This window comes from Pelodiscus sinensis, chromosome 1, assembly GCF_049634645.1.
Source record: "Pelodiscus sinensis isolate JC-2024 chromosome 1, ASM4963464v1, whole genome shotgun sequence".
Lineage (NCBI taxonomy): Eukaryota > Metazoa > Chordata > Testudines > Trionychidae > Pelodiscus > Pelodiscus sinensis.
In genome coordinates, this window is record NC_134711.1 from 162,225,889 (window position 1) to 162,514,246 (window position 288,358).

The 288,358-nt window shown below is 45.3% G+C and overlaps 3 protein-coding genes and 2 long non-coding RNA genes across 9 annotated transcripts; 4 read left to right on the plus strand and 1 right to left on the minus strand.

Annotated features, from left to right (window-relative positions):
- Positions 1–11,489: 11,489 nt before the first annotated feature.
- On the plus strand, positions 11,490–42,902 carry LOC102451665 (T-cell surface antigen CD2). 4 transcript variants are annotated; one of them, XM_075909225.1, is made up of 6 exons: positions 11,490–12,204; positions 12,840–12,960; positions 19,767–20,060; positions 29,515–29,775; positions 37,093–37,212; positions 39,346–42,902. In XM_075909225.1, exons 3-6 carry the CDS (start codon positions 19,880–19,882, stop codon positions 39,552–39,554), a joined length of 771 nt encoding a protein of 256 aa, XP_075765340.1. In that variant the 5' UTR covers positions 11,490–12,204; positions 12,840–12,960; positions 19,767–19,879; the 3' UTR covers positions 39,555–42,902. The 4 variants fall into 4 exon arrangements, with proteins under 4 accessions (XP_075765340.1, XP_075765339.1, XP_075765337.1 ...); XM_075909224.1 differs by lacking the exon at positions 12,840–12,960; XM_075909222.1 differs by lacking the exons at positions 11,490–12,204; positions 12,840–12,960 and adding an exon at positions 15,122–15,846 and having other exon boundaries at positions 37,089–37,212; positions 39,346–39,524.
- LOC112545993 (uncharacterized) lies at positions 17,009–19,826 on the minus strand. The gene is made up of 3 exons (XR_003089593.2): positions 19,657–19,826; positions 18,173–18,285; positions 17,009–17,130 (listed from the first exon to the last, which is right to left on the minus strand). It is a non-coding gene; the product is annotated as an uncharacterized LOC112545993 (long non-coding RNA).
- A 7,072-nt stretch (positions 42,903–49,974) lies between the features above and the next one.
- Positions 49,975–103,474, plus strand: LOC142826904 (uncharacterized). Its single transcript, XR_012901160.1, has 4 exons — positions 49,975–50,023; positions 69,096–69,255; positions 100,154–100,229; positions 102,275–103,474. It is a non-coding gene; the product is annotated as an uncharacterized LOC142826904 (long non-coding RNA).
- A 7,272-nt stretch (positions 103,475–110,746) lies between these two features.
- On the plus strand, positions 110,747–216,771 carry PTGFRN (prostaglandin F2 receptor inhibitor). Its single transcript, XM_075909226.1, has 9 exons — positions 110,747–110,994; positions 146,819–147,184; positions 151,614–152,033; positions 157,525–157,908; positions 162,202–162,627; positions 179,312–179,731; positions 196,341–196,448; positions 204,975–205,280; positions 211,844–216,771. The coding sequence occupies exons 1-9, from the start codon at positions 110,943–110,945 to the stop codon at positions 212,008–212,010; spliced, it is 2,649 nt and encodes an 882-aa protein (XP_075765341.1). The 5' UTR covers positions 110,747–110,942; the 3' UTR covers positions 212,011–216,771.
- A 16,334-nt stretch (positions 216,772–233,105) lies between these two features.
- Positions 233,106–265,528, plus strand: CD101 (CD101 molecule). Of its 2 annotated transcripts, none has more exons than XM_075909229.1 (10): positions 233,106–233,479; positions 235,551–235,931; positions 237,078–237,485; positions 240,272–240,658; positions 242,484–242,858; positions 244,732–245,145; positions 257,932–258,345; positions 259,089–259,481; positions 259,868–260,275; positions 262,107–265,528. In XM_075909229.1, the coding sequence occupies exons 1-10, from the start codon at positions 233,434–233,436 to the stop codon at positions 262,373–262,375; spliced, it is 3,495 nt and encodes a 1,164-aa protein (XP_075765344.1). In that variant the 5' UTR covers positions 233,106–233,433; the 3' UTR covers positions 262,376–265,528. The 2 variants fall into 2 exon arrangements, with proteins under 2 accessions (XP_075765344.1, XP_025041009.2); XM_025185224.2 differs by having other exon boundaries at positions 235,554–235,931.
- Positions 265,529–288,358: the final 22,830 nt, after the last annotated feature.

The following is a 288,358-nucleotide window of genomic DNA, read 5'->3' on the forward strand; positions in this document are numbered from 1 at the left end:
CCAACTGCCTCCTGCCAGCTTGAAGAGTCCTCCTCAGGCTGCTAAAGGCTCTTCTTCGCTCAGCCAGCCCTGGCTCCCCTCATCCTGCTTGTCAGCCTCACTCTCAGAGCTGCATTTGACACTAGTGGGCACAGAAGCCTTCCTGAGCATTCTGCCAGCGTCATTAGCACCTGCCTTTCCCTCTCCAGCTGCTTGTTCCTTCTTCAGGGGGGTGCCTGATTATACCATCCCTTTAGGGGGTGCCCCATTGCTCCGTGCTTGGCCCCCTGCTTTTCTAGATCCATTTCTTGCTCCCTTCTTTTGGCCACGGTCTCATAACATGAACTCAGTGCTCACTTTCACAGTGGAAACCATTCCCTCTCTGCTTGCCTCCAACACCTCAGCCAATTACCATTCTTTTAGTCAAATATGTTGCTTATTGATTTCCCCAGTAGTAGAAGATAAAATTGTCCGAAGCACTTGGGGCAGCGAGGTGCCCAGTTCTCATTGAAAAATCAATGGCAAATAAACACCTAGCTCACATTGGTATCACTGAAAGCCCTTAGCCCTCCAATAAACTCTTCTGGTCAGGGACTCTCTCTCTCTCTCTCTCTCTCTGTGTGTGTGCGTGCGTGCGTGCATGCAGGGTGTAGCACAATAGGACCCTCCAAGATAATAAGGGCCTCTGGACACTATTGTAGCACAACACCAAAATAATAATAATCCTACCTCATAGCAATTGGTGCATCTCTCAGAGCAGCAGCACTGACTATCATCAGAAAGTGTGGTGTGAAAGCAGTGCAGGAGGCCGGGTCCCAGCACGGCCGTTTTGAGTGACTGAGGTGCTACTAGGGCCGGCAACTATGAGGCAGTAGCACAGACGTCCTGGGAAGACTACCACCAGGAAGAGAATGGCTCAGGCGGGCTGTGGGTCTCTGAGCTCACAGAGAGGGGAAGCAGTTGTGGGAAAGCTTGTCAGAGGAGGGAGGGGAAGGATCTGGATGTTGAGGATGAACCACAGCTGGGGTAAAAGGAAAAATTATTAAGTAAAAGAAGAACTGGAGCAGTAAAGCAGGGGACTGGGAGGTGAGAAGAAGTACAATAGGAAAAGTTTGAGGTAATAGAAAATAGTACAGGCCTTTGAGCAGGCACTATTAAAGAAGGGAAACAAAACCAGCAGAGGTACTGAAGAGCGACTATCACAAGGCAGACGACTGAAAGGAAAAATAACTGCTGAAAAAGGGGAACATATCAAAAAGCTGCATGAAATGGTTACAGTATCACCCGAGATCAGAAGCGCTGTGGGGAGAGTGGGTTACAAAAGTAGACTGGCGAGCACAGCTCATTGTGGCTTCTGTTATGGAAACAATGCCAGGGAGGGGAAGAGCTGCAGAACAACACCCGCTCTGTTAGTTCTTTGAATGCTACATTGTGCACACTCTGGTTTGTTGTGCATGAAGCCCAAGATTTCTACCTGCAAAATGGACTCGTCAGAGATCAGAGAAATCCACCTGGTGCACTTTCCCCAGGAGCCTCAGTAGAGACACCGGTAGCAACAGCACACTGTGGCTGACTGGGAGACCTTATTTTTTCAGCCTTGTGCTGGTTTCCTGTTTGGGTTGCTGCTGGTCCAAGAAGTGTTTGTTTCTTTGTTAAGTGCTTCCTTTCTAACAGGGAGGTGAGAGATTGAGGTGCTGGCAGGAAGCAGAGGAGAGAGAACCAGTTTGGCTGGAATTAGAACCGGCCCAAACCATATGTCTGAGTTCCAACAGAATCCTGCTCTTCTTCCCATGGTTGATTAAGTAACCCTGCTTCCCTTCCTCTTCTCTGAGCTATATCCCCCACTGGAGTAAATCAGTGTAGTGCCACTTAAGTCAGTGGAGTTAGCCTGATTTACACCAGCTGAGAATTTGGTCTTTTGAGTCTAGATTGTACTCTTCTCCTGGATAGAACACTCTCCTGCCAAAGGAAGTCTGTGCTAGCGGAGCTAAGAGAAACTCTGCTCCCTGAATTCTTTGGATGGAGCTTTTGGAAATGAAGCATTTTCCATATCAATTTGGAATGGAATCAGAGGGGCATCAGAGGGATAAAACACAGTTTGTGAGGGTGTATCTCAACCTCCATCCTCTTTAGTAATCCAAATCCATTCCACCATCTAGTGGAAATCCATTTTCCAATAATACCTAGCAGACCCCTCCGCAACAGCTCTCCCAGCAAGAGACAGATCTCTCACTCCAATGCAGAAGAGACGTGTGTGTGTGTGTGTGTGTGTGTGTGTGTGTGTGTGTGGTGGGGCGGGGTACATGTGGGATCATGCCTCCCTTAGATTCCTGCCTTCCACTTAGCAACAGCTTCTCTATTCAGTGGATTTCAAACTGTGGGAATTGCCCCCCTACAGGGGTGATGGAGGAATATTTTGGAAGTGAGTGGCAATGTCACAGGCCTCCGGGATGGAGTGCTGCCTCCACCCCCTGACTCAATCCAGTGAGGCACCTAGCCTGCCTGGTAGGATGGAGAAAGGGGGGGTAACCAAGCCTAAAAGGCTTTCCTTCTGACTTACAGTTTTGGTGGCCTCTCCTCCCCCACCATCTGTATCCCAGACAGAGTGGGAGGCCCACTGAGGTGAGCCAGAGTGTGGAGCTGACAATCCCTCCTTAAACCCCCACATGTGGGGCTGGCTGTGGCCATCTAGCATTGCCACGTCATGTCTCCCAAACACTGCTCTGTGCCCCACCAGGAGAGCTTACAGAATTGCCAGGCCTCTGGGCCGGGGAGCAGCTCTGTATCCTGGGAGTGGATGCAGCCTCAGGCAGAAGGGGTGGGACTGAGGGATAGCTTCCCTCCCCCCCCCCAATTAGCCCTTCAGCACTGCCCAGCCTGTGATGCCTGGGGCTCTGGCAGTGATATGAAGGACCCAGGGCTCCAGCTGCTACAGCACTGGCAGCAGGAGCCCCAGACTCTTTTGAATTGCTGGGCCCTGGATTAGTTGCCCCCTTCCCTCCCCCACCAACAAGCCTATGCCCCACAGTTCCTCACAGAACCTTTTTACTGAGCCCTTCCCCGCATCAAGAATTTCACATTGTCTCTTCTCCAATAATATCTGATCCTTCATCTCTGGGAACTTCTAGAGTCCTCAGCCCTCCCCTCAGTAGCTCCCAGAAACCCCCTTCTTGTAACACCTGGCACTGAGCCCCTTCTTTGCAGGGGCACCATTTTGGATTTTGGGGTGTGTGGGGGGGGTGTGACTTGTACATGCCATGATGGGGGTGGGGAGAAGAGAGTGAGAGCTTGGGGGGTGGGCTGAGGATAGAGGCTTCAGCAGTGTTACCGAGCATGCTCAATAAAAGCCAAGCACCAAATGGGAGGGGATCCAACCCTATCTGCCCTCCTACCACACACACAATCTCTATCCAGGAGCTACTAAGGCACTGGAAAACTCTACTTTTTTTGATAGACAACTTAGCAGTTAGATGACAGGAGCACTGTATCTAATTCCTATATAACAGAAAGAAAATGAAATAAATATTAAACTCGCTCAGCTCCAACATTAACACTTTCTGATACCTTGTGGCAAGTCACTTAAGGAACACAAATCTTAACATTTTAATGTATATTCTTAATTTCTTACTCATTCTGTGGAGAGAGACAGACCCCATCAGGACTCCTGGGCTCTATCTCAGCTTTGGAAGGAAGGTACCTTTTCCAAATACAATATATCTTTTTTAGATGGGGTGACCAAATCTGCGTACAGTATTCAAGACATTGGAGTACAAGGACTTCATATTTTTGTCTTTGTATCTATTCCTTTCCTAATGATTCCTAATATTCTGTTAGCTTTTTAGTTTTAAGGCTACCACTGCACATTGAGCAGATGTTTTCAGGGACCTAACCACAAGGATTTCAAGATCTCTTTCTTGAGTGGTAACAGCTATTTCAGACCCCATCATTTTTGTATCTATAGTTAGGATTATATTTTTCCATGTGCATTATTTTGCACTTATCGACACTGAATTCCATCTGCCCTCATGTTGCCCAATCACCCAGTTTTGTGAGATCCCTTTGTAACTCTTTGCAGTCACCTTTGGATTAGTCACTGTTTACCCCTTTTTCAGGAACATTTATGAGAAAGTTTAACAGCAGTGATCCAAATGCAGATCCCTGCAGCACAACACTCATTCCTACTCTTCTCCCCCCCCCATTCCCCACATCTTTTAAGTGGAGTACCTGGCAATGATTTCATGATAATCTAAGGATCCTTCAATTGCTTGAATGCCCAGCCTTTTGTTATGCTTAATCACCTTGCCTCCCTCTTTTTATAACAAACTCCCTGCCCCAAAGGCAAACCAGCCAGCAGCTCAAACTCTTGTAGTTAAGAGCTGCCTCTGGAGTCAGGGCATGGACTTTAAGCAGATCTCAAGTGTGAAATCCATGGGTACAAAATCAATGGGTACAAAATCAGGCACCCCATAAATGGCACCTTTGCTTCTTTGTAAGCAGTCTCGGGGTTTATAAATACAGACCTTGTATTAAGCTTACTTCAGTAATAACCCCAAACGTAGCAGCATTGCTTTAGTAAGGTGCTGTATTTGGAGCCATTCCTGCAGCACAGGATACTGTTGTTTTATCAGGAAAGTAGTGCAAGGCCCTTCCCCCACTTACCCTCTGCCAGGAAGCTATGAGTTAGAAGCCCATATGGTTTTCTTTCCATTGTGTCAGGGAAGGCTTGTTTTTACAGGTGCCTGTTCCAATGACATGCAGTTTCCAGTTCCTGCCAGTAACAGAATTTCTGGTTATGAAAGGATTGCGGTACCGGTTATCTCCCGGGGTGGGTGTGTGTCATTAGCGGAGCCCCACACAATATAACTTGTGCTCCCATAGAGAAGAGATGCAGTAAGCACCCTTTTCCCACTGGGGATAGGGGTCAATTTGCTTGTTCAATGACATGTACAGCTGTGTTCTTGTTAACCGGAAAAAGCTAAAACGAATTAGTTTTAACCCAGGGAGCTAATGTTCACAAAAGAACCCCCTTCTGCAGGCCTCTGCCCCCAACCACATCTATCACTGCTAATCATAGGTAGTGAGTTATTTGGGCCCATGGTGCCAAAGCTTCACCCATATTCAGGAACCTGGGCTGGCTCCACTGTTTGGGCTTCTGTTTTACATACATTTTGTTATGAACTGTAACCCTTCTGCCAGGTGGTGCCAGCAGCAACCAGGCCCAGGTTCAATATCTAGGGGTCCCTCTCCATCCATCCAACACAGAACTGATTCGAGCCCCCACCCAGTAACCTGGGAAATTCACACACCACCCCCTGGGCGCCTCTGAGAGGCAATGCTTCCCCACTCGCAAGCACAGAATCTGTGTGTAGAAAAGAGACTTTTAATAAAAGAGAGGGAAGTAGCTTGGCATTAATTTGGGAAAACATCACAAAGTTCATAAACAAAAACTATGAGTCAAGGTCCCACCCCAAGTAGGCTGGGAAATGCCCCTTTCCTTTCAACTTCTTACATCCAGCAATCTGAACGTCCCTTTCACATGCCCAGCCTTTCTCTGCACCCAAATCACCGCCGCTGCCCCTGGTCAGAGTAGATCTAGAGTTCAGAGGTGCATTTGCAGAATTCACCTCTCCTCCTGGTCATCCATCATCCACCTGCTCACTGCTGTCTGCCGCTGCCCTGCTGGCTGCTCATCACATTTCACCACTGCCATCCTGCTGGCTCAGTCACCCTCTGCTGCCATCCACTTCTTGGCTGTAACTTCTGCCCATCAGTCTGAAGTGATTTCAGTTCCCAGTAATTTCAACACTTAGCAAGCAGGGTGGAAGAAGCACAACTCCATCACAAATAATATAAGAGTCACCTAATGATACCTATTTAGCGCTATTCTTAGAACAGGGTGTGTGTGTGGAGAGGGAGAGGAGGGGATATACAGCCTCATGTTCAGAATACCCTTCCCTCACTCCTCTCTTCTCAGAGACCACTGGAAGTGGAGCCTTTGCTTAGCAAGTTTCTCTCTGCTTAACTCACCATCTTAGCTCACCATCTTGTTAGTCTTTAAAGTGCTACATAGTCCTGCATTTTGCTTCTGCTTAACTGTGAGCCCTTCCCTTTGGAACAGATTTAGCACAGTCCTCCTTTTCTGTATTCCCACAAAATTACAAACATTGGTAACCATATTTCAGTAATCCCTACATTTAACACAAGCATAGCTGGTGTGGGGTCAAAATTAAGTTGATTGCAAAGTGCAAAACAGCACTCCATCTGCTGAATATCTAACAAATCTAAGCAAAGCAGGAGCAACGCTATTTACATAGACATGCCCAGAATCTCTCCCCACCTCCAGCTAACTGTAAGGGACACATTCTTTCAGATCCTGCTTTTAGAATAGTATCTCTGTTCACAATTGTCCATGGAGCACTAACTTAACCTTATCTTCTTAAGATAGCACTGTGTTGTGAAAAGAGGCTAAATAAACAAGGTGCTTTGACAACATGCAGGCTTGCAACAGTCTGCATACACAGTGATGACAACGACACAGGACAGTGATACAGACTCATGTCATTTTCAACCTTGTCTAAGCAGATGAGTAAAAGTCTGTGTTGCAGATTCACATACTCTGCACCCTTGCATCTCTTACAAATAAGGCCCTGATCTGGCTTCCTTTGAAAGGCATCTGTATATTGTAAAAGTGCCTGAGGGGAAAAACATGCAGCTTTAATTCATTGGTCACTTTGGGATATAATCATGTTTAGCACAATACTTGATTATTTTATATTCTTTCAAGTAAAGTATATAATTGGTTGTAAAAGCAAACAACAAAATATATTGAACCAGGCAAGTGCTGCTTCTGACTTTCCACTTTTAATTGGCCCTTGTAATCTTGTGATGCTGGCATGCTGTAGCTTCATTTTCTCTCGGCAACATATTCTCAATTCATAAGACCAGTAATAACAATCAAAACCAGATAGATTCTTAATAAAGTTGCCCAGAGAAAAAGAAGAAAGGGGTAATTCATCAAGTGATAGCCTGAGCTTGACAGCCAGCTTGCAAACTGAAGTTATTTAAAAGAAAGACGCAACAAATCTACAAGATAAAAAAAGGAGTTCTCAGCAATTGTGGCTCTCAAGATTTATGTGGTTGGAGTACAATAGTGAATTAGGCAGAGTTTTTTGCTCGGTCTGCAAAAACTGTTCTGCAAAGATCTTAATATTTTCTGTGAACGCCAAACCAACATTTATTTCATGAGGATTTGAAGACTGGAGACACACCATGAGTGGTTTCTCATCACACAAAAAATTTTCCTTTCCTGAGCAAACAGCAATGAGGTTTGCTGTTGTGCAATTTCAGGTAAATATTTCTGCACTAACAGTGGCCAGTTACAGAAAACAATCACAGTCAGCTAGGAATGCACTGAACAACATCTTTACCAGTGTTCAGTGTCTAGCTCAACAAGAAATAGCATTACATGGATATCATGCGAATGATTCAAATTAGATGCAGCTTTTGCTGCTACGTAGTGTGGATTCAGAGGAATTGAGACAGTGGCTTAGTCTCACAAAATACACGTGGCTATCACGTGATTATTTTTATCAAAATAGTGACAATGATGGTGCTAGACCAAATAGCACCAAGGATAAAGGGTTCTAAGTTTTAACGCCATTGTAACGGAGGAGACTATTGATTTGTTAACAAAAAAATAAGTAAGTTTTTCTTTAAGGTTCTTTTCTAGTGAAGACTGGGAAATTTATAAGGAGTTGATTGGGTTTTACCAAACTGATGCAGGGGATGCTGCTTCTCTTTCCAAAATTGTGAAAGATACACTTCTCAGATGTGGTTTTCCCTTTTTGATTGCCAGAGGCAGTGTTACAACAGGGCCAGTAATGTATCCAGTAAATGTACTGTGGTCCAAGCCAGAGTGAAGGATTGAGAGCTGAGAGCACTGTACTGCACATTCCCTTAACCTTGCCATGTAGGACGCCCTGCATAATATTCCAGAGTGCTGTGATATGTTTTGAGTGGTAAAAGATCTTGTCAGTACCTTCAGGGAGTCACCAAAGTATGGGGCAGCAATCAAAGAGTTTCAGAGTGAAGGGGAGCCTTCTTTACCACCAATAAGATAGACACGAAAAATCATGGGTGACTCGTGGCAGTACTTGGAAAGTGCACTTCCCTCCCTGTTCTCTTGACAACATTTTAAGTGCTAGATAAAGTGTCCCCTCCTGCCCCACTGAGTGGTCCCGCCTGCTTCCTCCCCTACTGAAGGCACTGGTTGCCCCTGTTAGAGATCAGGATAATTAAATCCCTGTTGAACATGGTGAACTGCCTGGATGAATTTAGTCCCTCTTCAAATGAATTTGGCTCAAACTGTAGTGGCTTCTTGAAGCAATGTCAATCTTTTCCAGCATACCTTACAGTAATGGCTTTTGTGAAATCCCTGGGTCCTATTGAAAATAATGCAAAATTTCACTGCCCAAACATGTCATTGGAAAGCATTATGGGAAAGCTGGCCTGTTGCAAGAGGTGTTGAGCAGGATGTGCACTGACTCATCATACAATCACTTAGATAAGGCAAAACGTGTATCTAGAGATCCTACATTCCCAAGAAAAGGCAAGCCACCCAGACGACTTAATCATGGACGCCTTCCTCACACCGTCAATGACCCCAAAGAGTTTTTTCCATCAAAAATATGTCGGGATCATTGATGCTTGCAAAGTTGCCATTGAACAGTGGTTTTCAAAAGAAAGCCTTACATTTGCAGTAAAATGGGAGTAGCATGTAACCAATGCAGTACATGGCTCACAACAGGACATTATCCCAATCAGCAAAGCTTTCCAGGGTGACATTCACACAGAAATGTTCTCTCATTTAGAAATGTTGAGTGATTTTTGCAGATTGAGAAATAGCCAGATTAATTTGGTGGGCAAAACGAAGACATTTCTGAAACAAAATGAAGGTGTGAGTGACATGTCAGAAGTTACACTTCTCCTGAAATTCTTCTACCTAGTTCCAACTACAACCTGCATCCCTGAGCAATCATCCAGTTGCCTGCACAGATTGAAAAATTCTTTGCAAATGGGCCAAGGATATCTAAATCACTTGATATTTCTGAAAATTCATAAAAACTTTTCCTCTAAATTGGACGTTGCAAGTCTCTGGGAAGATTTCATTTCAAGACCCAGCAATGATGAAAAGTGTTTGCTGCCTCCTGAATGGTAAATACTAAATTGTATTTCTTCTGAAATACAATCACTTTATTCACATGCTTTATAATATTAGGCTGCGTCTAGACTGGCAAGTTTTTCCACAAAAGCACCTGCTTTTGCGCAAAAACTTGCCAGCTGTCTACACTGGCCGCTTGATTTTGCGCAAAAGCACTGACATTCTACTGTCTGAAACCAGTGCTTCTTGCACAAATGCTTTGACATTCCCGTTCGGTCAAATGCCCTTTTCCGGAAATGTTTTTGCGCAAGAGGGCCAGTGTAGACAGCTGAGATTTGTTTTCCACAAAAAAGCCCCGATGGCGAAAATGGCGATCGGGGCTTTCTTGTGCAAAACTGCGTCTAGATTGGCACTGACGCTTATCCGCAAAAAGTGCTTTTGTGGAAAAGCGTCCGTGCCAATCTAGACGCTCTTTTCCGCAAATGCTTTTAACGGAAAAAAATTTCCGTTAAAAGCATTTGCGGAAAATCATGCCAGTCTAGACGTAGCCCTGGTGTACAGTTTTTAGACGGAGTTTAAATTTGGTCTTGTCCAAGTTAAATTATTTTCATATACACCTTCAATTGCTTATTTATTGCTTTAATTCTTTTTATTATGGGACTTTAACTGCCTATCATATAGTTCATTTCATGTTCTGTCTTTGTTGCTGCTTTAAATATTGCTAACACTCCTCGTTGTTTTGCCCTTGAACTCTGATTTAATGATTTAATGGCAGTGTTTGTGTAGTCAGTACAGAAGGCACAGAACTGTGCCATTTTACCTAAGAACAATTTGAAGAATATTGCAAAAGAAGGGCTCCATTTTGTTTTAATTTTAAGGCTCTGTTTTGTTTTAATTTTGAGGGTCAATGATCCAAGAGTGTTTGGATGTGTCTCTGTTCAAAAGAGCTGTGTTTTTTTCATGTATAGACACAAACAAGGCATTCAAACGCAGTGTGTCATACATAAGTAGTATTAATAAAGTTGATATTCTTAAATAAATAATTTTTCTTATGGTAGTGATATTATGCAATATAGAGAAACTGTTAAATGCTTACAGTTTCCAATCCATTTTTATGTTGTTTAAAAATATATAGATACCAACTTACAAGGCAGATGTCGGGTGACAGGACTTGAACTTGTTCTGGGCACCACCAAAATTATATAAACCTAGCCCCCATGCTGGTGGTGATTTGTCCCACTCAAAGATATGAAGAAAGGCAGGAAATAATTGAGTATTTATTGAACAAATATCAACAAAACCATTCAGTTGTTGACACCCAAAGTTTGGCATAAAGCCAGGGACTCCAAATCAAGATAGGTAGATAACAAGTAATTCAATAACTCAGTACATCACCATGTCTTGCAGACACAGAAATAGAATGGACCTCAGACAGGAACCACAAGAAACACTGGGATATAGTCCTTAAGATTTCTTTGAGACAGCACACGTGACTAGGACTAGTGACGCAACAAGGACAGGATCAGAAACGTAGGCAACAGGCAGGTAAATTGGAATCCTCATCTTCTTTAGGAGTCACATGGACACAGATAATATGCATGGGCAAATGGCACTGGGTTGCCACTGGGGTGGACAGCCTTTGGTGCTGGTCTCACAGTCCTTTTATAACCCTCCTATAGCCGAGCAGACTTTTCGATGTCATGTGACTATTTCCAGCCACAAGTTCACATCAAACTTCAAAAAAAGCAACACCAGGGTTATAAAGAAAGGGACAAAGAGGAAACAGCTTAAGCAAAAGAAAATGGTGAAACAAGCCAAGAAGGTGAAATTTGCCCTATAATTCCCTGCTTGATGAGTTGATGATTTTTAATGATCATGTTGCCACATTTCTTATTAGTAGGCTTACATGGTGGCATAATCTTGGTCCTTACTGGTGGCAGCCCATGCTTCCTTATAAGGTGACACTCCATGCTTCCTTATAACTGGGAGGACTAGAGTATAAACTTTCCCACCAGTGTGCAAAAGATGATTCATACCCATATTCTCTTCAAGAACTTTTCTGTTTTTGCAAGGGGTAGTGATCTGAGAGATGGCCTTCTTTGTTCTGGTGTTCTAACTCCTTTAAGTGTTTCTTTCAGTCTAGGTGTCTCACCAACTGCTTTAATACAAATATATTAACTCCTACATTTATTGGTTCTATATGTTGGTATAATACAAAATGTGCATGAATATTCTGCATGGTTGCATTATGTAACATGAAGTCAATATCACATCTTTGTATACTATATATATAGAACATAGGAATTATGATCTATTCTGTAGAAGAAATTTACCAAAAATTCAGTACACCAGTTATGGATACATTAATAATTAGCATTCATTAAAACTATTGCTGAGTGAGTGTTACCATTGGCCTGGAAGCAATAATGGCATTACCTTGGTGGAAGTCTAAACAAACATGGGCCCCTTCTGTGCTTCCAGATGTACAGGAGTAACCAATAGCTTTTTCTCATGCACACAAATGTAAGTTGACACTGCTATATCTTTTGTCACTTTTATAAACCCATTTTAGGGATGTCAATGGGAGTCATCATTGAACCATTGACGTTGAGGACCAAGGGAATTAGAGGGAATAGCCATTTATGATGGTAAGTATATAGGTGTTCTGGTACATCAGGGCCAGGGAGTAGTGAGAGAGTGCTAGAGGAGAGATATGTGAGCACTAGGCGAATTAAGGCATGGTTCACTATGGACTAGGGAAGGCTAATTGAAGCACCTGTAACCAGTTAAGGCCCTGTCAGGAACCTAATTAGAATGCTGTATCACATTAATGTGTGACTCCTTGTAGACTAGTGAAGGTTACTGCAGGCCAATTGAAGCACCTGTAACCAATTAAGCCCCTATCAGGAATCTAATAACCCCTGGCCCGTGATTCAAGGCAGACAGTGTGGAGTGAGGAAGAAGAGAGCACTGGAGTTTGGAGCTGTGTTGCTGAGACTTAAAAGGAAGGAAGACCCTGTCCCAACACATTGGGGGATTCCCTCCGCCAGCCTCAAGGACAGAGGGTAACCCTAATCAAGGGGGAAGAGAATAAGAAACTTGCAGGGATTGAGAGGGGCTGAGGCTCAGACCCAGACTTTTTCCTTGCTTCCCTTCTCTACCACCTTCCTGTGCCACTAGCTGGGACATTAGAGCAGGGACAATGGGTGATAACCTAGCCCCGCACCAAAAATAGCACAGGAGCCATCATACTATGATGTTGAGGGTGAGATTTTTGTGCTGAGAATATAACACAGGGTAGGTCATGACCAATCTATCCCCAAGCTGGAGGAATGGTCGAAGCACTGGTGCAAGCCACCACTACCCAGCAGGAGACTGTGCAGCACCAGCCAGGATCAGGCCATACTATAGGAACTAGTAAACCAGGTAAAGGATGTTAGAAAGATGAGCCGTGGCTATGAAGGGATTATACAGGCTAGCTACTGTCTACAGAAAACAACACAGGAGGAGGAGGTGATGGGGCACTTCCTGACCTCTGAGAGAACAGCCTTGTGGTTGGGCATCCTCACCCCCTACTTGTGCAGGGAGGCCCAGAAGGCGTACTATGATATGACCACAGAGGAGTTGGCAGACTACCCCCCCAGCTAAAGGCAGAGATTCTGGCCAGCTCCAAGGTAACGACAATTGCTCTGGTTGGTAGGCAGCACCGTCAGGGAAACTGCAAGGTAGCACAAACCGGTGGAAACCTAGAGACAGCTCCCAGCGCAAGCTGAAGTATTCCAAGGTCTGGAGGGGAGACCAATCCAATAGAATCAAGCCAGGTCAGTCCTGCACATGAGTGTTTGGGTGGGACTAAGCCTATGACCACCCACTGTATGCTAATGCCGTATCATAGTGATCTGTTTGGGAGACATTTAGGAGCAGCTAAGACTGGGTAGAGTCCTAAGGAGATTATACTGGCTGGGTGCATAAGCAAAAGTCCAGGCAGTGTTATTAGACTGAGGCAAAAGAAAGGAAAGACAAAGAGCATGGGGGGGAAAGTACACCTGTGGGAGACAATATGACAGCAGGAATCAACATCTCAGGTGCTGTTTGGGATATAGATAAAACCCTGGTGCAAGATCTGAGGGTTTTTTCTGCAGCCATCTTAGGAAAGCAGCAGCCATGAACAAAGAAACAGGAAGTGACGTCCTCACATTCCATCTGTCTTAGTCAAGGTAGCTCTGCCCTTTGCTACACGGCTGTGAATCTGTTGTTATAAAGGTAGCTAAAAGCAAATCTTTAAACTGCCTGGTCACCAGTCGCTGATAAGACTATGGGCTGTGTTCATTTTACTCCATGTTGTAAGGGAAAGTCAACACCTGAGACAGAAATCATATTTTCTATATTTTGTATTCTTTTCTCTCCCCTTTTGTGTATACATTAGTTCAGTTTTGGTTTGAAGGAAGCAGGATCAGATTCTAGCAACTTCAACTAACTTTTCCTCCTTTCCCCCAAAAGACATTGTTCCCATTGTTAATACCACCACTGTCAGATGAGGGAGAGGGAGAGGGAGAGCTTTCCTTATAAAAAGTAGCTACAATGAAAGGGAATAAGCAATATGGTTAAAAGAAAAGTCTCACCAAAGGCCAGGACTATGCTAATGGATTACTTTGCTGTAAATACATTGCTCAGGGATATGAGAAATCCCCACCCTGAGCAACAAAGTTACATTGACCTAAGCGCTGGGGTAGTGTAGCCAGATAGAACCCCCCCACCCCTCCCCTTCTCCCTCTGACATCCTTGGGAGAGAGAATCCTTGAGAGTGAAACTCTGTCTTCAAAGGCTCCAGGGCCTTCAGAGGTGACAATGGCTCTGGATGCTAGAAAGGAACCAGATAACAGGGCAATTGGTCCAGCAGGCGATCGGGGCCTCGAGCTGCCCTTGGCTAGTACCAGTATTGATACGCCTACACACACCGTCCTAGAAGAGGAATCTGCTGCCCCATCAGAAAGAATGTCCGGCCCTAATGATTTAGTTACCTCCACCTCACAGGTGCAAATTAAGCTTTGGACCCCCTGTGGGAATGGGCGTCACAAAGACGTTCCAACTTAATTGGCATTTTAATGACAAGAAAAGCGTCTACGTGACCACAGGGGTATAAAGTTGGGCCCTGTGCTCCACTCTAATTGGAGATCCACCCATATACCTGCTGGTCAGGCGGTCTTGGACCCCTGAGACTTTAGAGACGCCTTCATCTCGTATCGACTGCTTCCCATTGGGATTGAGAGAAGCGCTGGCTTCACCGGAGCAAGGATCGCAGGGGTGAGAATATACCTGCTAGGTGTTTATTTTTGCGTGCATTCAATAAGAGCTCAGAGAAGCAAAAGGATTCCATGGTACCTTTAAGTGACTGTTATTGTATTTTCTGTCTTGTCTTTGTAGTGGCTGCGTTATCTGCAATGCAGCAGTAACATTTAACAGCTAAGCTTGCCTTGTAACAATAAAATAGTAACTGTTTAAACTTTTAACCTGACTCCTCCTGTTGCTGTAACAGAACCAAACACAATAAAAAAGAACCATAGCCAGTCAGGGGTAAATGCAGTAAGAGCTGAGCGTTGAGTTGTGCCGCCTCCACAGGGCAGACTCTTGGGGCGCCCGTCAGCCTCCCTGGCTGCCCGCTGCAAAGTGACTCTGTCCTAGCAGTCAAAGACTCGGGTGTGATAGGACTCACAGACCACTCATTATCCCGGCCACCGGCTAACAGGTAGACAGCATTATGTCAGTAGGAGAGCTTCTCCCACCAACATGCCTGCTGCCTCTCGCAGGGGTGGATGAACTGTGCCGACAGGCGAGCTCTCTCCCATTGGCACCGAGCATCTTCACTAACATGCTGTGGAGATGCAGTTGCATCAGTGTAGCTTTGTGGATGCAGCGTTGCAAGTGTAGACCTGCCTTCCCGCTTTTAAATTTGAAAAATTGTAACCAATCTTTTCCTCCTTTTTCTGTGCTTTCAACAAAGCTTGCATAGAACTGCTAATTACAGGTGACCTGCATAAAGTCTGGAGTTCAGTCTCTGTTCAAAAGCCTCTCAAAGTTCAAATTCTTGTTTGAAGCTACTTTGAAGCTTCTGTTATCTACACAAAACACGTCCTCTAAACAGACTTCAGCAAATTCTTAAACTGCTGGCTAGTCCCTGAAGATCCTGGAGAGAGAAAGCTGGTTGCTGGGCCCTCTTTCATTCTCACCCAACAAGACCTCCCAAAGCAGGTCAAATGTGGCAGCAGAAGAATAGTAAGGCTTCCTCACATCTCTTCCTCTGGGATATGGATGAAGAAGCAATCAAGGTCCTTCTCTGAACATCGAAGGAAGATGTGGCTCAGGTTCTGTTCTCAAGTTGGACAAAATTGGGGGTTAATTCTGATGTTTGAGACATTTACTTTCCTAGTCCCTGCAAGTTGTCCCTCAATCTTGGACAGAGTACCAGATTCACTCCGTTCACGTGTGTGACAGAAATGAGACGTGTCACAGCGAGCAAGAGGAGGAGGGGACAAGAGGTGCAAGGGCTATGCTGACACACTGAAAGACTGCTGATCATAATAGAACTTCATCTGTCTGGCTAGGAGCTTTCTTCACGCAGGGATAGTTTGGAGCTAGGATTTTGAAAATGAGCATTAGGGGGATTTTATTAGCCAAGTGCCTGGTGGTGTTGTTCTTCTGTGTAACAGGTGAGTTTGCACCGGCTTTTTGCTCTTTCAGGCTGGCTTTGCTTAAACTTTGCACTTCAAAGCATTTTTAACTGCAGTAGATTAACACCCATTCCTTGTACCCAGAAAAGGATGCTGGACTTCTTAACAGGGTGATGAATTAGACCCATCTATGCCACAATTCTAATTGACTCTGGGATCCAGTTACAATATGACCACTTTTTTAAGTTGGATGGGACCTATAACTGGCTCCAGGGGTTTCACCCAGTTATGAGAATTTGGGGTCACGGCATATTTTAAGCCTTTTCCCCTGACTCAGTGATAGTTCATGAGCAAATTATTACCAATATGTTTTAGATTATTTCTTCAGTAGTGTTTTTAATATAGAAATGTGTTATCAAAACTAAACATGACCGATTCCTACCTCTGCCAAACACCCTCTATATAATGCTAAATAGGGAAGCTTGGGGCAGGACGGGTGATCCGATAAAAATGCTTCGCTCTAACTTACATATCATGGGCCACATTCTTCCCCTGGTATAACTCTGCCGAAAGCAGAAATGAATTTGTCCCCTGGTCTGTACGAGGGTATTGCTATTGTTACAGCAAGTGCAGGGCAAATAAATCATTTAAAGGGCCCCCCCAAACTGTACCTAGCCCTTGTGAAGATCAGATATTTGAGGACCTGGCAATGGGGACTTTTAGGGTAAAATTCTGGCCCTGATCCTTTGCCATTGACTTTAAGAGAGCCAAGATTTCATCCTCAAACCCTTAGGGCTCAATACAGCCAAGTTATCAGTACTCTGTCCCCAGTCCAGGCAAAGTGCTTAAGAACATGCTTCACTTTAGGCATGCGAGTTGTCCCTTTGACTTCAAAAGAACTATTCACGTGCTTAGATTGAAACATGTACTCAAATGCTTTGCTGTTGGGGACAGAATGCTCAGCTCCTGGTAGGATCAAGCACTGCCCTAACTTTTCCCATTGGTAAAATGGAGATAATGATATTAACTTACCTTAGAAAAGTGCTTTAAGATCTTGTGACTATTAGTATTTTATTTAGCCTTCAGTCCATGGGAACCCATAACCTATGGTTGCTATTATAATTTTTGTAATAATACACTGTAAATGATTTTATCTTCAAGTTAACAATTCTTTGTAAATGATTTTATCTTCAAGTTAACAATTCTTTATCTGATAGGTAGGTGTAAGCATGGAGTTTTATCTGATGTCCTCAGTGAAACACTTTTTTGCAATCCTCTTCAAGAGAGACTTCACTGTGCATCATGTAGATCTGTTGCTCTTTTCTAGAAAATAACATTTTATTAAAGAGAAACAAAATTGTAGACAGTGCAAGTATTTTTACACATGAATGTTGATAGAAAGGATGATATATACAAATAATTATATAGCTCAGTGGAGTTAATCTTATTTGTAAGTTACATTAGGGACATACTTATTGGTATTTAACCTTTTAAAAAGACTTGGATCTAAAAATGTAGTTGTAATTTGTAAACTAAAATCATAACAAGAAATAGTGGATCCAGTACACAAGAATCATTAATGAATGATGTGAATAAATCCAACAGTAGATTATTTATGATGGCTGTTTAATATTTTCTATATAGAATTACTAGATAAATAGGGAGTATGTTGTTGCTATGGACTTAAAACATATATTTCCTTGAATGGCTTTATTTGTTTCAAGTGCTTGACACTTGAAAAGTGAGTGCTTCTTTTCTCAGACGGGTAAAGTTACTGTAAGCACTGCTCCTTTTAGTTTAGTGCATATGCTACAAGACTACAAGAGAGCAGTTTGTAGCTAGATTCTCATCACTTGGTCCTTGGCAGAAGTATTTCAGTTGGCATGATCACAAATATTGTTTCATTGTCCAGACAGATGACTTACTGTTGTCTGGGATGTTCAGGCTTCTGTTCCAATGATATGGGAGACCAAGCAAACTTTAAAGCAAACTTTTAAAGACCTATCAGAATTGTCTGTCAATTAGAATACCATTTGAGCTTTCCTTCCTCAGGATTTTGATCAACCTTTTCCTCTTTGCCACATGCAAAATATAAATATATTATTATAGAATTTGCAATAGAAATAATGACTAATAATCACTCAAATCTCTGGGAGTAATTCTGAGGAATTGCAAGTATCTAAATTAAATGTATGTTTATTTGTTTAAAAAAAGTTTTACAAAGATTTTTGGTGCTCCTGTTAACACTTATTGGGGAATGAATAGTATTAAAATAGTTCCACTTCCAGGAGTGAGTGATTTCTGAATGTTCCATTAGGAATGCCAAATGCTTTTTAAGAAACTTGATAGCACAATAATAGCTTACCTTTGAGATGGTGCATGCATTACAGGAAACTCTTCAATGTCTCACAGGCTGTCCCTCTCATTATTTTTCTGCACAATCATGTATTCTAATTTTTTGATTTGACTCCAATATTACTATTGAACAAAGCAGTGATTATTTTTCAGTTTTCATCTCTTTTATATATTTTATCCTATCCTAGATATAATGAAATTTGTATAATGAAGGATTATATATTTATAATAAAAGATTTTTATAGTTTCTCTCTAAGGGGGAAAGAACCTAGACTATGTAAAAATACTTCAGCATAGCTCACTATGTCTATCAGTACTGTATAGCTTCATTCCATAGATTAGAGAGGAATAAGCAAATGGAAGATAAAATAATCTCTGGTTATGAATGAAAGTTTTGCTGCTAACAAATGTATCTGAAACTACAAGCATGTATTTAACCTATTACTGATAATTTCAGTATTTTTAATCAACTTGCTTATCCAGTATGGACTAAGAATCTACACAAATGTCTATGTGGTGTCAACTTCCCGTTTGAAGCCATCTTCAGGCTAAATCTGTGTTCTAAACTACCAATCCACTATTTTTCTTCAGTAGTAGTGGCTGTGATTCCATTTGAGATAAATGGGCATGAGATCTTGTGACGAAACATACCAGGGGAAGAGAAACACTTCCTTATCAGTAACAGCATAAATAATTTTATGCAGCCTTTGCCTTTCTTAATAATACCTATAGCTAGCCCTTCTGTGACATCTAACATCTTCAAGTAATGAACAGCCACTTGCAGTAGCATCCTTGTGATCTGTTTTGCACAAAGTGAACTGAACTCAAAGGTGGCCTAAAAAGAGTGAAAAACCTGCTTTTGGGCCCATGTTTATCAGGAGAAAGTGTCAAATAGAGCTCTTGGAGAGAAGGTGTGAATGCTGGGGTCACAGCTATGAGGGGGCCAGGACCTCTTACTCCCACCTTTGTCACTCGTTGGGTGTGAAGTTTAGGCAAGTGGCTTAGATCAAGGTTTTTAAAAGTGACTAATGATTTTCAGTGTTCAACTTGACACACATTTAGGGAGGCTGACTTTTTGGAAAACCCTGAGCAGCTGATCTTTAACTTCTCTCAAGGTCAAACTGAGACACCCAAAATCACCAGTCACTTGAAAGTCCTGGCTACATCAGAAGTGTATTAAGTGATTTTGGCTGCCTCTGTGCTGGGTGACCATCTTGAGGCACATACAATAGAGCCTGATATGCAGAGAAAATGCACGCTCCTTGACTTGGCACTGCAGGTGCTCAGCACCTTTGAAAATCAGGCCCAAGGGGGTCTTAAAATGACCATCTCCAAAACCTTGGCACCCATAATCCCACAAACCCTTTCTGAAGATTTGGCCCTTAGCTTCTCCATTGTCTCAGAATTAAAATGGGGGTGTTGGGAGGCTTAACTAACTAATGTTTGGGAGTGACTTTGAGGGCCTGAGATGAAAGCAGCGACATAAATGCATACCTTGTTAATGAGATGTGGTTTGGGTACTAGGAGAGAAGTGGGGAGTTAATTCTCAGGTCTGCATTTGTAATCAAGATACTGGACTGTATTGTTCTCTCTCCTGTTTGAAGGTTCTTCAGATGAAGTCTATAAAGTTCTGGATGATTTTGCTTTTTTGACCATTTCTGACTTCTCTATACAAAAGACAGATGAAATAAGATGGTACAAAGATAATTCGGTCATTATGAAATTAAAAAATAACGACATCACAAATTATATGAAGAAAGAAGCATATAATATGTCCCAAAATGGGACCCTGCAAATTCACCGCCTGGTGAAAGAGGACAGTGGAAATTACAAAGTGCAAGTGTACAATGTTGAAGGAAAACTGAAAATGGAGAAGAACTTCCATCTGATCATTCAGGGTGAGTCACCTTCCACATCCTTCCCAACTTAACTGGGTCAACCCCTTGTTCCCATTGTCTCCAGCTGAACAGGTCTCCATCCTGTTTTCCATTGGTCTCAAATTTTACAGCAACTTTTCATGAAAGGGTTAGCTCTTCTGTGTCTATTTCCTTTCCCTGGTCCTGGGTAGGTTCCTCTTCCCTTCCCCCACCAGGTGAGTCTCCCTGCTCTCTTATTTCACTCTGTTCCTGCTGCTCAGTCTGCCTTCTGTCTGATTTTGTCTCTCTCACATCAGTCACGAACTCTGCTAAGCAAACAGACCTGTGCCAGGATCTATGAACAATGAAGAAGTTAGTCAGGTTTCACTGAGCCTTAGTTTTGCCACACAAAATATCCATAAACAGTAGTGCTATATATATGCTTGAGAGGGATGGGAGGCTGGGGTGTAGCTTGGGAGAAAAAAATAGTGCTAAGACTCTTCCCAGCTCCTTTCACAGAATAGTAGTCCACTTAAGACACCAAAATGAGATGTCACTCACAATGGATTGTGGAGGTGTTTGAAATGTTTGAATGCTCTGCTGGGTTTGGCTCCCCCTATATTTAGTGTGACCATCTGTTCTGTTTTGGCTAGGACAGTCCCTTTTTAAAGCCCTGTTTGGCCATCCTCTTTTTGGGGGGCAAAAGTGGGCATTTGGCCTGTTTGCTGTTACCAATTTAATATGTTGGCAAGTACAAATAGCACAAATACCTGCTTTGTTGAAAAAGTGACATGCAGAGGACTGTGCAGGATAGTAAACAATGATGCCAACCCCATACAAGGGGGCAAGCCAAGTTGGGGGGGAGTAGGTAGGCTCGAGTGACCAGTGACAGCCTTGCATAGAGGAAAGAAAGGGCTTGAGGGAGAAGTGACCCCAGGCTTGTGTGGTGGGAGAAGTAGGGGACAGGGAGGGGTCTGGTGAGTGGCTCAGGCCAGCCCCATGTGGTGTGGAGGTTTTGGACAAGAGGGAGGGCCAGTGGCCGGGGCCAGGCCTGAAGGAGAAAGGAGGGTTTAGGTCAGCCCCCGGTGGTGTCCCATTTTCCCTTTAGTAAATATGGCCATCCTACCTAAGTGAGGTTCACTTATATCCATGGACTCTACTAGGCTCCTTAAGCTTGTGTTCTTCTCCGTAAGACACACGTTCTGCAGCCCAAAAAGACAGCTCATGAGAGTGTCAGAATGTGTGCTGTTGCCCAGTTCAAGCCTGATTTCACTACATACGGTAAAACCTTCCTTAAGCAGCCGTTCCGGGGACTGCTAGTGCTAGGCTGCTTAAACAGGGAGCTGTGGGGCAGAACTGTGCTCTGCACATTTGGACTATGTTAGGTGGTCTCCTGAGACAGACAGCTGCTAAAAAAGCTTGGAACCTTGCACAAGTTTCTGTAACATGAACATTTTCCTTTATTTTGTTGTCATGCCTTTTTTTTTAAGCTACAAGTTTGCTACATCCTGCATTAATATATTGATCTGTTGCATCAGAAGCCTAACAATTAGTAAATGATTCAATAACTGGCCTCCTATGTATTTGTAATTAATTGGAGTCTACTGTTTACTATTCGCCTGGTCCATCCTTTATGACCAGGTCTGGTTTAATTTTTTTGTAGATACAAATTTTGACAGAATTTTGAATGAAAAAATAGAGAAAATGTTTGGAAATCATTTCTTGTTTATTGATCAATTATTAAAACTGATTGGAATTTTCTGAATTTCAAGTAGTTGATGAAATGTTTTAAATAAGAGAAAAAAGGAGATTTAAAAATAAATAAAAGAAAATGGCTATAGGATTCATTCCTGATTTTTCTACTAATTCGACTTATAAGCTGATGGAAAAAATTGCAGAAATCTTTAATGTTTTCAAAGTTTTTCTTGGTTGGGATAATTGCTGTTTAGATAGAGGTGACCAGCGCCAACTCAGACATCTTTGACAGCATGGATGACACTCTCCTAGTAGAGATTCTTGTGCCTGAATATATGTTAGGATAGTATAATTGCAAAATGAGGCACTTAACGAAGGCACCTCTTTGCTCTTGGGAGTAGCCTCAAAGTGTTTATGGTCCTTTCTGACCCTAAACACTATTAATAGATTTTATGCATTAATCCAGCCCTGACTAAAATCATACAATTACTTAAGTGTTAGCAGGATCAGAGCTATACTTTGTACATACACATACACTGTATTCAATAGATGGATTACAGTGTTTTCTTGATAGTTAGTACTATCGTTGGAGAGCAGTGCTCTGAAAAAGGACTGACTTTAAACTAGCATTACGGGTTTCCATGCATTTTGCAATGGCTGATTTAATTTGTTCAGTGCAACAGTACAAAGATGTTTCTCCTCTTCCCACTCTCCCTCTCATCCCCACTCGCCTCCCAGCTGATGTGCCTGCAACTTCAACTTGGACTCAAAGTCAGAATGCAGGTGAGCCAACAGGTTAGCAGGGCCTGTTGGCAAGGTTTGTGTATGTGTGTGTGTGGGAGGGGGGGAGGGTCCACTTTGTGGTTCTGGCAAGTGCAGGACCTTGGGCAGAAGGTGAGGGCTGGACAGTCAGCCCTCAGCACCACCCATATTCTGCCCCTTCAGCACTGCCCAGAGCATGCTGCCCAGGGCTCAGTGGCAATTTAAAGGGAGCCTTTGAATTCCTGGGCCCGGGGCAGTTCCCCACACTGGTCAGCCAGCCTGTCAGTGTGGGCTATTTCTGGCTAATGTACCATCACCAGTAACAGAGGTTCTGCAATGGGAGAGCCATTACCAATTCATGCTGCATAACAGGAAACAGAAAGCAGCTTATTCATTGCTTCATTGCCGCTGTAGTACCATACACTTATACCATCACAGCGAGGTCAGGCAAAGATGTAATTTTTTTAAACTGACATATCTATGCCAGGATAAGCCCAAGAGCAGGTGTACTTGACTGGCATTAAAGTTCTTTTGCTGTTATAGCTTATTGGAGGACTGATGGACACTGTACTGGCAGAAACACTTCTATGTTGATAGAAGCTGCATTTACATCCCGGCAAAACTTTTGACTTTGAAACCGAGATCACAGTGATAACACTGCTTGTAAAGTTGAAAAATAAACTTTTGATGATGTTGATTATACAGAGAGGGATGCCATGTGCCTGCGGAATATGCTAAAGGCTGAACCTGTGAATGGTATCAAAAGTCTTCTCAAAGTCTTTGAAGCTTCTGTAGAGTTGCCGTTGCCATGCTAACCATTGTTCTATTATGTTTTGTAGCGTGATGATCTGGTCTGTGGGGCCATGCCATTTCAGAAAATGGGAATGCTTTTTTCTGAGAAAAGCTCTCAACTGCCTCTGATATATGCTGCCCAATTATCTTACTTTGCTTGGTACAGACAAAAGTGAGACCACACCAATTATTGCAATCGCTGAAATTCCTTTTCTTTGGTTTTGTAGGATAAACTGAGGTAGTCCATGGTATTTTGCTAAGAACCCCTATTTGATCCTAAATTTGAGACAGGCCTGGGAACATACAGCACAGACAGCTAACAGGACCCTGGTCACCCTGGCAACCACATTCCAAGGGGCCGCATCCAGATAAGACACTGGCTGGTACCAAAACCTTAACTTTAAGGTTGTTCTCAGTGCCCAAGGACTATGCCAATGTGAAGCAATATCATTCTGCAGTAAACGCATCATAATTTGAATAGACATAATTGCCATTAAAATGTCTTTTTTGTTTTATGTTGGCTTATTTAGCTTGTTAGGAGTAATTTCCTGTATTAGAGATAAGGTGTTTAATTGGCAATGGGCGGAGATATTATGTAATCTTTCATAGGTTATTGGCTTATGTGCTCATTTTGTCTTGCTGCTAGAACCTATCAAATTGCTTCTCCTCCGTCTATGTGCCACCTATATATTCTATTGTAATGTTTTGTTTAACCAGGGTTCACCAGCCCAGCCTAAAGGCTGAGGGACACTCCACCAGCTGTGTGCAATAAATTCTCTTGCTTGTTTTCACTGTACCAGAGTGTCTAGGACTTATTTCCAACAGTATCTTCACTATAATCCCCTGGGTTCACTCCTCTGGCATTTTTTTCCTTTCCTAGACTGACGTAAACAGATAGATGCTGCTAATGCACGCTTTGCCTTGAACAATTCTTCATTCAAATTATCTTTGCCAGAAGCTTTCCCATTTTTTAAGGATTTGATGGCTTGAATGATCTCTTCCTTACTTGGAGTGTTGATGTTGATACCAAGATCTTCTTCTGCCTCCTGAATGTTTGCTTTCTCTTTAGGTGGCTCCCTGTTCAGCAACAATTTGAAATGCTCTGTGCAGCACATTTCTTGTTCTTTTTCTGTTGTTAATTGGTGGCCTTGTTTGTCCCTGGTAAGAGTGTTTGTTGGTGTCTGTTGTTAACCACCAATAAGCTGTGGCATTCAGTAGAATGTTCCTTGTTCACCACACACAGCTGCATCCTCTGCTTGTGTTGCTAGGTTATCAATATAATGTCATTTGTCTGCTCTACCAGGGGCACAACTAGCTGTTCAGGGAAGGGCATTCAAGATATGACTTTGGGCCCCTCTCTCTTCTCACAGCTTACCTCTGGAGTATTACTGCTTACCTAACATTATTTACACCATCTTCTCAGTGTATTAAGGAATCATTAAGTAAATTTGCATAGTTTTAATTGTACCTAGTAGGTCACAGGGGTGAAAGTAACAAATTTCTCACAGGTACTGTCATATTGCATCCCCTAGGGGGGTGCTCAGAGCAGGATATCAGGGGGTGCGATATAGCACTACCGGTGAGAAATGTAAGTGTGAGGTGGAGTGGGGGCTCTAGGCGGAGGGTTGGAATGGGGGAGTTCAGGGCAGGAGAGTTTGGGGGTGCAGGAATTCAGGCAGGGATCTGGGGATGGGGGGGGTCATGGCAGGGAGCTGAGGGGTTTGTTGGTCAGGGCAGGAGGCTGGGGAGGTGGGCTCAGAGCAGGGGGCATGTGGGAGGTTCCAGAATCAGAACGAGGGCTGAGGTGGGAGAGTCAGGGCAGGAAGGTTTTGAGGGTTCAGGAATAAGGGCCGGGGGCTGAGGGTGTGGGGGCAGAAATCAGGGTAGGGGGTGAGAGGGTCAGGGCAGAGGGCTGGGAGATGTAGGGGCAAGTGGGGGGACGACCAAGGGCACCATTCTGGGAGGGGAGGGGGGCTGCAGCTGCACATACTGGCTCATTGCTGTTCTTTCTCTTCCTTTGATGATCAGGGGGTGAAGGGAAATGGGCAGCCAGGAGTGAGAGAAAGTCACACAAACTATGCACTTTCCCCTTGCTCCCTGATCGGCAGGGAAAGAAGAGTGGCAGAATTCTGGCTATATGTGGCTGCAGCTCCCCCATTTCTAAAGGGTGTGTGTGGGGAGAGGGGGTCCAGAGGCAGAGACAGCCCTGGACCGGAGGGGAAGGGGCACGCACACCCCTAGCCAGACCCGGTCGCTTGCCTGGTTGCCTGCTTCTTAGCAAAGCAGCCTGCAGGAGAGCCCTGGGGGCCTGGCTGAGAGCAGCAGCAGCTGAGCACTCTACCCAGCCTGCCGGTTTCTCTGGATTGGACCCCCTGTGGCTGTGGGCTGACATGCCAGCATGTCCTGCATGCCCCCTACTTGTGTTTGACCTCTTGGTGGGCCCTGCGATACTGCTCATGGGTATGTCTACACTACCCCGCTAGTTTGAACTAGCGGGGTAATGTAGGCATACCGCACTTGCAAATGAAGCCCGGGATTTGAGGTGTACCGGTAGTTCGGAATAGGAAGCCTAGTCCGAACTACCTAGTTCGAGCCCCGTGTAGCCGCACTTCACGGGATTCGAACCAGCGGGGTTTTAAAAATGGCGGCGCCCCACTTATGCAAATGAAGCTCGGGAAATTCAAATCCCGGGCTTCATTTGCAAGTGCGGTATGCCTACATTACCCTCCTAGTTCGAACTAGGAGGGTAGTGTAGACATACCCTTAGTTTGCTTGTGAATGTCACAATGTCGAAAGAGGGTACTGCCAACGACTGGGTCATTCATATTGCAGAAATCAACAAGCCTCTCTCCATTTGCATTCATGGTGCCACTCTTACATCTTTCCATTGCTCTGTCATTGTTTATGTTGGCTTACCGACCTGGGCATTCAGGTCTCTCGTGATGATACTTAGAGACTGTACCATGCCACGGCCTAACTCTCCCTGTGATGTAAGGCAGAAATTGTCTTTTACTTCTTCATCACTGTCTTTCATCAGAGCCCAGCACTGTACCAGGGTGATATTGTTTCCCTTTCAGTCTGGGTCTCCTAAGTCTGCTGCTGATGGACTTCTACTCAAGCAGGGAATGCTCCCCACCCTCTTCTTCCAAAGGATGGCAACAATCTCATGGTGTGGTCCATCATCTCATCCAAAGTATAGCAAAGTATCTCCCGAGGCTGTTGTGAATCTTCCTAGTTCTAGCCATCTGCTCTCGCTGACACCCAGGATGTGTAAATTGTCTCCTCTCTGCTGTGGTCTGAGCGAGTTTCCCTATTTCGTACTTTGCCCATGCCTTCCAAAAAAACCCCAAGTTTGGTCCTTGTCTTGGTGTTGAGCACTAAGTTCCCATGCCAGTGGCTCTCTTTTGGCTTTTACCACTGGCAGGCATATGGGTCATTGACTTTTAAAGGTCATCACACACCGTAATGGTTTCTTTCTCCATCACTGTTTCTGTAATGCATTTTGTTTTGTAATGGGTCAGGGTTGTTAGCCCTGTGCCTAAGTCACAACCTGGAGGATTGGCATTGATGTTTTGCCTGCCTCCCTCACCACCAGTCCATTCTGGCATGACTGAACCTACCAGGAGCAAAAAGCATCTGCTGGCACATTCTCTGGGGATCGTTAGAGCACCATCCCTCCACGCAGCTAATACTTTTTGCTGCTCTTGTAGGTATCCTTTTCAGTCTTTGTGCTGCCCAAAACTGAATGCAGAACTGCAGAGGCAGGCATGCCGGAGCAGCATTGAAGGAAACTTTTATCACTTTATGATGGAAGCCTCGAGATAAGCTTACCCACACTTCTTCCACATCACCTTCTTCTTTCATAGCAAGCTCTTCTCTCATAGTAACTGCAATGTGTTTGCTTACATTGGACTGATGGCCTCCTGTATGGAAGAGAGGAAATATTGCAGTTTTCCTGCCTCCCAACCAACCACCTTAGTGTCTAATAGCCAATGGAGTATCAGAGGTCTGTGGGTGCAGATAGAGCAGTAGTTGATGTTTTGCTTTCTTTGGGCTATTTTCCCTGTTCTAAGCTCAGTTTTTCATGCACAGTTATAGGTGGGAGGTGTCACATGTCAAAGCTGTATCTATGTTACCTTGCTCAGGGCCCTTTTCCAAGTCGTTAATGAACAGCCAAGACTGCTATTGCCAACTCTGATTCTGAAACAAGGGAGAGGTGGTCAGTGAAACCTGCAAGTTGACTTCAGGCTCTGTATGGATGGAATAGATTTCCTGTAGCCATGGGCCCTGAGACCAGAGTTGTTGGGAGGGAATTTGCAGTCATCACAGTCCGCAGGATCCCCTAACTCATCCTACCAGAAGGGATGATGCACCAAAAATTTTGCAAAGGGAACGTGGTAGTTTGCTTCTCCCTTTGCCCTTACCTGAAAGGGTCCTCCATGAACTAGAGCATGATACACAGTCAGACCTCAGTAGATCAGGAGACAAAAGCATCATAGTGGTGTGAAGTCAATGTTTACTATAGTGTATAAGTAGTATGATGGGAAATAGTGTGTGTGTGTGGCATGTGTGTGTATGTATGCGCATGTATAAATTCTTGTCCACTGTGTTTCAAAGGTGAAGAGGGAATGAGACAGAGAAGAAAATGACAATGAGTAACAATGGCGTTAAAGCGGTGAGGAGTCCTGTGGCACCTTAGAGACTAACTGAAGTGTAGGAGCATAAGCTTTCGTGGGCAAAGACCCACTTCGTCAGATGCATGTAGTGGAAATTTCCAGAGGCAGGTATAAATATGCAGGCCAGAATCAGGCTGGAGATGACGAAGCGGATCCAATCAAGGAGGATGAGGCCCACTTCTAGTAGCTGATCTGGAGGCGTGAATTCCAAGAGAGGAGAAGCTGCTTTTGTAGTTAGCAAGCCATTCACAGTCTTTGTTTAATCCAGAGTTGATTGTGTCAAACTTGAAGATGAACTGTAGCTCAGCAGTTTCTCTTTGAAGTCTGGTCCTGAAGTTTTTTTGCTGCAGGATGGCTACCTTTAGATCTGCAATTGTGTGTCCAGGAAGATTGAAGTGTTCCCCTACAGATTTTTTGTACGTTGCCATTCCTAATATCTGATTTGTGTCCATTGATTCTTTTACGTAGGGACTGTCCAGTTTGGCCGATGTATATAGCAGTGGGGCATTGTTGGCACATGATGCCATATATTATGTTAGTAGATGTGCAGGAGAATGTACCAGTGACAGTATGGCTGATCTGGTTAGGTCCTGTGATGGTGTTGCTGGTGTATATGTGTGGGCAGAGTTGGCACCGAGGTTTGTTGCAAGGATTGGTTCCTGAGTTAGAGTTATTATGTTGCGGTGTGTAGTTGCTGGTGAGAATATGCTTCAGGTTGGCGGGTTGTCTGTGGGCAAGGACCGGCCTACCTCCCAAGGCCTGTGAAAGTGAGGGATCATTATTCAGGATGGGTTGTAGATCACTAATGATGCATTGGAGAGGTTTTAGCTGGGGACTGTAGGTGATGGCCAGTGGTGTTCTGTTGGTTTCTTTCTTGGGCTTCTCCTGTAGCAGGAGGCTTTTGGGCACACGTCTGGCTCTGTCAATCTGTCTCCTCACTTCCTCGTGTGGGTATCGTAGTTTACAGAATGCTTGTTGAAGATCTTGTAGGTGTAGGTCTCTGTCTGAGGGGTTGGAGCATATGCGGTTGTACCTCAGTGCTTGGCTGTAAACAATGGATCGTGTAGTGTGTCCAGGATGGAACCTGGAGGCATGCAGGTAAGCATAGCGGTCGTTAGGCTTATGGTATAGGGTGGTATTGATGTGACCGTCACTTTTTGCTAACTACAAAAGCAGATTCAGACTAACACAGATACCCCTCTGATAATGGCGTTAAAATTTATATTAAAAAAAAAGTATGGAGACCAGTATTGTGTTGATTTTTCTTTGTTGTTATCACATCACAACACAACCTCTCCCCCCACCCCCTTGGGTTTAATTTGCTGTTCACTCCCACCCACTCCCTTTAGGCATTGTTACTTTTCATTTAATCTCTCACTAAATAACTGTGTTTCAGATTAATTTGCCTCAGATCCTTTCACAGAATCACTTTGTTACTTTCTGCCCATTCCTCTCAAATCCCTCCAGGTTCCTTTGTATCATTCTGTGGATCTACCTGTTGTGTTTTAATAGTGAACTTTTAAAAAATTAGAACTCTTCAAAGCCTGATTGTCTCTTTTATTCTCTTTCAGATCATGTCTCTAAACCAAAAATCACATGGACATGTTCAAAAAAAACTGTGAAAGTAATATGTGAGGTGAATCAGACAGATAAAGCTTCTATTCATTTGCTTCAAAATAACAAAGCTGTCCCTGGAAATAAGCCAGCTTCTGCAAATGGAAAACTGAAGATTGAATTTACATACCGGAACACCACCTTTCCTGCAAAGTTCCAGTGTGAAGTTAAAAATGACGCTGACAAGAAAACTGTTGAGCAGGAAATCAGATGTTCAGGTACAAAGTTTATAATGTAGAAAAGGTCTCCTAATCACAGTCCACAAAGCGTTACAAACTTACAGTTGTCTCCAGACTGCTGATTCTAAAACCAGGGTCAGCCCAATAAAATAACTAAGAGGGAGTTGGCATCCTTTAGGTTTTGCACAATGCACAGCACTGCTACATAGTAGGAAGCAGAAACCAAACCCCCTTTTCCAGTTTTTTTTTCCAGAACCAATAGTAGCTGCCATTTCATGACAGACAACTACAGCTGCAGAGGTCATTTAGAAACATGTTCCATTCCCTCTGGGAGCTGGGATTAGGTGGTGGGGCTGTGACTCCCTGGGTTGGGGGATGGGGCATGGGCAGGAGTCAGGGTGCTGGGGGGGGGGGTAGGGCTGGAGCAGAGCTGGAGGTGAGGCAAAGCTGCGTGGTGCTCCTGGCCTGCCCCTCTGTGCAGATTGGCCCTGGCTGTGCCAGATCCTCCTTGGAGGACGGGGGAGGAGGGGGGTGAGGGGAGTGCTGCACAGTTTGGGTGGCACTGACCTAGAGGGAATTATTTTATCCCCTACCAAAGCACACAGATGCTGTACAGCAGAATACAAATAAATCTAATCAGAATGCTGTAAATTGCCACCATCTATAAAACCACAGGCAGGAAGTACCATTTAAAAGGCAATCTAATGATATGACATGGAAGATAAGCATGGGGTAGCAGAATCATTCTGAAACCACATTTGGGTGGGGGAGCTTTAAAAAGAAGGACAAAATGGATGAGTCTTGTGGGAGCAGAAGATCTGTGCTCAGTTCGGCTATGTTTACACTCGCGGCTTCTTGTGCAAGACCATCTTGTGCAAGGGTTCTTGTGCAAGAAGTCTTGCGCAAGAAAACGTCCACACTGCCATGTGTGCGCTGTGCTTTTGTGCAACAGCGCCCACGGCAGTATAGATGCTCTCTTGCACAAGAAAGCTCTGATGGCCATTTTAGCCAGAGGGCTTTCTTGTGCAAGAAATCCCTGCCGAGTGTCCACACTGCCGTCTTGCGCAAGAGGTCCTGTGCAAGAGGGCTTACTCCTGTTAAAAAAGAGTGTAGCTCTTGTGCAAGAAGCCCTCTCTTACCACGCCGTACTGTAAATTTCCTTGTGCAAGAGCGAGCGGGCAGTGTGGACGCTCTGCGGATTCTTGCGCAAGAATGGCCGTACTTGCGCAAGAAGCCACGAGTGTAGACATAACCTTCATGTCTTGGCCATAGACTTTCTGTGTGACCTTGGGGAAGTCATTTAGTCTTTCCGTGCCTTTCTTTCCCCATGTGTAGAATGGCAATACTTCCCCCTTAGCAGGTGAACTGCTCAGGCACTGCAGTGAGAAGTGCTTGTAAATAAGTAAAACCAGTCAACTTTCAAAGGGGGTGAGGAAAGGGTCCTACACTGTGGAGCTCACTGCAGTGAAAGGATGATTTCTGCCCCCTTTGGCCCAGTGGCAGTGCCATGGGCCACCCATTTAGCACCAGGCCCACCCTGATCTGCGTCTGAGAGGTAGCAGCTCTGCCAGCACCTGGTATGATGGCACTGGCTCTGCCAAAGTGAAGCAGAGGCTAGCGAAAGGGGGAGAGAGGCGGCAACTCCCAGTCACTTATGGGAGAAAGGGCAGGAAGTGGCTTCTCCTGGTCACAGCGGGCGTGCTCTGGAAGGAACTGGGGTAGGGATGCTGACACTGCATGTCCAGGCTCATTCACCTTCTTGGAGAGCGTGGAGGTGATCGTGGGTGGGGAGGTGTGAGAGACACACAGCACCGGGGTGTGGATATAAGACCCACGTCTCTGGTCCCTGTTCTCCCAGCAGCAGCTGGGCAAGCAGCCCCAATGGTTTCTGCTTCTGCTACATTTTCAATGATCTCCATGAGCTGCTGCAGCCTCAGCATTTTCCTGAGGGCAGCCCCCTGCAGTAGGCAGCCCACTCTAATGTGAGGGAAGATATAAGACTCGAGAAGCCACTCTTAAACATAACCAGGGATAATTGGCAAGATCCAGAGATGACGCCACCACAAGGCAGTGTTGCATCGCTGTTTCTTACAGTCACATTCATTTGTGTATATGAAATGCTTGGAGTTTCTTGCATGAAGCACCTTCTTTCATCACTCAGGGCCAATCCTCGCTGTCTGTAAATTAACATCATCATCATAATTAATGTCTATCACTTGTATAGGGCTTTTCATCCCCAGATTTCCCAGTATTTTACAGAGAAATCAGTGTCGTTCCATAGTTCCGTTGGCTTCAGTTGATTTCAGTTGAGAGTGTGGCTCTCCGTGTCCATTGTGATTTGGCTGCTGACCACTATCTCTCATGTATCAGCAGCTGGGTATTTCAGATTGTCTGACATTCTGGAATGTATTGGTTTTTTTTCTGTAGCGTCAACAACTAGTGAGAGCATTTGTCACAACGAGACCACATGTGTCATATCACAAGAAAGTTCAAAAAACACACCACAGGTTTCTTCCTGTGCAAATTAGAAACACCAGGGATGTGGGGAGGGGAGGAAGGGCAAAGGTCAGCTGGCCCTGTCACATTAAAATTTCTTCAGGTCTTAGTTAGCCCTGGGTGGCAATGTGGCACAGTTGATAAAGCACAGGAGTAGGACTCTGAAGGCTTGTGATCTATTCCCAGCTCTACCACTGGCCTGCTAGGGGACTTTGGGCAAGTTAGTTCACCTCCCCGTGACTCAGTTTTCTCATCTGTAAAATGGGGATAATGATACCACTGTACTGAAATCTATGATGAAAAACAACATATAAACGCTCAACATTATTATTACTTGAATCTCTTGTTTTAAGTGGGCTACTTAGCCAACTCAAATAACGATGATGATATAATTGTATACAGAGTGGCTGTGTCTATACTGGCACGATCTTGCGCCAGAGCTATGCAAATGAGGCTCAGCGTGGAATATCGCCGAGCCTCATTTGCATAACTAATGAGCCGCCATTTTTGCAGAAGAGGCTCTTGCGCAAGACGGAGCTGTCTACACTGCCCCTTCTTGCGCAAGAAAAACCCTCTTGTGCAAAGCTGTTATGCCTGAAAATAATCAGCATAATGGCTTTGCGCAAGAGGGTTTTTCTTGCGCAAGAAGGGGCAGTGTAGACAGCTCCGTCTTGCGCAAGAGCCTCTTCTGCAAAAATGGCGGCTCATTAGTTATGCAAATGAGGCTCGGCGATATTCCACGCTGAGCCTCATTTGCATAGCTCTGGCGCAAGATCGCGCCAGTATAGACACAGCCGATGGGGTTTTTTTGGGAATATCACAAAGCACTTTACAGATACTGAGTAATTAAGCCTTGCAGCAGTCAGCCTGAGGTAAGTAAGTATTATTATACAAGGCATCCCTCTATACATTGTCCTGTTATATGTCAGTTCTGCACTAACGTCGTTGACGCTTGTAGAAATTGTTGGGTTATAAGTCCTCCCATTCCCGCTCTTCCATCGCACACAAAAAAAAAGACCAATTTGTGCAAATAGAAGTCAGCCACAGGAAAAAATTCCCTGCTTTATGTCATTTCACTGTATGTCCACATTTTTGGAACGTATCTTGGACATAAAGGCTACGTCTAGACTGCAAGCCTCTTTCAAAATAGCGTCTAGACTACAACTAGTACTTTTAAAAAAGCAAGCCGCTTTTTCAGAAGTGAGCACCCAGGCAGTCTGGATGCTCTCTTTTGAAAAAGCACAGTTTGCATTACATAACGCCTTTCTTTGAAAGAGCACTTTCAAAAAAAGGTGTTTTTCCTTGTAAAATGAGGTTTTCCAGGATTGAAAAAACTGCTGCATTCTTTTGATTTACTTTCGAAAGAACACAGCAGCGGTCTAGACCCAGGGGAAGTTTTTTTCAAAAAAAGGCCACTTTTTTCGAAAAAACCTGTAGTCTAGACAAGCCATAGAAGGGATGCCCTGAATCCATTTTATAAGAGCGGGAGGAAGAGGAAACCCTGGGATAATTAAAGACAGATTTCATAACATAATACTCAAAGCATGTATATCTTAGCACACTTTGGTATACCAGTCACCCCCCTTTTGTAAGCAAAACTTTGGATTTGCAAATGTGAATGGGAGCTACTCTACATTAGGGATTTGTGCATCAGTACAGGTGAAAAAACTTCTAATGCAGACAAGTTGTACGTTGTAAAGATTTGTAACATGCACTGGTTTTGTGTTCAGTGGGTATGCAAAACAAGTCTAAATGACACTATGAAGGGGAGGGACGGGCAGGGCTATGTCTTACATCCTTCCTGATGTCTTTCCTGCTACCCACTTATTTTTAGTTCATTGGGCACAAGGTTTGAAGTGCTTACGCAAATACAACCATAATCTACTTCAATGAAGTTCTGCCAAAGGAAGGACTGAGCCAGGTTTTGATCCTCAGTATGAAAATGATTCATTTGCATGCCCACTGAAGACAAAAATTGGTGCCTGATACTGCACTTCACATTTCTATTTGGCCAATTGACCTCCAATGCACAACTTTACATTTATGTTGAATTTAGCCCCCCTCTGTGTCCCTTCTGAAAGGGCTTACTCTTGAGTGTATGCAATCAAAGAGACACGTTCCAGATGCAGAGGGGAATTCCCAAAGAGATGTGATGCTGGAGGGGGAAGTGGAGATTCAAGCAAGCCTATATGGCTAAAATAAGGAACAACTGCACCAACATCCTCCCTTAGATCAAACTAACCTTTTACTTCGTGGTTACATAAAGTCCAGTTAGTTTTTCTGTTTCTTCACCATTGATAATTGTTGGGTAGCTCTTGCCTTCAAGTTTCAGCCAGGGCTGGAAGAGCAAGCTCTGAAATGCCAGGAGACAAGCTGTTCTCACAGTATTTTCAGCTCAGCAGAAAGCTCTCCTGAAATAGTCTGTTTTTTATCACACTCTGAGCCCCATTTTTGTCCATTCAAAGCATTTTAAAAGTCCTTAAAAGAGCCAGAAGAGCATTCAGATCTTTGTATGCCATTGTAGAACAAGACTTTTGAGGTTTGACCATCACTAGCAGAAAGATGCCAACTATTGTTGCTTAAGTCAAAGTTCTTGGCACTTCAGTGAATTATACCTTTAGCTCTCATTACAACCCACCGCATTGAACAAAGTGAATCACACACACATTTCATAACTCTATATTCCATGAAAACTTGACAAGAAGCAGAATTCTTTGTCGGGGGTTCCCAAACTTTTTGACCCGGGGCCCAGTAAATCCATTCATGAACTTTTGGAGGACCGGTAATGGTCATTTGCATATTTGCATATTCATTAATAAAATGATGAATATTCAAATAAGTTGTTTCTGGTCCTCCCAAAAACCCCAGTGCCAGCTTTAGCAAAGCTTTTGATATAGTTACTCACAATATTCTTGCCACCAAGTTAAGGAATATGGATTGGATAAATGGACTGTAAGAAAGACAGAACGCTGATTAGACGAGGGTTTCCCAAACTTTTTACTTTAGTTGGAACCCTTTTTTTCCCCCCAATACTGCTTTTTGCAGCCCAAAAATATAAACACATAAAAAACAAACTGAGAAAATACCAGACATATAACATGTCTGGTATTTTCTCAGTAGGTAAGTTATATTATTAATAGATGTACCAGTTTGTAGTTTTGAACTGCCTGGCTGGTAAATGTGCTCAGGCTCCATGAGTGTGTCTACAAGCCAGACAGTTCGCAACTACTCGAGGGGTGTGTGTGTGTGTGGGGGAACAATAGAATCCCCGGGCCGGACTAACTCATGCTTTGTGCTTTGCAGTGGGGAGGGGGGAACAGGGGCAGCGTCCCAAGATCTACATATGGCCGGATAAGTCCCTCTCCCCGCAGGCTGATTCATTCCCCCCCCCCCCCCCCGTTCCCCCTGCTGTGCCTCTGGCCAGCCCCACTTCCCCCAACCCCTTCCCAGGCAGCCAGGTCCCCCCAGCTTCTCCTCCCAATCTCCCTTGGCCAGCCCCGCTGCCCGCATCCAGCCCTCCTTCTGTCAGCCGCTTCTTCTCCCCCCCCCCCATCTTCCCCGGCCAGCTCCCTGCCCCCATCCTTGCACCCCCTGGCAGCCCTGATTCCACCAGCCCCCCAATCTCCCCAGCCTGCCCCAATTCCCCAGTCCAGTGCTGCTTCCGGTGGCCAGCTCTCCCCTCCTCCTCACCCCAGAATCCCCTGGCACCTGCACCTTCCCTTAGCCCTGCACCCTCCTGGTGCCTCCCCCTTCTCTTACTGCCCCTGCCCCCTTTTCCCTCTCTTTTCCTGATACCCACCCCCTCAGCACTCTCTGCCCCATCCCCTCCTGCCCCTCTGTGCCCTCACACATGACTTGCTCCATCCCCACCTCTCTCATGCCCATCCCTTCTTTCAAGCCTTCTCCCAGTACCTCCTCCTCCAGCCCCCAATACCCTTCCCCTCTCCTCTCCACTCCCAGCATCACCTTGTCCCTCCTCCCACTGACACCTCCCCTCCTGCCCTTTCCCTCTTTGTCTGCACTTGGCCCCCTGGCATTTGTCTCTCTCTCCTGCACCCTGTCCCTTGGTACCTTCCCCTTCCACTCTTCCCCCTCCCCCTCCACGCAAGCCCACCACCACCGCCGCTGCCGCCTCCTCGCCTCCGCCCAAGCCCATTCCCTACCTTCTGTCTTCCACATTGCGGGGCCAGAGGCTGCCGGAGCTAGAGTGGCCATGCCACGTGCCTCCGAAGACTTTTAAAATCCCGGGCCGTGACATCACGTCACGCCCGGGCATCCTCCCCACCCACGTGCAACACCGCACATGGGCAGAAGCAGGCAGTGAAGAGGAGCCGTGCACGGCGGGGATGCTCTGGGGGCGGGGTGGGAGGACGCGCGCGGGGAGCTGGTGCGGGGGACCTGTGCCCGTGCCAGGCAGAGCCAGGGGAGAGACCCAGCCCCCGGCTCTGTAACTCACCGGCACTTCCAGGTTCAGGGGCATGGGGCCGAATCAGCCTAACGCCGGCCCTGCTGGCAGCCACCAGCCATGCTGAGGCCCGGTATTTTTTTCCTGCGGCCCGGTATCGGGCCGCGGCCCATAGTTTGGGAAACGCTGCTTTATGTAACCATGAGCTAATGTTTTAACTTTGTGTCTTAATTTCCCTCTCTGTAAAATGGGGATAATAATACTTAACATTATCTAAGAGAGGTGTTTATGAGTCTTAATTTATTGTTTGTGAAAATGCTTTGAGATGCTGGGACTAAAGATGCTGGGACTTCATGGTTTTCATATCATAAGCGTCACATCTGTACATTCTCTAAATCATTGGGACCAAATTTCAGACACTGCGTTGTGACATCCCCGTCTTCTCTCTGAGCTAGGGTCACTGGACATTGTTCTCATACTGAGCATTGCTGGAGGTGCAGTGTTCTTTGTCATTTTTCTGGCACTGCTGATTTACTGTATCAGGAAGAAGAGAGCAGAAAGATACGACGAAGAGGGTAAGTACTTGAAACTTGTGAGTTTTGTCACACTGAAATTCTCCACTTCCTTTGTCTGTTTTAATCTTGGTTTTTGATGGGTGTATTTAACAAGACAATGCTATTTTAGCATTATTAAGGACTATTATTTACCAGTTAGGGGAGAACATACTGTCCAAAAGCTTGTCTCAGAGAAGCAGCCATGATTATTTTGAACATCCTTGATCTAACTGTATGCTTTAGAATCTGAACATACACTCTTATTAACCAGCATCAGTTATTGCATTTGAAAATGTAGGCATGCCTAGAGAATGATTTGGGGAGTTCCATTTTTTTGGATAGGCAGCCCAAGAGACTTTAAAGAGACCAGATTTTCAAAAGTACAGAGCATAAGAGAGAGGTTTTTTTTATTATTATTTATTCATCCTCTTAAAATCAAGCCCCAGTATGGTATCCCAAACACAGAGATATGCGAAATCACTAGCCAATTTGAAAAGTTAGGTTATGAGTTTGTGCTAATGGTCACAGAAAAAGAAGAAAAGATTTGCAATGAGAGAAATCAAATTAAAGAATACAACAGAAGTATTGGCTATAAATAACAATGAAATCCTCATGACAGGTAAGTCATATCATTAGGGTGAACAGGGTTTAGCTAGGTTCTCCATCCTCATGATGAGATGTTTTTAGGGTGCAATTGGCTTGACCAGCAACCGGAAGGACCACACATTTCCTCATAACCATTCCTTGGAATATTTCTAGTCTGACTTTGCAGACCTGAGAGGTATGGACAGTTCAGCAACTGCACTTTTGGGTGCTCATCTGAACCAAACCCAAACTCCAGACCTATTAGGCATGTCTTCACTAGAAAACTAAGACATGTTAGAATATGACCTTGAGGAGCCATGAATGTAAGAACAGCCATACTGGGTCAGCCCAAAGGTCCATCTAGCCCAGTATCCTGTCTTGTGACAGTGGCTAATGCCAGGTGCTTGGGAGGCAATGAAAAGAACAGGTAATCATCTAGTGATCCCTCCCCTATTGTCGACTCCTGGATTCTGGCAAACAATTTGTTTTAGTGACCATGTTTAAATAACTATGTACCCCAGCAATTAGACAGGGACTGCTGTGTTTAATATTTTGCCAATATTTTGTCATGGATAACCTTACAGGAACCAAAAATTTACCCATGATCCACTGACACAATATTTAATCTGACTTGTCCCTGTCCTCATTGAGTGTTGAGGTGCATTTAACTTTGTGTTAGTTAACATTAGGTTCTTTGGAATGGTTCCATATGACTTTAGGATCAGTTCAGTATCTGAGCCACTGGGTCACTCAGTCCCTACGTTAAATCACATATGGCCACTGGTCTTTCAGAAATGGCAATAAAATGGCCAAAGACCATTCGTCTATTTTCATCCATGGGAAGAACATTTAGTCTGGGGAAAAGGTATTAGATTGATGGCCCTTGTGTGCGGGGTCTTCTGTCTACCTGCAGAACAATGGCAGCATGGACAGCGGCTGGACAAACTTCATTTATGGAGCCCCCTGATGTCCCTCCAAAGATAAGGGATGAGATCAGTATCTTTGGGACACATCCTGCTTGCTGGTAAGCTGCGGTAGCTTTCCAGCAGAGTGGGCTCATTGAGAATAGGAGGGGATGGAACTGACTGAAATACCCTAGAAGCACTGTGACACCTACGGACGGGGCCATCAAGGTAGTCACGGAGTAGAGGGCAAATCTAGTTTTTATTATTTCATTGAAATAAGAAGGGGGCCCAACACCATACTACTTAAGCATTCGATGCTTGCCAGTGTCAAAGCCTCTTTCCCTCGGTGGCCGTCACTCACCAGAAATAACAACACCACGTTCCTTTTTGAATCTTTTAATTTTTCTGTTGCCCTTCTGGTTTTATTTTCAAAATCTCTGGATAACTAAAAGGCTTCAGTGTGATACTTCTGCTAATGCTAAACCCTGCTGCAGTGTAAACCTTTGGTACCTGTTAGAGGAACAGGGCCCTGGAAAGAGCTCAGCAACTTGTTAAACTAAGACAGGTGTAGACTGCTCTGCAAACTCCTTCTGCAACCCGCACAGATTATTTTCTGTTTGTTTGCACATGCTGAGTCATTAACTAATTGCTTGGTGTTTTGCAGAAGAGGAGAGATCGATGCAAAATCAAAAAATGAGTGATGAATTAAAATATCGGGACCTTCCTCAAGTTCCAGCTCATGCTCCCCAGAGGCAGCCACGCCAGCAGCAGAGACCCGCTCCACAGCCTCATCCTCCACATCAGGCAAAGCTTCCCCAGCCTCGGCCACGCACTCAGCCAAAATCTCCAAGCCACATGAAAGAGAGACAGTAAGCATTTGTCCTGGAGGAACAGAAATCGTCTCATGACCAGCTCTGGTGGGACCCACAACAAAAATTACTCTGCAAATCTCCAGCAATCCCCCTGACTGGCCACTTTTATTGTAAAAGCTCACACTGTTTATATTGAAGGACTGATGGAAAGGTTCAACGATGGAGATTTGAGGTGATCAAAAGTCATTACCTTGCTCCAAGTGACTCCATGCAAATGTGGGGCATTTAGTGCTGAAATCTGCTTCGCTTGGTTTTACCTCTCCTTGCTCTTTTCCAGTCTAATTTGTTTTGGAAGGCCCTAAGACTCTATTGAGATGTCATTTATCACATCTAGCTCTTTCTCCCTACTAGCCGCACTTCTACCCAAACACCCCTCCGGTTGTTGCAGCCCAGCATTTGATCCCGTAGAGAGGAAAACAGTTATGTTAACTGTAATGAAGGTCTGATAGATAGAGGTGTGCTGGAAAGAAATGGTAACTCTATGTCTTGGCTGCAGTGACGTGACCTGGTTCAGAGTTCCTCTGGCAATTATGCTTGCCACGTGGCAGGAGCCAGTATGCATTGCTGTGAGAGATTCCATAATACTGCAATACCTGCTACCAACCAAAACCAAGTAGTTTCATTAATAATGACTTTCTCTGAACCTTGTGGGCTCTGTCATCCCATGGCCACTTTGTCTTCTCCAAACAGGCCCAGGTGTGGTGGTCTGCTCAGCCACTAAGATTGGTGTGCCACCTGGAGCCAGTCACATGTTGCAAAGGAAGGGAATTCACTGTCTTGTTTTCTCTACACTATTGTTTGCTTCTAGAAAAAAACTGGAAATGCTGCAGCGGCATTTTCCGCTCCTCTGCCAGAGCCCCATCCACACTGAGGGACTTAGGAGGCCTCATGTGCTCCATTTCGGTGAAAGAGTTGGTTTGCATCTGATGCCACCTCATCTGTCTGATACACCTGGATCAGAGTTCTGAAAGAAAATATCCTTAGACTGATGCGGGTCAGGGGAACCTGCAGTTCCAGTGGCAACTGAAAGGTGTATAACCAGGGTATTTACACACAACTGTGGAGACTTCTAGCTTTGACAAAGAAGGACATGATTGGCTGGCCTGCAGTCAGCACCCATGTCTGTGCATATAATGGGAAAAACATTCTTGCTTATTCCTCTCCCCTTTGGCAAGTCTCATGACCTCTCTGATTCGCCGAGGCCCAGTGTTTCTATTTTATTCACTGTATTGTCTGGATAGTAAAAGCAGCCCCTCTGGTGTGAGTGACAGCACAATGAGCATGAGGCAGGTATGGAGACATGAGAGCTGATCTCAGTGGCACATTGGCTGGAGCTTGTTACTCCTCTCATGGAAAGTAGATGATCCTCTGAGACTCCTGTGGTGTTAAAAGGTGTATCCTTGTTTCTCTAAAAAAAAATGTGCCTAGTGATGACCTGCCTGGCACAGGGAAGAGACGTGTGGGGTGGGGGGGGGGGGGGACCTGCATATCCTGCTAAGAGGCCAGTTGTACTTTGCTCTTTCTTCAGAAGCAGGTCAGTACAGAGGAAAATGTTATTCACTCCTAATCCAGCTTTCTGCAGTGTGTGCTAATGGTTTGACTGTTTTAAGGTTTATTTTAAAAAATGGCTTGTCCTTTATTTTGTATACAATATATACCTAGTACTGCATAAATAAAGACTTGAGGGCAGACAATACAATGCTAGCCTACACTGCTTCTGGACTCTGGATATCTGGCTTTCACTTAGTTATCCATAGTGACAAAAGATGTGTGATCCTCAGTGGCCACCATCCAGAATGACACACTCACACATAGCTCTGGGCTACCCCTTCATTGTGCACTGCCAGCAGGGATGGCGTGGGGGTACCCTGTGTCTAACCCCAGCTCCCTGTTGTGAGCAGGAGGAGTCACTGAGTCCAGCCTGTGTCCTGAAGGGCATACAGCTCCTGTCCTGGAGTGCAAGATGGTTAGCTATGCCCATTCCAGTCCATTAAAGTAAAAGGTCCGTGTTGTCTTCATCCTGGATTGGCCTTATCCTGTGATCTCAGCAAGGGAGTTCTTGCTCAGTGAGAACTGGGCCCTAAGGTGGGTGAAGGGTTCATTCTGTGCCCATCTGACATCCCCAAAGTCAGGTTGGTGGGAGGGGATTCTGTGCCCAATCCTGATGCCTAGGACAATTTTGGGGTCAAAATGACATTTGCTGCAGCATTTGCCTTATGAGCAGGTTGTCCCACAATCTGCCCTCTCCTCTCTCAAGGTGATGGCCACAAAATAAAGTTAATTGCAAGCTGAGGTTCAAGATGGCTCTGGTGGCTTGTTGAAGGCTCTCTGCTGCCAGTAACATACTATTACTTCCTGGGAAGGTGGGACCAGGGAGTGCCACGGAAGTGCCCCCTGTGAACTAATATTAGTGCTGTGCTCCGCAATGAGGAAGAGCCTGCTTCAAGTCCATGCTGACTCACTCACTGGGTTGCAGGGCGCTCAGTGTGCAAGCTAAAGCACCCTGGTGGCTGTCAGTGGTCTGCCACACAGGAGACCCGAGTTTGATGCCATTCCTGGTCTCTTGGTATGGGGGGGCTGCTGGGTGTGGCCCACTGTCCTAGCACCAGTGCATGCGTTGCACTGCCACGGGGAGACCTGGCCCTGATTGCCGTGGTCTTTCCTGCGCTGCCAAGGGCAGGGGCAACATGCTAAACCTCTGGGCAAAGTACGTGTCTCTGCTAAGTTCACAAGCTGTGATGCAGTTGAGTTTTTTAAATCAACAGTAAGCAGTCTGCTGGCTTTCTGTTCTCACCCTGATCTCCGAGTGCTGCCTTTCCCCGGCACAAGCAGAGACCTGTGAACTAGCTCACTGTTGGCAGGAAGCACAGAACCACAGGCTGCAAGTGCACCCGAGGTTTCCTGTAAATTGCAGCACATCAAGTCATTTAGCCCCATGCCTAGAAGCAGCGTTGGCTGGACTCCGCTGCTGAAAGGAAACTCTGTACAGCCTTGTAACGCTGAGCGCTACAGCATGGGGAAGATCCAATCGTTGTGCTGGTACAAGCCTGGGGGGTGTTATACATCTGCTGCAAAGGGGCTGTAGTTCAAGGCTGAATAGGGTGAAGTCACTGGGATGGGAGGAGAGAATAAAGGGCTCATCCCCAGTCCCTCGGCGCAATCCACTGACGATGTTCTAAGAGCTGAACGGGTTTCTGCGACAGTGTCTAAGCATCACACTTACCGGAGCTCCAGCCTGCAGGGCTCTGGACTGAGGCCAAACACCTGGGGGCTGTGTCTACACTGGCATGAATTTCCGGAAATGCTTAAAACAGAATAGTTTTCATTATAAGTATTTCCGGAAAAAGAGCGTCTACATTGGCAGGCTGCTTTTCCGGAAAAGCATCTGTGGCCAATGTAGACGCGCTTTTCCGGGAAAGAGCCCCGATCACCATTTTCGCGATCGGGGCTTTTTTCCAGAAAAGACTACTGGGCTGTCTACACTGGCCCTTTTCCGGAACAGTGTTCCGGAATAAGGACTTATGCCCGAGCGGGAGCAGAATAGTTTTTCCGGAATAGCAGCTGATTTTGTACAGTAGAGCATCGTTGCTTTTCCGGAAATTCAAGGGCCAGTGTAGACAGCTCGCAGCTTATTCCAGAAAAGCAGCTGATTTTCCGGAATAAGTGGCCCAGTGTAGACACAGCCCTGTTGACTCCAATGGGATTTATGCCCAAGTAAGGGCTAAAGCAAGAAGTGCAGGTTTGGTCCTATAGCTCTATGGCTGATATAAGAGATATAAGCATCACGGCTGTTAGCTGAGTGAGTTAGTTCAAAGCTAACAGGAGTACAGCTACATATGCTGTAGTCACACCAACATTGCAATAAGTTCAGCGATATTTCTTTTATAATCTGTTCTTTATTTAGCAGTTACCTAAGGAAGGAGGCCTGGACATCAGCAAGCAATCAAATGCATCCATGGGTTGGAACGTAACTGACATTGTGTTTGGAAGCCTGGTTTTCCTACTTTGGGCTATGGTTATTTCCCCAGGCTTCCCATGTGCACAGCCCACCTATATAGGCCAGCACAAACAACTAAGATAGGATTTTTTTCCTTTTACATTTGCAGCCAATCCCTGTAGTCCAGCAAACTATGTATACCTAACCCTCGGTGTTCCCATGGGATCCCTGTAGTTGGGTCAAGTAGCCAGGACCAGATCCAAATTTTCAGTCTCCCCTTCCTCATTGAAGTCCCCAAATTCTCCAGGGAAAATGCGTTGAAAGCAGGAAAATTCACCCTCCAATGATCCAGAGGACAGCTGGGAATCCATGTGCCCCAGTGTGACTCTGAGTGCTGATGTTCCAGCTCCTCCAGCATGTCAAAGAAGTTGGCCTTGCCAGAATTCTGTCATAAAGGGTCAAGAAGAAGCTAATAGCTCTTAGCCATTCCTGTGCCCCTCTGAAGTCTGCTTGGCCTGGCCTGAGGACTCCTCTTTGGGAAATACAGAGGCTGTGAAGCAAAACAAGGTTAAGAAGCAAAAAAAAAAAAAAAAAAAAACCTCCAAGAAACCAAACCTCACCATCTGCCATTGAATCCCTTCGTAGGGCAAAGGCTAAGAACCATATGTCTGGCTCAAAGAAAACTCAAAAATCCAAACACAGGAATCAGATAAATCCTCCAAAGCCTCTTCCTGAGATGGGAACGGCACCTTCCATTTTACCTTTCCCTTCAAATAAATGCAATCTACCAGGCTTCATCTTCACTGAGAGTTCTTCCAGCAGAAAATAGGCTAATGGGGAATTCATTAGCATAAGTCATGATCTCATTAGCTTATTTTCTGCCGTTTCTTTTGTGCAAAAAGAAGTAGTGTGGACAGGTTTTTTTGTGCAAAAAACCCATTTCATGCAAGATCCTTATGCCTGTCCTGGAAAGACATAAGGATCTTGTCCAAAACAGTCTTTTTGTGCAAAAAAACCCACGTCCACATGGCTTCTTTTTTAGCAAAAATTCCTTGCACAAAAATAAATGGCATAAAATATGCTAATGAGTTTGTGACTTATTAGCATATTTTCTGCCAGAAGAATTTGCCGTGAAGACCAATCACAGTGTTTTATTTATCTCTCTAAGGCAGAAACATCCCTTCCCTGTACCTAAATGAACACTAGTACTGAAACCAGAGCCTGAGTTCCTCCCAAGGCTCTACACAAGCAAATCTGACCCGAGGATTATTTGCAAAGCACAAGTTCCATGAACGGCGCTCCCATCTATGTTTTAGAAAATCCATCCCATCCCGTTGTTGTGAGTAGAAGTCCCAGTATCTGCTCTCGTCAAAGTCAGCCCCATGTAGGGTAGTTTTGAAGCTGAGGGGAGAGTCGTATATTTTTGTATAGAGCTGGGCCAGTGATTAGGGCACTAGTCTGGGTTTGAAATTTGGGCTCAGTGCCTGTTCGGCTACAGAATTCCTGTAGGATCTTGGGCAAGTCCATTAGTCTGTCTAGGCCTCAGTTCCCCTTGTATAACATGCACTGATAACAACCCTGCTGTATCTCACGTGGGAGTTCTGAAAGTAAATACATTAGAGATTGTGGAGTGCTCAGATACTGCGATATAAGAGGCTAGGTAAGTACCCACTGCAAACCCTCATCTTCACCTCTACACGCATTGAAAGTAAAGGGCTAGCTGTTGAACTTCAGCAAGGCGCCACTGACTGTAGAGCAGAACTGCAATGAGTTACACCAGCTACGGATCTGCTCTATGCCTTGGAAGCTCTTTGGCTGCGTCTAGACTGGCAAGTTTTTCCGCAAAAGCACCTGCTTGAATTTCCGCAAGAACACTGACTTCCTACTGTCTGAAATCAGTGCTTCTTGCGGAAATACTATGCTGCTCCTGTTCGGGCAAAAGTCCTTTTGCGCAAAAGGGCCAGTGTAGGCAGCTCAGATTTGTTTTGCGCAAAACAGCCCCGATCGCGAAAATGGCAATCGGGGCTTTTTTGTGCAAAAGCGCGTCTACGTTGGCATGGGTGCTTTTCCACAAAAAGTGCTTTTGCGGAAAAGCGTCCGTGCCAATCTAGATGCTCTTTTCCGCAAATACTTTTAACGGAAAACTTTTCTGTTAAAAGCATTTCCGGAAAATCATGCCAATCTAGACGTAGCCTTTGTGTTTCTGCTGCTTAATTATTTCTTTTCCACCAACACTTGTGGTATATACCTGCCCTTCCCTGTCCTGCCCACCTCTCTCGCTGTCTCAGCCTTTCACTTTTAAGATCTCTTTCATCAGCAATGTTGAGTCCTTGCTAGCATTGAGTGAGTTCTGTGTGGCTAAAGCCTATTAGCGTCTCAAAGCAACACAGGTCTGTTTTCACTTCCCCTGTCAGATGTGTGAAAGATAAGCCCCCCAGTGGTTTGAATATGAAATAAAAGTTGCCAACAGGAGACAGTGGAGTGAGAAACTGGGGCAGGAAAGCGGTAAATTTAGGGTTTCTGGCTGCTCATGCACCAGCTGCACTAAGCCCGTGACCACCCTCATGCTTTTGCATCACTGGGTGCTGCAGTTGGAAGGCCTCAGCCATTTCTTGCCTTTGTCTGAAATGCATTGTATAAGATGACAGGAAGAGATAAAAAACCCCAGCAGAGCAGTTTTTGTAAATTGCGCTTTCCACGTGCCTCTCCCCCTACAAAACACCAGAGGGGAGAGGTATCCAGTTTTCATATCAGAACTTATCAGGGGGCCCACTGACTGCGAAGGCACCTTCTTGGGGCCACATCTGAGGATTAGCTCCCTAATTCAGTCCAATCCCCCATCTGCTGCTTGCTGCATGACATGACATCACATCACTCATGCAGTTTCTCTCTCTCTCTCACTCTGCAACACAAGGGACTGGGAATTCATGTCTTGGCCCTCTGGCTACGTCTCTGTGAGTTTCCCCCCTTCCTGGGTATCCAAGTCCCACTGGACCAGTAGCCCATTTGTTACTTCCAGTCTGCCTTTCAGTCCAAGGCCAGGTCCAGTGCTGCTTTCTCAACAGCTGACGGGAGCCCTCCTAGGCCCACCCAGTAATCCAGGTTTCAGTTCAGGGACCCTATACCTAGTAACTGCCGGTTGCTTTCCCTCAGACCCCATCGCTCTTTTTCTGAACTCCTTCCTGCAGGTTCCAGATCCCTTCTCTCTGGGTTAATCTGCTTGGACTCCCTCCTTATAGGCAACTTATCAAAACTCTACTCTCAGGGAGTGACTGTAGCCTACCTCCCTTGTAGCCCCTTTCTGCTGCCAACTTCCTGGCTTCATACTAGTCCCTCTTGTTACTCTCCAGCTGGGCTCTGTCTTCAATAAGTCCTTCAAGCATTGGCTCTGCCCATTAGCCCATCAGGCTAATTATCTTAATTTAACCGGCTTTGCCTTATAAGGGGATGGGCACCCCATCTTAGAGCTGCCCATTTCTAGTTCTAGCTTTTATTTCCTGGTCTTCTCCACAAGGCTGAAGTAGATTAAAGAGTCAAATACTATTTTTGGGAGCAAGTAGAGATCCAGATAATGTGATGACCATAATGTGATATCTGTGATCATGTGATAGAACTGGGCCTGAGTTAAACCCTTTTGAAAATACAGCTGAAATTTGGGAACATAGTTATCACACTTTGTAGATAATCTCTAACTCTACAAAGGGATGAAGCCTGGATTCTCAGTAGCACCCCAACACACAGAAAAATGTGCATATGGATCTGTAATATACCCATCTCTGATTTATAACTATCTAGACAGAACGAATACTCATATGAAAGGTTCAGGAGGGCATTCCCCCCTCCTGCTATGTACAACACTGTACAACTGCTAGCTGCATTGTACGGAATTTTTTATGCTTTCTCCAGATGCACCAGTCATAGACCACTGCCAGAGCCAGGCTACTAGACTAGCTGGCTTTAAAATAGTCTAATCTGAAATACAGCTGGTCCCCGAGTTGCGAATGGTCGATTTACGACCGTTTGCATTTACGACCGTCCCATTGAGTGGTCGTAAAGGCGGCCCCGAGTTACGAACACGACCCGCGCTTACGAACAGCGTGGTTGCAATGTAACTCAATGGGGTCCGAGTTACGAACATTTTGAGTTAAGGCCAAGTGTTTGGTCCGTAACTCGTTCGTAACTCAAGGAGAGGCTGTAGATTATAGACCTGTATTCACAAAAAGCAGGCACAGGCTGAGGGACATGCTTCCAGAAGCTCTCGAGGTAACAGACCATCTGAACAGTCCCCACAAGTGACAGAAGTTGGGGATTTGGCCTAACCAGTTCAGAGAGACTGGCTGGTGTGAGCGGTGGGCCTTGCCAGTGGATAGGATGAATACGCTGGAGAAGACTCTTTAGCAGCTGGGACCAAGGTTGAGCTTCTGACCCCTGTTGGAATGGATGGTGCTTTCTTATTCCCAAACTTTCGTAGTTAGAACACAAGTAGAATTGGAATAGGCTGTGCAGTAGGGCCAGTCCACCGGGCTCCCAAGTATTTGGGGCTCCCAAACCCTTTGGTGATTTGGGGAGGCTTTTGAATGAAATACTGTTCTGAAAAGAAAACATGTAACTTAAAGTAACAGGTGTCTGTTCACATTCTGCACTGCTTGAAAAGATGTGATACATGTGATACAACAGCTTTTGGCTCTCCCATGGAGACTAGCTCATGTGAACACCTGACTGGCATGTGCCACCCAATCAACCACATGACAAGGTACTAGTGATGCACTGCAACACCTGCGTGTCCTCCTATACACTGGCTTCCTGCCTTTGTTTTCCAGCACTCGGGCATAATGAGCATGATGAAATGTAGCTTTATTTTTTCTCAATGTATGATTTCATTAGTTGGCTGATTCGATTTGATTCCTATACCTGCTCTACTGGTAGATGTTGCATAGGTCAAATGGAGCTGGACATGGGAAAGAGAGAGAGGAATGAAAAGTGCAACATTTCTAGACACTGCACTCTCCTTTAGTGGGAGTATGGCAGTGAGGGCACCAAATGTCCAAGGCACATGCTCTAGCTCAAGGGAGGAGAACCTAATGCTGGAGCCCCCATCTACTAGCCTGGGCCCCGCTAGGCTCTGGTGTGCGAGGGGATTGTGGGGCCATGTCAGTGGGTTTTTTTCTTTTGCTTCTCACTTGTATGTGGCCCCCGACTGATTTTTCTGTGGGTCAGCAGCCCCAACCCAAGAAAGGTTCTTCACTTCTGACCTAGCTGTATGTAACCAACGGCGTAATTTAGAAGAGTTGGCGCTAGATCACTTACATCAATGTTAAAGCATCACCAATGAAAAAATTAAACAATCCAGCTAAAAAAGTGAAGGCAGTGAAAATTTCTGCAAAAGAGGCTCTGCTTATACTAACCGCCCCCTTGAAAAAAAACGCTGACAAAATGCACAGGTGCCAGCTGGTAGAGAATGCAGTTGTTCATTTTCTTCATGGTTCAGGCTGCTGTGAGCACATCTGGCCATTGCTTAAGTCTCTCCACTGGCTTCCAGACAAATTTCTGATGCCAGTTTCAGGCTCTGGTCCTAATCTTTGAAGTAATTAACGGATCAGTTCCCAGCTATATCAAACCCTATAGTTCAATCTATGAACCACTTAGCAGCCATACTAGTATGGGGCAAGGCAGATTACACAGCTCTGGAAGAAGTGAATGAGAGCTGGGGACAGAGCATTTTCAGTCGACAGGACCTAGCCATGGAACACGCTTCCAGAGACGATCAGATGGACCCACAGTCTGACCATCTTTAGGAATCATCACAAAGCCTTCCACTTTGAGAGAGTCTTTCTGCCCGACGTGATGCCCACAACATGAGCTCTCACATCTATTCCCAGCCCCTTACAAACTCCTCCCCAAAAGTCCCTCCCAAAAAAGGACCCTAAACACACCTTTGGTCCCAAAAAGAGAGAAATGCCAGAGCCTCCATGAAGTCCACTATTGATGTTGCTATTATTGTTGATTAAGTGGAAGGCATTCAGTCACCAAACACCCATTCAAGTCAATACAATCCCTTTGAGGATCTGGGCCTTAGAAACCATGTTAGCAGAAAGCTCTGAGGCAGACAGAGCTTACAATAAGCCTAGAAAGATAATAAACTTGGGCCCTGGCAGATGAACAGAAGACATGAGCTCTGGAACTGACAGCCTTGTAAACACTACAAGGCCCTTTCTCTAGTTCCCATCTGGATACTAGTGATGGGTTCTACTGGCTTTCTGGGATTCAGAGGAGAAACCCTTCTGGATCAACAATCCCCTCCCACTCCTATGGAAAAAAAACACCATTACAGCTGTCTCCCTTAGTGCAGGAGCAGCCAAGGTGAAACCTGTTTGGCAGGTGGGCCCTGTTAACTTACCAATTACTAGGAATGAGTTAGCCTGCTGAGGAGCTTTATGGGCTGGCTCTAGTCTGGACTGGGAGGGTGTCTGTTATGAGACGACGTGGCTTATGCTGCTGCTAAGACTGTAAAAGAAGCGTGTCTGAGTGTTAAGGTGGGTCTTAACATGTCTGTTTGGTTAAGAGCTTAAACTAAATGAACCCTGTGAGGGATTTACTAATCAAGAGGGTCAGTATCTCTGTTAGTGCAGGGGTAGAGGGAGAGCAAGGCTGTGCTTGTAGGATTGCCAGGCAAAGTGCTCTAGCTGATTCTCCTTTGCTGGTAGCAGGTTTGAGGAGAAAGACAGCCTCTAAGGCCTGTCTATGTGTGACTTTACAGATGCACTGGATTTACCATCAACAAACAAAGTTTTGGCAGTCTGTAATGTACTCAGGGCCTCAGCACAGTCCTGTCTAGGAAGCAGTCAACTGAGAGGTATTGCTATTTACTAATCAGATTTGCTGTACTTTTAACTAATTTAGAAAAACATCAAAAGAAACTAAAAGGGAGGCTAGACTACAAACTGCACTAACTCAAGTGAGCTCCTTAAGAAAGCTGTCAGCTTGACTTGTGTGTCCCTCCAGCTCACTAGCATAAGCTCTGGATTGAACTTCAGTTCTCACCCACCAGGAAAGCTGGAATACCATGTGCTATACTGGATAAAATCTTGGCTATACCACGCTGTGACCTAGTTGATGAGGCAAGAGAGTATGGGTCTGTCCTAAGTTGCTTGTCTTAAGTCACTTCATCACCTGTGGTTCCTCTTTTTTCCTTCTCATCCTTCTGAGTTTTTTAACTGGTGAGCACTGGGGTCTTAAGAGTTTGGACAGAAGAGTTCACTTAACTGTGCTAAGGCCTTATTGGCAATAACTTCATCTTTTTACATAATGGTATGGCATCATTCTGAGATCACTGTGACTAATTAGGGACTTGCAGGCTTTACATTCCTGCTCATTCACTGATGCAAAAGAATGTTCATGGTGCCATCTAGTGGAAAAAACAAAGGAAATAAATGTCCCTTTTCCTTCATAACTAACCACATTGGAAGATCTTTATTTTTTCTCCTCTGTTTCTGTTCACTCAGATAGTTTATTTAAAAGAAGACGATGACGACATCCAAAGGTGAAAGCATTCAAGTACCTCTGAATGATAAGCATTTTCTTAGGAGAGGGGCTAGAAAAGCTATTGTGGGGAAAAAAACCATTTTATAGACCATTAGCAGGTGAGCCTCATTGTTGACTGGGCAAAGTCATTTTGCATTGATGACACTTGTAGGAAAGTTCAAGAAATTAAAACTAATGTAATGGAATTTTTTATTAATGGGCTTGAAAAAAGGAAGTAAAAGAACAGTTAAATTTGTAGAATTTCAGCATCAAACATATAGTACCTTTGAATCAGAAACTCATAAAGTTTCCATTACTCTTTCCTTAACTAATTTGAATTTTGTGAATTGTAACATTAAAAATTTTCTTTGCACTAAAATGACAGTTGAATAGGTGACTCAATTTTAATTTTGTTAGAAAATCTTTGTATTAATTCTAAGCCATAATAAAAAAGACTTTTTTCTGACGGGGGGAATTACTTAAACTTTTCACCCAGCGTATTTCGTTGTGAAAAGTAGTGTATTCAGATAATTTAAGTGGTAGAATTGCTTATACAAAATTTGATATCTGTAAGTATGACTTTATTTGGCACAATCAAATCCATAAACAAACAAACTTTTCAAAATACATAATACATTTAAGACTTACATATTATGGATCAATTTGAGAAAATGGCCCAATCAAATTAAGTGACAAATGCAATTTTTGTTTTGTTTGCAAAAGCTATTCTGTGAATGCACAAAAAAGTGAAAGTAAGGTAGCGGATAAACTATATGATTTGCAGGCTTAATTTAATTCTGTAATTGTTGAAATTCAGGCATAAAAAGGTATAGGTACAAATCTAGAACTAGTTGTGTTCTACTTTACTAGTAACATTAGTTCTTCCTTAGAACACTGAGCCCAAAGTTTAAAAACACAATATATGGCCATCAGTTTCTTTCATTGACCTGCTAGATTCAGGGTAGGCCAATATTGCTGTCCCCACCATCTTATAGATGGAGAAAGAGAAGCTGTGACTCTTTTCGCCAAGGTTTTGTGGCAAGACAGAGTAGAGTTGGGAGTAAAACTCAGAGGGCTAGAAAGCTAGTCCCTACCTCCGATCACTAGGGATGCAGCCTCTCAATCCTACAGTGGAATAGAGTGTAGGGAAGTGTTCTTCTTTAGACACTAAAAGCCACCAGCTCTTGCAGAGGGAATGGATTTTGAAACTCAAATCAGAGGGAACTGATCAAATGCATTGTTTTGATATAACTACAGGATGAATCTCCCTGGTCCGGCACCCTCTGGACCTGGGAGGTCTCTGACCAGGGTATTTGCCAGACCGGGGAGGTGAGTGGGGGGGGGGGGGGGGGGGTTCTCCATTCTTGTTCCTGGCTGCTCTGCTCACTTCATGAGGATGGGAGCTTCTCTGCTTCCCTCCCTTCCCCATGGCTGTGCTGCCACCTGGGAGGGGGAACTCCACGCTCTGCCTGGTCACCCTGCTGCTGCCAGGAGCTCTCACCAACAGCCCTGTTGCGGCCCAGGACTCTGTGCTCCTCCTGCCCTAATCTGGTGATGCTCCTGGCCCCACGGGGTCATCCTGTTGATGCTGGACCTGGGGTGTTGCCAGACTAGAGAAGTCTGAATTCTAGAACGTCAACCTGTATTTGTACTCTTGTAAAGCTGCAGAAATTCACTAACTGGCTTGCTTAAATGTTGAACTCTATCCATCACCCTTTGTTGTGCATATTTGTCCATCTCTGATCCAGAAGATACTCCTTTGTCTGATTTAAGAGCAAATGTCTGAACTTTAAAGGATCCTATGATGTTTCCCTCAGGGCTTTAAGGCCACCTGCCCTTAGCATGAGGAAGCTTTGTCTGTGTCTGCCTAGGATCAGCTCCCCAACTCCATTGGCATAGCCAGGATGGAGCAGGTGGATGGGCTCCCTTCATTCCTCTTACCTGCACGGGCTCTGCTGTTACTCTAAGGCAGGGTTTCCCAGTATGGGTCGGGATCCAAATATGGGTTGCCATTATATTTCAAAAGGGTCGCCAGGGGTCTCCCCAGGTGGCTCTTAAGGAGCCAGTCACACATTTTTTTTTGAATTGCTCTGGGTCCCCAAGTCAAAATAGGTCCCCATCTGGAAAAGGTTGGGAACTGCTGCTCTAAGGTTAACAATAGGCATGTTCCAACCCTTCCCAGCAGCTCCCTGGAGTGCCCAGCCTCTGGTCCACTGTGGACACTAACAATATTCATAGATTTGCGGCTTCCACGGAAGCTGTACTCTCCAGCTAACCAGTTCCTTCCCTCAGATCACTGCTCCATTTGGCATACAGCACTTAGAGATGCTTATACAGGCCTGTACAAAGGAATTTCTGGAGGGGGTGCATGTGTTTTTTGGTAAATGTGGACCGCAAGGGTGCCAATGCACCCACCCATGGTCCCCCAAGTAAGTATGCTCCAGCCAATCAGGGGAAGGCAGGAGTGGAATGCTGCCCGAACCTTCCTCCTCATTACTCTGGCTGGCCGGGTGAATGCCGGTGCTGATTTCCTCTTCCCTCCACCCCACAGGAAGGAGGCCCAGCGCCCCTCACCCCCATCCCCAGCCTTGCTTCTGAAGGAGGAGTGGTAGGAAATCAGCCTCAGTCGGCTGAACCACGCTTACTTGGGGGACTAGGGTGGGTGTGCATGCACACACACATATACGCACACCCGTGTATGGGCGTGAAATGTATAGTACCTAGTTCCCTTGTCTCCAAATATTTTTTTCGTACATAAAATGAGAACAAATGAGACATATTTCTGCAGTGTTGCTCCTAAAATTCTCAAATCTTGTAAAACTATCTTAATTAAGACAGCTGTGTTCACTTCTAGAATGGGAAAGAAGCATCCGTTATGTTTTGCTTAATCCAACTTACACTAAATAAAAAATATCAAATAATTGTTTAAGAAAATGCCATCAACAGATCATATTTTGGTTTGGATACTCTACTGCCATTGAAACCAGTGGGCACCTTGCTTAAACATTTGAGGCTAGATGATGCCTAATATCTAAAAACAGCAAACTCACTCTAGTGTGGTCAAAATTAGTGAAATACGCTAAACGTGTTTCAGACAAGCAACAATGAGTACAAATTAATTTTAAATAGACAACTTGCCCATTCCTTCAATCCCTCTGTCAGAATTCCCTTTGAATTCAGTAATATTTCAGCATGTAGGTTTGCAGAATTAGGGTTGAATACTATGGCTAGCAGGTTCTAAAATATAGCTTTTTTTTCCTTACATTTATAAAGTTAAAATAATCTTTAAAAAAATATTACTACTCCTGCTAAAACTCTACTTCCTTCTCCCCAAAATTGAACTCAACAACTCTTTTAATTCTCCTTATGAAAAAATCTCAGGACCTCATGTCATCCCAGTCACCTTAATGGGCATGTGGGAGGAGGGAATAAAGATTTTAAATATGAAATGATAATTTAGTTTCTCATTAGGAGCCAGAGAATAATTGAGAAATTGTTACTATTATGAGAAATGCCCCAACAACAAAAGTGTGGAAGTCTGAAATAACCCTTTGTGGGTACAGGAAAACATTCATCTTCCAAAGAAATTTGCCGTGTTGAATTTCCAGTCAAAGGAATACCCTGATAGCAGAGGGGTTAGACTTCACAAATTTAAGGCCTGAAAATGGCAGTTGTGGTCTTCAGCAGCTCGCAGAAAAACATTAGAACATAAATTTCAGCTTGACCCTGCTCTCCAAGGTTGACTGTACCTGTATCTTCAGCCAAGATCCAGGTCAGAGAGCTACTCCCATCACCATCCTGGATATATCCAAGTTTGCAATGAGTCCACAAGAGCTACCTTCCATTATCCACTAATAGTGAGTCAGTAGAATCCCTCTATTATAGCCAGCATATGTACCATTAAGTTAATGGTTAATTTCCTGCTCATTTATACCAGTGCAACTGTAAGGCACTCAATAAAGAACAGATGAGAAGTTGGCCCTCTCTTTAAAATGTATGTCCCAAAAAGCACTGAAGAACAAAACTGGTCCTCGGCAAGGCTGCAGTCTCTTCCATAAGATACATCAAGTATTTCTCAAGCTTACATACACATTGGGGAAACCCATACAGCCATGTCTCACAAATGGAGGTAGGGTTGCCAGATGGTTGAAACAAAAACACCAAACACCCCCCACCCTCCTCCATAAAAGGGAAAAAATTCTGTTGAAGGGGAAAAAAGGGGCAGGGGGGAGACCAAAGTTGTTCAGCTAAAAAATTAAAAAAAAGGACTCCAAGGACTTAAGCCCCCCCCCCCCCCAAATAAAATTAAAATAAAACAGCATTAAAACAGCATGTCCCCTTTAAGAGTGAGTGCAGGGATGGGAGCGGTTTTGAGCACTAAGCATTGCTTCCCCTAGGTCTTTTGGCCAGCAGCCATTTTGTGCTGGCAGACTTGGGGAACCAGGTAAGCATGGGGCTGGGGATGTTGGGGGGCAGGGGAGGCTCGGGGGGAGGGGGAAAGGCTGGGTGCTGAGTGTTTGTAGGGTTGCCAGGTGCCCGGCATTTTTGCCTTCTGGCTGGGGAAAAATTCAGGTGTCCGGTATTCTCTGCATTTTTTCCTGGACAGGAGGCGAAAATACCAGACTGTCTGGGTGAATACCGGACACCTGGCAACCCTAAATGGAGGTAGTCTCCATGTGCAGAGGAGGGAAGGACTTATTCTGGATCCCTACCTGACTCAGATAAAGCAGCTATGCTAATCTCTCTCCTTGATCACTAGGGTGTTCACAAAGCAGCAATCCAAGACTGGGCTCAGTCAACCCCCCTCAGAGGGGAACTATTAAGCTGTGAGCTTAGCCTGAGTGAAATCATATTACTGAACACTCACATGCAGAACATGGCGCAGTTGGGCACAGGGGAAATCTACACTGCAGCCGCCCTGGAGAGAGTTTTGGGTTATGTTCCATGTCTAGTGCATTAGTGGAAACCTGGAGGGTGAAATTAAAAAACAAAACAAAAAACAGACAGCTTGGGTGATACAGAGCTGTGAAGAAACAGTGAGGTGAAAGTGTTGCAGACAGTGGGATCTGGTGTTGCTTATGGCGCTGTATAACTAACAGTGGTAACCCTGTGGTCCAGGCCTGCTTCCATGCAGATGGCAGCCAGTGGTGTTCCCTTTCCTTAGCAGCTCTTGTGCACAGCTATGTCTACGCTGGCAGCTTCTTGCAGAAGAACAGTTGTTCTTTCGCAAAAACTTGCCAGATGTCTACACTGCATGAGTGTTCTTCCAGAAGTAAATGTACAGTATAGCATTGTAAAACAGGGCTTCTTCCAGAAAAGTTATTCCTCTCCCCATGAGGAATAAGCCCTCTTGTGCAAGAGCTCTTCCAGAAGAGGCCAGTGTAGACAGGCAACATAAATTTCTTACGCAAGAAGCTCCTATGGTTAAAATGGCCATCAGAGCTTTCTTGTGGAAGAGAGTGTCTGCACTACCATGGATGCTCTTGCACAAAAGCACATGCTAGTGTAGACGCTCTCTTGTGGAAGAGTTTTTGCACAAGAACTCTTCTGCAAAAGAGTTCTTAAGCAAGAAGCTGCCAATGTAGACGTAGCCGTGGAGCCTGAAGATTTTAAATCCCCTTGGGTGTGTCTATGCTACATCTGGAAGCAAGCCTCCCAGCACAGGTCCTCAGGCTCAGGATAGCTGGCCTCCGGCTATAATCAGCTGTGTAGACAGTTCTTTGATGTTGCAGCTCAGACTGGTGTTTGCACTCTCTCTCAACCTCCACCCTACCTCCAGGCTTCAGAGCCTGAATACTATCTGGAGCCCTTTATGCCTTCATGGCTATTTAGTGCCCTAGCACAAGCCCTGCTGCCCAGTGTTTTCCTCAGGAATTGAAACTCAAGAGGGTGTTTGAACATACGAGAGTGGGGGAGGGGCAATGAGGGTTGAGACTGTGAGGGCAAAGGTGGGCTGTATGGCATCACAGTAAAAACTGGGGGGAAAAAATGTTTCACAGCCATTGTATGAGAGAGCTCGTTTTAAAATCATCACAGAAATTAAAGTTGGCTACTCAAGCCTCCTGTGAAGCATTCCATCAACATCCTCCTTGGTTTCTTCTTGTAATTGCACAATTCTTTGGTGTCCTCTTGTATGGTCATTACTTCCAGTCCTTCAGGATATGCTCACGGTCAGGTAGAAGGTGATGTCTTTCAGAACCCTGCTGATGGGGGAGGGAGGCAGGGGAGAGGAATGGGGGGGCGTGTAGGGATAACATTAAAGTATTAAAAATGATTCCCCAAGTGGAAGTGACTCCCCATAATTTGTTCCCCACAACTTAAGTTTGTGTTTTAGATTTAGTGTCATCAAGCTTGATAAGTGTTTAGATTTATTATTATTGTTAAATGTTTAGATTTATTATTATTATTATTATTGCCCCTTTAGAATATAATTTGTTCAGAATGTAATATTAGGTCATGTAAATTAGAACTGTTAAGAATATAATTATGTAGCCAGAAACAGCTCCCCTCTCTGTGTCCCAGGGAGCCAAGCCCTGTAATTGATTAAGGGCATTGTTACACAATTGATGCCTGTTCTCTTCAAAGCATTGTGAAGCAATTAACCCTAATCGCAAAGTGAAACATTGTATCTATAACAATAACTAACTCAGCACTAAGAGAGAGAATGTTTTAAGAAATGCCACCCAGAAACTTTTGTGACTTTTTGTAACTACAACTCTTGTATATGTCAAGTTATTATTATACAAAATACTGTATGGGAAACATTAATTAGGGAATGTATGTAAGAGAGAGAGTGCTTGGACGATGAATAAATGGTTTTGAGAGGTGCCAGCCTGAGAATGTAGCAACAAAGAGCTGAAGAAGGCATCAGGTGCCAGTGCAACCAAAAGGTGTCAAGTGGAGAAAACCAAATACTGGAGGTCCAACCTATGAGATCACTGACGAGCACCTAGCAGCCACCCTGGACAGCAGCATGATGCAGCAATTTCCATAGACTGGCATAGGAAGAAATTCCTATAAGAACTGGACTAAAAGACTATGGAGTCAGAGTCCAAGGTTCTGCTGCCAGCCTACCAGGAGCTTCAGATGCGCATCTGATCAGGACTTCGCTCCCCACTACCATCACTTGTGTACAGAGTACCTGGCCAGTATTCTGTCACAAGCAACTTCCAGGCTGGTAACTATAACAAATACACAGAACCTGAATGAATGGATTGAATGAATGTTTTTATACACACACACACACACACACACACACACACACACACACACACACACACACACACACGTATAAGGGTTAAGTAGTTTGCTTCTATCTTTTCTTTATTCTTTATTATTATCTTTACAATAAATGTGGCTTTTTGCCTTATCCCCCTCATAAGATCCTGCTTGCTTTTATTGGTACAACAGGCGGTTGCCCTGGGGGCCCAGAGATTTAAAAGATCTTGGGCTCCTGGCAGCTGCTGCTGCTGTGGCAACTGCCCCCTTTGCGCACCTCCCCCCCCAAAAGTCAGTGGCATCTGTAAAAACTACGTGGAGGTTGAGTAGAATCCAAAAATCGCTATTGTAGATTTGTAAGAATCAAGTCTATATTTTATCTTGCTCAACAAACACTTCTTGTCCTCTTCATTTAAGAATTCATTCTAAGTTCCTTCATTAGTCAACTTTTGGACTGAAGTCTTTGCTTCTTCCAGTATGTCTTCAATGGATATCTCAGATTGATCCAAGAGTAGCTTCTATTGCTGGATAAAGATCTACTACTCTTGCAGCAGATGTCTACATGTCATTGTTTAATGACCCAATTGTTTCAACAATAGACTTATAAGGGAGATAATGGTGATTGTTACTCAGGTCAGACTATTTTAGTATTCTCTATCAGCCTCACTACTTCAATCTGTCCTAGCTTGGTAGATACTTTCCAAAGCCAATAATAATGGTTGCAGTAATTTTAAGACAATATCCAAATATCTCTCATGAGAGATCCAACTATTTTTCCCAGGTTGGACTAATTTGTTCTTCAGTCCCAGGGTATCTTCCATTTGTTTCCAAGACATTCAGTTCTTTTGGACTCTTGCTGGAAAAAAAAAAGAGTATAACAAAGGCATTAAATTACTAGCGCTAGCTAGAGTAGATGGCCTCTGGGGTGTGTAGAGGAGAGATTAGACTTACACTTTTCTCTGAGACAGGCTTATACTCCACTGTGTCTTCCAGATAAGTTTGTAGCTCCATCCAATGCACAAGCAGCCATCTGTTTGGGGTTCAATTGACAAGCATTAAATTTTTCTAAGATATCACAGCTGCAATTGATACCTTCCATAATCTGAACATCTAGAATACATCTACTGGCCTATCACAGACATCAAGATAATGTATACAATAACTTAATATGTCCACCTATTTGCATTGGTACATTCATCAGCCATGTATGCAAATTTTTTGAATATGGTGAAAGAATTCTTCATTTTTTCAACTGCTGAGTCTTTCAGGGTTGCACTGCATGCTTCTGGAGAGTCAGCTGAGCTTTTTTTTTTTTTTTAAGAAAGATAGCAGTTGACAGTCTTCTTCAGGACTAGGGATATAAAAGGTTAACTGGTAAGCTTCACCCCTAACTGGATGCTTACTGGATAAGGGCGATGCTTACCTATTCTAGCTAATTGGTGGGGGCTGAAGCAGCCCCCCTTCCCCATCCTTTAATCAGTTAACTAGTTAAACATTACATCTATCTGGTTAACCAGTTAAAAGCAATGTAAAATCCCGATTCAGAATCAGTGTCCAACTTCAGGATTAACAGGAGCAATGCACTTTACATTGGTTTCCAGTTTGTAGTGTGTTGTATCTCTTGCTCAAATAGAAAGTATGGTGCGACAGCCATGTTGGTTCAAAAACTGTGGTGTGTCTCCAGCATTCTTAGCAGCCTCCTTAAGTTCTTTTAAAATTGGCTTTCGTAGTGACTGGCTTATGAGGCTTTCTGCATATTGATGCAGTCCAGAGGCATGGTGTTTTCCAGCCTTTTCATGTAGGTTGTCAGTATCGGTTTGGCTGATCAGTCTGGCAAACCAAACTCTTCCACTTTTACTATATAAATTCATGATATGCCCACATCTTAAATACTATGTGAAGTTCTGATCACCCTCAAAAAAGATATATTGGGATCGGAAAAGGTACAGAGAAGGGCAACAAAAATGATTAGGTGTATGCAACAGATTCCATTTGAGGAAAGATTAAAGACAGGGACTTTTCAGCTTGGAAAACAGACAACTAAGAGGGGGTATGATACAGGCATATAGAGTCTTGACTGATGTGGAGAAATTGAATAAGGAAGGGTTATTTACCCCTTCACTTAAGAGAAGATCTAGTAGGCAGTGAGTTTAAAACAAAAGGAAGTATTGCTTCACACAATACTAGTCTCATGTGGATTTTTTTTTTTTTTTTTTTTGGCCAGGCATGTTGTGAAGGCCAAAATAATAATAAGGGCTCAATAAAGCACTAGGTAAGTTCATGGAGGATAGATCTATCAGTGGCTATTAGCTAAATTGGGCAGAGACTGTGACGGGGTGAAGGAACCCCGTCACCTGCCGCAGGTTCAGCCCTGGCATCGCAGGGGAACCTGCCTCTGGACAGCCCCCGGAGGGGGCCGTAGAGGGCAGCGGCCGGCCGGCCGGAGGGCGGGGTAAGCACCGCGTGGTGACGCCCGGTGATGGGGTTGCCTGATGTCACCGGCATGCCGGGGAAGGGGGACACCGTGCGCTCGGAAGTAGGAGAAGACGGCATGTATCCTGGTGAAAAGGGGCTGGGTGCAGCCTGAAGGGTGGGGAGGGAAGTGGCCAGGGGATGGTGCTAGTTGCAGGAACCAGCGCAGAGCCCACGGGGGATAGGAGTGGTGGCTGGGGGATGCCTTGAAGTCCCCTTCAGAATCTCAACCTAACGCCTCCTAAACAAAAATTTCTACTATTTTTGAATACTGAATTGAATATTTTTGAATGCCTACTATTTAGAATACTGTACATTCTACTAAATATACAGTGTTTCAGCTACCTTGTGAGTTAAATAGGTTCCCAGGCTAGCCCACAAAAGCCTAACTGCCATTTATAACATCGTTTCTATGGGAAAATGTGTTTTGGGTTCCAAACAACCACCTTACGAACAAACTGTTATAACACAACCTGTTCTAAGTTGGGGACTTCCTGTGCTGTGTGAATGCTTTTAACGTATGTAGTAATGTTTCAATTTCAATTCAAATTTCCAACCAACTAAATTAGCAACACTGTGTGTAACTGGGGAGGGGCGGAGGAGTTGTTGGAAAAATTCAGGGAGGTGTACACCTCCCCCGCAGGGGTGTCTGGGGAAGTCCCTGCTGCTGCCCTACATCTTTGGATGTGGGCTGGGAGGCTTGTTCCCAGATGTGGTGCAGTCATGAGGCCAGGAGAGGGCGCATAACAACTGTTCTTTTAAAAAACAAAAAACAGTTATCATTGTCTATTGAGCAGTCTGAAGTCAAAACTCTCAGCTGTTTCTGTCTAGCCTTGGGACTTTCCTGCTCTGAAACCTTTGAAAGGGAAATTACAGATATATACTTATGGTGCTGCTTCAAACCTGTTTTGCACTCTATTTTCTAATGCCTTCAAATGTACACTTGAGTCTCTCCCTGTCCCTTCCACTCACCTCTATACTCCAACACCAATGGGAGATGCACATACATATACCTGTGGGGACTAACACTTCAGCTACAACTATGCACCCAGCCTAAAATCACCCTGAAGATACATAGGCACTTATAGAGCCGAAACACACCATGAATAGTGGCAGTTTATGAGGAGACCCAGCTACAGCCCAAAACAAGAAACATTTAGCTAAAATTATTCTGCAATTTGAAAAAAAATGGAATCTGGATTCAAACAGGTTCTGGTATCACAAAAGCACAACTCCAGCTGGCTGATGTTTTCAATCTGACAGCAGCCCTAGTTTTGGCCTTCTCTGCTGGGCACCACTTCAGGTTTCCTTGACTTGCACTCACGCAGAATGTGTGGACATTTGGAAAAGCTCGTGTTTACTACTGAGTTCTGGCCAGCACTGGTCTTAAAAGTGCTAAAATGCCAGAGAAGAGGCTGTGCACAGGTGATTTCAAAATTAGCAGGCAGAGGAAGCTCTTAGTGCAGAACAGATGTACTTGTTTTGGGTGTTTATTCAAATCTAACCCAGACTACAAATGTTGGGGATCTGTCCACTACCAATAGTGAGATCCTTGTAGCATATAGGCGGCCCTTGAGTATACTGTACATCCAACTGTCCTATAAAGTACTTCCCACATATGTGAACCACACTTGCCTGCCTAGCTATCATAAATATACCCATTAGCTGTTTCCTTATGCTTGTGCACCTTTTCTCCCTCCATGCATGTATGTGTACACACACACACACACACACTGCTCTAGCATGAATTCATACCATGAACACTTCATACACAGCAGCACTGCTTCTGCAGGTGCACACACCTCATTCCCATAGCATATGCACACACCTTCTTCTGAACAGACAGCCCTTTGTGGCTATGCCCTGTTCTTTGACCTATTCTGTTTTTTTTCCTTCCCTACTTCCCCGTTCTTTGCCCCTCCCGCTCATTCAGGCTGTAAGTTACTACTGAATCTGCATGAACAATAGAGCTGGTGAAATGTCTCTGACAAAAGCTTTTCAGGTGAACTATAATTGAACTCCCCTCCCCTTTTTTATTCTTGCAAGAAAAATATTTTCAATTAAAACTTCCCTGCCTCATCTAAAAATTGGGGAAATCCCCTCTGATTTTTTTCACAATACGTAGAACCTGTTCCTTTAAACATTTCTGAATCAGATTTTTTTTTTTCTTCAGAACGGTTGGTCTGGCCAAGAAAAATATTTTGATTCTTCTTGACAATTTGTGATGAACAACCTGTGGTGAAATATTGGAGTTTTCTGAATAGCTCCAGTGAACACTCTCCCTCACAAACACTGGGTGGCTGCCTTACGACAGACAGCTTGCCCAGGCCTGCCAGAGCATTCTAGAGCTGCATTTAATGGCACATCAGCAATATAGACACTGCATTACTAAGGCATGAAGAATTGAGTGTGATGTCATGTAAGTTTCTCCCCTGTCCCTCTATTTGCATGAGGTATTTGTGTGGAGGGAGCAAATTACAGTGAATGACACCCTGACATGAAATATAGTGTCAGGTTTTGTAGGGGTCAGCAAGGATTTCCAGCAATGCAAAACTGGAGCAGAACTTTTTCTTGTATTGCTTCCTAGTGTGCCTTATCTTTCTTTGGTTGGCAACCCTTTGCCTGTGTAATGGGCCTCCCTGCTGTCAGCTGTTCTTGTGACCATTAGGTGGAAAGGCCTGTGTGTGAGAGGGGGAGAGGGAGGACTGAGATTTGGCAGGATCACAACAGTGAAACCAGTGGGGATGGGAGAGGAATGGCGGTACAGGGGTGATGTGGGTGCATGGGTTGGTCCCATAGTATAGTTGGGAAATCTCCCATTCAGGGCTCCCATGGTAGGTGCCTTGGCTTAGACTGTATTCCTGCTAGTTTATTCCCCACCCCCACCTCATCCCAGGTTTCAGCAGATATAGGGTGTAAAGCCAGATTTGACTGTTGTCTAGTGAAGCTCAGGCCCGGGTTCAAGATCTAGTCCATTATGCTATCCCAGTAATTCCTGGGAGAGGGAGGAGAGGGGAAGGAGCACCCTGGTTCCAGTGCCCCGGTATGTGAAAGATGCGTGGGAGAGGGGAGCAGAGAGAGGGCCTGTGGGCTGCAGATTGTGCCCACCACTGAAAGTTGATTTCCTGTGGTGGGTGCATTGGGCCCTGCGTGTGCCTGCCTCCTTTACCCAACTCTGCTCCTGGTTCACCCCTGCCTTTGCTCTTGTTTCTACCAGGCTCCTCCTGTTCCTTGCCTCTCCTCCAGTTCTTGCCCTTCTGCCAGTAGGCTCTGACCTGTAGGCAAGGTGCCTGCATCCCGGTCCATAACAGTTTGGTTCTTTGCCTTGTGTTATGCAGATGAGGTTCAATGTTCCCTGTAGACTGAGTGCTTGGGCAGCCACCCAGGAGAGATTCAAATGCTGCCCAGCTGATTAGCAGAGCACCTTCAGCAGGAGCAGGCAAGGTATGGCCTGAGGACTGGATGCGGCCCACCAAGCCACTGGATCCAGCCCATGAGTCACCTGATCCGGCCCATGGACTGCCCCCACTAGAAACCTCAGGTACAAAACAGCCAGTCACTTGCGAGCAGCCCCTTGCTGTTTTAAGTGGTTAGCTGCTATCTGTGGCTCTCTGCTCTGGGCATCTGGGGGGAGAGGGAGGCTTCACAGAAACCAGGAAATGGGAGCTGAGAGATTTTGCTAGGGGTAGGGACACTGCATGAAGCCATCTCCTCTCCCCAGAAAGCCTCGTGAAGCAGCCAGCCATTTTGAGCAGCCTGAGGCTGGGCCGGCAGGGAGTCTGCCTCAGGGTACTGCAGAGCTGCTAGCTGGAGCTGCCAGCCTTCTGCATCTTCCTCCTCTCTTTTCTCAGGCCAGAATCTTCTCCTGCACCCTGACCCTCTCCTGGATCCTGCAGCCCCTGCCACAGACCACAAACCCCTCCTTCACCCAAACTACCTCTCACGTCTCACACCCCCTCCTTTACCCCAGTCCCTTACCCCAAACTTCCTTCTGCACCCAACTTCCATCCTAGACCTTGCACCTTCTCCATAGAAAAGAGCAGTCCCTGACCACTTACCAAAATCTTGGAGTGCCCCCCCCCACATAAAAAATTATTGCCCACTCCTGACCTACAGCATCCCACAGCTGCCAGCATGTTTCTATTGGCGGTGCAGATTTGCACATGCCTTGGAGCTCAAAACACAATTTATTTTGCACATGGATGGAAAAATTATAGGGAACATTGGTCAGGATTATTTCTTCAACTCCAGTTTACTTCTTCTCCCTAACTGCAGCTTTTCATAAAGGAATTCATAACTGTGTGTTGCTTTGTGGCAGGTCAGAACAGGCTCACATTGAATAGTCCACACTTACCAAATAACTTGATTTGTAATGAGCTTTCGCCTGTTCCTGTTTGAGAGGAGCATCTCCAGCCCCTTTGTTCCAATGCTCCATTTACTTCTTCCCAAGGATTTCTAGCCAAACTGAAGATTATAGCTGGAAGCAGCTCATCTATAGGAGAATAATGGCTCCAATCTTCCCCCACTGTGACTGACTTGAGAGCTCTGTGCATAAACTAAGTAGGAACTGATGCAAACCTCCTTCCTCCTAAAAAGCTCTCTGATACCTCTTCAGGATCCTGTGGTTTGCTTCCTGTGAGTTAGAACAAAGCCAGCTGTCCTGTGTAGTGAGGGGAGAAGGTTAGCACAGATGACAGAGCAGGGCGAAGGAGAAGTAGAGCATGTTTGCCCTGTTTGAAGGTTTCAGAGATGAATTACTTGAACTGGAAGGACGTGTGGCCATGTTCTCAGGACTGGTCTCAAAAACACAGAGACGAGCACAAACAGTTCCTAGGAGAGTTCCTTGAAACCTCCCCAACAGCAGTGGGGATGTATGTATTTAAATTCCTAAGCATGTGTTGGTCCTTCATACTAGTTTACTCTTTAGTTTTATCCTTGCTTTGAAAGCAGATTTTTGAGACCTCTTGGAAACCAAGGGCAATCACTCACACATTTCCAATACGGTGGCCTAGAGAGGGAAAAATTCTCTCACCTCCACACTAATCCTAGAGGAGCTTCAAGTTGAAAGGCCCGCTACAACGATAGGGCTCTTCTTGGGGAGATCTAGACTTTGATCAAATGGCCTTCCCTGTCTTATCACAACTTTAGCTTCTGGGCCGAGGCTAAGTGCAGAGACATGTTGCACTGAAGGGGTCTTCATCTCGAAGTGAAACAGAAGAATCCATCTGGTGATCAGTCACATTGATATAGCTGCTGCTGTGCCACTATCAGGACACACCCTTCTAAAGCTATGTTAGGCTAAACTGGCTCCTCTAAATCCCTACAGAACAAATGTAGTGGGGTGATGTAAGAGAGGCACGGTTGTTGGAGAGATCCTGTTATGCAAGAGGAGCAAAGCCTGTGGTATAATCCTGGTCTCTCTGACTATAACAAAGAGTCCAGTGATTCCCACCAGATTCTGACCACCTGCACTCTTTAAAGTTTCATAGACTCATAGATTCATAGACTTTAAGGTCAGAAGGGACCATTATGATCATCTAGTCTGACCCCCTGCACAGTGCAGGCCACAGAATCTCAACCACCCCTCTTAGAATAATCCTCTCACCTATATCAAAGATATTGAAGCATTCAAATACTTTGAAGGACCCAACATGCAGAGAGTCCTTCAGCTGTGATCTGTGCCCAATGCTACAGAGGAAGGCGAAAAACCTCCAGGGCCTCTGCCAATCTACCCTGGAGGAAAATTCCTTCCTGACCCCAAATATGGCGATCAGCTAAACCCTGAGCATGTGGGCAAGACTCACCAGCCAGACACCCAGAAAGTTCCCTATAGCAACTCCTATCATCCCTCCATTGACCTATTTCCAACTGATAATGAAAGCAGTTCCCATACCACTTCTCCTAAGAGTAACAATGTTAATCCAAGCATCATCCCCTGCTTCCATCACAGGCACTTGCTTTCTGTCTCCATCAAGGCCCCTTTCAATTGGAAACAGTATTCTTTGGTTCCCCACTAAGGTGGATGCATGGTGTTGCTCCACACTGGTAAATAACTGCCACTTTCCACCTCAGAGGTGGCTGCAATTGAGTAGTCGTTGAAATGACTGTTACATAAAGTTTGCGAAGTGTTCTGTGATCCTTCCAAATGAAAGAGACTAGAGGAATGTAAATCGCTATCATGAAGTTACTGATGTAGGTTAAATGGAATGTGTATCCACGCAGAGAAACGCTGAAGCAGTCAGAGACTCTGGAGGGACATATCCTTTGACATCCAGCATCCTGGTTTGGGCATGCCTTTCCCTCTCTGCTGGCTTCTTCCTATGTTTTCTTGCTTGCTCCCTGATCTTTCCTTTCCTCCTCCCTTCCCGCCCCCCTGTAATCAGATAGAGGAAGGAAAGAAGAGAGAGAGGAGCTATATTGCTTAGAACTCTAACTCCTTAAAGAGTCTTATTCCTCACAAAAAAATAAAAATAAAAAACAACAATGGTCCTGTAGCACCTTCGAGACTAACAAAAATGTGTCATCTGAAAAAGTGGGTTGTGCCCACGAAAGCTCATGATACTATTTATATATTTTTGTTAGTCTCTGAGGCTATGTCTACACTGCAGTGCTATTTTGGGACACTGTAGGTATCCCAAAATAGCTATTCCGCGTCTTTTGAGCACACCCGTTATTTAGAAATATAACAGGCTCGCTATTCCAACATCCTGTAAACCTCATTCCACGAGGAGTAAGGTATGTTTTGGAATAGCGATTTATTTTGAAATAAGTGCTGTGTAGATGGTGCCAAATTTTGAAATAAGCTATTTTGAAATTAACTCAAAATAAGCTATGCAATTTGTGTAGCTCGTTGTTTTAAAAATTTGTTTAGTTAGACTCTGAGACTTAGTCCTCACAAGAATCAGTACAGTGTTGTGCCATGTCCTTCTGAAGCAGGTGTTTGATATCCATGCTGAAGTGCCCTCCAGAGGTGATTCTTTTTGGCTTAAAATTAGTACTGCCTGAGCCTCAATGCTCAACGGTTCCCTCTACTGGAACTCCCATGTTTACAAACAAGTTTTGTGAGAAATTTCCCCAGCAGAAGTTTTCTGCTTCTAGCTGGTCTAGAACTATTACAAGAACAAATGTTAGCTGGCATGTTAGCACTTCTGCCTCAGGCCAGGCCAGAACCAGGAAATGCAGGAGTTCAAGATAGTAAATTTGTGATCATGAGCAAGTAACTTACTTGCACCCTGCCTCAGTTTTCCTCCCTGTAAAATGGGGATAATGGTTATGTACCCTGGAGTGGGGTTGTGAGGCTTAATTCGTTAACATTGTCAAGTACTCTGAAGACCTCAGATGGAAGGTGCTATAAGCTGAAAATGGATCTCTCATTTCATATACCTATCAAAACTGCCTTTTGCAGTTGCAATGGCACAAAGGAAATGCTATTACTCCTTCCAGCAATAGCTTGTAATTTGCATGATGTTTTTCATTCTGTATCAGCTTCAGCAATTCCCAGAGAGAGATGTTCTCATCTGCCAATAACAATGCAGCAGCCTCCAAGGTCTCTTCCATATCAGATTTGTGCAAGGGTTCCTATTTCTGACTTAAGTGGCCTGTTCCTGTCGGGGATTGTCTGTCAATGGAACACTGTGGCAAATGGACACGTGTTTGTGTTTTTGCTTGGGAGTGGAGGAGCCCTGTGCCTTTTGCAGCTACAGCAGCAGACATGTGAGATCAGTTCTGTACTGGGGATAATGGGCTGTGTCCCTGCCCCCTTCCCCCCCCCCCCTCCCCATCCCCTGCATGTGTTAATCTGTAGGCTTCCTCTGTCTTACTGTGGAAAACCAGTGCATACCTACGTGGTCCCAGATGGGGACGCATGCTCTAGTACAAATATGGAACAACTCCACGAGCAGTAGTAATAAAGGTAATACTCATTCCTGAGATGGTGGTGTGTACACAGTATGAGCAAAGGGACTATTTTTTTTATCAGAAGGAATATAATTTTTTCTGCTGTTGCTCTCCATGGGAGCTGTATTTGTTTTTTATTCTGGGGACTTTTTTCGTAGTTCAGCCCCTCTTCTTGCCTCACTCCCTTCTATCTTTTTTGGGAGGAAGCTCTGGACATCCTCACTCCCTGATTCTGGAAGCCAGCGCACACTGCAGGGGACTCTCTTGGGATGATGGTGGGGAGCCCCAGGGGCTCTTTCCTTCTTCACTCTTTCCACCTCCTGCACCCAAGGCTTGTTTTCTAAGGGACATGGCAGTCAGCTCCACCTCCTGCTAGGAGACTGGCAGACTCTGCTCCCCAACAAGTGGGCTGTGCCCACGAAAGCTCATGATACCATCTACATGTTTTGTTAGTCTATAAAGTGCTACCAGACCATTTGTTTTTTTTTTCCTGTACAGACTAACTTGGCTACCCCATGAAGCTTCTGAGATTTTACTGATCTCCTGTTGGCTCTGTCAGACTCCAGTGATGCTGCGCAGCATGGCATGCTGTTCTCCTTTGTGTTTACAATGGATTATGTACATGCCTGGGAAGGAGGCAAGTGAGCACTCAAGTGATGTAAGTTTGCTTCCTTTGCACCGAAGTTTTTAAGAGCCTTGTTTTTCTCCAGTTCACTACCCTTGATGCCACTGAGTTGCTGTTAATAGATATGGGTGGAGCTAAGAGCACATCCTGGGGGCCAGAGGCAAACCCTTGGTTGAACACAAGCCAGTGTCCATCCTTACTGGAGCTTGGCACATAGAACAAAGTAGTCATGAATGTTCCTGTGCCTAAAGCTTGCCAGTGGACTTCAGTGGCTACTGGGACCTATTTTATTCACACATTCAGGTGAACTGGCTTTGACTCCCTAAGCTGCTCACAGAATGCAAGCTGTCAGGTCTACCCACATGAATAAATAAGCATGGGTATGTCTACACTACCCCCCTAGTTCGAACTAGGGGGGTAATGTATGCATACCGAACTTGCTAATGAAGCCCGGGATTTGAATTTCCCGGGCTTCATTAGCATAAAGCCGGCACCGCCATTTTTAAAAGCCGGCTAGTGCGAACCCCGTGCCGCGCGGCTACATTAGCAAGTTCGGTATGCATACATTACCCCCCTAGTTCGAACTAGGGGGGTAGTGTAGACATACCCCATGAGAGTATTACACTGGCAGTGTTCTCAAGACCATTTTGAAGAGCTTTTTTTGTTTACACGGTAGATTCATCAAACAGTTCTGCATGTTTGCAGATAATCGGCGACCCAAAAAGGAGCATCCTTCTATTTGTAAAACAGGGCATCCAATCGGGAAACAGATGTTACATCATGTGAATAAAATGAGCAATCACTTGTTTCAAACAATGATTAGGAAATGAAATCTCAGCAAGTAATTCATGAATAATCCATATGCTAAAATATGCTCACACAAAGTAGTTGTCAATCCATTGTGAATAGCAATCACATTTGTAAACATACAACCTGCTCCTAGTTAATCCAGGAATAGAAAAAGAGATTGTCGGGTAATGTATCTGCAGTGATTTAACCAGCTTTAATCATATGTGACAGCAACTTGGCATGTGATGTTTTGGTCAATAAATTTGAATTAGTCTTTTCTGGTAGGGGGTGGGTCTGTCACATCCCCACTCCAAAATTTAGGGATGGTGGTTTCTTCACTCAGCCTGTGATCAACAGGAACATCTCTCCTCCAACCCCCATCCACAGACATGCCAATAGCTCCCTAGAATAGTCTGCATTTTTCTTCATATGAGCTTGTATCATGTGCAAAAACATATCAAGAAGAGCTAGAAAAGAACTGTTAGGTGACATCTGCTCCATGTACTTCTGGTCATTGCAGCATTATATGTAGTGAATATTTTCTGGACAAATTTGGATGCCTGGGGTGCTAGGGCTTCCTTTGTTACACAGTGCAATAAAATTGCATCGTCAGTGAGTTTTCCTTTCAGATATTCAGCTGAAATGTTTAATTTTTAACCAGATCTACAAAGATTATCAATAGGGGCAGGGAATAACCTAGACAAATGCAAGCTATTCAGTCTGGGGTGGGGAGAAAGTAATTTGAAACAGATCTTCAATAGGCGGCTGATAGTTGGAAAAAAGAAATGCTGAATGAGAGCTGTGTGGAATGGAGAGCAAGCGTGCAATCTGATATGTTGGAATCTACCCTAAACTGATTATGGGCTATATATCAGTATGTAGAAAATCACATTACTGGGTGTGAGGGGAGATGACAGTCTGTCTCTGAGATGACATAGCACCTCGCATATGGTGAGGTGATGGGTGCACCAGTACAAAAATAGTTTGACAAGTGGGAGGAACTGAGTGAAGAAGAGCAAAAATTACTATTGGAGTTGGAGTAATTTATACACTCTCTCTGCAAGTTAAATAACTGAAGGCTGTGCAAAATGTTTAGTCTCCTGCCCCTTTAAGAAAACATTTTCCCCAGCAGCCGTGCGCATTCCTAAAGCCTTCCCTGATCTGGGGCTGCACCTTAGCCAAGTGATGACAAAGTGGGTGACATGTTTACATCAGTATTTACACTTTACAGAGACTGTAGTTATGTGGTGCCTGTGGGTGGGTGGGTCATGGGTAGCGGGGATCTAACTAATGACCCCGGGATATAAAATCATGAGCTTCCACTTCCTGAATTGTAAGAGCCAGCAGACTCACAAATGGCTGCCATCCATCCTTAGAGCAGAAGGAGACTCATGCTACATAAGTGTGGATGACACAAAGAAAGGGTAGCAGTGAAGACCTCAGTAGAACTTGGAAGAATATGATGAAAGGGAGTGAAGGTGGGTGGAAAATATTGGGAGGAAAACACCCTAATTGGTGAGGACGTTAGGAGCCTTTACAATAATATAGTTGGTACTCCACTGCTGGATTAGACATAGCAAGAAGACCAACAAGATAACAAAATTGGGTGTGTGTTTATATATTCTACTGGGAGCACCGATGACTGCTGTTATGTTAAGGTTGAATAGTAGTTTTCCTTCTAGTCTCCCCCATCACTCTGTTTTCAATTGCTCAGAACTTTCTGAAACTTCCGTTTTTTCAGGCTGTAATTTCCTAGATTTGGGCTCTGTTGGAATGTGAATTTTTCTGGAAAGTTTGAGGAAATGTGGTTCAGTCACTCTTCAAAATGAGGAAAGAGAAAATACTTTTTCCTTCATAAACAAAATTCTTGCAACTCTTTTTTTTTTTTTTTTTTTTTTTAAACAGCCCTGCATCCAAAGTTGCTTGAAACCAGAAAGTTGAAACTTGGCAGGGAATATGGTGGTCACCAAGGAGAAGTGCCGTGGCTTGCTCCTGGAAAGTTGGTTTTGGTTTGACCACATTTTGGTCTCTTGAAAGTCATACTGAGCAGTCACAGTATTTTTGCTAAGCTCAAAGAGCAAAGCTGAAAAAGGCTTTGTTCATTAGTGGTTGGTGCTACGCATAGTGGCGAATCTAGGTAAGTGTACTGTGGAGTTTGCAAGACACAAAGTGAAGCCCTGGCCTTACTCCTGTGGCCCTTGTAAGGAGTGAAGAGACAGAGATTGTACTTTATAAGGTGGACAGGAGATACCACTGCTCTGATACTCATGAAGAGTTGCAGTGTTACTGCTCACAGGAGAGGCATTCACTGATCAGCTGTTCAGGAGAGGGGTTCCTTCCTGTGTGGGCTTATAAGGTACAAGGCATTAGCATCTTGTTAGGAGCATGGTAGAACTCTGAAATCTAGCCAAATAGGTCCAGATCCTTAAAGTAATTAGGAATCTAACTCCCAGAGAATTAGGTATCTACATACCTTTGAGGATGTGATTCCCAAATCTGGAGTTTACATTACACATAATGCCTGTATGTAGGCATGTCAAAGTCCCAGAGAATGACATGAGAGGTTACTTGCCTTACAGTGAATGGTTTTGCAGTTTTATTTACATGGATCCCATTGTAGGTGAATGGGTAGCAGATGGGTGATAGGAGGCCTATGTGAAGAACAACTGTAGGACAGCCCTGGCAAACAACACATCTGCTCTACAAGGTAACATGATGGAAAAGCCACTGGTAAATGTATGAACTGAAATGCAAGTAGCTGCCCTACAAATCTCAGAAATAAAGCTAGCTGAAAGTGGTCTAGCCTAAGAGGGAAGAGGCAGCTTAATGCAGTCTGTAACCCTTTTAGAGAGTTTCTGAAAAGCAACAGCCTGTCCCATAGACTTATCATCAAAAGTTAGAGTTTAGATGGTTTACAATATGGCTGTGTTCTGGAAAGACAGCCATAGGTAGCTGAGAATGTTTAATGGCTGGAGACTAGTCTCTACAGCTGAGTCATGAGGTTTAGGAAAAAATTACTGGTAAGTGTATAGATCCCAGATCATCTCTGGTTTGATAAACATAACTTTGGATGTGGCCTGACACTAACCCTGGCCTTATGGAAAATGGTATCTGGAGTGCTTGCTATCCAAGCCTAAATTTCACTTAGCCTGTAAGCTAAGGAATGGTTACCCCCCAAAAGTCATTTTAATAGAGAGGTGATAATAACAAACCTGGTGTAACAGTTTACAAAGGAAGGCTCAATGAAAGATAGGCACACTGTACTCAAGTTCTAGGTAGGGAATGGCTCTTGAACTGGTAGAATTTCTAGAGTGGGCCCATTAAAAAACTAACCTGTTGGGTGGGGGAAAAAATGGGATGACCTTCAGCAAGCGGGGAATATGTAGACATAATGGTGAGATTAACTCCAACAGAGTTCACGAAGAGTCCTGAGTTTCAAAGACAATAAATAAACAGTCCAAAATAGAAGGCCGAGAAGAGTCCACGGGATGAACAGATCACAGTGAAGATAATTTGCACTCATTCTGATATGTCTTTCTAGTAGAGGTTTCTCTGCTCTGGACCTAAATTTCCTGTACAGCCTTTCTGTCCACAGAACTCAGCCACTGATTGATCCAAGGAGGACTAATGAGAAGGCTTCAAATGTCTGAGGAAAGCATGAGGTCTCTTTAAGTCAGAAGACCTCCTAACCGCTAACGTGGTGTCTCTTGTAGCCAGACTGTTTACTAAAGCTGGTTTCGAAGTAGGAGCAGGTTGCTTCTGAGGAGAAATGCTGGTATCTGTGAGACGCTGTACATTGTGTTCTCCACCAGAAAGACTTGTAACTGGGCCTCACAAGCCCTCCATGTGTGCATAGAAAAAGAATTATGTCTGGGAGATGAGACTGCTAAACAAAAACTTTCTCCTAGATGTGTCATTGGCAGGCATAACAGTGTATTGTGCCTCAGACCAAAGTAAAGTTATTGGAGAAATTCCCTGTTGTTTCTTGTCTCTCTCCCCCCCCCCCCCTTACTCATTGTGCCACCAAATTATGTGCCCTTAACTTTTAGGCAGGGAAATAATTTTTCTCTGCAAAATTCTCATGCATCAGCACCTGGTATACTCTTCATCAAACAAACCAGCTTAGACAAATCTGAAAGGCAGCTTCTCTTTGGCATCAGCGAGAGTCTGGAGTGCTAATGTGAGTCATCACCTTATGAACAAGTGTGTTGAGGATTCAAATCTGAGCGCTTGGGTTTCCAGAATGCAGTGAGTTATCATGTGCAGTGTATTTAGAAGGAGACCGCCCTGCATGGAATGGCTTGGGGAAGGAATGGTGAGAAGAGAAGTGCATCTGCTATAAGATCCCAAAGCAAGTTGACTCTCCTATTATTTGTGCGCAGAAGTGCGATAACTCTCCCTCAGTGCATCTGCCTAGTCGAGTCTGCCCTGGGCTCCCCTCATTTGGTTATAGACACAGATGCTTCTGTTGTGGGTATTCTGTGAACAATTTAGTGTCTGGCTCCCACCACACCCTCCCACCACCTCCTTCCTGTGCACGTCCTCTCCTCCATGCAGACAGGATTGTTTTCTACTGGGCTGAGCAGTAACTTGATCCCTTTGGTAGTTCAGTCTAGGGGCTTCTGTCTTCCATACAGCCATCTGCACCCAATTATAGGATGGTTTGAGTAATGTGAGAGTGCTGGGGATGGGCTGTTCTGCAGGGATGGAGCTCTTCCAGGCTTCTTTTCCCCCTATACACTGGGAAGCTCAGTTTGCACTGAAGGGTCTATTTAATGTTCTGAATTACTGAATATCTTATGATGTGAGAGAGTCGAGCGCAATCTGACATTCAGGGTTGGGCCCCCCCCATATTCATCCTTAAAACAAACACACTGGCTGTGCCTACATTGAAACACACTCACAGCAGCAGCAGTTTTCGCTGCTGGGTGCTCAAGGCTTTGGGAAAAAGTGAGTCTTGAAGCTGATGTCAGGCATGGGCAGTGGTCAATGATATTGAGACCATGTTTCTTCCTCCTCCAGTGGAGAGTCACCTCACCCTGTGGGCTAGGTGTTAAATAGTAGTACAGTAATTCCTCATTTAACACGATAGATGTGTTTCTGAAAATGTTTGTGCTAAGCAAAAACATGCTACGCGGGGTCAATTTTCCCATTAAAAATAATGGAAAAGGTGGGGGTTGTGTTTCAGGTAGTGGTGGCAAAGTCAATTTTTTTGTAGGTGCTGCGTCATCAACGTCAACATTAGATATCTAGCAACACAAGTCACCATGCTTTGTTAAAACACAAAGATAAACACGTGAGCGAGCAGAGGAGCGCTGTAACCACATGTGTTCATCCACTCATGCGTATTACCACTGTTTTCACCAACTTATACCACCATGAGAAGTAGTCCGCCACTTGATTATTTTCGTGTTATTTTGAGGACGGTCGCGTTGTTTGAAAAATGTTCCCCCAAAAAATCATGTTATTGCGAAAACGTGTTAAGCGGGCATGTGTTAAACGAGTAATTACTGTAATACAAACAATGATTTGCCATGAGCTTCTGTGTGAGATTGAGGGAGACACACCTCAATTAGAAAGTCCACCTCCAGACGAAAGAGCTGCAGATGTGTACCTGATCCATGCGGTTAGAGGAGTCAGACATTTTGCTAGCCACGTCACTTCTTTCCATACGGTTGGCTATGGAAACTGACATGTCTTCGCTACATCCACCCAATGAGTCAAATGTGGCTTGAAGTGGACTTTGATTTTGAGGTATGGGTTTGCTTTTCCTCTGACACTGGCATGTGAGCTGAGAGCCTGTGGATGGTGTCTAAATATTTATTGATGACTTGGAAAAAGAGGGGGGGGCAGCGAAGTGGCAAAATTTGCAGGTGGCACAACTTTTTAGATTAGAGAGGACTGTAAGGAGGCAGAGGGGAGCAATTCAAGTTAGGTGAATGGGCAGATGAAATCCATTGTGGACAATGCAGGATTATGCTTGTTTGAGCTACTCTTACACATTGCTGCATTCTGAATTGACTATAAGTACTTGAGAGAGAGAGCTGAGTGTCATTGTGGATAGTTCAGGGAAAACATCTGCTCAGACAGCAGCAGTTATTTAAAAAGAGAACAAAATGGCTGACTGTATAAGAGATGGGATGGAAAATAAGTGAAAACCCAAGACTGCTAATACAGATCAATGCAGCATGCCCACCTGAAGTCCTGTGGGCAGCACTGATCTGCTTTCCTCAAAAAAGATACAACAGACATATAAGGGGTCCAGAGACCAGCAATGCACATGATTTCCTCATTTTAAATTTGATGGCTGTAAAACTGAAAAGGTTTCATCTGTTTCATTTACAGATGAATGCGAAGGCGCATGGCAGAAGTATTCAAAATAATGACTGAAGGTAAATCAGGCACTCCTATTTACTCCTATCTTATTTACCCTCTAATACAGTAGTTCTCAAACTTTTCGGCCTGCAGCCCATCTTGTTTAAAACATACCTTTTCTTGGACCACCAGTCAACCATCCATGATGACAAAATGAGTACAGGAGGGGATGGGGCTGCAGGGTCTGACTAGGAGGATGGGGGCAGGAGTGGCCTGAGGTTGGGGGGGGCCTGGGTGGAAGTTTGGGGGCAGGAGTGGGCTGAGGGTGGGAGGTCTGGATGGAAGGTTGGGGCAGGAGTGGGTTGAGGGTGGGGATCTGGGAAGGAGGGTGCAGGAATAGGGTAGGGCATGAGGTCTTGGCAGGAGGGGGGGGGTGCATGAGTGGTTTGGGAGTGTGGGGTACTTACCTGCCTCCGTACTTCCCATTACTCCAAGACACCGTCCCCCCCCCCCCCCCCATTGGCCATGATTCTAGCCTCCAGGTGTTCTGTTTCCTGCACTGCTGTTCTCTTAGCCAGAGGGAGAGGAAGCAGCATGCATGAAGCCACTTCCTTCCCCTGCAAGCCAGATCCAGCCTGCAAGGATCAATCCCTACCCCCTGCATGGAAAGCTGGCAATGGCACTCCAACCTCACAGGGGAGGGAGTGAGACTGGAGCACCAGCGCAGGCTCCCTGCTGTGGTGGGGGAAGGAGGGGTAAGCTCCAGGACCACAACCCACCTGCAAGACAGTTGCAGACCACTAGCAGTCTGGGGATCACACTTTGAGGACCACTGACTGCTCTAATAATACAAAAGTGAGGAGACACTTAGGGCAAGTCTACGCTACAAAATTATGTTGACAAGTTATGTTGGCATACAGTCAACACAGTAATTCACTTATTTTATGGGTCCAACTACACTCCTGGTGTCAACAGTGCATGTCCTTACAGATTGTACTGTCAGTGTGGGGCGCTGTGGGATGGCATATGAAAGCCAGTAATAGTCTCTGTAAGCAGCAGTGTCTACTCTACACTGACATTACAGCAACCTAATTACATGGACATAAATTCTACTATGTTTCTTGTGGAGTTAATTCCACAGAGCTGGACAGTTATGTTGTTGGGAGCAAAATTTTAATATAGGTTGACGTAAGCTGCCTTGTGTGGTCCTAACTGTGTAGTGTAGACCGAGCCTCAATTTCGTTGAATGGCAATACATTGACACAATGCATAATCCACTTACGGAACTTATTGCCACAAGATATTGCTACCAAGAATTTAGCAGAATTCGATAAAGGGTCAACTGTGTATGTGAATAATGAAAACATCTATCATTAATTAAATAAGGGTTATATTTTGCCATGTTTTAGGACCTAAGCCAATCTCTAATTGTCATGTAAGGGCAGATTATTCCATCACTGTCTACTGTGGAGGTTATTTCATCTTCTTCTTAAGCAGCAGTTCATGGTCACTGTCAAAGACAAGATACTGGACAATTGGTCTGATCTGGTATGCCAATTACCATAAGTATGAACAATGGTGGGGCTTTTAAATAAGTGAGAGCTTGAGTAATCACTTGCTTTGCTTGCAAGGCCAGACTTCTGGTTTGTTGTTCTATTTGAAGAATAACTCAGGCATAAGGTGCTGTGGAGTGGTTTTTGTTTTGTTTTTCTACACAAATGATTAAAATCAAATTCAATGTTTAAATCAAAATATTTGTACTTTTTCATTTACCTGTCAGGAGCTGAGTTCAGGGCTTTGTGTTTCTCAACAACCAGTTGATAACTTTCAATTGCAAACTATTTTCCTGGGCTGCTGTAAAGGGTTGTACGGTAAACAGGCCCCAGCCTATGCAGGTTAATGTAGAAGGAAGTGGTTTCCAAATATTTTGTTCTGTTACTTTGACCTCTGCACTGACAATGAATCTGTCACCTGTATAAGATCCTGAGCAGCTTTAATTGTGCTGTGAAACAGCTTTGGAATACTTTCCATGGTTGGCTTCTCTCTGCCAGAGCAGGGGGAAAGGAATTCATTGTTAACTCTGGTGTATATGGCATTGCTTAGTGAAATTCTTTTAGGGTGGTTAAGCCACTCAAGCAAGACAAGTCTTAGCCTCTGATACGGTTAGAAAATGTGACCTAGTTAAACCCAGCAGTTTGTGTGTGATGAAATGAAAGTGACTTGTGTTTGCTGAAATTTGATACCAAAAATAGGGCACTAGATTCTTTCCTTGCTAGAAGAGATGCATTACAGAGTATGTGTGTATGTGAATACATCACCATAGCAACCACTGTCCCACCCCTCCCTGCTCAAGAGCATTACCGCATTCTGCTGAAGGATGTCTGATGCCCCCTCTCCCATCCCCCAGCCTCTTCTTCCCTCACCCCCACCTCTCCTCATACTGCTCCATGAAATCAAATTAAAGGGTGAAATGAATTTTGGAGTTGCTGCTAGGAGCCAGGAAATGTACATGCATAGAAAAAGAGGCCTGTATGTCCAAGCCAGAATAGCAGTGGACTAACTTGAGCCTTGTTTTAAAGACAGTCCTACTTGGAAAAGCTGTTACTATTACAAGGGAGCTATAAACCCGCTGTGCCACAGTGTCATTGCTTTGATGGTAGCCTGAGGGTTGGACACTTTATTTCCAGTAGGGCTTTGTCCTCTGCAGCCTCTCTCGGTGTAGCAATACAATCAGATATGCTAATCAGATCCTTCCTCTCTCCCCATGCTTCCCTTCTCTGTTCTTGTAGGGGAAAGGCATTTGATACCACTTGGGAAAAATACAGTCTTTCCCGAGGAGCTTGTCTTCTCCTCTCATGGCATTCACAGGGAGAGGGCAAAGGGATTTATGCCAGCCTCTTGCAGAAGGATCAGCGCAAAAAAAAGTGCAGTTCCTGTGCTAAGTGCAATTGGTTGAGAGTTCTACAAGGTGGCTCTCATTCTTAATACTGAGGTGCATGGACCCAGCATGCAAAGCAGCCTGCCTGGCTGTTCTAATGGAGATGAAGAACTGCATGCTGGGCCTGTAGTCTCTGCACCAGAGATCGTGATTTAAGACTGAGGAGAGCTCCGGTTGGTTCCATGGGTAAAGTGAGATGCACTTACACTCTGTGCAACCCTTTGCAAAGTTTGGGCATTTCTGCAGTACTGCTGGGGGATACTGGCAGGTTTAGGATCTGTCCCACGTGGCAGAGGAGATGCAAGATTTGACTGTACTGAGTACAAAGGTGAAGCTCTATAGAAGCTGGTAGAGCCAGACAGCCCTGTAGCTCTTCCTAGATCCCAGATTAACAGCCTCTGTGTGCTGCCTAGTGTCACAGCATCCTGGGCTGGACTCTGCAGTCATGGAATGGGCCTCTGACTACCCTGCAGTTTGTTCAGTGGCAGGCTTGAACATGTCTCCCACCCTATGTGAAAGGCCACCCTATATGATAGGGCTCTTCTGCATAGCCAGAGAAAAAACTAAAATGGGTCTGACAGTCTCTTTCTTGTCTCTGGTAGAGCAGCGGTGCTGCACTTGTATATCATCAGATCTTTTCCCCTTCAGTGCCTGACAGGGCTTATGTATGCAACTCCCATTAACACTAATGGGCACTGCTAGTGTAAATCCCCTGGGCAGTGGGTTGTCTTTAGTGAAGTTTTTGATACAGTCCTGTGTGGAAAAACTAAATAGAGAAATTAAGACTCTGTCTGGTTAAGAATATGGTACCGTGGAGACAAAATGTGCCAGCCAGCTGTAAACAAAGAAGAATCAGTAATGCTACAAACACGCTTTAGGCGAGGTAAAAAGTAGGGATGTTACAGGGTCACTATAGGAACTGAGACTATAACAGCTTCATCAACAATCTGGAAGATATGTGGAACATAGATCATATTTGTTGGTCATACCAAGCTAGGACTTCTCACGGACTCAGTGGAGGGAAAATTAATTTACAGAATTATATGGTGTTTGCCATTAAAGAGAGATGGGATTTAATTTACATACATGTACAATACACTTGGGAAGTAAATTCCCAGCACAAACACGAATGGAGAGAATGAAGATTAGAGAGAAGAGAGGCAGTGAAGGATTTGGGTGACAGTGGATTACTAACCAGTCATGAACTGTCAATGCGATGTGATGCAGCTGTTTGAATGGCTATTACTATTCCTTGCTCTCTCAGGGTATGTCTACACTGCAGTGCTATTTCGGGATACCAGAGTATCCCGAAATAGCTATCCTGCTTTGTCACAGCAAGCCCATTATTTTGGGCTTGCTATTCCGACGTCCTTGTAAGGGTACGTCTAGACTACCGGGTTTTGTCGACAGAAGTTTTGTCGACAGTATCTGTCGACAAAACTTCTGTCAACAAAGAGCGTCCAGACACATTGAGTGACCCTGTAGTCTAGACGCGACCCTACAGGCAATAACACCTTCTGTCGACACAACTCTGTCGACAGAAGGTGTTATGCCTCGTAAAATGAGGTATACCAGCGTCGACAAAACTGCTGAGTTCTGTCGACGTTATGTCGACAGAACTCAGCGGTAGTGTAGACGCTGGTATAGTTTTGTCGACAAAAGTCCACTTTTGTCAACAAAACTCAGTAGTCTAGACACACCCTAGACCTCATTCTACAAGGAGTAAGGAATGTTTCAGAATAGCGCTTTATTTTGAAATTTGGTGCTGTGTAGACCATGCCAAATGACAAAATAAGCTATTTTGAAATAGCATTGAAATAAGATATGCAATTTATGTAGCTCAAATTGTGTATCTTATTTTGAGTTACAGTACTGTGTAGAAGCACCCTCAGGGGGAATCCTTTGGAGGAGAAGAGGGGTAATAATGCCAGTCAGTGGTTCAAGTAGCCAGTACTGTTACTGACCCCTGGGGGAATAGCTTTAATGTTATGATTGGGGCACCTTGTTCAAATAGATTTCAGCTAATTTTGCTTCCTCTGAAGGGTGTGGGGAAGAGTTTCAGAGAACAGACATAATGTGGATACTATAACGAAATTATCTGGAGTAGTGGCATGAGTCTGACGTGGCAATGAGTCTAATAGGATCCTCATCCTTCTTGGCCTCTTGGTTGCTCTTCATGCTTACCATCATACTTTCTCCTCAGTACCTTGTCCTCTATTGGCCTTTGTGATTTCACCCACCCTTGAATCTCATTCAACCTCCCTGCTTGTTCTTTCAGTATCTCTGTTGGTGAGACAACTTGCTTCCTCTTCCCGCTGGCCATTGGGATGCTGCCAAGACTCTGTTCTGGGTTTGCTCTCTCTTTACACTCTACCTCTGGATGCTCAACCCTGACTTGGTCTCAACTTCCGTCCAGGCACAATTATCCTTCTCTGCTGCTGACCGCAATGTCACCTCCCCGCCTTTCTCTTTGACAGCTGCTCCTTACAGTTAAATTTAGCATGACCAAAAATGAACTCTGTCTCTTTCCTCCACTACGGCCCCTTTGTGCTACTCCAGCAGCTCAAATGAGCTGTAAAGCTGTGAGAAGTCCTGTAGCACATGGAGATATCCTCAGGTGGCAGTCATCCTAGCTAGCTCTATACCAGTCCCTCCTGTCTGCTTCCACCTACCCCAAGGCTGCTGTAACTTACATTGGCTGCCAGTGGCCTCCAAGGGTCAGCTACACTAGCAAAGGATCACTGGAGCGATACATGTTCCCACTGCACAGTCTGATTCAGGAAAGAGGGGCTGGTGTAGAACCAGCTGAGTCTTCTTTACCTGCCTGGGAAATCCTCATCCGCTCAGTCAGGGCAGCTTTACAACCCCCTGATATTATTGGAGTGCCATTATAGGGTTGTACTGGGGGGATATGATCTGACCTTTTAGTTTATGCAGTTCTGAGTTTTGCATGCATAAGTCCTCTGTCCTGCAACAGCCATCTCAGTGCCCAGGTGAAACTGCTCTGACTCTATCTGGTTTCTCCACAGGAGCTCTGCATGGAGATTGCTGCAGAACTGGGGCCTCAATTTTTGTAACTTGAACAACACTTTAATGTAGTTATTTGCATTTAGTATAGGTTGTACTTCTCTGGTCCTGCAACATCTGGGGTTCGGCAGGACCACGGAAGTTCTAGGACCAGAGAGTCCTGGGGGAGGGCTGGTGGCTGGGAGCCCTGAGGCCTGGTGGGGCAGTGGGGCAGCCCAGAGTGGGAGGTGCAGGAGCCCAGCATGCAGCCCAGTGGAGCTGCCCAAGAGGGGAGGGCAGGAGCCTGATGCGTGGCCCAGCGGGTCTGCCCGGGAGGTGGCTGTCTGGGGGAGAGGGGCCAGAAATAACCTCCCTTGGTCTGGCAAAACCCCTCCTTCTGGACCAGTCTGGTCCCGAGTGTGCTGGACCAGGGAAGTCCAACCTGTATGTCCATATTTGCATCTATAAATATAACGTATCTGTGATTTAAGATTGAGGCTGGCCACTAGCAGAGAAAAGTGTAACAAAACTGGAAGGTAGAATTTCAAGCCAGCAGCATTACACAAGACAAAATTGATGCATGTATTTTTTTTTTCCCTTCCCTAGTTAAATGTATCCAGGCGAGGCCAATGTTTCCTTCTTGGTCAGGGAATCTCTGAGGTTATGACTACATGGAAAGTTTGACTGGCTTGGGTGTACAGCCAGTTTTTAAAGGCAGTATTTGTTGAGGGATGAGTAATTAGAATATAAATCTGAAATAAATATATAGGCTTAGCAGCTGTTTTGATGAGCAGTAACAAAGCTGTGAGTGCGTACATGTGTTGAAGTATGTGAGGATTATATCCTTGTTAACCAAAACAAACAATCAGTCTTAATGCAAAGTGCTATATTTTTAAATACCACTTACTAAAGGTCATGTCACAAGTGACAAAAGCCAGGTGAGATTCTGAGAAGATTCTCTGTCTCCTACACTCAAAAATAATAAACCCATGTATAGGTGCTTTTTATCCTGAAGAATCTTGAAGTGCTTTATAAATTGTATATGTGAGAATCGTTTGCCTAACAGTGAAATGTTGGTTCTGCTGGGGGGGTGAAATGAGCTAGCTACTCTGTACTTCTGCATACAGGACAGCTTTTAAAAGAAGCAAAAATAATGCCCTTTATTCTCTGTGTAAATGGGTGGGAGTGGGGAACTGGCTGTTTCCCTAATTAAGAGCTGTGCAGCTCTGATGCAAGTCAAAACAGGGCAGTTCTAGTTTTACACCATTGAGGGTAACAGAGATCTGCCCTGCCATGTCTCTACACTTCTCTGGAATGCCCCTTAGGTGCCCTATCCTACATCTTAGCTATGGTAAGGATGGACAGATACCTGGTAGAGAGGACAGTAGAGACACTCCCAGGAGCAGACAATTCTGCTGCTTGTGGGGAATTTTTCACTAGCTAGTTTAAGGGCACTTTCTATTGCAGTTTGAGAATCTAGCTCAAAGTCTCCAATGAAACTGTAGGGGGAATTTTTGGAGGCAGATTCTAATGACCTCATTCTGGAGATTAGCCAGAAAATCAGAGCTAACGCCCTAGCTCTTGTAGTTACTAAAGAGTTTCTGGCACTTTCTACAAATGGCCAGAAGTTTGGGTTTTGGTTTCCATTGGAAGGAAAGAATTGATGCTTCTTTATCTGAGTACTGCAATGGCTCATTTTTTTGGGACTCGTTTTGTTCAAGTTCCTCCATATTTCACAGCCCTCCTTAATCAGGCCTGTTATCTCTATTCTCATTTCCATCCTCCAAATACTGCCTCCTTATTCCTCCCATTGTTGCCTGGTTGCTGTCTGTTACCTATGCCTGAAATAGCTTCCCTGCCCTTATCCATTAAGTGTTCTTTTTCTCTTCTTTCAAAGCCCTGCTCAAAAGTCCCCTCTTCAAGCAATCCTTCCTCTCTTTTTCTCATCAATGAATCTCCACACTTCCTTTTTCTTGAGTTCTTGCCTTTTTCAGAGACTACAAACCTTTTGGGGCAAGGTGTGGCTTATTGGTAACTGCAAATTTCTATATGTATTTAGGGCATGTCTACATTAGGAAATTATTTTGAAATAACTTATTTCAAAATAATAACTCCCAAAATAACTATTTTGAAATAGTGTGTCCGTACTTCAGGGAAGCCTTGAAATTAGTCAGAGGCAGGCTCCCTGAATGTGGATGCGCTACCTCGACTCAGAGCCCCTCGAAGCGCTGGGGAGTAATTACTCTGAATGCCTTTGGGAGGTAATTATTTAAAAATAGCAGCAGTGGAGTTATACTGTATAATGACAAGAGAGCAGCAAGGGGTCAGAAATGAAGACTGGACAGCTATAACCACACTGGGGCAGCAGGGGACAGTCACAGGCATGGAGAAAGGGACAACAGTCTACTATATATGAGAGTTTGTCTGTCCCCAAGCTGAGAGACATGCACCTCTCTCCCAGCTGTGCCCGCTGTGGCACTTCTCACCTGACTCCAACCTGCTACAGTGAGAGGGCTGGACTTGTCCTCTCTCCCTGGGACAGTCTGCATCCTGAACCCCTGATCCTCAGCCCTACCCTAGAGCAATGATTTCAATTAAGCATGTACATTTTAATTTTATTTTTAAAAACCCACTCTCAAACTAATTAGGGACTCAGGCAACACTTGGTAAAACTTGGAGTATTTTATAACTGTAAGAACTCAACTTTGCCCTTTAATGGCTATAATGAGAACTCTGCCCAGTACTCCTCTGTGGGAGAAAGGAAAGGTGGGAGTGGGGTACTTAGGACTGCCACTAGTGAAAAATAGCCCTGAGTTTCCTTGTTGCACCCTCTGTTTCTAGACATCTTTTTTGAAGTTTTGTGTTTCCACAGAACATGATCCCTAAGGACTTGGGAAGTCCCACCTTCCCTGAACAAGTATGGTTGCCAGGTGTCCGGTTTTGAACCAAACAGTCCAGTATTTGAGCTGTCTGTTCAGGAAACAAATTGAAAAAATATAAATGAGAAAATATAAATACCCGGTATTTTCTAAATAAGATGCAACATAGATTGTGATGTAGTGTCAAATGTGTCCGGTATTTTTGTTGAAACCATTGGGCAACCCCATGAACAAGCCTATCAATGACGTGAATACTATTATTTGTTTCCCCTTTTCCCACAACCTGGCCCACCTGTCTGGACTGTAAGCTCTCTGGGGCAAGGTCTGTCATGTATCGTGTGTTTATATTGCGCCTGGCACAAAGTGGTTGAGGCTTTGAGGTGCTACCAACAATATAAATGTTAGATAATGATGTACCGCAACCGTGGCCTAGAGGGCACAGTGGACAAGGGAATAGTGGTCTCCACAGCTCATTAAGGCTTTGGTCTCTGAGCTGTGATTGTTCAGAAGCGCCCGCTGTGATAGCTGGTTTTGTGTGGTGAATATTGTCCACTAGGAATGGGATTGAGACCATGCATCTCCTCCCTACCAATTCATGACACTCAGTGAGCCACTAGACAGCCAGGAGATGGTAACAGCCCTTGGTTGAGAAGGATTAAGTTTAAAAAAAACCACATACAAAACCTGCTGTCTTTTATGACTAAAACCTAACTGATGCAGACCTAGTGTATGGGTGAATCCTTAGATCACTCCATGTGGTACTCACATCACTTTCTTCATGGGGAAAGCTGCTATGATTATTCACCATGCCTTTGAAACCCAAAATCATTTGGTACAGTCAGATTTTTTGGAAACTTTTGCTATTTCATTGTCTCTGGACAGAGAAAGCTGCTGGTCCTCTCTGAAACTTTCTAACAGGAGCACTAGTCTGACATAGAGCAGGACATGGGAAACCAGCTCCTATGTAAATGCACAATAAAACAGGAGATGCTGGAAAGGAAGGTTTTCTACATTATTTTCAATTGTTCTGATTAATTTACTACCCATAAAGTGACCACACACATACACACACACCCCTGTTAAGTTAGCCAAATAGGAACAAAATGCAGCCATTAAAAATACTCTATTTTCCCAGTCTCAGGGTGTGTCTAGACAACAGGATTTTTTTTAAAAAAATGTGGCCTTTTTTGGAAAAAGCTTCCCCTGTGTCTAGACTGCTGCCGCGTTCTTTTGAAAGTAAATTGAAAGAACACGGCAGTATTTTCAACCGCGGAAACCCTCGTTTTATGAGGAAAAACTCTTTTTTTCGAAAGTGCTCTTTTGTAAAAAAGGTGATATGTAATGCAAACCGTGCTTTTTTGAAAGAGAGCATCCAGACTGCCTGGGTGCTCTCTTTTGAAAAAGCGGCTTGCTTTTTCAAAAGTACTGGTTGTGGTCTAGACCATTGGTCTCCAACCTTTTTACACCAAGGTCACTTTTTAAGTCTCAGAACAAGCCAAGATCTACCACCCCATCCTTTCCCCAAAACCCCAACCCTTCCTTGAAGCCCCGCCCTCTCTATTCTCCTCCTCTCCATCTCTTGCTATCCCCAGCCCTTATACACTCTACACTGCCACTTTTTTTCCCGAGTCTTCTGTAGGAAGAGGTTTTTCCAACATTTGGCCTGTCTAGACTGGACCAAATGTCAGAAAAACCCCTTCCACGAGGAATAAGGGGGCTTCCAAAAGAACGAGGAATACAGGGGTTACCGAAAGAGCATGTTTGCTCTTCCACTAAAAAAAGTGGAAGAACAAACGCGTCCCTGGATGCAGAAGAGTTTTTCCAGAATATCTCTGGAATCCCAGAAAAACTCCAGCAGTCTAGCTGTACCATCACTGGGTTGAGACAGGATGTATGGGCTCTGGGTTTGGAATGGGGGATATGGGTGTGAGAAGGAGTGAGAGGTGCAAGCTCTGGGAGGAAATTTGGATGCAGGAGAAGGTGGAGAAGGGGATGCTGGCTCGGGGAGGGAGCACCAGGCTGGGGAGTGTTGGGGTCAGATAGAGTGCTGGGGTACTAAGCAAGCCACAGGCTTGTGGCTGTGAGGGTTCAGGAATTTGGGTTGGGATATGTGAGGGCCTCAGGGCAGGGGGGTCCAGTGTATGACAGGCTCAGATCTAGAGTCTAGGGGTGTGTGCAGGAGTGTTATGATGCTGCAGCCAGATGGGGGCTTAGCCCCAATTGGGGGTTTGTTGACCAGGCTTCATTTTTAAATAAAATACTATGTCAAACACAAAAAGTTTCTGCATTGTCTTTATTTATGAGAAGGGCAGGGAACCTGTTTTGAGTCAGGGGTCACTGACCCACAGAAAAGTCAGTTGGGGGCCACACAAGTGAGATGCAAAAAAATAACTCCTCCCCAAACCCCCTAAGCCTCACTAATGTGGCCTCAACTGTGCTGGTGGGAGCAGGGGACATGTACTGGGGAAGGGTGCTAGTGGGTGCTGTTGCAGGGGACAGGGTGCCAGTGGGGGCAGGGAACACGGTGCTGGGGTTGGGGTAGGGTGTCAGTGGGGGACAGGGGAAAGGGGACAGAGCCAGGGGATGGGGTCCTGCAGCAGGGGACAGGGTGCCAGTGGAACAGGGGACAGGGTGTTGCTGGGGGCAGGGAGTCCCCCACACCCGCCTCCTCCTGGGACTCCTCTCCCTCCCCCCGCAGAGGAGGGAAGCCCAGGCGCGAGCTTCCTCCGAGGCCGACTCCCTGTCCTGCAGATCAGGGAAGCCCCGGTGAGGGTGGGGAGAAATGGGGGGGGGCCCCTGAATGCCTCATGATTGACTGGTCAAGCCCTCGCGATCGGGCTGGTGACCACGGGTCTAGATGCTCTTTTTCGAAAGAGGCTTGCAGTCTAGACGTAGCCTCAGAGAGGTATCCGTGTCTGTCTGCAACTTTAAAAACTACTCCAACTCACCTGATGAAGTGGGTTTTACTTTTACCCATGAATGCTCATGATTCTACATATTTTTGTTAGTCTCTAAGGGTATGTCTATACTAGCCCCCTAGTTTGAACTAGGGTGGCTAATGTAGGCATTTGAACTTGCAAATGAAGCCCGGGATTTAAATATCCCGGGCTTGATTTTCATGTTCCCGGGCGGGCGCCATTTTTAAATCCCCTTAGTTGGAACTGACTGCCCACGGCTAAACGCGGCAGTCAGAAGTTAATCTGAACTAAGTCTTTAGTTTGGATTAACTATTATACCTCATTGCAGGAGAAGTAACAGTTAATCCGAACTAAGGACTTAGTTCGGATTAATTTCTGACTGCCACGTGTAGCCGCGGGCAGTCAGTTCGAACTAAGGGGATTTAAAAATGGCGCCTGCCTGGGAACATGCAAATGAAGCCCGGGATATTTAAATCCCGGTCTTCATTTGCAAGTTCAAATGCCTCCATTAGCCACCCTAGTTTGAACTAGGGGGCTAGTGTAGACATACCCTAAGGGTGTATCTACACAGCAGCATTATTTCAGAATGAAGGCTATTATTCTGAAATAACAGTGCGAGCATCTACACAGCAATTCTGTTATTTCAAAATAACAGACGACTTCTATAAACCTCATTCCTTGAGGAATAACGCCTACTCCGAAATAGCTATTTCAGAACACCGGTAGTCAGGACGCTCCACTGCTACTATTTCGAAATAGCTCCTCCCTCCAGGGCCATTCAAAGTAATTACTCCCCAGTGCCTCTTAGGGCTCTAAATTGAGGTAGCACATCCACATTGGGGAAGTCTATCTTAGAATAATTTTGAAGCTTTCCTGTAGTGTAGACATGCTATTTTGAAATGCGCTATTTCAGAGTATTTCTTCTGGAATAGCTTATTCCGAAATAAGTGTGCAGTGCAGACGTACCACAGGACTCCTTGTCTATTTTACCAGACAGATCCTGTGAAAGTCTTCTGCCTTTTTCATGCCTATATCCACATAAATGAAGTGGAACTCCACATCATCAGACTGCTGGTGCCTTTCAGTATGACTGGTCATGAGGTTTTGTAATAATTTGCAAGATACTTTGAAAACCATTGTTATTTATTGGAATGCTCATTGATTATAACATTGGTGACTTTTCAGGATGGAGGTGGTGGTGGTGGTGATGATATTTATTTTAACCAGTATTTCCAATTACAAATATCTCTTCTGTTTTACTGGGGGAATACCTGAGCAGGTAGTACCCAGGACAGTGACCCTGCTATGGAAGCTTTAGTGACCACAGGTCATAGGGACTTCAGTTTTAACTAGATGATTAGTAAGAAGGAACCTCCCTGCACCATACTGTGGTATGGATGCTATTAAAATATTCTTTTTTTTCATTATATAAAAATACATTATACCAGGGAACAGCAGGCAGGGCTAATGTAATAGATATTTACCATCTTTAAATTCTCTGATTTGTTTTTAAAATAGAGTATGTGTTGAATATTGCATTAGATCACAAGCTGTTTGGAGCAGGGACTACCTCTTACATGGTTGTACAGCTCCTAACACAACAGTGGTGCGATGGGGCTCTGAGCACAATGCTCTCAGGACAAAGGAATAATGATGGTCTCTCAGCTGCTTGCAGAGTGAAAAGGGAGAGTTGGTATGCTGGGGCCTCTAGTCTCTATCAGCCATACATTGTATTCAAATTAGTGGCGGCTACAATTTGTTCCAATGTAAGCAAATTAGCTGTGTCTCAGAGGCTCTTGGGAAGCTGCCAAAGATTTTTGTCCCCCCCCTCCCCCCCCCCCCCCCCCCGCTTTTGCTGGACAAAGCTTGGGCATCATTAAAACTGTGTTTCCTTTCCCCAGTGCTACAAGAAGGGCAGTTTAAGGCTGGCTCCCTCACAGTATCATTGCACAGGATGCTTATAGTGTGTTTTGTGGTGTGCAGTTTGCAGGCAGTTCAGTTCCGAGAGAGAGTGGGGAAGGATTTCTGTGTTCCTCTGTCTCGGTTGTGTGCCACGTTTCTTGCTGACTGAAACTGTATTTCTTAACCTGTCCAGACATGCTAAGGAGGCATTTGTGTGATCTGACAAGCCCTTCCCACAGGAACATAAGAAAAGAGCAAAAGAGGCAGATGGAAGACAAAACATCCTTTTAGAAACATCAGAACTTCTAAAAAATTAATCTAGAGAATGTCTCCCTGCCAACGGGCTTTCACTAAACCATTGATCTGAATCATGCTGCAGATGGTAATGTCTTTCAAAGTGTTAGCAAAACACAGGCCTCCACCCTTAGTTGCTTTGCATCGCAATTTTGGATCCAGAAACACAATGAGCCCAAAAAGGAAGAGCTTGTAAAAGCTGCTGTTCAGCAATATTGCTATTAGCGATGTGAATAGCTGGCTCATGGACGGGAAAATTGCCCCCATTTTGTTCAGCATAGCAGTTTGAACAGGGTCATTGAATGAAGTGGATGAGGCTCTGCCAACATACTGTGAAATCGATATAGATGTTTTTCAGCTGAAGATTCCAATTGACACATCTCTGCGTAGTGCTAGGATTACCAGCTTGATAGAAAGTGAGCCCAGTTGTGATGGCGCTGCCATCGAAGGGGCTCCAACTGCCAATCAGTTGTTTCAGGCTGAGCTAGATGTTTTGCAGGAAGAATTAGAAGTTTTGAAATTGATTTTAAATATGAAAATAAAGTGCTTTATCCTGCCGTATGTTTGATAGACAACAAAGCTATCTATCGCCCTGCTGTGGTCCCTGAGTACCTCTCGTGGTTTAACATATATGTCTTCCAAGGACCTCTGTGTGAGAAGGAAGTGCTATTATCCCCATTTTACAGTTGGGAAACTGAGGCATAGACAGACAAAGTGATTTGCTCAAGGTCACACAGGAAATCTGTAGCAGAGCAGGGACTCATTCTCCCTTTGCAAAACACCCCTCTGGAGTTCTTTAACAAAGATGTGCAACACAGTAACACTATTACACACACATACAACTACATTGAAAAGGACGTTGGTAGGGTTGCCAAGTCAAGTGGAGGGCAAAAGGGATAATTGTCCCAGGGGCTGGCAAGTCAAAGGGGCCTGGAGCTTCTGGCCACTGTTGGTGTTATTGTGTCAACAGTGGTGGCTGGATCCCTGAGCCTTTTAAATCAGCACTAGAGTGTCATGCTAAGGGCTGGGGCGCAGGAGGGACATGGTGTTCTCTGGGCCGCACTGAGAGCTGCCTTGGGGCCAGTGCAGTGTGCTCCAGGCAGTGTTTATACTTTGTTTAAAATGAATCTGATAAACTAACGTGAGAAAGTTCAAGCGCTTAAATCTGTTTAATAATTTAAATTAATATTTCCTTTCTTACTGGTTAAATTAAACCGTTCTCCCTAGCTACAGCACTAGCAATATGGCTTGGATGTAATTATGTAATTAACAGCGAGTTTCCATGAGCAACCAGTGGTCTTTGGCAAGATTTGCATTGAGCCAACTGGGCCATGGGCCAAAAATTTTGAGAAACACTCTTCTAAAGAGTCAGTGGATGCCACCCAGAGGAATCTGTCTGGAGATGTGATTGAACAAGAGAATGGAAATAGGCTCTACACCTGCAGAGCCACATCCCTGTGTAGCTTCCTCCTTCTGGTGTGATTGATGTCTGTTTTGGCCAAAACCAGCAGGAGGAGGAGGTGGAGAAGATCTTGCAACTTTGCGGTGCAATTAATAAGGTGTGTGAAAATCAGGAAGTGCAAGGAGATTGGAAGGTGTGCAGTGAATAAGGCAGGGCATTGCCAGAAAAGAAAGAACTGTCTTGTGGCTAAGGCAGCTGAACGAGTTTTACAGGATCGGTCGGCAAAGGCTTCCCCAGCCAACAGATCTGCATCTAGACTGCCGCACTGTGCCAGATCAGCTGATCATTGGCACAGCGCGGTGGCCATGTTTATTTTAATGAAGTGGGGATTATTTAAATCCCTGCTTCTTTGCCTGTGCTGGGTAAACTAGTTTACATGGCTCCGTCGACGGAGCCATGTAGTCTAAACATACCCAAGAAGGCCACACTGTAGCCATAGCCTTAGAGGCCCTGGGATCTGATTCGTAGAAGTGCTCAGAATTCATAGCTGCAACTGAAATCACTGGGAGATGAGCTTTGAAAACATGTAATCTTAAATACACTGAAAAATTAGGTCCAGGGTGTCTTTAAATTGGGCACCCAAAGTTAGTGGGCACTTTCTTGTGACTGTTAAGACAGTCTCTTGGATTAAATTGGAGCTCTGATCCCCAGCCTGTTTGATAGTGCTTGCCCTCTATCAGCATCACAATTTCCAGCAAGATGGCTAAGTGCAGAGCTGCTATCAACTGGAATTAAAAACATTGTAAAATTCACTTGAGTGTATCATCTAAAATTAGAGCAGAAAAGATACAGTCTGACGACAAACCAAGAGGGTGAGGGGATGTTTTTAGTTGAGCACACACCAGGGAGAAATTACAAATATTCTTTCCTTTGCAATTTTCACAAGGCAGGAAGAAAATTCACTTTTCTTCAAACCGCATAACACCTGGCAGCCTCCCAGCATAGAGAAAGTGATATCAGTAACATCTGTCATCATCATCGTCCTTGGTCTGACTAAGCACGCAGTGACAGAAAAATGTATCACCTGAGGCAGTGTCCACCTCCCTCTACACACAATATGACTATAACTCAAAAGGATCTAATGACAAATTAGGGCTTGAGCCAATGCCCTTTGAAGTTCATGAAAAGACTCCTGTTGACTTCAGTGGGCATTGGCTCAGGTGCCATAATTTACAAAAGAGAAATATGGATTGTTGGACTCTCCTGTTGCATAAAGAGTTAGATGCTGTTTCCTGTTGGGAAACTTGGCACCCATGTCAGTGGCAGCAGAATGAAGTCCTAAGTGCAGTGAGAAACAGGAAAAAAAGCCTTGTCAAAAAAGCATCCTGAACTTTCAGGTTTACATTATTTTATTTAATTTGCAGATCAAATATATAGTATTTGATAGCTATCTGACTTACCTCCCTGTTATAGCTTCATGTTTCTAAGGAATCTGCCTGGCTGCAAGGGCAGCTTGTATTTTGTGTTCAGCTCAAAAGATGTAGCATTATTAGATTCACTTTCTTGTTTTGAGGCTCATAGTTGTTCTTTGTTTGCTTGTGAGTTTCCTTCATCTGAAAATATGGGCCAGATTGTCAATTAGTATTAATTAGTTCCCTGTAAGGATGTGGATGGGTAACCTTACCTGGTGATGCTTACCGGGTACTGATTAACCCATAGCCAGGGGGTAGCTCTCCACCCATGACCTGCCATGGGAGGAGGCCTGCTCCAGCCCTGCAGGGATCAGGAGCTATCCCTCCTGGAAGGAGTCTGGTGTGGAAGCAGGATCCAGCTGCCCCACGTGTGGGGGGAGGGATTGAAACATGAGGTTTAAATGATTAACTGGGATTTTACATCCCTAGTTCCCTGGAAGCCAGGGATTGAAACTAGCTAAGGAGCTGGCCCATTGTCTTCTGCTTTTTGTGCCCAGGAAGAACAACAATCCAAGCTAATTTGTGTAACTGGCAAAGCTGCACATTCTAATCCAGCTGGGCTCTTTCTATCTCTTCCAGACTGTGCATGAAACAGAGATTCTGTTGTTGGAATGTAGCTGACAATTTTGTTGCACAAGACTGAAGTTATGTTTTTTTTAATAAGTGCTTGCTATGTGGAGCCACAAGGAATTAAAACATGTTAGGTCATTATGAAACTCATCTTGTGTTTCTGAGCAATTGTGCTTCCAAAACACACCATGAACAGCAATGCCAAATAAGGAAAGGCCATTATTTTGCAAAGTCACTTTGCTGGCTGTAACCACACTTGAATCTGGGAATGCTTTGGGGATTTGAGAGATGACCATGCCCTTGATCATTTCTTAAGATGTCAGAATTGTTAAAAATAAACAAAGAACCCCTATGGTGCTTTACTTGGTAGTTTTTTGTCTAAAATTGTAGATTTAAAAGCTGTAATATAGTAAGTGATTAGTCCATAATTTGATCAAATTGTTTAGATATGTTGAAAAATATAGATTAAAAATGCTTATAACTTCCTGCTGTCCTCTGCTTGCTTCCTCTTTGTTTCAAAATATCTCCTGCATAGTGACTGTGTGTGAGCATTAAGTGGGTAATAGTGCAATTAGTCCAGTTAGAAAAACCTATGAATAGATGTTTATTTCTATCACATGTCAGCATTTTCAGATGTGCTAAGGAACCTCACTTTTTGATAAGTGCCTAAATCAATTGACCTCAGTTGACTTCTTTGGAGCCCATAGCATGTTATCTTAAGACAAGGGTGCAAGCTAGAAACTATCCCAGCACCATCTGCTGGGCAAATAACACAACCTTTTCAATACTACTAGGCTACTGCAGGCTGCTGGGCTGGGACATTTGTTTACCAGGAGCATCTGCAGGCATGGAACCCTGCAGTTCCCAATGGCCACGGCTTGCTGTTCCCAGCCAGTGGAAGCTGTGGAAAGTGATATGGGATAAAGGATGTGCTGGCCACCATTTCCAGCAGCTCCCATTGGCTGCAAACAGTGAACTGCAGTCATTGGGAGCTGCGGAGTTCTGTGCCTGCAGATGCTCCAGGTAAACAAAAAGTCCCAGCCTACCAGTGGCATACTCTGTTGGGTCAGGAGCCGGAGTTTGCCAACCCCTCATCTATAATAACAATCTATTAAATATCCAATTCAATAGAGCTTAAAATCATCAACTTTTGGTCTAGACCCATTGGTAAGCCAATCCCTTCTCTTTGATGCTTCCCAAAAAAATCAGTTATAAACTAGTATACACGGTAATTCATCACTCAGGCAGAAACACAAACAAACAAATGAAGGTGGAAAAACCCAAGAGTTCAATATTTCATAATAAGCTCTCTCTGTTGTAGCAGCAGCAGCTGCAGTTTCTCCTTCTGAGTTCTTTTCTGTTTTGTGTCTGAAAGAATCAGCAGCTGCTTAGGAACTTTTCCAAAAAGATTAATTGAGAAGTTCCTAGTTGCTCTTCAAATTACTTGACAGAATCAAGCTCTTCAGGAGCAGGGACTATTTTCTTTATTCTATGATATAGTCTGACAATATGTTCATCTAAAGGTACATTACAGGGGGCGGATAAACTCAAGAGGTTGTAGAAGACTCTGAAACCAGTTTATTATGTCATATGGGCAGAAAGAATACAGTAGTTTAAATTACTTTAAGGGGTCTATTTAATTTCTTGAAAATTCCCTGCTAAACCATGCTTGCTTCCCACTTTGGAGTGTGAGGGATTGGTGGTATAGATGTCACAAATGGCAGGATTAATTTGCAGAGGCAGAATTCAGAATCCTCTAAAAGTCTTACTTTTAGAATGGATTAGCTAATGATATTCAGTTCTGATGAAGGGATACTTCTACTTGCTGTTTTATGGGGTGTGTGGTGTTCACTGAGATCTCATTGGGAATTTTTGGGGGGCAAAGTTCTCTGGAGTAGCACAGAATTGTCCTTAACATGCTATCCTACTACTGTCCTCATTCACCTTGAACCCTTCATTACGATTACCACCAAACAGGAATTTTTCTATGGCTACTCAAGGTTCTTGCTGAGACAGGCCTGATCTCAATCAGAAGGCTTTTAAAGAATCTCCCTGTTATACAGGGCAGAGAGGAAGAGAAGTTGCCAGCATTTTTCTAGAACATGTTGTTCCTGTGACAGCTAGGAACTGTTAACCTCAATAGAGAGTCTCATGTGCATGGGAGACAGAATTTCCCCACAACTGGCCAGTGACTGTGGAACTAACTTTCAGAAATAGAATTCATTTTCCCACTTCCTTAAACCAAAACAAGTCTTCTCCCATGCCACAATCTTTTCAGCCCTTTGCTGGGCTGAACAGTTCTTTCCAAGTACTCAGGCCCTGCTACATGACATTTCCTTAGGACTCTCTGCTTCAGTTTTCCTCTGTAGTCCCTCATTTTGGGTAGCTTTAGCTAGGTCTTTTCACCTTGCTGATATACTGAGTCCCTTCTCCAGCCTTCTTTGACCTTGGTCCCTTCTGGAATCTCTGCAAGAGCCTTCCATAAGTCTCTCTCCTTGGTTACCCTTCTATTTGGGCTTCACGCCCAGCATTCTTGCTCTTTGATCCCTAGATCACTCTGAGCAGGGGAGCCTAGGCCCACTTGAAAGGTTTTGTTTTTTTTCCTGGTGAGCCCTTCCCCCAAACTCTTCCTAATTTTGGATCTCCCTCTCTCTGACGGAGCAGGCTCCCCGTTCCAGGAAGCCCTACCCATGGATTATCATCATGATACACCAGGTCACCTGACCAAGCCCATGACCAGGTCTAAACACATCACCTGTAGCTTCATGACAAGGCACAAGGTGAAGCTGATCCCAATCTCTCAAAGGATCAGCCCACCCTATGACAACCACTCTCATACTGACCGACTAGGTGCCAGGTAATGCCAAGGCCCCTCACTGAACAATGAGCAGTGCACAGTTTGATTCGCCTGTGTGTTAGCATTGTTAAAATAGATGTTAAGTGATAAGACTGTGTTGAGTGTTTAGACTTCATGAAATGCTTTTAAATTGCCAATGCATTAATCTCCCCTATATCTGTATCGTACGTTATAAGGTGATAGTTAAGTGTTTGCTTCATAAGTATAAAAGCGTTTGCTGTGAAACTGCAGAGCCCCACTGTCAGGAGAGAAGCATTACCAAGTATAGAAGTACAAGTTTACCAAGTGAGGTATCAACTTCTGCCTAACAAAAAAAGACTTAAAGACACCAGACAAACCATTGTGGGACATTAATGCATAAAAGCCTTTCAAGATTGTTCCCTCACCACCACCACCCAGGAAGAGGAAATGTGTACTAACCTTTGTTCCATCAGGTTGAGTTCTGGGGGAAAGGGATAAAAATTATGGTTAAAAAAAATTATCCCTATACTGCTTGGAATTTGGAGAGGGCAATATTTCTGAGCATAAGCAAGGGATCCTCAAGTTATTTAGCTTGGGTTAGTCACAAAGGACATATAGAGCTTGCACATGACAGCAGCTTCTATTACTTTTTGAAACCTCAGACAGTCCTAGGTTTACCTGCTATAACCTTGTGAACAACTCTCATTTCTTTTTCCTAGTTAATAAATCTTTAGTTAGTTTTTTACCAGATTTGCTATAAACGTTGCCTTTGGTGAGAGAGTTAAGATACAAGTGACCTGTGGTAAATGACTGGTCTTTTGGGATTGGGAGTAAGGTGACTATTGTTGTGATTTTTGGTGTAAAGGCTCACCTAGCACAAAGGCAGGCTTGCCAGGGTGGCAAAATGGAATGGAGTGCCCAAGGGGACTGTGTTAAAGCTGTTATAGTGCTTTAGGAGTTCACACTTGTTACTTGGTTGGTGAAATCTAATTATAGCATATATACAGCTAGTCTGGGGTTTGTATCCTGTTCCTTTGACAAGTTGGCACTCATGGTCATGAATTACTCTACACAGCTTGGCATTCAAAAACCTCAGTGTGTTCAGAATTAAAAGCAAAAACCCATTTCTTCAATCTAACTTTCCCTGGGTAACCTTGCCAAAATAATATAGGTTGCACCTCTATAGACCAGGACTCTCTGCTCCAGCAATATCTGTAATCCGGAAGAACCACAGATGTTCCAGGATCAGAGGGTATGTCTGCACAGCAGAGCTAAAGTGAAATTAAGTTACGGAACTTGAGCTACGTCAATTGCGTAGCTGAAGTAAAAATAGCTTAATTCGGCTTTGGGCGCTGTCTACACAGCAGGAAGTCGAAGGACGAACATTCTTCCTTCAATTTCCCTTACTCCTCACAAAATGAGGATTACAGGAGTCCGAGTAAGAAGTCCTCCAGCACGCCATTATTTCGAAATAATGGGTTGCAGTGTAGACACGCTCTTTGTTATTTCAGAATAACATCAGTTATTCCAAAATAACTCTGCTGTGTGGATGTATCCAGAGAATCACGGTGTGCTTGGTGGAAGAGGGGAGTGCCAGGAGCTCGGCCCTATGGGGCGGGGGAGGAGGTTGGCCCAATGCATGGGGGAGGGAGCAGGAGCCTGGCGTGCAGCTCAGGTGGGCTGCTTGGGATTCCGCCAGGAAGCCCAGCACAAGGCTCAGCTATGCTGGGCGGGGAGGAGCCTGGAAGGCTGGTTCGTAGCCCAGTTGGGCTGCACAGAGAGAAGAGAGCAAAGGAGGCAGAAACCCAATGTGTGATCCAGCTGGGCTGCTCTGGGGGAGCTGATGGGGCAGCAAGGCAGGGGGTGGATCTGGGCAGCAGAGGAGCCAGAAATGACCTCCCCTGGTCTGGCAAAATCCCAGATCTGGGACCAGGCAGGTGCCAGACCAGGGAGATCCAACCTGTACTTTTCTTTAGATAACAAAAAACAAACAAACAAAACCAAAAGAAACCAAAACTGAAAAACCACCCTTCCATTACCCTTTCAAGTGGGAGATGTAGGACACCAGAGTGCTTTTCATACACACATGTTCAGTTTCAGCCCAATAGGAGTGAAAATGGTGAAGTTAGCAAGTCACCTTTCTGACGTGTTGTAGGCATTGCAGTCAACAGGGACCCTACTTCATGTTCTCTGGTCTTTTTCAAAATTATCTTCAGATGGAAGCTTGGTTTGCGATAAATTGAAAGAAAGCACTGGCTCTTTAGTGCCCATTCACTCCAGAATCTTGTATGTTTGGGTATTCGAACTCTAAGGATTGTGACAGAGAGAACTTGGGGTTAATGGCGTTTGCTACTGGCTGCTCATTTGCAAGCAATGGAAAAACTGTGACTTTTCCTCCATATTGGAATGTGTCCAACAGGTCTGGAACCTTGTGACTTTGTGCAGATCAGCACTGCTTTCGTCTGAGAAGGTGTGCCTATTTGTGCACATGTGGTGTTCTCTGTCAAATGATTTGAACAAAAACAAAAAAGATTGGAAACTAGACTGCTCCCTCAAGAGAAAAGTTGATTGATTTATTCCTTCCCTTTATTTTGGCTTTTTTTCTTTTGTTTCTTGTTTCATTCCTTACTGGATGAGGTGTATTTTTTACATTACTGTATGAAAAATGACAAAATACAAAAGTTAGCTTCATTCATGAAGCTTTGTGTGATTTTACAGCAATAAAAATAAAATCAATAGTAGAACTCCCACACACAAATAACGAAACCAAAACTACAAGAATAACTTCCCAGTCCAGGGGAGAGGGAGAAGGAGAGGGAGGAGGAAAGAAAGCGAGATACAGAGCTTTGTTTGTGTTGGCTTTTAAAGATATATAAGATGTTCAGATACCTTGATGATGGGTGTAGTCTAAAAAGATTAGATATTAACTAATTAACACAAGCTCCCTGAGATCTAAAAAGTTTGTGGGACTGTGTTTTGTCCAGCCTCGGCTTTTCTTTTAATTGTTCTGACAAAGCATCTGTGTAACTTGATAACCTACTTCTTGATTTGTGATGGATGGAATTTCAGTAGAACCAACTAGATGACACAGGAATTCTGCCTTTCCTGTGCCCTGTTAGTCTACCTGAGCTACACAGTTATTCAAAGGGGGTGTGGTGATTTACAGACAATATAAATGGGCAGGCCCCTGCACTACATAACATATAGTTTAATTCAGACAAATCCTGCCCAGGGACAGCTGTTCAGGGCTGAAAAGGTGCAGGTATGCAATCACAGAAAAGATTAATGTAGGAAAGCCTCTCAAAACAAGTGGGTTATGAGGAAGTATTTGTAAGAAGACAAAATGTAGGGAGAGGGAGGGCCTGAAAAGAGGCCTACAGCCAAGAGCGGGGGAAGGAGTTTTAACCTTTGGAATTAAACTCCTCCATCCAGTGATCTCATTTGTGAATTGCCATCATTACCAGACCTTTATTCTAGGTATTAGGAATACCTTTTCCAACTGCCAAGCATCTGTTTTGTTTCTGATAAATATTCTCATGGCCATGGAAATAGAAATTATCTCTATTTTCTCACTTCCAGATTCAAACATGTAGTTGCAACAGCTCCTTTCTCTTTGTTTTGTTTACAGCCTGGGACAGTCATAATCTGGGCATGCCTTAAAGCTGTGGTGTCCAACAGGCTAGCCACATGGGGCTATTGGTCAGGTGAGTGTGTCTAGTTCACTATAGCAGTAGCAGAACTGATTGGATACCATGGTAAGCAAATTTTCCCAGGCAGAATCTCCTCCTTCCACTTCAACAAGCACAGCACTGTTTAATGTCTGCTAAGAGAAAGCGAGGAGCCCTTACATGTGCTGGCTGGGAAATCCCTGCTGAAATAAAAGGCCTGCATCTTCCTCTCGACATTGGCCATGTCTGATCAAACTTTACTCCAAGAAGGGAGAAGACTCTCTGTTGCTGATAACTTGGACCTGTCCCATGACTTTGTATAGAGTACAACTAGTTCCCCAAAGGCTTTCACCCATGACAGAAATTATTTCTGACTCACATTACTTCTCCAAAAACAGTGCCCAATGATCTCTCACAGCAACCAACCCCCCAGTAACAAACCTACATCCCTTGTCCCAGGGGCTGCCCAGCTGTCCTGATCCCCCCCCTCTCTCCCTGACAAGTTCTGATTGGTCTAAGATGCCAATCCCTTCCATCTCATTATTTGACAAGCTTCCAGTTAAAATTCTTGGAAAGGGGACCCTTTTGCTCCCCATCCCATCCCTGTGGCAAATACATTGCTCACTATCCCCCTTCCCAGATAGATTCTGTACTCCAGAGCCTCACTTTTTTGTACTGGATAGAGCAGAGATGGGCAGCCTGTGACTATGGGTGGCATCCAGCCCCGAACCTTTAATCCAGCCCTCATGCTTCTGCTGTGGGGGAAGAATTTGGAGCAGGTCCCACTCCAATGCTCCAAATTGGGGAGCGAGGATCAAGGGCTTGGTTTTCCCTGCTCTGCACAGCTCCTGGAATCAGGAGCAACCAGGCGGCTCCGCACACTGCCCTTGACCCAAGTGCTGGCCAATGGGAGCTACGGGGTGGTACCTGTGGATGGAGCAGTATGCAGAGCCACATGGCCCCTTTCTGGGTGGGAGCTGGAGCAGGGGTAGATTACTGTTTCCTGCACCTCTGAGCATTCCCATGCCCAGGGGCGGCCCATGGCTATAGGCCGACTTGGCCGTCGCCTAGAGCGCTGCCTTCAATGGCACCCGATGATGACATCACAGGGCGTCTGGGGCGCCTGATAATGACATCACACCATTGACGGCCATGCAGGCGGGGGCGCTGATTGTGTGTTTGGCCTGGGGCACCAGCTGCCGCAGCCGGCCTCGGGCCACTCCTGTCCATGCCCCAACCTCCTGCCCAGCCCTAATCCCCATCCTGCCCTCCAAGCCCGTTGATCCCAGTCCAGTGCTCCCTCCTTCATCCCCAAATCTCTCATCTCCTGACACCAGAGCTTGCACCCCCAGCTGGAGCTTCATCCTTCCTGTACAGCCCAATCGCCTGCCCTACCCAGGAGACCTCTTGTGCCCTTTAAGCCCATTGGTTCCATTCCGGAGCACCCTCCCACACTCTGAACTCCTCATTTCTGACCCTACCCTAAAGTTGGCACCCCCAGTCAGAGCCTTCATCCCCTCCTGCACTCCAACCCCCAATGTTGTAAGCACTCATGGTCCTCCATGCAATTTCCCTGCTGAGATGTGGCCCGCAGGCCTAAAAGTTTGCCTACCCCGGGTTAGAGGCACAGAAGGCCAGCCTAAGGATCACACAGCCTGAGAGCCTCTCTGGGGGTATGAATTGCAAGAGAATATGTGATAGTAGCCAAAAGTTCCTGTATGTTCCAAGGCTTGAGAGAAATCTTAGGTCTGATTCTTCTCTCTATTTGTACATTGTAACTTCATGAATTAAATGAAGCCCCCAAAACAATGTAAAGGGATAATAATAGAGATGTAGCCGTGTTAGTCTGGTCTTGCTGAAACAAAAGACAGGACTATGCAGCACTTTAAAGACTTGTTAACATCTTATTAGTCTGCTGCATAGTCCTGTCTTTTGTTTTGTAAAGGGATAATGATTCTGTAGTCTCTGTGTGCACATCTCATCACTGTATAGCTTTTGTGATATGCTCCAAACTGGTCAAGGCCTAGCAAAGGGGCTCGTTTGAAAAAAATGCTAACAATTGATTCATTTTCTTTCTACAGGCCAATCACCTTAACTCATAAAACAAGTCACCCACTTGGCTTGAGGTCTGCTAACCACTCTACAGTGATATTAATTTTGATGCCGAGGGCATGTGCATTTCTTTGAGACTATTTCTATCACATCAGTCTCTCTTACAGCTAAATTCTGCTTGGTGTATGAGGGCCACAGGTGGAGCTGGTTGCTCAGTTAACAATAAGCATACATTATTAAGGCTTTTCTGTGCCAAGTGCAAAACCTCAAAATTAATCTATTTTCTTACTGGCAACTGGTGCAGATTGCAATGTGGGCACTTGCCTCTCTGCCAAGGACACTTACAGTGTATTTCATCATCTGATAATGCACCGTCCTTTTTGTGCTTAATAATTTGGCCTTTTAGACTCTCTTGGTCACTGGACATACTTATTGTTCTGTCAAATGGCCACATTCAAAGCCCGTTGTTGGAGTGAACATTATACAAGAGTTACAAAGGCATAGCTACGCTGGGCAGTATCATAAAGTTCTGTATAATTCCTTAGCGAAAGGTTAATAGGAAGGACTGATAACAGATATGGCTCTCTAATGAGAACTGATCATATAGCTGCCATCCTGAAAATTCGCCAAATTTCTCCCCAGAAGTGTTTGGAAGAGTTGACAAGGCTGCTCCATCATAGATACCCAAAACAGCTGCAAAGTTAAGAGCAAAATGTCAGACTCTGGAATTAATGAGTCCTTATGCAAACACTCAAGAACGGCTTGGCGACCGATGGATTTTCAGGGCAGTCTGCAGAAGCCTATTATCAAATGCCCTCTGGCAGTGAAGACTGAGGCATCTGCAATTCCTGACCCTTTTTTCCTGCTGGCTTGGTAACTAGATAATTGATGAACCAATGTGGAAGCAAAATAGAGAGAGAGAGGCACCAAATTTCCATGAGCAAGAAATGCTGATGCACGAAGAGACACCTAGAAAGAATGGTAGTGTATTGCATACACTGGTTGCCTGGTATGCTGTTATTATTTAAGCGCCAAACTCTCTGGGTTGCTGCTAGAGTGATGTGAAAAGTGAAGGTTTCATTTTGCCATGCTGTATGCGAACCTTTATCTTGTTTTTATTTTGCATTTATTTGCATTCTTCTGGGGTGGCCAACCCGTGGCTTATGCGGCTCTTCTCCCCCATAAGTGCAGCTTGCGAAGCTGCTCCTGCGCCCATTCCCCCCTCCAATGGCCCCTGGCTCCCCTGTGCTCACCAGAGCGGCTATTAAAAATAGTGCCCAAGATGGTGGCCGTTGACCAAAAAGCCTAAGCTTGTTTCTTAAAGGGGCAGACTCCTTTTTTTTTTTTTTTTTTTTTTTTTGCTTGACAATTCTGGTGTGGCCTTCGCATTTTTTCCGACGCTGTTTCGGCTCTCTTTGTTAAATGGGTTGGCCATCCCTGCTATAGTATATGCTTGAAAAAAATTCAAGTTAAAAGAAACCGAAAAGCAAATATCAAAACTCCATCAAAGCTGCCAAGTTTTCCTTGGTTAAACCATAAAACTCTCCTTGGCATCCTCTCCTCTGGCCTCAGCATAGAGGGAAGATCCCCACAATGCTGATCTCTGGACCAGGCTTTGCAACAGGATCTCTGATCTACAGAATTCAGCCTAATAGCCCTTCATTTTCTTCTGAGGTAGGAAATGCCCAATGGTCCTTATTTTTCCCACCCCCCATAGCTTCCCACACTCCCTGGGTCAGACAAGATGCCTTCTAAGTTTCCAGCACAGTAAAATGGAGGCAATAGTTAGCAGAATTGCTGGTGTGTGTGTGCACTTTTTTGTAAATGTGGACTGCAAGGGTGTGGATGCACCCTCCATAGTCTCCCCAAGTAAGTGAGGAAATCAGCCCCAGCCTTCCCCTGGCTGACCAGAGAATGGGAGAGGGAGGCTCAGGCAGTGCACCAGTGCTTTCCCCTGGCCAGCCGGAGCATGCTTACTTGGGGAACCATGGGTGGGTGCTTTCGCACTCTTCACAGCCCTTGCATACAGGCCTGGTTAGTATCTTGTTAGGTGTCTCTATAAACTGCATGACTCTAGCTATTATGGCGACACTTTATTTAGGAGTCTAACTTCAGGGACTCGTGTTTTTATAATGTATACTGCTGAATCCACGTGTAGACACTTAAATATAGGTAGCCTGACTTAAAAGTGCTGAATCTTCACACACTGCATTGAACTCAATGTAAGCTACAGGTGCGCAGAACATTTTAATATCAGGAAACTTATATTTAGCTGTCTAGATCTGGGTTTAAGAAGTTTTAACATTGGTTTGAAAATGTATCCTATATGCTATGTAATGGAATCTTGAAAGGAATCTAGCATGAAGGTGATCATGGAGTCTGAGCCAGAGTATATGAAGTAATGAGTCCTGCAGAAAGCAGTACCTACCTGCTCCTTTCCAAGGATCCAGACTTTTGAATTCATGATACATGCTGTCCTAAATTCTTTGTTTGTAAAGTGCTTTGAGAACCTCAGAGGGAAGGCACTATAGAAGTAAAAGAGATTCTGAGTTATTGCTAGTATTATTTTATTACATTGGGCTTCTTTTTTCCAAACATAGAATCCCATCGACGGTTAATAATAAACAGCACTTAGGCCCCAGTTCAGGAAAGCATTTAAATACAGTATGTGCTTAAGTGCTTTCCTGGTTAGGGATGAACTTAAGCTCATGCTTAAGTGCTTTCCTTGATGACACACTTGTCTAGGACATTAGAACTTACTTTACAGACAAGGGGAATGTTGACTAAGCCCAGTGCTGTTTGAACAATATTGTCAAATAGTTTATTTGACCACTTTCTTCTGTATATTTTCAAATAAATCATTCGCAAATATTTTCTTCACGATTTGGCTAAGTTCAGATTGTTGAACAATATTTAGCAAACAAATTACTCATACATTTTTTTCTGTCAGTTAGCAAATAACATACTCAAAAACATTTTTATACACTACTTGGCTGGCTCTAGCCAGGACAAACCAAGGTAATTCCCTGTCCTTTTTATCAAATGCCAAGATGACTTTATCATTGATAGCTCAGTATAATGAGTCAGCTGAGTTTTTTCACAATCCTTTGTGAGCTGTTTTCTGTTCCCCATATTTTTATCTAGCTTGTGAGAGCACATGCATTTTTTCATCTAAATGGATACCCAAGCATTTTACAAAACTATAGAGTGTACAATATGTAGGAATCCACCACTGAAATGTAACAGCCTTTGGGGTGGAACATGGAAGCTATTTAATACACCATGGCAACATTATCTAACAATTTAGGACAGCAAGTGAAGATTATTTTACCAATTGAAACTACAAGGCAGAGGTGAAAGTAAGTGGGTGCACCCAAGTGGATAGTTCTGACAAGAGCTGGCTGAACTGCACCAAAAGCCAGCAGGGAGCTATTTAAAGAACGAGCAGGGACCTGGGTTGCAATAGGACAGTACCAGTAAGAAATTGTAAGTTACTTTCACTATTGCTACAAAGGGAACTGGAGGCTGAATGCGATCAATCATAATGGAATTTGGTTGGTCAGGTGGGGCTCACTCTTCCAGCTCTTGAGAAAAATGCCAAAGAATCTTTAATGATCATACATGGTCAAGACCAAGACAGCACTTTTACCTGTAATGTCTCCTTGTATAATGCTAGGGCACTGTTCAGTATGGAGTCTGTGTGAAGAGTGGCAACTAATAAATTGCTATCTCCACTTCCTATAGAACCCTGGATTTGCCACAGAGGTGTGTGCTAACAAAGACTTGGCCCTACCATGCTTAGGTGATGAGTAGCTTTTTTTTTTTTTTTTTTAAAAAAGTCATCCTAAACTAGAGTAAAATGTTTCAAACAAATAGAAAAGCCCACCCAAAATATTAACTTTTTTTACAGGTTGCTTTCAAGAAAAATTGCATTTTGAAAGCAATTCCATCGACTACTCCATTAGTTGATAAAGGGGCACCTGCTATCCTGCTGCACCTCTCCCTTTGAAATGTACAAGAGCTGCCCATGAGACCCATGGCAGCTCTTGTACATTTCAAAGGGAGAAGTGCAGCAGAAGGGATGCCTTTTTCATCCCCCAGCACCAGCTTCTGCTCCCCCATACTTGCTGCCTGTCCATAAAGGCAGCAAGGAATGGAAGTGAAGCGACTAGTTGAGAGATTACTCACCTATGATAAGTTTATGCTTATCGGATAGTCGACTAGTCACTTACATCCCCACTCTGGAACAGAATTTTTGAGCTGCCTGGCTGGAAGGTTCTTATCACTTTCATGGGCTGACTGCTGCTGTAGCCTCAGACCATTAGGGGGAGGGTAAGAGCCAGCAAGGCACCAACCAGGAAAGCTTTTGTCAATTTCTCTCAAGTAAAATTGACAGGACCCTTCAAGTTAGATAGTTGAACTGCCATTTTTATTTTCCCAGCTGAAACTTTCCTGTAGAAAATTTTAGTTTTGCAATAAGTGTATTTTTGTTAGAAAATCATTTTGACAAAAAAAAAAAAAGTATTGAGCTCCAAAAGGTTTATGCTGAGGTAATAGACTAGTGGGCACTTACTGTGGGCAATAGCTCCTTCATTTTTATTTTTTTACTTGAGTTGCCTCTATGAGCTCCTACCGAAAGGAGATTCCAGGGAGAGGGAGTTGTTCCTATGTCACTGAAGGTGAATGAGTGCTGTTTCTGCTAGCTGGGAGTACAAAGGGCTTGGCTTAAAGTGCAGTACTGCATTCAAAAACCATGAGTCAGACCCTAAGAAGTCATGAGGCTTGCTTACAAATCATAAGACTTTTTATTTGTTCTCTGAGGCCCTGATCCTCAATTGGAATTAGGTGCCTACCTACCTTGGAGGACCTGGGCCTGAACCTTTAGGCTATGTCTACTGATTGGTACATGGATTTAATTACATCTAATTTTCCTACCTATTTCATTTTGCAGCATCTTAAGGTTCAGTCCTGAGTGCCAGATTGATATCTAGTAGGTGATGCTACACTTGCCAACCCCCACCAGGGGGTTGGGCTGGGCTGAGGCCATGGCAGGGGACACCTCACGGCTCCCGGATCCTCCCTCACCCCCCACACACACCTTGGAGCCTCAAACAAACTCAGTCTCTACCCTCTCACATGCAACATTTTGGGGAGTCAAATGATAACATAAGTAAGTGTTTAGCCCTTCTGGTTGTGGAGAAAAGTTAGAAAACATGACTCAAATGCCCTCCAAGGCTGTGTCTATGCAAGTGAGGATAAGCGAGGAATATCACCGAGCCTCATTTGTATCTCTAATGAGCCACCATTTTTGCGGAAGAGGCTCTTGCGCCAGAAGGAGCTGTCTACACTGCCCCTTCTTGCGCAAGAAAAACCCTCTTGTGCAATGCTGTTATTCCTGAAAATAATCAGCGTAGTGGCATTGCGCAAGAGGGTTTTTCTTGCGCAAGAAGGGGCAGTGTAGACAGCTCCTTCTGGCGCAAGAGCCTCTTCTGCAAAAATGGCGGCTCATTAGATACGCAAATGAGGCTCAGTGATATTCCACGCTTATCCTCATTTGCATAGCTCTGGCGCAAGATCGCGTCAGTGTAGACACAGCCTTGGAGGGCATTTGAGTCATGTTTTCTAACTTTTCTCCACAACCAGAAGGGCTAAACACTTACTTATGTTATCATTTGACTCCCCAAAATGTTGCATGTGAGAGGGTAGAGACTGAGTTTGTTTGAGGCTCCAAGGTGTGTGTGTGGGGGGGGGGGTGAGGGAAGATCCGGGAGCCGTGAGGTGTCCCCTGCCATGGCCTCAGCCCAGCCCAACCCCCTGGCGGGGGTTGGCAAGTGTAGCACCACCTACTAGATATCAATCTGGCACTCAGGACTGAACCTTAAGATGCTGCAAAATGAAATAGGTAGGAAAATTAGATGTAATTAAATCCATGTACCAATCCATCATAAGAACATACTGGGTCAGACCAAAGGTCAATCTAGCCCAGTATCTTGTCTTCCAACAGTGGCCAATGCCGGATGTAAATCATGAATTGATGCCCTCCTGTCATCCATTTCCAGCCTCTGACAGAGACTAGTGACACCATTCCTACCCATCCTGGCTAAGAGCCATAAATGTGAGAGAAAAATAAACAAGCAAACAATCTTTCAAGAATGAAAGAATAAACCAGGGAAAAACAACCTCAGCCACGCTCTTTGCAATGTGTACATCAATGAATTATCAACCTCATGGAAACAGTTTCCAAATTCAGGGTTCCCACTAAATGCAAAATTAAAGGAACTGCATCTTCAATGTCTTGCACCTGGTGCAGTCTTTTACACCTATGCAACATGAATGCAATATACTAATATCAGAATGGTAGTGTTTTCACTTCCTTTGCACTGGTGTCCATGACTACACAAGAGATAGGGCAGTTCTGAGTTGGGCCATTGTATCTGGGCCTTATAATGTATGCCTTTTGAAGCTTCAGACTAACTCACTTGGAAAAGCTATGAAACTACAAGTCCAATAAAACTACTTTTAAAACTATTCAGCAGTTATGAATTCAAGTTACAAATCAGTGTTCATCAGCTAGAGATAGAAACAGACACAAAGTGCCATGCAAACTGAGATTCTGATCCTGCAGATACCGGCACAGGAAAGTAATGCTATGCACATGGCAAATCTCATTGAATCAGTGTGACTGCACATGCAAATAAAGTTAAGCACATGGGTAAGTACTTGCAGGACTGATGCATGAGAGAGGAACACATGTTAAACCAATGTGACAGAGGACTGTAGTGGTGGTAGAGAGATTTTCTAGTGTTTTCCAAATTACAGGAGTCCACAAATTAAAAAATAACCCTGAGAGAAATGATAGCTAGAACAGAGCTAGCAGGAGCAGGCAGAAATGACAGATGATCATGAGATAATAGCTTAAACATCTTGTGAAGTCCTATCCTGGAGAGCCCTTCTTCAGACAGATGTTTGCGGCTTCTGTCTGATTTACACTTTGAAGCACTGGTTTAGCTTGTCATGTCAATGAAGCAATGTCCAGTTGTACTGAAAAATTCTCTTACACAGACACAAAGTCTGGAGCCCAACTTTGCCAAGCAAATTCTCTAACTGGCACTAAAAGTTTGACAGAAATTGGACATGTACCATTCTGAAAATAAAATCTGCATGTGTGGAAGCACCCAAGTGATGCTGGTGGCAGGGAAGAAACAGGAGAATTCCCTTTCCTAATCAGTTTAACAAGAACCCATTTCAGCCAAGACAGCAAATGCTCCTTTCACTGCAAAGCACTAGGATTAAAAATGAATCCAAACTACAACAAAATCCATTCCTATAATAACACCTAGGTATTAACTTCCCCAGCAGAGAAACACCCTGCCACCAAATGAAAGAATGCTCAAATCCTAAAACACCTATTTATTCTACAAATCACCTGGAAGAAAAGAGCAACCCCAACAAGCTAGGCTCCTGGAGATCTTTGCACTGTAAAACTTGCAAACCAGAGGTAGGTTCTTACCAAACAAATGATAATCAGTTTGGGAGACACAAAGCAAGAAACTAGAAGAGAGAAACAACTTGTAACGTGGCAAAGGAACTGAAACAGAAGATTGTGTCCAAAATACCTAGAGTCCAAGAAAATTTTTTCTCAGTTAGGTTTCCTCAATCATCCAAAATGATTGGTGGTTTTTCATATACAAACAAAACCAAAACAAACGTTTGAAAAGAAGTGAGCTAGCACTAGGCTATGCAAAAGCCTGCCTATTAAACTCCCAAAAGATTGTAGAAGCTCATCCTGGAGAAATGCTTGGTGTGCTGAATGGTGTTGGGGAATAACCCTCTCCCCCACCTCCCAACAGCGCCTGTGACGCCCTATGGCGGGCAGATTCTTGACAGCCCCGACAGAGAGCTGAGATTTCCTGGCGGGGACACTTCCTGTGACTCAAGTATTGTGGAAGGGACCTGAATTGTTTCCGATATGGCCATGTACTGCGAGAGAAGAGCGGATGGGGATCCCCTGTGAGACTAGCGGGTGCCACGGGGGTAGTGTGCCTTGGGAAGAGGAGGGAAGCAAGTCTCCCAGAGAAGCAGGGGGAGGAGGAGTGTTTTCCACTGACCAAGGTACACTGTGCACACACCATGTGAGAGACCCAGGGGTCCCTCTCCTCTGTGCCTGTCCCTTACATGGGAGACCCCCCCCCATTATGTTACAGGATGTGGGGCGGGGGGGGGATTTCCCTTCCAATGGAGCAGGGTTTCCCTTCCGCTCACTGTGACCTGGGCATCTCCCTAGGCAGGGATGATCCCAGGCTGGGAATCTCCTGCCTGGCCAGGGCATCCCCTCCTCAGGGCAGGCTCCGGGTGTGTGTGTGGGGGGGGGGGGGGGAGGTCTGTTGTGAGCGGGCAGTCGCAGGGCAGGCCGGTGGCCGTCTGTCTCCTCCCCTTTGCAGAGGCGGGGCCGGAGCCCAGCGCCTCCCCCTCGGTACCTGCGGGAGGGGGAGCGAGGCGGGGGCTGGCAAAGTTTGTGTCTGTGGTTGGCTGCGCCGCGCGGCCGGGCGGCTCCCAGCCAGGGCAGCGAGCGGGCGGGCGCCGGGGCTGCTGGTGCGCGGCTCTCCTGGGGCGGCGGCGGGTCCGGCACCTTCCCGGCGCTGGGCGGGGGCTCCGGCTCGGAGCAGCATCGTGCGCCCCGCACGCAGCCCGGCCAGCATGGGGCACTGCGCGGGGAGCGCGCCCCTCCTCCTCCTGCTGCTGCTGCTGGGTGAGCCCTGCGCGGGGGAGCGGGGTTGCTGGGGCGGGAAGAGAGGGGGGCGGTGGGAATATTGCGCCTCTCTCCCGTGTCACCCCGCCTGCGGCTGGGGAGGGGGCGCCCAGCCTGGGGAACCCCACTCCTGGCTGTGGCCCTGCCCGGGCTCCGGGGTGCGAGGCAGCCCATTGGCAGCGCGGAGGCGCTTGCTGCTCGCCGCTGCCTCCTCCCCTGGCCAGACCAGCGCCCGGCCCGGAGAAGTGAATCCAGCCTCACTTTGTGTGGAGCCCTGGGACTGCTGAGCGCGCCGCTCGCTTCCTCGCCTGCTTGGCTTGGGGCCGGGAAGCTCACCTCGAGCCGCCCGCTTGGGGCTGGGCGCCTGGCACAGGTACCCCCCCCCCCTCCAGCTGCTCAGAGGGGCGTTTGTGGCTCTTGGACGGGGGTGGGGTGTGTGCTAGGGAGCCGCTGAACTTCCCACTCGCTTGCGAGTCTCAGCCTTGTAGTGCAAAGTAAAGCTGCCGCGTTCCGTGCCCTGTGCACATGGCTGTGACTCAGCCCGCCTAAGCCCTGCCGGGTTCCCCTCTCGCAGTGCTCGGTTAGTGACTCTGCCGTGGCAATGTCCCCGGTTCTTGGTTTTACGCCGCGTTCTTTGCTGTGACAGCTGGACTAGCAGAAGTGCAGGATCCTTCCATTGGGACCGGTCAAGGTAACAGGAGTGGAGGACAGATTCCAGCTCCCACCCTGGCATTCAGAGGCTCTCTGGCACTTATCTGAAGCTTGTTCACAACCATTCTGCGTCTGCCACAGTGATTAACGCTTGGCACGTCTCCAGTGACTTACTAAAGTATAAATCTGCTGAGTAGCTGTGGTAGGTATGGGTGATAGTGCTAGACAAGACAGGAGGTGTACTCTGTGTTTGTGCCCTGATCTCTAAATGCTGTGCGGTTTTTACCCTGTAGATTTGACATCTTTTTAATTGCCAAGGTGTGTGAGAGCAAATAACCCCAGAGCAATTAACTGGGGTCAGTAATCTCTAGCTGTATTGGCATTTTAAAGACTAGACAAAATGTTCCCTATGACTCTGACAACTTCAATAAAAATAACTGAGGCGCAACATACTGCTCCCCACCTTCTTTTTAAAAAGAGAATGTGAAATACTACTTCACACAGTGTAGAGTCAGCTTGTGAAATTCATTTCCATAGGACGGAAGGGGCATAGCATGTAGCTGAATTTATAAGGAGGTAGGATTATTTTGACATAATAGTAATACTTACCAACTCTCCTAGGCCTTATAACAGCATTATCTGTTTAAGATAAGGGTAATGAAATCTTGTACTTCAATGTCAGGAAGAGATTTCTCTCATGTATAAGTACAGCTGGCAAGGAAGATTTCTAGGTTTGTTTAGAGTCCTTGGAAATATTGGGTACTGGACACTATCAGAGCCAGAATAATGGACTTGACAGTCCAGAGGTTTTCTCTGATACATTACAGATAAACACAGGAACATATGTAACAACATATGAGCTGCCTGGGTAATTGGTTAACTTACATTTTGTAGTACAGTACTGTTTATTTTTTGACCGTCTATCACTGACAATGGGCAAAAATGAAGATAATTCCTGCCTTGAAGCACATACAATCTAAAAGCATTTTTCTGCAGATGTATTAAATATGTATTTTGCAGCTGACAGTAGATTGGAGTAGGAATATATTTAAATGGAGAGCGAAGATGGTTCAAGTCAGAACAGAATGACATGCAATATTTAAATGATGCATTATATGCATTTAATTGGATAGTGGTACTAGAAGTGTTGCTGCATTGTTATAGGCAAGGCTTCAGGAGGCTACTTTATTAATTGCTAGTGGCAGATGGGTGCTAAACTATCATTTTTTAACAGAATTTGACCTTTCATTTAAACATAACAAATGTTCTAGCCTTTGTGGTTGCTGAGTTAACCTCCTGAATGTTAGCTTTTAATTTCTGAGGGTGCAGACAGAGTACCCTGTGACTTACAAGCAGATGAGTGTGAGCTGTGCTTCTCAGCAGGTTATTGTTTGGGGGCCCCATGAGGTCCAGAATCTTGGGTGGGTGGGTGGGAGGGGGAATATTGCTTGATGGAGTCTGTTTTTTTAAAAATCCTGGTGTGTAGCACTGAATTTACATTGTGCTTTTGAAACTAAATCTTAGGTTAAGACAAGCCCCAAAGGCTTTCTAAGGGTAGTGCTATCCTTGTACAAGATAAAAGGTGAATGAAACTTCTCTTTAAAGTATGACACAGTAGCCAGCAAGCTGTCTAGGAATCTTTGTTTGTAGCATGGTTTGTTTGAGTGAGTACTCTTTGTGGTCATAGTTGTCTCTTGATCTTTCCCCCTTATGTGAGAGTGGACTAGAAATGCTGCTGTTACCCAGAAGTTCCTGAGCCTACCAGCATTGCCTGGTGAAAGGGGTATAAATGTTTAGCCTTGGTTTTCCTGTGGTGTAAACTTCTCAGACCGGAGGTACCTTTTAAAACAACCTAAAATCTGTTGTGCAGAGGGAGGCTTCACTTGGGGAAGTATTTCTCTTCTTACTGGAATGAAAGTCTTTGCTTTCATGAACCAGTTGTGCATTTTCAATCAGTTAAATGTGTAACAAATGCAGGTAACAGAATCTTTCTCCTGCACCAATCATCTGCACCAATCATCACCATTTTTAAAAACCATTTTTTGGCTTTCAGTTTTTTCAGTGAGAGTTTTTGTCTAAGTGGGATGAGGAAATGATTTTGGGGCTTAGAAAAGTTGTTCTTTGTTCATGTGCCTTCCATAGATGTTTGTGCTATGCACAGCAGCATGGTGTAGCTCAAGATGCATGTGGCTGAAGCACTTGTCTACCAGAGTGGGAATAACTTTTACTTTCTTAGCAGAGCCAATGAAAACAACCACCATCACAGCTGCCAGCAAGGGACCTATTAGTGTCAGTCTCAAAAGAAATGTTGAGAGGTCTGAACTCTCCTCTCACCTGGCTAAGGTCTCTCTGGGACAGTGTGAGGGGAAACTTGCTTTGGTGTTGCCCAGGTCTTCAGTCCATCTGGCTATCTGTGTCAACATCTGTAGTCAGTATGAAAATCACTTGGAAAACAAAAAACATCCAGGACAGTGCTCTGTTTTAAAAGAATGATGTTGTGATTATTGTATTATTGCTGGCATTTGGTGTGTGTTTAATCAGCAAGCTGAATAACTGCCAGCTTTTTCATTCCTAATTAAAAGAATCACATAAGATATTTAAACTTAAATTTAAAAAAACAAAAAACAAAGCTTTCTCTTATTTGTTTGAGAAGGAACTTTGGGTAAACAGAGGGAGACACTAATGTGGTCCCATTACTGACACATCTGTTCTGCCCCTAAGTGTATGATGTTCTTCATTGCCAAGGAAGCCCTTGCAACAACTCCCCTCCTCCATAATTCCAGAGCTCTGTCCAGCGTTACTGATCCTGACAGAAACCTTTGATATGGACTTTTTGGGTTATTTGTTATTACTTTCATCTGTTGTTATGGTTTCTCAGATGCTCCGGCAATTAATAATTTGAATAAAGGTTTAATTCAAATGTGGCTATTAAAAGCTTCCAGTTAGTTGCTTGTGTATTGTTATAATTGTCACACGTTTTCTATTCATTCTTGGCAACTGCAGTTATATTACAGATAGGATCAGAAACAAAACAGAGACTGGTGGAGTCTTGACGTTCTAGGAGATGGGATGGCAGAAATAAGAGAGATTCGGTGGGGTGAGGCTTACCAGAACTAGTACAGTGAAACCAGCCCTGAGCTCCCTAATTCTCTTCCACTTGAATGGTACACTTCTGTTGGCAGGCCTTGCATTCTCCCAGTTGGTGCAAGAAAGGGAGAAGAGCTGTCTGTTCACTGATGTTTGGAGGGGTTGGAGATATTGGTTCAGTTTTCTTTTCTTTTTTTCCCAGAAATAGATGAAAACCCCACCAGGAGGGGAATATCCAGACCAGTTCTGTCATTTTTCGGAAGGGGAAGTATTTTCTACACAATCTTGTCAGTCTGATTTATATTCTTGGAGGGTGCAGTTAGGGAAGCAGAGATGGAAGAGGTGGGAGGCACAGCTGCTTATTCTCATCCCCCTTCCACAAGCTGCCCCTGCCATGATTGTAAAATGTTTCTTCCCCTACATTTCAGGCTGACTTTCACCGGGGAGACCCGCTCTCTCCCATATCTGTTTGTACCCTTCTACTCCCCTCCTCTGACACACTGGCAACTTGTAGGTTAGCCTCATCCTTTCTTCAGCACTTTTCTGTCTTTGGTGTGATGTTTCAGAAGCCTGTGCAAAATTTCCCCAGGGAAGTAGGTAGCACAGGTATTTTGTTTCTAAAATTCTGCCCCCCAACCCCATCCCATCCTCACTTGATTGCTGCTCTTTGAAGCAGCACACTGTGGTTGGCCCAGTCCCCTGTCGCTGATGTATAAGCCTGCCTGAGCAGAGTGTGGCATAAAAAATGAGGGTCAGTTTAAAAAAAATTGCAGCCATACCAGTCTAAACAGAGAGGAACCACTTTAAAAAGGGGTTATTACAAAACCTCCATTTTTTGTGATGATTTCTTCAATGGATTTACAGAACTCTGTAAATACTGTTGCAATGCTATACTTACTTCAGTACCACCTTAAGGTTCATTGACGGAGATTCTGAAGGTTTCAAATCTAATATCTCTATTTTTTCCCCTCTGAAATCAAATCAAATAGTCCTGTTCCAGACTACTTGTTAACTACTAATGTATGAAACAAATTTGGGAGTTATCCTTCAGGGATAATTACAAGTTCTGATTGTTAGAAAGTGGAAAATTCAGTAGTCTTTACAGTCTTTGAGAAGTCTTTTAGTGCTTTTGATAAAATCACATGTTGGGGAAGGGAACAGATTATTTGCAAATGTGAGATTATTCTGATATGTCCAACAATTAGATATTAGAAATTCCAGGCAGAAAGGACTTTATTAAGCTAGCCGGGTGAGAATCATGTTTATAATGGAGTATTTCACAGTCTTAAGAGCGACTACTTCTGGCTCAATAATTCCCCTCCAAAACCAAAAGGGTAACCCCCCCCAAACTAAACAACCCAACCTCATCCATTAAACTGGAGTTAAATTACTGCTACATATCCCTAGTCTTAAGGATAAAAAAAATCGAGGGGGCTCCACCAGTGTGGAGGTGATGTCTGATGCATCACCTTCACAGAGGTACACATAACAAAATTCAGGTGACGGGAGTGGGACCCATGGATTCGGAGTGTGGGAGGGCTGAGGATGAGGGTGTTGTGGTGCCAAAGAGTGCTCTGGGCTAAGGGGCTCACAGTGGGGCAGGGAGCTGGGGATTGTGCTTATCTGGGCAGCTCCCTGCTGGGGCTGGCATTGAGGGGCTCCCCTCTGCCAGGGGCAGCAGCTCTCTGCCAGGGTTGGCAGGGAGAGGCTCCTCCCCACCATCCCAGGCAGGTTCAGGGCTTGGGGAGAGAGATCTCTCACCACTACAGCCCTGATCCCCTGCGCGGGGAGAAATGGGAAGCTGCACAACCCCAGAGTTTATGGGGCACGTAGGTTGTCTTCTACACTTTATCACCATTCCAGCAGTACCAGGCCTTTTGCCAATATGTGTGGCACAGTTCTAGTCCTGAAGAAAATACACTTACAGAAAGACACACCAGAATCAACTTCTTGGATATTACAATCAGCTTCAACAATGGAGCTTTACAGATAACTATATATAACAGTGGTCACCAACCTTTTTATGCCCAAAATCACTTTCAGAATTTCAGTGCAACCCAAGATCTATCCTTCCCCAAGGCCCTTCCCTGCTCATTTCCCCACCCCTCCCCCCCGTCCCCAGTCACTCCCTCTCCTCTCTCACTTTTACTGGGTTGGGGCAGTGCTGGAGGTCATGGGCAGTGGGTGAAAGCCCAGGTGGGGAAGGCAAGTCCCAGCCCACCCCTGGGACCAAGTCCCGCCCACCCCAGCCTGATGCTTCCTGGTCACATGGAGAGCCAGGGCTGTTGTGCCATGGACCCAGCCTTCCCTGGTGGCCGGAGGAAGCTGGGTTGCCATGCCATGGACCCAGCCTTCGACGCTCGAAGTTTTGGGAAGGCTGTGCCTTCCCTTGCCTACATTACCAACCAACCAACCATGCTGGGGGTACAGCCAAACGGCCAGGAGGAGCTGCCAGGGAGGGATGCTGGCTCCTGGGAGTGGTGTAAGCATGTTCCTCTCCATTGGCCACAGGGGCTCTTGAGCAGATACCCTCAGTCGGTGAGTAGACATTTGTCTCTGTGCAGGGCACCACATGCTGCTCCCAGAACGGGGCAACACACCCCCATGTGGCCCCAGGGACTAGGAAGGGGGGGCACATGGCTCTGTGTGCTCTCCATGTCTGCCGGCACTGCTCCCGTCAACACCTAATGGCCACAGTTTCCTATTCCCAGCCAATGGGAGCTGCGGGGAGCAGTGCTTGCTGGCAGGAGCAACATGTCAAGATTCCTGCCCGCCTTCCCCCTCTTTCCCAGTGGTGGGAGCCTGCCTATTGCAATCAACTAGGAGATTCTTCAGGCTTGACTGGTTGGTGACCACTGATGTATAAGAAACCCAGGGATCACCACACTTATTTATTTCAGAAGTCTAGCAACCACTCCAGACATAGTGGTTCTCCACTATTCCAGACTACTGTATCCCTTTTAGGAGTCTGATTTGTGTTGCATATCCTCAAGTTTCATCTCCCTTAGACACTTTATTTTAATGGCCAGTTTTGTAAGAAAGTAGTTTAAGGCACATTATTACTGTGAAATTGCTTACTTTTTCACTTTTACCATATAGTTACAAAATAAACCAATTAGAATTATACTTACTTTTCAGTGTGTGTGTATATAGAGACACAATGACTTGTTTATTGCTACTCTAAAATTTTAGTTTGTACTGACTTTGCTAGTTTTGTTTTATGTAGCCTCTTGTAAAACTAGGCATATATCTATATGAGTTAATCTCTATTCCCCAGAAGAACTGTGTTCCTTCCCATCCCCCCAGGGATATGCGTATCCCTGTTTGAGAACCACTGAAGTATGCATGGGCACTCAGAAACCACGTAATATGTTCTAAGGAGAAAGTCTGGTATTCATGTTTAAAACACTCACCAAACAAGCCTGCTTCACTGGAGAAGTAGATCACATCATGGAACAGGCCACCCAAATACGCTGAAAGAACCCACTTCAAGTATAGAAATAAAATCCACTTCTACTGCTTCCCTGCTGCTTGTCACCTATGTCCCCACCTTGGAACCTATATGGAGAATCATTAAACAGTTAAATTCCAGGCATAATGGGGGCCACAAACAGTAAGAATTCTGTCTCCATACCTCTCTTCTAATAATCCCCCCACCTCACCAATCTCACCATCAAAAGCAAGCTCCCTGCAGACTAGGACCCTCAACTCAAAGCAGCACCAATCCTTGCCACAACAACAGATGCAGAATCTGCAGACACCTCTCCATTGGTACAATGATTAATATTTCCTACAACATACCTTTCAAGATCCATGGGTTCTACCCTGCCTATCACAGTATGTGGTGTACCTCAACCAGGGCATTAGATACCCCAGTAACAACTATGTGCGTGAAGCGGGATAATCATTATGCTTTCAAATGGGAAAATTAAATATTGTGTAATTGAGTAGTCACGTAACCACATGAAATCGTAGGGCTAGCACCCAGTGTGCTCCTGGCCCCACTCCTGGGGAGCCCCCTGCCAGCCCAGGCTGCTGCCTCTGATACCAGCTCCTTATTCAGACTGGCTCCTGCCTGCTGCCTCTGATAGAAGCAGCAGCCCCTGTCCGTGGAGGGTCTGAGCTCCATGCCCCCTCCTTTCAGAGCACAAGGTATTTGCCCATACTGGTGTTCACTAACAAGTTATTTCAGTCCCAAAGTTCCAAGTTTTCAGACACCTCCTGAGGTTCATATATTTGCAGATAATAACTCTAAAGGAAAGCCTGGATGCATCAGGTTATGTTGAGGTCAACAGAGTAAAACAAACTATTAGTTTCTAGACAAAAATTCCTTTTGAGATAGGATTTTCTAAATAACAATGCGAGGCCACCTAGAACCTTGGATACATAGCTATCTCTTATCAATCTTAAAAGATAAACATTCAGATATTTGAAAAATGAGAAATTGCTGTGTTTTAGAAGTTCTATATCTCAAAACTTCATTAATTCTACTTGGACTTTTTTTTTTAATCTTCTCTGATCTGAGTAAGCAGGACAATCAGACAAGATAGAACTGTTTACAGAGTTACACGAGGTTTCAAAATGTGGACTTGTACTGGAAATCATTTCACAACTTTAAGTGTGGAGTCACTACCATGGTGCTATAATTAAGTTTAATATTCCTTAAAGAAGATTTGACTAAGAGGTGGGGCAATGGCACTAAACTTCAAGAAGGTGCTATTTTTTAAAAAGATAGGTAGTCCATCAGAGTCAGAAAAGGGATGTTAGTAAATCAGAATCAATATAGTTATCACGAAGGCTACCTAAGACATATTGTAGAGCATCGTGGAAGATGTTCCAGAACATAAAAAGGAAACAAATGGCAGGAAGAATCCTACCATGGTAGTGTTAATGAATAGGAGTTTGTTGAGATCCTAAAATGTTCCTTTAACAGATGGAGTAATTCTAATAGAACAGAATAATTGTTCTATATGCAGTGTTGTAACCCAATTGGTCCCACAATATTAGAAAGATTAGCTGTCGAGGTGGTATTTTTACTGGACCTATTTCTTTTGATGAGAGAAGCTTTCAAGATCAAGAAGAGTTATGTTTGGAAGCTTATCTCTTTCACTGGCGGAAGCTGGTTCAGTAAAAGATATTACTACTCCCACCTTGTCCTCTAGAATAACTGTTGACAAATTAACTGGTGATGAATAATTAGGGATGTTAAAAAGCATTTTGTGTGGGTTTGTTTTTATAAATATGCAACTACTGACATTTTCAGCGGTCACACATTTACATGCAGCTCCATAAGAGCCAGTGTGCTTGGGGAACCGGCTCTCTGTGAGCACCAGCTCTCATGGAGCCTGCCCCCGTGCTGCTGCCTCTGATACAGAGGCAATCTCAGTACAAATTAAAATTTCATACAAACACTTGTTTATACTGCTCTACATACTATACACTGAAATGCAAGTATAATATTTATATTTAATTGATTTATTTTATAGTTACATAGTAACAATGAGACAGTAAGCAATTTTCAATAGTGTGCTGCACCACTTTTGTATTTTTATGACTGATTTTGTAAGCAAGTAGTTTTTAAGTGAGGTAAAACTGGGCGGTACCCAAGACAAATCAGACTCCTGAAAGGTACGGTAGTCTCAAGAGGTTGAAAGCCACTGGACCCTTGTGGCCTCTTCTATCCCTATGATTTTATGTTTTAGTTGTTTATAACTATGCTTGGTAGAATTTGATTTTTCAGTTTTTTCATAATTTTGATGGATAATATCTACATTTTAAGCATTCCTTTAGATTTGTATCAATTTAAATTTTCACAGTTGTGGGAAATTATGAAAGGGAGAGTCAGACAATATTTAATGACAGTAAATGTTGAGATTTATAAAGCTTTAACATTTCACTATTAGAACACAAGTGATCAAAGACACATGTCAAAATATAAAAGTAAATATTCTCAAGTTCTCAAAGTATATATCCTCAACCTGTAAGTTCTCAAGCAGCATTTTTTGTATTTTACTTTTCTGTATTTTCAGTGATTATAGAGGGAAAGATCCTTTTTGTTTGGCTGTGTATAGAGAAATTGAGTTTATTGATTATCAGTCCACCCTGTAGTGTAGACAAGCCCTAAACTGAGAAGTAGTGTACCTTCATGCTTTGGAGCAAGGGCTTGAAATTTGGCTCAAGAATTATCTTTGTGTCAAAAAAGTGCCGTTTGCCTTTGCTGAAAAAAATGCCCCAGTTGGCCAAATGTATAAGCCTTAGAAATATCATTTCATACATGCTCAGTAGAGACTTATTAGAATTTGTTAGCAGTTAGAATTCTGTGGCAGAGCCAAGAATGTAATCCAGTTCTCCATGTTGGCATTCCCCCTCCTTAACCCTGAGACTATCCTTTCTCCTCCTGCAACCTCATGCCTCATATACTAAAGACCTCCCACCTTTTGCACTAAAGGGAGCAGGCTGGGGTCCTTTGGACAACAGCCTCCTTTATGACACAACCCTTCTCAACTCCCAGAAAAGGTCCATCCCCTGAACTGAATGAGATGGGTCATGTGGAAAAATAGCCTGTAATTGTACATAATGCATACACACAGAGTGAGCCAAATTAAGTTTGCTCATGCAGTTTAAATCTGGCAGTTCCTGGATTTTGAATGCTTGACAATACAACCTTAACATCCTTAACTTTTGTGTGTTTTGCTAAGATGAGTTGTGCTATCTAACTTGTTAGGTATTAAAGGGGTAAGTAAAGGAAAGCAATTGGACATGCTTTTAGGCTTTTGCAGGAGTTTCTATAAACTTGGTAAGCATGAAGTTAGTGGTAAAGTCCTGTCACGGGGTGGAGATGCTTCTCAAGAAGTGAGATGTAGAAAGGGGAGACGAGTGGCTAATTTTTTAGGAAGAGGATCAGTTTTACGGATGTTGACATAGTCCTCTTGCAAGCTATCAGTGAAGGATGTGAATAATGAGCGGTTGAAACTTGATTAAAATAAATGCATCAAAACTAGAAAATACTTTGAGGGATTCTGAAAGAATGTAGCAAAAGTAGGAAATTGGGCAACAGGTGATGATGTGCTTAAAGCTTTTATAACACTGGCTTAGGTACTGAAGCATTGACTCATCAGTTAGTCTCCCCATTTTACAAGGAAAGAAACACAAACACAGGAAGACAACGTGCATGACTTATCCAAGCCAACGGTGAGAATCTGGGCTGGGTATCTCTGCTGGATCTAGACTTTTGGCCTTATGATTGTTCTTCCATAGCATGCTGCCTCTGAAGACACATAAAGAGCTTTCCATCGACTGTGTTGCAAGTGGAGACTGAAAGGAGCATTACAAACTAATTTTAGACAATGATGCATTCTGAATTAGTTGTAAATCTTTAGGGAAAAGATCTTAGTGTCAGTGTGACCAACTCAATGAAGAAGTATGTGGCATCCAGGCATGTTGAAGATGTAAAACTTTTGAAAAGGAATAGAGAATAATATGAACTATTATAATGTCATTTATATACATCCATGCTCTTTCCTTAAAACTTCCTTTCAGGTTTAGGCTTTTTGAATAAAAGAATTTCAAAAGTGATTAATAACGGTGGGTGCCCATCCGGAGACTCCTTAAAGGAGTCTGATTTTTAGAAAGTACTAAGTACCCAGCGTTTGAAAATCAGGCTCCCTTAAAAATGTCAAGTTGATGACCCAAAATCACTAGTCACATTTGAAGATATTGATGATCTTCTCTCAAAAAATACATCAGAATCAGGTCCATGGAATATTTTGGAAGTTTTGTGCAGGGAAGATTCAATATGAGGAGAAATGAAGCTTGGAACTACTTGATTAATTTTTCAGTCTATGTTAGACATATAGTAAATTAATGAATGCTATAGACAAGGCTAACCGACCATTCCTGTTTATTCTTTCCTATAAGCATAAAAGGACAATGAGGGTGAAAAGGGTGAAATTAAAAGACAATGTGCTTAAAGCAGAGACAAGCAAATAATTATGCTCTATGAAATTAACAAGGACATCTACAAACCTATTATTGAGTCAAATGGCTTGGTAAAACTTTAAAAAAGTACACAATGAAATATGCATGGAAGAGCATCTTGATCTGGCTACTGAAATATCTTCAGTAATCACTTAATGAATTCCCATTATGAAGTAAAATGTGTATCCTTTAAAGCCATGTTTCTCAAACTGTGGGTTCCGACCCCTTCGGGAGTTGCGAGCAACTTAGAAGAGAGTTGCGGTATCACAAGTTTGAGAACCCCTGCTTTAAAGACTACTAGCGCTAAGTTAGTTGATTTTAATTTCTCCCTTTGATGGTTGCAATAGGACATGTTTTTTTGGTGGTGGATATGTAATCTCCATTTAAACTAGCTAGAGTAGCTATAGAAGGTCTTACCAGTTCTTATGCTTTAAGGCAGTGGTTCTCAAACTTTTTGGTGTATGGCCCACCCTGTTCAACACAGACCTTTCCACAGACCATCAGCCACCAACCCATGATGATGATCATGATCATAATAATAAAATTAATAATAATCACACTTATCTACATTTGCCAGAGAGCGTTACTTTTTGCAGCACTCAGCAACTCCTAATCTTGTTGTTCAGAGATGAAAAAATAAGGGACAACCCTTATAATGAGGAACTGTTGGAAACCACACTTAGGACCATCCATAACCCAGCTGCCTTGGTGGGAGGAGCTTCGCTTATAGACAAGCTAGCTCTTGCTAAATTTGCCTGTCTCAAAAGATCAGTCAGTAAAGTAGACGGCCTAAAGCAGACTGAGTGTACATTCCACTCTTGGCTCAAACTGCGGGGATATAGCTTACTGGTTACCCATTTGCATCCCTAGCCCAAACTTTGGCCAGTAGAAGACTGCAGTGGCAACTTACAGGAGCGTTACAAGTTGTCCAGAACCACATAACACGGAACACATGCAATTCAGATATATTGTTGTGGTCCATGGAGACTATGGGTTCCTACCTATAACTGTCACTTGGATCAAGGTTGCATGTTGAGATCTGTTTCTCTAGATCAGGGGTCTCCAAACTACGGCCCGCGAGGCCCTCTCATCCGGCCCGTGGAGACTGTGACGGGGAAGAAACTCCCCGCACTAACAGCCCCTCCCCTGGAGAAGCGCTGAGCGGCGCAGCGCCGCGGAGCTGGGGCAGGGAAGAAACTCCCCACACTGACAGCCCCTCCCCCGGAGAAGCGCCGAGCGGCGCAGCGCAGCGGAACCCAGGGGAAAGCCCACGGGGAGGGGAGCGAGGGCACACAGCCGCAGGCGCGGCAGGCGAGGAAGGCAGCAGGACCCAGGAGGAGAAGGGGCAGGGACGCCAGGGTGAGCGGCACGCCCCGTGCGTGCCGGCTCAAAAGGGGGAGGGGCCGGAAGGACAGGGGCGGCCGGCACTCACTTTCTTTTGGGCAGGCAGCCAGGAGAGGGAAGCCGGAGGAGCCAGCGGGACGGAGGAGGGACTCTGGACCCGCGCAGCCCTTGCTCTGAGCAGCGAGACTCCCCGGCCGGTGGTGCGGGGGATCGGAGCCGCCAACGGACGGCCACACGCCCTGCGGACCGACGGCCGAGCCCGGGCTCTGCGCGTCCCTCACAGCAAGAGGGGTTGGGACTTGGCGTGGACAATTGCTCCCTATTGGCCAGTGCGTTCTTATCCTATTGGCTAGCTCTCTCATGAGGTCACTAGTGGGCTGGGCTCTATTTTGGCATCCAGGAAACAATTTCACCATTCACACTAATACAGGTGTTCATGTGTAGTGTATCAATGTGTTATTAAATAATAACTGAATAAAATAATATTAAATAAATAATTAAAAACAACATCCATGTTTTGATTGTTTTTTATTTGGACCTCAAGTGTGTAGTCGGCCCCCGAACTGCTGTTTGATAGTTAATGCGGCCCTCGGGCAGAAAAGTTTGGAGACCCCTGCTCTAGATCATTGTATGGCTGTACTTCAGCAGCCTCTGCAATAAATGCTTCAGAGTGTGGCTCTGTTCTAGTCTGGTTGTACTGAAATTGCTGTACTGTTTGTGAAAAAGATGTTACAAGTGTGCTGAACTTGAGTTTATAAAGAGCTGAAAATGCCTACTGAAAAATTTGAATAGCTTTCTATTTAGAGTGATAATTTTGCTTATCTGGCACATAGTCTGTCTTTTGGAAACTTCATCTGTTTCCTCTTTGTTATTAGCCGCTTGTAGGGAAAATGGCATCTCATCTGGCTTTTTTAGAATTTATCTATTTCTACATTTGAAATCATAATCCTCTTGTCTTTTCTGGTTTTCCTTTCTTTCTCCCATTGATTCTATTGCTTCTGTCCAAAGTGTTTTCTTCACAATGTCAGAATTGCGAAGGTGAGGGGGTCTGACACTTATTGGCCTCTTTTTGGTGCGACTTTTCCTGTTCTCTTCCTGAGAAATTGCTATGGGCAGCAGAGTTATAGGCTGACTTGAAAGCACAAGAGGTGAGAAATCATGAGATGCCCACAGTCCTGTGCTGAATTTAAACTGCCTACTGGATGGAGGTTTGATACACCATGCCTTTTGTACTGTCTCACCAGACTTTAATTTTGCCATAATTATGTTTTGATTAGCATGATAATTTTTGCCATATACTTGTCAAAATAGCACATAGAAGTGTCTCCGGAAACCAGTAAACTCAAAACCAGAGTTTTTAAATGTAATTAGCCATGAAAAAGGGTAATATTACAAGTATAACTTTTATTTATTTTGATATGCAGTTTGCTCAAAATCTCCATATTTAGAATATCTCAATTTAATGCTTGAGTTTTCAATCTGTGGCATAAATTTGTATTTCTGATGTGAACTCCAGAAGCTGATGATGGAGGTGAAGGCTTTGGTTGAGAGGGGGCGGTTGACACCCAAGAAGGGATTGGGTAATGCATGGGATGCTGCCATGAGGGTTGCCAACAGTTGCTTATTTTTTTCATCTATTTACAACAGGGTCAGGAGTTGCTGAGTACTGCAAAAAGCAGCAAGAGATACAGGCAAATGTAGGGACGTGCTGCTTGTTTTTGTTTTGTTTTATTTAGTAATATAAATATCAAGGGAGGAGTGGGGCAGGGTGCTAAGAAAACAGTCCCTTATTTTGGAAAACCAGTGGTAGCCACCCTATTGCCATCCAGGTTCAGCTAAGGCTTGTGGCACTGGGAGGTCGCTCCTCCTGCTCCGTCCCTCTTTCTCCGTCCCTCTTTCTGGGCAAAGGTGGGAGTTCAATTTCCCTTCAGAACTTCCCCATTCCCTGCTCTAGCAACCCTTGATCCCATCCAGCTACTTCACTCCACTCTTACATCTGCATCCCACAAAAGCAAATAAGTGCACTTGTTGGATATTTCTCCTAAAGCTAGCAATGAAATAATTGACCGCGGGGATACTACATCTGCCATCTTCAGCCTCAGTATTCAGACCCACTAGAACTGACTGAGGCTCAGATCTGTTGCCACTGGCTATGCACAGGTTTAGGACTGAATTGGTTTACATTAGGTCGATATTCGGGAGGTATTCTCACCAACCAGAGGAAGTGAAATATTAACTAGACTCTGGAGCATAGTTCTGTCAGAGGGTGGATCCTGTAATAATTCTGCAGCTGCATAAACATTGGAATCAGATTATCACTTCAAGTTGAGAATCAACCCTGTAAGCTACTTCATTAAGGCCAAAGATCTTTTCTTACAAACTGTTTATAAGTAGTGGCAACCAGATTCAGTCACAATTAGGGCCCTGGTGTGCTCAACACTGCACAAATGCATAGAAGCATGTAGTTCTTGCTATAAAGGACTAATAAACTTGAGTGGAAAGTGTAGTTGGTGATTCACAAACATTTAAACACAGCCTGTTCTGAAGATCTTATAGTCTAACTCTGACTAATGCAGTGTGATATTAGCTTTATTAGAGACTTATAAACACTCATAACCATGGGAGAGAGGCTGATACATCTGCTAGATAGAGCACTAACAAGTGAATTCATTACATGTATATGGGGGTTTCCTAATTTAGAGCAGAGCTAGGGCAAGTCAGGCAGAGCTGGGAAGCTCTAGTCAGGCAAGCTCCCAGGCTGCAGCGCCTGAAGCAAGGCCTCAGGGTACTAGGGCTGCAGGGAAGCAGCCAGGATAGGCAAAAGCAGCAGGTTCACACCTCTTTGCCAATGATGAGTGGCCATTTCAGCCGGCATCGAGGCAGGGGCTAGATGAAGACTGGTAATGGGACATTGAGGCAAGGTGGATATGGGGGGGTTGAGGGTCTCCAGACGGGGAGGACTCGAGTGCAGGGGCAGTGCCCTGGTTGGAGGACGCTATGGTCTGGGAGAGACATGGGTCCTGGCCTAGAGTAATGGAGAATAACAGTAACCGTGGGTGAGACATCAGCCAGAAGGGGGCGTTCCAGCACCAAAACTGCTAATTCCCTGAGTGACCAGCAGGAGGCGCCCTTGGTGGTGCAGCCTGCCCTGTTACACCCTTCTGTAGGAAAGTGCAGCTCTTGACCATTTACCAAAATCTTGGAGTGGCGCCACCATCAAAAATTATTGCCCACCCCTGCTATATATGGACTGCATCTTCTGTAATGCATCCACCAATATGATGAAATGATTTAGGACAGTGCAGAAAGTGATGAATATCCTAACCAAATGAAACTATAGGCAATTGCACTTGTAATCTGAATAAACACAAACTGTGTGTCTTGACAGGCTAAAGAGTCATTTTAAAAAAGTTTAATGATGTTTTAAGCTAACACGATTGAAATACATCCTCCCTCCCCCCCTTTGTCTGTCAGTGCAGGACTAAGGGGGAGCACTTTTACTCTTTAGATGCAATGAACACATATTTAGTATACAGATTTAGTTAAACCTGCCAACTAGTAAATTGCAAAGTGTGCAACTTGCATAAAATATTTTACATTATGAGGCCTGCATTTAAGTTCTTTGAAATGCCTTAATCTGATGGCAGTATTATCTCCTGGGATATGTTGTTCAGATCATTTATCTTTTTTTTTAATTCAATTCCTTTTGCTGAGAAATTAGGGAATAAAAAATGGCTTGTTAATTAGGACCCCACAAATATAGCTCTTCTGCAGGTTCTCAAGTGGCAAGATAAGTGCCCATTAGTTACTTTTTTTGGTTGCTCTTATAAGAGTAATAACTGATTACTGTTTAATAATTAACTAAACAAACTTTATTGCAAGGGAGTGCTGTTAACATGTCAGATTCTGGTTTACAAACATGGAGATGAGATAAGATAGAATAAAAAAATCATTTACCAGAGGAAATGAACAGAAATCTTACTTTCAAACTTCAAAGCAGAAATTGCAAACAATGAAGAATTAGTAAATATCTGTTTGTAATAGGTTTACATAGGAAGGACCTGTCAGCCTTTTAGTTGAGGCTTTTGAATCTATCAACATGCATCTTGTTTTCTTAGACATCTTGGCCTAGATGCAAAGTTGGCTTTTTAAAAACATCTTTATTTTTAAACAATGTTCTAAAGACTGTGATAACATCATAGTTTTTCTGTTGCTGCTGTTTCTAAGAGATAAAGAAATCATAGCTTCTTACTCTCAAAATCCAGTAAGCAGTAGGAATCTCGGACACTATCATGGGACATGAGCGAGGGGGCCATTTTCTCAAATCATGTGGATTTCAGTGCCTCTCTTTTTTTTTTTCTTAATCTTTTTTTTGTTGTTGTTAATGTTTTTGGTCAGAGCTTTCAACTCTTTGCATGGGAGGTCAAAGGATAAGAAGCAACTTGGAAACTCTTGGGTTTAAGTTGGTGCTGCACAAACACTATGGCAAATCAGTATTCTTTTTCCTTTTTTTGCAGGATGGGAGGTTGTTTGTCTCATGTTTTGAAAGGCAAGTTAACTCCTCTTCTCTTTGTCACAAAGACCAGAGTGGGAATTTCTGACTTGGTACAACTGTTACAATATTCTGATAAGGAACTGAAACGAGCCCTGGGATTTGATAGTACTGATGTATGCTTTCGTTTAATCAAAAACACCTTTCTGAAACACCTGGCTCCAATAGAACTGTGCAACTCCTTTGTAACCTGAGCACTACCCATAGTCAGATGGGCCAGCTTGAGGAGCTGATTATAATGGCTGTATATTGGCTTTTTAGATTGCATCTTTCATTCAGAAGGGTCTCAAAGAGCTTTACAGTGTATATAGTTTAAAATTTTCATAGTATCTTTTATAAGAGTAGGATCATTAAAATAAATTTGGGGCCCTAGGTCATTGGGTGCCCTGTCTCCCTCCCATTTCACTTTATTTTTATAGAGGGCTCTGAGGGCTCCAGTTTATTTTCCCCTCTTTTGTTTCTTCTTTTTTTGTTTTTGTTTTGTTAATGTTTTCGGTAACAGCTTTCAACCCTTTCTGCATAGAAGGTCAAGGGATAACAAGCAACTAGGCAATTCTTGGGTTTATTTTTCCCTCCTTCTGCTTTTCTCATAAATTCTGGTGTGTTTGGGGGGTGGAGATGGTTCTAATCTTGATATCCTTTTCAAATTCTGCTATAAATACAGCAGAAAAAGACTCCGCCACACATACACTCTTTCTGTCTTGAGCTACTGTTAGTGTTGTGGTACACTGTAAAGCAGCTGCCACGCTGGCCAGAAGTGACTGCTTTTCAGTGATGGATGAAGTGATTCCTTTATAGAAATGTATATAGTGATTAGCATAAAGCTGCTATGGTCAGAAATATTCACAGCTCACACCCTCGTAGGGGTGATGAGACAGACTGTCGTTGATTTTTCTTAATTTTTAGGCAAATGAGGTGCATCCCTTCTAAGAATGTAAAATCCCGTTTAATGAGTTAACCAGTTAAACATAACCTCTTAAATGGGGGTAGGGCGCTCAGGCCTGGCTGTGCTGGAGCGGCTTCCCTGCCCATGGTGTACAGCAGGGCCATCTGGGCTGAAGCAACCCCCTGCCCGTTAACCATAACTGGTAAGCATCATCTGGTAAGTTTGATACTTATCGGTTAACCATTCACATCCCTTATCCCTTCAGGCTCATGCACAGTTGGTAGTAGGGATGTTAAAATGTGTGTAATTGAGTAATCGTGTAACTGGTGAAAACTTCAGTAGTTACGTGTGGGGGCCCCCAGGAGCCACTGCATGCTGGGAGCCGGCTTTTAAACTGGCTCCCTGTGCATACTGGCTCCTACCTACTGCTCCATACTGCTGCCTCTGATACAGAAGGGGGGCAACAGGTGGCTTTCCAGGAGCCGGCTTTTAAGTCGACTCCCAGCGTGCATTGTCTCCCTCCTGCCACCCCCCTATTGCCACACGCTGCAGCAATGTGAGGTGGCATCTGGCTCCCCAGGAGCAGGGCTGGAGCCTGTGTGTAACCATGAATGTTAGTCATCAGCCCAGGCTTATCCGTTAACCATTTACACCAGTAGTCACCAGCCAGTAGATCAGATCTACTGGTAGATCTTGGAACCTTTGACAGGTGATCCTGAGAGGTTTGGCCCAGAGGCTGTCAAGTGCTGGCACTTCATCTGCACCTCTCAGCACTGCTGTGCTGCTCCTGCCCTCTGCCTTGGAAATGCCCCTCATCCCTGGGAGCCTCCCGCTTGCTGTGCAGGGCACAGGAAGAAGAGGAAGGGAGGTGCTGATGTTAGGTTGCTCCTCCCCCCACTCTGTACCCCATCTCCACAGAGCAGAGGGGGGCAGGGATGAAGAGAGTTTGTTGGCTGCTTTTGGGACTGATACAGGGCCAGGATAGGGGTGAGCCTGCCTTAACCCCCCGCACCACTACCTGGAAGCTTCCCGTGGTAAGTGCTGCCCAGCTGGAGCCTGCATTCCAAACCCCGGCCCCAGTCCTGCACCCCAAACCCCTTCCCCCTGCCTGATAAAAATGATTGAAGACTGTTTGGGCTAGTGTATCAAGCCTAGTTAGGTTTTATCTCTTTCCATGTCTAAATAAAGTAATGATCACGTTTTAAGACATTGAGTCATACATTTTAACCAATGTGATTTTACAAAGGACTCTGCACTTACCATAGAGCAGGGAAGTTACATTTAGAAACAAATGAGCTGGCAACCCCTGGCTCTCCCATTCCCCAATCTATTCTGTGTTTAAGGTCTCAAACAGTAGAATCTAATAGTTGTGAACTGGCCAGTGAACTACATCCCTTACCTGGAACGGGAAGAATGCAATCAGGCAAACAGCAGAAACAGAAAAAGCAATTACAATACTGTGTTAAACTACTAAAAAATTAAGGAAAAGCAGCGTTTTTCTTCTGCATAGTAAAGTTTCAAAGCTGTATTAAGTCAGTGTTCAGCTGTAAACTTTTAAAAGAACAACCGTAATGTTTTGTTCAGTTATGAGCGTGTCAGAATTTTGAACAATCTCCATTCCTGAGGTGTTCATAATTCTGAGTTTCTACCGTAAAGTTATGCTAATGAAAATGTGTCAGCTAACATGTTGGGGGGAGGGGGGAATACTACCCATTTTCTTGGCCTAAGCATGCCCATAATCTCACCTTCCCCCTTTTCTTTTTTAATAAGATTGCGATCCTCTTTTGAAAAAACATTCATAATTAAGTCTCTTCTAGCAGGCTGCACTGTGGGTGACAGATATTGGCATTATAACAAAACAGAACCATCCAGCAGAGCCAGAGTATTGGCAACAGCAGCCACGACACAGTGCCACCTAAAACATGCATGTTAGGCTCTAACCTTTCCAGTGCACCTTGCATCCTGATTCTCTTGAGCAGCACTTTCTTCTCCAATCATCACCACAGATTATGTAAATGGGGGGTGGTGATAGACTGGGCAATGAGGCTGGTGGAGGACACAGTGGCTACGTCTAGACTACAAGCCTCTTTTGAAAGAGGCTTTTTCAAAAGAATCTTTAGAAAAAGCTTCTTTAGAAAGAGCGTCTAGATTGCAACCACTTATTTCAACAAAGCAAGCTGCTTTTTCGAAAGAGAGCACCCAGGCAGTCTGGATGCTCTCTTTTGAAAAAGCCCTGTTTGCATTCAAGAACGCCTTTTTTGAAAGAGCACTTTCGAAAAAAGGCGTTATTCCTCATTAAAATGAGGTTTACCGCGGTCGAAAAAATCATTGTGTTCTTTTGATTTAATTTCGAAAGAACACGGTGGCAGTCTAGACGCAGGGGAAGTTTTTTCAAAGAAGGCCACTTTTTTCAAAAAAACCCTGTAGTTTAGACACACCCAAAATGAGACAGATGGTGCAGGACCACCCCCATACCAAATTTGACAGTGCACTTGCAAACTATTTTCCATGCGGCAAAACTGTAGGGACAAGCTGGTGCTGAACTAGCATGCAGATCATAAATTTCTAGAAAAGATTTTATTGTCTAAGGTTCCATCTTCACTGAATTATTTAGGGGTCCATTTTCAATGAAAAAACAACCATGCTAAGATCCAAGTTAAGGCACAAACAATGAAATCAGAGCATGGCTCTTATGGCATGATAAAAATTTCCTGAGCCATCTCCCCACAAGCAGTTCAGTACGGATTCAGATACACCATTACTAACAACTGATACAATATGGATATTTTGCTACCCAGAGATATTAACTGACTTGCTTAAGGCCATGTAATAAATCAGTGACAGCCTGGAACAGGATACAAGAAATTCCAGTGTTTATTCCACCACATCATGCTGCTTCTTCACAGATCAAGAAGAGGCCTGAAAGCCAGGCATTCTGTCAAAGAAAGAAGCAAAATGTTTTATCCCTAATTTTAATTTAGCTCTTATCAGATGACGTTCCTGTAATTTAATAGCCCTTATTGAAAGGCATTTGGGCATCTTCCTGGTGGAAAGCAACGTGCCACCCACCTGTGTGTGTGACAAGCCTGAAAAAACAACGAAAGACCACTGGTTTCAAATACATTCTCTCACAACCAGTGGAACCTAATCAGCACTCAAGAGCCAATTTCAGGTCATGCAGAGCGAAGCAACACTACTTAGTATGCTAATCTCCACAGTCTGGATGTCAGGAGCACAGATAACTCTCTTTGTCCCCCAACTCCAGGCACCACAGAATCAATCTCAATCTCTCTCTCTCTCTCTCAATCTCTCTCTCTCTCTCACGCACATACACACAGAGAGCATGATTTGAGAGACATGCTCGAGCTCTTACTGCTTTAATCTAAAAAAACTTTAAAAACAATGAATGGGCCATTAGTTGTCCACAGACTAACATGGCTACCCCCTGAGTGCTTTAATCTCAGATTTACATAGGCATTCTGTAATTGAAAGGGGGGGAGCAAGATATTTACCATCATCTTTGCCGAGCCTTTCCTTTTTGATATGATTTTGACCAAAAAAGGAACCCTCTCTGTCCCAGTATGGATGCCTATGTAAGTCTCTGGGAAAACGGATACTAAAGTACCACCAGATGTTTTTGCAAACCAGCCTGTTTTAGGCTGACTATACCTCAATATTCTTTGGCGTGCTCAAAGGACATGGAAACACAACATTAACTCAGAGAGATAGAACAGAGTTCTCGGTGACCCACCCAAACCCCAGATAAACAAAAGCTTGGTTCAGTCTGGTTGGTTGTGTTAGATTACTAAAGCTTGAGAGTAAAGCTATTTAAATCAATGGGTATACGTTAACCCAAGACAACATTCTTCCTTACCTCCCTACAGGACCAGAAATAGAAGTCTTTCACCTTTATGCACAAGATGTGACTCGCTAGTGTATTATTTATGGAGGCTTAATGATTCAGGCTCACATTTTAACTCTAGAAACATGGATTAACATGTAAATTCTTTCTTAAATCACAAAGGTGAGTTTAGTCCTGAGGGGGCTATATGTCCACATCACAAAATTCACCATGCAGTTGGGTATAATTAGCCCTCTCTTTCCAAGAAACTGTATGACTAAGTGAAAGTGTGCTGGCATACAAAGCCTCCAAAGCTTACAGCCAACATAGATTTATTGTTAACTGCCTCCATACCTGAATTAAACTGATGGAAGGCTGGACCAATGGTCAAAAGGAATGCCTGGCGTGAGCTGTTAATTTATTAAAACAGACAGAAAGAAGAATCGGGAGACATGGAAAATGCACAAGTCCTGGAAGACGGTGCTAAAGTTTAAATGCATAATTCTTACATGTAGCGCACTCCAGCTCACTGCAATTTCAGTTTGGGAAACAAAAATACCAATATGCACAGGGCCAGAGTTTCAAAAATGAATGACTAGTGATTTAAGACTACACAACCTGAGACACCACAAGGCCTGATTTTCAGAAAAAACTGAACACTAATCCTCTCAAAAATTAGGCTTTTTTAAAGATGTCAGATCGAGCACTCAAAATCATTAGTGCTTTGTTATATTTTATCTGTACTAATGTATTTTTTTATGTCAGGATTAATGCTCGCTCTCTCACACTCTCACTCTCACTCACACTTGCAGATATTACACATGATTATATGTGTTGTTGAGAAAAAACTATGTATGAGAAAAACAGTAAAGGACAGGGGTGGGCAATAATTTTTGGCCGATGGCCACTTAAAAAATTTCTGATGGCTCCTGGGCTGCCTGTAAGGGGCGGGGCCTAAACTGAAAGAGGCAGGGCCAATATGCTTCTGGGCTATGCCACCAACAGACTGATTGGTCTGGGGGTGGGGAAGCCCCTTTGCCCCCCCCTTCCCACTAGGCACCCACGCTGGGCCCTGCTGCGTGCTCCTCGCAGGGCGGGGGTAGGGCTGGAGGAGGCTTTGGGTGCTCCCCTAGCCCCCAGGCTAATCAGGGCCTGGGGTCAGGGGAGTTCTACAAAGTTTCCTTTGCCCTGCCCCTGCCCTGCATGAGCGTACGGCATTTTGAATTTCCGTGCACTCCTTGCGGGGGAGAGAGGGTGGGTGGAGGAAATCAGGGCTTGGGGGCGGGGGAGCGTGCAACGTTTCCACCTGCCTTGCAAGGAGCGCGTAGCACTTTGAAGTGCAGCATGCTCCTCGCAGAGCGGGAGGAAGTTTTGCATGCTCTCCCTCCCTCGGGCCCCAATTGGCTTGGGGTTGGGAGCACGACAGGGCCTCTGCGGGCTGGATCAACCCGCTTGGCGGGCCCCCACAGAGGCCCTTTTGCCCACCCCTGGTATGGGACCGGGGCTTAGTAAAAGTTGGATGTTCTACTTTATATTAGTAAAGTGTCAACTTGTGTGCTTAAATATGCAGCACCTGGTGGTCTTAAAGTTATATATCCAAGTTGGATTTCTCTCAACCTATTTTGGCAACTTAGCCCATTATTCCCTGAAGGTAGGTAGACTGGGTGCCATGCAAATTGCTATGTGAGGGTCTTTCAGATAGGAAAACAAAGTTATTTTTTTGAATTGTACAGAGTTCTTCACCACTTTCTACAGCCCTTTATTACCTTTAACTATTAGTGGCAATGAAAGGAAATACAAAGCCAACGCTTAATAGGGTTGTATTTGATGCTATGAGAAAACTAAAGGCACAACCTTCAGTGCTGTAAACATCTAATAGTCCGTGATCTGTTTAGAACAAGAGCTGCTTTAACAATTTATAATAAACTACAGTTGTCTTCTCCCTTGTGAATTCATCTTTAATATGAGGTCTACTATCTTCCTCTGATATGTTTTGTGCAGTGAACAAGACAGGCCCATATGCAGGAATTTCTGTGGGGGGTGCTTTTATTTTTGTAAATGTGGACTGCAAGGATGTGAATGGTGCCCCAAGTAAGCGTGGGAAATCAGCTCCAGCCTTCCACCGGCCGGCCAGAGCATTGGGGGTAGGTGGCTCGGGCAGCGTGTTGCTCATGCCTTTCCCTGACCAGCTGGAGCATGCTTACTTGAGGGACTGGGGGGGGGAGGAGGGTGCTTTCGCACCCTTTGCACCCACCTGCAAGATGCTGCACTTTGGGACCTGTGCTCTCATCAGGCTGTGATACAAAACACTGAGCCATACATGGTGTTCCATTTTACAAACTCCCACTTAGCTTACCAGATGTGATGAAATGGGGATTGTATGCACTCTGTTTGCTTTATGTTGCATGTGTATGTGTGTGCACGCGCGCGTGCCGCAGTTTCCCTGGACACTGAATAGGTGCCGGGATGGGAATTTCAGGTGTGACTCTTGCTGAGGGACCTCTGCCATAGCCCAGCACATACACACTGGCCCAGGCTCTCTGTAACCTGAGCCGGGTGTGTGTACAATCAGGTGACACCTTTTGACCAGGAAGCTGGACAAAGGAGGAGGCGGGGCTTCCTGCAGGGCTGGGACTGGTTGCTGAGTGTGAGAGTTAATCTCAGCTGGTTTAGGATACAGGGAGGGAATCCAGGGCCCTGGCTCTGGATCCCACTCCAAGATGGGTTGTACTGACTGCTTCTGGTTCCTTTGCTAACAAGTCTGTTCTACACTGTATCCCTGTGAACTAATAAACCTTCTGTTCTACCTGCTGGCTTACTCACATCTGGCTGTGGATGGGGGTGCAGGGCCTGGAGGCTCCCCAAACCTCGGTGACACCAGTCTTTGCTTCTTGGTTGATGCAAGAAGCATACTTCCTATTTCTGTTCCTCCAAGTCTTGATCTTCTCCATCCTCCATGTACGTCTCAGATGGTGGCAGCATACAGGCACTTGTATGGGACAGGTGGAACTCTGTTTCCTGTGGAAAGGCACTTTCCACTTTCTCCAGGTATTAATATTGGGGCCCAATAGTTCTCCTGATCTGAATTTTTTCTCGGGACCTCAAGTCTCTTATTGCCTACTTAAGAGGAGCTGGGTTACAAGTTGCTTAGGTGAGTTGAAACTTCATTGCTGGGAAGGGGAGATGGATGAGATAACAAGTCAATGTTGTATAGAAAGAAAAGAGGGATTTTTACTCCTTGGTTGCCTATTATGTAGTGCAGGACATTAGAGCTTCTGGGTGGAGCATGGATTGGGGCACTTGGAGTGGAGTCCTTGGGCGTTCTCTGCATGCTGAGCAGAGGGGACTTGCAAGTCTCTGTTCTGATCTCGGTGACATCCGGTTACCCAAAAATCTAATGCAGTTAGTCTCTGATCACATGTTTTGAGGCTGCCCTTAAGATGCAATATGCATTGCTTCAGCCCAATAGAGATAATGGGTTTTAAGCAATTACACCCAGGCTTAATTCCTTTAAATAAGCTCTCTGCATTATCTAAAAAAAGAACCCCAACAGACTGGGAAAGAACAATACGTGTGTGTCTCTTGTGCACTCTCCCAGTCACTCCGTACTGATGTCTTGAGATGATAATGCTGCACATCTGTAGAGTCATAACAATCTGCATGTTACGCTTTATCTAGATGGTGCCACAATCAGGGAGGTATAACGGGGCTGTTAGGAGACCTGGTATAGAGCTCTGTATGTTTCAGACACACTAGTGCTTGTAGGATGATTACAGCTTAGCCATAAAGACTCACATTTGGTCTCCCTGTGGTCTCTGATGATGAGCTGGCAGGTGCTCTACTGATCAGAGCAGTCAGAGTGTTGTCGCTTAGAAAGAGTGATGAGTGCCTGCCATTTCATTGAGTATAAACCCCCAGCTCTCCAGCCCTTTGTGTACATCTGCATTAGGGAGAAGGGTCTGGTGTTGGGGTGAGTGGGAGTGCGAATGAAAGAGATTTCCCTTAATTAGATATAAGCTGAGTAAAGTAATTTATTTAAAGTAGCAAGCTGAATTTCTGACACTCAGAGACATTCCTTTCAATCTGCCTAACCTACTTCTTGCCAGACTGCAAAGCACAGTATGAGATAAAGGTTATAATTGGATGGATCTTTTAAAAAAAATTACAGTGTTGGTGTAAACATGTCACTTTTAGAGACGTATTATAAAATAAAATGTATGTAGCAGCAATAATATCAGAGGATTTTGACACAAGTATGGATGCATTCAGGTTTTTTTCCCTTTCCTTCTCTTACTAGAGGTGGTTCTGTCATTCAGTGCATTTGTTTCTTGGTTAAAGCTGTGTAATGGCAATCCAGCATGCAGGGATCAGAGACAAGGACCAAATTCTTCCACTCCTTGAGGAGAGAGATCTGTAGCGTGACTGAGGCGAGCCAATAGAGGAATCTCCTGTCTCTTCAGTCAGTGTTCCTTCCCCAGATGACAGGCAGGTGAATAGTTTCTGACAGTGGTCTGACCAGCCTTCCTCTGGAAGAAAGGATGTTCTGATGTCTTTGTATGGGTGTTTCCTTGGCAGTGCAAAAGGGGTGTACGGAACAGGACTTTTTACCACTGTGTGCGGCACTGTTATGCACATCACAAGGTTAGTGCATTTTCAGTGTAGCATGGAAACGGGAGATGTGTCTGCTAGAAATAGGAGACACGTCAGCAGGTGGAAGTAATTCCTGGATGTTTGGAGCTGATGACACATTGAGGAGACTCTTGCCCTTGATACAATACTCCACTGAATCACAATCCAGATTGCAGCTGTGGTAATGATTCTTCCATCTTAAATACCTCCATTTATTTTCATAGTTGGCTGCCATGTTCTTCCTGTCATAAATTGTTGTTCTCTGTTAAAGAGATGCTTTGTTCCACCCCAGACATGGTTGCATTTTATTGGCAAATCCAGCTTTCGTTGTGTATCTGCTTGAAAGGTACTTTAGTTTGTTCATCCCTGAAGGATCTCAGACATGTATCATTGTATCATATGGCTGCCTTAGTTGAAAGAAATCACCTGGATGTTTCAACTGTCCTTGCTTTTCTGGGGCATAGACATACGGTGCTTAGTCTCAACCAATTTGCTCACCTTTCAGTTCTCCTTTTCAGCTATTGAATGGCTCTCTAATTGGCATCCTGCTGCTTATCACATCACACTTACCTTTGAGCAGCTGACATGGAGAGTTGACCTTCTCCCTCCTGCCTGTTGAAACCATGTGCTCTTACTTTTATTAGGTGAATGTGTGTAGACCACAGAAGGAACTTCATGCCAGAGAATGGTCTCCAAAACAGTGGTCTGTTCTGATGTGACTCTACAAGGAGCAAGCTTTAAAAGTCTCAACAGCAAGACATGAATGGATTAGCTAGGTGGTAGGAAAGCTAAAAAAGATTCCCTTATTGCCTTTACCACATACGTTTTCACCCTCAGAGTAATAGCAACATTACAGCAGCTTCATCCTCATCTGGAAACTGACATTAGTGTACAGTCCCATGGTGCTAGCAAACTAGAGTGCTCTCCCAGTGGGGTCTGTTGTGCTCTAGAAATAAATACACTCTGCCTGTGTCATAAGAGAGAGGACTATTTACAGAATTCCAGGTTTCTGTGCCTTGTAGGTGATTCTACAGATTTTCTGCTTTCTTCTCCTATACGTAAAGCATGAGCAATCAAGAAGTATCTAAAATATTTTAGTATCAGGTGCTCATCACTTCCTACCAGCAGGACTTTCCTATTGATTGAGGCAAGAGCTGCAAACTGGAAGGGATAATTGGATTGGGAATTTCCTTCCTTATTTGTGGTGGTGCGTACTTTATCACTAAGAATAAATGTGTACAAAATTTATAAGGCATGATACTTTTAAAACTTCACTTCATCTGTCCCTCACCACCCTAAAACAGTGAGCAGCTCTGCAGCTAATATGGTTAACATCGGCCTGTCCAAACTCTTTCCTCTCCCCCGCCTCTCTTTCTTCCCTTTGCCTCCTGTCTCCACTCTGGCATTTGTTTAATCATCGGATATTCCATAAACAGCATATACAGGTGACTGAGAAAAAGGCCAGAGGCGCAGGTAAATGTGTGTATTGTGTGTGTATAGCAGAAACAGGGAAGAGAGCAGTAACGGGAACCATGCAACTATGGATTAGAGTGGGGGAATAGGCACTAGTCTAGGGGTGGCCAAAATGAGTGCTTAAACATAGCAATGAGGCTTGTGGAGTCTACCCATTTCAATAGGCAGCATTGCATCTGGATGCAAGCTGCTTGCCATGCAGATGAAAATGAAGCATTTGTATGCTGGGACTTACGGATTCCAAGCGGATTATAAAGTGTGGGCAACTGAAATGTGCTCCATTTAAATGTTTCTGATAAGCGGTTAACATGGTTCTTTGGTTTTCCTCCATTCTCGCATGTAATCCCCCTAGAGTGAAGGGAGCACTGGTATTATTATTTGTATCACAAGGCTGAGCAATGTTTACATGTATCTATTGTACATGTGTTGACCTCACTACAGAGATCCTATTGTTTTTGTTTTGAAAAGTAACCCCAGTTCTTCCGTGTGTGGCTTGGTATGCTTTGAAAGGAGGCAGCATTTATGCAGTTTCTTTTCAACCATGTTCAGTGTCTTAATTCTAGTTTTTTATATAAGGCCACACTAAATAAACATTGTTGGTGGTCTTTAATAGTATAAAATACTAAACTTAAAGTATCCTTCCAGCTTTTCTGCCACTAGCATATACAGTGTCTTGCCTTCTCCCCCATCTGTTTCTACAATTAAATGGGATTCAAGTGAATTCGTTATGAACATGCCATCCTGCATTAATGATGAAATATATTAGATGTCTTGGGAGACAAATGATGCCAGTAAACCCAACAGTGTGCGTTGGTACATCACAAAATTTGAACTCTGGCTACTCTGGGGAATTAGGGATGTGTATGACCACTTCACTAGTCAACTTATCAAGTAGTTGCATCATTACTTGACTACTTGCCCCCCCCCCCCCGCTGTGTCTGTATCAGAGGCATCAAAGTGGGGGAGCAGCATCCAGTTCCCCCCAGCACTATCTCCAGTGCCAGGAGAGGGGAATGGGGGGACAGAACTGCAGTGGTCCTGGAGCCAGAGCGAGCCAGGACTGCTGGAGCCGGAGCGAGCCAGGACGGCTTAGTCCTGGCTTTCGCTGTCCCCTGGAGCTAAACCTGCTGCAGCTCTGCAGCTTAAATATAGTAGAAGCTGAGCTGCCTGCACACCTGGCTCCTACTACATTTAAACTGCAGAGCCACAGTGGGGTAGCGAATGACCCCCCCCCCCCCACCAACTAATTAAGTAATCAATAGAAATTCCATTTAATACTTGATTAGCTAATTAACCACTGTTTAACATCTCTAATGGGAATGGGGGAAATATGGGTTTTTAATAGGGACGTTAAAATGTTTATTCAAGTAAACATGTAACTGCTGAAAACTTCATCGGTTACATGCGGGGGACAGATGACTTTGCGGGAGCCAGTTTGCCTGCTATCCCCTTTGCCTCTGATACACACAACCCCCTGCTCTGCTGCCTCTGATACAGACAGTGGTGTGTGTGTGCGGGGGGGAGGGAGGGAGCCGAGGCGAGGCAGGTGGGAGCTGGTATGCACAGGGAACTGGCTTTTAAGAACCCTAAATTCAAGGGGTCACCTGTAACATCCCGGAATGTGATCTGTCACAGGAGTCACCCAGTAATGGGTATCTTGGGCAGCGTGAGCCACATCAAATGCCCCGATGAGGTGAAGCTGTGCTCTAGTGTGATAGCTGGTCAGAAAATGAGGTTAAAATCCCCAGACTGAGAGTCTCAATTTATATGCTTCAGAGGAGTAGCCGAGTTAGTCTGTACCAGGAAAAATTTAAAAAACAACAAATAGACTAGTAGAACCTTAAAGACTAACAAAACATGTACATTTGAAGAAGTGCGCTGTGCCCACAAAAGCTCATGGTACCATCTACATGTTTTGTTAGTCTTTAAGGTGCTACTAGTCTATTTGTTGTTTTTTAAATTTTTCCCGGTACAGACTAACTCGACTGCAGTGGTCCTGGAGCCGGAGGGGCTTTTTCAATATGAGCAGCCACAAATGGTGTTTTCAGAAAATAAACCTGTAGAAAATTCGCACAGGCTATTTCTCCTCCAGGTCTTTTCTACCCTCTCTCCTCCTCCTTCCTCTCCTCCCTGCCCGCAGTAAGAATGAAACAATTCCCTGTTGCCAGAACTGGGCCTGAAAGAGGGGAGGGTTGTTCAGGATGCATGTCCAACAAATTCAGCAGAGTGCTTTAGACCTGTTTTTTCAGAGGTGCTAAATGTCTATGTCTTCAGTGCAAGTTGGTGGGATCTGTGGTGACTGGAAAAATGAGGATGTGAGCTGGCTTTGTCTATCCCAGTGTAAATGGGTAGACCTCCCCACATTAGTTATGCCTTTGTCACCACTAGATTGGGTTGCTACAGTACATATGTGGAGCTACACCTGAAGACTAGTGGAGAAGATGAGTACTCATTTATTTAGGCCATATCTACGTTAAGTTTTTAACGTAGTACGTATCCCAGTGTGCCAAGTACTGCTATGTGAGGCAATGCATTCGGGGGCATTTCTGTAATTTTTTTTTAATAATAATGAGGTGCCTAGAGGTTGCTCAGAGCTAGAGGTCATTTTCCCAGGAGGTCACTTTCTCCATCCCATAATGACATCTATATCCCATAATTTTCACGCCTTAAGCCACATGGTACTTAGTCTGCAGTCTCTGATTGAAGCAGAGGTTTTCATGGAGGTTGCAAATACAAGGCACGTGACTGTCCTGAATTTGCAGACTAACAGGAAGTAATGCAACAACAGAGGACAGAAGGCTAAATATGCTCTAAACCACCAAACTAGTCCCTCTAGCTTCTTCTGTCTTTGGAAATCTGTAAGAGCACATCTTCATGCTTACATTCATTTCCTTCCTTACATTGCAGACAGTAAACTCTGCCTCTCACTGGGTGGGCTCCTGCATTAAAACTGAATTAGAGAAAATGGAAGAAATATATCTGAGTGGTGCAAAAGAAGTCCAGTTTCCTTAACAGCTAAGTGACTTGATCTATCACAATTGTATGTCTCCCTGCTGTTATTTCATCTGGTTTGTTATAGTGCTTTTTTTCCTTAAAGGTGTTAAAAGTAAAAAACCTACATTTAATGAAGCACTAAGGTTGGAAACTTAATAGCATGAAAGTCAGGAAATTAGCGAGGCTTACTACAGTGTTAACTTTGCTGTATGAGGCATATGCCCAGTTGAAATTATTGTATTTCAAAATGAAGAGCTGAATCTGGGCTGTGATTCTGTGGGAAAATACACAATCAGAGTTAACAGCCAGGGTGATGAAGACCACCTATCAAAGCTTCGTTCATTTGTTAACTAAATTGCTATGGGAAAATCATGCTGCCTATAATCAGAAAACAAAAAACAATCATATCAGATCATTTACTTTAATGTTCGTGGCACAAAACTGTTTAAAATGATTGTGGAAGCTTTATTTGTTACTTGCAGAAATACCCAGTGTCGCCCGGGGAAAATATAGTAAAAGATGTGATGAATGAACTACATCAATGACATTAAGAGAGCATATTTTATTGGAAATAATTTTCTCTCCTATATTACTGTAAGAAATTAACATAGCTCGTACTTTCTCTGTTATCATAGGGAAAGGATCTCATAGTTGCAGTTTGTGACACGCTTCAAAGAAGAGTCCAGCAAATGCCTATGATCAGGTGCTACTAAAAGCTATTTAGTGACACAAGGCTCTGGGGGCCCAATTGGGGTTCTGGGGGAACCGATTTTGATATATAAGCAATCCAGTGATTGAAGTTAGGAAATCAGGAGTATCTGTGCAAAATTTTGTGTTTCTATGATCAGGTGCTACTAAAAGCTAATTATCAGTGGGCCCAGTTGGGGCTATGGGGGAATCAGGGAACCTATTCCAAGATCTGAACAATCCAGTTATTGAAGTTAGGAAATCAGTAGTATCCATGCAAAATTTGGTGTTTGTAGCTCTTACTGTTTCGTGAGATCTTTTGGGACAAACAAACTTTCAGAAATATAAGAATAATTAATGTTGTACTGAAGTAAGTACTCATGTGGCCAACTGGTGCAGGCTGTGGGAAAGAAGTGTGGATGGATAAGACAAGTGTGATGTGGGGCCCCTCCCTGAGAGAGAAGTTCCTGTTGATGGATCCTGGTATTTTTGGTAATTCTATAGCTAAATTTGGATATGACCCGAATCTCACGTTAGGCCTCCTAGATCTGATGTAATTAATTGATCTGCAGATAGAGATATAATTGAATATAATGGATCTTTTCACTATTGAATCCTGTTCTCAGACAAATAAGTTGTTTTTCAAGGTCTATAACAGGTGGCTTCCGTTGTATGGATGGTGAAGCACAGTGGTTAAAAGTTGTTAAACTTTATTTTGTAAATCTGAGCTGAGAGTTCCCATGTGAGTGCTCTCCAAGGACTCTGGATATTAGCTCCACTACCTTGCTTTGTGGTCTTAGAAACCAGGGTGGTCTCGGGAAGACAGATCCTTTCAGCATCCTGGCTGCCCTTCGGCATTCCCAAGCACTATCCCAATATGTCTTGTGATGGATGTATAGGTTGGGGTGATGGAGCAGGACTGCAGATTTCTGTAAGTGATTTCGTTGAAAGACTGAATCTGAAAGATTTGCGTCGGTTGCTGAAGAAGTATTTTCCTTTCATGGAAAGGCTGGGATTGTGAATGAAGGCAGCACTCATTTTCTCTTGGGAAGTGTGCTAACCTGCCAAAGCCAGCCTGCAGCTGCAGACATTATTCTCTCAGCAACAGAGCCAAACCCACCGGAAAAGTCTCTGTGCTGTTTCTTTGCCAGGTCATCTGGCTAAATTGAGCAGTTTGCATTTGGTCCTAGCATAATGTATTGCTTCTCCAGTCTTCCGCAGGGAATTAACTTTGCCTGCATGGTCAAGGGGTTTAAGGAATACTGTCTGGCACCGTGTCTTTCTCTGTCTTCTGCACAACTCTGAGCACTCTTGGTTTTCCAATAAATAGTTGTAATATTATCCAGACTTCTGGTACATCACCATCTGGTGGTACAGGAATTACTAGCTATCAACCTAAAGCATTCGTGCCATGGTATTCACTGGGGGTGTGTCTAGACTACATGCCTCCTTCGACGGAGGCATGTAGATTAGCCAGATCGGAAGAGGGAAATGAAGCCGCGATTAAAATAATCGCGGCTTCATTTAAATTTAAATGGCTGCCCCGATCTGCCGATCAGCTGTTTGTCGGCAGATCGGGGGAGTCTGGACGCGATGCCCCGACAAAGAAGCCTTTCTTCATCGACACAGGTAAGCCTCGTGAAACCAGGCTTACCTGTGTCGATGAAGAAAGGCTTCTTTGTCGGGGCATCGCGTCCAGACTCCCCCGATCTGCCGACAAACAGCTGATCGGCAGATCGGGGCAGCCATTTAAATTTAAATGAAGCCGCGATTATTTTAATCGCGGCTTCATTTCCCTCTTCCGATCTGGCTAATCTACATGCCTCCGTCGAAGGAGGCATGTAGTCTAGACACACCCTGGGTTTTGGAGTGTCGGGTGCGGAATGAATTCTGAGTTCTATGCTTGTATTTTATGCTGCTGTTTTTTCCTGAACTGTAGGCTCTTCCTTTTATTTGTTTTGGAATTTGTCAGTCAGCAGTTCAGGCTGGACAGTTCAATCTTGATCACTCTTTTTCTTCTGATGTAGAAAGGAAAGACAACATTCTTTGCTGAACTGCTCTGTGGCAGTAATGGGGTAGAGCCCAAACTTATTTTTAAAATGCAGTGGACAAGGAGAGACAGGACCTTGCTCTTTGGAACCTTAAATGTGTGACTGCTTGGCCAGCAAATGATGACCCATGCCGATTTTCTACAGACTGGCTAGAGAAATTAAATGTGTACAAAAGATTTGCAAGATGCACGCTTTTTATATTGCACTAAATGCCGTTTTACTACAATTGTAGCATGTGTTGCCTATCATGGATAGAAACCTTGGCATATCAGGGTTTCTAACAGAAGACGTTCGAGGAGGAATGAGTAGTCAATAAGTGGTCTTAACATGTGCTCCAGAAGTGGGAGAAGTTGGGGATCTTTCGAGTAAATAAAAAGTTTGTTTCATTTAAATTTTATTGTGGGAAGAAGGAATGCATGGGGTTACAGAAGGTTTAGAATCATTAGCCTTTAGAGCAGGGATGCTGAATTCCCAAAGGGGGCTCTTGTACATTTCAAAAGCAAAGCACGCACAGAGAGCATGGGGCAGAGGCGGCCTTATGGACTAATTGAATAGTTGATGCAAATTGCATTGACTGTTTGATTAGTTGATCTAAATTTAATATCCTTAGTTAGCTGTGGACTTTCACTTTGGGATGGCTGGGCCAAATACTCTTTTCTCTTGTGCAGTCACCCCACTGTCTTCATACAAACTGTTGTGTCTTAATTGAAATTCTCAGAAGGTGGAACCATTATGGCAATAAGAATGGATGGAAAAGTAGAAACATCTAATTCTTGGTTCAGTTCTTAGTCATGTTATGTAAAGCCATTGTGTCTAGTCTAGTGGAAAAGGGGACTGGGAAAAATCTAAGTTTGAAAGAAATGGATTTGGTGGGATACCTTTATCTGATCTTAATGAACAAACCTCAGTTGGCACCCGAGAGGAAGGTAGAAACTCCCTTAATAGACAGTATGTCACTAAGCAAACAATGCTAGAATGAATACAGAATGGGATGGGAAATAATGCTCAAAATATTACCAAGTGTTTATGTAAAGCAGTGATGCAACCCGACCTGGAACACTGTGACTTATGGCCAGCCTATCTCAAATATTTTATCAGGCATGGAAACAGTGGGTGACAAATGACTAGAGACATGAGAAGACTTCCAGTCTTTTCAGAATCTCTTCATACAGAGCTGTTAGAAAGAGGAGTGAATGAGAAAATATACTAATGGCAAACTTCATGGGTAGAAAAGGTAAATAGAGTACATGGGGACATTCAAATGAAAATAGAAAGGCAACAAACTTCATTTTTTTTACACAACAGATAGTGAACATGCAGAACTTGTTTTCAGTAATGTCTTGTGATAGCTTTGGAGGGTTCAAAGGAATAGAGATTTATGTGGCTATTCATGATCCATAGTTCTATTAGACAGGGAAAGCAGATAGAGGGAAAAGCACTTGGGGTGCAGGACAGAGTGCAATTGACATGGGTTAGAAGGAAAACTTGTAAGGTCAGGGGATTCTATAATTTTCCATCTCTCCACTTCTCATGCCACGCCCTGTAGCGTTTGATACTTGGCACAGTCGGAAGATAAATACTGGCCTAGCTGGACATTGGATCCAGCATGGTATTTCCTATGTTAATTGTCTGTTTTCTCTTCTCTCATCTAGCTCTTTGCAAAGGGCGAATCGTGAGGGTGCCCAAAAGCCCACTCATTCGAGTTGAAGGTACAGAGACGGTGATCCCCTGCAATGTTACTGACTATGATGGACCCAGCGAACAGAACTTTGACTGGGAATTTTCCCAGGGAACTGACTTTGTGCGTATAGTGAGCACCTGGGACTTGTCATTCACCTCCCAGCAATACCAGAAGAGGGTTGATGATAAGGAAATTGTGCTGAGGCGGAGCAGTAATAATGCTGTGGAACTCCTGATCAGAAATATCCAGCCAGTTGACCAAGGAGAATACAAGTGCATCACCCCTAGCACAGATGCCACTGTTCAGGGAAATTATGATGCTACGGTCCAAGTGAAAGGTATGACCACAGGGTGGGGGTGGGGGGTGTTCATAATCCATACAAAACATTGTTGTGCATCTGTACCAGGGGCGGGCAAACTTTTTGGCCCAAGGGCCACAGCAGGGTATGGAAATTGTATGGGGGAGCCTTGAGTACTCCAAAATGGGGGTTGGGGTGAAAGGGTGGGGGGGTAAGGGCTCTGGCTGCGGGGATGAGTTCTTGCGTGGAGCTAGAAATTCGGTGATCAGGGTGTGTGTGGGGCTCTGGGTTGGGATAGGGGGCTGGAGTGCAGGGGGGTTGTGGGTTCAGGCTGGGATTGCAGGCTCTGGAGTAGGACTGGGGATGAGAAGTTTGAGGTGCAGGAGAAGCCACCGGACTGGGACAGAGGGATTCAGAGGGCAGGAGGGGTTGGGATGCTGGGAGGGCATGCTCAGGGGTCCCAGCCTCTGGCCTGCACTTAACCTCCTCACGCAGCTCATGGGAGCAGCAGCATGTCCCCCTTCTGGCTGGCTCCTATACAGAGGCATAGCCAGCAGGCTCTGTGTGCTGCTCCACATCTGTATGTGCCTCCCCTGCAGCTCCCATTGGTCATGGTTCCAAACCAATGGGAGTTGTGTGGGGGCGTTGGGGTTGAGACAGCATCACATGGAGCCTTGTGGCTGCCCCATGCATAGGAGCTGGAGGTAGGGATGTTAGATATCGTGTAATTCAATAGTCGTGTAACTGTGTGAAATCTTATCAGTTACATGACTATTCGATAAACTCTGGGGGAAGGGCTGGCAGCCAGTGCACTTCGGCCCCACTCTCGGGGAGCCCCCTGCCACCCCACACTGTTACCTCTGTATCAGAAGCCTCTGTATCAGAGGCAGCAGCGTGGGGTGGCAGGCGGGAGCCAGTCTTCCAGGAGAGCCTGTTTAAAAACCAGCTGGTCCCACACTGCTGCTTCTGTATCAGAAGCAGCAGTGTGGAGTGACAGCAGCCCCTGTCTGCAGAAGGGCTGAGCTCCCTGTGAGGAGAGGCTGCTCCGTGGGATGCTGCCATGGATCAGCCTGTGTCTGCGTCAAGCCTGGGTTGCTGCGGACAGAGGCTGCTTTGCAGCAGCCTCCCCTGACCCTCTCCCCCCACCACGCTGCTGCTCATAGACACAGCAGCGTGGTGGAGGTGTGGGGGAGGGAGCGCAGGCGGCACCGTAGAGCTTGTGCTGGAGGAACTGGTTTTTAAGCGTGTAGTAAGTTGAGAGTCTGTAACATAATATCAGCAGGCCTAAAATCTAGTGAGCAAGACTTTGGCTCAGTGAAACTGCAGGCAGGAAAGAGGCTTGGCTAAAGAGAAATAATATAAGCCAGGTCAAGCATAAAGAACTCCAAAAGGTACCAGGTACAGGATGCAAGCACATGCCAGAGGGGTTGTAACAGAGCACCTTGCTGAGAAACATTTTGGTACCAACTGCTACTCCACAAATAACGTACATAATGACCTAAGTTCAGGACCGGGTTGAAGTTGACAGCATGATGAATAGTAAGTAAACTCTACTTCTGCAAGGTAAGGGAAGGTAACTAAATAACAGAGGATGGCAACCTGATATATCAGTAATGTGTAACTTGTTTGTGCCTGTGTATAAAAGTGCATCCCACAGGGTGATCACTGACTGACCGCGGGAGGGTGGGGTGGGGCTGGAAATCCAGGGCACTTAATGGGTGTTAGTCCATTGCCACGGCTTACATAAGGTGTAGTGGTGCAGCGGTGAGTCTGTTCACTGACAGACAGCTATTATTGTTTGTTTGGCAATGAACCTGCTCAGGTGATTTCAATCTTTATCAGATTTGTGGTCTCTGGGGGCTCTCTCGGGAGTTTGTCAAGTTGACTCATTGTACACGGGTAACGTGCTAGACAGGAGCAAACGCATGCATGCAGCTGAAAGTTTATCATCGACGGAGTACAGGACCTGTCAGGAACCCATTGGGACTAACCCTGAAACCTGACTGATGACAAAGCTGGCTCTTCCCAGCACCGGCTCCTGCCTGCCCCTTTCACTGCCTCTGTAGTAAGCAGAGGGGGTGGTGATGGGAGGAGAGGGCCGGTGGGTTCGTTGAGCCAACGTGCACAGGGAGCCTGATTGAAAGCTGGCTCCCTGCGTGTATCAACTCCAGCCTGCCCCTTTCACTCTCTGCACTGCTGCGCCTCTATCAGAGGCTGCAGCATGGCAGAAGGGGTGCGGGGGGACGACAGAGCCAGTGCTTCCGGGGAGCTCAAAGCCAGCTCCTCATGGGTGCTAGCTTTCGCTCCCCTCCTCCCTTGCTGCCTATGGCGAGTGGGAGTGCGTGTAGTCAACACATGTAGCCCAGGCTTATCGGTTAATCAGGTAGTCGACAACACATTGACTTCCATAGCTGGAGAGTGGACATGCTGCTGCTTCTAGGAGCCACATGGAGCCATGGCATACGCAGAGCAGGGCAAATCTCTGAACTTGCTTCCCAGCAGGACCTTGAAGCCTGAATTAAAACTGCTTGATGGGCCAGATGCTATTCAAGGTCCATAGTTTGCCCCACTCTGATCTGGCCTGAAAATAAGCATATCCCCATTTTTTTCCTGAATTCCTGTTACTGGTTATCTTTGTCATCCCTCTTCCCCCAAATCCTTTCCTAAAGCCTCCCTTCAAAAATATGCTCTTCAAAGGGTGGCAACGGCAGAGGGAAGTGAGATAAGAAGGTGAAGGAGGCACGTTATTGTAAATATTACCGAAGTTGTCATGTTACCAACTGCCAAAACTAATAACAAACTACAAATTGTTTGTTCTTAAGAGTCCAGGGAGCTGCAAATTTACAGCCTTTCCAGGACCATTGTGGTTGTTTAGTCTGATCACCTGTACAAAACGAGCCAGAGGACTTCTCTAAAATAATTCCTAGAGCAGAGCTTTTAGAACATCCTATCCTGCTTTTAAAGTTCAGTGGAGGAGAATCCACCACAACCCTTGGTAAAATATCAAATGCTATTGAGGCAGGGAGGATAGGAGAGGGAGAACTGGAATAAAAGAGGGGAGACAGAGAATGTTTTGTAGCTAAGGTCATGTCACCTAGGGGTTTCCCGGTGAGGTAGGAATAGTTTCCTGCTTTCTAGACAGCATCATCATCCTGGTTTATTTCTTTTGATTACAAAAAATAATCTTTTTTACCCTTGGTGTTGCTTCTCTGAATACCATAGAAACAGGTCCCTCCCTGCAGGCATAGAGTAGGCTGGAATGGGGTTGCCTTGGTCTTGTCCTCGATAGCAGAACTAGAGAAAAAGGGGTGAGGAATAAAATAAAGGACTTCATTCCACATTCCTGAAGTGAGTGATTCACTTTGATAAAACACCTGGGTTTAATGTGACTTTTTTTTTTGGAGGGAGCTGGAAGGTTGTGGAGGAGAAGAGCATTGTTCCCTCTGATTTTTCCCTGCCCTGAGTGAAATGAATTTTGCTATGTTCACCAATATGGAGAGCCCAGCAAATCTGTGGATATCTGCTTTATGTTCATGGATTTCCACATCTGCATGCAGAGATCCACAGTTCATTTTTGCGGATACAGATGTGGATGCGGACACAGATTTTGTATCCACGCAGACCTCTAGTAATATGGAGGTGATGTATGACACATCATCATCTTCCTATTGGTGCACCTGACAAAATTCATGTGGCGGAGTAGTGCCCAGGTGTTCTGAGTGTGGGAGAGGGCTCAGATCTGGAACAGAACATTGGGTGTGAAGGCTCTGGCTGGGGGTGCAGGCTTTGGGGTGGAGCTCTGGAGTGGACCAGGGATGAGGGTACTATGGCTGGGGCAGAGGGTTAGAGTGCAAGGCTGTGAGGGTTCTGGAGGGGGGATGCAGGCTATAGGTTGGGGCTGAGTTGAGGGATTTGGAGTGAAGGAGGAGGGTGCTCCGGGGCTCCGACTCCTAGCTCTCTCCCCTTGCAGCAGTACCTGCTCTGGGAAAGGCAAGGCACCTCCCTCTCCACAGTGGCAGCTCTGGGCTTGCTGCGGCAGGACAGGCACCCTTACAGGTTTCAGCCAGGTTCTGGCTGGGTTGGAGCTGGGGGAGGGCTGTCATGGCTGCGGCACAGACCCAGGGCTGGGCCACGCAGGCCATGGCTGGGTTTGGGCCAGGGGAGAGGTGCCAGGTTCAGGCCATCCCTCCCTTGGCCATAGCAGGCTAGTGACCCAGCTAAGTTGGGGCCGGGGAAGGGGGTTCCCAGCTATGGCTATGGGGGTCCTGGGCGAGGTCCTTGAGTGACTGTGTGGCAGTAAATAGGCAGCTGTGCAGCTTATAGAGAACTTAGGAGATGAGGGAGTGTCTAAGCCCAGCTGTGGGAAGTCAGTGTGATTGCTCGGTTGATTGTCAGCCAGCTACATTTCCCATCTCTCTACCATTTCCATAAACTCACGTGCATTACTCTGTGTTTCTTCTTTCAATAGTGATTGCCGATGGCTTAACTGTGCGTGGTTCTAAAGCCCGGTCCTCAATCTCTCGCAAACTATCTGAGGGAGACTCGTTTGAATTGTACTGCTCTGCATCCACCACCTCCTCAGAACACACTCACCTGCAAGTTACCTGGGAGCTCAAGAATGGCACAGCCTGGCAGGAGATCCTCTCTCTGACGCACGAGGGCAAGTTCTGGTCCAGCCCAGAGTATGAAGAGCGCTACCTGAGCGGAGAAGTGCGCTTGGACACTGTGGGGAATGACACTTACCGACTGTCTGTCTCCCAGGCGCTGCCAATGGATGGGGGCAACTACAGGTGTCTTGTGAGTGAGTGGGTGAAAGGTGCCGATAGTTCCTGGCAGAAGATCCAGGAGAAGAATGTGGAAGTAGCAAGCGTGGTAGTTCAGCAGACGGGTGAGTTTCAGGTGCAGAAGTCTCCTACTTTACCACTTGCAGAAATGCCACATCTAAGCCCTGGCAACTTGTGAGAGCAGATGTGAAGCAGGGATAGGCTGCATCCGTACCCCTGGGAGAATCGAGAGTGCTGCAGGAGGTGATACTGATGGCTCTCTTCTCAGTGATGAGACAGGACCTCAGCATAGTGCTGGGGAGAGATGTGCTGTTGAGGGCTCTGTCCTCTAAAAGAAGTGTAAAATCCAGGTTCAGCTCATTTACCCAGCTAACTTGAGTTCATAGGGCTGTCAAATTATGTGGACATTGGGGCTTGGGTTGGCACCTAGATTCTAGGTTCTTTCTCCTTCTTGGGGTCCCAGAGCTTAGGCCCAAATATCTGCACAGCAGTTTTTAGCCCTGTATGCTAAGCCCAGTGAGCCTGAGCCTGCTGACCTGAGCCAGCTGTTGCTTTGCCGCAGTTTTTTTATGCCATTGGAGACGTACCCTTATGGTCATTTTATTTCCTATCACACCTCCCAAGAGTAGGATTGTTACTTTGTGTTGGTGACGTTCCTACTTGGGTACTTGTATTTATTTCTCCCCAAATTCCTCTCTCCTTTTACTCTGTGTTCTGTCCTTTGGTGTTAAAACAGCTGCCCCATTCCTCCCCAGAGGTACCTGTGCTTCCGTGGCAAGTGTGTAATGTTTGCTGTGTGTAGCTTTTCAGGACAAAGAGAGAGATAATTTCAAAGTGTCATAATTTAGCTCTGTTTTTGTTCATTTTGATGCCCCCTGCCCATTGAACTGCTTGCTCTATCACAGGGGTGGGGAACCTAAGGCCCGGGGACCAGATGTGGCACCCAGCTTGCCAGGATCCAACCCCTGAGGCTCAGGGCTCCCCCGCCATGGGCCATGTTAGTGAGAATTTGGTTGCTTCTCATTTGTGTGTGCCCCCCCCCCCCAACTGATTTTTCTGTGGGTCAGTGGCCTCCAACCCAAAAAAAGTTTCCCCACCCCTGCTCTATCATGTTGGCAGCTGTTTAGGGAAAGAGCTCTTTAAGCACTGTGGCACACCTGAATAAGACCCTAAAAATTATATGTGCTTAGGAAACAAAATTACTCCCAGTGTTGAGTTATGAGTATCCAGATCTCTTACCCACAGACTTCATGAGCAGATAAACTGAACATATAATTGTGCTAGCCCTGCCAAAATGTGGAGTGGGGTATTGTAATAGTGGTGCCATCTTATCATGTAGTTGGCAGAAGAACAGGTATAATGTCCCTTCAGAAATATGAGAGTGATAGTATTTTAGGGCGTGTGAGAGACAGACTAACAGTGTCCTGAACAAACTTTATGAAATTAAGACAAACTTCACTGTATTAAGTTAAAGCTTATTGAATTGGGTTTGGGGCGTTTGGGTTGGGGGGGGGCATTGTATTGAAGATGCAACTATTTGTTACACTGTAGAATTGTATGTAACATTTCTAGAGTCTTGACCAATGTAAATGTTAGGAACTTCAAAAGACTTTTCTGGACAAGGCATGTAAAGTAGACGATAGAAAATGTGTGGCAGGAAAGGAAGAGTGACAGTGTGAAGAGAATGCAAATTACCCTTGTGAATCCTCTCTTTTGAAGCTTCACCCGGGGGAGGAAACCCATTGTCTGCTAATGATCTGCCTCTGGAAATCCTAGTTCTAAGACCCATGAACCATATAAAGGATGGATTAAATCTGTTATGAGGGTGCTGATTGTGAGCTGAAGCTGAGATGGACTTGTGACCATAAAGGAGATCTGGACAGGGTGTGGAAAGACTGCACCTGGTAGAGGTTATGTTACATGGGAGAGTCTCTGGTGTGCACTCTTAGTGTTTTCTCTGTAGTGCTTTCTACCTTAAGAATAAAATAAGCTTGCATAATGGTATGGTCATTGATACCTCTGTTCTCAGTCTCTGAAGAGAAAACAAATAGGTGAGTTTGGGTAGCCTGTTTATGCTGGGAATAACATTGTCAGATGGAAGTGAGAGGTGTGTCTCCACCCAAGAAAGGCAACAGCTGGAAAGCTGGAAGCCTGAGAGTGGGTGACCTTTCTGGATTGCTGAGAGAAAATACAGGTGCAGATGCCCTGAACTGTGATGGTGTGTTCAGAGACAATAAAAGCATCAGCCATTTGAAATCCTCGAGTCACAGGCACAACCCAGAACTTTGGTCTTTGGTTAGATAAGTAATTCTGACTGATAGGGGCTTAGACATGAGCTCTGCTGGATCAGTCTGCTCCCTTGGAAAGGTCTCAGATGCTCTCCCCAGAGTCGGGGTACTAAGTGAGGGCTCTAATTCTGGCATTGCCTTGTCAAGCTCTTAAATTTTTGAGAAACTGACTCATGTAGATGGGGCTTTAATCAGTGACCGAATGAAGGAGGGAATCCTAGGGACCAGCAACGGGGGCTAAAGTTGTGATGATTTTTATTTTGTTATAAGCTTCTAAATTCAGCCTAATCACCTCTTCCTCCCCATATACAAAATGGAGCGTGTGGCCTGTACGTGCTGTGTATACTGTCATGCAACATGGCCTGACTGCTTGCCCTTCTGGAGAGCAGTGTGTGCTGGGTCCCGTCGGCTCTGTACGTTGTGCCTCTCTATTAAAGGCAAAGGTGTACACAACATATTTTAGCCATCCAAGGTGCTACAGCCTTATGTAGTACCATTGCTTTGTACATAGGCTAGCTATATAACTTCATGAACTTGTTAATCTTGTCCTCTTGCTACCTTCCATTCTGCTGTTTGTCAGATTTGCTTGCCTTGTGTTGAATTTGATTGCAAAATCTTCTTGTACCCAAGGACTTTTTTTTCTTACTATGGTTTAGTGCACAGCCTAGCATGATGGGCCTGTAATCCTGAATGGGGGACTCAGGCGCTTTGGTGATAATAGGAGAAAAGAAGCTTAGGAATTTGGGGATGGGTGAGATTCTTACAAAAATATCTCTTGGTTTATAAATCCAGTATTTGAGTTCCCTTTGCTTGAAGATATTTGTTTCTTGGAGGATCTCTTAGCCTTCACCTTGTAGTGGAGTTATAATCTTCTGTTAATGCCAGTTTATTACAGCCCTGCAGAATTACGCTGAAGGCTTTAGCCCTCTTTACCCATAAAATTATTATCATTACAGGAAAAATCGATGAGGCTTTAGTCAACTGTGGGGAGGTCCTTGGGACATGTAGTTGACTGAAATGCTGCAAGTATGGTGTACCGTGGTGTATTACCTCTTTCTGACTTTTCTGTGCTGTGAGATGCGATGGTGAGAGAGAGAGAAGTACTTCTTGGTTTGCAAGGCAACAGCTTTGATAATTGTGAAGAAATGTATAGAGTCTTGCATTTATATAGTACTTTTCCCAAAAGTTCTTTACTAACTTATAGACAATGTATACAGGAATGAGCATATAGAGAGAAATTACTTCACTTACCATAGAAATGCCCAGCCACCTTCTAAAGTGAGCACATGGTCACTGTTAAGGAGCAACCCTGTTTGTATAGTGTCTTGTAGAATTGGGCTCTCATCTTTTATTGTGGTCCTTGGTATCCTCCGGTGCCTGGGGATGCCAGTCAGGGAATAGAGCCAGTTCTACCAGACAGTATACAAATAGCTCAAACAGTTTTGGACAATGTTTATGCACAATGCAGGTAAACAAATTGGCAAATGAAAGAGAAGGGGATAAGGTAACAGGCACCTGACCTGTTTTGCAGCTGGAGGTAATTGTAGGAGACAAAAAGTGTGGTTTTTTTTTGTCTGATTATAATACAAAAAAATTGAATATGGAAGTGTCTCCTAATAAACACTTTTTAATTATTTAAGCTAACATAATTATTTAAACTAATCTAAATTGATGTCAACTGCTTTGCAAACTACTGCTCGTAAAGGTCCTTTCTGAATGCTGGCTGTGGCCATGTGTTCTGTGAATTGAGTACACCACTAGGGATGTCTCTGTGTTATTGACTACACGATTAAACAGTATGCCTGGGCTTATTGGTTAATCCTGTCATCTACATGCACTTCCCTTCCCCTTCACCCAAGGCTGCCTCTGTATCAGAGGCAGCAAGCAGGGAGAGGCAGGAGCCCGTGCCTGTGGGGAGCTGGCTTAAAAGCCAGCTCCCCATAAGCACTGGATCCCACAGAGCTGCCTGCCACCCACACTCCTGTGCTGCTGCCTCTCTATTAGAGGCAGCAGTGGGAGGCGGTGGGACAAGGGAGGCTGCCGCGGTACAGCCTTTGTCCACAGTGGGCCAGCTTGCCACGGACAGAGGCTGCTACGTGGGATGCCGGTGCAGCCTCTGTCCAAGGGGAGCTTGGGCCCCCTGCAGAGAGGCTGCTGCTGCTGCCCCGCGTTGCTGCCTCTGTTGCAGTGGAGGGTGGCAGACAGGAGCTGGTTTATGAACCGACTTCCCTCGTGGACCAGTTCCCATCTGCCACCCCACCCTGCTGATAGAGAGGCAGCAGGACGGGCTGGCAGGGAGCTCCCCAGGAGTGGAGCTAGGAGCGCACTGGCTGCCAGCCCCACCCCCAGGGACTATCAAATAATCATGTAACTGATAATATTTTGTGTGGTTTATATGATTAGTCAGTTACACAGTACCTAACATCCCTACAGCCACTGGCCAGGAGAGGAGTCTGTTAGAGGACAGCTACTCAGAACATTTCAGTAAGTTTCCTAGAGCTGAAGAAGAGTTCTGTATAAACTACTCTCTCTCACCCAGCAGAAGTTGGTTCCATAAAAGATACTTCCTGACCCACCTTGTGTGTCTAATGTCTTGGGACTGACATGGCTACAACAAAGATGAACTATAGGCATTGCTGTATAATCTCTCATGTATCTTGGCCACTGTAATACATGAAGCAGCAGCAGTCTATGGAACTACCACTGCCCTCAGTGCCCTTTCGCTTGTGGCCTCCTCTGGAGGTAAGCCTAGAGTTCAAGGTTTGACCATGGCTGCTTACATTAAGTCATACTTAACCTTCTGTAGCTCCTGCCGCTGCTGCTTGTGTGTCGGGGGGGGGGGGGGGGGGGGGGGGGGAAGGGGAAGGGTGTTGCATAGGAGCTCAAAATTCTTTAGACAAAGACCAAATTTAGCTGTGATATAAATGGGTGCATGCCAGTAGAAGTTCTACCTTTTGTGAATTAGGTTCTAAATGTCTCGGTGCCACTGTAAAATGAAATATTATCCCTGTTTTTCTCATGGGGGAAATCAGTGCAGAGGCAATTACTTGCCTAGACACACACAGGAGGTCTGTGGCAAAGCTGGGAATAAAACCCTCTAATCTTGAGTCTCCGTCCCATGTTCTGACTGCTACACACACTTGTAGTTTGTAACAAACCTGTAGTCAAATCATTAAACAACCAAGCACTGAAAGTAAAGGGCTGAAATTACTTGAACTTGCAGTCACAGAGCAGCAAGCACTAAATAGTTTGTGACAAACTCTTGAAAATAACATTTTTTTTTTGGTCCTGTTTTTGAATTTCCAAGCTCTGGATGTGCTTATTACCACGAGCAACATGTCTGTGACTGAAAGGGACTCCCTGGACCTCACCTGCAACATCACAACAGACAGAAATGGCATCTTCCAAGCTGAGGTTACGTGGTATTTCAGTCAATCACCTGATACTACATTGTTGGATGCCAAGGTTTTGTTGAGTGTGGACCATGATTCATTGGTCAGTGACTCTTCCCTCATCAGCCTGAGTTACATGGATAGCAAGTCCTACCGCATGTTGGTGCGAGATGTGGGTGTGGACGAATCTGGCTACTATTTCTGCCGAGCAGCTGTCTGGGCACCACAGAACAATAGAGGCTGGCACAAGGTGGTGGAAAAGACATCTTCCCCCGTCAACGTGGTGGTGACAACATTAGGTGAGTGTCTCCATCCTGAGGTTGTAGAGGTAATGAGTCATTTTTTCCCAATGTTCAGTTCCGCCATAGAATATTCAGGACAAAGACATTGGAGTCTGAACAAGGGCCCCCATCTATCCCATTTAGTACAGCCATGGAGAAATGTTCTTTTACCAGGCTCTTTTGATCCATGTCCCTTGGGATACAGATCCACTTGTGCCCGCTCTTCTGGCTTCTGTTGTCAGTATATAGTTTAGAGGAGAGAGACATGCTGGAAACTTGCCAGGAGCCTAAGGGCCTTGTACTACACCCTGTGTAAACTGGTGAAGTTTGGAATTTCTATACCTGGGATAGCCTGATGACAGTCCCAGTGGGACTCTTGTATTTATTCTTTTATGTCTGGTTGTTGCAAAAGTCTGATTTAGTAATCTATTCTCTAAAGGTTTTTAAATCTGCACTCACTGAATGCCTCAAAATTAAGACCGAAGGTATTTATTTGCAGGTGACCGTTAATGTAAGTTTACCTGGACTCGCAGAATTTTCCGTTCACTGTAAATGTTTTAAAATGTTGGAAATCAGTGACTTTTTCTAATTTAACCTTACAAATACTGTATACAAAATGTCTGTTTGCTGTGCATAGACTATCAAGCCAGGCAGTCTTAGTACAGTAACATTTCATGGCTCCACTCACTAACCATGAGTGTCTGATCCAGTGGTAATTTTACTGACCTTGTATTTACTTTTTAGTAGCCTCCCCTTTGTTACGTTATGAAGAGATCTTTAATACCGTATGACCTCAAAGGACTTGTTTTACAAGTTAAGGGTCATGTTATATGTCACTATAAAACTTAGGAATATGTCATGTCCTCCAGTTCATATGGTATGTTAAAAATCCATAAATTACATATGTGGTATCAGTTTACTCTTGTGTACAGGGCTATGATGTAGAATTATAGAAGATGGAGACCGAATAGACTTAGTAGACTCATCTAGCCCACCTTAGCTGCAAGAGCAGGATAGCTTTCTCCCCACACTGAGAAGTGAATGTGTTACTGGATTGCTATTCCATTGTGTCTTGTCTACACCAAAGATTGTGAGTTAACCAGCTTTTGCTCTGCATTACCCTGGCTGAACTCTTAAGCTATAAAGATCCTGTTTTCATGCAAATATCTTGAGACTCAAACAGTCACACCGGGTGATCCAGAAAATCAAACCTAAGCAGAATTTCTCAAGAGCTGTATTTTTTTAGTTTGCCGTGACATGTCAGCCTCTCTCAAAGAACGATTAAAACAATTTCTTTATTTGACTTCTGCATTTAAGAGCTAAATTACTTTTGACAGCATTTCAAATCTGAGGGGCAGAGAAGGACATTACTTCCCACTCTCTATGCTAAAATACAGAAAGTACTGATTATCTTTTAGAGCTGGCGGAGCCTATTACCAGTTTAGTGCCTAGGTTGGTGTGCAAGGTACCCCCTGCCCCATGCACTCAGTTGTGGCTTGGCACCTTCTCTACTATTCCAGTTCAGAATCTCTCCTGCTCAGACACTGGCAGTAATGCCACACTGGTGGTGGTAGTCTGAGGATTAGAACGGAGGCCAAACCTAAGTTACTTAGAAGTGAATGGACAAGCCATTAAGTTGAATGTCCCACTTACACCCCTTTAGATTACTCTTTTCTCCCCCATATGCGTTGTAGGACAAATAGATGCACTTTATTTCCTTCTCCAAGACAGTAAATGGCCATTAACATTTTAAATGATGTTCCCTGTATGCTTTACGGGATGGAGGCCTTTGCTGTCCCGTGCTGGTCCTCTTCTTCCTTCCAGACCATCATCTGGCCATTCCAATTGCCTGTTATGTTTCTGGGCTTGAAAATCTGAGGAAATGGATCTGGCCCACAAAAGCCCATCACCTAATAAACCATCTTGTTAGTCTTTAAAGTGCTGCATGCTCCTGTCTTTTGTTTCAGCTAGACCAGACTAACACAGCTGCATCTCTATCACTGTCTGCAGTAGGTCACCTGGTTGCTGCTTTGGAGCATCCCTTATGATGCTAGTGAAATTTCTGGTCCTTTTTCTCACCAGTTGGCTGAGGTGCAGGAATGTATAAAAGCTACTCTTCCGATGAGTGTTGCCTGGGGCTGTGAGGGAATGGGAAAAGAGTTCTCAGCATGTGAGGTTACAAACTGCATCCTAAATTCACCACTAACCCCCTCCTCCTTGAAGTTCAGTGCTAACATGGTATTAAGTCATTGAACTGTCAGTGAGACTGTTCGTTGACAGCTGACAGAGTGGAGGAATGAGGCTTATCCAGGGAACCTTTTATTCCTTTTAAATCCTCTGTCTGAGTGTGTCTGTCAGTGTGACGTGTCTAGCTGGAGTGATACTTTCAAAGCCAAAACTCCCCCTAGCAATCCTTCCTCCTCCCCAATATTACTACTACTACTAATAAACCCAAAGTGATTAGTAGAAAACTTGTTTTCTTTCAGCTCTTTTCTCAGTCTGAGAAGAACTTCAACCTTCAAATGCTCCCATGCTTGTACCAAGATGCTAAAGCAGTCACAGGACAGCATCTTTTGTAACTACCACTCTTGAATGTTAACACCTCTGGGTTTGGGAGGGGTCAGAATAATGCAGTATTTTGCTTTGAGTAACTTGTCCTTTGGTTTCAAGTCTTAAAGACTGTGGCTGTGTCTAAAAGAGAGGTGAGGCATATTATTGCTGTCTAGGATCTGTTGGAATTTAGTTCTCATGAGGATTGTGGTGTTGATTCCTGTGGTCTCCCATGTAGACCTGTTACTTGGCTGTGGAATTCTGTGCATTTTTTTAGGTCTTGTTTCTACTGGAAATGTTAGGGAAATTTCTCACTGTTACCAGCGCTAGCAACCACTGAAACCATAGTGTAAACTAGCTTCTTTCATTTTTACCCTTGTCATCTATTCCTGTAAAAAACAATGATTAAAGCCACTGAAGTCTAGTCTACACCTAGCGATTTGTAGCTCTGATGAAGTTGTGCCAATGACAGCAATTGCAAGAAATTCCCTTAAAATTGCCAAAGTAGGTATAGCCAGATTAAGTTGAATTGTGCTACTAAATGTACTCCGAGACTGTTAGTGTACCTAGAGAGAAAAAGGGCTAGGGTTTACCTCCCAGTATTTCCACTAAAATATTCTAGTGCCATGTGTCAGAGGCGGTTTCTATTTTACACTTGCATTTCCTTCTGTCTCTATAGTCAATCAGTGTTTGAGATTAGTGCATCAGCCACAAGATAAAGGGATAAGGAATTGAAAACATGAGCAAAATGTTGGGGTATTTAGTCATAAAACCATAGGGAGTTCAGTGGTGTTTTTCAAATAATTAAAATAATACAGAAAAAATAAGTTTTATCAATGATAGGCAAGCACTTATTTCCATAACCAAATTTTAGTGCTGAGAGAGACTTATCATAGCTACTTTGTTCATAAGTCTGTAGTCGGCTGTCTCTGAAATCTAACAGAGTTCAAAGTCCTGCAACCTCTCATTTCCTGGATCAGCTATTCCAACCTCAGTTTCAGCTGCTCAGCTCTGAAACTGTGAACCTTGAGAGATTCCAGTTCTACACAGGTAGTACCACTTCAAAATTCAAACCCAATGGGCTTTTGATATGTGCATCCTTGGTTGTCATGTTAACCAGCTAAACATTTGGTGATGCTTTGTTGACACAGTGTTGGAGTTGTCCAGGGCCAAAGCAGGAGCTGGTACTGGAGGTCGGTGAGGCGTAGAACAGTAAGTGGGAAAGGATGGTGTCTGGGGATGGCCCTTTTTATCTGGCAGAGGAGATAGGGTGACACTAACTAGAGTTTCAACTGATCTGTTTGAAACTTCAGAAAAAGAATGTCAAGCTGTACATTCATCCGAGTACTCTAGAGATGATTTAAAATCTGACACTGCACATTTGGATGTCAGAGAATAGGCCAGGGAAAAAACCCTTTATTTCTCAGATGCTTTGTCATCTTGAGAGGCTTTAGAGCTGAGTTTCTTAAGCGTGGGACTCTGGTAACTCCAGCTACAGTCCGTGACCACTGAAAATCAAGCTCAGTAAGCTGGGTGTCTAAAATAAAAGGTCACTTATGAAAATTTTGGTCTCTGGGACTTCCCAGTCTCTTGGTTTTACAAGTCCTCTATATTTAGCCCATATGCTTTTATGTGTAATGTTGGATAGTTCCAGATGCTAGGCCTACATTTGGTTTCACTGTTACTTTGGTGTTTGCTTTTTACTTGCCACTTTTAACATGTTCTCCTGGCTTTCTTCCCACTTTCCCAATTTCCTTGCAGAGCTGGACTACCAGGTATTTCTGAGTGCTTCAAAAATGCCTACATTTTCAGATGACCCCACAGAACTGGAATGCAGGATTACGAATGTGCAGAACACAGAAGCAAACACACGTTTTACAGTCTCCTGGTACTACAGAATGCTCCTGCTCAGCGATGATGTTGCAACGGACCAACTTCTTGCCATGATGGATGCAGACTGGACGTTGATGGTTGGGAATAGGAGCAGACAGAGGACCCAGAATGGGGAAATAATTTTCTTTAAACAGGCCATGGATATTTTCAGTTTACGAATCCAGTCGACCTCTGAAGCAGACAAAGGGGATTATTACTGTGTTGTCTCTGCCTGGAGAAGGCACCACAACAACAGCTGGGTAAAGAGCAAAGATGTGACTTCCATTCCTGTCAGAGTTTTCTGGAAGAATCAAGGTAGGGGCTTCACACTTACCTCATGTTTAAACCTCATGTTGCTGATGGCTGCTGATTTCATAGCTTTCTCTTCTATAGCACCTGTCAGCCAGAAATATTGCAAAGAATTATAGCCCCTTCTAGAGTGAAAGGAAGCAACTACATAATGATACTAACAAGTATGCAGTGTTTTGGAAAGGAAGTAAAGAATAACAGTATATCCATCAAATTGCAGAGGGAATTTAGGGAGGTAGAATGCAACTTTCGGAGCTGGAATCAAACCAGGACATTGAGGTTATTGTGCCTCCTATTAAGAAAAATGTCATGGTACACAAAGCACAAATAGTCAGGATCTCTCTCCCCCACGTAAGGACTTTTCCAGGATGCATCTCGTTGCCAACAACTGGGACGTTCTCTCTGCCTCTGTAATGCTTTTATTGTTCAGCAAGTAACCTGTACTTGGTACTTCGCAAGGCCCACAATGAAGTCAGTCCAGGCCCCGATAAGTTTACAACCTGGAAGCTGTAGTCTCCCTCCCATGCTGTAAACGCTGGCTTTAAGAAGGCATCACAGGGACTTGCAAGCGTGCAAGGAACTCAGCCAATTCTTAAAACTAGTTTTAAATAGGTTCCGACTGATTCAGTCTAGCTGGGTACTTTTGAGCCACTCCACAATATGTTTAAAACAGTTGAACAGTGTTCCAATTTAGATGCAGGGTCACTGAGTTGGGAGATAGAACATAGCATTTAGGCAAAAGACTTCATATATTATTTTTTTTTGGTTTAATGTGTGCATCTTCCAAAATAAAACCCAGCTAGCTGTTTTAAACTGCTCCCATTATAGCATCAGAGTAGAGAGGGACGAAAGGGAATCCCTCCCATGATTCAGCTCCAGCAGAGAGAGGATCTGTAAGAAACATGCATAACGTTCAAAGCGGCCTGTCTCTGTAATGTGGCCTGGGAATGACGTTTTAGCCCTGCAAGATCAAACAAGTTACAGGTTGTACCTCCCTTAACTAGGACTCCCTGGTCCGGCAACATCCGTGGTCTGGCGGGGTCCACGGATGTTCCTGGACCACAGAGCCCAGGTACAAGGAGGTCTGGCAGCGGGGCAGGGGCACTTGAGGGGGCACCGGCAACTCAGCCGAGAGCTCCATGTGGTAGTGGGTGTTGGCGGGGGAAAAGGAGGACAACGGCACAGTAGAGAGTTCTAGCCCCAGCAACAGCCAGGGAGCTCCGGCCCAGCTGTGGAGTTCTGGCCGAGGTGCTCCAGCCCTGGGGGACTGGAGCCCTAATGCATGGGAGCATGGGCCAAGAGATGAGGGACCTCCCCAGTCCAGCAAATCCTCTCGTTCGGGGAAAGTCCACTCCCAAGAGTGCCAGACCAGCAAGGTCCAGCCTATATCACGTTTCTGTGCAGCGTGCTTTTCCTGCAGCAATGTGATCTCACTCATAGGGTAGATCTCACACGACAGTCCAGTTGCTAATACAGTAGGCACTCACCCTGATCACTAGTAGGTGCAAACAGAGGTACCTAGCACCATGTTACTAGAAACTAGGCCTGCCGACCAGGGGGCACAGGGGGAAAGGGACAAAGGGGGCCTGGTGGAATTAAGGGGGCCTGGTGCTGCAACCCTGATTCGGTCCTTTTAAACAGTACTGCTGTTGTAGCAGGGCAGCAGCTGTAAGGAGCCCTGGAGCTTGGATTGCGAAGCAGTAGGGTGGAAGTGGGGGCAAAAGGTCCCTGCAGCTTTAAGCCCTGTGCTCAGAGTGATAGCGGCAGTGTGTTGGCAGGGGACAGGAGGTTCCTACCTCTTTGAACCCCTGCCCAGGTCTGTGGAGCGGCAGGGCAGGTGGAGGAGGTCAGAATGAGTGGGGTGTGGAGAGCTGGGTTGAGAACGGAGTAAGGGAGCCAAGCTGAGAAGAGGAGGAAGGAGATGAGTTCTGGGGGTAGAGCCAGGTACAGGACTGCAGAAAGCGAGGGCCAAGAAGGGGTGGAGGAACCAGCTTGAGAAGACACAAGAGCAGAGGGATGCAAGCAGGGGTAGACCGGGATGACTGGGAGAAAAGAGCTAAGGGGGGCGGGGAGCGGGGGGCACAGGAATGCTGGGATGCAGAGTTGGGTTGGGGGGGCGGAGAGGGGAAGAAGGGCAGGAGGGGCACTTCAGGGCAGGTGACAGGGCAGTGATCCACCAGAGGGGCCTCTATTTAAGAGGTGGTGCTCAGAGTTTCTCTGAGTGGGGAGGCAAGTGGCTTGTGGCTCCTTCCAAGGGAGGAGGATGGGGGCCCATTGATATGTTGTCCGGGGGCCCAGAATTCCTGTCAGCAGCCCTGCTGGAAACGTCTGATGGAAAGAACCTGTGGATGTTACAAGTGATGTTGCCCCTAGGAAACAAAGCTGTATGCCACAACATGCAGGGTTATGCCTGACATGTGTAACCGGCTTCTTTGCAGCTGGTACAAACTGCACAGATGACACATATTTGCCCATGTTTACTGCTGTGGAAAAAGTGGTGACATGCGAATATTCCTGTTTCTGGTACTCTTCTAAAATGTGTGGTTGTTTCACTACATTAATTTATATGCAACTGTAAATATTATAGCCCCAGTGCCAGAGGGTATTCTAAGAGACATGGACTGGAAAGGAGCAGAGCACTTTCCTGACACAAAAGGCAAACCTCTCTCTCTTTCTCTCCCTCCCTCCCCTCACCTGCTCCTGTGGTCAGAAGTTGAGGAATGTGATGTGAACGTACTAGGACCAACTTAAGTCCTTCCACACTTTCTTTCAGCAATTTGGCTAAAAGTTTTTTATCCTCTTTCTCCACCCAGTCAGCTTTGCAAGTGGCGAGGTTCTCCTAATTTCCCTACCCCAAAGCTTCAGGACCTGGTGTGTACCAAAATTGCAGCCAGCAGCCATGAAAGAGTTAAATTGCTGCCAGCTTTTCTGTTGCTTGTGATTATTGGGTTAACAAGAGTCTCTCTGGGTGATTTCAGTTACTCACTGCTCCCAACCCTAATAAAAAAAAAAGGCAGGCAGCCTCCCACATGCTTGTTTATGGAGAGAATCTTTTGCATGTCCTCTTGGAAGCCAAAAGTTTTCCTCAGAGTCTCTCCCTGTTAACAATACTATGCAGGTCCTAGTACAACATTGGGAGAATTTGACAGAAACCTCCATTTGGGCAAAGCCGGTATCCAACCAGGCTTCACAGAGAAGCGATACAATTTTGTATTGTATTCATTGCTCCACTAGGATACATAGGTATTCAGGTCTTTGCTTGAAGTGTAAATGCCACATGAAGAGATTGAGAACTCTTCTTTTGGCTTCTATTACTTAGTAACTGTATTCTTTGTCCATTAATGCGAGACTGTTAATCTACCTTGTTCATTCTCAGGAGACCAATGTAGCTTGAAGACTTTTCTGCTTGCTCAGCCAATCATTAAGATACATCACAACTGAGTTCTGACATAGTGGCTGTGTCTACATTGGCACCCCTTTCCGGAAAAGGGATGCTAATGAGACCAGTCGGAATTGCAAATGCCGTGGGGGATGTAAATATCCCCCGTGGCATTTGCATGAACATGGCTGCAGTTTTTTTCCGGCTTGGGGTTTTGCTGGAGAAAAGCGCCAGTCTAGACGGGATCTTGCGGAAAATAAGCCCTTTCAAGTAGGAATAAGAGATCTTCCAGAAAAGGGCTTATTTTCTGCAAGATCCCGTCTAGACTGGCGCTTTTCTCTGGCAAAACCCTGAGCCAGAAAAAAGCGGCAGCCATGTTCATGCAAATGCCGCGGGGGATATTTAAATCCCCCACGGCATTTGCAATTCCGACTGGTCTCATTAGCATCCCTTTTCCGGAAAGGGGTGCCAGTGTAGACACAGCCAGTCTGTATAAAGTTACTCTGTTCTTTGAAGGTATCTTGGCTTGATCTGACCTCACTTTTTTTTTTTTTTTTTTTATTAAGACACTTAACATAACTTTTATGTAAAACAAACAAAAGTGCTGTTGATGTTATCTGAGAAGATGTAATACCAAAACATTTGACCGTCTGCTTTATTACTTTCACCGCTAATGCTTGTGTAACAGTTGTTCACTTCCATAGAGATGTCACTCTGGTTTGGGACTCATGCCTGACTCAGTACTGCTGAATTTGGGTTTGCAGCACTGCATAGGAATGTTTGAATAAGAGAGAACTTCTCCTTTCACTTACTTACTTTGTTTTTCAGACATCCATCAATTTTATAAACACTATCAGACTTTGTAAAACTCCCCATTTCTCTTACAAAATCTAAAACTTTGGCCTGAGGTTAGTTGACGTTCACTTGGCCTGAAGTCCTGTATGGTTATTATCCTGCCTTTTAATTGTACGAAGAAGCTGCAAGATCGTTGTGCTTCAGAAATAACTGAAATTAGAAGAGAAAAGAAATTGTGACCCTTTCATAATTCTTCTTGACACGTGCTAGTGCAGGACAGATTCATGAGAATTCAGAGTTGGTACTCTTCACTTGGACACTATCCATTGGGAATGCTTGGATAATGGTTATGCTTACTCTTAACGTTCCAATTTGCCTTACATAATATTACCTTGGGGTTTGCAGCCCTTCTTTAGAAAGAGATGGTGCAAATATTGAGTTAGTGCTACTTTAAGGCAACTGAAAAGATTTTTAAAGATAACTGCACAAACTGCCATTCCTCTCAGAACATCCATTCTAGACACAATTTCCCTTTTTCTGTTTTTTGCAGGTTGGGGATTGGTGGAAAAGTGCATTTTTTTCTTTGTTTCTAAATTCTCCCTCTTTTATAACCTCTGTTCAGTGCTAGTCATTCTGGCCACATCTTGACTCATTTTGAATAGCTAATTCAATTTGAAAACTTTAGTCTCCTGTCATTTCCCAAAAGTATATTCTGCACTGATTGCCATGGTCTTGGAAAAGTATACAGTAAATGGAAGAGGAGCAAGAGAAGAGTATTGTAACTCAGCGTGTGTCTACACAGCTTATCCCAAAATAGTTACCCCACATCTTAACAAGCCACCTGTTATTTAGAATATTTTTCGAAATAACGGGCATGCTATTTTGGCATCCCTATAACCCTCATTCCATGAGGGTTAAGGGATGTCTCGAAATAGTGCATTATTTCGAAATTTGGGGCTGTGTAGACGCGCTTAATTTTGAAATAGAATCTCTTTATTTCGAGTTTAGGGTACTGTGAAACACACCTCTAGGGCAGTGTTTCCCAAATGGTGTTCCGAGGAACCCCACGGTTCCGCGAAGTAAAAATAAGGTTTCTGCCAGAAAATTCCATTACACTAACATTTTATGATTTAAAAAAAAATAATTAATATTATGTTATTTTTTTTAAATATGTGCAATTAAACTAAATGTTGATCTCAGGACCTTGTTTAACATTAGTTTATTATTAACCTTCCTTATTTGTGGTCTACTTTTTCAGCTCCATATATTAGACTGTTGTTAGGGGTTCCACAAAGTTCTTTCGAGTTTAAAAGGGTTCTGTGGCCAAATAAAATTGGGAAACACTGCTCTAGAGAATTGAAAAAGTCAGTCACATAAGTCAGGAAGTACTGCAAGGATCCAGACTACAATTTGTCATATAAGACTGACAGAATAATTTGGCTCACATTTCTTTTTGTCTTTGGCCTTGGTCTATTTAGAGTAACACCCAGACTGGCAGTAAGCTGGGGGTGTATCTTTGTGATTTCCTACTTGGATCTTATCTGTTTTATTTTTTTTCTGCTGCCAACATAAGCTGTATCAATTGTGCCCTTTTGTATATGTAGATATTGGGTGGATTGCTGTTACACTTTTGACCCTTTTTATTAATGAAAGGTTGTAGGAGTCTGAGTGTCTCCAAGGCTGAGTTTGTGGGGCTACTGTAAATGGGAGGAGATGCATTCCTGAGAAGAATTCAAGTTGCAGTCCCTGAAGAAAGTTCCTCATTTTTTCAACCTTTCTGGCCAATCTTTCCTTAAAAGTTGCACTGTTGTTCGGTATTAGAAAATGTGAAGAAATGTTTCCCCCATTTTGTTCTCTCCTTAGAAAAAGCTCCAGTGCTTCAGAAATTTAAGCAGCACACAATCTTTGATTTTGTTCTGTAATCTGCATAACAACCCCTGGCTGACCAGTGCAGAGGGAAATGTTGATAGTTCTGCTGCTCTAGCTTGTGTGCAGTCAGAGAGAAGAGCAGTATTTCACAGGTCAGATGAATAGGGCCCTCTGCTTTTTCCTCAGTAGCAATTGATGAAGAGTCGTTTTTGAGTGAGCTTTCTGTTTGATCACTAAGAACATAAGACTGCACATGATGGTCAAACCGATGGGCCATCCTCTCTTCTGACAGTGGGCAGGGGTCAGATGCATCAGAGGGAATGAGCAGAATAGGGCAATTTTTCAGTGATAAAGCTTCTGGCATTCAGAATAGGGCAATCTGAGCCCTATTATAGCCTAAATCCATACCTACTTACATGAACGATTCCAGCTACGGTAATGAATGGAGCACAGTTATCTGCATAAATTCGTGCCAAAAATATTGAAGTCGTCTCTTAAGAATGTAGAAATGTTTAGTCTTTTCCCTTACGTGACCTTTCCTAGCTCCTGTTCAGCAATGGCTGTCTAAGCACATGTATGTTTCCTGGTGATTCTTGATGTGCTTTCTTTTCCTCTTTTTCTTCTGAAGCAGTTGTCTAAGCTTGGATGAATCAAAAAGTGGGGAAAATATGGCTAGATTGAGAATACTGGCTTCGTCCGTCCCCCTTGCTTCCCTCATAGGGCAGCTAGGAAGAGGAGCTAGAGAAAGACCAAACAGTGCTGTCATCTTAATGTTAAATCTAATTGGAATATTTCCTGGGTGGGGGAAAGGGAAATGTCTGTGTTGGAGTCCTGGGGAGAACTGAATCATTCCAGTTGGAGAGATTCTTTCCCACCCTTTCCTCATCACTTCTGGGATCAGAGCATCATTATAGGAATTGATTTTACAATGGTCTTGTTCTGAGCGGCTCAGATGTGCTCTTGAAGAGGATTTTTCATAGACAAAGGGGTTCTATATTAAATTACCAAAACTTTCTGATTTATATTGCCGGTGTATATTGTACTTACTGGCACTTTGGGCATGTGAAAAAAACCTCTATGCATTAAGTCCTAGAATTGACACGTTAGAATCCGCAAAAGCAAAATAAAAAGCTTCCTGTCCAGCTTTGAAAATCAGTTCCTCCCACTCTATCCCATGTGTGCAAAAGCCTGATTGAAAATGTGGAATTTGCAGCATGTCCTGACTGTTAGCCAACTCCAGCTCTATCAGATGAAGAACTTAATGTAAGTGTAAGGCCTTGTGCTGAAAAATGTTTTCCCACAGTAAACCCTCAATACATAAAGTCTGGATTGTCAATTTGAGTCTTCCACCTGATTTCAGTCCCCAGCATGAAGCATTTATAAAACAGCTAGGACCCAAAACATACTAAGCTGCAGTGCTTTTTTTTTTTTTTTTTTTTTTTAAAGGTGCCAGTACTCCAGAGGAAAAGTTGTTGACCTCTGACTAGAGGTGCTGGTACTGCATACCGGGCAGTACCGTCACAAAAAAAGCACTGCTAAGCTGTATAGTTTAAACTCAAAATCTTGTATTGCACCCAAAAACTAGTTGAAAATCAGCACAAGTGTAATATGCTCCATGCATGAGAAAATTAAAGTTGTGTAGCCCCAAGAATAGCTCACCGCAGCAATATAATGTGAAGATAAAAAAAATATGGATAGCTGTAACAATGTGCTTATGAAGTGCAGATGGATAAGAGCACACTCAAATACAACTGTTTCTTGGAGGTTCAGAAGTAACTCAGGGTTCGGTTAGGATCAGCAGGCTGAGAACATTAATAAAAAAGCAAGTGTATCCCCTCACTCCTGAGACTCAATATTGTCTCTGCCATCATCTATCTGAGTGCTTCCCTCAGCACATGGGCATCACTTCTGCCTTATCTGGACTGAGTCACAACCAATTAGCTCTGATTCAGGCCCATGTTTCAGACAGGCATTGGGAAAGTCTAGAGAGAACACCGTTTGGGGGCAGTGAAAAAAGGAGATAAGGAACTAGCTGAGCAATATCCACAAATAACAGTAATTCCCCTGTGTTGTGCATATACATCATGATAGTCCCTAATTACATGATCACAAGTGATAGAATTTCTCAAATTAAATTTAAAACAAGAACCATTTTTCGTATGAACATTACAGATCTATAGGGGCCATCTTCCAATACTCTGTTCTCTTCAGTGTATGCCAGTTATTCTAGGTTGGCCATGAACATTGGGAACAAGAAGCATTACACCTCTCATTACATAAGAGTAACTATATAAAATAGAAAAGATTTCTAGCCAAGTTCCTCACAAAAACAAATAAATAAGGTGGAAGACAAAAATATTTCAAGTATGTATAAACTTTCAAAAATGTTAGTGTTAAACAAGTAGGAAATTAAGAATTAAGGAAATAATTCTGCAATTAACTGCAGCTACCTAAAACATCATTCGCAATCTTCATTCTATCCTGGTTGAGCCAACAAATGCCAAAACTCCAACTGGGGAGGTATAAGGGAGGGAGAGGAAGCCTTTAAGTACCACGACAGTGATGTCAAGAACCTCATCTGAACAGAATGCTCCATTACTGTAACCAGTCCTCAGCTGGTGCTCATAACTGGCAGCTATAATGCTGCAGTAGTAACTGACTTATTTCAAAATGTTCTGCATTGTAGACATTCTGCATTGAAATTACTAAGTTTATTTATTATGATTCTGTATTCACTACTCTGGTGAGAGCATTTTAAATTCAAATATGTGCTCTGTACCTCTTGAAAGAGGAAGGAGCTGAAATGAGGATGTATGATATATTAAATTACATACACTTTATGTAATGTATCTAAAAATACCTTACATGATTTGTATTCATAAATGTTTGTATGAAGCCATACATCAAGGTGGAAATAAACAAGGGTGCTGTTTCTCAGATTATTACATTCGTGGGCTGCAGATGTTTTTGTGGTTGTATTTATTGACAGAAAACTACTTACGAACAGTTAGAGCAGTCGAGATGTTTGTGGGCAACAGTTGGACAGTTGGTCCATAAATTAAGCTGTCAGCTGTCACCAGCACTCTTAACTGAGTTCTTAATTGAATAAGTTCAGCTGAATGCATAATTTCTAGAAATGAACTGTTTCAAAAGCTAGAAAACTTTAACATTTGTGCATTACTTTTAGATCAACCTGAAAATACAGAATAGTGGCAACTCCACCGGGATAGCCTAAACTCTGGGGTTTTTTAATAGTTTGTTCTTGATCTATGCAGTCAGTCAAAATCCTGATGATATACCAGTAACTTCATCTTTAGTGAAAAATATATTTTGGAATTATATTTGGTAGGCCCTAAGTTCTGCTGGACAGGAGCTCTGTCCCTGTAAGTCCTAGAAGCTTTACAAAGAGAGGCGTTCTAATCAAGCAGTCATTAATGGGATGGATTGACTTTAAGCAAGATGATTTAAAGAACTGATTTAAATCAAAGCAATTTAAATCTCACACACACAAAATCAAGTAACCAAGAAAGCCAAGACTGGCTGTATTTAGTGTGCAATTAATATTTGAGTAAGCCCCATTGAACTCACTGGCACTTCTGTTTTTTGAGAAAAGTATAGAATGTGCTTCTCTTAGAAAAGCTGAGTGCTGAAGTAAAATAGGGGAATAGACTTATGGCATCACCTTTATGGTCTGTGGCCATAATGTTCCAAAATAAGGGGCATGTGTTACATGTTATGTAATACGTATTTTAAAAAAGTGACTTTCAATGGCAAATGGCAATTCTAAATTTCTCTTATTACAGATTTCTATATTGTGTATACTTAGGTGATAGATTCCAAACCTAGTTACCTAATTAAACAAGCCATAAAGATTAGCTAAGCTAAACTTTTTTTTTCTAGCAACATCCAACACAACAAACAGCTCGGGTTACCAGATGGTTTAAAAAAAAATGCCTGGCGCACTTGATCTCAGATCGGGGTGAGGGGGACGGACCAGCTGTGGGAGATGGGGGAAGCAGGGCTGGCTGGGAGAGATCGGGGGGGAAGAGGGAGAACCGGCCGGTGGGAAGCAGGGCTGGCTAGGAGGGAGTTGGGGGGGAACGGGGCTGGCTGGAGGAGATTGGGGGCGGGGGAGAACTGGCTGGCTGGGGGCGGGAACTGGCTGCCAGGGAGCTGGGCTGAGCGGGTGAGGGGCGAGGGGGGGCTGGCCAGGGTGCACGCAGATCCCCCCCCACCCCCAGCCGCCTTCTCTACTGTGTAATTGCGTACTGCCTGGCTGGTAGACTCGTTCCTTTCCAAAACTCTCTCCCTTACCCCAAGCTCCCTTCTGCACCCAGCCTTCATTCCAGACCTCCACATCTCCTTCATTAATATCATGGAAGAGTTTGGCCCTTGTCCGCTTTCCAAATTCTTGGAGTGGTTCCCCATCAAAAATTATTGCCCACCCCTGAACTAGGCCCTACATCATCTTCTTGTACTGCTTACAATTGACATGGTTTCCTTTTTTTAACCAGGGAATGAATTCCATTAGAATATTCCCTGATAGGATCTCTCTTATGTCCAGAAGCCATGACAGTTTTTCTGTGGCAAAAGTGTGGAGGAATATAGAAAGCTCTATGTGCGTGTTGAATAATGTCTCCCCTTTTTCTTTCCAGTCTACTCCATTGTTGCTTTCTGTGCTGCCTCCATCTTTTCCTATGTATTGTGTGTCTGTCTTAAAACTGTGTCTTAACTAACTCTTCTGCTGTGTTTGGCCAAAGTCAATCACAAGGTAAGTATTGAACAAAAACAATCCTATCCAGCCTGTGTCTTTTTTTGCATATGTTACCTTTTAGTCTGTGGAGAAACTGAAATTGGAAGCCCAGAACTTTCAAGAAGCAATTAATTCATTTTTATGAGACAATAAGTGTATGTGTAGCATATTTGTGATGAGATTTAATTGTAACTGTTATTTTTAAATAATACGGTTAGTTAGTATTTTATTCATGAGTTTTAAAAAAAATTAGACATCTGACTTTTAAAAAAAACCACCCTTTTTTATTTAAAAAAAAAAATCTATTTTTATTCACGCTGGTCTTTAAGAGGAGGTCATTGCAGGCATATGTGAAATGATCAGTGACTGGCCTTAAATCGTGGTGCATAAAGACTATGGTCAGCAGATGCTTTGGAAATGTGTCCTAGTGCTATGAACCATGGCCTGCCAAAAGGAGTCCCCGTTTCTATGAAACCTCGGTATATCCTAAGGATCAGGGATCCCTCTCCTAAAAAGCCTAGGAGAGGAGCCATGCTCCCATCAATTTCTTAAAATCCACTGGGCTAACGCTGTCCTAATATCCACAGGAAAGGGAGATGCATGGGGCTTGCAAGAGACTTGAAGGTAATCAGAATCCAGTGGAAAAATGTCTTCCTACTCTGCCTCTTGCTCTTGTCTGATATCTCTGGAGCAGATCACGTGAGGATCTTCTCCCTCACTCTCCTTGCTGTTTTCTATTCTTCCATAGATCTCTGGGCTCTGTCTCCTTTCTCTGTGATTCTTCCTCCCCTCCCCCCCCCCCAACAAGTCTTGCTTCTCAGCCACCTGACAACTCTCAGGAAGCAGATGGTGGTTGATGTGTCTTAAGTGGGCTCAGTGGAGGGGTTCAGTAAGGACTTTTAGGGTGGATAGTGTCACTCCAGGGCAATGAAGAACCTCTTCCGTGATGCCCCCTACTCTTCTCTGAACGCAGTGCAAGGGCTAGGGGAGCAGAACTGTAGATCTTTGTTCCTGGTGGCCAAGAGAACAAGGTGAGGACTGGGGCAGGAAGGGAGGCAAGAAAAAGGATGGTTCAGGCTCCCTGTTTGAAGCACAGGAAGTGGCAAGGAGATGATAATCCCCTTTATGCTGCTTCCCCTTCCTCCTCCGAGCTCCTAAAACTCCTTGAATAGACCATATACTAGCAGAGATACTCAGTCCACAGTGGTTCAGAAGCAAAATTAGCCATCTACATTATCCCAAAAGGCCACAGTATAGTAAATGAAACAATCATTTCACTCTAGTATTACTCCGATTTAAAACCAACGAGCAGTCCTGTGGCACTTTAGAGACTAACAAATGCATTAGGTCATGAATGATTAGGTGATTCCTCAGTTTATATGACAGGAAATACCTGGTTTTAGAGCTATATTTTTATATAATTTTATTCCCAAAGCAAGTTGATAACATAATTGGTTAATCGCTTAGTAAAACAATCTTGATTGGTTAAAACACGGTGTGATTTAATTATTCATATCATGTGCTGCAAAGAGTACCAGGAGACACATTGAAGAGTCACTTGCAAGCCACATTGTGAATATCACTGCCTTATAGGAGGGAACTGTGCAAGCACAGAGAACCTGGGGGCAGCATTGCTAAGGGGCAGCCCCTATCCCCCGTCTTGCTATGTCTCCTGCAAATAAGGAGACAAGCAAGTGGGCAAACTTTGCCTTGTCCTCTCCCAGCCTGACTCTTGCTGTTTTCATGTTTGGTCTGTTGAACTTCAACTTTGCTGTGCTACTTTGGGCTCAGCTGATGTGCCATTTACCATTATTACTGAGTCACTTAACCAGGTCCTGGGCACTAGATCTAAACCAGCTGAGTCCAGCAAGCTAGGTTTTCTCTTCTTTCCTTTTTCTGGCTACAGAGAGGTGAAATAGTTAGATTCTTATTCATCTTCAACTCTGAATGTATCAACTTACATTTGTGAGAATACTTCTACGCATTTCAGATGTAACCTGCCAAAATTGGTCTTACAATGGAAACTCAATTTAAACTTAAACTCTGGCATGCCCACTTCTGCATAATATAAACATTCAGAATCCAGTTGCACCAGTGTAACTATTTTAATTACTACATTACTGTCCATTGGATTTCATTATATCCCCTTTTACTGTTAACAAGTTGTTACTGCTTAATGTGATCACATACTTCACACTTTGAAACGATGACAAGTTAAATGTCAGTTTATGGAAAAATTCAGCTTTCCAGCCTGCACTCTTCTAATTAGGAATATCAGCGGTCAAATCAGTGACATATAAATAAAAGCATTGTAAATTCATTTTTTCATAGCACATCCTATATTTGGAGAAATATCATTTTAATTTTATTAAGCTTAAAATAGTTTGACTGGGCCCATAAAAACTGCAAAGGAGATGCAGCTCTACTAAAACAACATTTTAAAAAAACCCAATAAAAGGCACTTAATGCAACTCTGCATGTGCTCCTGTCAGATCCCAAAGAGACGTCTTAGACCGGGTGTGTCTAGACTACAGGGTTTTTTTCGAAAAAAGTGGCCTTTTTTCGAAAAAACTTCCCCTGTGTCTAGACTGCTGCCACGCTCTTTCGAAATTAAATTGAAAGAACGCAGCTGTTTTTTTCGACCACGGCAAACCTCATTTTACGAGGAAGAACGCTTTTACGAGGAAGTGACTGCCTGGGTGTACTCTTTCAAAAAAGTGGCTCACTTTTTCGAAAGAAATGGTTGCTGTCTAGATGTTCTTTCAAAAGATCCTTTTGAGAAAGCCTCTTTCGAAAGAGACTTGTAGTCTAGATGTACCCATAGTGTATGTTAGGGATGTGAAGGACTAGTCGACTATCCGATAAGCAAATGCTTATTGGATAGTCAATATGCTAATCAACTAATTGCTCCCTCCCCCCCACCCTCCCTTGCTGCCTCTATCAGAAAGAGGCAGCAAGGTTGGGGGGAAAAGGAGGGTGTACTTTAAAGCAGCAGCGCCGCATTGTGCCCAGGGTCAGTTGAGGACTCCCCCACTGACTCTGAGCTTCCATTCAGTGCTGCTGCTTTGAAGCGCTGCAGGGAGCCCAGCATCAGGCTGCACGCAGTGTTTCAAAGAGGCAGTGCTGCGTGGAGCCCAGGATCAGCTGGAGTTTTGAGCTAATCCCAGTCTCCGCACGTGCTTTTGCCTTTGAAGGCAGAAATCACTCTTCAAAGGAAGAATTGCCTTATTGACTTCACTAATCGAATAGTCAATGCCAAATGCAGCAACTATTCAATTAGTCAATATTTAATATCCTAAGTGTATGTAGCTGAGCACCTCTTGCCAGAGTCCAGGTGCTTTCAGCTCTCCTTGGGCTTCATCCTGCTCCCGTTGAAGTCAGTGACCAAATTCTGGTTGATTTCAATACAAGTAGAATTGAACACATGGACTTCAGTGGGAGCTGAGGATGCTCAGCTGTATTGGATCATTATGACAACAAAGTTAATGTAAGTATAAATGAAGTCAAATTCAATTCTTATGCAATTAATATATTGTCTTTAGCTTATAAAGTCTTTGGGGCAGGAACTGTCCTTTACTAAGTTTAAGTGCCTAGCACAATGGCTTACTCACGGCTCATAGGCACTACATCACTATCAATAAGGTAGTGTAGCAAAGCCTATAGTAACAGTGATATGCAAAAATAGAATGTGATTGTATTTGAATGTGAATATATAAGGGGGCAGAGACTTCATTGTGTGTGCACCAATTTTGTCATCTCCTGACGTTCGAACACGTAACTATGCAACTCTTAATTTTCTCAAAATGTATTGTATGGAATGTATAATTCCATGCTCACCCTGGTCACTGCTAGCACCATATTCCTTTTCTGTTCTTCCTGATGCTTCATGTAGCATTGCACAGTGATCTGCTTTGTACAGTGCTGATTTCAAGTTGCCTTACCCAGTTTCTCATTTTGTGGACTGTTTACTCATTGGTACAACTGATGCTTCAAGGCAAAACACTGCAAAATGTAATCATGACTAGTATTATGTTGCTCTCCTGGGGAAGGCAGAAATATTTATTTCAATTTTGGGGGGGCATGTGTTGCAGACTTACTCTAGCTTATTTCCCTGTTGCCCTGTAAAGTTTTGCCTTGCACAGCGTGGCTGAGTTTGTGTTTAATATGCAGTCATTTTCATTACAGGAAGAAAATGCACTGTAGCAAAAACAGTACTGAATGCTGAGCTGGCTTCAGTGTACTATTTGTGCTTCTGTGTGTTTGTGTATGCCATAATAACCAATAGATACCTTGACTTGTGAGCTGACTGAAAAGTCAAATAAACTGGCAGGGCGTAGTGCAGGCAAAGCTTGGAAAGAATGCATGCTCACCCCAACCTCATTAATATGGTCTCCCAAATGGTTCAGAGAGCTAAGCTTTAAGGGGCAATCTTGCTTTTTTTAGAGGGACTGGGTTTTTTCAACTTGTAATACATGGGAGTTGGGTGGTATGCTGTATTCTCTACACTGGAAGGCATGGCTCTGGAAATACATGGAGGAGCCATCCCAGCAATCAGAGTTGGAAAGATGTTATTGGGATCAGCTTTTTCCACCCACTTTGACCAACCTCGGACACTGTTGGAGGAAGGGATGTGAATTGGAGCCTTCATTGCTTTTTGTCTCGTAGCTTGGCCACAAGGCCTTCAAGTAACTTCTTTGCTCTTTGAAATGTAGCTAATAAAAAGTTCTTGTCTAAACCTGGACATTTTGTCAGTTTATATAAACTTGTTTGTAAAATTTATTGATGGAAGCCAGACTGACAGTTGTAAATTGATACATCTGTACCTCTATTTAACTGACTTTTAAACTGATTTTGGTGAAACCAATGCAACCTCTGTGTGCAAACCAGGCCCCAGATATGATGATGTTTGGTGTTTTAAGTGCTTCTCTAAGTAGGACTCTTCTCAAGTGTGCAATCTTTCCCAGTAGTAAACAATATACTTAAGTTGCAACTCACCTTTGCCTACCTCTGATTTTTGTGTTTTGCCTATAACTTTTCTGATTCTTTGCTCTTGAGCCCAAACTTTCTGTGTTTGGGGACTCTGCTCCCTTTCTAGTTTCAGAATTTTCCAAAATCCTGTTAAGCCGTATTTAGGATTCAGTCTCTCACAGACTTGAGGAGGAACAGGGAAACGTAGGGCAAGTCCTCTGCTCTTTTTTTTTTAAAAACAATTGTAGTTAATTATGTAAAATATGCAACGTCTAACATTCCAATATTAGTAATGACTGATTTAGACAAATAGGTAGAGTATAGGTGAGAAGGCTTCAGGTGGAGGAAAATATATCCTGGATTTTTTCCCCCTACATGTTTATTCATGTGGTGGGGGGGACTGTCGTGGTTTTGCAACCAAATCTCCTTATGGCCTGATCCCAGCTGATCTAGCAAGCAAAGCCAAATGAGACTATGATACTACTTGAATAGATCTTCAAGGTAAACCCACAGTGTCGTGAGAAGTGGCATTGATCTAATAGGCTGCCATTTTCATTTTGAGTTGCTGATGCTGAACCACTTTGATCTAAAATGGCACTTCCGGTAGCAAAGTAAAACTGAGGCCCTGATCCCTTTGCAGCTATGTTTGAATAAATTCCACTGTCCGTGATGTTCTGGCCACATCTAACTTGATATCACAAGTTCCCCTCTCGTGGTTTCTCTGCGTATCTACCAGTATAATGTTCTTTACATCCTAGTCTAAGCAGTTTATGTAACACTATGGGCTGCTAAATAGCAACCTGTATGCTACGCCAGCAATAGGTGAAGTGTTCTAAGACTGGGTCTACTAATTAGCGAAGTATTTGGAAAATCTGCTGGGTTGAAAGGTGCTACATAAATGCTTATTATTTCCTTCCCTCTTTCAGACTATACACTAACAGTGGAGGCTGTGAAACTGAAGCCATTCTTCGTGGCAGGTCACACCTTTGAGATGACATGCAAGGTATCTTCCCAAAACATCAAGACACCACGTTACTCTGTTCTCATTACAGCAGAGAAGTCGCTGACAGGCCAATCAAACCTTAATGGGACCACTCGCATAATCTCCTTGAACCAAGATTCGGTGGTAAGACTAGAAGACTGGACAGACCAGGCCCGAGTGGATGGTGTGGTCCTGGAGAAAGTTCAGGAGAATGAGTTCCGCTATAGGATGTACCAGACACAGATATCTGACGCTGGTCTGTACCGCTGTGTGGTGACCGCTTGGTCCCCTGGTGGCGGTGGCATGTGGCGAGAGGCAGTGAATGGCTTCTCCAATCCCATCCAGATAGACTTCCATACCTCAGGTGAGTACAGAATTAAGTGTGTACATGTAAGTGTTTTGGGGGTGGGGAAGCTGAGTGCTGTACACTGTTTGTGCCAGTGTCCCCAATCTTAGAGGTCATTGCTGCTATTCCTTTGCTCAGTCTGAGACCGTCTCCACACTGAGATGGGTACTTTGCTAGAATGTTGCATATCTATACTTCACTGGCACTACTTTGCTGTTCACTGTGTCTGTCTGTATCTTGGAATACTTTACATTAACTGGCTCTAACCTTGGAGCTCTGGCACGCATTTCTTCCTTCACTAGGTTTTAAGGTCTCTTATGGTATGACCTATCTCTGAGCGCAGAATGGCTACTGTGCTTGCCAGCTCAGTCCCTATATTGCTGGTATATAATGATTGCTTTGGGAGAGCTTTAACACTAAAAAGCCATGGAGAATCCTATTTTTGTTCTAAAGCAAACTTAATTAGTTTGGAGTAAAATTGCCCAAGTGCATTTCCAATCAATATAATTGCAAAAAATCCAGGAAATTGCCAGTTAAGTCAACGTTAACATTGCAGTAGCCTCTGCTTGCATGCCCCACTACCCAAACATCTTAAAACCCAATCATACTTGGACTCCAGAGAGTGACATCGTATTTTGAATTTCGGCAAAAGCACAGTTGCATGCCTCTGTGTCTCAGAATTGCTCTCACTCTTCAGCTGCACTATCAACAAGATGAAGCAGTTTCCTATAGACAGATGTTGCCTGTAGATGGGTATGATGTCCAAATGTGTGTATGACTGTGGCTGAAGCATCAGGTAGGTGCGTGTCAGATTTATTATATGTTGCATTCAGTAACATTTTTATGGTGCTGAGGAGTCTGGGAGGGTATAGAATGGCTATACAAGAGCTGAAGCTGCTCTGGATGGTAATGTTAGTTTAACTCATGATTTCTTGGATTTTTAGTGATTACGTATTTTCACATTCCTCAAGAGCATTTCCATCAAAGTTAACAGCTCCATGGGCAAATGGACCCTGTTTTTTTTAATGCATCAATGCAGTTGTCAACTTCATTTTTATCTATTCCTGTTCCCCACATGCTTCTTCCCCTTGTGCTTTCTCACTCTCTCTGTGACTCCATGCACAGCTTAGTCACATTATGTACAAGAGATGTTAAAATGGTTAACTGGTTATATGGTAGCACTTAAGTGGTTAACCAGTTTAACTTGGGTCCTGCTGCCTCACCGCGGCCATGTGGTCCTGTTGCCCGGCTTACCCGCCCCACCACAGCTGCCACTGCCAAAGTTAACAGGCAAGGGTCAGTAAGCTGGTGCGTGTACCAGTAAGCCTGATGCTTACCGCTTATAACTGGTTAACTTCTCTATTATGTACATGGTATCTGAAGCTTTGGCAGGGAGAGAAGTTCTAGATTTGGTGAGAGGACAAAGGTTTGCAGAAACTAGGGTCTGTTAATTTACAGTTGCACAAATAGTAATGAAATGATCATCGACCAGTCATTGCATTGAAACATCATCTCACAACTACCGGGGGGCCAGGACCACAGGCTAAGCCTTAGGTAGTGATTATAAAGTAACACCCATCCACTGCAGTGGTGCAGGGCGCTCATGCTATCATAAACTAGCCCTGCTGAAACTGCACCTGACCTTAAAGAACCTGGACAATGTGGAGAACTGAACTTCCAGATGAATTTCACTATTCAGCTTTACTCATCACTTCCTCTTCTCTTTTTACTTATAACCCTAAAACAATCATTCTAAAATGGTACATTCCCTGTGCTCTAAGGATGTTACATCCTGATTAATCAGTCAGCTGGTTAAACATTAGGTTAACCTAACGTTTAACTGAATGAGTGGGATCCTGGGCAGGGGATCACTCCAGCCCAGCTTGAACAGCCTCCAGCCTGCAGGGCTCCCCCACACAGCCACACATGAGGCTGGCTGCAAGCTCCCAGCCTTGCTTCAAGGCCCTCCCCCTTTCAAAAGAGAGTCTTACTTCCCTTTTCAGTCCTTCCAAAAGAGAAGAAAAGGCTGTTTCCCAAAATAAGTCTGGCTAATAGCAAAGGCTGATCTAAAATGTTCACATTCGCAGTTAACGTTTCATGGCACGTGACCAAATTTCACAATTTCATTCTGGTTGTAATATCATCTGCATTGGCTTTCCCAGTCCCGCCCGAGTGGTAGCTTTTCTAATAGCTCTCTTGCATCTCGACCTGCTACTACACCTCCCGACTGAGCTATTAACTGACATTTTAAACTCCTGTTTGTCTGTAGGTTATCTGGGAGCTTGTCTTGAGCTGTCTTAATACAGTTGGGATGGGAAATGCTGATGCTGCCAGGCTGAAGCATCTCTGGAGAAAAAGGAACTTGTCAAGCTCAATTATCTTCAGAAACGGGGGCACATGGGAGAATGCATACCACACTTCCCCTTCCTCTAGTCCCATTCCTACCACTTTTCCTTTTTGTTCTGTGCCAGGATTCAGACAGACAAGTGAAATTTAGGAGAATGATTACAGGCAGATACAATGCATCTGGCCTTCTGGGGAAGTGAATGTCTATGGTTGGGTTTACATGGAAGATGGATTAAAATACAACTTAAATTCAGGACACAGTTTGCATTGATGTCATAGTTACACAGATAAATAGCAAAAGTAGGGAGAAATTAAAAAGCATAGAAATGTTTCCACTAAGATTTGAAGATACCCCACCAGTCTGAGACAGAAGGTGCCCAATAATGGTAAAAGTGTTTGTGATTTAATTTATCCTTGTATCTCTTCCATGTCATACAGAAGGTGGTACCCTTGTTTTTAATGAGAAAATGCACAGAGGCAGGATGCTGCAGCAATTTTGAGAGGGGTAGGGGTGCAGAGAGCCATTGAACTATAAACATGTACAGGTTGGAACTCCCTGAACTGAGTGGAGGCCTGGCAGGGGAACTCTGACTTGCTCCTAATGGTGTTTCCATCTTCAGTAATAGCACTGCCTCACCACCTGGAATTCCTCTCCATATTTAGAATGGTCACTGCAGACCAGTAAGATATTTTAACTTCTGCTGATGCATTAGGTTACTTTTCTAAACAACTAGCACCTGTAGTGTTCCAATCTCCTGCAATTTGACAAGTGCAAACTATAACAGTATCTGGAGTCCACACACTGGGGGGGAGATCGCAGGAGGTGTGGGGGTGGGATCAATAAGAAAATAGAGGAACTCTCTCAGCAAAGGAACAGTCCTTAATGAGTTTACATGAAAGCTTTTAGTGCTTGTCGGAATATCTTTCTGTGTCTATTGATTTTTGTTTGGTGCCTGGGGACTTGTTGGATAGGAAGTCCTTTGCTCAAACCTGGCTTCCTCCCAGATCTGTTTTGTCTGAGCTTGGGTGTGTTTCCAGGAAAGCTTTTTTTTATTGTGCATACACCTTGTGAAATGTGACCTGTTTGAACTGCAGGGGACCTGTAAGATTTTTATATACAAGCTGGAGACTGCGCACACAAACTCCAGTATTTCCCACAAGAATAATCTTGAAATGTGGCATTGTTCTGAAAGGTTTTTCCATGAATATCTGTGAGGAAAAGGTCACCCTCCAGATTCTTTCTAGTGGTAGCAGGACTTGCTGGCTGCGTGCAGAGGACACCTCATCCTTGTTTCTTTGCTTAGCACTGTATAATGGTAAATTTACTCCAGTAAATTCATAATCTGAAGCTTAAAGTAAAATCCTCCTTGAAATTTCATTAATTGAAAGATATGATCTAATTTATGTAATTCTGAAATATAGATTGTAAGTAGGGGCAGGGAAACTTCAAGGTATAGTCTGTGTATTCATAAGAACATAAGAATGGCCATACTTGGTCAGACCAAAGATCCATCGAGGCCAGTATCCTGCCTGCTGACCGTGGCCGATGCCAGATGCTGCAGAGGGAGTGAACACAACAGGTAATCATCATGTGATCCCTCTTCTGTCATCCATTTCCAGACAGAGTCTGGGGACAGCATTCCTACCCATCCTGGATAATAGCCATTGATGGACCTAACCCCCATAAATTTATCTAGCTCTTTTTTGAACTCTGTTAAACAAAGTCCTAGTCTTCACAACATCCTCTGGCAAGGAGTTCCACAAGTTGACTGTGTGCTGCATGAAGAAAAACATACTTCTGTTTGTTTTAAACTTGCTGCCTATTAATTTTATTTGGTGACCCCCTAGTTCTTATATTATGGGAACAAGTAAATAACTTTTCCTTATTCACTTTTTCCACACCAGTCATGATTTTATAGACCTCTATCATATCCCCCCCTTAGTCTCCTCTTTTCTAAGCTGAAAAGACCCAGTCTTTTTAATATCCCTTCATATGGGACCCATTCCAAGCTCCTAATAATTTTTGTTGCCCTTTTCTGAACCTTTTCCAATACCAATAAATCTTTTTTGAGATGAGATGGTCACATCCATATGCAATATTCAAGATGTGGGCGTACCGTGGTTTTATATAGAGGCAATAAGACATTCTCTGTCTTATTCTCTATCCCTTTTTTAATGATTCCTAACATTCTATTTGCTTTTTTGACGGCCGCTGCACACTGAGTGGTGAACTATCCACAATGATGCCAAGATCTTTCTCTTGAGTAGTTGTAGGCAAATTAGTCTCTGTCGTATTGTATGTATAATTGACAAAACTACAGGCAACCCCCACATTTACGACCTAATTGGTTCCTGGAGAACTGTCGTAAGTCAAGCCGTCATAAGTCAAACCCTTATTTCCCATAGGTGCAATGTTATAAATGGCAGTTCCATTCCTGGAAACCCATTTCATACCCTAAAAATACCAAAATTGACTACGGAAATGGAGGAAAACTAAACTAAATAGTTCAAATAATGCATAAAAATAACTAAAAAGTGAAGATCAATGTGGTGGAGCCGTGTGCTATTCTAGAAGCAGCTGCAGACTGGTGAGTCTGACTGACCATGTGCATTTCCTGTTTTGGGATGACGCATGGAATCTGCGTCGAACGCTGTTGTACACGTGAGCTGTGGACGTAAATTGGGAGGTTTTGGGAGCAATCTCACATGAAAAAAATGGTCATAAATGCAGGCGGTCGTAAGTTGGGGGTTGCCTGTAGTCCCAAATTCTGGGTCATTTGGAGAGTGTGCAGCTAGTGTGTAACTTCATGGATTTTTATGGCCGGAATGGACCATTGTGATCATCCAGTTTAACTTTCTGCATAACCTGCCACAGGACTTGTTTTAATTCCTGCAGCTGTAAGTCCCAATTGGTGTGATTGAGTTAAAGTATATCTTCTAGAAAAACGTCCTGTCTCAATTTAAAAATGTTAGTAATTCTTCTTTGAGTGATTGCTTATGTGCAATCCAGTATGCGTGTGCATGTGCTGTGTTCATGGCCCTCAGAAGATTTTCCCCAGTGGTACCCAATCATTAGAGCTTCTGACCTCTTGCTTTGCAAGTCATTAGTCCCTAGTGCATGGCTGGCATTGATACTTCAAGCCTTCTTGGGACTCTCTTGATGAGCTGGTCACACTAACTCAGACAATCCTGGACTCACTCCACTGGTGGTTCCAGCCTCAAGTAGTGTTTGCAGGGGTCCCCTTTTCACTCTGGTCCTAGATATGTCGGACACAGAGTAAGGTCTGTGGTCACGGTTGAAACTTCACTGCATAGCAACGTCAAAGAGATCAGAGCGATTTACCTAGCTTGCCAGGTTTCCTGCATCACCTGAAGGGCAAGTACATCCACAGATAACATTCAACGATGTTTTATATCAGTCAGCAGAATGGTGCTTAGTCTTCTCCCATATTCCAGGAAGCCCTTAGCTTATGGGACATCAGCATCCAACACAACATACAGCTTCAAGCCTTCCCTCTACCCAGAACAGCCTTGTGGATTATCTCAGCCACTCATTCTGGTCTCATGAGTGGTCTCTCCAGACCAAGGTGGCCCTCACCATCTTCCACAACTGGGGTCATCCCTAGGTGCATCTGTTTGTGACCCACCACAACAGGAAGTGTGGCTGATTCTGTTAATTCCAGGGCCACAGTCGAGGGTACATAGCAGATGCTGTCTGTCTATCATGGGTCGGGCAGTTCCTGTATATATTTCTCCCTCCCCCCTGTTCCCACTTATACACAGGTTCCTTCTCAAGATTCACCAGGACAAAGCAACAGTCAGCGGCGGATTTAGGGCAGGGTGAGCGGGGCGGCTGACCCGGACCCCACGCTTCCCGAGGCCCCGCGCATGCGCCTTGGCACCACGGCGCATGCGCTGTGTCAAAGGAGGGGCCCCGCGAAATTTTGCAGCCCGGGGCCACCCCGGGGCACTCTCATCCGCCCCCGGCAACAGTCATACCAGTAGCGCCTGCGTGGCCCGGGCAACATTGGTTTACCATGCTCCTGTCACTGTTGGTAGCTAGGCCATTGATACTTCCCTTGCTCCCAGACCTCTTAACGCAGGACCACGTCCGACTATGGCGCTCAAACCTAGAAATGCTGCACCTGGCAGCGTGGAAGCTCCATGGTTAAACTACCTTGAGCTGCAGTGTTCATTCTGTCAGGAAGGTTTTATTGGGCAGCCGTAAGCCCTCAACTCGGATCACTCACCTCACATAGTGGCAGAGGTTCTCCCTTGGCTGCCTCTCTAAGGGCACGCTCCCACAGCAGACCACTGTGCCCTTACTTTTGGACTACCTCCTTCACCTGAAACACCAAGGTCTAGCTGTGTTGTCCATTAAAGGTCACCTGGCTGCAATTTCACTGTTCCATCCAGGCTCAGGGGCAGAGTTCCTTTTTGGGGATCCTGTGCTGGGTCGTTTCCTTACGGACCTAGATGAGCTGTACCGACAGGTGTGGCCTCCTATTCCACCATGAGACCTGAACTTAGTCCTCTCAAGGGTTGTGGCACCCCCTGTTTGAGCCTTTAGTTACCTGCTCCCTATTATTTCTGCCAGGTGGGTATTGGAGTTGCAGGGCCCTTCCCTCAGAGCCTCCATATACTGTCTTTTATAAAGATAAGATGCAGTTTCTTCTGCATTCCTGCCCAAAGGTGGTATCCTCATGCCACATCAGTCAGGACATTTTTCTCCCCGTCTTCTTCCCGAAGCCCTGTGCTATTGACACAGACAGGGTGTTACACTGTTTGGATGTATGGCATGCCTTGGCCTTTCATATCGAGCATACCAAACCATTCCATAAATCGCTGCAGCTTTTCATCACTATAGGGAGTGCTTGCAGGAGGAACTCCTGATTATGTCTCAATGCCTCTCATCCTGGATCACGTTACATATTAAGCTTTGCTATGACCTAGCCATGGTACTTGCTTTGCCTCTCACAGCACACACAGCTAGAGCGCAGACCTCTTTGGCAGCATTTCTAGCACAGGTACCTATTCCCAGGGCTCGACAAATAATGCAATCTACTTGCCCGTGGCAAGTAGATTGCAACCCGGAAGAGCCGGGTTTGGGTGATCTGCACATGCGCAGATCGCCGGACAGCACGGCTGGTGAGCCCTGCCTATTCCTGACGTCTGCTACGTGGCAATGTGGTCCTCCATCCACACCTTTACGATGCATTATGCCATCACACAGCAGGCACAGAATAATGCAACATTCGGGAGAGCTGTCCAACGATCTTCTACATGCTGAGGTCTGATATTGGAATGCACATGAGCAATCATTTGAAATAGGAAAAAATGGTTACTTAACCTTTCGTAATTATTGTTCCTTGGGGTGTGTTGCTCATGCCCATTCCAGACCTGCCCACCTCCCATCTGTAGGACTGTTTTGGCAAGAAGGAACTTGAGCAGGCATCAGGTCTGTAGGGTGTGTGTGTGGGGGGGGGGGGGGAGCGGGCAGGCAGTTGTGGAGGCACAACTCCAGGGTGCTCCACACCCGACCCAACAGGCACTGCTAGGGAAAATTTTCTGACAGCCAAGCATGTGGTACGCACATACGCATGCGCGCACACACACTGGAATGGACATGAGCAATACATTTAGAACAAGAGTTACAAAGGTAAATAACCATTTTTCTCCAGTGCTGTGTTCCAGTCCAGTGTTCCCTCTCAGCTGTGCAGCAGCACAACTTCACAGGTACTGTGCCGGTCTACTTGGAAATGTCTTCTGAAATGAAAGATCTGTCATATCTCCAATCTAATTCTCACTGTTAGCAAATATTTCTTGCTATTCTGCCTGACATCTCCTTCTCTTAATTTCATGCCATTAGTCCTAGTGACACCTCCTGGCACAATTCTAAGCAGTTTTTCTCCCTCCTAGTACCTGCACTCTTCAGATATGTTCTCTCTTAATCTGGCCAAACTGTGTATCTGTTTAGTTCTTCTAACTTGACACAAGATAATCCCTTTCATAGTGCGTGCTCCTCCAACCCAAAGCTCATGATCCTTCCTAGCCCTTCTTCGGACCCTGGCTTCTTGCAAAATTAGAACTACTTGTAATGTTTTGAATGCTTTCTATCTCAGGATATAAATCGTGTATGTTAGATGTTGCTGCTCCTTCCTACAGTGAAACACCAAAGCTGCCTCTTGCTAGACCAGGGCCCCAATTCTCTCTAACCTAAAGGACCTATTAGCCCATTTGGAGAAATTCTTCAAGTCCTTTGAGGGCAAAGGTCTATTTAGCAACTGAAAGGTGTTAAATCAACAACCTTGGAAACTGGTGATTACTTAGACTCTGAGCAGTGCTAATATCTTATTCCACAATATTTCTTTTCATTACACTCTCAGGGGATCACCAGTAAAAGAGGGGGGTATTCGCTTTCCCATAGCCTTTTTTGTCCTCTTGCTGAGCAGGGTAACAAGCCCGTAATTGTGTATGTGCTTTTTGTGGCAGGGACCCCTACCTGGTAGGCCTCACGCTGGAACTAAAACATTCATTTTACACAGGTCATTGCACAGCCCTCAGATAGTAATGTTTTCATTTTCTTCCTAGCTGGACCGCAGTCAAATTAGTGAGCTTGGTGTGAAAAGCTTCCTACTTGTGTACCCAGAAGCACCCGGTCACACTGAAATTCAGGTGACTTCTCCCATAGCGTTAATTTTTTTGCCATCACCTAACCCCACTAACGGGGAGGACAAAGGGGGGCAGTTGTCCTGGGGCCTAGCGATCCTAAAGGGCCTGGGGCTCCTGGCTGTCACTCCCACAGCCCTGGACCCTTTAAATCACCATCAGAGCACCACGTGGCATACTCTGGGCAGTGCTAAGGGCTGGGGGAGGAGGGGTGTGGCACACTGTGGGCTGCACTGAGGGCTAGCTGCTCCAGCCCCACCCTTCTGCCTGAGACCCCATCTCTTCCAGTAGCGCAGAGCCCCTCCCCTCCCTTCCCACACACACCTTGCCTAGGGGCCTAGTAATTCTGTCGGTCCCCTTGCCATTACCTCCCTACTCCCAGCTAGTATTTAGACTGACTTCTCCCACAGTGTGTTACATAGAGACCCAGTAGAGTATTTCTCTTCCACAGTAGTGATTTGGTGGGGAGGGGGTTGCATCTTATTTTACAGAAGCACATTCTGAGAGAGAGAACAATCAAGCTTGGCTTCACTATGCTGGCTGCCCTCAGAGGCACCCCCGCAAAGGGTGAAAGCTGCAGAGAGTCACAAACAAAAGAGAATTTAAGAAGCTTCTTGATGTAATTTTCAACTCTGGATGATGTCTGTGTATGAGCTCATTACACAGTAATGTTTTATCACATGTTTTGGAAGTAGTAAAGATAAACCAAGAACTGTTGAAAGAGGAGCTATTTGTTGTTAAACTTGTGATTAAAATAAAACTGTGCCCCCTGCTGACCCAGAGATCTGACAACTTCTCTCTTCCCTTCTTTCCCTCTGTCCCTCACTCCATCAAATATATTTGTCTAAAACAGAGAATGTAATGAAGAGCAATATAGCAGAAAATCCTTGGCAAGAAAGCCCTGTATTTTCTACTTTTATTAGTGGGTAGAAGTATGCTTAGTCGTCATAGATTTTTTCCTCTCGTCAATTTGTAGTTGGAAATGTAAACCACATATTGAAATACAGAGGGTTCTTTCCAGTAATAACTATTTTGAAATTTGGGATGGTGCTGGTTAGGGAAAAATTGGTAGAGAGAATAAAGACAGTGGGGGAGGTTGAGAGAGGAAGGAGTTTATTACTTGGAGAAGAGAAGATTATAGTATCTTTAGTGCAATAGGGGATGGCTTGGCGCCAGAGCAGTTCTGAGTAATATTTTTGAATAGAGAGAATTTGCAGATTGCATCAGTTTTTCCTCAGATGTTTTATGGCACTGCCTGATTTCAAGTAGAAAAGGCACATTACCCAGTGATTGCTGTCTGGCTGTTGAAGAAAATATGACCGAATTCCTTGCTTTTACTAGTGATGTAAAATCCCATTTAATCAGTTAAACATTATCTTTAACTTGTAAACCACTTAAATGGGCAGGGCTGGAGTGGTCCACTTCCTGCAGTGGTTGTGGGGGCTGTTCCATCCACTGCCAGTTAACCCTAACCAGTAAGTATCATTGATAAGGGTGATGTTTACCAGTAAACCATTTACATCCCTAGTTTGCATTTTTGATTGAGTCACTGTTACCTTGGGCAAGTCACTTAACCTCTCTGTGTCACACTGTTCCCATCTATAAAATAGGGGTAACACTTGCCTGCATAAAGCTAAATTTGATTTTTATATAGTGCTTTGAGAACGCAGTTTCAAATGCAATATAAAAGGCCAGAAGTATCGCCACCTTTTATTATAGATCCCTTTTTCCATTGCTTTTAACTTTCTGAAACATTTATTTGTGAATGAAATTTTCTGCACTTTACTTTATCTTGACCCAGCAATCTAGAAAGACTGATGTCAAGTCAGCTGTTTTTATTTTAAATTCTATATATGAATCTTTAAAAATAAAAGGAAAACCATCCTTATACTCAGAGGTTTTATGCAAGTATAACTCAATCAACCAAGACAACTTTGTTCAAGCCTGATTTCTTGTGTACAGATCTGAGCTCTAAAGAATAAACTTTGATGGTGTTTGAACCCCATTAGCTTTTTTCAGTATATGCAGAGAGAAGAAATTGCTTTCACTTTTTTTTTTAAACATCTAAGTCAGTTCAAACAGTGGGCACTGAGTTATACTCTGTTTTTTGAGCTGAACTAAACTCTGGCCCAGAATTTGGGCCAGAAGATTTAATCAACAGTAGAGTTCAGAAGAAATTAAACCACATAGATCTTGGTTCTAGAAGTTACAAATTCCCATTTAGCAACTTTTACAAACAACATGGCTGTTTTTTAATTATCTTAACCTCATTCCTCCCTAATAGCCAAGTTCCAAAATCAAGATGGTGTAATGTTGGATTTGAATAATCAAGCTTTCAAAAATGAAGGTTGAAACTATTTTAACTTTGCCAATATTATGCTTATGGCGTTTTAATATAACCACTTTTTAATCTTTTCAACTATAATATAGTAGAATTAAAAACAAGTGTTTCTTATATTACCTTAGTACATACCATAGCTTGCTGTCTGACTTTGATATTGGTTTGATTTTTAAATTTCAATTAGATTTACAAAATGTCAACTTAATTTCAAAACTAGGGAACCAGTTTTCCTCTCAAATGCTTGTCTGTACAGTGGATGTTTAGACTTTTTCATTGAATTTCTTAGCTTGAGTCAAACCTAAATCAGCCTAAACATAGGATTGATTTCCTAACTCAAGGAAACTCAATTCAGTTTTAAATGTACCAGATTTAAACCTGCTGAATAATAATTTCAAACTTGGCTTGATTTGGGTCTTGATGAGATCTATAAAACAAGTCGTGTTTTTTGTCTGCACTGTAATGGAAATTTCAGTTTGTAGCTCATAATAGTGACTGTTACTATTTTAAAGTATTAAATAGAGGCAACAAGATTAAGCTGAAGCAACGAGTGGAAGGACAACCCAACCTGATTTGCCTAGTGTCCCAGAAGTTGCACGTTTCTCTTAGGTGCCCTGTGTGAAGAGGCATTCTTGAAAGCAGCATGTTGTTGCTCTGAGCTTTTCTTAGAGCCCTTGGAAGGAAAATGCCCTGCTACAGGGTTGGGGCCGGGGGGGGGGGGGGGGGGGGGTGTAGGTTGGTGGTGGTGGCTGTTTTTGTTTGGTTTGGTTTGGTTTGGTTTGGCTGGTTTGTGGGTTTTTTTTGTTTTGTTTTTTTGCTATGTATGCTTTAGTTGAGAGATCACAACATTACTTCTTTCTGTGGGAGTGGTTCACTGCTCATTCCTGCTAATATCTTCTGATAAGCATTAGCTGAACTCAGGGCAACTGATTTAAACAGGGAAACATAAATCAGGGCAGTAGTATTTGGCCTTCAACTGCTTTTTAAATAAAAAAGGACTGGAGAGTTGGTGGCTACAGCAGACTGGTAGGGAGTTAGCGAGCACTTCATATCTAGGCCACTGATACAAATCCTGCCCCTGTTTGGTAGGTGACCAAAACTTGGTACCTTTTGATGGTGTATGCAAGGCCTATGTGAAATACGGTTGGCCATCTGCATCCAATTCCCAGTTAAGTGCCCACATCACAAACAACTGTGACCATGAGCACTGATTGCCCCCAGGGACTTGCAACTTCTGCAGAAGGACAAAGAATTGAGTGAGCCATGAGCTTATCCCAACTTCTGCAGAAGGACAAAGAATTGAGTGAGCCATGAGCTTATCCCTGAAGGTGTCTCCTCAAGCCAGGGGTGAGGCACATTGGTGTAAGCAGTGGGATGATGCCTCACTGACACACTTGTCTCCACCTTGAGACCGTAATTGTGTGAATAGTTTCCAGGATTGTGAACCTAGTAGTTTTTTATTACACCAAAACTTACTTAAGAGTGTTTAACAGAAGCAACCCCAAGTGTTTTTTTATTCTGTTGGATGAAGGGAGAAGATGGTGGCCCCTGAAATGTTTCAGGGCTATCCGTTGAAGTCCAGCACTTTTGATATAGGATGGTAGTATTCTTCTTTCCCCTCTCCCAAAACTTTTTGTGCTCCAGGGACAGTTTTCCCCAGAGTGGAGATTATTTTCAGGAGTTGTGTACTCTGGAAGGGGACTAATGATTTCCCTCTGGTTACTGTGGCTTACCCACAGGAACATGGGATCATTAAATGATGGGTGTAGAGAAGAAGAAGATCTATTTGTTGCTTCGGTATTGCCCTAGAAACTTGGGCATGCTGGTGACAAGCTCCTGGTCTGAAAGCAGAAAAAAAAGAGATTAAAAATGTTTATCTGATTATGACCTCAGCGCTTTTAAACTCCTGCTTTAAAGTTATTTTATGATAAAGATGCTCAGATTCTGTCCAGCTGAGAAGCTGCACTAGTAACTTGATGGCTGCAATCTATGTTCATAAAATGGTGTGGATCCCAGATGACCTCATCTTTAATATACAGATGTGACCTGCAGAAATGACAAGTCACAGCATGTGATGTTCCAAGTTGATAAGTCTCCCTTTCACCTACACAGAGTATCAAGGCTGTGCTTCTGAAACACTCAGCAGGGCAAAGTGACATTGACAAGGATCAGACAGTTCTTATCTCTCACTCTGTCTGATGGTCTCTAGGGAAGAATGTAACAAGAATGCAAGCTTGATTCTCTTCTCCCTTCCAATATAATAGCAAAATCTGTGGAAATACAGTGATTCCCACATGACCTGATGTGGGAGTCCACTTGCTGATGCCAAAATCCTGTAGTTATTTATTGTAAAATGGGGTGCATATAAAACAGGAGTCAATTATTATGGAGCCGTTCACGTTCAGTCTACACTGCAGCACATTTGACTCTGGGAGGGCAGTGACACTGTAGCAAACATAAAAAACAACTAATAGTCCTATAGCTCCTTAAAGCAGCAGTGGGCAATAATTTTTGGCCGGGTCTTAAACCAGAATGGGTGGGGCGAGGATGCATCTGGGCTACCCCACCCACAGACCATGATTGGTCTGGGAGTGGGGGAGTCTCTTTGCCCTCCTTCCTTCCCACTAGGCACCCATGCCACTTGTGCTGTGCCCTGCCCCGTGCTCCTCACATGGGGGTAGGGCAGGAGGAGGCTTCGGGCGCTTCCCCCGCCCCCAAGCCAATTGGAGCCTGGGGGCAGGGGAGCATGTGAAACTTCCTCCTGCCCTGTGAAGATCATGCTGCATTTCAAAGTGCAATGAACTCCTCGCAGGGCCGGGGCAGGGCGAAGGAAGCTTCATGCAGCTCCTCCGCACCCAGACCATGATTGGCTTGGGGGCGGGGGGTGCACCTGAAGCCTCCTCCTGCCCTACCCCTGCCCTGCGAGGAGCGTGCAGCAATTCATAGTGCCATGTGCTCCTTGCAAGGCGGGAGGAGGCTTTGGGCGCTCCCCAGGCCGATCAGGCCTGGGGGCGGGGCAGCTGCACAAAGCTTCCTTTGCCCTGCCCCCGCCCTGCGCGAATGTACAGCACTTTGAAGTGCTGTGCGATCCTCGCAGGGCAGGGGGAGGGGCGAAGGGAGGAGGAAATTTCACGCGCTCCTCCTGCCCCTGGCCAATCAGGGCTTGGGGGTGGGGGAGTGCGTGATGTCTCCTCCCGTCCTGTGAGGAGTTCGTAGCACTTTGAAGTGCAGTGTGCTCTTCGCAGGGCAGGATGAAGTTGCTTGCACTCTCCTGCCCCCAGGCCCAAATGTCTTGGGGGCGGGGGAGCAGCAGGGCCTCCACGGGCTGGATCAACCCATTTGGAGGGCTGAATTCGGCCCATGGAGGCCCTTTTGCCCACCCCTGCCTTAGAGACTAACCAAAGATGTAGATGGCTTCATGAACTTTCGTGGGCACAGCTCACTTCTTCAGATGAAAGCAAACATAGCAATCTCATACACTGAGACTTTGATGTTGTATACATCTAAGTAAAATCAAACGAAGGGATGCTGACCTGAACATGGAACTTAATATTCATTTTGTAACAAGTGCATTAGCATCTTTAGTTTCTAACTGCATAGCTCACTGAAGACTGACAGGAAATAACTTAATTTGTTTTATTAAAAAGATAACATCTCTAATGGAAACAACTTGTATTTTCATAGAAGGATCTTGGACAGAGTCTGAAGAAGAGGTCATGCTAATAGTCCTTTCTTTTTTCTTACAGGGGTGGGGCAGGAGGGGTTCAACATGTTAACTTTTTAAATGTGTGTGTAATATAATGCATTTGTAGGGCACCCATCACCATAGTATTTGAATGTCATAATATTTTGGGTCTCTTATTTCTGTAAAAATATGGTCTATAAGACTATTTAAGTCTCAACTGATAGTTCATACAACTTCTAATGCTTCATTGCTGTTCATGTCTCTCCATGTTTTCAGGGACGTTTACACTTTTATATAATGCCTTTTATGAGAAAGTGGTTTCATAAATTTACTTAAGTTGATGTTGCTTCATCACTGCTGAAATGCAGCCATTTTGGGGGGCCGGGGTAGAGGAATGATGGGAAAGTTAACTGCACTATAGTTTAACAGAAAGTAAAGAAAATTATACCCATTTGAAATGAAGGCGGGGGGGGGGGGGAGGGAATTTAGGAAGCCTCAAAGTCGTTGCTTCATGTTCATTGGAATTTTGGCTCTTGTAATAAGTGTTCTGTAATCTCTGCGGACTACCAATAATCAGCCCCTGTGGTATTCAGTAAATTAACCAAAAAGCTACACTGCCAGTGGCACGATGCCCTAATTCCACCACAGAGCATTGGTGCAGTAGTGACTAGCAGAAAAAGCACAATCTACGTAGTTCCTAATACAGCTTTTTGCAGAAACTTGGATCTTCCTAAGAGGTTTCCCGTTCAAAACCTGATGGGAGTCTTCAAGAGTTATGAAGATTGTTGGATTTAAAGTAGGGACTAGACCACAGATGATAATGGAAAGAACTGTAGACTATACTGTCTGGTTTCTCATCTCTTTGTTAGGCGAACCCTTTTTTTAATGGAGGACTCATATTATGGGATAGTCAGATATTTGTCCTTCTGTCTTCTGCTTACAAAAGAGGTAGAGTACTAGTAATGTGAAGTGCCATGACTCTGTCATTAATCTTGCACCATGGATTTCGTATTGGTCAGAAGTGTGTGGTGCACATCTCGGTAGTAGCTAAGCACCTCACTACTGTCCAGTGAGGGTATAACCATATTACCATCATTGTGCAGCTGAAGGAATTCTGACACACATGTTTTGACTTGCCTACGATCATAGAAGAAATCATGTATGTTAGAGCCAGGACCCTTCCCTTATAATAACCATATGGAATTGTGGCCATATAATAAAAATGTATGTGCTCTGAGAGGTAAGTTGGTCTTTCTTCAGTTCCTAACAGAAATGCTCATATCTCACACGTCAGGGGCTCTTGCAATCTAACTGGAAGAGGATCAAGACCCAACAGATGAAGGACACCAAATTCATTTTTGGGCTCAATAGGGGGCAGCCTCTAGGACAGGCGGGAGACAAGTTGGCAGAGAACAGTGTGGGGTAAACTCCTGCAGCCATACTGTAGCTGAATCAATAGAGGATTTCAGAGCTGGTAATTGGTACTTTATACTGATGACGAACAGGAAATTCAATGTCCTAAAAAATGTGTAAGTGATGTCACATGACTAATCTGCTGTCTGAATAAATGTTAAATTGTTATCTTTTAGGTCCCGTGTTTAATGTCTCAGTGCATTCGGACTACCCGACGATTTACCAGGGTGAGCTGGCGGATCTGCTCTGCATTGTCACCATCGAAGGAGCGGCACTCGAGCCAGGTACCTTATTGATCTTCATTTTGTTTTTGTTTTTGGAAACAATTCAATTACCTTCACTGACCCGTACAACACTAGCAATGGGGATACTATTTAAATAGTTCTAGAAATCAAGAAACACCACAAAGCCCCACGGTGCTAAGCAAAGCAATGGAGGATATGGAAGATATAGGCCAAACTGTTATCTGTGTAAATATAAAACAAACTGGTAGGGTCTCATTTCATATCCTAGTGAAGGGATGTCCTCATCACAAACCTCCATTTCTGTTTGCCCTAACTGACCCCATTGCTGGCAGTCTCAGCAAAAAGTCAAAAGATCAAATAGGCTTTGGGCCCAGACACCCTTAGGATTGAGGTTTGTTAGCAGGGCAGTGTGGGAAAAACTCTCTCTTCTGTGGATAGTCATTAAATCTCCACATGTCAATTTAGCACCCTTTGCCCAACACTAAACTTACTTTCAAATTGTAAAAACAAGATATAAAGTTTAGCCAAGATGATAAAGACCCTCTCTCATTACTGATCTCTTTAATGATGAGCCAGCTTCTGGTTCAGGAGCTTTTGTATGAAATGCCAAGAAATAATGTACTCTCTTCGTTACTAATGTGGCAGGAAGTATATACTGAACGCATCCCTAGAAAAGCGGCAAGGTTCAGAGAAGCATCCCGAATTCAGATGTTTGCTTGGCACTAGCTTGGCTCCTCTGGTTTGGGGCAAAAATACTATGAGAGTGGCTTTCAACTATTTATATCTGCTTTGAGAACTCAGACAGGTTAAAAAAACAGGTTTAGTGCAGTTTTTGGTGAAGGTTTTGCTTGGTTTCTTTTCTCTTTCATTTGTTCCTATTTGTTATCTAAACTGGCATGTGATACCCATGATCTCTGTAAGCATGATGCTTCTCCAAAATGAAGAATAAATTTATTAGTTGAGAAGTATGGGACATGGCATTCCAAAAGCTAGTCAATCCCAGAGACAGGCAATAAGTTTCCCATCAGCTGTACAGGGTTTGCCATGGCAGGCCACCAGATGCTTTATTTACCTGAGTGTCTGCAGTATGTATGGCTTCTCATAGCGCTCAGTGGCTGTGGTTCACTGTTCCTTGCCAATGGGAGCTGCGGAAAGTGGCACGGGCTGAACCACTGCTTGACACAGCTCCCATTGACCAGAAACAGCAAACTGCAGCCAATGAGATCTGCAAATGGCCATACCTCTGGGAGTGCCCGTAAATAAAGCATCTGGTGGCCCACCAGTGGTGAACCACATTTGGCTCATGGGCCATTTATTGCCCACCCCCGATCAAGACCCTGTCACCTTATAAAGTTCCAGGCTAGCCAGGTATTTATGAATAAAGAAGCAAATGCAGTGGGGAAGCAGTCTGCTGAATTACTGCTCTGTGGTGCCTGCAAAAATGAGTGAAAACTGTAGTGGGAATTGTGGATGCCTGGTTTGAGTGATTTATTTGAAGTGATTGATGGGGGAGAAAGTTGAACAAACTTTCATGTTGACAAGATTGATAGCTCTGGAGAATGGGCATGGCCTTTAGCAATTTAATTGTGTTCTTTTTGTGCCCCATCTGTCCTTACTGTGCTATGCAGCAGCCCTAGGTGTCAGTGAACACTATAGTCTCCATGGCTCATTTTCAATCCATCATGCCCCTGAGATTTCCAATAAGGAGGCCAGTCCATGTCTGTTGTAGTGAAGTTTAATTTATGATTGTTTGGGGGTACATGGAGAATAGGAGATTAGAGGCATCCAGACATGGATGGTAGAGAGCAGAGTTTTAGTGACCTCTTCTCTATGGCCAAGCTATGAACAGTGCAGTCTCGTTGCAGGTTGCGATGCTTATTGGGTAGGTGGCAGTGCTGAGAACTAGAAATGTCCTTGTCACCGGGAGCAATCAGTGCAGAATTTCTAGTATCTGAACACTGAAGATCTTTGTAACCGATCCTACTTTTGGGAGTCGTCTCGTTGTACTTGGCAATGCTCTGTTTCCAGAGTTCCTTATGTCTTTAACAACTGGGCAAACAGATCTGTATTCAACTTGTACAGTAGGGAATGACTCAGTGTGGAATTGAGACAGGTGTCCAAGTGACTTAGTCAGTGGTCTGTGCATATCTCTTTTGGGATTCAAACCAATCCCCATCTGCATCATGGAAAAGCCACATCTGGGCCTTTCAGAAATGTTTGAGAAACCGGTGCCTCTTCAGGCCTCTGATGGACTTGTGGATGGGAGTCTAATACATTTTGGCCTATAGGTGGTCTGTCCTGTCTTTAGGGAGATATATGCATATTGCAAAATTAATAACTGGAATTAATAACCTAGTCTTAGCAGAGATGCATAGACTGTGAAATGGGGATGCCCTCCAAACTAGTGGGGATGCCTTCCAAATTAGAACTAACATGCAATCTGGGGAAAACCAGCATTAAGTACATGTAGCAAGAGTTGATGTATTCCCTGGGTTGACGAGGGGGAGAGTTTGAGTTTCCTTGAGATAAATGGAAAACATAGTACAGGTCTTCCTCTGCTCCCCATGATGTGGGAATTTAAATGAAAGTGGAACAGACATCACCACTCCACCAGCTGTCAGTTTAACATGCACATCACCCATAGCCAACCAGTATCTACTGGGATATCATAGAAATCAGTTCTCAATCATAAATACTTGCTGTTTTAGTCTCTGAGGTTGCAGAATTGTTCGTTCTATGTTATCTCTTATGAACACAGAAGGGCCAGTGGATTTCAGAGGATTTTTTTTAAGGGGGCAGGCATGTTGATGTGGGCGTTAAGCCCAGATTTGTGCTGAACTATTTTTATTTGAGCTTTGCAGCTCTCTTTCATTATGTGTACAATTCTAATAGATGTTTATATTTCGCTGGGTAAAGGAGAGAAACATCAGAGGTGATCTATTCACATAGTCCTGAATTCTCATAGCCACCTGTGCAAAGTACTTACAGGAAGATTTTGAAATACTTGCCGTGCTGAGAGAAGCTGGTGCCTTTCACTTTATCTGTCAGTCTGTCCTCCTTTGGTAACACCCAGGCTCAATTAGAGAATTATAATACTACTGGTTCTAAGTCAGACTTACCTGGGGCAGTGTCACTTCTCTTAACTAGCTGAAAGCTTAGTCGTCATTAAAGGCACTTGTGGATATGCCCCTCAGTGCTGTGCTCTGGTTGCAATACTATTTAAAGAAGTACTGCAACTGCTTTGATCCCTCTCATGGAGCGTATATTGTGGAGAGCTGGGAGACTGGAACATCTGTCCCTTTTAGAGTCTTCATTTGGGAGAGCGATTCTGTGAGTTTAATAGCTGTGGTTGGTGCACTGAATTCAAATGAAAGATTTTTTTTTATTACTTTCTGTAAGGTAGTGCCTGCCGTGCCCCAACAGTGATGTCTCTTCTATTAGTTCTGTACAAATTCTCAATCTTACCAGATAACCGATGTCTCCCAAATGACTCCTTCGTGGGCCTGTGTTCTCAGGTACTTGAGAGTGTTATGGCCTCTCCTTGAAAGAGTAGTTTTATGTGCTTCAGAAAGACCTAGTGAGTGGCCTGGAAAATTAACAAAGGCAGCTTGTTTCTCTGTCTTGAAGTGGTACTCTCAACTCTCTAGGAAGCTCTATTCAACCTCATTTGAATTTAGTAAACAAAAAGGGTTTCAAAATTGCGATCCAGCACAATCACAAGATGCTAAAAGAGCTCCATTCTATCAAGTGGAAGTGCATGGTGCCTAGTAGTTGAGCTTAGGAATAGGATTCACTGTCCTGAGAACTGATTGGCCAGGAAAGTAGCTTAAAACCCAGACAGCTTAGTCCTGTGTGTCAAATTGGAATATGCATAAAGATGTGCCTTACATGTTGATTATTCTAGCCAGCCTGGAGAGAGAAAGCAGGACACCCCCACATCAGTAGACCTATAAAAAGGACCTGAGAGTTTCGTCTCCCAGAGGGATCAGCAGCCTCCTGGATTTGCCTCTGAGGTGTTATATTTCTCCTGCATAATATCTCAGGGAGCTTTTACCTTCTTTCTTCCTGGTGCCGGATATCAACTATTATAAGTCTGGATGGTAGATGTGGGAAGAATGACAGTGAATTTGGGGTGATGATAATCTGTTCCATTGATCCAAAAATGGAGATGCTTTTTGTTCCCTAATTAAAATTGATAGTAAATATGAACAAATGACATAAGAACGGAAGAAAGATTTTCTTGCTTTTGGGGATGCCAGTGTATAACCAAATATTTCAATTAAACAGCATATTTATTAGATCCTGGGAGCAGCTGGACATATTTGCCACTAATCTTTAGAGAGCAAATTCATGTCCTGCTGTTGCTAAATTGCTCAATATTTTGTAATGTGAAAAATCACACAGAACTTAGGAATAAAGCAAATGACTTTGGCACAGAGCCCCTTCAAGGGATATAGTAACAAGGAAATCTCGCAGGCAGCCAAACTCGCCCTCTGATTCTCTGTGTGTGTCAGTACCGAGTCACTAATTGCGCACTGTGTATACTGATTAATAAGATATGTTGGCATAATACTATTATGTCATGGTGTAATTGCAAAAGATAGATCTCACATTCTCAAAATGACGGTAAGATCTTGTAACTTTCAGCTCATTATCTCTGCATGGAAGAAAAAAGAGACCCTCAAATTAACAGTATATTTTTAAACAGAAAACAATTCTTCAAGGATATGAACTTGCCTGAGATGGTAAAAGAATGAGTTTGTTTAAATCTTATTCAGCAAGAGTAACCATGTGAGATTGGGGGGAAGGCAGTGAGTCAGAGCTATGTCATTTTTTTATATAATTTATCCTGGAGAATGTCCAGGTGTTCATACCATATAACTGGATCACGCTTGTCTGTATGTGGAGGTAAGAGGAATTTATGGGTATGTCTTTAGGGACTGGGTGCAGGATATGTGGACGTGTTATCTTGGGTCTCAGTTTCAAACTCAACCCAGCTTGGTGGAGACAAAAATAAAAAAGCAGATGGCTGTCTTAATGATCTTTGAAATGAGTGGGTGCTTCTCAGTTTGGCTACTTGTAGACCAGTGCCCGTTACCACTTTTGAAATTAACAGGCTCCCTTTTTAGTAGTCTTTGCAGAGGTCAAGAACTGACTGGGCTGTGGAGATGCAACTCTTACCCTAAATGTGGTCACTTCAGGTGCAGAATGAGGGGCGCACTGGTGGTGAAGGGAGCAGGCAAGACAGAGGGTGAAATCCTCACCCTATTGATACAAATGTGAATTTTGCATTTCATTTCAGGGGAGCCAAGAGGCTACCCTGAGAAACTACAAGTAGCTTCTACAGTTACAGGAAGTAGAAGTAATCTACAAGGACTATCTGCCAACAATCGTGCTTCAGAGCATAAACTAATCCCCAATTTGGGTTGGGTAATGTTTTCCTTCTGCAATACATGCCGGGGACTTTTATGGAGTTCCTGGCCATCTTCTGGTATTCGACACTATTGCAATCAGTATATTGAATTCACTGTGTGAATGAACTATTGGAGATGCCAGTGTCTGTGTTGCTTATATAGTGTGCCATTATTGCTGCCTTTCCCTTGTTTCTGGGACATTTTATTCCATAGCATTTATCTGCTCCTGCTACTTATTTCAACCCAGCTTATGGGTTCTTCCAGGGCAATTAATCATATTAAACAAATGTTATGGGACCACAGGAAACTTGGCCACACCCATGAAAAGTGGATATCTGGCTAACTAAAATCATTCTGGACGATTGATGTTTCTGGACAAGAGAGTTCTGGATTAGAGAGGTTCAACCTGTAGGGATGTAAGCGAATAGTCAAGTGACTACTTAAAAACTCACTTCCCTTCATCCCTGCTGCCTCTATATCAGAGGCAGCAGGAGAGGGGAAGCAGGAGCCCATGCTTGGGGGGAGGCGGGCTTAAAAGCTGGTTCCTCCCAACACCATCTCCACGATGTGGGGGCAGGTCAGGGGAGGCAGAGCTGCAGTGGTCCCAGAGCCAGCACAAGCCGGGATTGTTCAGTTCCAGCTTGCACTGGCCCTGGGAGTTAACTCCACTTTGGCTCTGAACATTAAATGTAGTAAGAGCCTGGTGGCTCTTACTACCTTTAAACTTCAGAGCCACAGCAGGGGTAGCTAGCACCCCCTCTTATCGACTAGTCGAGTAGTTGAGAGGAATTTCATCAACTACTCAAATAGCTAATTAACCATTATTTAACATCCCTACTCATTGCACTCAAAGCCATGCTAGCCAGCACATTGCACTCAAAGCCATGCTAGCCAACACTGCGTCTGAGGCATTTGTGTGGTAAGAAGAATTCACACCGTTTTCCTCTGACAGTGTGGGCTATTGATTGTTTAGATAAGAAGAGTATTGTATGTGTGCTGTGTATTGTCTAGAGCACACAGGCTAGCACACCTCAGGGTAAAGTCCCTGACATTGGTGATCAAGGAAATGGCATTAGACCCCCTCCTGCTTATCTTTCTGACATTGTGGATAGGTCAGGTAGAGGATAATCTATCCCACTCCTATCATCCCTGTACACAGATTGAGACTATCTAGTTATTGCTGTCAGATGGGATCCATCTTCAGCAGGGGCTTTAAGCAAACTTGTGTTCAATCATGGTTTTTTATAGCCTCTTTCTTTAGGAGCTTTCTCTGTATTACTCACATAATAGCAGCCATGCTGGTTTTCTAACCTGCTGGGCCATTAACATAGAGGTTGTTGAAGTGATTAAACTGCATCCTCAGCTTCCAGCCTAATAGGGTTAAAAGTACGGAACTGCTAACTGGATCAGTATGATCTTGTATGAGCACAGAAAGGGAGGGTTGTACTGATGGACTCTGACTACCTGTCAACCAGTGTTAGAGGTGGAAGTCACTACAAAGTCACTTGGTAGATTATCTCCTTGCAAGAACGACATGTGCAAGACATAGTCCCTGATGACACATAATTAAAGTAAAACTGTGGAAGAAACATGGGCTAGATCATGGGCAGGTTATGAAGGCAAATATTTTGTGATATCGTAAGTTTTTAAGAGCGAGTCTAACATATCCATCACTGTAGTACCTGAAAACCTCTCTTTTTATGTTGAGCACACTAACTACCATTGGGAGGCTGTCATTTTAGAGGAGAGACTTCTGGCTGCTCTGCAAGCATGAGGAATGAGTCAAAGTCAACGACATTGTTTGAAAACCGTTGCCCACTAGCAAACTTCTAGCATTCTACTCCTCAGCCCTTGTGCTTGAGTTTAATCATGTGGGAGATACAGATGTCTTGCCCAGCTACACGGCTTGCTTGGCAAAAACTCCGTTGTGAAATAAAATTTGAGATTTCAATTTAAGATTGTGGGGGAAAAGACAAAATAGAAAAATCTACAGTAACCCTGCTCCTCTCCCAACTATCCATAACCTTCCTATAGTTGTACCCCAACCCGACTTCATGACTCCCTTATCCTCCCAACAATTACTTGCACAATGTATCCTCTCTCCCTTAGTTGCTAAGCCTGTGTGTTGACCATATTTTAATCCAATTTCTCTTCAGCTGCTAAATGCACATATGCTACTCTGTATTAGAGCACCCCAGTCAGACTCTTCCGTCTGCCTGCCACTTCTGTCCCCAAGTAGACACCCTATCAGTACCCTTCCAATGGTCCAACTGACAGCCCTTCCCAGTTGCTAACAATCTCTTGCTGCCACCCCTGAAAAAAGCCCCACCCTCTCCACCAGTGTCCTAACACTTGACTCCTCTCTTTTTGCTACTCCTACTAGAGCAAGTGCCCAGGACTCCTGCCATCTCCATGTTGTAATTAGATAGCATTCTCAGGATAAATGCCAAATATTGATTCCAGCCTTTTTAGAGCTTCCTGCAGTAATAGTCTTCCTTGTGTGTGTGGTCAGTTCAGAAAAGAAGATAACTGTTTTGGAATTCATACAGTCATGATACCACCTGCATTGCAGTTCTTCTGTCAGGAGTGGGGAACCTTTTCTGGGTCAGGGGCCACTCACCCATGGAAAAAATCTGTCAGGGGCTTCACACAAGTGAAAAGAAAAAAAACCACACAAAACAAAAATGTGCCCCTCACTGATGTGGCCCCTGACTGAGGAGAGAGACACTCACCACATTCCCCTTGCCCACTAGAGGTGGGGGGGGGGGGCATCCTAGTAGATTTGTGTGTTCCAGTCCTGCGGTAGGGCAGCGGGGGCAGTGGAGCACCAGTGCAGGCTCCCCAATGCTGGGGGGAGGGCCCTGAGCCTCGGGGGCCAGATCCAGGCAAACCGAGGGCTGCATCTGGCCCCTAGGCCTGAGGTTCCCCACCCCTGTCTTATGCGATTTACTCAGTCTGTGCTGGAGTGGTGAGTGCGCAAAGAGCAGAGTGTACAAGGAAAAAAAATCAGTGCTGTATTTTCAGTCATTTGTGTATAATGCTCCTTTATGGTCAGAGACACTGCACTATGCCCCTTTGCTGACTAAGTGCCACTGTAAATATCCTTCAGAGCTCACTGTATTTGACAAATCCTGTTTGTCTTCCAACTCAGATGATTTGGCCTTTGACGTCTCCTGGTTTGCTGTGCACTCCTTTGCATTAGACAGACCCCCTGTCTTGCTAGCTTCATTGGATCGGCAAGGAATCGTATCCCAGGCCAGGAGGAACTGGAGCAGTGATGTCAGCCTAGAGAGGATTAGCCCCATGGAGTTCCGGCTGCGGGTGCATGGCTCTGAGGACCAGGACTTTGGCAACCATTACTGCTCAGTAACCCCTTGGGTACGCTCAGCCACCGGTGTTTGGCAGCGGGAACCAGAGATCAAATCCAAGCCCATATTCATATCTGTGAAAATGGATGGTAAGAATTTTAGAGATTTTTTTTCCATGTTGTGACTGGGGAATGTACTTGCTACACCCCTCTTGGAACCCTGAGGGACCAGCTGTTCCCCATTCTACACCTGCCACGCACATTGGAGGCCCTTGCATGATAACCTCCTCCTTTTTGCAGCAAATGGCTGCACAGGGCATATCATAGTCCATCTATATACTTGGGGATGGAAGGTATCAGTAATAGCAGTTACTATTACTGCTATTTACCCAATACTGATGATAAAACATGTGTAATCCCAAGTACTTAATGTGTGTTGATATAGAACTAGAAAACCTTGTAAGTGCTCTGCAACTGCCTCTAAATATGAAAAGTACCCAGTTCGCTTTATATTTTACATTTGCTGTTACATGTTACATTTTTAATTCCTGATCTTACAATGTGTTCAGGCCCAAATGTCTCCTGGTTGTAAAAGCGAAGCTTTGCTGTTTCCAAATCCATTGAGAAGCCAGATACTTTGCACATCTCTAGCCTGTTTTAATCAAGTCACTCAACATGCTTTACAGTGTAAACTAGCCCTGTTGCTGACCATGCATAGGAAATATTAGGCCATGTCTACACTACAAACTTTGGTTCCATCCAAGTAAAGACACCACAGTTAGTATGTGCCTTGAGCGTACATGGCTGCTTATGTTGGTGCTGTGCGCACAGCACCAGGAGAGCTTGTATTGATGCAAAATGTGGTGCCCCAGAGGTAGGTATCCCTGTGCACTATGCACTGCATTCTGGCACAGTGCCTTTAAGGGAATTTTCATGATTAACTGTGGGGCACACACGTGAGGAACCGGGCAAAAGATCTAGTTCCCCTCATTCGACTTTCTCATCCCATGATGTCATCTCTAGTGCATCAGTTTTGTGTCGTTTAAAAACAAATCTTACAAACCCACACAGCCCTTGTAAGTATTGGCCATCTTTGACAGAACCATGGAGCCTGCACAGCCGTGGACTAATGTCACAAATACAGAATGAACGATCCTCTGGTATTTGCAAAGCTGCAGGAAATACTGCAACGACGGAGGACAGGAAGACTTCTTTGAGGGCAGGTTACTAAGGGGCACGGCAAAAAAAAAAATCTCAGGGTTGCTGGGGGCATTCACAGAGCAGGTACATATGGTGGAGTGCTGCTTCTGAGCTTGAAAGCCAAGCTTTTGCTAGCGGGATCACAAGATTTGGGTCGATGAGCCAAGTTTGCTGAACTTTCAGATGGGACAGGCTATGTTCCTGCACCTGTGCACTGAGCTGGCGCCCACAATCCAGTGTCGGGACACCAGAATGAGAGCTGCATTGACAGTTGAGAAGTGAGTGGTGATAACACTATGGGGACTTGCAGTGCCAAGTTGCTGCCAATCTGTGGGAACTAATTTTGGGACTGGAAAATCCGCAGTGGGGAGGCCACTTTCATGCAAGTCTGTAGAACCATCAATTGTATCCTGGTTTGCAGGACGGTGTGACTCTGGGCAACGTGCAGAACACCATGGATGGATTTCCAGTTATGGGTTTGTGGACTTCAACATAAATATCCCAATTTTGGCTCCAGCCCTTCCTTCTTGGCACAAAGTACATGGACAGAAAGGGCTAACTTCTCTATAATTCATGCAAGCATTTGTGGATTTCTGGAGATGCTTCACTCGTATCCATTTGGGCTGGCTAGGGAACATTCATGATTCTTCTGTCTTTAAAAACACAGGATTATTCAGAAAGATGCAACAGGGACACTTTTTCCAGACAGGCAGATTGACCTTTCAGCATTGTCAAATGGTAATAGTGATTTCAGGGGACCCAGCCCACCCTTTGCTCCTCGGCTCTTGAAGGTGTATGCTGTCCACTTTGACAGGTCCAAAGAAAGATTGCCAGCTCAGCAGGTGCAGAGTGACAGTTAAATGAGCCTTTGGCAGATGGAAAGGATGTTGGCAGTGTTTACTCTCTAAATTGGAAAAAAAAATCTCTATGATTATAGCTGCCTGCTATCTCCTGCATAATACCTATGAAACGGGACGGGACGGGGGGGGGGGGGGGGGAGAATTGCTGCTGGGATGGAAGACTGAGAGAGAGCAGCTATTGGCTGACTCTGAACATCCAGGCACAAGCACCAGTGGAAGAGGTCAGTGTGGAGCTATGTAGCTGAGGGAAGCCTTGAAAGAGCATTTTAACCATCAGGCATAGCAGTGTGGTCATCTGTGCTCTGCCTGGCCCTGACCTTTTGGCTGCTGTCAGGAATTGTGTGGCGCTTGGTATACCTTTGTATTAATCTTATTCTGAACTGATGAATTATGTGATATAAATTATACTTCTATAATTATTACATTGGGTGTTTCACACAACTTATTAAATCTGTGACTCTGGTATATGCTTTGAGTGCCACTAGACAGTACTGCAGAACGTGATGAAGTAACAAAGATTAATTATACTGCCAAGAAATAAAAATGTGTTGTATACCCAAAACATGGCCAAACAATAACGTGAAATTATAAAATAAAACTAACAAAGAGAACTTTGAAATTAGAATGGTGGAAACATTCATGTCCATGCCTGGCAATCAATGCTGGCTTTCACACAGAGGTCAGTGTATGTGAAACTGTGGTTTTCCTTATTGTCCCCTGTTGCGGAGGGGTAGGGATGTAGCTACTGATGCAAGATGGAATTTTGGAAGCTGCTGAAATGAAGGTCTCCACTGTGTGTAAAGAAAAGTGAGCCCATGATCGTTGGATCTGTAGGCTAACAAGAGTCTGCAGCATTTGTTTGCTAGCTGAGAATTTCCAGTATGTCCCAGTGAAAATCTTTTCTTTTCCTGCTGGGACTCCTGTGTCTTTCTCCTGCCTACTCGTTCCTTCTCCAAGCTGTTTTCAATATTCACCCTCCAGGCCCTCTGTTCGTGGTCTGCTGCACCACTAACTTTCATGATCTCTGAATGTGTCCTCCTTAGTCCTCTTCTTTCTCTCTTCCTCATCAGGGCTGGTGTGGAGGGGGAACCCAGTAAACGTCTCAGCTACAGATAAAACAGTGATATCACATTGTACAGCCACAACGAAAAGGAAAAGATCTCAGAATTCCCCTCCCTTATTCTCTGGAACACCTCTGGAGAGCACTGCTCTCCAGAAGCAGCCAGGTTGACTGTGGACCACTAAGGGGGAAGGTGTGGGAATCAGAGTACAGGGCAATGGCACTGAGTAATGGCACTAACTCCCCCAGGTGGCAGTGATTATAGTGGATACCTTGCTCTTGAGGATCACAGAGGCCCAGAAAATGCATCAGCTAGCTAGTATCCTGAAGTCCTGGAGACCCATATTCCGTTAGCCTGATTACTGCAATGGTGCCTGCCAAAGTCATCATGGAGTGACAGGGGAGAGTGTCCTACCATGGACAAAATAAGGCAGACGCCTCAAAAACCATAGGGAGAAGATTCAAGAGTTACCCCTTGGAAGTTTCATCAAGCTCTCTCAGGAAGATAAAAAATGTCCCTGTGTACTACACAAACTACTTTTCACCATGCATGCCCCCCACTGCCTCATTCTACAGGAGACGGAAAAGCACATAACACTGCATCTGTGTGTTGTACCTTGTCGGGGGGCTCGCCCCTGTCGTACTGCTGTTGCCAGGTCCGCAGCCACCTCCTCTGTCTCTGGGGCCCTCTCTGCCCTGGTCTACCAACCCCCTTTGCCAGCCCCTCTGCCCAGGGGCGGGGTCGCGTGCCCACGTTCTCCACCATGTGTCGGGGGGCTCGCCCCTGTCTCGGGGTTGCCACCCCCATCCGGGGCCTAACTCGGCCCGTCTGGGTCTAGCCCTCAAAGTACACTGCCCCCCTCTTAGGGGAAATACGGCCCAGTGGCCTAGTCCTCAGTTCAGGGTTTGTTACCCTGCTCCCCACTTGCCAGGGTCTCAGGCCGCAGGGGTAGGGGGGTCCGGGCCCTCCCTCTCCACCGGACCCCGACCCAGGGCCCTAGTAGTTTCGGGTGGTTCCCACCACTGGCTCGGCGGGGGCTCCTCCCCGCAACGCCCCGAGCCCTCAGGGGCTTCTACAGCTCCCTGCCCTGGGTCGCTTCCTACCCCCTGCTCGCAGCCTGCCGCGGTCCCACCTGTCGGCGTCGGTCGACGGGCTGTAGTGGTCCTCCCCCTGGCAGCTGCAGAGTTGGCGGAGTCCGGTCCGGCACTCGGGTCGCGGGTGGTCGGTCGGCGGCTCCGGCGTTGGGGCCGAGCCCGGCGGAGGTCCCGGCAGCAGCACGCTCGGCTCCCTCGGCGACTCCCTCTCTGGCCAGTGGTCGCTAGCTCCTGCTCGGGCTGCAGTCTGCCCTTTCTGAGCAGGCCAGCAGCCTTTTGTACCTCTGCTCCCTTTGGAGCATGCCCAGTAGGGCTGTGTGGGTGGGGCCTTCTCCGCCCCTGGCCCCAGGTGGTTTCCCTGGGCTTGAGTGCGGGGCGGGGCCACCCCGTCACATACCTCTTCCTCTTCTTGTTCAAGTAGAACAGTGAAAGGGAGACACCTGTGTCCTGCTATCTTGGGTTTGGGCCAGGTGCCATCTCCGCGTTGAAACACGTGAAAGGAGAATGTGTGCACTACTTTACCCTCAGGTTCCTTCTATTGGATCAGCCTCATTTGTGCTTGGCTGGTGGGACTGGCCAGCTGATGGTGGCATCTCCAAGATCCTGGTTCGTGGCACAGCAGAGCCTCCTGCTTCATCTCCCTCCTCCCCACTGTTCACAGCCAGGGTCTCTGTCTGGGTATTCATGGTGATCTGCAGGATGTGTGTGGAGACTTGGCTAAACATGGCCTGCAGCTCATTGTAAAAGCGGAATATCTGCTGCCTGGTCACATTATATACCTACTACAGTTCCATTGCTTCCGTGCGGCACCGCTACTGATCCGTCATACTCCTTCATCTGCATCCCCTGTGCAGTCTTTTCATAGATGTCCACATTTCTATGAGTGGTCCAAAGCTGTGTCTGTACAGCCTCTTTTCTCCACAGGCCCAGAAGATCCAGTGTCTCCTGTTTACTCCAAGAAGGCGCATGTCTAGAACTGGAATAGTTGGCTGGGCATCTGGGTACAGCAGTGGAGACCTGCTAGGTGTGCTTGGCCAAGCTGAATAATCAAGAAAAGGCATTACAAAAGTGTGTATGGGTTTTACAGGAAAAGGGCTGGCATCTGCTGTTGAGGCAGTAGAGTTCACAGCTGTGACCAGAGCAGCCACTGTCTGGCATTGTGGGATAGCTACTGGAGGACTGTTAGGTTTGACAGGGCACAGTGTCTATGCTGTCACTGACTACAGTATGTAACCTTTCAGAGAGGTGCCATTGCTGTCAACAAAGAACTAAGTTGCCTTAACTTTATGTTGTACACCAGGCCTTAGCCACATTTTTCAGATGGGTACCTGAGGCACGATGAACTATCATGCAATTCATATCAAAATCAATAACAGAACCCAGGAATCTGACTCAAATCCCCTGCTGTCAATACAAGGTATTCTGCTCCCTGTGCTCATGGCTCTTGACCTATGTTTCAGCCCTTTCTGGAAGTTGCACACAGCTCTTGAGTCAGCTAACCTGTGAGAAACTAATTTTGGTAACTGCTGCATGTACTTTAACATGAGGTGCTTACATCCAGCATATAGTTAAACTGTAGTGAGTGATAGTCTAAGAAGCATTGCATGCAAAGCACTTACCAAAGTGGCTTCCTTCCCAGAATCTGAAGAAACGTCTGTGAGCCCCAAAGAACATGAAAAGAAGCATAAGTCTTTATTCTGCCCTCCATGCAGATAGTTACCCAGGGGACAAATTGTCCTTTTCAAATGCCCCACATGGTGGAGCTAATTCTACAATTCATATTGCTTGGCCATACCAACCGTAGAACGAGCTTCAATTGAGTCAGAATCTGCATGAGCTTCCTGGAGCAGTGTGCCTCTTGGGTTGATTTATATAATTCACTGAAAATTCTCATTCCAAGCCATCCATTTCACTAAACGGCAGGGCATTCAGAACTTCTGAAAAGCCAGTTACCTCTTTGAGCACCTGAATATGGACTTAACTGGAAACTACTGGGTGGCTAGCGTGAAATTGCTTCTTAAGCAGCTCTAAATCTATGTACACAGTCCTTCAAAAAGTCAGAACCCTTGCTTTGTCACTTGGAAGCTTTATTTAAAAAATGGGTTTCCATCCGGCTTTGTTTAAATGTTTGGTGGATGAATTTGGTTCGAACAAGCATCCAAAATGTTGATGCTGCTCAGAACTAGCTTAACCTTTGGAATCTGTCCTATTGGAGCTGTTAATCTCACAGTGAGATAAGACATGCCTTTATGAGATTTTGCATCCTGCTCTTTCTGTTTCATTTTGGATGTGAGAATTATGGAGGCAAAACAGAGGAGGAGGTGAGAGCTTTCAGAACCTTCATAATGAGGAGGGGGAACTAGACTTGCTTTTTGAATGGTTTCATCTGTCCCTGGCTGACGTGCATTTTACCTTTCTTAGGCAAAGCAATCATGTTTGGCATTTGTACACTGTATTTAATCATTTTTATTTTTATTTTTTCCCTCCTCCCTTTCTAGTGCTGAATGCTTTGAAGTACCCACTGTTGATAGGCATTGGTCTAGCCACCATCATCGGACTCTTATCCTGCCTCATTGGCTACTGCAGTTCCCAATGGTGTTGCAAAAAGGAAGTTCAAGAAACCCGACGGGAGCGACGCCGGCTAATGTCTATGGAGATGGACTGAGTGTGGGAATGACATTATGCACGTTTCGGGACAGATTGGGGGAGATGGCCTGAGGCTGAGGTGTGTGACACACAAACACCCAATGGACAGTATCTCTTTCTCTGATCTAAGCCAGGACCTAAAGCTTCTCCTATCCACATGCTAAGTTCTGAGAGCACAGGCCGTGTGTACCAGCACAGAGCTCTTCTTCCAGGGACATTTACTGTGGGGATATTTTCTTCTGACACGCAAACTGTTCAGCAGCCTTCAGACAAGATTCACTGTTTAAATCCTTTTGTCTTGTTTTTAGGATCTCTCTTTGTGTGTTAACGTTGTTGGGAGGGGTGTGTATTGTGATGGGCTGAGCTTGGAAGAAATATTTTGCCTTTTATACAATTAGCTGACCTGTTCCTAGAATTTTGTTCACATGTCCAGTGCTGGGAAGGAAGCTAGTACTTGTCCGGTGAGAGTGCTGTAGTCAAGAGCAGGTTTTTGGTTGTCAAGGTGCCCTCTCTTCCCCGATTTTCAGGGGGGTTGCCTTTCTCAGCAGAGTTACACGTATATTGATGTGTCTGCTTGAGAGAATTTTTTTAATCATTTTCTTTTTTATAAAAAAAAAAAAACCAAACCTTTTAAGTTGGTATTTTGTTCTAGTGAAAAGGGTGAGCTTGGCAGCCCTAGAGACTGAATGCTCAGACCAAGTACTTCATAGTGCAGGCCTTCCTTCCCACCACAACCCCTCCCACCCTGCCTCAACTCTGACCCACAGGAAGCACTGCTCTCCTTGAGTGGTGAGTTCCATCTCCATGGCCTCTCTGCTGAGACTGCCAGCAAAGCATTAGTTCACAGTCATGGGCTTTAGGAAGAAGGTGGAGATTTTTTCAGGTGTGTGGAGGTATGTGGCCAATGGGTGTTTGGCTGGAAAGGATGTAGGAAACAGCTGTTACTTATACACAGCAAGTTCTAAAGTCATTTCCATTTTGTTTCCTTCCTAACATAAATCTCTGCAATATCCAGTTTGGCTGCAGAGAGTCTGTTATTGACAGTAGCCAAATGGTGACTCAGCACGGGTACGAAATCAGGCCATCGTGGGGGAGGGAGTTTGTATTTTACAAACCTCTGTCTTTTTGTACATTCAGTGATCCCTGTCTTTCAATGGGTTCTCTCCATTGCTGGCCACTGCATGGGGGTGGATCTCTCCGGGGGGCTGTTGAGGCATATTCATAGGTGCTATAGTATGAAAGCCCAGCCCAGGTCTTCCACGTTCCCCTGGCATGGCTCCTAAGGAGCTGCTCTCAGCTATCCGGGCAGCTCTGTTCTCCTAGCACAGCTGGTGTTTTTAAGCAATAAAAGTCAAACGTGTACAAAAGAAATATTCTGATACCATATCCAGGGTTTGGCTAATATCAACAAAGATGGGAAATTGAATAATGGCCAGTGCTCCATCCTGCTCCATTATGCTTTAGGAAAAAAGAACCAGTGATAGATTAAACCCTCTGTAAAAGTTAGAGGCCCTGCTGTACTGTTAACCATCTAGGCTTTCAGTATTTTCTAGGTAATCTCTCTGACTAGTAGCTCTGTCCTTGTTATTAACATGACTTCATTTCACAACTGTCCCAGTGAAGTCTTTGACTTGGTTTTATTGTAATCACTGCAAACTGCATTGATTGAAGATGTTCACATTCATTTACCTTTGTCTTGATTTTTTCCCCCAGTATTGGCACAAGATGTTTTCCCTAAGAGGGACTGCGGCTAAGATTTTTTCACCTGTGACTGTTTATTTTGGGTGGGTGTGTTTCAGAAACAGCCCAACTTTACAAAGAGTGAGTGTGCAGCACTTTTTTTTTTTTAATTTGGCCCCCTTATGGTGTCTGACATGGTCATCCAGAAATGGAGGCCCTAAAATCACAGGTCACCACTGGGAAATCTTGGCCTGAATCTTCTCAGAAGCCTTCCCAATAGATAGCTTTTTTTTTTTTTTTTTTTTTTTTTTTTGCAACTACGCAACATGCTTCAGTGCCCTTGCTGAATCTGAAGGCAGGTGCAGTGAGAAGCTGTCTGGGGAGGGATGCACAGCCATCAAGGCACATGAATTCCCTGTGTGTACATTGTACGAACTTGCCTTTATGCTCTTCAGAAAGAAGAAAGCCCAGGAGCCAATTTGCTAAAGCAGGATCCCTTCCTCTTCTGGAACCACCACAGAATGTATGTTCTCTCCTGCTCTGCTTTACCGCTGAGGCATTGCTTGCTGGGCATGTGAAGCACCGAGTTTGCATTGATGCTCTTTCCCATACACAGCTGAATAACTCATCTTTCCTGCTTTAATATTTGCTTTCCTCACATCTTTGCCATTTCTTTTAATATCCCTAGCATGTGTGTCTGCTGGGGGGGGGGGGGCTGGGGGGGAGATCAGTTAGTTAAAGCACAAGTCACTCGCTCTCCTTTCAGGTTTAACCCTCATCTCCGTTGCTGTCAGTTATGTTTGGGGGAAACGGAATTGGCTTGGAATGCAGTAATATGGAATCAACAAGCAGGGAATGGCAGCTTCTCTGAAGCATACGCTTCATATTGGCATTTTCTCCCTGCAGAAAGAAACTCAGGGTTATTTTGACTGGGGGGTTAGGAGGATTTGCTTGCCTGTTAGTGAGGGGGGTCTCCATGTCCTTAGCTATCATCAACCTCTTTCTTCAAGTAGTGTCACTGTGGGTGCTCCATTGTGTGTGTTTGTGAGACTCTCATGAGCCATGTTCAATCCGGTATTGAGATCCTTTTGCCCCGCAACCAATCTGTATCAGGCTACACAAATGAACCAGCCCCTCCATTCTTTCTGAGCTGCATTGGCACCATGGTGTTAGCATATCCGCCTCTTTCCTAACTCATCGGTTACAGAGTTTCTCTCTAGTTGGCTGGTTTTGGTTTTAGTAGTAGTTAGATAAGTATTTTAATTTTTAAAAAAAGAATGTTTTTCATTATAGAGGATGGAGTCCAATCTTAGGACTTTTCTGTTTGCTCACCCCACACTTGTGAGAGTCATGAAAAACCTGGGGATCCTCTTCCCGCAGGTCTTGTGTGGGGCCTGAACTTAGTTCCCAAAAGCCTCCCACAGCTCCCTTTTGAACCAAGGGTGAGCTGCTCCTGATTGAATTTATTGAGGAAAAAGAGCCTTCCTAGTAGCTACCATTACCTCAGCTTGCAGAGTCAGAGTTATTGGGGCCTTAATAGCAGATGCCTGCCCCTCGCCCCTCCCCCCCATAATGTTCCACAAGGATAAGGTGTCCTTATGGCCACATCTCAGGTTTCTGCCTAAAATAACCTGTGAATTTCACCTGAATTCCACCTGAATCAGAGCATACACCTATCAGGGTTTTTTTTTCCAAGCCATATACTTCCAATGGGGGAATGTTCTCCATGCTCTGGATGTCAGGAGGGCACTATCCTTCTGTCTGAACAGAACTACGCCATTTTGCAAATCTAATAGGCTGTTTTTAACCTGTCTGCATCTGAAATAGAGTGCTGCCAATTTCTACCTGGAGATGCTCTCTAAATCTATTTCTGCGGGTTGACATTCCACTGCCATCGGCATGTTGCTGCATTTGACTAAATTGCTATCTACATCTCTGGCTCTCCTTAACAATGTTCCCTTTTCAGAAATCTACAGAGCTGCCACATGGTCTTCAGTTATATAGCTTCTCTAGGCACAGATGCAGCTATTTGCAGTGCAGTTCTGTCTTCAGTGATGGATTCCAATTCTAAGCTCCCTGTGCTAGGGAGGGGATACTGCTCAGGAGTGACCAAAAGCGGAGAACCCCTATGGAGACTACTCAAAGACAAGATTACTCACCCTGTGGTAGTAACTTTGCTTCTTTGAGATGTGTGTCCCTATGAGTGCTCCTCTACCACCCTCCTTCCCTTCTGTGTCAATTTCCTCTGAGATTCAGTAGCGCAGAAGACACTGATGGGGCAGTTCATCCGTGTAGCCTGATACAGCCTCAGCGCAGGGCTGAACGGACACTGCTCATGTAAATCTCCATATGGGGCACACCTCAGTGAAGGATCCATAGAGACTTAAACCCTGAAGAACTACAGGTACTGCACAAGGTGAGCAACCTCTTCCATCATAGATCATAACACATCTCCTTGCTGTTCCTAGTAAAAGGAGTTGGCCACTAGATTGCATGGCTGCTAGGCCTATGGGAGGTGGTGCTCCATCCCCTTTAACCCCTGTTGTTGCTGTATTTTTGAAGGCTGCAATCCTTGGGACAGTAGTTTCCCAGCAGGCTTCCTTCCAAGTGTGCCAATTTTGTATTCTCCTCTCTTTTTATATAATAGGAATCTCCTCCCTAGCTAGAAAAATTGTGTCTCTTAGTCACTTTTTTGTCATGATTTTTTTTTTAACTCCGTGTAACAACTTGTGTGTGTTAGGAGTGGTCGGTAGCAGAGGGTGTTAAGGATTAAGCCACATGGGGCTTGGATGACTTCAGTACCATCGAAGCTGCACCTCCTGGGATTGAAACCAGTAGCCAAGTATGCTAAGGGCTCCGGCCAATCTTACTCTGTTCCCTTTGCCACATGTTTTTTACTCAGTTACAGTAAGGAAATTCTGCTGGGCTCTGAACCAGGCATTGCTTGAAAATCACTTAATGAAATGGACAGGAATTTGTAGAAGGTATGAAATAAGGTGTTTGGCACAATTCTGGAATGCAGGAATGGAGTGGTTCTAATGATGCTATGTCATGTTTCTTTTTATGTTAAAAAAATAAAGAGCGAATCTTTTGATAACCATTCTGTGGTCAGAATGTTCAAACCGCCGGTGGCTCTTCCTATCTACTTTGTTCTCACAGCTCCTCTCAGACATCAGATTTGAGCTTTGAAACCTTCTGTTTCTCCCCTCCCCTACCAAGTTAGTAGGTGTTATCCCCATTTTATGGAAAGGTTTGGATGACTTGGTGTGTCATACAGTCAGAGGTAAGTCAAAAATGAGGAGTCTCAAATTTGGTTTCCTGCTCTACCCATAAGAACAGAAGAACGGCCAGACTGGGTCAGACCACAGATCCATCTAGCCCAGGATCCTGTCTTCCCACAATGGCCAATGCCAGATGCTCCAGAGGGAAGGAACAGAACAGGGAATCATCAAGCAATCCCTCTCCTGTCACCCGTTCTCAGCCACTGACAGAGGCTAGGGACACTATTCCTACCCATCCTGGCTAATAGCTGTTGATGGACCTAGCCTCCATGAATTTATCTAGCTCTTTCCATTGTACAACAGGCCTTCTCGATAGCAGCAACTTTCTCATCCTGTCCATGTGGAAACAGATTCCTTGTTGTACAAGGGCCATGAGTTAATGCCTGTTGTATAGGATAAAACACATGCATCAGTCCTGGCAGGCTCTCCTGACTCTTCCAAACAGTCATCAGGAGAATCAGTGATACTGTTGTTGAAAATCTGTTTTTCTCCTCTACGTGCCAATGTCTGACTTTTTTTTTTTTTTCCCTCCTGTCACGGTAACATCAACAACTCCTACAGCACTGCAAAGAGGACACCACTCTGCTCTGCTACAGTAAGGATGGCAATTTGTCTTTCTGTAGGTATGTAAGTCTACTCATGCAGAAGCAGCTGGGAAGCCCTGTGCCCATTCTTTGGCAAGGCCAGCTTTCAGGTCACTCACGCTATCCTGCTGGACAGCAGTACCCAAGCCACCCCACGGCGGCACATAGTGCTGCTGAGTGATTAATTGTGTGGCAGCTCCCACACAAAGCATAGGCCTTGGTTTATTTTCCTCCCTAGCTCCGGTTTGGCAGACAGGACTGTGAAAGAAAAGATCTGACCTTCAGTGTGGAGTTTTCAGTTGTACAATTTCCCAGATTACAAGTTGTAAGCTCTTTGGGGCAGAGACTCTCTGAAATAAGTGTTGGTAGTGTCTTAGCTGAGATGGTTGTGCTGTCCCTCTGAGTGCTCCTCTACCCACCCTCCTTCCCTTCTGTGTCCCTTTCCTCTGCTGCTTTGAGAGCCTTAGGTGCTACCCTGACACACAAAGTAAGATACCTGGGAATGGGGTGGTGGCCCATCAGCATTTAGCCTGTGCTGCTGCTGTGCTGGCAGAATGCCTACTAGGCTTGTGTTTTCCCCAGAAGTTGCCTTGCACCACATGTTACTTACTGAAATCACTGCCACTTGTAGAACCTGAGAGAAGTGCTAGTGTTGCTACCCTGTCTCCGGCTCTCTTTACCACCACACCATTTTACTGTCTGCGAATGGTGTTGGTTGTCAGGGTGCTGAACAGATTTAGTCAGTGTAAATGAAAATATCTACTCGCTGAATAGACCCTCCAGGGAACTTCTCTATAGGCATTAAGCTGCCTAGTGTGACGAAGGCAACTTCAAAGAGATTTTCTTCACAATACCTGAATACAGAACTGCTTCTGCAACCTCAGACTGAAACACCCACATCTCTATCACTGTAGAAGAGCAGGAAGCTGCTTTGGCTACCCCACAAAGTGCAGTCACGGGTAGCTGACACCATTTGTCTTGTTCTCTGCTGCCCATTACAACATGCTCGGCATTGTTCTCTAACTCCATTGTTGGCAGCTGTGTTCAGACAAGGTGAAATTCCATATCCTAGAGCAGCCTGGAGCTTAATTTATCACTCTGATGAATGATGCACAGTAGAGAAGAGTCCCTGGTCGAGCTGAGGCATGGGAATGGGAGAGGTGGCGTCTCCATCTCTAGCTTGGATTCACTGTGCAGAGTTGAGGCCTGACCTTGCAATTTTGAAGAGATGGTTCCCATGGTCTTAAACAGAGTTTGCTGCCTGTGTGGGAACTGTGGGGTTGAGCCCATGGCATCTCAGGTGACCTGCCGTGATACAACTAGTAGTCTGGCAAGAATTGTCAGTGACACTGGAGTCAAGCTGCACCTTTTAATCTGAGGATGAAATTGATGTACAGCCCATGGCTTATAAGGTAAATACAAAAAGTATTGAAGTGCTTGGGTCTTGCTTTGGGCAACCCTGTAGCTGGGATGCCAATGCTTTTAGCTCTGTTTTGCAGGGAGGACTGGATTAGGATATAGTCTGTTGGTTATGGGTAATTGGTCATTAGATTCCCAAATCCCATTGGAATTCAAATGGAATTTGGGCACCTCATTCCCTTTTGGAGGTACAGAAATGTAGTATTTCCTCCTGTGGTTTAAGCAACACCACCCCCTTTCATTGCTGGAAATATAAGCATTCTTGTGTTTCTCCTATTCTGTCCAAGGACTAGAAGAGACACATCCTTGCTCCTCCACTGCAAACTTTGCAAAAACAAGCTAATAATGTGCTTTATTTTGTTCACTGTGGGTTTTGTATGTTTTCAGTTGTCCATGTCTTAGACTGGCCTACAAACATGGTGCAGTGATTTACTGGATTTAAAAAAAAATGTAAAACTCCCAGTGGGACTTTACCCTAAGTATCTAGTTCCTATTTCTTTCATTTTGCTGTGTGCTTGCATTTCACTTTTTGCCACATCTGCTCAGGAGTGTGGTGTCTGGCCCATTGCTTAGTCACTTCTACTAGGCCTATACCAGATATCCAATTCCTTTGCTCCTCCTCTCTGGAAATGGTATTTGAATTGCAGCCACATAAGCCAGATGGGGATTAAGGGTGCAAATATAATTCTCCTAACATTAAAACTCTTTCCATCTTTTGTCTCCAAATGCTTTTTCTGTCTTCACTTGCCTTTTTCAGTGCCCGCTCCCCCTTTCCCACCATCTCTCCTAGGCTCCATCCCCCTCTCTCTTCCCCTGAAGTGTCTCTTAACCTTCCTGCCCTGTGTCTGTAGTTCTCTCACTTACTTGTTCTCTTTCTTCCTCCTTGCCTCCCCCAAAGCACATAGAGGGTGTGTCTAGATTACAGTGATTTTTCGAAAAAAGTGGCTTCTTTTTGAAAAATCTTTACTTACGTCTAGACTGCAGCTGCGTTCTTTCAAAAGTAAATCAAAAGAACGTGGCAGGTTTTTTTGACCGCGGAAAGCCTCATTTTACGCTATGTAATGCAAACTGCTTTTTCAAAAGAGAGCATTCAGATTGCCTGGGTGCTTTTTTGAAAGTACTGGTTGTAGTTTAGATGGTCTTTTTCGAAAGAGGCTTTTTTGAAAGATACTTTCGAAAAAGCCTCTTTTGAAAGAGGCTTGCAGTTTAGACATAGCCAGAGTATGTCCATCTGCCTGCAAGTGAGCGCTGCATTGTCTGACCTTGAATAGCTTGCTGCTAGGCAGTCCACGCTAGCCGGTGGGAAATCTCCCACCCATGCATTAGCTTTGGTGGAGCTGTGCTGGTGGTAGTAATGGCAGGAAACTACTTTAGGCAAGACCTGGGGAGTCTTTCGCCATTAGTTATCATCCAACTCTGCTCTGAGCAGGTTCAGATGACGTGATGCTACTCTCTTGCTGGAGCTGAGCTCAGTGCAGTGCAATGATGGGAGATTTCCAAAAAAGGCTTTGGCTAGGCTCAGTACAACAGGGCAACTTGTGGCCCTTTGGGGTTCTATGTGTGGCCTGCAAGACCTTTTGTTTACCGTTGCCCAAGCGCAGGGTTGCCTGATTCTACTGGGTTCCATCCACATAGGTTTTTTCCTACCAGTATTAATAAAGTCATCATCATGGCCTCCATACGTCTTGAAAGACGGTGGGATGCAGCATTAAACGGGTCGCTTTTTGCAATGTTTTGTGTGGCTCAATAAACCAATACGAAAAAGGCATGTTCGGCTGCAGTAGGTACAGCTCCATGTATCTAATGACAAGTTGCTAGTTATGGTTGAACCTAAGTAGCAGAACTTCAGAACCACTTCCAGAGGGTTGTTATTTAGCATTGTAGAAGCAAAGACTTTACTTAGTTTACGCGGCTAAACACAGTTTTATTGGCCAATAAAAGCAAAGTGAGCCAAATGTGGTCCCAGCAAAGCCGGGGCCAGAGAGGCTGGCTAATACAATTAATTCTAGTATTTTTATACTCTTAACCAAACAGTTTGATGTTAGGGCATCCAATTACAGAAATAATTAATTAAACTAGGAAAAACAAAGCCTTATTAACAAGATGGCGGACAGGTACGAGGGACTACCTCTTCTGTTTAAACCAGCCCAATTAACACATTTTAATAGCATATATGTTTTGGCCTGGCACATGGGGTGATAGAAAGTTTACTTTGGTTTACGTGCAAAGGCTAAAAGCTGAAATGGTTTCTGTTATACAAGATGGCTTCTAGCTAAACATAAAATGGTTTCTGCAGCTTCTACAGCATAATACATGGTGGAGTCATGTTACCTTGTGCAAGAACCACAGTTTTCATCTTTTTTTTCCTCTTCATTCTTTTCTTGTTCTGGTTTTCTGCTAAAGCCGTGGTCCCCAACCCAGTGCCCGCGGGCGCCATGGCGCCCGCCGGGATCTTTACATGCGCCCGCAGAGCAATCTGGGCTGGCCCTGCCCCTGGGCGTGCGGCAGGTGCCATCCCCGGACACATGGCCGGTCCCGGCCCCGGGTGCGCCGCATGTGCCCTGGCCCCAGCACCGGCCCTGGCCTTGGCCCCGCCCCCGGGCGCGCGGCGCTTACGGGGGGGGCGCACTGGCCCCGGGCGCGTGGCTATGGGAGGGGCCCCGCCCCCGGGCATGCGGCTGGGGGGGCCCCGCCCCCGGGCGGGCGAGTGTCCCCGCCCCCTGGCGCCCGGCGGGTGAACGGCCACGCCCCCTGGCGCCTGACAACCTGAAAAGGTTGGGGACCACTGTGCTAAAGTCTTGTCATATTGCTTTTGTCCTTGGTGGAAGTGTTGATGCCAGGTATTTCCAACTATCAATGTCTATCTGAAACTTTACCAAAGCAGCTTTGCAGTAGTCCTTGGAATGGAGTTTAAGGCATCCTTTTGGTCTTGTTCCCTCTGCCAGTTCTCTGTACAAAATGTTCTTTGGGATGCGGTTATCGTCCATTCGCTTCACGTGACCCAGCCACCGTAGCCTTCTGTTATGCAGACTGGCTCCCATGCATGACATTCCAGCTCTTTCTAATACTTTCTCATTCGGGACTTTATCTTGCCATTTGATCAAAATTTTGCATAAGCAACGGAGATGGAAAGAGCTAAGTTGTTTTTCTTGGCTTGCATAGTTGGTCCACGTTTCTGATCCATAGAGAAGAATGCTCAGCACACATGCCAGATAAATAAGTATCTTTGTTCTAATTGTGAGCTTTGAGTTTGCCCATGCATGTTTTGTTAGTCTGCTGAATGTAGTAGCTGCCTTTCCAATATGAATGTTAATTTCTGCATCTAATGACAAGTTGCTAGTTATGGTTGAACCTAAGTTGCAAAACTTCAGAACTACTTCCAGAGGATTGTTATTTAGCATAATATATGGTGGGGTTATGTTACCTTGTGCAAGGACCACAGTTTTCCAAATTGACAGGTTCTTGACATTTAGGCTATAAGATCCTGGAGTTGTTTCATTATAAGCTACAATAGCAGCAGCAGCAAAGAACAGTTCTCTGATAAGCACACATTAATACAGTGTCATGTGCATAAACAAGGGCACATGAAGTGAGATGTGTGCTGATTGCATGCAACATTGACATGGAGGGGCAGGGCCCTGCAGTGTTTCTGGGGCAGGCCCAGACCTTGCCCTGTGTCAGAGCTCAGTGCAATCTCAATTCTGAGCCTGTGCCTGGGACAAGAGCTACACAGTGACGTCCCACCTCCTTGCAGCCAGGGGCCTCTGCTCCCCAGTCCTGGAGCCTCCACGTTTATTTGGTAAATAGCAGTTGCAGAATTTTTAAATATTGTGTGAAGAATGTTTTTAAGCCTCAGGGAGTAATATAGCACAGTGCCAAAGCAGAAGGGGCAGACTCCACCCTCTAAAGAAATAGGATTAATTAGTGTCACTGCTGGTTACTCAGCAGTCAGTGCTCATGCTGATTGGTATTACATGCCCTGACTGAAACTGTGGCCAGGTGGTACCAGACGCTGTATATAATACCTATACTAAGATGGTTCCTTTCCCAAAGTGCCTAAGTCTAAACAAGCAAAGATAACAAGTGGTCCTGTGTCACCTTAGAGATGAATAAATATATAAAACCATGAGCTTTTGTGGGTAATATCCACTTCCTCAGATGAGTTGGAGTGATGAAGTGGGCCTTATCCTCGAAAGCTGATGGTTCTATATATATTTGTTAGTCTCAAAGGTGCCGCAGGATTCCTTGTTGTTTTGATAGTTACAGATTAACATGGCCACCCCTTTGAGACTTTTCAGGCAAAGATAGGAATTGAGTCTCAGATCGTGACTCTTAAATAACCAGTGAGGTTGTCTGAGGTGCTGTACTTTCATCAGTGCCATATAGATACTGAGCACTGGGTGCTGCGTTGTGTGATGGTTATTCATAACCTGGGTTCCTCACCCAATTGCAGTGTGCAGGTGGCTGTGGTTACCTCTCTAAGACCACAGCTGGTCCCACGGCATATGGCATTCACTCCCTGTCCTCCTGAGTAGTACTGCCATGTGCTGTTAAACTTGCCACTTCCCACGCAAATGGTGGCTGCAAGTCCTTTGTGGAAGGTGTTTCTCTTGTGCCTTGTGCGATAAGTATAGTGCTTGGGGGTCCTTTGGATAAAAAGTGCTGTGCAAATGTCAGTTCAATCTCCCCACGCTCTCGTGTTGGCCCTGGTGGATCTTTTAAAAGATCACTCCTCACCTGGTAGCCATTTGTCCCCAGGGGTGTATAACAAGGGGGAAGGCTGCTTGCTCTCAGGGCCAGGCACAAGATGACAGGAGAGGTAAGACCGTCTGTAGTTTCTCCAGCTCCTGCGGGAATGTGTCTGTCACGAGCACTGCATGTCCCAGAAGTTGCTGATCCGTAGCCCGGCCTGCTTTTAGGAGAAAAGGGTTGACGTGGCATAACCAGGGTTTCTTTCTAAGTCAAGGTAGTAACCACGAAAAGTCCTAGAGCAGCCTCTCGACACAAAAATGGCAGAGCATTGGTGGCTGCAGTACCAGCATGCTACGCTGCCCCGTGATGGGACCGTGGGGGCCCACCTGGGCAGGGGAGAGCAGTTCAGCCTAGCTCAGCTGAAACGGGCGCGACAGAGGTGGGAGAGCCCAAACTGTAGTGGCCTGAATAGCAGGGACCATAGCTCACTGCACCCGGCCACGCAGTAGGTAGCTCTTCAGTTACTGCCAATCAGTGCTGTATTCAGACTGAAGTGGAAGGTTCTCCCCTCTCCCCGTTCTCTGCTGAACCATGCTTGGCTCCGGGTTCGCAGATATAAATCACCACAAAGCAGGTTGGAGGCTCTAGGAGCCTGCAGTAAGCCAGAGTTTGCAGCTCCAGACTTTCAGCTGGGCCCACTTTGCCTCAAGTGAAATCTGAGCAGCTTCTGTGGATGTTGCCTTTCTGACCTGCGCAATTTCACGGGGCAGGGGAAAGACTCGGTTTCTGTTCACTGTGGAGTGTCCCTGGCCATGCTCAAAGACGTTGCTCATGGGTGACTGACTTGTAGCTGATGAGAGTGAGGCGCTACAGGCCTGGGGAGAATCAGACACCGCTGGGGGTTCAGGAACTGGGGGCTCACCAGAGCTCTGCCAGTACCTCTTGGTGTGGCCTTGCGACCCCCTGTGATTACAGTGCTGAAGCCTGGTTTCCTCATAGGGTATTTTCATGGCAGTCCATTCCAGGGCCCCAACCTCTCCGGAGGGGAGGGAGGGTGGTTTACAAATGCAAGTGCCCAGCAGCTGCCTGCTTGCATTGCAGCCTGGTGGCTTAGCCCTGCTGTGCAGCTGCTACTCACCCAGTATCAGAGCTGCTCAGCCAGAGCTGCTAACAAGCCGCCATCAGTGGTTATGAGCCAGGCTGTCTCAACTACAAAGCTCAGGGGTTTGGGTGACTAGGCTGGCACAGGGGAGCAGAAGCCCAGTTGTAGGCAGCCAGCTTTGAAAATGTGTGGTTGGAGTCAGCGTTCACCCGGCAGCTGGCATCAGATCAGTCAGCCACTGCTCAGGAAAGCCCAGCACTCCAGACTGGGACTGAAATCTGCCTGTCTGGGTTTCAGCACGGGCAGCAAACATCAGTGGTGAGCTCACGCCAAGAGTTCCGGCTCCCTCCGGCCTTGGCTGAAAGGTTTCAGCAGAACCTGCGTGTTTCTCTGGGTGGATTCAGCTCACGCACACCCAGAGGAGACAAGGAAAAATAATCCTGAGTTCAAGTCCTAGCAATCTGGAGGGAGGGGGGAGCACAACGCTACCACGATTATCTCAGTGTCTTGGGGGATACCAGCAGCTTTCAGATAATCAGGGGAGCTGGCGCAGCAGACTTTGAAGTCTGCTGTCAGGTTTTCTCAGCCCTGATCGCAGACTTCAAAGCCTGCCGGTTAGTTCCCCTAATTACAGAGTGCGAGCTGCCTGCCTGCCTGCCCTAAGGCCAGCCAGATCAGCTAGGCTCCCGCGTGCGTATCCGTGGGCTGAAAGCTCACTCTGGGGCACAAATACCTGAACCCACCCGTCCTTGCATGGCCCAAACTCCACATTCACTTCAGTGGAGTGGCTGGCCTGTCATCACTTAGCCTCTTGCCTGCAGTTCTAATGGAGTAAAATAAGATTTGTGCGGATAAAGGCTTGTGCTGGAGTGCCACAAAGCCAGCCCGCCTTGGGGAAGCCAGCTGGCCCTGACTGGGGTGGGGGGAGGGCACACAAGGGAAATGAAACAACCATTCCTCCTGCAGGGAGCAGCTGCCCAGGGGAGCTCTGAGTGCAGCCACTATTATCTGAGCCTCACTTGTCTAATGCCCCCTTGGGCTGTGACCTGGTTTCAAACAAGAGGAAGGGTGCAGTTAAAGGAGGGGTAGCTTTGATATAGAAAGGCAGGTGTCAGAGTCAGGGTTGTGCAGAAAGGAGGTTACTGATTCCCTGGCTTAAAACCCCACTGCCTTTTACATTTACAAATTAAAGTAATCTGGGGAGTGCATGAAGGTAGAAGGGGACAGAGAAAATCCTGGAGGATGCTGTCACCACCTTGGACCTAGACTGCAAGCGTGATAGGCAGAACAAATAGCGTTACCGGGACTCAGATGTTAGTCGGTGAATCATGTGTTCACAGTTTTGCTGCTATTCCCTGAGCACGTTATTTAGGGAATAGCCTGCATCAGCTGAGATCAATTGCTGTTCAAATAAGATTGGAACCATGATGAATAACGGCACCATCAGTCACTTCCGTCATTGATCTCTGGATCACAAACTGTTTCTGAAAGGAGGGTAAATATCATTATGCCAGTTTTACTCGCAGGGAAACAGAGGCATGGGGAGATTGTGACTTGCCTAAGTTTGCAGTGTATGTGGCTGTGGCAGAGACTCCATGTCTCCTAGCCCTGTGCCCTGTCCCACTAACTAAGGCTTCCAACCTCTCAACCTTTTACTCTGCTACTGATGAAATGGTGGGGGAGGGTGGACAATGGGGCTTGGCTCCCAATTATTTTTGGACATATTGTGAATCGTGGGCCTAGTGGTATAGGGGTTTTCTCCCCTTCCTGCCTGCACATCCTTCAGCTCTGGGGCCTCTCTGCTGTAAGGACCCACGAAGCCTACCCCACTGCCCCTTGAAGCACACTTCTGCTGCCCTGGGTGGGAAGAGAAGGGGAGAACAAAAGTAGCAGCAGCAGGGAGGGCAAAAAGAAAGCTGCTTTTGTGCCCTGCCTGGACAACTGCTGGTACAAGCAGGGGATTGGTCTCTTGTCTCAAGCAATAGGGTGCAATCCCACAGCTGGCTCTTCACAACTCAGTCTTAGGAGGAGCATCTGGTACCTCTATTCCAGCATAGGCAGGGCATCCTTTTGGTACCAACCAGTTGACAAAAACTGGTGATTGACTCAGTCTTATTTGTTGCTGGACCTGCTTAGCTCAGCCATAGCGTGACATTATAAACAGTTACATAATGTAGTTAAACCTTGTCCGCAGTGGGATTTGAAGATACTTTTTAGCCTGATTTTAGCAATAGTGAAGCCTGGTTCAAACTGCCTGATGAACAGAATGACAGAGGGGATGCACCTAGCGTCTCACCTGCCTTTCCCGGACCTGACACACGCTGTTAAGGCAATTGCTGGGGGTGGGAGGAGGATGGAAATAAAAATTTCAGCTGAATATTGTTTAATGAGAACTTCTGTTTTGGAATTGGGAAAAAATAAGCAGTAAGTGTTTGGGAAAGAAGCCGGGTTTTAATGTTAAGCTGCTTATTGAGGTCTCCAAGTACTGGAGATACAGTATTTCAAAACTAATTAGATTGACAGAGGCTTGGATTCGATTACAGGATTTCCAGCGGCCGAGGGTTTTTTAAAATTAAATGGCTACATTTGAAATGGTAGAGAGAATTAAACAGCCGTGGCTGCCGCCAATTATTAAACCTCTCAAATTGCTGCGAAAAATGATAATACTGACAACCGAAAAGTCTTCACTGCCCCTTTCAACCTACGCTGCACCAGGCCCTGAGAGTTAGGAGATAGCAGAGTTGACTCTAGTCCCACAACTTGAATTCAAGTCCGACTTAAGTTGCCTAGGTGACTCAACTTGAGACTCGACTCGGGTTCATTGTTTGTGACTCGAGACTCGACTTGAGACTTGCTAATTTTGTTAAATCGACTTGGTGAAAAAATTGTCCAAAAATGTCGATATTGATGGCTTGTACAAAAGTGACTTGACATTTTTTAAATTAAGACTTGAGACTCAACTTGGGACTTGAACTGTAGTGACTTGAGACTCGACTTGGACTTGACGATGACGACTTGAAGACAACACTAGGAGATACGATCTACTTGCCCAACCATCTTGATGAACAAATGCATTAGATAAGAACATAAGAATGTCCGTACTGGGTCAGACCAATGGTCCATCTAGCCCAGTAGCCTGTCTGCCGACAGTGGCCAGCACCAGGTGCCCCAGAGGGGGTGGACCAAAGACAATGATCAAGCGATTTGTCATGTGCCATCCATCTCCAGCCTCTGACAAACAGAGGCCAGGGACGCCATTTTTATCCCCTGGCTAATAGCCTTTTATGGACCTAACCTCCATGAAATTATCTAGCTTTTCTTTAAACTCTGTTAAAGTATATCTACACTAGCCACCCTAGTTCAAACTAGGGTGGCTAATGTAGTCATTCGAACTTGCAAATGAAGCCCGGGATTAAAATATCCCGGGCTTTATTTGCATGTTCCCGGGCGCCGCCATTTTTAAATCCCCGGTAGTTCGGACTCCCTGCTTGCGGCTACACGCGGCACGGGCTAGGTAGTTCGAACTAAAGCCCCTAATTGCAATGAGGAGTAACGGTAGTCCGAATTAGGCCGTGTCCACACTCAGGGGTTCTTTCGAAAAAAGTACCCTTTTTTCGAAAGAACTTCCCCTGCATCCAGACTCAAGCCGCGTTCTTTCGAAATTATTTCGAAAGAACGCGGCTTTTCTTTCGATGGCGGTAAACCTCGTTTCACGAGGAAGAACGCCTTCCTTCGAAAGTTCCTCTTTCGAAGGAAGGCGTTCTTCAATGTAAAGAGGCCGTCTTCGAAAGAGAGCATCCAGACTCGCTGGGTGCTCTCTTTCGAAAAAGCGGATTTCCTCTATCGAAAGATCCGCCTGCAGTCTAGACGCGATCTTTCGAAAGAGGCTCTTTCGAAAGATGCTTTCGAAAGAGCCTCTTTCGAAAGAAGCCTGCAGTCTAGACACAGCCTAGGGGCTTTAGTTCGAACTACCTAGCCCGTGCCGCGTGTAGCCGCAAGCAGGGAGTCCGAACTACTGGGGATTTAAAAATGGCGGTGCCCGGGAACATGCAAATAAAGCCCAGGATATTTTAATCCCGGGCTTCATTTGCAAGTTCAAATGACTACATTAGCCACCCTAGTTCGAACTAGGGTGGCTAGTGTAGACATACCCTTATAGGCCTAGCCTTCACAGCTTCCTCTGGCAAAGAGTTCCACAGGTTGACTACGCTGTGTGTGAAGAAGAACTTTCTTTTATTAGTTTTAAACCTGCTACCCATTAATTTCATTTGGTGTCCTCTAGTTCTTCTATTATGGGAACTAATAAATAACTTTTCTTTATTCACCCTCTCCACACCACTCGTGATTTTATATTCCTCTATCATATCCCCCCTTAGTCTCCTCTTTTCTAAACTGAAAAGTCCCAGTCGCTTTAGCCTCTCTTCATATGGGACCCGTTCCAAACCCCTAATCATTTTAGTTGTGAGGGACAGGGTTTGCTGCAGCCCTAGAAACCAAGTGGGAGTGGGGCCTGCCCTTGCTTTTCTCTCAACGGCCAGGGAGGTGCCGTCCCTCACAGATACTCACTGGCCAAGGGCTCCTGTAGTACATGTAACCGGGGACGTATACAGGTGGGAGGAGGAGGGCTTGGAAACCAATGGCTCAATTTTAAAAATTATTCTACCCCCCTTAAAACAGTGACCGAACACAGATCCTTTTGCCTCAGCTTGAACGGTCTCTTTTTTGCATTTTGAAAGATACATCTCTGCTTTTCCTACCTCTCCTATCACACAGGAGAGGCCCCTGCCTCTCATAAGGTACAAGCTAATTAAGGCATCAGCTTGGATGACCATCCCAAAGGACTTGTAAAATGTTGACCATAATTGGAGAGTTATATAAATTGTCCTCTGTCGGCAAGTTTACTATTTCTAGGCACAGCTGGTAGCACCACATAGTAAAGCAGCCCTGATGTGACTCATCAGACCCTGCTTTCAGTTGCTTAGAACTTTACCTGCTCAGGCTGCTGAACTTTCTCTCAGACTAATTTTTGCTGGAAAGTTTGAGTCAAAGCAGTTCAGCCATTTCCAAGATGCAGAATAAGGAGGCGCCATTGGCAGGGCCCTAGAGGGAAAAAGAAAAGTATTGTGATCATGTGATTAATAAACTGTATCATGATGCATGTGCACAAGGGGGGGCGAATGAAGATTTTAGCAGCAACTGTTATTGTGGCAACATCAAACACTCAAGTTAGAATATGAAACCTTAATGTTCCTTTACCATATTGTTTGTGTGTGCCTAGAGATAAAAACAAACATCTCCACTATTCCAGTTCTTCCATTGATTGGGCTTCACCTGAGAAAGCAGTGAGAGGTAACATTTGCCCCCAGAGGGCGCTAAAGTAACACAGGTAACACATCTGTCAAGATACAACTAAGTTCTGTACCTACTTGTGCTCCAATTTTTCCCCGCTCTAATTTCATATCTAATCAAGCTAGTGCATAACTAGTCTATAGGATATCCAGCTTTTCATTGAGTTTAATTCATTTTCTGCTTTCTTTCTCTATTCCCCTCTTCCCATACAGGGAAGATAGAATTACTAAATCTCTCTCCACTCATCTGGCTTTGCTGGAATGATTTTTAACAGAATTGGCAACTTTTAACCATCTTTGTAGAGGACTCTGATCCTTTCCCTTCTTTCTGCTTTGTGCCTTTGCTGGCCATCTCATATGTTTGTTCTAGCATTTTCCCTTGGAGGAGGAATGTTTTTAAAAACTCACAAGTCCCTCTGGGCTGGGAGCTGTTGTTTCCCTTTGTTTAGAGAGCTCTGGGGATGGGTAAAGCATATTTATCCTCTTTTTTTTTTCTTTTGCAAATGCAAAGGTCAGTTAACACATCATTTGACTTACAGACTCAAAGCCAAAGTGTCTGCATTATTTCCACACTGGCTGCAGGAAATGCAGTGAGACTGACCTCCGCATTTCCTTTCCATTGCTCTCTTGAGGCAACAATGGCAGTTTGCTTTCCCACAGACCCAGCAGGGGACTGGCCTGCGATCTTCATGTAAGAGAGGCTAGAGTCATCCACAGGGGTCCATGGCAGTAGAGCACTCCCAGAATGCTCCTTAACCTCTGCCTGAAGGGGGCTTCACACTGCGGTGGAGGAACTATGGCAAGTTAAAGCAGCCGGGGTAAGCACTGACTTAGTCCAGGAACAACGCCATGGGCTGCAGTCACATATTTGACACCCTCCCAACACGCCTTTCACAGTAGTCTCCCATGATGCTTTATCTCAATGGAGGGGGCTTTTGCAGGTTTGTGGAGGAGGGCAAGTGGGAGAACATCCCAGAGCTGACCCACTTCTCCTATTTACATACACCAATAGGAAGCACAAGCTGCTGCTTGTCATGATCCTCCACTTTTCTGCTCCCTGCCATTTGTGGGAACAGAGGGCAGAATTAGGTCCTGAATTAGGCTCTGTGAAAACACATGTTGCTTTTATTTGGTTGCACATAGGAAGCAGGCAACTTCCTGGCAGGGAGCTCTATATGATGTGTGTGTGTGTGTCACTAAGGACTGAGTCTGGGCTCTGTAGCTGGTCTGTAATGAAATAATTCAAGTGGGCCAACAAGCAGGCTACGTAGGAGCTAATAAAGAACTATGTCTTGCAGTGAGCCGTCTCTGCCTTTATCTGCCAGACCTGCAGGTGTGTCACACGAATCAGTTCGTTCAAAGGAGAAAATAGAGATCTTATGTTTGGCTTTGTTCTTTCTATGAACCTTGCTCCCTCTCCCGGTCTGGTGGGACCAAGCCTAACAGCATGTGGTTTACAATCTGCAATCCAGCAGCAGGTCCCTGAGCCAACGTTCGATTTCAGCAATGCTGCGGGGAGCTACACAACTCAGGCCTGACTGTGTTGTGTCAACGTTCTTTCCGAAAGTCCCTCTAATTCAAACCATGTTCTGTGGCTTAGCCAGATGTCCAGCGTTCTCCTTGGCTGAGCCGTACGCCCGGCCGTGTTGCTCTCCTGCACTTTCCATGTGCACATAGAGATGGCCTGGAGAGACCGCAAGAAGCCCTTGGCCACTTAAGCTGAAAGCCGGAGAGGTCATGGTGTCCTAGACCATCCTGTTGAAATGCAAGGGAAAGCAGCACGGCCAGGACACAATCTCTGCCTCTCGCACAAAGAAAAAGAAAGAAAGAAGAGCAGCAAACAGTGTTCCCCTCGGTAACTGTAACAGACCTTGTTGCCACAGCAACAAAACTGGGAGTCTCGGTTTCCATTGCTGTCCCCCACCGCCTGTCTCCTAAAATGTCTGCAAGTGCCATAGGTGCTGCTGAGCCTCTTGTGCGTGGCTGCCTTTCTACCAGCCTAGCTTGCTCGGGAGCATTTTGTGTGTGTGTGGGGGGGGGTGCAAACTGCTGAGGGGGGAGTGTCTCGTTTCACTCGGTGGCTGCCATTTCCCCACTGGCTGCAGAAAGGGCTCCCAGAATCTTTTGAAGCAGGAGACCTGTGCAGGGAATTCCAAAGTCTGGCCATAAAAGTTAATTGAAGCAAACTCCCACTTTTGGCCCTAATGAGGAAATAGGTAATGTGGGGCAGGGGCTCTGCTCTCTGGTTAACCCTCCTCCTGGTATTAAAGCAAGCTGTGGGGGGCAGGTGTTTCCTAGCTGCAGGGCAGACAGTGGACTGGAGACTTTCAAGAAATCCCTCATCAGCGAGGCCCCAGAACCCATGAAATGACATCTGGGTTGAAATCTAACACAGAATGGGAGCTAACAGTGGAGATCAATGCATCAGCCAACCTCCAGCTGTCCTGATAAGGGGACTGAGAATCTGTGAGCACTAACAAGCTGCACAGCTTGGATCTACTCAGCGTGGAAAATGAGGTGTTCAGAAGCGGTGTGGATGAAACAGTCAAATGTGGCCTTCATTGGGCCAGTCTCGTGTCCGTGCCCCACCACTGCAGTGGGGAGTGCCACACTGCCTGTTGTGTACACTGGGATGCCAAGCTCTTGGCCATATGTGATCGTGTGAAGCCCAGCTGATCTACGTCAGGGGTTTGTATTGCTGCTCAGCACCCTCCATACATGAGAGAGTGGCAGTATCCAAATCGGAGGTGTTTTTATGGCATTGCTGGCTCTGCTTCCTCTGTTGTATGGGGAGAAGGTTTGTTTTGGTTGGTTGGCTTGGGGTTTTTTTAGGTTTTTGCTTTTATTTTACATAAACCCAACAACATCGATGTGAACCCACTGTCTGGCACAGGAGGCAATATAGTGAGCATTTCAATGGCAGCCACAATGACAAAAGGGGGGAGGAGGGGGGGTTGACATTTGCTGTATAGTACTCACTGCATGCTGAGTGCTGTACAGACAGAGAAACCACAGTTGCTGCACTGAGAAGCTTATAGTCTAAGCCTGCTACACCCAGCGTCAGATGAGAAGTAACCAAAGCAGGATGAGGCAACGGGGATGGCTGTGCACGTAACGCCTTAGTTTTGTGGCAGTGCACCGGGACCCTGCCTTTTCAGCTTTGTAAAAAAAAGTCACTTTGCTAGCCTCTTTCTGCCCCTCCTTTTGAAAAAGGGAAACCCCAGCGTGAGCCTCCACCTTCCTCCCAGTGTTTCTTCATAGGGCTTGGTGGCTGCAGCTAGCTGAAGAGAACCTTTTGCTACCTGCAGGGGAAGGACCTATCTGCCCCAGTTTGCAATGGGGTCCAACCAGCGCTTAGCAGCTTCTCTTCTCTTTGTTCTAGGTGAGTGTTGTGGGACTTGTTGGCTTTCCTCTCCAGTTAGCATTTGCAGGAAGGGGGGAGTTGTTGTGGGGGAGAGCTTAGACCTGCAAGCCACCCACTCCTTTTGTTCCTCTCTGGGAAAAGACTTGTGCCCTGTGGGTTCTGGGTGAGTCTTAGGTTTTCTGTCACATTGACTGCTGCAGCTGACATTGAGGGACACCGGGGCTCAGAGACAACTGTGGCGGTTTGGCCCATTTTGTATCCCCATTTATTACTGTGTATCACTAGCTTACGCTAGACCAGTGCGCTCTGTAAGCTGTGCACTTGGGATCAATTCAAATGCTGCCCGGATGATGAGCAAAGCACCCAGAGCTGGCAGCATATGTTTCTGTTGGTGGTGCACATCCGCACACATGTCAGTGCACATCACAAAACATATTTTGCACACGGATGGAAAAACTTAGAGGGAACGTTGCAGTGGGCCTGTACTTTGCCCCACGATTTCCATCCCATCTTCATTTGGCCCACAGTCTCCCTGCCACTCTGTACCTGCTATAGTTGGTCTTTTTGCTCATGTTGCTGTTTGTACTTCAGTCAGAAGACTAAACGCTTATCTCCAAAGAAGGCTGTTCCAGTATAGCACCGGGTGTGACTTTAAGGATTGTAGTTCTAATGGGGTAACTCGCCATGTGCACATTGTATTCCAGAATACGAACACCTTTCTCTGGGTTAGCATCATTTCCTGCCGCAGGCCTCTCAGAAGAAGACACTCTTCTTCTGGCTGTGTCCACACAGGGAGCTATTCTAGAATGGCCATTCTGGTCAATGTCCCTGTGTAAACAAGCCCTTTTGGGGAGTCTCAAATAAAATGTAGAGTAAACCAGCATTCCCTGAGAACTCCACTTGTAACAAGGGGAGAAAAACTACAAGCTGTGTAGCTGGCCCTGTGTCTTCCCTTTCCAACTCTGTTCAGGCCAAATATAGGCAAAAGAGGGATGGAGCATACGGCTAAGGGGTGAACCGCTTTTGCAGGCTATTCACCTCTGCTGGGATGTCTTTGCCTACTTGGTCTGATGAGGCCTCCTTTGGCACGGCTCATCACTTGACGTATTCTTACAGCTGTTTGTCTATTGGCAAATCAGCATTGTCTCCCATGGAACTTGCAGCCCATCCATACTTGGTCTGTCCATGCTGACTAGGGAGATCAGTTTTCTTTGTCTCCTCTCTAACATCACTTGTCATAGTGATAAGCGATTCAGAAATCCACTCACCCCAGTTGTGTTATCTACAGGCTAATCATGCCCAGTTTTCTGAGCCTCTTCATAGAACCCTACTGGAATCTGTTATCCTCTTTAGTGCTTTCCTCTGAAATGGCATCACCTTGTCTGGTTAAAACTGTGGTGCATTCATCTGCTGTCCCCTCCAGACAGAGGTCTTAGCATCACCCAGGAGGGCAGAATAATCATTAAAAGGATGCTTGTTCTTGAAATGTGAGGTTCTCAGTTTGAACATGCAGGTTCTACAGCTGTGGGTGCCAAATGGGTATCAGCAAATGAGAGTTGTGCTGAAACCTGATTTGCCCTCACCGTTGTGATAAATACACAAGCGAATTAAGGCTGTGACTGCAAGCACCGCATGTCTGCAGCTCAGATTCCATGTATATGTAAATCCCAAATCTCTCTTAGGAGGTGCCTCTAGAAAAGGCATGGGCAATAAGATGGAGGTAGTTCCCCAGAGTGTAGCCCCTGTCACGCTGCTGCCACCATATTTACCTGCATGACCACAGGAACAGCTGCATGCAGCTCCTGTTGGCCAGATATTGTCATTCCTGGCCAATGGGAGCTGTGGGAAGCACCATGGACCAGGACTCCACTTCCCATTGGCCACAAATGACAATCCGTGGGTAATAAGAGCTGCACTTGCCTCTAACTGCAGCCATGCAGGTAAATATAGTGGCGGCGGTCCGACAGGCTAATGCTGGCCAACCGCATCTGGACCATGGGCGGGTTGTTGTCCACCTGTGCTCTTAGAAGGATTTGCATTGCTGTACACAGGAACCACGTAACATTGCTGCTGTTTCGTTATTTATAAGCAGGCCTCTGTGTTGGCCAAAGAGTAGTTCTGGTGCAGAAAGGACGTCTCTATCGGGCTAGAGGTTATCACATCACCATCTGGTGCAATGTCAGTGGCTACCAGGGGCCCTTGCAGCAGGATTTCGAGTGGTCCATTTTCCTGCCTTCAGCCCCAGAGCAAAAAATGCAGATCATCAGCACCAAGGATTCCACCTTCCCTTATGCCGTCTACTCCCAGCCTGTGCAGAATGGGGAAATCTATGTAGAGAGAGTACAAGGGGACTCTGTCCTGCTGCACATCAAGGAGCTCCAGGACCGGGATGCTGGCGAGTACGAGTGCCACACACCCAACACTGATGAGAGGTTCTTTGGGAGCTACAGCGCCAAGACAAACCTTTCAGGTAAGAGCTAGAGAAGGCTGCTTGCCTCCTACTTGCCATTTAGCCACATTCCACCTGTTGCTCTGAAGCATCATATGATGGTTCAGGTTTACTGATGCTCTCCAGTATGGATCCAGGAGGTGTCATGTTGGCAGTGAATCCCTGTATGTCTTTGGTGAAGGGAGAGGCCAGTGACGTGCGGGGTCTAAAAAGCCCAAGGGTGTCAGAGGGCTGTTCCTCCCACTTCCTCAGAGTAGAGACTGAGCCAGTGGGGAAAGGTGGTTGTCCCCTATCTTGGAGAGACAGGGCAGTATTGGTACAGGGGGTGAATGGGGCCTCTTAGCTAGGCCTTTCCTTCTTCCTGCTCTGGGGCTTTGGTGCTGCTCCTCCCAGTGGTGGGAAGGTCACGGCACCTCTGCAGCACAGAAAAGGGGGAAGCAAGTGGAGCTGTCTGTCTGCTCTCAGTTGAGGAAGGGGAGCTGTGCTCTCCACACCCCATTTCTTGAATTCCTAGTTATGATAGCTCCAGCAGATTGCATCAAAATATCTTCATGGGTACAAAGGCCCTCAAAACTGACTCTCAGCATACTTTAGGCCAGGCCTATGGGAGACAGGGGCATGCTGATGCACTTCGGTTGCCATATTTGTTCCAGAAAGGGTAGCCATCCTAAGGGACACCTTTGGGAAGTGGGAGAGATCTAGAAGGGGGAACGCCTGACAGGTTGGGGTGGGGAGGGGGCAAAGGAAAATGCCTTCTTCTGAACTCTCCTATGTAAATGGTGGTGCAGCATTCCCTGAAGAGAGTTGCTCTGTGGTAACTTTGGTGGGGCCTCTGGAGTACTACCCATGTTTTCCCCTTTATCCATGTTGTGTACCAGCCCTTACTTGGCCCTATACCTGAGTTTCTTTGGAGACAGTTAACACTGCCCCAGGTTGACTGAAGAGGGTACAAGACAGCATTGCAGCAAAGGAGACATGCTCTGCCCCACCACGATGCTGAGCTCCTTTATATATAGGCTGCAATCAGCAGTGAAAGCTGTTAATGCCACGGAGCGGAAATCCCTGCACCAGGAAGAGGGCTTGGCTGATAAGCAGAGTGAGTATCTGTGCCTAGGCAGAGACTTGTTCCGCTTGTGACCAACATGGTTGTGTTCTGGTTGTGTTTAGTGATCTCCGACACTCTCTCGGCCGCCATGCCACGCCAGGTCCTCACCAGAGCGGAAGGAGATCTGCTAGAGCTCACCTGTGAGGTGTCAAAATCCACAACTCAGCACACCCACCTTTCTGTTGCCTGGTACCTTCTCCAGGGAGACAGTCAGGCCATGACGATCCTTTCCCTGTCCGAGGATTTCATCTTGACTCCAGGCTCCTCCTACACAGAGAGGTTTTTGTCAGATGTCCGCCTGGACAAGGTGGGGGATACCACATACAAACTGTCTATTGGCAGAGTGAGGCCTTCTGACCAGGGCCAAATATACTGTGAGGCGGTTGAGTGGATTCAGGATCCTGATGGGACTTGGAAAGATATAGCTCGGAAACAAACGGAAAAGACATTGTTGACTGTCAGAAGCCAAGGTAAGATACTCCCAGCCTATCGGTGATGCACTTTGTCCTTATAAAATGACTCAGCTCCCATCTGGGGCTGTGTCCAGACTCAGGGTTTTTTTCGAAAAAAGTAGCCTTTTTTTGAAAAAACCTCACCTGCGTCTAGACTGCAGCCGCGTTCTTTCGAAATTAAATTGAAAGAACGCGGCTTTTCTTTCGATGGCGGTAAACCTCATTTCACGAGGAAGAACGCCTTCTTTCGAAAGTTCCTCTTTCGAAAGAAGGCGTTCTTCAATGTAAATAGGGCTTCTTCGAAAGAGAGCATCCAGACTCACTGGATGCTTTCTTTCGAAAAAGCAAGCCGCTTTTTCGAAAGTTCAACGTGCAGTCTAGACGCTCTCTTTCGAAAGAGCCTCTTTCGAAAGAGGCTTGCAGTCTAGACATAGCCTGAGAGACTTAAGAGGTTCTTAACTCATGAGCTCCCCCTTTCTACAATAGGGCCATTGTGTAAATAACTATCAGTCTTGCTAAATGTCTAACGCCTTTTTTGCCCACCCCATCATTAAGCCACTGCAGAACAAATCAATTTACACAACAGCACTACCACGAATGAGAATCTTGAAGCTCTAGGTCCTGTCACATTTGCCAGGAAACAGAATGGCTCCAAACCTATTGTTTGGTGATCGTACGTTTTTGGGGGAGGGAAGGGATAACTCCGTGTTGCCTACCCCAAGTATTCAAAAATCATGAGTGAATCCCTGACAAATGTTAAGTTCAGTTTAACATTTAATCATAAGATTTTAAAAACAAATGTTAGGTTCTCATTTACCTTTTGGCATCAGAGCCTTTTAGGGTTGACATTTTCAAGCTTTTCTCTGTAAATCACGAGGGTTAGAAACATTTTTAATGGAAAGCTCCGATTCTCATCAAACCATCTGACTCCAGGAGCTGGACCTTTAAGAAAAATAGCATGAAGCTTTTTATACAATTGTGAGATGTGGCCACACCAGCATCTTCCCAGGCACAAGTGAAGGCAACGCTCTCACTGACTGCAGTGGGCACTGCACTGAGGCCTTGATGCTCCAGAAGATTATGGCAAGCACAGAGGTAGCATGGAAGAAGGTGAGAAGAGAACAAAGGCAGAAGGTTAGGCATGGGGTAGGGTGAGAAAGTGAAAGCAGTCAGACAGAAAGAAACTTAATGGAAGCTGCAGGGCCTTGAAGGTGAGAACAAGGAGCTGGAGTTTGGTGGGAACGCTGGGAAGAGGTCTGACTAAGGAAGTGATATGGTGGGAATGGCACACAAGTTTATCACAGAGATCTTTTTGGAAAGGGGGCTGATTTGAGATGCAAAGTGGCCAGAGAAAATGAGCATGTTGATGGTTGAGGTGAGAAAAGACCATGGCTTGGGTTAAAGTTGGTGGCCTGGCTGAAGAAGAAAGAACAGGTTTTAGAGTGTGTGGTAAAGGAATCTGTTGTGTAATAAAGATACTGATTCAGAACCGGAAACCAAAGAAACAAATAGTTAAATCAATATTTTTCAACCTTTTTTTTTCATTTCCAGACCACTAAAAAGTTCACATGGAAGTGTGCAGACCCATTTATAAGTTTGAGCCACATAGACTGTAGACAACCACAGGTTCACAGATTGCAAAACACTGTTCATTAAGCTGTGGGCAAGATGCGACCGGTCAAATGCTGCAAAAACCTCTTTTCATAAACATTGATTCATAAAAATGTGGAATGGCTGGCTGGTTTGACAAAGTTTGTTCCCCTCATTTACCTCTCATTCATGGGAGAGGTTTTTGAGTGCACCATTTGTGGAGAATAGCTTCAGTTCATATGAATGTTGACATGCAGACTATAATATTTGTTTTCCATTGTTCTTCTATTTTAAATTTCATCATTCATTCAGGAAGCAGAAACAATACCATGATATCAATTACCAATCATATGCTACAATTTATGAATAGGGATTAGTTAACATATAGTGTTTGGAAACTTGTGATAGGCTGAGAATTCTGTTCTATTAGCATGTTACAGGTTTCACCAAAGCATGTGACCACTTGGTACCATTATTTGAACTTGGAGGCTTCTTGATCTCATTGTTCCTATAAACTATTCAGGCAGTATTTGGGAATACCAAGCATATGTACAGCATTCAGGATTTTTCTTCTTTAACTGTTTATGAACCAAACATTTAAAGCCAGGGAACCAACTTATTTTCAATAAATAATTAAAGCAGCTGTAAATTTCAGGAGTGACCATTTTTACGTTTGAAATATAGTATGTCCTTTGGATTGAGACATTGCTTGTGCAGTATTGATCTAAGTAGTCCAGGCAATGGTCATGTGAATATGTGACATGTACAGACAGAGATATGCTCGTGATTTATTTTTGTGTAGAATTCTCATTGAGTTTGAGTTCCATGTATGGGCGTTTGATAGGGGCCATATTCTTTGCTCATTCAGCAGTGTAACTATTAATTGAATGATATTGGATGGGAGTGTGGTCTCAAGTGGAGTTCTGCGTGGATCTGTTGTTCTTTAAACTCTTATTAATGACTTTTTATTAAGCCTTTTGGGGTTTTTTTCAATTCTAGGAATTGCTGAGAGATGCCTCAGGAAAGGTAGCAGTTAGACTGTGTTGGATTAGACCTAAAAATGCTTGGCCCTCTACAAAGGGAGAATCTTTTCCAAAGGAAATGGTCTATAGGACTCATTAGATAGAGGACCCTCCCGAGTCTAATGAAGCTAGGAAGGAAAAATTGAACAGGGCCTCTTAACATGCACTAAACTTGCTTTTGTTTTCCCACAGACAGAGATTTCCAAGCTACTACTGCTGCTGTTGAAAACTCCCTGGCTGAAGGGAAGCCCTTGCGAGTGGATTGCTCTGTGAATGCCCAGAACAGCCAGAACCGATGGTTCCAAGTGGTCTGGCTCTTCAAAGGAGTGGAAGTCGCCAGGATTGACCCACAGGGGGTATGGACCTTGAAGAAGGAGTATGAAGAGAGAGCTGTCTTGGGACAGCTCCAAGTGGCAAAGGAAAGCAATGAGATGTATATCCTCAAAGTATACCAGGTGGGGCTGAAAGACAAAGGCATGTACAACTGTCAGGTTTCTGAGATGGAGAAGGTTTCCACAGGCTTTTCCATCATCCAGACCAAGATGTCATCAGGCATTGACGTCAACGTGAAGCCAATGGGTCAGTAAAACCAAAAGCCCTCTCTTTGAAGTGAAATCTGAGAAAGGTCCCTGGTTTGAGCACTAGCAGTGTCCAGTCCACAGGGAAGTTGCCCCCCACTCCTCAAAAGAGGCAGGTGTGCTTAGGGCTCAGCACACTGACAGAAACCAAAGTATTCAGAGTATGATTTTTGAAGGCCAGGATGGCTAAATGAGCTTTCCTGGATGCTCCCAAATGACTTCTCCTCCCAGGGCATGCTGTTCAACCAAACACTGCCAAAGTGTCAGGGAGTAGCCGAGTTAGTCTGTAAAGAAAAAACAAATGGTCTGGTAGCACTTTATAGACTAACAAAACATGAAGATGATGCAAAAGCAGACAACCATCACTAGGGTGTGCCTGTGAATTAACTATCACTGGGGATTAGAGCATTAAACTGGGGCTCAATTCCTATTCCTCGGTTCCTCATTTGTAAAATGGGGACAATAACACTAAACTCCTCCTACCCTATGCCTGCCTGTTTACACTGTCTGTGTCTGGCATAGGGATGTAAGCAGCTAGTTGACTATCCAATAAGCAAAATCTTATCAGATAGTTGACTAGAGGCTTCCCCTCCCTTGCTGCCTCTTTAAGAGGCAGCAAGGGGGAACAGGAGCTGGTGCTTAGGGGTGCTGACTTAAAAGCTGGTTCCCCCTAGCACCATCTCTGCAGGGGGCTGGGAAGGCAGTGGAGTAGCGGGGACTAGGCATGAGCCAAGAATCAGCTGATTCCTGGCTCATACACAGTGCCAGATACTGCGTGTCTGATTTTTAAATGTATTAAGAGCCTGCTAGATCTTAATACATTTAAAAGGCAGAGCCACAGCAGGGTTAGCTCTCAGGCCGAGAGCTAATCTCGCTGCAGCTCCCCCACTTATCTACTAATGGAGTAGTCGATGGAAAATCCATCTACTGGTCAATTAGTTGATAAAACTAAATTTAACATCCCTAGTCTGGCACAAGAAAGCCTCTGCCTTGGCTTGGGCTTCTAGTACCACTGAAACACACACAATAATAATCATGAGACAACCATGAGCTTACAGGTCAGGCGTAGATTCTACAAGAATACCCAGGCGGGAAGAGTTCTTACTGTTTCTGTATTACTTGGCCTTGCTCATGCAATGACGCCGAGTGAATTTTGCCACTGTGGTAGGCAAAAACAGGTAAGTCTCTGCAAGTATTGCCTAGTTTTTCCTTAGCATGGCTTTCACCCATCCCATCCTGTCTGTCCCAGTTCACACCTGCTCTTATAACAGAAGCAATTGCTCTTTCCTCAGAGGGTATAACACTATAACATTAAATGAAAACTGGCGGGTGGAGTAGGTGTTTTACTGCAGGCCTCTTGTAGCCATGACCATTCATAAATTCTATTTAATGCCCTCGGATTTTCAGACACCATGGTGATGGGCACAGTACAAGCACCTGAAGAGAATAATTTGTTTTCTTTAATGTAGTTGTCATAACTCTTCTTATCACTTAAAAAACGCTTTTAAAATGAAAAATAAATGCATTTGGGTTAGCTGTGAAGAGCTGACAAGAACTGTGCCCACACTGGAGCCCAGAATTCATCTGTCTCAATGCAGCAGGCAGAGGTGAAAGTCAGTTTGCCAGTTGAGCGTGTTCACTGAAACATTCCCTAGTGTGAGGGTTCCAAGAATGCCACTGGCAGAAAGAAATATACTTCCGGGGACTGAATAGTTGGCTCAAATTTCTGGACAGAATTGATGTTGAGATTGACCTTGTCACATTGTGTAACACAAGAAAAGTCCTGACCCACTTGGATAGGTAATTACTGCTGTTTTTGATTGCAGAGAGCAAGATGCAAGTATCTGTACTAAGCAGCAAAACACCGATAGTGGAAGGAGACCCCTTGATCCTTCACTGTGAGGTGAGCGGCGCAACAAGCCCGCTCTCTGTGAATTGGTGGCATTTACGGAAGAGCGGAGATCAACCAGAGCACATAATTGGGATGGAACAGGATGGCATGCTGAGGCCTGGCCTCTCTTACCAGGAACGGAGCACTAATAGGGACCTCTGGCTGGAGAAGGTGAACTCCACCATGTTCACTCTGGTGATCTACAACACTTCTGCCACCAGTGATGGAGGGTCGTACAAATGTGAAGTGACAGAGTTGGATAGAAACTGGAAACAGGCAAAAGAAACATCAGTATCCGTTAGCCCTCTCAGTAAGTTGATAGAATCCGTTCCTTGCATTACAGTTAGATCATATTCCATTATAGGTAGTATGGTCTACTGGTTAAAACATAGGCCTGGGAAGAAAAAGATCTGGGTTCTATTCTAAGCTCTGCCATTGACTTGGTCTTACTTAACACCTATGTGTTAGAGGAATTACTTAACAGCTATGTGCCTCAGTTTCGCCACTTGTTAAATGTTGCAGGGACAATACACCCTGACTGGCAAGAAGGCTGTTTTGAGATATTATCAATGAAAACCAATAAAATGCTCTGAGATTCCTGAATGCCACACACTGTGTAAATACCAGTCACTGCTTAGCAGGAACCCTTTTGGGTCCTCAGCTTCTTGAAACATGGAGTGATTAATCTATTGCCATAATTGTTTATGGAACTAAAACTCAATAAAAGGTCTTGCTGAATTGTACTCTAAGAGCTCTCAATGAGAGATCCTTGAGTTTGGATCACTCTTTGCCCACCAGAGAGTAGCTTGGTTAACTTTTCCAGGCAATCCCCTTTTGTATTTTCTTCTTTTTGGCTGGTGAGGAGGGTGTGGGTTGCAGTGGATATGCATAATCACCATTCTTTCTGTCCATATTGTGACTTTTATGAGGCAAGTGCGCATAGCACTGAATAGGTGAAATAAATATTGGCAGATGAGCAGTGGAGACAGTTGGCTTGGCAAAAGGAAGCACAAGTTATTAATCTGAAACAGACCCTTCTATTACTGCAGCTGTGGTGGAATCTCACACTATACGCTACATGGCAGGACTGAGTTATGCTACTGGCAGAGCTGTATGGGGAACTCAAGGTTATGTTTCCATTACAGAGCCTGTGCTGGTAGAGCCACCTAGTATGCTGGCAGGCTGAAGTTTTTCTGCCGGTGCAGGATCATCATTTCCCTGAATGATGGGAGCTGTGCTGACGGAAGTCTTCCACTATAGCTGTAGTTGTCTCTACGCTGGGGGGTTCGTCAGTGTAGCTTTGTTGCAAAGGGGTGTGGTTTTTCGTATCCTCATCCACATAGCTGTGCAAGTATAAAAGTGGTGGTCAGGCCCAGGTCTGGAATAGAAGGAGATGCTGCTGCTCGTAATGTCAATACAGTTGCAGAGCTGTGCATGGGCTCAGGAGTGAAATGCATTAGCAGAACTGAGGGGTACAGGAATGGGAGAGCAGGGGATAACTTTAATCAGGATAGCAACCATATTGCCAGTGTTTGTATGATCCCAAATAGCCAGGGGGATGTTCTGATGAGCGGGCCTGCTGACCAGGGAATGGGGGGTGGGGAAAGGGGCCAGCTGCCCCAGGGCCCAGCAATTCAAAGGGCAGTGGCTGGAGCCCTGGGCTCTATAAATTGCTGCCAGAGGACATGCACTCCAGGTATCACTAATGACCAGTTGCCCTCAGGCCCGCCCCTTCTGCCCTCAGCCCCACCCCTTCCAGGAGCATGGAGACAGCGGCCCCGCCTACCCCCACTCCCTACACACACCCCTTGTCCAGGGACTAGCAAAGGCTGTAGACTCTGCTGATGCTGGGGCACACTGACTGAGTGGGGCAGCCAGAAATAGCATTGAGGGGTAAGGAAAGAGCAAGGTGTGTTATCAGAGCTGTGGAATGGCAGAGAAGCTGGGTCAATGCTTCCCTGCTCAATGATGGAGACAGTGCTATTAGTTCTCCAGTATCATGAGTCCAAAGTGTACTTGTAAAATAAACAACTAACCCCCAAATCACCCAATCAATGTGGGAACAGCCCCTGGCAGGGGAGGACAGTGCTGCAAGTGAAGGGATAAAATCAGGGGCAGTGATTGTAGGATCTCTGTTATAACTTTGCAGCCCCAGTACCAATGGTGTGCCTCCTCGTTAACAGGTTTGGATTTGAGAGCCACGCTGAAAAGCCGAACGGCAGCTGTCAAATTGACTCAGGATTTTGAACTGTTCTGCCAGGCTTCTGCCCCCTATCGCATCACTCAAGTGCCAGTATCAATAACTTGGCAATTCCAGCACAACTTAGGGGCTAATGGCTATCAACAGCTGGTCAAAGTCATGCCCAGTGGCATCGAGTGGGGGGCTGACCTACCTCACTTTCAGAGGAAGACCAGCGTCACAAAAACTACGTCTTCTTCCACGCTCCTAATCCACAGTGCCACAGAGCAGGACGCAGGCAGATACAGGTGTGAGGTGAAGGTCTGGAGGAGCAGCTCCCAGCAAACAGGACACCCAGCCATGGCAGCAGCTGCAACTGTAACGTCGAATGTTGTGGGGATACAGGTCAACCCACCAGGTGAGCTGCCGCACGTGCTTTTCTCAGTAGCAGCTTCTTTGCTGTGTGACTTGCATAAATGATCCAAAAAGAATGTAATTAGCACTTCCTTTGTCCCCAGGGTCTTAAAACTGCTAGACCCCCTCTGGGCTGGACCATGCTCCCAGGCCACAGCAGCCGGTGCTGCTTGGAACAATTCTGCCTCAGCCAGTGTGGCTGTTACACACATTTTTTAAAGTGAACTAAGTGCTGGTGAGGGAAGGCCTCTGTTTATGCATTGAATAAACATCGAATGAGGAACACACACACACACACCCACGCACACCCACACCTCTCTCTCTCTCTCCGGAGGGCTTCAACCCTACCATCTGGAGCAAAGGGGAGAGTTCAGTCCATGGCCTAGTGAGTCTTTGGCCACTGCTCAGACTGAAAATGGGGCCAATGGTGGAGGTTCTGAGACATGGACTCCTCCTTAGTTCACTAGATAATACTTAGTGTTGCCTCAGTGCAGGGGACTGAACTAATGCCCTATTGCATGTATCTATCTATACTAGGCCCCTGAATGGCTGCCCTGGACTGGACAGGAACCAGTAACTTGGATGTTAAAAGCTCCATTTCCTATTCTCTTTCAATTGCCTTGATCCTTCCAGTCTTCACTTGTCCAATGTATCCACAACAAGTTCTACTCTCACCAGTCTACACACACTAGAGGCCAATATAACTTATATGGGAGGTGTCATGGCCTGTGTGAAAAAGCTGCTGAGTGGGTTTGTTTTTGTTTGTTATCCTCTTCACTCTTCTGATGCCAGTGGCGGGGACGGATCCCCTTCCAGTGTGGTATATCCTGAAAAGGAAGCTGCAGTTTGAGGTAGTGGACTGAACAGCATCTGTATTTCTGATTCTCTGTGAGTATCTAGGATTTTGATAAGGGTCTATACTCAGTGTCCATGTCTCTCGAGAGTCTCACAGCATCTTGTAGGCTGTCAGACTGAAATTCCCCATAGGGGACCATAGAACTGTAGAAACCTTTTCATATTTAGCTAAAAGCCATTCTGTATAACACAAGCCATTTCAGTTTCTTGTGTCTGCATGTATACTAGAGGGAGTGAACTGGCCTTCACTGAGGTGGGGAGAGGCCAGAAGGATGCGCCGTTGGAATGTGTTAATGAACTATTTTGAGTTGAAGCTTGAACTCCCTAGAAAAAACCCTGTTTCTTTCTTTGCTGATGATAATTCCTCTTTGACGTTCACTTTGATTTCTTGCCCTGACATCAGACTTGTTTGGTTAAGGGTATAAAATATTAGGATAGATTGTATTAGGGAGCCTTACTGGGCCCAGCTCTGCTGGGACCACTTTTGGCTCACTTTGCTTTACTGATCAATACAGCTGTCTGTTTAGCCGCGTAAACTGAGTGAGGCTTTTGCTTCGACAGAACGTTGTTAGTGAATTTAATTCCTCAGCTGGCCTGGTGACTGTCCAGGCCTGATCCACTAGGTAATTGAAGCCCAAATTTACGACAGTGGCGCTGTTGCCATGGGGATCTTGTAGTAATAGTTTCTGTTCATGAAAAATTGTAAAGCCTTTTTTTTTTCCACAAAATATTTCCAGTTGTTTGACTTAACTGAAGGCTGTGTCAACAGTTAACTGCTACAGCAGCACAACTTCAACTGTGCAGTTGAGCCACTGTAGTGCTTTAGTGCCGGCCCCCACTACTGTGGTGTAGTGTACACTCTCTCCCTGGGAGATAGTAGCCAGGTCAATGGAACACTTCTTTGGTCAACCTAGTCCTGTCTCCGCTGGGGCTTGGGTCAGCTTAACTATGTCTCTCGAGGGTGTGGATTTTAGGGAGAGCAGAACCATGAACTGAAATCTTGAGCTTTTCAGGATCTTAAGTGATAGTCTACAGCAAGCCCATGTCCAATATATTCTTTCCTGTTCAGCCCCACTGCCCTGACTGTCTGTAGGTCAGTGGTTCCCAACCTTTTCCTATTCACTAACTTTTAGCAGACTGGCAGTGTTTTATTTGCATATTTACATATTAATTATGTAAATGAATACGCAAATACAATGATGCCTGTCCACCTAACCCCAATTTAGCTCTTTGTTCCCCAGTGCCCAATATCATTTGACACCCACCCCTGTGCTCTTTGACCCTTTAACCTCTGATCCTTACAGCCCATGCCAACACCCTCTTCCCCTGTGACCCCACTACACCCTCATCCAACACCCCTTTGACCTCATCCCTGCACTCGCCAGAGTGAGGCTGCCCCCTCTAGGGAGTGTGGCCGTTACTGCCATTCAGACAGGGGTGTTTCCTCTCCCCCCAACGCATCCAACCCCCTCTCCAGTCATCAGAAAGATTCCCATGGAATTGGATTCCCTGTCTAGCCATAAACTTCCTGAGTGTCCTTTGGCAAGTCACATAGGGTAACATTTTCACAAGTGACTGAGGTACTTAGGAACCACTGACCTACTGACTCTCAATAACTTACACTCTTCTGTCACCTCCATGCTTGTGACCGTGTGTCCCTGTGCTGTAGAGGGTGTGGGGAGCATGGAGCTCTGCGCAGGCCACCATCTTACCTGGATGGGAGGGGAAAGGAGGCAGCGAGGTGCCTCTTCCTGCCACCACCTCAGCCCCAGTGCTGCTGGTGGGCAAAATCTGCAGCTGCTGCAGCCTGGCAGCCACCAGTTTGTGGACCGGCACTGGTCTGTGGACCAGTGGTTGAGAACCACTGCTGTAAATCCATTGCCCATTGCTGCACCTTTCCCTTCCCCAGGGAGTTGGCCATTTGCATCTGAAATACAGATTTTTCAGTGAGCAAGAGGACCCTGGGAAGCCATAGCATGGAAGGGGGAAAAGGGATGAAAGTGTCCAGCAGGTTTAAATTTGTAAGCTAAAATGGTAGCCAAAAATACCACTGGAAGGCTATTCGATTACTTATGCAGCATATGCACTTGGAAGCAGAGCAAAGAGGTTAGGTTTGCTTGGTATGCCCCTGGGATAGTGTATTAATTCCTGGAAAGATAACTACAGTTGAGCGAAAAGCAACAAAAAAGAACGGGAGGATGGAGGTATTGACTGGAAAGTTACATTTGTATGGTTTTGTTAAGAAAGGATCACAAGCCTATGACTATCTGGTGGAAATAAGTACCAGAGATGGTGAAACAGGGTTGTGGAAGGGTGAGAAACCTTGGGGTGAAATTTAATTTCAGCTGCAATTCAGGAAAATTTGACAATGAAATCTACTAGGCCAAATAATATTGTCAGGTGAGAGATAGGAGCCCCATTGTTTGGGACACTTAGTTTAAACAGAGACTGGGAAACCCCCTGTAAAGGGCTCCGCCCTCCTTGTGAGCACCCCTTGGTGGCTGAAGAGAGTCTTGTAGTCTCTGCCCATCTGTCTGTGGGCGAGGAAGTGTCCGATATGTGGCCTGAGACCAGGCTTCTTCTTACCCCCTGTTGTGGCTGCTGGAGGTTGGGGGAGAGACCCAGGCCCACACACTCTTCTGAGTCCTGGCCCAGGGACCCTGTAAGTAGCAGTTGCCTGCGCAGTCTCAAAGAGGTTGGTTGCTGTCACATTCCCTGGGCTACTTCCCCCGGAAGCTGTTCTGTCCAGCCCTTTCTCTTGGGCCTTATGGTCAAGTCTTCCCTGTCCAGGCTTCTACAAAGTGTTGCCGTTGGCTTGCTGGCTAGTCTTCACCCTCTGGACCTGGTTTCGACCAGGTCTGAAGTCCAGTGCCCACTCGGAGCTGTCCAGAGTGCTGCTGTTATCTCAGTCAGCCCTTAGGTCTGCCTGGGTCAAGCTCCGGCAAGAAACTGGCAGGCGTTGGCCCAGCAGTTTATTTTATATCAGTCTGCAGTGCCCTGATTGGCTGCAGCAGAGGCTGCCGCTCTCTTCTGCTCCTCAGGGCCTAGTCTACCCCATCATAGACCCCTAGAAAATGTAGAGTAAGAAACAATATTTCCTTTGAAGGAGGAGGCTAGATTATTATAACATATTACTCCCATATCCAACGTAGGCCTGACATACCCATTGCTTCAGAGGAAGTTTAAATCTACCTATAATGCACCTTAATGCCATCCTAGAGAGAAGGATAAAGCTCCTTTCTAGCACTTCTTCCAGAACCCAGTGAGATGCGCGTGTGCGTGTGCGTGCGTGCGCACACGTGCGCCTGTCTGGTGCTGCAGTGTGTGTGTGTGCACGTGTTTGAGAGAGAGAAGGGGACAGAAAGAAGCTGCATAATACTCCAGCTGTTTCCTTAGCCTGTCAGAGCAGAAAACACACTGTCAGCAGGCAGGATTCAAAGTGAGGCTGTCAATGGAAGACTGCTCAGTTAATTAAGTTGAAATTGGTCCTATTTTCGCTTTCATGTCTTTCTATGGAGGGAAGCGGCCTGTCTCCTTTTTATGGTAATTGAACTTTAGCAATGTGGTCATGAAAGACAGAGGCCTTAAAGCAAAAGGGGTGGGCTTTAGCAACCACTCTGCTTCCTCGTGGGGATCATCTTTAGAGGAGTTTCAAGAACCAGGGATCTTCAATGCTAAACCATGAGTTGCTCTAATTTGAGCTGAAGAGCCTGTCTCTAGAGCTGAGAATTGTAATGAGACTGCCTCTTCTGTGGATCAGGCCCAGACGGGGATGCAATGCACTGACCAACAGGATACAAAAGCCATAGCCTTTCAGGAAAAGAAATGAAAACAAATAGTGTAACCCTAGGAAAGTGGAAGTGAAAATGGAGGGAATGAGAATGTGATTGTACAACTAGATGAGGCATCTAGAATTCATAGCCCTATTGTAACAAGGAGGGCCGGTATCTTTGATGTGATAACACAGTCTTTGCCTCTGTCTCCTCTGAGAGAGCACCTCTAGCAGCACATTGCTGCTCCTCTGAGAGTAGGGTGACTAGCTGAGCACTGACTGAAAGAGAACAGCACCTTCTATTAAGCCACCAGACCACTTCCTCTGACAGCCCAGTATTCTCAAGCCATTTGACATCAGCATAATTTTGAAAGTCCTATGGTTTGGGTCCTAGCTACCTCAGGGTGTAATACCTTTCCTCTGTTCTGCAAGACTAGCTGAGATCTGCTGTTGCTCAAGCCAGTTGTATTTAAAAACCTGCCAGCAAGATATTCTCAGTGGATGCCTCTTAACCCTTGAATTTCCTGCCACTTTCAGTCAGACTGGGGCAGAGTCTGTGTGGCCCAGGGCACAGAATAAGACTCCTGGATCTAGGCTGAGGGCAGGTGGCATTTCAATTACATTAAGCAGTTAGTTTCTGGGGTTGAGTCCATGATGAATTAGTCTGCATTAGGTTTGTACCAATACCCAGAGCTGGCTCTTTTAGGTGCATTTTAAAGGATGCAAACATAAAGAAATAAAGTAAAATCCAAGTCCTGAGCATGCTTAGCTTTGCTTAGCCCAGGGCCAGTCAGAAGGGTGCATGGAACAGTCAGAGGGGTGCATGGCAGCAGGACAGACTAAAGACGTTAAGTAATGATTCATTTAGTAGTCGAACAGTCAATGGTATTTCCATCGACTACTCGATAGGCACTTCCACATTCCTCCTTTGAAATGGACAAGAGCCCCAACTGGGGCTCTTGTGCATTTCAGAATTGGAACTCTGCGTGCAGCCCAGGTCCAGCAGGAAGTCCCACTCACTCAGGGCTTCTGGGGGCTCTCGCGCATTTCAAAGTGGAAGCACTCTTGCGGAGGCCTGAGTCAGCGGGACTTCCCGCTGGCCCCAGGCTGCACGCAACAGGCCAGCTTTGAAATGTACAAGAGTCCCCAGTGGGGGCTTTTGTGCATTTCAAAGCGGAAGTGCCTATATGGAGCCTGGGGTTTGAGGGGGTCTCTGGAAATGCCACACGGAGCCTGGGGTCAGTTAGGGAGTCCCCAGCTGACCCTGGGCTCCATGTGGTGCTGCCGATTTAAAACACTGCAGCGGCATTTCAAAGGGGCAGTACTGCACAGCTGATCCCAGGCACTGTGCAGTGCTGCCCCTTTGAAACACTGCTGCAGCATTTCAAAGAGGCAGCACCACATGGAGCCCAGGATACCAGCTCCATGCGGCAGTGCCTTTTTGAAGTGCCCTCTCCCCCTCCCTTTGCTGCCTCTATATTATAGAGGCAGCAATTGGGGTGGGGGGAGTGGGAATCAACTAGTCCTTAACATCATTAGGACAGACTACTAAACCAGGCCACCCTGGGGACAGGAATGCACTTGCTCCTTTTTGCTGCCTAACTATGCCATGCATTCACACAGGAGCAGCCCTTGCCATTTTGCTGGTCAGAGTGGAAAATATTTTTTGGCAACCTTTATCTTCCCTCCCCTCCCCCCAGCCTCCAGCAGCTGAGCCAAAATAGTCTGTTAAAGTGGTTCACCAGTGGGATTTGAGCAAAAATTGGTGGAGTGGGGTTGGGAGATAGAAAGCTCAGTGGTACGGCACCCTCCCCTGGAAATGTGTGTTGATAGCAGCTTCCCCTAGAAAGGTTCCCAGGCCAAAGCTGAGATGTCATCTGCTGTGAAATACAGAGCAGCAAAGTACCCCGACATCCCGTTTACAGCATCCCCTTCAGTCGCCCCTTCCCGACTCTTGTTGCAGTAAGACCCAAATCCTCGCTGCTGCTCTCGTGCTGACATGGCAGCCCGCAGAAAGCAGGGCTCCAGAACGTGCCATTTCCATCAGCCTGAAACATTTATGAAGCTGATGCCGGCACTGAGGCAGTCGGAGCGCATTTTCAATTTGAAAGCGACATGTGCTAATGTCTCCCGTGGGATTGGGATGTGTGCGTCAGGGCCGGGAGTGAGAAATGGAGAAAAAGACATAGAGCTGGGGGAAGGGGGAATGCAGAGGCATTGGATAGTGAATGGAAGACAGAGATAAAGGAGACAGAGACTTAGCTAGCAGATCTGAGAGAGGGACAGAGACGCCACACAAGCCCCAAGAGGGTTTAGGGAGGATATCTGAGTCGAGGAGTGGCCATGATGGGCTCTGAAGGGAGGACCTCCTCTTTGGCTGGAGAACTGAGGGGCTGTAACCTTTAGGTTTAGAAAAGAGATGTATACAGTGGGGTCAGGGAATAGGAGGCTCTTTGGGGTGCACTGGCAGACCTATAGAGGCACTCCCACAGGGAAGAGAAGAAAAAACCTGAGGTGCTGGCATACGTGAGGAGACCTCTGGGGACAGGGAATGTACATGAGATTCTGAGGAGTCCTGAAGGGATCCCCAAAGGCAAGAGGAAATAGGAGGGTGAATGGTATAGGTAAGGGGACCCCGAGACAAGGTTGTGGGGTCTTCAGATGTAGAGAGGGGTATTAGAGGAGATTTCAGAAAGCTGAGGAAGGAAGGGAGAATGTGGGGGACAGGAAGCAGACCTTGAGGCCAAGGGCCTTGTTCCTGAGTAATAGGAAGAGGTGCCAAGCTTCCACATTGCCCAGTAAAATCAGTGGGTGCTGAGGACACTCAATATCTCTCAGGATCAGGGCCATGTTTCTGACCTAGTGAATTAATAGTTCCTTGGCACACCCATTCCTGACTCTCACTGAAGTGTGTGCATGTGTGTATGTAAAATTGTCCTGTTCCCGGGATGGCAGGCTGTTGAATGCTACACACCTCATCTACATCTGCGCAGGCAAAAAGGCTTCTGCCTAACTGAGCTTCCTCTGACCATCATGGAATGGTAGAATACTAGAACTGGAAGAGACCCTGAGAGGTCATCAAGTCCAGTCCCCTGCCCTCACTGCAAGACCAATCACCCAGGTCCACTGATGGGGGAGGAGGAGTGAGGGAAGGGGACAATTGCCCCAGGGCCCAAAGATTCAAAGGGGGTCAGGGCTCCAACCATTTCTGCTGGTACTATGGGAGTACTGGTGACTGGAGCCCTGAGCCCTTTAAATCACTACAGGAGTGACATGCCACACGCTCCATGAAGCTCTGAGAGCTCAGGAGGAGGCAGCACCACACTCTGGATGGTGCTGAGGGCTAGTTGCCCCCAACCCCACCCTTTCTGCCTGAGGCCTCGCCCCTTCCAGACATGTGGAGCTAGGCCTCCCTCCTGCCTTGCTCAGGGGCCCATGGAGGCTGTTGGCTCTGCTGCAAGCACCATCGATCATCTCTGACCAGTGTCTATCTATCCTGCTCTAAATATCTCCAGTGACAGAGATTCCACAACCTCCTTAGGCAATTTAGTCCAGTGTTTGACCACCCTGATACAGTAAACTTCCGATAATCCAGCACCTTGGGGATCCAGGGGGTGCCAGATTATCAGATATGCTGGACTATCAGAAGGGGGGGCTATGAGGGGTCTGGGGTGGGGTGGGGGAGATGCCACCCCAGACCCCTCATAGCCCCCCCTTCCGATAGTCCGGCTCTGCCCCAGGCATCCCTGATTCAGCTGGTGCTGCTCAGTTTCAGCAGCAGCTGAATCAGGGACGCCTGCGGCAGAGCAGCTGGGGTGCTGCCGGGTTGGTCTGGTAGCGCAGCCCCTCGGCGCTGCGGGGCCAACCCGGCAACACTCCAGCTGCTCTGCTCCAGGCGTCCCCAAGAGCAGCTGGGGTGCTGCCGGGTTGGTCTCGCGGCGCCAAGGGGCAGCGCTACAGGACCAACCCAGCAGCACCCCAGCTGCTCTGTCCCCAGCTTCCCCGATTCAGCTGCTGGTCAGTTTCAGCAGTGGCTGAATCCGGGAAGCCGGGTGCAGAGCAGCTCCAATTGTCTGGCTGCCCTGAGCACTTCCAGCTTCCTGATGGTGCCGGACCATCAGAAGTGCTGGAGCATTGGATGCCGGACTAATGGAGTTTTACTGTAGTAAGTTTTTCCTAACATGTCCAACCTAAACAGCCCTTGCTGCAATTTAAGCCCATCTTATCCTATCATCAGAGGCCAAGGAGAACAATTTTTCTCCCTTCTCCTTGTAACACCCTTTGTAGGTACCTAAAAGCTACTATCATGGCCCCTCTGTCGTCTTATTTCCAAACTAAACAAACCCAGTTCTTTCAATTTTCCCTTAATAGGCCATGCCTTCTAGATCTTTAACCATTTTTGTTGCTTTTCTCTGGACCATCTCCAATTTCCCCACATCTTTCTTGAAATGTGGTGCCCAGAACTAGACACAATACTCCAGTTGAGGCTTAATCAGCATAGAGTAGAGGGGAAGAGTAACTTCTCGTGTCTTGCTTACAACACTCCTGCAAATACATCCCAGAATGATGCTTGCTTTTTTTTTTTTTTTTTTTTCCCAACAATGTCACACTGTTGACTCATATTTAGCTTGTGGTCCGCTATGACCCCTAGATCCTTTTCTGCAGTACTCCTTCCTAGACAGTCACTTCCCATTGTGTATGTGTGAAAATAATTATTTCTTACTAAGTGGAGTACCTTGCATTTCTCCTTATTAAACTTCATCCTGTTTATCTCAGACTATTTCTCCAGTTGAACCAGATAATTTTTAATTATAATCCTATCCTCCAAAGCACTTGTAACCCCTCTCAGCTTGGTATCATCCCCAAATTTTATAAGCATACTCTCTAGTCAATGCCATTATCTAAATTGTTGATGAAAATATTGAACAGGTCCCAATGCTGGTCCCCGTGGAGCCCCACTTGTTATGTCCATCTAGCATGACTGTGAACCATTGATAACGACTCTCTGAGTTAGGTGGGATTAAAGACCCCAGAGCTGATTTCCGTCATCCCTAGACAATGTCATTCAGCCATCTGTGCCTGGAGACCAGCAAAGGGTATATCTGTCCCAATGTATGAGTAATGGGAGGGGGTGTCTAAGTCAGGATGCAGGAACCATCTATATCAGCAGGTTCGCCCTTGCCAGACCGTCACATCTGGGATGAGAGAGTTTCGCTATATCTTAAGCTCCCGCTGTCTAGGGTGATGAACAGAAGAGGGAAAGAAAGGAAAGGAGAAAAGTCCCAAAAAGACATGATCTCCATGTCTCAAATAAATGGGTCTTTAGAAAGCAGGGTGTGCGGGGAGGGATGCATGGGGGATCGGAGAACTGCATGTTCACTGCTTTTTTTATTGTTTTTCTAGTTGAATTAGCAACAGTTGATACAATCAAAACTAAGCCCCATAAACAGATACTGCATTAGCAGGATGCACCTCCATATCATTCCAATGGGAGAGAGACGCAGAACTGAAGAAGGATTAGGATGTTTCTTTTGTTTGCACTAGTGCCGTTCTGCGCTTAATTGAACAATTCCCAGGTATAATGACTAGGACTATTCAGAAACACATTACCAGACTTTCTAGTTATTAACCAAGGCAGACAGATGAGGCAAGAAGTGTTAGTGAAACCCACGCAGGATCTTTCGTTTGTCTGAGAGGAAAGGCCCTCAATGTTCCATTTCCAAAGCTAAGCTTTTGTGCTAATTTAGCTTCACCTCCCCACCCCGTTGCTCTGCCGAAGAGGACAGGCACCAGGGGGATCTGCATTCCCTCTGTGTGTCCCTCCATTGTCAGCTTGTGGCATCAGTCCCATGCCCACACTGCCACTGGGAGGGCCCATCTGCCACTGTGTACAGGGGATAAACATCAAGAATGACGATAAATTGTTTGGGATGGTACACAGGGGTATGGCTAGAAATAATGGGATTGACCGGCTGGGGCAGAGCCGTCCCACCCATAGGTTGGTTTTGGGGCAGCTGTCCTAGCCCCTCTGTTTTGGGGGCGGGAGCCCTGCAGCAGCTGCTTCAACTATCCTATGGAGGGACTGAAGGGATTACCTGGGGGCCTGACATGGGGTGGAAACAGGTGTCACCTCCCCTTCCCTTGCACTTACCACATCAGCAAGAGCCAAAGTGGCCCCACAGCCTGCTCCACCCCATCTGCCCAATTGCCCTCTCCCAGCCTGCTGCACTTGGCTTCTCCATGGCAGCAGGAAGCAGAGCATCCTGGCCCCAAGTAATCCCCTGGCTTGTGCCGTGCAGTGGAAGGGACAAGGGGGCAGAACAGGGGCAGGGAGAGGTGGGGCCTGGAGTAAAGTGGGGGGGGGGGAGGTGCAGTGGCTGTGGAGCAGAGAGCACAAGGCCTGCATCAAGGGGCTTGTCCCAGGCCCTGTGCCTGGGAAATGCTCCAAGCCCGGCACGCCCTCAGGGATGGCAGTGAGATAGCAGAACAGTCTGCCAAGGGAAGGACTGGAAGCCCCATCACATGACACAATTTAAAACTAAACGGTATTGGCAATGTCAAAATGTGGGAAATATGCCTGGAAAGGAGCAATCCTGCCTGAGCACAGAGATGGCTGGGTGGCTGTAACAGGGTGACCATCCCCTTAAGGGTAGTAGGGACTGTAGTGGTCGGTCAATACTTCTTCAGTGGTGTGACCCTTAAGTTCTGGGACTTGCCTCCAAGGCAAGGCAGCCTTCCAGGCTGTTGTTTCTTTAAGGCCTAGGACCAGGACCCTTACAGAGTGGGTGAGGCAGGACACTGCTCTTTCCGAGTCACTTGGGACATGGTCTGGGAAGAGGTCTATTTATGTTCAGTTTCTATCCTCAGAGTAGGTGAGAGACGTGGTGTCCCTGCTGCGCTCTCCTAGCTTGAGAGTGAACGGACTGGCTGGGAAAAGGGCCAGCTGGAAGAGAAGATGGCTGGCCTAAATTATAACTCCAACTCCTGTCTTAAAGAGAGAGAGGGTCTGACATACAAGCCATCTCTGGGAGGAGGGCAAGGATCACCTCAGCAGGGAAGAAAACTACCTGCCAGGACTCTTACCTGGGCCCAAAGTTGATGTAAACTTAAGTGCTGAAAGACATTACCCTCTGTAGAATAAGAACATAAGAACGGCCGTACTGGGTCAGACCAAAGGTCCATCTAGCCCAGTATTCTGTCTGCTGACAGTGGCCAGCACCAGGTGTCCCAGAGAGGGTGGACTGAAGACAATGATCAAGCGATTTGTCTCCTGCCATCCCTCTCCAGCCTCTGACAAACAGAGGCCAGGGACACCATTTCTATCCCCTGGCTAATAGCCTTTTATGGATCTAACCTCCATGAAATTATCTAGCTTCTCTTTAAACTCTATTATAGTCCTAGCCTTCACAGCCTCCTCTGGCAAGGAGTTCCACAGCTTGACTACACGCTGTGTGAAGAAGAACTTTCTTTTATTAGTTTTAAACCTGCTCCCCATTAAATGAGTTCATAAACTGGCCCCCACTAAGATGTTATGTGTTTGAACTTGTGCGGTCTGGGTAACGACCGGATCTGATCTGAAAGAACAGAGGCAGGGTGCTGTGGCGACTCACTTGGCCACTTGCAAGTCAGGCAAGTCCTTAACAGTGGCCCTGGAGCTCTTCTGTCTCTGACTTCTGAGACTCTTCGGTGCGTTCCTTTAGCAATGGTCGGATGGGTAGGTTTGTGCAGATTGGATGGCTGTAGGATTGCTCCTGAGTGCTTAAATGCATGTGCGCAGGTTTGTTTTTGTAGGGTTGAGTGTGAAGACTTGAGTTGGACACACAGCTTTGTTATTGCAGGGTTGCTCAGGGGGGCTTTGAAAAGGAAATTATGTTCAAAGGTTGGGGTGTTTTGTTTTTTTTAAACAAAATTACAGGAACATTACAAGGACTCTAAAAGAAAGTAGATGGGAATTTGGGCCTAGTGTCTTTCAGAGTGTGTGATTTCTAACACCTGAACAGAGCCTTTATGTGTAATTTCAGACTTGTTCCCTCTAGTTTCTCTTCTCCTAAGGCCCCAGTGCTGGCTTTGTAAATCATCATTACAGGGAATGTTTCCTCTTCCTGCTGGTGTTCTAGTGCTGGTAGCTACCATAGTAATGTCTTTGTTTTTTACTTGATTTAGAGAGCAAGCTACAAGTAGACACAAAAGATAGAACCCTGGAGCTCTCTGGTAGCACAGATACAAAAATCGAATGCCGAGTCACATCACTGACCCAGAGGGATTCTCAGTTAGCTGTTACCTGGTACTTCCTACCGCTTTCTCCAGCTAACGCAGCCCCACTGCAAATCGTGAGGAGCAATTACAGCAACATCCTGGACTATGGGCCAGAGTTCAGCTCTCCTATGCAGAAATCTAAATTCCACAGTGAGAGAGTTTCCAACGACCTCTTCTGGCTGCGTATTCTGTCTGTGAATCACGGTGACCGTGGCAGGTACTACTGCCTGATAGAGGAGTGGCTCTGGTCAGCAGACCATGGCTGGTACAAACTTGGGAAGAAGGAATCGGGAAAGACCAGGCTGGAATTCAAGATTTCAGGTAAAATGCTGGCCCAGAAGGGATCCTTGAAGCATGAGATTGGCTTTGCTTTGTCACAGCAGGTGTGTCCATAAGAAGCAAAGGCTGGATCCTCAGCTGCACTGAGCTCATGCTTGACACGGCTGCGGTGGGAGGCCTTCCTTGGTCAATTAAGCAGGCTGGAATGGTCCCATAGGGATTGCTTCTTCCAACCCCCATCATGCCCTCTCCGTGGCCTGCAGGCTGGAACCCTGTGGTACAGGGGTTACCTGCCCAAGAGTGCAGGTGGGCTATGGAGGCAGAGGCTGGAGCCCTGACTGAGCCCTATGGGAGGAAGTTAGGAGGAGCCCTGAGCACCTCACACAGGAGCGGGTCACAGGATTTCCCACAAACCCTGAAAATAATGTCTCCGGGGTAGCTGTGTGAGTCTGTAACTGTAAAACTAATGAGTACTCCTGTGGCACCATAGAGACTAACAACAATATATATAGGATCATGAGCTTTTGTGGGCACAACCCACTTCAAACTCATCTGAGGAAGTGGGTTGTGCCCACAAAAGCTCATGTATTTTTGTTGGTCTCTAAGGTGCCACAGGAGTACTCATTTTCCTGAAAATAATGTGATTCCGGTTCTTAAACGGGGCCCTTTAACAGGCCATCAACCGTCCCTCCCTAGGTACTGTATAGAGACCAGTCTGGAACATGCCTGTGCGTGTCTCTTTGAGCTCTAATTGAAGGCTTTTTTCCGCTTGCCTCCCACACCAGAAAACAAGCTGCATGTTGAAAAAAGAAACCACAGCATCTCCGCCTCTGAGGATGAGGATGTGACCATGAGCTGCCTGCTGCAGGGCCCCTTCCCACCAGCCTCTCTCTTCTCTGCCATCTGGTTCCACGGTCTGGAGCACTCTGGGATGAAAACCTTGCTGAAAGTGCACACCAGGGGCATGGTGGAGCATACTGAGGCAGGGATGGTGGAGAGGCTGTACCTGCGCCGCCCATCCCTCGGCGACTTCAGCCTGACGCTGCGGAGCGTGAAGCTGGGTGATGCTGGGGTGTACTACTGCCAGGTGCAGGAGTGGCAGCAGGACGGCAGCGGTGCTTGGGTGCAGCGGGCCTCAGAACTGTCGGGGTACACCTATCTCACTGCGCTGCTGCCAGGTAACCCTCTCCCCTCACCCTTCCTGTTCCTTATTCCCCTGTGTATGACCTTCCTCGTCTCCAGCCAATGTCTGCTGCATCTCAGCAACGTTCCTGTGCCGCCAGGGCTGAGGGTGATAAAAGGGGAGCATGACTAGCCCAACAGGGACTACTGCAAGCTAGGGCTCCAGTGTACTGTGAGTTGCAGGACTCGCCTGCCGCAGGGAAAGGGGGCAGAGCTGTATTGGGGATGTAGGGCCAGAGGTGCACAGGGTACGGCTGGGTGGCGTGTTGGGGCCAGACAAGAAGGGAGGAGGGCCTGCACGCAGAATATATACGTCACGTTGCTCTTGTTCCACAGCCGCCCAGTCTCCTGAAGCCTCTCTTCTCTCTCCTTGTGCCGATAGCTATGGACCTGCAGGTGCACATTGCAGCCTCCGCAGCTGTGCTGAAAGAGGACCAGGGGGACCTCCACTTAGACTGCAACCTCACCTTGGGATCACCCGGCAACAGCAGCACAGCCTTCTCTGTCACCTGGTGGAGATTGACTGAGGGAGGCAAGGAAGAGTTATTCAGTGTGAACCACAGCTCTGTGTTTCAGTACGGCCCGGCCGCCACCAGCAGCGTCAGGAACCGGCTGCGGTTCGAGAGGCCCGGGGAGTTGCAGTACAGACTGACGCTGCTCAGGCCTGAGGCGTCTGACAGTGGGGACTATCGGTGCCATGGAGAGATGTGGGTGCTCAGCCCCGGGCGCGGCTGGTATGAGAGGAGCAAAAGGGACTCAGGGAAGGTCACTGTGCAGATTCTTCCAGCAGGTAACCAATCTGCAACGAAGTGCTTCCCAAACCTCTCCCTTGCCTCCAGCCCTGCAGGGTAACGAGTGAAGAAGGGGCCCAAAAGATACCCCAGAACTGAATGTTCTGGAATTTACTAGCGGGAATCCAAACTCAGGCCCACCGCTGTCCCTTGGCTCTCTAATAGGCCAAGCCCAGGGCCTGGGTACCTCAAAAATCTGGGTTTGGGCCTGCAAGGTGCAGAGCACTGATTCCAGTCCAGTAAAGCACTTACACACATGCAGAGCTTTAAGCAAGCAAACAGCCCCACTGACTTCAAAAGCGCTATTCTTGTGCTTAAGTGCTTTGCTGGATTGGAGCTGAGTGCTCAGTGATTTGCTAGATAAAACCCTCCCCGTTCTGATCTAAATCTTGGAGCTTGACCCTGTGTTCTCATTAGGCTCAGTCTATGGCACAAACTCCAAAAGACCAGAGCATTCATTCAGTTTGGCTAAACTCTTGGATGTTCATCTGAACATGTAGAGATTGCAAAAAATCCAAGAAATCCCCCAGGAACAGGGTTTTATGGTAATACTTCCAGTCCTGTCTGTTTCTAGTGGAGCCAATTATGAGAACAACCTTCATTGTGGAGGGTGGGGGTGGAGGTGTAAACTGGGATGTGTTTGAGGGTTGGATAAAATTCAGAAATGTGGAGGGAATCTGCAGCAATGAAACTGAATGAACGAAACCAAAGATTTCAGATACATGCAGTATGTTTAGGGAGGTTCTAAGGATTTCAGTAATGCATCCCCTATCTTGCAGCTAGGATCTCAGTCATCATCATAAATAGGTTGTATGGAATGTTTCTAGCCAGTCCTGTGTCAGTATTATTTATTAAGCCTTATTGTTTTTGCTGGGTAAATAGAAATTGCTGAAAACTTCCCATGGAATTTGCATATATATTTCTGCCACATAATTTTATGTCCTCAAAAATATGATTTTCCAAAAAATTCCAAGAGATGGGATATTTTTCCCAGTGAAGCACATAAACTTGAAAGTACTCCTCATGTGTGTCCTGGTGAGGATGCCATCCCAGGGGGTACATGTAGTCTAGAGGAATCAGTCTGGATATTTTAAATTGCTGTCCTTGTGCTAACACTGCCTGGCCTGAAGAATTCTCACAAAGCATGTTCACTTTTATGTGAGAGGATAAATTCCTCCCATTTTATAGATGGGAGAACTGAGCCTCAAAGTCACAAAGTGACTTTCCCAGTGAAACACAGAAAGTCAGTGTCAGAACCAAGACTAGATATCAGGTGCTTGACTTCTAGGTTCTGCCTAGCCCGCTATATCACATGGGCTTTCAGGCTAGTTATTTCATGACATGTCCTAGATCAAAAAGCCAATCTACACAGGCCAAAACTCAGGGAACAGCCTCTAGTAATTTGTCCAGGTGCTTATAGGATAAAGGGGAAAACAAAAAGAAAGAAAGAAATTTCAATCTACTTAGAATACACCAAAGGGAGATTATGATCATCTGTGATAATGCAGACCACAGGTGAAATTTCTGTGACCTGCATTAAGCAGGACATTGGAAACTGCTGATTTGCTAAAAACTAAAATGTCATTGTGAAGGGCATGGGAGACAGAAACTCACCCTATTGATTGATGTGGGAGGCCTACATTCAAGCCCCTGCTCTGAATAAGGAAAGGCAGGGACATGAATGTTGTTCTCCCATGTCCTGTGCATCCCAGGTGAGTGCCATAACCACTGGGTTATTGGCTGTAATTGCCCATTAGTGCTGTGAATATTGAACAACAGAAGAAGTTAGCAGAATTAGCTACTGTGTTCAATTGTTTTCTGTTTTTGCAGAGTCAACAATTTCTTCCAGGATCTGTTCCTCTCCATCACTGCTCTACTTCATCCTAGTATACCCTCTGATTCTATTCCTTGGCCTGGTCATTGCTCTCTTCTGCTTGTACATCGTTATCAGGCAGACCTCCAAGGACTCTGCCTATCACAGGAAAGGGACGGAGCTGTGGCTGGATTTGAAAGGGCCTCAAGATGGTGATCCCACTGATTCTGACCATAACAATCGGGAGGAAGAAATGCATAATCTGAAAGAGGATAAGATGGACTGATTACTTGAGCAGCATCGGGCGATGGAACTGTGTGCTGCTCTTTACCATCATGTGTTCTGACCCCTTGAAAATGTGTGCTTTCATTCAGTCGCCTTAAGGTGGCAAAGTAAGAAAGTGATAGGAGAAAGATTGGATGGCTAAGATAATACACATTGGAGCTTTCTTGTCTCTCTTATATGGTGCTCCTCCCACAATACTGGTTTCTGAGGCTTTTAATTAATATATACAATTTATACTTGTAAAACCCCTATGCAGAAGGAAAACAGTGTTTCCATTTTACAGATGGAGCTTTGAGGCACTGAGACATCAAGGCAGATTTCAAAAGGCTTTGGACTAGGGATGTTAAATATCGGTTAATTGAATAGTCGATTAACCTCATGAATTCTTATTGGTTAGTCGACTATTCAATAGTCCCTGGGGACAAGGCCGGCAGCCAGTGCACTACATCCCCACTGCCAAGGAGCCCCCTGTCACTCCGCACTGCTGCCCTTCTATCAGAGGCAGCAGCACAGCATGCCAGGTGGGAACTGGTCCATGAGGGGAGCCAGTTTAAAAACATGGACCGGCTGCCTCAGCTCCCATAGACCACGTGAGCTGGAACTGAGCCGGGCTCCCTGCCCACCTGACTCCTAATACACTTTAAATGCAGAGCCACAGCAGGGATAGGTCCTGGATCTGGTGCGAGACAGGATGGAGTTGGGCTGCTGGCCAGCCTGCTAAAAATTTTACTGGCAAAGGCCAGGGGGAAGGAAATGTGTGTAGTCTATAGCATTATCTACGTTCCAGATGTGACTTTGCAAGTCTCAGCCTAAGGGACTTGCCTAAGGCCTCACAACTGGGCTGTCATTGAGCTGTGACCTGAATCTGACTTCTCACACCCAGTGTCTTAGCCGCCACCACCAGATCAACTTCCCTCTTATGTTGGCTGGCTCTGTTGCAGATAATGACTAAAAATCATTGCTAGCTACTTACTCTTGAATGGTCTGTGAGAGATGAGTAGATTGGTCTTAATCCAGTCCTCAGGGGAAAGGTTCCTTGCCTCAGTAATCACAACTCCACTTGGCACAAACTGGCCTCCTTGTTGGCAATTGTATCTGAGTGGGCTGTGGAGACTGGCCTCCCTTCCACTTCCAAGAGGGTGATGCCTCCAGGACAGCAGTGAGGCACAGAAGCAAACCAGGCAGGGGAGAAGGAGATTTAGAGTTGCTTCTATTGCTGGGCTTCTGCGGTGCATAAGTAGAACGCTCCAACCCTGCCCATCTAGTGCATTAAATGCACCCCAAAAACAAATATTAGAAGTCCCTTTGTTTCCTAGCCTACACCCACCCTCAACCTTGCCAGGACACCTCTGTCCAATGCCCTCTATCACAAGCTGCTCAGTGAAAAACATGACCTGAGAATCCTGCCCCAACTGTTAATTAACCCTGCAGATGTACCAGCTATGGCCTGGAACAGAGCTGATAAGCTCTGTGTTAGGGGCGGGCTGGCTGAGACTGAAAAGAAGTCTATGGGGAAAACACAGAGAAGCTTGTGAAGGTGTCCAAGGAAAGGAGGTTTTATTCTCCCAGCAAGGGAGTTGTACAGAACTGGGGGATCACAGAAGCAAATAGCAGCTGCCAAGTTAGCTCAGTGTCATTCATGTAATCGCTTTGATGTGCTAGTCTTTCTGTTTCCATCCTCTTCCTTGGCTGACTGTGGAGAAAGCTGTATCTAACTCCCCGGGGCTGGCAGGAGGGTTGGGATGATGCAGCACCTTTCAGCAATGACTTTGGCAAAATTAATCTCCAGTTCTTTCAATGCAAGGTGCACTGCATGTGTCCACACTCGCTTGTAAGCTGCTTAGGGCAGGGGCTGCCTGGGTTTGCAAAGAGCTGGGCACATAACTAATACCTAAGTGGGAAGTCAGGGGATTCTGGCGCTGTGCTGGCAGCATTTCAACTGTGATTTAATCTCTGCTACCCCAGAGCTTCTCCCACCAGGCTACACCGGTCCTTTGGACAGCAGCATTCAGAGCCAGTCAGGCGTGCCTCAGAGCCCTGAAGCACAAGAAAGTAAGATCCCAGTGGTTCTAACCTAAATACAGAGAATCTCTGTCTGCCCTGTACACTGAATGGCCAGACAGACCCCCAGAACCATGAGCCTGGAAGACTACTCTTGTGTACATGATCACTGATTTCTCTAACTTGCAAGATCACCTGTGCCCTGATTCCCTGCAGTTACTGTTAGTTCTCATTAAAACTGAATGAACAGGGGGTTTATTCTATTTGCCTTACAAGGACATTTTTTCAAACCAGACCCTCAAATCAACCTTAAAACCAAATAAGGACAGGCTGGCACAGGGGACTGGTGCTAATGGAACACAGAGCCTTTTTTCCTCTAGGTTGCTGGCTCCAATCCAGATCCAATTGGTCTCGATTGAAACACTTTGCCCTCTGATTTGTGCCGTGAATTGTGTGTGTGGGGTGAGACTAAAGCCCAGTTCTTCAGCGAGTCCACTTCCCAAACCCCTCATCACAATTTGCTGCTGCTAGATGTGCTAATCCCTATAAATAGGCACAGGTCTCCAGTTTCTGAATGGGAGAGATGTGAGGGCGTTAGGGGCCCAGTGACCACCCAGTTAAGTTGCATTCTTACTGGTATTTTAACACTGAGCCTAACATCATGTCCAGAATTCCACATCCTGACCAGGTGGGCTTCTTCGCTGTCATCCCATGTTTGTTTAAAATGTTTTGGAATTTGCTAAAATAAAGGCGATTGCACCTTGTCAATGTTTATTCCAGTGGCAGGAATTATTCTCTTCTTATTGCTGCTCCATCTTTGCCTGACTAGCTCCAGGCTGACCCTGACAGCACTTCCTTCGTACACAGCTTGGGAGGCTTAATTAAAGCTTTTAAAGTGCTCTGAGAGCCTTGGTCAGATGGGGCTAGGGAAGCACAACATGTTGTTTTGAATTTCCTGGCTTCGCTGAGTCTCAGCTAAACCTTTGACTTTGTTTTCACAAATGTGATTTTTCTTCCATGAGTGAACTGAGTTTTATCACTCCTAAAACACTCCAAAACTTTCCTATTTGTAAAGAGACCAGTTCACCCAGCAATGTGAGAGAGGGATAGAGACAGAGGGCTGCCAGAGTCCTGCTTAGCACAGGAATGGAAATGGGGGAAAGGATCCAACTTTATGCCTCCCTCTCCTCTGACCCCTGATGTAACTTTAGATTAGTCTCAGGGCTTCTCTAACATGTGCTTAGCTGCACCTGCTCCCCAGGGAACATTGCAGTAACGAAAAATAACCGAAGTGTAATAGTGCTTCAGCCCCTCCATGCTTGTGTCTCCCACCCTGTGCTAGGGATGTCACATGGTGGGCATATCTACTGCCTTTTATGCCATAAAACAGCACAACGGGGGAAGCTGTTGGAGGGCAATGGACAGTGCAGCCAAAAGAAATCAGTCAGATCCCAGGTATGTGGAAGCTGCTGTAGAAATAACATCATCAGAGCAAGAGGACAAGTGTGAGGGTATCGCTAGACTTGCCCTTCAGTACAAAAAGGAATAGTTCATGGGAAGGTTTTCTTCAGAGAGTGGTTCTCTGTTTTCCAAGTTCTTTTTCCAGCAAGAGAGTGAGACGTCCGAGAAAGCGAGCTGGAAATGGTGGTGGGAAGGAGAGAGCCAGTTCAGATCAAACAGACGGGCTTGGCCCTTCAGATGACAGCCCTGATGTTAGCTAGCGATTTGCAGGCTGCATTCCATTGCTGCAGACAGTTGCTAGTGGCTTTGGAGAGAAGAAATGCCACCACCGAGATCAGCTTTAATATCAGGTGCCATCCCAGTGAATCTTTAGCAAGGCGCTCTGGGGCACTGCAAAGCTGAGGGCTGTGCTGAGGAGGTAGATGGGTGAGCCATGCATTCACCATGGGCTGCCCTGGGTGCTGCTTGACACTGATGAGTTTTGCGGGCACGTGGTGCATCCTCAAGCTGCTAGTTCTGTATTTGCTGCCCTGCCATACAGTGCCAGCACTAGAAATAAGCAAATGAAACAATTGCTTAGGGCCCTGAGCAGCTCAAGAGCCTCCCTCCCCTCATTTGCTTTTTATTATAAGAACTTCCCTCTTTTAGCATAGGGGGAGGGGTCTGTGGAATTCTGAATGCACTAGCACCAGCACTGCTGCCATATGCAGAAAACAGTGGAAACATCACCCGTGTGATTCCATGGTAGTGCCAGATGCTGGCCTTTTGGGAAAGCTGCTGAAATTTCAGGTACTTCTCAGAAACAGAAAGGCCAGGGTTCATCTATTTCTCACCTTGTCGTGTGACCCTCTGGGCCAGTCCCAGCTCCCAGGTCAAGTGTGGTCACTTGGTTCCTTCCCATAAGCTTGCAGGGTATTTGGAAAGAGAGGTGGGTTTTCTTCCTGTGATGACATATTTGTAAGTGCAGGCCAAGTATCACAAACAAAGTCATGATCTGGGGTTTGTTTTGATCTTACTCAGACTTCAACTGAGGTTTCCTTAGCCCCTGCTGGTCTGTCATTCAGGGCGTCCTTCAGTGTATTAGACCTCGGCAGACCAAGGCAAGCAGACTCTTTCCTGAGACTCCAACCCCTCACAAGCACTGATCCCTTCCTCCCTGCTGCTGGAGGAGAATTAGAAAGAACCTACATCACCTTTGTCACTTCTCCCTCCCAAGCTTGCTGACATCTTGTTTTGCCTCCGGGCGGGGCCCCGTTGCACCTGCGTTAGCAGAGAGGGGTGACACATGCTCCTGAGTAGAGAGAGGTCATTTCTGGAAACTGGTAACACAGAGCTTTGGTCATGCCCTGCAAACCTTTCTCTCTGTGGTGAACAAAAAGCAGGTGTCTGTGGCAAAGAAATCCCAATGGGAGCTGTCAAGTCCTAATCCCCACTCTGGCACAATAAATGCAGAAGTGGGAGCCTGCAAAAGTATCCCAAAACCTTATTTTTCCAGGCTTTGGTATAAAACTTAAAAACCTAGATTTTGGGGATAAAAATCTGCTACCACTACCCAAGTAATGATTAGAAAACCAGGGAAGAGAGCTCTTGGGAAATCTCAACCCTAAAGTAACACCAGGACACAAAAATTAACCAATGCCGGGTTAATAAAAAGGAAAGAGAAAGAACTTTTACTATCACCACAATACTCCTGTTATAAGCATAATGACTAGATGGAAAAGTCACCAATTAATATACTCATGGTGGGATCTCCCATGGGCCAAGAGCTTAGTTACAAAGGAGATGGAAACCCATTTTTAAATGCACAGACATTAGATTCCCATTCCCAAACCATACAACAATAAAACCTAATGGATTTATCTAAACTTTACCCTACTTACAGATAGTGAAGAGTCTTTTCTTGGAGCAAGACATTTTGTCTGTCCCCCTCAGTAGCTGGAGAGAAACTGCCCGGGGACAAAGGAGGGGAAAAAACCAATTCCTTTGTCCCAGTTTGAAATCCCTATGTACGTTTCTATTGGCTGCCTGCTACCTGATTAGGTAAGGGACATAGTTAACCTCTTAGTCCCCAGGCTGCTGGCTAACCCTCATGGTCATGACAGGAGCATTATGATGCTTCTGTACACATGGGCATCAATTTCCGGAAAACTGAGGGAAAGGGGCATTTTTGTCTCTGGCCCCTCTGATGTTGTTTAAAACCTTATGAATAGTGACCTACAGGTCTTCATCCTCTCTCCCCACAGCAAGCTCTCCTAGCTTCCCCTCCCAGGCTGCTGGGCTCCCCCTCTTAACAAAAGGCCTAGGCTCTCTTCAGCTGCTAGTTCTCCAGCCCTGTCCTGAAAGCAGCGCTGGTGCAGGCATGCCGGTTTCTACTGGTCAAACAAGAAATGCTGCTGCAGGTCCTAGTCACCCTTGTGGCTCACTGGTGAAGAATACAGGGTTTGGCAGCACCCAAATGATGGGTGCATTTGGAGCAGCTTCTAGCCTCCTGTGTTCTAATAGATCAGGTAGGGCACGCTGGCAGAGTCAAAGAAGTGATGTTTTTCTGGTATTTCCCATCCAGTCTGAGAATCCGATTTGAGCTTTCATCACCTGCTTGCTTTGTAAGGAGTTGCCCAATTATCTTTGTCCTCCCTTGCATCATCCAGACAAGTGGCAGTGTGCATGGGTTAGCACAGTACTTCTCCAGCTTTGTGATACGAGTCTTCCTAAAGTGTGTCAGGGAGATCTCAGGAATCGGTGCCATGAGAAACTCTGGCTTAGCACACTTGTGCAGTGAAGTTCTCCTTCCCATTTGCCTCTCTCCCTGTGGTAACAGGGCACTGCATTAGCTTTTGGCTCTTAGGCCAAATCCTGACCTGATCTCACTGAGCTCAGTAGCAAAACTGTCATTGACCTCAGTGGGAGCAGGACATGGCCTATTGACCAGGCATTGGTTTAATAGCTAGGCAGGCAATTTAACGTTGTCATGAAGAGAGAGCAGATTCTTTAATAAACAAAGTCAGAGGTAGTTGCTGCTGTTTGTGATTGAGAAGACTTACAGCGCTGGGAGAGTGATGGAACTCAAATCAGAAAAGGCTCCCACTGCCCTATGCCATATGGCCCAGCTACTAGAAACAACTCCTCCCTGCCTGTCTAGACTAATGCTTACTACCTGAATACATTCTAAAATCCCCCACTTTGCAGGTGTCACAAGTAGGCTGGTCTCACAGAGCTTCTCAGCACGAATCGCAAACAGGAAAGCAACCCTGAGGCACAGACAGCACAAGCTTCTGCAATTCGAACAGGGAACTTGAAACCACAAATGAGAAGTTTGTGGACAAGCGTCTATTTATACGTTGCACAACTTCAGATGGTCACTTTACACCTTGTCATTTGCATTGCTGGGGAGAGGTATGAATGTATAACTGATTGTATGTAGCAGGGAAAGGTCCTATCCAGACAGAACCAGCTCCTTCGCAAGGGAGCCCTGGCATGATGAGCATGCTGGCGAGCAGTACAATTGCCAAACATTCGCCTCCATTTTGCAACCTCACTGAAAACAATGCAAGTGTATTTTCATAACTGGCACTGGGCATGTTCCTACTGTAAAAGCAGGTTTGGGGCTGGAGAGGCTCTGAAAGGAAAAGTATTTTGGGGAGGGGTACCTGGCCCAACAGGCCTTATCATTCTCCTTGCACCCTTGGGGTGCATCTACACTGCGTTAATTTGGGATAACATTGAAACAGCGGGCAGCTTCTTCCGACTTCTCTAATCCTCATGCCACGACGAATAACTCCTCTGAAACCGCTATTTCAAAATAGCTGCAGTGTGGACGCTGCACTGCTGCTATTTCAAAATAGCTCCTTAACTAGCTGTTCTAAATCATTTCTCCCTAGTGCTTCCTGGGGCTCTAAACTGAGAGAGCGCGGCCACGTTAGGGGAGCCTGCCTTGGATTAATTTTGAGGCTTCCCTGCAGTGTGGACGCTCTATTCCAAAATAAGCGCACAGTGTAGACGTACCCTTGGAGACCTCCCCTCACCTGAAGTGAGGTTAGTGCTCTGCCCCTCATCTTTTCATTTGCAAACATCACACAGCTAGCCTGGTATTTTGGTTGGCACAGTTTGGTAGGACTTGAATGGTAGAGAACTCTGTAGGGTTGGGCTGATGTCCATTTGACAAAGCTGGGTGGTGATTATTCTCAGGCCTGGATTGGTGGGAGTTATTGAGAAGCATTGGCACAGCTGAGTGAAGGCTTTGCCCTGGGGTAGCATACAAACAGATGTGCTGGGTCAGCCCAATGTTCCATCTAGCCCAGTATCCTATCTTCCAACTGTGGCTAATGCCAGATGCCCCAGAGGGAGTGAACCAAACAGGGAATCCTCAAGTGTTACCCATTCCCAGTTTCTGGCAGCACTTGTGGCAATTCAGAGTTGCAGTGCACTGATGGAGCTGTGTGAGAGGTCCTGGTTTGGCCAGGGTTTTCATAGTCCCTCAATTTCATGAACACCATATTCAATTCAGAAGTTTGCAAATGAACAAGAGAAATCCCATATCGATTATAAAGGATGAACGGAAAATGCTTCTCAGGTTCTATTTTGCCCCACACAAACATACACAGGCAGGGAAGGCAGAAGAGATCACCAAGTATTCAGAGGCAGTTCAGGTTGGTAGTGAGTATTTGTTACCGTCTGATAGCTGTACAGTGACCTGTAAAATGAATTTGGTGGGATTCTGTCCAATTTTTAGGGAACAGGATTTCTTATATGCAAGCACTGTACCTGGAACTAGCCTCCGGCTCTTGTCAGCACTTACCTCACAAGAGATGCCAAGAACCCAAGAGATTGAATTCACACCATCAAGTCCTGTGTGGGAAAGGGGTCGGCACTGACTTTGCTGCACCACTTCTGCAGATCAAGGGGATACTGTCATTTCCAGGACTTCTCAACAGAGCATGAAACCTGACAGGCAGGGGAAAAAAAGTGTTATTATTTCTTAAAAAGCTCACGGGAACGAATCAGTGAATACCAAAAACGGTATGAAAAGATACCGGGGCATCAACTCTTTGTGTCTTCCTTATGTGGTGGTAATACCAACGAGGGGCATGCTATCAAATTTGAAAGGGAAGGGCCATGACCAATCAGCGTGAAACATGGCAAGAATGCCTCATGCCAGGGCCAGAGGATAAAAGGCAGCGACAGGCTAAAGTGTAAGACTTTTCATTTCTCTGGTAATGAGTGAGACACTCTGGGGCAATGAAATTGGAGAGAGAGAGAGAGACTGTGAGATTCTAATTTGTGTTCCCACTTCTGCTGCTTTGATCTGAGGCAAATGCCTATTTTCAATTGCAGATGGATGTAAGCCAGATACCAGCCACTGGTTGATGGACTTAATGGAGTGGGATGTATACGTCAGTCAGATAATGTTAGGAGAGGCAGGAAATGCAGCAATGAATTACTGAAGCTCTAAAATGATAGAAACTGCTGTGTAGCTGTCATTGGCATCAGCATGGGCTGTGTAGCAAGAATCCCCTTTCTCACCATTTTGAAAAATCATTCCTATACACCAAGTCAATCCCATTGTGCCAAAGGGGGATCTCAGAGCTTCCTGTCCTGTTGCCTTAGGTTTGATTATGCAGATACTGGTATGTGCGGCAACATGGAAGCAGAGGGAGGAAATGCATCTTTTCTGGCTCTAAGAGTGAACACTGCATAATACTATTTCAACCTGGCTCCAGTGGGATGGATTAGCTGGTAGGAGCTGGCTAAAGACTGTGATTTCCCCCTTGTTGCTGGCAACAGCCGTGGGACTCAAAGGCAGAGAGGGGATGTCAGTCACTCCATGAACCAGGGCCCTGCCTGCATAGTTCTGGTACTCAGGGCTGCCCCGATGTGGTCCAGATTCTCCCCAAAGACAAGTGCCCTATGTCATTGAGCACTCAACTCTGCCTGTCCTGAAGCTGAGATGCCTGTAGGATGTGCTAGTCCCCCACCAAGAACACTTTCCCCTTCTGTTTCTAACTGGGAACTTGGGACGCAGCATAGGTTTTACATAAACCTTTGAGATGCTTTGCCCAGGATTAGTAGGGACATGCTGTAGAGTCAGCTTCTGCCAATGAATGGCTCATAGATTGTTAAGCTTATTAAGAACGGTGTATTCTAATGCTCCGGTGAAAGTGAGAGTGCATGCATCTGGTGCTGTCTTGTCCTTGCCCTCAACAGTAAAGGGCTCATCAAGTGGCAGTCTTGTGCCTTTTGCTCAGTGTACACTATTTTGATATTTGGGATCTCCTACCCATCGAAGTCTAGGCGGTAGGCTGGCTGGTGCGGTCTTCTTATAATTAGGTCACTTCACTGCAGGCTGAAGGGAGCCTAGAACTCAACTAGCAATGTGAGCAAGGTGAAAACTGCTGTGCTGGGTTGCTGGAAGTCGGTGTGCATTTCTGTGAATTCCCCCACAGTCTTCTGGCAGTACAGTCATGTTTGCTGCCACATCAGACTGGTTTTGTCATGTCTAGCCAGATAACAATCTAGCTGCACGGCTCTGAGGGTATGATAAGCTTCAGCCATGTGTCTGACGGTAGGCTGGTGAACCCTTCTTGAAATTTTTGTTTAGGCAAAGGTCCAATTTATTTGCAGACAAAACAGATGGGTATTCGACAACCTCGCTAGCTATTTGTATCACACTCTACATTGTGAGAGGCTGTGAGCTAGAACTAGGCTACAATTCCTTTTTAGAGTGGCATGCAATGTTGTGCAATGTTCAATGCTGTGAATTGTTGTGTAAGGGGAGGGGGTAGCATTTTACATCTACTTTGCACAGGATTTGTTTGGATAAATAACTGCACAAGGTGTAAGGCAGTGGTGAATCATCTCTCCCTGTCTCCCTTTCTGAAAGGCTTCATCTGAATGTGAACCCTATGTGAGTAAAGTAAGGAATCCTAGTATAGGGGTCACTAGACAAGTTTACGGACTGGGAGAATTATATTTTGCTTTTCTATAGAACCTTCCATTTAAGAGCTGAAGGTGCTTTGCAAACTGATGTTTAGTTGCACAATACTCTGGTGGGGTAGATTAATATTATCCCCATTTTTCAGATGGGGAAATAAAGACCCCATGACTTTCCAAAAACTCACAAGTCGATGGCAGTTACAAAAAGAACCTAGAAATCCCTCCCCCTCACTACAGAAGACCTTAAAAGAAAGACACAGGAAGAAAAGTTCTGCCATAGGAGGGAGAACCAAATGGAATCTCTCTCTGCTGCATCTAAAATGAATTTAGGAAGAAGTGGTTTATCCTGGTAATTAATTGCTTTAATATAAAATGAGGAGTCTCTAGCCTCCATTTCTGCAACCTATTCAAGAAAGCACTTAAGCAGGTGACTTCTATATGTGCCAAGTGCTTTGCTCAATAGGGATGGACCTAAGCAAGAGCTTAAATGCTTCACTGAATCAGGGCCTAACATTGTTTGGGACTCCCTATCACTGGCCAGCTTGCTGCCCTGTTTCTTGTGATGTGCTTTGCTGCTAACCGTACAGCCCTGAGTAGCTCAATCAGGGAGCTGAACACAAAGTTCTAATAGACTCTCTGAGTTAATGGGGAGTAGAGTCACTGGAGTGCTCACATCAGAGGGTATTTGATGGTTACATTAATTAACTCTTACTCTATTTACATGCAGATTTAAATATGCATGGGGTGTTTGTTTTGCAAATGTACGCTATGGTGATTATCAGATAATTAACTTGAGAACTGATGGCAGAAGAGGTTGAGATTTTTGTTTCTAATCTATCCTTCGTGCATCTCTATTTATGGACCACCGACTTTTTAAGATGGGATAGGTTCTTAATATCTTGCATGCTAATTGCTTTTATTCTGACTGTGTGCCTATATATAATTGTTTTCTTTAAGCCAGTTGGATCAATTTCCCCCCTCCGTTGTGTGGCTTATACCCAGCTGAATTAATAAGGCAAATAAGGTCTGACCCACAGTTTTATTTTCATTTGATATACTAAACGTAGAAGAAAGTTACATGTATGCATGATCAAGCTACCCTGAACCCAATGATTTCCTTCCTCTGAGTTCCTTTGTCTCATAGACAATCTTTCTTACATTGCTTTGTGGCTACTTCCAGTATTAAATCTCAGGACAATAAGCAGTGCACTCAAGATATATCATCTTTTAAAACAAGATTGTTATTAAATTGCTGTTGGATTTATAAAAGCAACTTACTCTAATAAATCGACACCTCTGCTCAGCAGCCTTGTAGATGGTCAGTCAACACTTAGCACTTTCCTTCGCCCTCCTCAATTGCTTCTGCAGCTCTCCATTTGTAGCAATCCCATTCCATGCATGTGAACCACAGAGCCATGACTGGTAGCACAGTGTGGGCCTAACTAGGATTTCAGTGTTCTGCGACCCAAGCTTATAAAAGACCCTGCTCTACAGCAGTCCCTAGGTTCCTCCCTTCCAAATACTTCCCTGGAGTCTCAGTTTTAGAATGAACAGATTGCATCCTATCCTGGAAAATGACACCTCGCTCTCACAGGCCTTGGGGACAGGCCAAACCTCGCCTACAGACAATTCCCTAACCTTAAACCAATTCTTTCCAGTAACCGCACAACCATAATCATCCAGGAACCCACCCCTGCAGTCAGCCCTGGTGCCAACTCTGTCCACACATCTACACAAGCGATTTCATCACTGGACCCAATCACATCAGCCACTACATCAGGGGCTCATTTAACTGCACATCCACGAATGTGATCTATGCTAGCAATGCCCCTCGGCCATATATATTGGCCAAACTGGACAGTCACGGGAAAGAATTAATGGACACAAATCAGATATCCAAAAATGCAACACACGGAAACCTGTTGGAGACTTTAACCTGCCCGGACACTCATTAATGGATCTCAAAGTCATTATGTTGTTTCAGGCTGTGACCGTGCCCCCTTCCTCGGTCTGGTCCGGGGAACGGTCAACCGTTTTCCAAGTCAGTTGATTTGTCTTTGCACGTCGAGTCCTACTATATCCGCCTCTCCCTCGGGTGGGGGAAGGAAGGGGGGCCCGGGCCCGCCCTCACTCACGGGCCCCAGCCCAGGGCCCTAAGGACGGAGACTGCACTCGAGTCTCTGTCCAGCTGGCGGGGGGGTGCCCCTAAACGCACCAGCCCACGGGCTACTTCACCGCCCTGCCCTGGGCTACTTCCTTCCTCCCACACCCCGTCTTCGGAGTGTCGGTACTCACAACGTCGTGTCCTCCTGGAGAGACTGTCGTGAGTGCTTCTGGGTCTCTTCCCTCATCGGGGGGCCTTCACGCTCTCCTCGTCTCCCCCCCCCCCGACCGGTGGCTCGCCAGCTTTTGAAGTTCCCGCCGACCCGGGAGGGATTTACGCGTCCCACCCCCCTGACGTCCGACGCGGCACGTCATCCTCCCTTCTCTAAACGGCGGGGCTGAGTTTAACTCAGCTGTGCCGTGGCGTCCTTCCAGCTGAGCCGCGGCGCTAATCAGCTGAGTCGCGGCGCCGCTCGGCTGAGCCGCGGCGTGAGAGCAACTGGCACACCACCGGTATATGCTCCGCTGCCCCTCTGCGAGGGCGCAGAGTCCCGGGTGTTGGGTGTGGGGTCTCGGCACCCCGTCACACAGGCCAATTCCATAAGCCAAATACACAGAGAAGGGTTGGAACTTAACTTCATTTACAAGTTTGATTCCTATCATAGAGAGATGATAAAAAGACATTGGCTGGCTAGCACACTACTTCCCACAGCCTAATGACTTAACTAACTAAAGAATGGGCACTTAAAGAAGGTGCACATTGTTCTTATCATCTTCTTGTAACTTGAACACTCGAATGCCCTTTTTTCCCCCTCCCTTCCTTTCCGCCCCCCTTCTCTTATTTATTCTTGGATCTGGAATTTAATGGTCCATTCATCTGAAGAAGTGGGTTGTACCCACAACAGCTCATGATACTATCTGCATGTTTTGTTGGTCTTTAGGGTGCTGCTAGACTATTCATTGTTTTTTAAGTTTTTCCAGTTACAGACTAACTCGGCTACCCCTCTGAAGACTGCAGTAGTGTCAGTTATTGTTGGATATGTTTTAAAACATATCAATCAATATGTTTCATTGATTCCATATTTAGAGTCCAAAGCCTCATTTACCCTACAAAGTTACGATGACCTAACTTATGCCAGCATACAGCCATTGGCATAGGTAGCATCTTCACTAAGGCTCTGTTGAGCTATATTAGGTCACCTTACAGCCGCTGCATTCGTTACTGCAGTGACCGATGTCCACCTAGCCCTTCTTCTGTCTGGAGTATTCATCCCTCCTTCTGCCGAGGGTGTGCGTCCTCAGCAGGAGCTCTTCAACTGACTGAAGAAGGGCAGTGTAGAGGACTGAGAATCAGGGCTGTCAGCTCCACACAGCCCCCTGCCAGGAACCCAGCTGTCCCCTCAGGGCTGTGCATCTCTGCACTCCCAGCCAGAAATAGGGTTGGTGCAGGAGGGAAGCAACCATTCAGGTCTTTTTAACTTTGACTGAGAGGTCAGTTACCATATTCCTGATGGAAAGTGGGGAGCCAGGACCCTGGGGGTATAAGGGCAGCTGGGTAACACCACAGCTTGAAGCGGCAGCTGAGCAACAACCCAGCTCAGGAGCCTGGAGCTTTGTTGGAACAGTGAAATTGAAAGAATGACAGCCCACAGCCAAGGTAAGGCATGAAGTGTCTCCATAGACCTGGCGTCACCCTAACGATATCAACATAAGGCCAACGCCTCTCGTTGGGGTGGCTTTATTATGTTGGTGTAGGAGGGGAGTTACATCAGAGGGAGGAGCATTTCATGGTATGCTCCAGCACTGGTTTGCCCACCAAAGGCCTCCAGTACCATCAGATCTGGGTGATGCAATGCCGTCTTAGATCACTGACCTGAGAAGAGTATTCCAATAGGTGGAGCAAGAAATGAGCTGGAAGCAAGTATGCCAGGCACAGGATGCCAAATGATTTGCCCATCCAGGAAGGAAATGAGCTGTGGCGCTATACCTGGAAAAAACAGCCTGGTTTTAAAAAAATATCCCCAATTCACCCCTGTTTGGTGCGGACCTTAAAATAGGTAAGGAAACAAAAAATGTATCATTGCTGATATAAAACAAGAGCGCCTCCTTCTGTAGGGAATGAGGACTGGCGCACAGACTCACTGGAAGACAAGGAAGGGCAACCCCTGAAAGTGCTCAGCAGCCATTCCAGAGCAATGTAGAAGAGGTTTTGAAGGTACTGCAGCAGAATCCTTCGAAGATCAATTGTGGACAAAGAATTTCTGGGGTGTCTTTGGTACCTCAGCCCTCTACAGCCATCAACAGCAGGTCTGTCCTCAATGCATAAGCCTAACCTGGAGGGCAAGAGCCCTGCACTGGCTGATAATCTAGCTCCACCTATGAGTGACAGTGCCATGAGTGAATATGGGAGTCAATAGATAGACCATGTGTGGAGGGCAGACTACTGCATGCCTAGGACTCAGAGCAATATTAAAGCATTAATTATTGTTTTAAGTTCTTATTTACCTCAAAGGGGAAGTTGTAATGATCCAGGACAGCAGCACCTCCACCAACAGATAGTGTCTACCTTTATTTTAGTAATGTTGCCTTCTATGTTGTATGATCAGAACAGGGTGTTTGTAATAAGTCTGACTCCTACCAGTGTGTGTTGGAGTTGTTACTTGCAGTGTTCCAATGAACCCTGTGAGTTCTATAAATGATTATTATGTATTCAGCACACACAGTTCCTCATCCCCTTACCCATGCTGAGTGGAGTAGCACTCTACAAGTGGATCACCTGACTTCAGGGGGGCTCTTCATGTAGCACTACTCAACATGAAAAAGGTATGACGTCTGGAATTTTCAGTGTGTTCCGACTGGCGGGCCCAGAACAGAAGTGCTCTCTGGGGCTTTCGGGTTGGATCCAAAATGGCAGATGAAGGCTATTTCCAATTCTGTTACTCGGTAGGAATAAGGAGATAAGATTCTGGCCACAAATATCTGGTAGAGATTAATGCTCATTTTTGTAATCTAGATCTACAGCCTTATGTTATATCTGCAAGATACAACCTGTACTCTGAAATTCTGGGGAGCCAGACTGCTTTCGATAAGTAGGCATGATTCAAGAGACTGTGCGTAATATTTTATGTCATCTATACAGATTGTGTGTAAAATTTCATGTAGGCTATTCATTCTCAGATATCATTTATGGTTCCCTAGCCAGGTAGATTTCCATCCTGAATTTACCGAGCCTTTTATTTGCATAAGAAATTTATGTCATCGGAAGGAAAAACTATTTTTAACTCAGTCTGAGCTCTCTTATTTTTAGCCATTTTTCTGTAATTAGTTGTTTCCCACTAATAGTTTGAAATGTGGCATCTATTCCTGCCACACAGTGTCGCTTTGATAATTGGTGTTATGGGGTAAAATTAAAAGTGTTGTTCACACTGGAGTGCATGAGGGAAAATGCTAAGTTGTTTGTGATAAAATGACTTACCGTATGTGGAAGTGGGACAAATTGTCTAGGAATCCCAAATTAAATGGGGTGAAATGCTCATGAGGTAGATAGCACTAGTAAAATCCTATTAAATGAGGAAAACAGAAGCCTGTACCACAGCAAATATGGGATGCTAGGTATTAAATACCTAGTTTCTTTCCAGAATTTGAATTTACTTCTGGGAATGAAGGGTATTCATATTTGTATCCCTATAGGATCTCCGTTGTGCCTTGCTAATGAACTGAAAAGAACTCAGGTCTTTTATTCAGTTACAGACTAACACAGCTACCTCTCTGAAACTTCCAGTCTTTTGTAGTTAGTAATTAAAGATGAATCTCCACCAAAAAACTGATTTTGAAACTCACCCAACTGCTGGGGCAGCTTCCCAGCTCTCCGTCATTAGTTATAATTTGATTAGAGCTGTCCATGTAATTTGTCCCTGTAGAAACACTAAGGGGAGATTGGACCCTGGGGGACAAAAATCCTTCAGATGTATGCCTCTTGAATTTTCAGGGAGTTTGGATTGGAAAGTCCTTGAAGTTCTCTCTGGTTTGGAGTTGGATCCAAAACAGCAAGTGGAGGGTATTTCCAAATGTTTTAGGACAGCCCTGTCACCAGAAAATGCTGCGCAGCACATTGCTTCCTGGAGAAGCCCCAAGACAGGCCACACAGACATAGGGCCTGTAGATTGGAACAGTTTAGATACGCCCTAATTTGCAGATACTTTTCAGAACGGCTCACAACACTCCTGTTAATACATCCCAGAATGATACTTGCCCTTTTTACCACAGTGTCACACTGTTGACTCATGTTTAGCTTGTGGTCCACTATGACCCCCTAGTTCCCTTGCCCACAATTCTCCTTCCTAGACAGTCATTTCCCATTTTGTATGTGTGCAACTGATTGTTCCTCCCTGAGTACTTTGCATTTGTCCTTTTTGAACTTCATCCTACTTACCTCAGACCATTAATGACAAACGAGGTCTATACTAATATGAACTAGGTACTTTTTAATTTGTGCCAGTAACACCTGTATGGGGCAGTTACAATGAAATACTTTGATGCCCTCTGCAATTAACACCCCTATTGTGCTGAAGAACAATGTAGCCTTAGTCCAGGGGTGGGGAGCCTATGGCCCGAGGGCTGGATCCGGCCCCCAGCTTACCTGGATCTGGCCTCCCAAGCATCACAGAGCTGGTGCTAGCACTCCAGAACTGCGGTCCCTCCCACATTCCTCCCCATGAGGCTGGAGTGCTGGTGCTGGCTCCCCTCTGAGGGGTTGAGGGGCCTGGAGTCAGGCAATTTGGGGCTGGATCTGACTCATGGGCGCTGCTTGGTGGTGGGAAGGAAGCTCCTGCACCTCCCTCTACTCCTGCACCCTACCTCCCACCCACACCCACTCCTGCACCCACTCAGACCATGCACCCGCACTCTGCTCCTGCACCCTAACAACCTCCCAGATGCGCCAACCCCCAACCCACTCCTGCACCCTCCTTCCCACACAGACCCAAAACTCTAAGCCCATTTCCCAGCAGCCTTTCCCTCCCCCCCCCCCCCCCACACACACTGAATTCCTCATTTGAGGACCTACTCCAGAGCCTGGGAAGCCCACAGAATCTACTAGCCTGGGCCCCCATAAGCTGTAGTGTGTGAGGGGAATGTGGGGGAGTGTCCTGGTGCTTCTCAGACAGGGGTCATGTCAGTGAGGTTTTTTTCGGTTTGCTTCTCACTTTTGTGAGGCCACCAACTGATTTTTCTCTGAGTCAGTGGCCCCTGACCCAAAAAAGGTTCCCCACCCCTGCCATTATCTGAGGTTCCCCAGCCCCAGCTGGAAGAATATCGAGTGGGCTGTGTCAAAATGTCTTTCCCTGCATTGTGCTGTGCACGCTATCGTCAGCATCAGAGACGCTCTTGTGTGAAGCTCTTGTGAGAGGGGGAAGGGCCCATACCAAAATGAAATAGCGCTGATGAGCCAGATGGCCTGAGAGGTCTTTTCCATCTATGAACTGTCCCCTACAGAAGGGATCAGACAGAGTCTCTCTACAGACATGTATCTTGGTGGCCTTTCATGGGAACAATGAGAGATTTAGATCTGGGGCAGTAGAACAGGGTTTTGGTAGATGATGATAACATGCTGAGGGAGTTTTGCCTGCGTGTGACAAGGATCAGTGTCTCGGAGTGAACTGGGCCTTTGAGATGAGCTCAGGTCCCTGGAGTCTGGTGAAGGCGTGGTTGTACAGCAGATCCTGGAGTAAGTGGCCCTGAGAAAAAGGGAATCTAGGTGGCTTAGGTTTGGGCTGGGCAGCTGATTTACTGTTCAGAGTCCTTGGGCCTGTAGCTGAAGGAAGAAATGAGCTTCCCTATAGCATGAAAACCCTTGCAACCAGAGAACTAAGAGGGAAAATGGTCATGCAGCAAGGAACTGTCTGAACCACCCAATGTAAGGAAAAAGGGTCGTGCAGGGGCCTAGACTAGCAGGTTGTAGCCCAAGGGAAAGGTGATGGATTTCTTTGTGAAAAGCCTTTGGATGTCTGTTTGCTGAGCAAAAGGAGTTTCTGGTTTGAATGGAACATTAAATTGGCCATCTTCCCAGCTACTGGGCAGCCTGTGACTGGGGAAGGGAACTGAAGGCACAGCTGGCCGATGAGGTAAGTCACACGGTCAGTCAGGGAAATCTTGACTGACCCAGGTGGTATCAAGATGTGTGAAACTACCTTTACTGGAAAGTTGCTTCAACTTTTAGGGAAGTGTCATAAGCTTGTGGTCAGGACAACAGCCAGCAGCTGGCTCCAGCACTGAGACACTGGCCTTGTTTATTGGATGGAGCCCTGACAACTCACAGGGGCAGGGCCCAACAGTGTTGTGGATTTGCTTCAAGACAGAGTCGATTAGGGATAGATAGTTGCTTTTATTAATCTCACTACGTCACTACTATTACAGGCTTAATACTGCCAGATGGTTACACAGCTACTGCAAAGTAATACAAATCTCACTACAGGCAAAGCAATGCATATACAAGTAACAGGCACTTGGAAATGCTTGCGCCCTTTCAGGTCTGCGGGGAGTCCCATTCCGGTTACCTCACACCTGGTCACAGTGGACGTGACTCCAGCTAGACTTCCCTTTGAGGTCTAGGTTCCTGTTGAGACTCAATGGGCCCGGGGCTTCCTACACTAGTCATGCTACAGTTGTTTACTGGGTGTGCATGTACCTGGCTCAACGCCATTCTTATCACTCTTATGGGCTGAGACTGAGGTCAGACTTGTTTACCACTTAGTACTTTCCCAGCTCAAGGCACGGGTTAGAGCTGATAAAGCCCAGCTATGGTTTGGGCTTGCAGTGTCCCACGCTATGCTAAGCTGCGTACAGCAGGGATGAAAACTTCCATCCCAGGCCTGCTAAGCTGCAGGACCCAGATATGACTTTCATGTGACAAGCCCAAGGCCTCATGCTGCAGGATTGGCCTGTCTGTGATTACCACTCCTGGAGCTTGTAGTCAGTGCTGGTCTGCTCCCACCCACCTTGAGTTCTGAGGTAACGTAACAATCAGTGGCACTTGTGCTGCTTTCACCCCAAAGCAGTTTCTTGTCCACGCTGAGTTATTCTTTCATTGTGGGCTCTCTTCAGTTGTGGGAAATGAGCTCGGGAATCTTAAGTCCAGACCCCCATATATTTAATATTGGCAGAAATACCCCTCGCACTAAACACTGAGCATAACAAAATGTTGTTTCACTTTTGTGGCACAGAAACAGTGTTGCTACTAGCTGTGGTGTTGAGATGGTACAGACCCTTGCCCACTGTCATATGCACTTTATATTGCACTTTTCAACCTGAAGGTGCTGAAAGCACATTATACTGCATATGGTAGGCCAGATCCTCAGTTTGTGTAAATCACCATAGCTGTGTTGACATCAACAGAACCATGCTCGTAGGCCACAGCTGAGAATCTGACAGACAAGTATAAACAAGAACTGCTTCACCCTTCTGTGAAATGCAACCACCTTTTAGGTGGGAACACAGCAGTTGTTTACTAGAATGCATCAAAGTTATGCATGTTTAGGACTAGGGTGGAAAATAACATTTGCCCAAATGGCAGGGGTTTCTGAGAAGTTTTCCCTAGTGAATGTATGAGAGGTTAACCCATCTTTTTCCTCAAAATCTAAGCCTTCTTTTAATCCAGTGGTTCCCAATGCAGTGACCATTGGCGCCATGGTGCCCGCCGGGGCATTTATGTGCGCTCGCCGAGTGATCAGGGCCGGCCCGGGCGTGCAACGCAAGGGTGGCCCTGCCTCCGGGCGCACGGTGCGTGGGCGGCCCCACCTCCAGGCATGCAGCGCATGCGCGACCCTGCCCCCGGGTGCCTGGCAGCCCCAAAAGGTTGGGAACCAAATCCCCTTATCCTCAGTTCTATATCCCTTACAACTGCAAAGCAAGCCTTACAGTGTCATCTTCTTGAGTCCACTCCAGGGTCTGCCTTCCCAGCTGTTTATTACCTTTCCAAACACTGAATCCTGAAATTAACAAGAGCCTGGGCACTTTCAGTAGCTGCTATCTTAATCAGTGGTTCTCAAAGTGTGGTTTGCACCAGTGGTCCATGACCGTCTTTCAGATGGGTTGTGGTCTCCAGGCTTGGCCTTCCTTCCCCCTGCAGCATGGAGCCTGTGCTGGTGGCCCTATGCCACTCCCCCCAGTAAGGCTGGAGCGCTAGCACCAGCTTCCCACTGCAGCGGGAAGAGGGAGCCAGATCTGGCAGGTGGGGGAGGAAGTGGCTCCGTATGCTCCCCTCCCCCTGGCTGGAGGCAGTGTTTTCTCCAGGAATTGAAATGGGGGGGGGGGGTCAGGGCCGATGAGGGGTGAGACAGTGAGGGTGCAGGTGGGTTGCATGGCACCACAGTAAAAACTGAAAAATGTTTCATGACCATTTTAGTAGATGTAACTCATGTTTTAAAATGATAGGGGGGGTCTATAAAATCTTGACTGGTCTGAAGAAAGTGAATAAGGAAATGTTTTTTAATCCTTCACACAACACAAGAACTAGCAGTCACCCAATAAAATTAATAGGCAGCAGGTTTTTAAAAGACAAGAAGAAGTACTTCTTCACACAACATAAAGTCAACCCGTGGAACTCTTTGCCAGGGAATGCTGTGAAGGCCAAACTATAACAGGATTAAAAAAAGAACTAGATAGGTTCCTGGAGAATAGGTTCATCAGTGGCTATTAGCAAGGATGGGGAGGGATGCGATACCATGCTCTGAGTGTCCCTAGCTTGTTGCCAGAAGCAGGGAATGGGCAACAGGGGATGGATCACTTGATTACCTGTTCTGTTCATTGCCTCTGAAGCACCTGGCCTTGACCACTGTCAGAAGACAGGATACCGGGCTATATAGACCACTGGTCTGACCCAGTACCATAGAATACTAGGACTGGAAGGGACCTCGAGAGGTCATCAAGTCCAGTCCCCTGCCCCCATGGCAGGACCAAATACTGTCTAGACCATCCCTGATAGACATTTATCTAACCTACCCTTAAATATCTCCACAGATGGAGATTTCACAACCTCCCTGGGCAATTTATTCCAGTGTTTAACTGACCTGACAGTTAGGAACTTTTTCCTAATGTCCAACCTAAACCTTCCTTGCTGTAGTTTAAGCCCATCGCTTCTTGTTCTATTCTCAAAGGCCAAGATGAACAAGTTTTCTCCCTCCTCCTTATGACACCGTTTTAGATACCTGAAAACGGCTATCATGTCCCCCCCTCAGTCTTCTCTTTTCTAAACTAAACAAACCCAATCCTTTCAGCCTTCCTTCATAGGTCATGTTCTCTAGACCTTTAATCATTCTTGTTGCTTTTCTCTGGACCCTCTCCAGTTTCTCCACATCTTTCTTGAAATGCGGTGCCCAGAACTGGACACAATACTCCAACTGAGGCCTAACCAGCGCAGAGTAGAGCGGAAGAATGACTTATCATGTCTTGCTCACAACAAACCTGTTAATGCATCCCAGAATCATGTTTGCTTTTTTTGCAACAGCATCACACTGCTGACTCATATTCAGCTTGTGGTCCGCTATAACCCCTAGATCCCTTTCTGCCGTACTCCTTCCTAGACAGTCGCTTCCCATTCTGTATGTGTGAAACTGATTGTTCCTTCCTAAGTGGAGCACTTTACATTTGCCTTTATTAAACTTCATCCTGTTTACCTCAGACCATTTCTCCAATTTGTCCAGATCTATTTGAATTATGACCCTATCTTCCAGAGGAGTCGCAACCCCTCCCAGCGTGGTATCATCTGCAAACGTAATAAGCGTACTTTCTATGCCAATATCTAAATCGTTGATGAAGATATTGAAGAGAGCTGGTCCCAAAACAGACCCCTGCGGAACCCCACTTGTTATACCTTTCCGGCAGGATTGTGAACCATTAATAACTACTCTCTGAGTATGGTTATCCAGCCAGTTATGCACCTACCTTATAGTAGCCCCATCTAAGTTGTATTTGCCTAGTTTATTAATAAGAATATCATCCGAGACCGTATCAAATGCCTTACTAAAGTGTAGGTATACCACATCCACCGCTTCTCCCTTATCCACAAGACTCATTATCCTATCGAAGAAAGCTATCAGATTGGTTTGACATGATTTGTTCTTTACAAATCCATGCTGGCTGTTCCCTATCACCTTGCTACCTTCCAAGTGTTTACACATGAATTCCTTAATTACTTGCTCCATTATCTTCCCTGGCACAGAAGTTAAACTGACTAGTCTGTAGTTTCCAGGGTTGTTCTTATCAACCCTGGAAAGTATAACCATTCTTATGTAAAAATTAATTATAATAATAAAAATGTTTAGTACAGAAACTCCCCAACATTATGACTTCTCAAGATAGCAATAATGTGAGATAACACCTTTGGCAAGTAATGCATTTTTAAAATCTTGGCCTACTAGGAAACACATTTATATAAGTTTTCATTCCCAGTCACAAATCTAGCATTCTGGAGCAAAGTCACTAAAATATAGTCCAACAAATAAATGTTTATTTAACGTGCCCCTCATTTTTCCCTCCACCTCACCCCACTCGCCAGTGTTGTCCTTGGTGAGTGGAGATTCAGAGTTCAGAGGTGCTTTCATGTGAGTATGCATCCCAGGTGGGGGGCAGGAAGGCACCTTGCTTGTTCCTCCAGGTCAGGGCCAGACGGAGGCATGGGCGAGCTGGGCAGCTGACCAGGGCACCAACTGATGGGGGGGCGCCTGATGGCAGCTGTAAGGGGCACGCGGCGTCCCTTACACCTGCCATCAGGCGCTGCAAGCCCAGCTTCCACAGCGCTGGCCCGCCTGCATTCCTGCAGCACTGGCCAGCAGCGCTCTTCCCCCCTTGGCCACGGGGCCCTACACGGCCTGGCATGTGTGCCAGCAGTAACAGCTGGGCCAGACTGGGCCACGCTTGCACCCGAAGGCAGGCCTACACACCCCACGGGGGCACCCATGCCCAGGGTGCCAGAATACCTCAGACCGGCCCTGCTCCAGCTGCTCACTGTTCGTTCTGGCCACTGTTGTTCGTTATGCCACAGTTCATTCCATCACTCTGTTGCCAATGGCCCTGCGCAATCACCTTCTGCTGCCACTTACCACTGTGACCTCTGCAAGTTGGTCTCTTGAGGTTCCACCCAGCTCTCAGTGATTTCAGCTGAGCTCTCAGTGGGGGAACTTGGCTGCTAGTGCAGTCTGGGCTGTCTCTTACACAAAAACACTGTCCTCACAGGAACACTGTCCTCACAGCAGGACTAAGCACTTAGACCTGATTATCAGTGATTTCAGCTGCTGTGATCACTTAACAAAACAAAAGACTATATATGGAGCCTAATCAGCTCTGTCTTTAAACAGTGGAGAGAGGCAGGTCAAATAGTACTTGTGACTCAGACAGACCATCAAGCAAAACACCTGTCCCCACCCTCTCTCTTGATGCCTTCAATCAGTACAGGTTAAGTACAGTTCTACTGTCCTTTACTCATACAATAAGAACAACAACATTTAATTCCCCCTCCCCCCGCCTCCCCCCACATTCAAGTGATTTGTAACACAACCCCAGCCAAAATCTATCACTTGGACAACACAGCTCTGTTTGCTGGATACCTAGGTAGATTACCTGTGAATGTAAATACAATCTGGTCCTGAAGCCTTCCCCCCTCCCACCCCCGCACCCTCAGCTCATCACTAGCTGTCAAGGAGAGCTCATTTTGACTTTGCTTACAAATCATAATTTGAAATTATTAGGTTGGCTAACATCACCAAAATGAATGCACTGACATTGTTCTAAAAAAACAACAGCTGTATAAGGAAGCTAGTCTATGTTCATACTTTTCAAATCTATTATGCATTTTCAGATACATATATCTTATCATACACTATATATGCTTTTAAAGTGTGTATTAATGTTTCAATTTCAATTCAAATTTCCAAACAATCATTAAATTGGCATGTAACTAGTTCACAAAACTGGGGGGGGGGGGTGTTGGGGAAATTCGGGGGGGGGGGTATACACCCCCATGGGGGAATGTAGGGAAATCCCTGGCTGGGGGAATGGCAGCGTAGGAAACAGTTTGCCTCAAGGCTTTCCCCACTTCTCCCATTGGCTGGAATCATGGCAAAAGGGAACAGCAGCGAGCAGTGCCTGGGACTGGTGGGAGGCACTGAGCCAGGTAAGTGCTCTACATCCCCTTCACGCTTAGACCCAGCACCCCTAGCCCTCCCAAGCACCTTCTCCTGCCTGGACCCTCGTCCTGATCCATCACCCTCCCTCCCTTACCCCCCAGCCAGCTCCTGCACCTTCCCTCCCAGACCACCGTGCTCAGGCTGCTCTTGCACCCTCCCTTCCACCCGGACCCCCACCTCAGCCTTCTCCAACACCCTACGTCCCATCTTGTAGCAGCCAGCAGGATGTGGAGGGGAGAAAAGAGACTGAAACACTTTTCTCTTTTACAGCAGATGGAGGGGGTGGAGGTTTCAGTGGATCAGATAGCTACTCGTCACTGGAGGGTGATGAAGATGGAATCGTCAAGGAAGGCCCGGGAGTCCAATTCCTTCTAGCTGGGGGGTGCAGGGGCTGGGCTTCTAATCATGGTGTTGCCACTGCCTAGACTGTGTAGTGCTCCCCTTTTTTGGGCAGTAGGTATCTGGTTAACTTCAAGTCCTGTTTAAAGTGATCTGAAGATAAATACTGTAGCCAACTGAACTTTAGGGGAAATCTAGGGAAGGAGAATGTACTGATCAGTACTGAGGTTTGGCCTAGGCACCAAAGTCAATGCTTTTCTCCCTGCTAAAAGTGCCAGGAGGTCATTAAGAGGCATAAGACGTCAGGACCTTAGCTGTGTGTCCTTTCGAAAAGGCAGAGCTTTGGCTCACCATCCATTTAGAAGGGAAACCGCTACTTGTTGAGTCACACATATTTCTTGGACTTTCCTAGCCAAGACTTACCCACATCTGAGCTTGCTTTAATACATAAGTTAAGAGCTCAGTATGTCAAGATGGCAATTGCAGGATGTATGGGCTCATAGAGTAGAAAGAAATCTCAGGAGGTCATTGAGTCCAGCCCCCTGCTAAAAGCAGGAACAACCCCAACTAAATCAAGCCAGGACATAAAATCTTCTAGGGATGGAGATTTTACCACACCCATAGTTAACCCTTTCCAGTACTTCACCCCACTCCTGGTGAAATAGTTTTCCCTAATATCCAACCTAGGCCTCCCCCACTGTAACTTGAGACCATTGCTCCTTGTTCTGCCATCTGTCACTGCTGAGAACAGCCTCTCTCCATCCTCTTTGGAACCTCCCTTCAGGTAGTTGAAGGCTGCTATCAAAGCTATGCAGTCTTGTCTCCTTGCTATGGGTGTTGTCACAAAATATGTTGGTTTCTTCATATCACTGAGACCTCCAATCAGCCTCTCTAACCTAGTGACACCTGGTTCCCGGGGGAAAGACCATCTTCCCATGTGATCTTTCGAACAGGCTGACTCTCTCATAAAG

Bases quoted from the DNA above. Each gene is read 5' to 3' on its own strand.
- CD101 (XM_075909229.1), top strand. From the start codon at position 233,434: ATGGGGTCCAACCAGCGCTTAGCAGCTTCTCTTCTCTTTGTTCTAG. The intron at 233,480-235,550 runs GTGAGTGTTGTG...GTTATTTATAAG, and splicing joins TTCTCTTCTCTTTGTTCTAG to CAGGCCTCTGTGTTGGCCAA. The intron at 235,932-237,077 runs GTAAGAGCTAGA...GGTTGTGTTTAG, and splicing joins CGCCAAGACAAACCTTTCAG to TGATCTCCGACACTCTCTCG.
- LOC102451665 (XM_006124233.4), top strand. From the start codon at position 15,786: ATGAGCATTAGGGGGATTTTATTAGCCAAGTGCCTGGTGGTGTTGTTC. The intron at 20,061-29,514 runs GTGAGTCACCTT...ATTCTCTTTCAG, and splicing joins CTTCCATCTGATCATTCAGG to ATCATGTCTCTAAACCAAAA. The intron at 37,213-39,345 runs GTAAGTACTTGA...GGTGTTTTGCAG, and splicing joins AGAAAGATACGACGAAGAGG to AAGAGGAGAGATCGATGCAA.
- PTGFRN (XM_075909226.1), top strand. From the start codon at position 110,943: ATGGGGCACTGCGCGGGGAGCGCGCCCCTCCTCCTCCTGCTGCTGCTG. The intron at 110,995-146,818 runs GTGAGCCCTGCG...TCTCTCATCTAG, and splicing joins CCTCCTGCTGCTGCTGCTGG to CTCTTTGCAAAGGGCGAATC. The intron at 162,628-179,311 runs GTAGGGGCTTCA...TCCCTCTTTCAG, and splicing joins AGTTTTCTGGAAGAATCAAG to ACTATACACTAACAGTGGAG.